This window comes from Caloenas nicobarica, chromosome 13 (assembly GCF_036013445.1).
Source record: "Caloenas nicobarica isolate bCalNic1 chromosome 13, bCalNic1.hap1, whole genome shotgun sequence".
Taxonomy (NCBI): Eukaryota; Metazoa; Chordata; class Aves; order Columbiformes; family Columbidae; genus Caloenas; species Caloenas nicobarica.
In genome coordinates this window covers 20,588,828-20,867,149 of record NC_088257.1, presented here as the reverse complement: position 1 = coordinate 20,867,149, position 278,322 = coordinate 20,588,828, and positions in this window count along the sequence as shown.

Below are 278,322 nucleotides of genomic sequence, written 5' to 3'. Positions count from 1 at the left end.
AGGGCTTGCAGTGCTTTGGAACACCCACTGGTGTCCTACACAGGGACAGCAAGGATTCTTGCCCACAAGGTCTATCAGCTCAGAGGCACTTGGGCACTCTGGCAAGTCCGCCAGATAGCTCCAGCTCAAGGGAGGATAGGGCTTGGGCAGCTCCTGGGAAGCATGAGCAGCCTGTGGGACAAGGAGCCAGGTCTGGCTCACATGCTCAGGGAACAGCCCATGGCCAGCACTGGGCTCAGCAAGGAACTTTTTCCCCCGCGGCACATTGGCACTGGTCCCCGGCGGTTTTTTGCCTTCCTCTGCAGTTCTCAGCACCGCCCCTTGCCACCATTTCTTTGGGCCATTTGGCCTGGGAGCCGGCTGCTCATGCTCCACCATGCTGGCAGCCGCAGCTGCCACTTCTCAGCTCTCCCTGCAGCTAACACAAGCGCCTGGCAGGGACCAGAGCGCTTCTCATGCATCCCTGCCCAAGAAGCACAGCAGCCAAACAAGTTGTGCAAGGCAAAAAGTCTGCTCGTCATCGCTACATGTCACGCTTTGGAAGAGATGCCACGGTACCACTCACCTCTTCTTCCTCTTCTTCCTCTTCTTCTTCTTCTTCTTCTTCTTCTTCTTCCTGTTCTTCCTCCTCTTTTGTGCATGGTCAGTCCCACAACTCCTTGTCAAGGTTCTCCCCCTGCAGGAACCGCGGACAGCTTGGCCTCTATTCCTGCTGCTGCTCTCTGCAGCTCTGGGACTTGCCTTTGCCAGCCTGCAAGGGATCTTTTCTCAGGCTAAACTGAAGAATGCCTCAGCCTACTCCTGGCTACACTTGGGCTTGAGCTAATGCTTGTGAGCCTGGCTTCTGAAACAGAGTCACAAAGGGAAAAAAAATGATACGAAGAAACATAACATGAATTAACATAAAATCAAGAAAACTAATAAATTAACAACAAAATAAAATCAAATTAATTGTGTTATGTGTCCTTGAAAATGATTTTGGAACTGAAACCCCTCTGTCCTTTCAGGCAAACAGTCTCTTAGATATTGGACTGGCGGACAGGAGAGAAGAGAAGAGGGGAGGAGAGAAGAGGAGAGGAGAGGAGAGGAGAGGAGAGGAGAGGAGAGGAGAGGAGAGCAGTTCTGCTCTGTCAGGCCTGCAGTTCTGCGTGACAAGCCCTGAGCGAGCCCTGAGGCCTCCATACATGATACTACAGGCAGTATTGCTACTGGAAGGAAGGCTGCACTGGCAACAAATCCACACTGTCTTTTTGCAAAAAAGGGACTCTATGAGGTTGCTTACTCCCCTATTTTGTAGGTACAGGGACTGATTTGGAGGCAGCACCCCAAAGGCTTCCTCCAAAGGGCTGCACATATGCGGCTGTGTCAGCCCCATGTCACAATGCCAGCACCCGGCAACGCAGTGGTCACGAGGCCCCATGCAGGATCCAGAGGAGCAGCCTCCCGTGTCCACTGCCAGAGCTGGCCCGGGGGCAGCCCCAGCACATCTGACAGGAAGCACTTGAGGAGCTGCTGGAATCACAGGCCAGGGGCTGAGGGAAGAAAACCTTGCATGAGGCTGCTGGAGGTTCTCCGCTGCAAGACAATCTGCTGGCAGGGCCACCTTCCAAGCTCGGCTCATGGATGCAAATCCTTTTCAACTGGATAGCAGTGGCAAGACCAAGGCAATTCCTTCTTGAGGAGCACTGCACAGCTCAACATCCTCATCTCCTACACAGCAACGCTCAGGAGCCGTAAGAGATAGGATGTCGAAGGCTTGCAAGGGCTTGCAAGGGTTTGCAGTGCTTTGGAACACCCACTGGTGTCCTACACAGGGACAGCAAGGATTCTTGCCCACAAGGTCTATCAGCTCAGAGGCACTTGGGCACTCTGGCAAGTCCGCGACATAGCTCCAGCTCAAGGGAGCATAGGGCTTGGGCAGCTCCTGGCAAGCATAAGCAGCCTGTGGGACAAGGAGCCAGGTCTGGCTCACATGCTCAGGGAACAGCCCATGGCCAGCACTGGGCTCAGCAAGGAACTTTTTCCCCCAGGGCACAGTGGCACTGGTCCCCGGCGGTTTTTTGCCTTCCTCTGCAGTTCTCAGCACCGCCCCTTGCCACCATTTCTTTGGGCCATTTGGCCTGGGAGCTGGCTGCTCGTGCTCCACCATGCTGGCAGCCGCAGCTGCCACTTCTCAGCTCTCCCTGCAGGTAACACAAGCACCTGGCAGGGACCAGAGCGCTTCTCATGCATCCCTGGCCACGAAGCACAGCAGCCAAACAAGTTGTGGAAGGCAAAACGTCTGCTCGTCATCGCTGCATGTCACGCTTTGGAAGAGATGCCACGGTACCACTCACCTCTTCTTCCTCTTCTTCCTCTTCTTCCTCTTCTTCTTCTTCTTCTTCTTCTTCTTCCTCCTGTTCTTCCTCCTCTTTTGTGCATGGTCAGTCCCACAACTCCTTGTCAAGGTTCTCCCTCTGCAGGAAGCGCGGACAGCTTGGCCTCTATTCCTGCTGCTGCTCTCTGCAGCTCTGGGACTTGCCTTTGCCAGCCTGGAAGGGATCTTTTCTCAGGCTAAACTGAAGAATGCCTCAGCCTACTCCTGGCTACACTTGGGCTTGAGCTAATGCTTGTGAGCCTGGCTTCTGAAACAGAGTCACAAAGGGAAAAAAAATGACACGAAGAAACATCACATGAATTAACATAAAATCAAGAAAATTAATAAATTAACAACAAAATCAAATACAATTCATTGTGTTATGTGTCCTTGAAATTGATTTTGGAACTGAAACCCCTCTGTCCTTTCAGGCAAACAGTCTCTTAGATATTGGACAGGCGGAGAGGAGAGAAGGGGAGAGGAGATGAGAGGAGAGGAGAGGAGAGGAGAGGAGAGCAGTTCTGCTCTGTCAGGCCTGCAGTTCTGCGTGACAAGCCCTGAGCGAGCCCTGAGGCCTCCATACATGATACTACAGGCAGTATTGCTACTGGAAGGAAGGCTGCACTGGCAACAAATCCACACTGTCTTTTTGCAAAAAAGGGACTCTATTAGGTTGCTTACTCCCCTATTTTGTAGCTACAGGGACTGATTTGGAGCCAGCACCCCAAAGGCTTCCTCCAAAGGGCTGCACATATGCGGCTGTGTCACCCCCATGTCACAATGCCAGCACCCGGCAACGCAGTGGTCACGAGGCCCCATGCAGGATCCAGAGGAGCAGCCTCCCGTGTCCACTGCCAGAGCTGGCCCGGGGGCAGCCCCAGCACATCTGACAGGAAGCACTTGAGGAGCTGCTGGAATCACAGGCCAGGGGCTGAGGGAAGAAAACCTTGCATGAGGCTGCTGGAGGTTCTCCGCTGCAAGACAATCTGCTGGCAGGGCCACCTTCCAAGCTCGGCTCATGGATGCAAATCCTTTTCAACTGGATAGCAGTGGCAAGACCAAGGCAATTCCTTCTTGAGGAGCACTGCAGAGCTCACCATCCTCATCTCCTACACAGCAACGCTCAGGAGCCGTAAGAGATAGGATGTCGAGGGCTTGCAAGGGCTTGCAAGGGCTTGCAGTGCTTTGGAACACCCACTGGTGTCCTACACAGGGACAGCAAGGATTCTTGCCCACAAGGTCTATCAGCTCAGAGGCACTTGGGCACTCTGGCAAGTCCGCCAGATAGCTCCAGCTCAAGGGAGGATAGGGCTTGGGCAGCTCCTGGGAAGCATGAGCAGCCTGTGGGACAAGGAGCCAGGTCTGGCTCACATGCTCAGGGAACAGCCCATGGCCAGCACTGGGCTCAGCAAGGAACTTTTTCCCCCGCGGCACATTGGCACTGGTCCCCGGCGGTTTTTTGCCTTCCTCTGCAGTTCTCAGCACCGCCCCTTGCCACCATTTCTTTGGGCCATTTGGCCTGGGAGTGGGCTGCTCATGCTCCACCATGCTGGCAGCCGCAGCTGCCACTTCTCAGCTCTCCCTGCAGGTAACACAAGCGCCTGGCAGGGACCAGAGCGCTTCTCATGCATCCCTGCCCAAGAAGCACAGCATCCAAACAAGTTGTGCAAGGCAAAAAGTCTGCTCGTCATCGCTACATGTCACGCTTTGGAAGAGATGCCACGGTACCACTCACCTCTTCTTCCTCTTCTTCCTCTTCTTCTTCTTCTTCTTCTTCTTCTTCTTCCTGTTCTTCCTCCTCTTTTGTGCATGGTCAGTCCCACAACTCCTTGTCAAGGTTCTCCCCCTGCAGGAACCGCGGACAGCTTGGCCTCTATTCCTGCTGCTGCTCTCTGCAGCTCTGGGACTTGCCTTTGCCAGCCTGCAAGGGATCTTTTCTCAGGCTAAACTGAAGAATGCCTCAGCCTACTCCTGGCTACACTTGGGCTTGAGCTAATGCTTGTGAGCCTGGCTTCTGAAACAGAGTCACAAAGGGAAAAAAAATGATACGAAGAAACATCACATGAATTAACATAAAATCAACAAAACTAATAAATTAACAACAAAATAAAATCAAATTAATTGTGTTATGTGTCCTTGAAAATGATTTTGGAACTGAAACCCCTCTGTCCTTTCAGGCAAACAGTCTCTTAGATATTGGACTGGCGGACAGGAGAGAAGAGAAGAGGGGAGGAGAGAAGAGGAGAGGAGAGGAGAGGAGAGGAGAGGAGAGGAGAGGAGAGGAGAGGAGAGGAGAGGAGAGGAGAGCAGTTCTGCTCTGTCAGGCCTGCAGTTCTGCGTGACAAGCCCTGAGCGAGCCCTGAGGCCTCCATACATGATACTACAGGCAGTATTGCTACTGGAAGGAAGGCTGCACTGGCAACAAATCCACACTGTCTTTTTGCAAAAAAGGGACTCTATTAGGTTGCTTACTCCCCTATTTTGTAGGTACAGGGACTGATTTGGAGGCAGCACCCCAAAGGCTTCCTCCAAAGGGCTGCACATATGCGGCTGTGTCAGCCCCATGTCACAATGCCAGCACCCGGCAACGCAGTGGTCACGAGGCCCCATGCAGGATCCAGAGGAGCAGCCTCCCGTGTCCACTGCCAGAGCTGGCCCGGGGGCAGCCCCAGCACATCTGACAGGAAGCACTTGAGGAGCTGCTGGAATCACAGGCCAGGGGCTGAGGGAAGAAAACCTTGCATGAGGCTGCTGGAGGTTCTCCGCTGCAAGACAATCTGCTGGCAGGGCCACCTTCCAAGCTCGGCTCATGGATGCAAATCCTTTTCAACTGGATAGCAGTGGCAAGACCAAGGCAATTCCTTCTTGAGGAGCACTGCACAGCTCAACATCCTCATCTCCTACACAGCAACGCTCAGGAGCCGTAATAGATAGGATGTCGAAGGCTTGCAAGGGCTTGCAAGGGTTTGCAGTGCTTTGGAACACCCACTGGTGTCCTACACAGGGACAGCAAGGATTCTTGCCCACAAGGTCTATCAGCTCAGAGGCACTTGGGCACTCTGGCAAGTCCGCGACATAGCTCCAGCTCAAGGGAGCATAGGGCTTGGGCAGCTCCTGGCAAGCATAAGCAGCCTGTGGGACAAGGAGCCAGGTCTGGCTCACATGCTCAGGGAACAGCCCATGGCCAGCACTGGGCTCAGCAAGGAACTTTTTCCCCCAGGGCACAGTGGCACTGGTCCCCGGCGGTTTTTTGCCTTCCTCTGCAGTTCTCAGCACCGCCCCTTGCCACCATTTCTTTGGGCCATTTGGCCTGGGAGCTGGCTGCTCGTGCTCCACCATGCTGGCAGCCGCAGCTGCCACTTCTCAGCTCTCCCTGCAGGTAACACAAGCACCTGGCAGGGACCAGAGCGCTTCTCATGCATCCCTGGCCACGAAGCACAGCAGCCAAACAAGTTGTGGAAGGCAAAACGTCTGCTCGTCATCGCTGCATGTCACGCTTTGGAAGAGATGCCACGGTACCACTCACCTCTTCTTCCTCTTCTTCCTCTTCTTCCTCTTCTTCTTCTTCTTCTTCTTCTTCTTCTTCTTCCTCCTGTTCTTCCTCCTCTTTTGTGCATGGTCAGTCCCACAACTCCTTGTCAAGGTTCTCCCTCTGCAGGAAGCGCGGACAGCTTGGCCTCTATTCCTGCTGCTGCTCTCTGCAGCTCTGGGACTTGCCTTTGCCAGCCTGCAAGGGATCTTTTCTCAGGCTAAACTGAAGAATGCCTCAGCCTACTCCTGGCTACACTTGGGCTTGAGCTAATGCTTGTGAGCCTGGGTTCTGAAACAGAGTCACAAAGGGAAAAAAAATGACACGAAGAAACATCACATGAATTAACATAAAATCAAGAAAACTAATAAATTAACAACAAAATAAAATCAAATTAATTGTGTTATGTGTCCTTGAAAATGATTTTGGAAGTGAAACCCCTCTGTCCTTTCAGGCAAACAGTCTCTTAGATATTGGACTGGCGGACAGGAGAGAAGAGAAGAGGAGAGGAGAGGAGAGGAGAGGAGAGGAGAGCAGTTCTGCTCTGTCAGGCCTGCAGTTCTGCGTGACAAGCCCTGAGCGAGCCCTGAGGCCTCCATACATGATACTACAGGCAGTATTGCTACTGGAAGGAAGGCTGCACTGGCAACAAATCCACACTGTCTTTTTGCAAAAAAGGGACTCTATTAGGTTGCTTACTCCCCTATTTTGTAGCTACAGGGTCTGATTTGGAGCCAGCACCCCAAAGGCTTCCTCCAAAGGGCTGCACATATGCGGCTGTGTCAGCCCCATGTCACAATGCCAGCACCCGGCAACGCAGTGGTCACGAGGCCCCACGCAGGATCCAGAGGAGCAGCCTCCCGTGTCCACTGCCAGAGCTGTCCCGGGGGCAGCCCCAGCACATCTGACAGGAAGCACTTAAGGAGCTGCTGGAATCACAGGCCAGGGGCTGAGGGAAGAAAACCTTGCATGAGGCTGCTGGAGGTTCTCCGCTGCAAGACAAGCTGCTGGCAGGGCCACCTTCCAAGCTCGGCTCATGGATGCAAATCCTTTTCAACTGGATAGCAGTGGCAAGACCAAGGCAATTCCTTCTTGAGGAGCACTGCACAGCTCACCATCCTCATCTCCTACAGAGCAACGCTCAGGAGCCCTAAGAGATAGGATGTCAAGGGCTTGCAAGGGCTTGCAAGGGCTTGCAGTGCTTTGGAACACCCACTGGTGTCCTACACAGGGACAGCAAGGATTCTTGCCCACAAGGTCCATCAGCTCAGAGGCAGTTGGGCACTCTGGCAAGTCCGCCAGATAGCTCCAGCTCAAGGGAGGATAGGGCTTGGGCAGCTCCTGGGAAGCATGAGCAGCCTGTGGGACAAGGAGCCAGGTCTGGCTCACATGCTCAGGGAACAGCCCATGGCCAGCACTGGGCTCAGCAAGGAACTTTTTCCCCCGGGGCACATTGGCACTGGTCCCCGGCGGTTTTTTGCCTTCCTCTGCAGTTCTCAGCACCGCCCCTTGCCACCATTTCTTTGGGCCATTTGGCCTGGGAGCCGGCTGCTCATGCTCCACCATGCTGGCAGCCGCAGCTGCCACTTCTCAGCTCTCCCTGCAGCTAACACAAGCGCCTGGCAGGGACCAGAGCGCTTCTCATGCATCCCTGCCCAAGAAGCACAGCAGCCAAACAAGTTGTGCAAGGCAAAAAGTCTGCTCGTCATCGCTACATGTCACGCTTTGGAAGAGATGCCACGGTACCAGTCACCTCTTCTTCCTCTTCTTCCTCTTCTTCTTCTTCTTCTTCTTCTTCTTCTTCCTGTTCTTCCTCCTCTTTTGTGCATGGTCAGTCCCACAACTCCTTGTCAAGGTTCTCCCCCTGCAGGAACCGCGGACAGCTTGGCCTCTATTCCTGCTGCTGCTCTCTGCAGCTCTGGGACTTGCCTTTGCCAGCCTGCAAGGGATCTTTTCTCAGGCTAAACTGAAGAATGCCTCAGCCTACTCCTGGCTACACTTGGGCTTGAGCTAATGCTTGTGAGCCTGGCTTCTGAAACAGAGTCACAAAGGGAAAAAGAATGATACGAAGAAACATCACATGAATTAACATAAAATCAAGAAAACTAATAAATTAACAACAAAATAAAATCAAATTAATTGTGTTATGTGTCCTTGAAAATGATTTTGGAACTGAAACCCCTCTGTCCTTTCAGGCAAACAGTCTCTTAGATATTGGACTGGCGGATAGGAGAGAAGAGAAGAGGGGAGGAGAGAAGAGGAGAGGAGAGGAGAGGAGAGGAGAGGAGAGGAGAGGAGAGGAGAGGAGAGGAGAGAAGAGGAGAGGAGAGGAGAGGAGAGGAGAGGAGAGCAGTTCTGCTCTGTCAGGCCTGCAGTTCTGCCTTACAAGCCCTGAGCGAGCCCTGAGTCCTCCATACATGATACTACAGGCAGTATTGCTACTGGAAGGAAGGCTGCACTGGCAACAAATCCACACTGTCTTTTTGCAAAAAAGGGACTCTATTAGGTTGCTTACTCCCCTATTTTGTAGGTACAGGGACTGATTTGGAGGCAGCACCCCAAAGGCTTCCTCCAAAGGGCTGCACATATGCGGCTGTGTCAGCCCCATGTCACAATGCCAGCACCCGGCAACGCAGTGGTCACGAGGCCCCACGCAGGATCCAGAGGAGCAGCCTCCCGTGTCCACTGCCAGAGCTGGCCCGGGGGCAGCCCCAGCACATCTGACAGGAAGCACTTGAGGAGCTGCTGGAATCACAGGCCAGGGGCTGAGGGAAGAAAACCTTGCATGAGGCTGCTGGAGGTTCTCCGCTGCAAGACAAGCTGCTGGCAGGGCCACCTTCCAAGCTCGGCTCATGGATGCAAATCCTTTTCAACTGGATAGCAGTGGCAAGACCAAGGCAATTCCTTCTTGAGGAGCACTGCAGAGCTCACCATCCTCATCTCCTACAGAGCAACGCTCAGGAGCCGTAAGAGATAGGATGTCAAGGGCTTGCAAGGGCTTGCAAGGGCTTGCAGTGCTTTGGAACACCCACTGGTGTCCTACACAGGGACAGCAAGGATTCTTGCCCACAAGGTCTAGCAGCTCAGAGGCACTTGGGCACTCTGGCAAGTCCGCGACATAGCTCCAGCTCAAGGGAGGATAGGGCTTGGGCAGCTCCTGGGAAGCATGAGCAGCCTGTGGGACAAGGAGCCAGGTCTGGCTCACATGCTCAGGGAACAGCCCATGGCCAGCACTGGGCTCAGCAAGGAACTTTTTCCCCCAGGGCACATTGGCACTGGTCCCCGGCGGTTTTTTGCCTTCCTCTGCAGCTCTCAGCACCGCCCCTTGCCACCATTTCTTTGGGCCATTTGGCCTGGGAGCCGGCTGCTCATGCTCCACCATGCTGGCAGCCGCAGCTGCCACTTCTCAGCTCTCCCTGCAGCTAACACAAGCGCCTGGCAGGGACCAGAGCGCTTCTCATGCATCCCTGCCCAAGAAGCACAGCAGCCAAACAAGTTGTGCAAGGCAAAAAGTCTGCTCGTCATCGCTACATGTCACGCTCTGGAAGAGATTCCACGGTACCACTCACCTCTTCTTCCTCTTCTTCCTCTTCTTCTTCTTCTTCTTCTTCTTCTTCTTCCTGTTCTTCCTCCTCTTTTGTGCATGGTCCGTCCCACAACTCCTTGTCAAGGTTCTCCCTCTGCAGGAACCGCGGACAGCTTGGCCTCTATTCCTGCTGCTGCTCTCTGCAGCTCTGGGACTTGCCTTTGCCAGCCTGCAAGGGATCTTTTCTCAGGCTAAACTGAAGAATGCCTCAGCCTACTCCTGGCTACACTTGGGCTTGAGCTAATGCTTGTGAGCCTGGGTTCTGAAACAGAGTCACAAAGGGAAAAAAAATGACACGAAGAAACATCACATGAATTAACATAAAATCAAGAAAACTAATAAATTAACAACAAAATAAAATCAAATTAATTGTGTTATGTGTCCTTGAAAATGATTTTGGAAGTGAAACCCCTCTGTCCTTTCAGGCAAACAGTCTCTTAGATATTGGACTGGCGGACAGGAGAGAAGAGAAGAGGAGAGGAGAGGAGAGGAGAGGAGAGGAGAGCAGTTCTGCTCTGTCAGGCCTGCAGTTCTGCGTGACAAGCCCTGAGCGAGCCCTGAGGCCTCCATACATGATACTACAGGCAGTATTGCTACTGGAAGGAAGGCTGCACTGGCAACAAATCCACACTGTCTTTTTGCAAAAAAGGGACTCTATTAGGTTGCTTACTCCCCTATTTTGTAGCTACAGGGTCTGATTTGGAGCCAGCACCCCAAAGGCTTCCTCCAAAGGGCTGCACATATGCGGCTGTGTCAGCCCCATGTCACAATGCCAGCACCCGGCAACGCAGTGGTCACGAGGCCCCACGCAGGATCCAGAGGAGCAGCCTCCCGTGTCCACTGCCAGAGCTGGCCCGGGGGCAGCCCCAGCACATCTGACAGGAAGCACTTGAGGAGCTGCTGGAATCACAGGCCAGGGGCTGAGGGAAGAAAACCTTGCATGAGGCTGCTGGAGGTTCTCCGCTGCAAGACAAGCTGCTGGCAGGGCCACCTTCCAAGCTCGGCTCATGGATGCAAATCCTTTTCAACTGGATAGCAGTGGCAAGACCAAGGCAATTCCTTCTTGAGGAGCACTGCACAGCTCACCATCCTCATCTCCTACAGAGCAACGCTCAGGAGCCCTAAGAGATAGGATGTCAAGGGCTTGCAAGGGCTTGCAAGGGCTTGCAGTGCTTTGGAACACCCACTGGTGTCCTACACAGGGACAGCAAGGATTCTTGCCCACAAGGTCCATCAGCTCAGAGGCAGTTGGGCACTCTGGCAAGTCCGCCAGATAGCTCCAGCTCAAGGGAGGATAGGGCTTGGGCAGCTCCTGGGAAGCATGAGCAGCCTGTGGGACAAGGAGCCAGGTCTGGCTCACATGCTCAGGGAACAGCCCATGGCCAGCACTGGGCTCAGCAAGGAACTTTTTCCCCCGCGGCACATTGGCACTGGTCCCCGGCGGTTTTTTGCCTTCCTCTGCAGTTCTCAGCACCGCCCCTTGCCACCATTTCTTTGGGCCATTTGGCCTGGGAGCCAGCTGCTCATGCTCCACCATGCTGGCAGCCGCAGCTGCCACTTCTCAGCTCTCCCTGCAGGTAACACAAGCGCCTGGCAGGGACCAGAGCGCTTCTCATGCATCCCTGCCCAAGAAGCACAGCAGCCAAACAAGTTGTGCAAGGCAAAAAGTCTGCTCGTCATCGCTACATGTCACGCTTTGGAAGAGATGCCACGGTACCACTCACCTCTTCTTCCTCTTCTTCCTCTTCTTCTTCTTCTTCTTCTTCTTCTTCTTCCTGTTCTTCCTCCTCTTTTGTGCATGGTCAGTCCCACAACTCCTTGTCAAGGTTCTCCCCCTGCAGGAACCGCGGACAGCTTGGCCTCTATTCCTGCTGCTGCTCTCTGCAGCTCTGGGACTTGCCTTTGCCAGCCTGCAAGGGATCTTTTCTCAGGCTAAACTGAAGAATGCCTCAGCCTACTCCTGGCTACACTTGGGCTTGAGCTAATGCTTGTGAGCCTGGCTTCTGAAACAGAGTCACAAAGGGAAAAAAAATGATACGAAGAAACATCACATGAATTAACATAAAATCAAGAAAACTAATAAATTAACAACAAAATAAAATCAAATTAATTGTGTTATGTGTCCTTGAAAATGATTTTGGAACTGAAACCCCTCTGTCCTTTCAGGCAAACAGTCTCTTAGATATTGGACTGGCGGACAGGAGAGAAGAGAAGAGGGGAGGAGAGAAGAGGAGAGGAGAGGAGAGGAGAGGAGAGGAGAGGAGAGGAGAGGAGAGGAGAGGAGAGGAGAGGAGAGGAGAGCAGTTCTGCTCTGTCAGGCCTGCAGTTCTGCGTGACAAGCCCTGAGCGAGCCCTGAGGCCTCCATACATGATACTACAGGCAGTATTGCTACCGGAAGGAAGGCTGCACTGGCAACAAATCCACACTGTCTTTTTGCAAAAAAGGGACTCTATTAGGTTGCTTACTCCCCTATTTTGTAGGTACAGGGACTGATTTGGAGGCAGCACCCCAAAGGCTTCCTCCAAAGGGCTGCACATATGCGGCTGTGTCAGCCCCATGTCACAATGCCAGCACCCGGCAACGCAGTGGTCACGAGGCCCCATGCAGGATCCAGAGGAGCAGCCTCCCGTGTCCACTGCCAGAGCTGGCCCGGGGGCAGCCCCAGCACATCTGACAGGAAGCACTTGAGGAGCTGCTGGAATCACAGGCCAGGGGCTGAGGGAAGAAAACCTTGCATGAGGCTGCTGGAGGTTCTCCGCTGCAAGACAATGTGCTGGCAGGGCCACCTTCCAAGCTCGGCTCATGGATGCAAATCCTTTTCAACTGGATAGCAGTGGCAAGACCAAGGCAATTCCTTCTTGAGGAGCACTGCACAGCTCAACATCCTCATCTCCTACACAGCAACGCTCAGGAGCCGTAAGAGATAGGATGTCGAAGGCTTGCAAGGGCTTGCAAGGGTTTGCAGTGCTTTGGAACACCCACTGGTGTCCTACACAGGGACAGCAAGGATTCTTGCCCACAAGGTCTATCAGCTCAGAGGCACTTGGGCACTCTGGCAAGTCCGCGACATAGCTCCAGCTCAAGGGAGCATAGGGCTTGGGCAGCTCCTGGCAAGCATAAGCAGCCTGTGGGACAAGGAGCCAGGTCTGGCTCACATGCTCAGGGAACAGCCCATGGCCAGCACTGGGCTCAGCAAGGAACTTTTTCCCCCAGGGCACAGTGGCACTGGTCCCCGGCGGTTTTTTGCCTTCCTCTGCAGTTCTCAGCACCGCCCCTTGCCACCATTTCTTTGGGCCATTTGGCCTGGGAGCTGGCTGCTCGTGCTCCACCATGCTGGCAGCCGCAGCTGCCACTTCTCAGCTCTCCCTGCAGGTAACACAAGCACCTGGCAGGGACCAGAGCGCTTCTCATGCATCCCTGGCCACGAAGCACAGCAGCCAAACAAGTTGTGGAAGGCAAAACGTCTGCTCGTCATCGCTGCATGTCACGCTTTGGAAGAGATGCCACGGTACCACTCACCTCTTCTTCCTCTTCTTCCTCTTCTTCCTCTTCTTCTTCTTCTTCTTCTTCTTCTTCCTCCTGTTCTTCCTCCTCTTTTGTGCATGGTCAGTCCCACAACTCCTTGTCAAGGTTCTCCCTCTGCAGGAAGCGCGGACAGCTTGGCCTCTATTCCTGCTGCTGCTCTCTGCAGCTCTGGGACTTGCCTTTGCCAGCCTGCAAGGGATCTTTTCTCAGGCTAAACTGAAGAATGCCTCAGCCTACTCCTGGCTACACTTGGGCTTGAGCTAATGCTTGTGAGCCTGGGTTCTGAAACAGAGTCACAAAGGGAAAAAAAATGACACGAAGAAACATCACATGAATTAACATAAAATCAAGAAAACTAATAAATTAACAACAAAATAAAATCAAATTAATTGTGTTATGTGTCCTTGAAAATGATTTTGGAAGTGAAACCCCTCTGTCCTTTCAGGCAAACAGTCTCTTAGATATTGGACTGGCGGACAGGAGAGAAGAGAAGAGGAGAGGAGAGGAGAGGAGAGGAGAGGAGAGCAGTTCTGCTCTGTCAGGCCTGCAGTTCTGCGTGACAAGCCCTGAGCGAGCCCTGAGGCCTCCATACATGATACTACAGGCAGTATTGCTACTGGAAGGAAGGCTGCACTGGCAACAAATCCACACTGTCTTTTTGCAAAAAAGGGACTCTATTAGGTTGCTTACTCCCCTATTTTGTAGCTACAGGGTCTGATTTGGAGCCAGCACCCCAAAGGCTTCCTCCAAAGGGCTGCACATATGCGGCTGTGTCAGCCCCATGTCACAATGCCAGCACCCGGCAACGCAGTGGTCACGAGGCCCCACGCAGGATCCAGAGGAGCAGCCTCCCGTGTCCACTGCCAGAGCTGGCCCGGGGGCAGCCCCAGCACATCTGACAGGAAGCACTTGAGGAGCTGCTGGAATCACAGGCCAGGGGCTGAGGGAAGAAAACCTTGCATGAGGCTGCTGGAGGTTCTCCGCTGCAAGACAAGCTGCTGGCAGGGCCACCTTCCAAGCTCGGCTCATGGATGCAAATCCTTTTCAACTGGATAGCAGTGGCAAGACCAAGGCAATTCCTTCTTGAGGAGCACTGCACAGCTCACCATCCTCATCTCCTACACAGCAACGCTCAGGAGCCGTAAGAGATAGGATGTCAAGGGCTTGCAAGGGCTTGCAAGGGCTTGCAGTGCTTTGGAACACCCACTGGTGTCCTACACAGGGACAGCAAGGATTCTTGCCCACAAGGTCCATCAGCTCAGAGGCAGTTGGGCACTCTGGCAAGTCCGCCAGATAGCTCCAGCTCAAGGGAGGATAGGGCTTGGGCAGCTCCTGGGAAGCATGAGCAGCCTGTGGGACAAGGAGCCAGGTCTGGCTCACATGCTCAGGGAACAGCCCATGGCCAGCACTGGGCTCAGCAAGGAACTTTTTCCCCCGCGGCACATTGGCACTGGTCCCCGGCGGTTTTTTGCCTTCCTCTGCAGTTCTCAGCACCGCCCCTTGCCACCATTTCTTTGGGCCATTTGGCCTGGGAGCCGGCTGCTCATGCTCCACCATGCTGGCAGCCGCAGCTGCCACTTCTCAGCTCTCCCTGCAGCTAACACAAGCGCCTGGCAGGGACCAGAGCGCTTCTCATGCATCCCTGCCCAAGAAGCACAGCAGCCAAACAAGTTGTGCAAGGCAAAAAGTCTGCTCGTCATCGCTACATGTCACGCTTTGGAAGAGATGCCACGGTACCACTCACCTCTTCTTCCTCTTCTTCCTCTTCTTCTTCTTCTTCTTCTTCTTCTTCTTCCTGTTCTTCCTCCTCTTTTGTGCATGGTCAGTCCCACAACTCCTTGTCAAGGTTCTCCCCCTGCAGGAACCGCGGACAGCTTGGCCTCTATTCCTGCTGCTGCTCTCTGCAGCTCTGGGACTTGCCTTTGCCAGCCTGCAAGGGATCTTTTCTCAGGCTAAACTGAAGAATGCCTCAGCCTACTCCTGGCTACACTTGGGCTTGAGCTAATGCTTGTGAGCATGGCTTCTGAAACAGAGTCACAAAGGGAAAAAAAATGATACGAAGAAACATCACATGAATTAACATAAAATCAAGAAAACTAATAAATTAACAACAAAATAAAATCAAATTAATTGTGTTATGTGTCCTTGAAAATGATTTTGGAACTGAAACCCCTCTGTCCTTTCAGGCAAACAGTCTCTTAGATATTGGACTGGCGGACAGGAGAGAAGAGAAGAGGGGAGGAGAGAAGAGGAGAGGAGAGGAGAGGAGAGGAGAGGAGAGGAGAGGAGAGGAGAGGAGAGGAGAGGAGAGCAGTTCTGCTCTGTCAGGCCTGCAGTTCTGCCTGACAAGCCCTGAGCGAGCCCTGAGGCCTCCATACATGATACTACAGTCAGTATTGCTACTGGAAGGAAGGCTGCACTGGCAACAAATCCACACTGTCTTTTTGCAAAAAAGGGACTCTATTAGGTTGCTTACTCCCCTATTTTGTAGCTACAGGGTCTGATTTGGAGCCAGCACCCCAAAGGCTTCCTCCAAAGGGCTGCACATATGCGGCTGTGTCAGCCCCATGTCACAATGCCAGCACCCGGCAGCGCAGTGGTCACCAGGCCCCACGCAGGATCCAGAGGAGCAGCCTCCCGTGTCCACTGCCAGAGCTGGCCCGGGGGCAGCCCCAGCACATCTGACAGGAAGCACTTGAGGAGCTGCTGGAATCACAGGCCAGGGGCTGAGGGAAGAAAACCTTGCATGAGGCTGCTGGAGGTTCTCCGCTGCAAGACAAGCTGCTGGCAGGGCCACCTTCCAAGCTCGGCTCATGGATGCAAATCCTTTTCAACTGGATAGCAGTGGCAAGACCAAGGCAATTCCTTCTTGAGGAGCACTGCACAGCTCACCATCCTCATCTCCTACAGAGCAACGCTCAGGAGCCCTAAGAGATAGGATGTCAAGGGCTTGCAAGGGCTTGCAAGGGCTTGCAGTGCTTTGGAACACCCACTGGTGTCCTACACAGGGACAGCAAGGATTCTTGCCCACAAGGTCCATCAGCTCAGAGGCAGTTGGGCACTCTGGCAAGTCCGCCAGATAGCTCCAGCTCAAGGGAGGATAGGGCTTGGGCAGCTCCTGGGAAGCATGAGCAGCCTGTGGGACAAGGAGCCAGGTCTGGCTCACATACTCAGGGAACAGCCCATGGCCAGCACTGGGCTCAGCAAGGAACTTTTTCCCCCGCGGCACATTGGCACTGGTCCCCGGCGGTTTTTTGCCTTCCTCTGCAGTTCTCAGCACCGCCCCTTGCCACCATTTCTTTGGGCCATTTGGCCTGGGAGCCGGCTGCTCATGCTCCACCATGCTGGCAGCCGCAGCTGCCACTTCTCAGCTCTCCCTGCAGCTAACACAAGCGCCTGGCAGGGACCAGAGCGCTTCTCATGCATCCCTGCCCAAGAAGCACAGCAGCCAAACAAGTTGTGCAAGGCAAAAAGTCTGCTCGTCATCGCTACATGTCACGCTTTGGAAGAGATGCCACGGTACCACTCACCTCTTCTTCCTCTTCTTCCTCTTCTTCTTCTTCTTCTTCTTCTTCTTCTTCCTGTTCTTCCTCCTCTTTTGTGCATGGTCAGTCCCACAACTCCTTGTCAAGGTTCTCCCCCTGCAGGAACCGCGGACAGCTTGGCCTCTATTCCTGCTGCTGCTCTCTGCAGCTCTGGGACTTGCCTTTGCCAGCCTGCAAGGGATCTTTTCTCAGGCTAAACTGAAGAATGCCTCAGCCTACTCCTGGCTACACTTGGGCTTGAGCTAATGCTTGTGAGCCTGGCTTCTGAAACAGAGTCACAAAGGGAAAAAAAATGATACGAAGAAACATAACATGAATTAACATAAAATCAAGAAAACTAATAAATTAACAACAAAATAAAATCAAATTAATTGTGTTATGTGTCCTTGAAAATGATTTTGGAACTGAAACCCCTCTGTCCTTTCAGGCAAACAGTCTCTTAGATATTGGACTGGCGGACAGGAGAGAAGAGAAGAGGGGAGGAGAGAAGAGGAGAGGAGAGGAGAGGAGAGGAGAGGAGAGGAGAGGAGAGGAGAGGAGAGGAGAGGAGAGGAGAGGAGAGGAGAGCAGTTCTGCTCTGTCAGGCCTGCAGTTCTGCCTGACAAGCCCTGAGCGAGCCCTGAGGCCTCCATACATGATACTACAGGCAGTATTGCTACTGGAAGGAAGGCTGCACTGGCAACAAATCCACACTGTCTTTTTGCAAAAAAGGGACTCTATTAGGTTGCTTACTCCCCTATTTTGTAGGTACAGGGACTGATTTGGAGCCAGCACCCCAAAGGCTTCCTCCAAAGGGCTGCACATATGCGGCTGTGTCAGCCCCATGTCACAATGCCAGCACCCGGCAACGCAGTGGTCACCAGGCCCCACGCAGGATCCAGAGGAGCAGCCTCCCGTGTCCACTGCCAGAGCTGGCCCGGGGGCAGCCCCAGCACATCTGACAGGAAGCACTTGAGGAGATGCTGGAATCACAGGCCAGGGGCTGAGGGAAGAAAACCTTGCATGAGGCTGCTGGAGATTCTCCGCTGCAAGACAAGCTGCTGGCAGGGCCACCTTCCAAGCTCGGCTCATGGATGCAAATCCTTTTCAACTGGATAGCAGTGGCAAGACCAAGGCAATTCCTTCTTGAGGAGCACTGCACAGCTCACCATCCTCATCTCCCACAGAGCAACGCTCAGGAGCCGTAAGAGATAGGATGTCGAGGGCTTGCAAGGGCTTGCAGTGCTTTGGAACACCCACTGGTGTCCTACACAGGGACAGCAAGGATTCTTGCCCACAAGGTCCATCAGCTCAGAGGCACTTGGGCACTCTGGCAAGTCCGCGACATAGCTCCAGCTCAAGGGAGGATAGGGCTTGGGCAGCTCCTGGGAAGCATGAGCAGCCTGTGGGACAAGGAGCCAGGTCTGGCTCACATGCTCAGGGAACAGCCCATGGCCAGCACTGGGCTCAGCAAGGAACTTTTTCCCCCGCGGCACATTGGCACTGGTCCCCGGCAGTTTTTTGCCTTCCTCTGCAGTTCTCAGCACCGCCCCTTGCCACCATTTCTTTGGGCCATTTGGCCTGGGAGCCGGCTGCTCATGCTCCACCATGCTGGCAGCCGCAGCTGCCACTTCTCAGCTCTCCCTGCAGCTAACACAAGCGCCTGGCAGGGACCAGAGCGCTTCTCATGCATCCCTGCCCAAGAAGCACAGCAGCCAAACAAGTTGTGCAAGGCAAAAAGTCTGCTCGTCATCGCTACATGTCACGCTTTGGAAGAGATGCCACGGTACCACTCACCTCTTCTTCCTCTTCTTCCTCTTCTTCTTCTTCTTCTTCTTCTTCTTCCTCCTCTTTTGTGCATGGTCAGTCCCACAACTCCTTGTCAAGGTTCTCCCTCTGCAGGAACCGCGCACAGCTTGGCCTCTATTCCTGCTGCTGCTCTCTGCAGCTCTGGGACTTGCATTTGCCAGCCTGCAAGGGATCTTTTCTCAGGCTAAACTGAAGAATGCCTCAGCCTACTCCTGGCTACACTTGGGCTTGAGCTAATGCTTGTGAGCCTGCTCCTCTGGATCCTGCGTGGGGTCTCGTGACCACTGCGTTGCCGGGTGCTGGCATTGTGACATGGGGCTGACACAGACTCATATGTGCAGCCCTTTGGAGGAAGCCTTTGGGGTGCTGGCTCCAAATCAGTCCCTGTAGCTACAAAATAGGGGAGTAAGCAACCTCATAGAGTCCCTTTTTTGCAAAAAGACAGTGTGGATTTGTTGCCAGTGCAGCCTTACTTCCAGTAGCAATACTGCCTGTAGAATAATGTATGGTGGCCTCAGGGCCCGCTCAGGGCTTGTCACACAGAACTGCAGGCGTGACAGAGCAGAACTGCTCTCCTCTCCTCTCCTCTCCTCTCCTCTCCTCTCCTCTCCTCTCCTCTCCTCTCCTCTCCTCTCCTCTCCTCTCCTCTCCTCTCCTCTTCTCTCCTGTCCGCCTGTCCAATATCTAAGAGACTGTTTGCCTGAAAGGACAGAGGGGTTTCAGTTCCAAAATCAATGTCAAGGACACATAACACAATGAATTTTATTTTATTTTGTTGTTAATTTATTAGTTTTCTTGATTTTATGTTAATTCATGTTATGTTTCTTCGTATCATTTTTTTTCCCGTTGTGACTCTGTTTCAGAAGCCAGGCTCACAAGCATTAGCTCAAGCCCAAGTGTAGCCAGGAGTAGGCTGAGGCATTCTTCACTTTAGCCTGAGAAAAGATCCCTTGCAGGCTGGCAAAGGCAAGTCCCAGAGCTGCAGAGAGCAGCAGCAGGAATAGAGGCCAAGCTGTCCGCGGTTCCTGCAGAGGGAGAACCTTGACAAGGACTTGTGGGACTGACCATGCACAAAAGAGGGGGATGAAGAAGAAGAAGAAGAAGAAGAAGAAGAAGAAGAGGAAGAAGAGGAAGAAGAGGTGAGTGGTACCGTGGCATCTCTTCCAAAGTGTGACATGTAGTGATGATGAGCAGACTTTTTGCCTTTCACAACTTGTTTGGCTGCTGTGCTTCTTGGGCAGGGATGCATGAGAAGCGCTCTGGTCCCTGCCAGGCACTTGTGTTAGCTGCAGGGAGAGCTGAGAAGTGGCAGCTGCGGCTGCCAGCATGGTGGAGCATGAGCAGCCGGCTCCCAGGCCAAATGGCCCAAAGAAATGGTGGCAAGGGGCGGTGCTGAGAACTGCAGAGGAAGGCAAAAAACCGCCGGGGACCAGTGGCAATGTGCCCCGGGGGAAAAAGTTCCTTGCTGAGCCCAGTGCTGGCCATGGGCTGTTCCCTGAGCATGTGAGCCAGACCTGGCTCCTTGTCCCACAGGCTGCTCATGCTTCTCAGGAGCTGCCCAAGCCCTATCCTCCCTTGAGCTGGAGCTATCTGGCGGACTTGCCAGAGTGCCCAAGTGCCTCTGAGCTGATGGACCTTGTGGGCAAGAATCCTTGCTGTCCCTGTGTAGGACACCAGTGGGTGTTCCAAAGCACTGCAAGCCCTTGCAAGCCCTTGCAAGCCCTCGACATCCTATCTCTTACGGCTCCTGGGCGTTGCTGTGTAGGAGATGAGGATGGTGAGCTGTGCAGTGCTCCTCAAGAAGGAATTGCCTTGGTCTTGCCACTGCTATCCAGTTGAAAAGGATTTGCATCCATGAGCCGAGCTTGGAAGGTGGCCCTGCCAGCAGCTTGTCTTGCAGCGGAGAACCTCCAGCAGCCTCATGCAAGGTTTTCTTCCCTCAGCCCCTGGCCTGTGATTCCAGCAGCTCCTCAAGTGCTTCCTGTCAGATGTGCTGGGGCTGCCCCCGGGACAGCTCTGGCAGTGGACACGGGAGGCTGCTCCTCTGGATCCTGCGTGGGGCCTCGTGACCACTGCGTTGCCGGGTGCTGGCATTGTGACATGGGGCTGACACAGCCGCATATGTGCAGCCCTTTGGAGGAAGCCTTTGGGGTGCTGGCTCCAAATCGGTCCCTGTACCTACAAAATAGGGGAGTAAGCAACCTAATAGAGTCCCTTTTTTGCAAAAAGACAGTGTGGATTTGTTGCCAGTGCAGCCTTCCTTCCAGTAGCAATACTGCCTGTAGTATCATGTATGGAGGCCTCAGGGCTCGCTCAGGGCTTGTCACGCAGAACTGCAGGCCTGACAGAGCAGAACTGCTCTCCTCTCCTCTCCTCTCCTCTCCTCTCCTCTCCTCTCGTCTTGTCTCCTGTCCGCCAGTCCAAGATCTAAGAGACTGTTTGCCTGAAAGGACAGAGGGGTTTCAGTTCCAAAATCAATGTCAAGGACACATAACACAGTGAATTTTATTTTATTTTGTTGTTAATTTATTAATTTTCTTGATTTTATGTTAATTCATGTCATTTTTTTTCCCTTTGTGACTCTGTTTCAGAACCCAGGCTCACAAGCATTAGCTCAAGCCCAAGTGTAGCCAGGAGTAGGCTGAGGCATTCTTCAGTTTAGCCTGAGAAAAGTTCCCTTGCAGGCTGGCAAAGGCAAGTCCCAGAGCTGCAGAGAGCAGCAGCAGGAATAGAGGCCAAGCTGTCCGCGGTTCCTGCAGAGGGAGAACCTTGACAAGGAGTTGTGGGACTCACAATGCACAAAAGAGGAGGAAGAAGAAGAAGAAGAAGAAGAAGAGGAAGAAGAGGAAGAAGAGGTGAGTGGTACCGTGGCATCTCTTCCAAAGCGTGACATGTAGCGATGACGAGCAGACTTTTTGCCTTCCACAACTTGTTTGGCTGCTGTGCTTCTTGGGCAGGGATGCATGAGAAGCGCTCTGGTCCCTGCCAGGCGCTTGTGTTAGCTGCAGGGAGAGCTGAGAAGTGGCAGCTGCGGCTGCCAGCATGGTGGAGCATGAGCAGCCGGCTCCCAGGCCAAATGGCCCAAAGAAATGGTGGCAAGGGGCGGTGCTGAGAACTGCAGAGGAAGGCAAAAAACCGCCAGGGACCAGTGCCAATGTGCCCCGGGGGAAAACGTTCCTTGCTGAGCCCAGTGCTGGCCATGGGCTGTTCCCTGAGCATGTGAGCCAGACCTGGCTCCTTGTCCCACAGGCTGCTCATGCTTCCAAGGAGCTGCCCAAGCCCTATCCTCCCTTGAGTTGGAGCTATCTGGCGGACTTGCCAGAGTGCCCAAGTGCCTCTGAGCTGATAGACCTTGTGGGCAAGAATCCTTGCTGTCCCTGTGTAGGACACCAGTGGGTGTTCCAAAGCACTGCAAGCCCTTGCAAGCCCTCGACATCCTATCTCTTACGGCTCCTGAGCGTTGCTGTGTAGGAGATGAGGATGGTGAGCTGTGCAGTGCTCCTCAAGAAGGAATTGCCTTGGTCTTGCCACTGCTATCCAGTTGAAAAGGATTTGCATCCATGAGCCGAGCTTGGAAGGTGGCCCTGCCAGCAGCTTGTCTTGCAGCGGAGAACCTCCAGCAGCCTCATGCAAGGTTTTCTTCCCTCAGCCCCTGGCCTGTGATTCCAGCAGCTCCTCAAGTGCTTCCTGTCAGATGTGCTGGGGCTGCCCCCGGGCCAGCTCTGGCAGTGGACACGGGAGGCTGCTCCTCTGGATCCTGCGTGGGGCCTCGTGACCACTGCGTTGCCGGGTGCTGGCATTGTGACATGGGGGTGACACAGCCGCATATGTGCAGCCCTTTGGAGGAAGCCTTTGGGGTGCTGGCTCCAAATCGGTCCCTGTAGCTACAAAATAGGGGAGTAAGCAACCTCATAGAGTCCCTTTTTTGCAAAAAGACAGTGTGGATTTGTTGCCAGTGCAGCCTTCCTTCCAGTAGCAATACTGCCTGTAGTATCATGTATGGAGGCCTCAGGGCTCGCTCAGGGCTTGTCACGCAGAACTGCAGGCCTGACAGAGCAGAACTGCTCTCCTCTCCTCTCCTCTCCTCTCCTCTCCTCTCCTCTCCTCTCCTCTCCTCTCCTCTCCTCTCCTCTCCTCTCCTCTCCTCTCCTCTCCTCTCCTGTGCGCCAGTCCAATATCTAAGAGACTGTTTGCCTGAAAGGACAGAGGGTTTTCAGTTCCAAAATCAATGTCAAGGACACATAACACAATGAATTTTATTTTATTTTGTTGTTAATTTAGTAATTTTCTTGATTTTATGTTAATTCATGTGATGTTTCTTCGTGTCATTTTTTTTCCCTTTGTGACTCTGTTTCAGAACCCAGGCTCACAAGCATTAGCTCAAGCCCAAGTGTAGCCAGGAGTAGACTGAGGCATTCTTCAGTTTAGCCTGAGAAAAGATCCCTTGCAGGCTGGCAAAGCCAAGTCCCAGAGCTGCAGAGAGCAGCAGCAGGAATAGAGGCCAAGCTGTCCGCAGTTCCTGCAGAGGGAGAACCTTGACAAGGAGTTGTGGGACTGACCATGCACAAAAGAGGAGGAAGAAGAAGAAGAAGAAGAAGAAGAGGAAGAAGAGGAAGAAGAGGTGAGTGGTACCGTGGCATCTCTTCCAAAGCGTGACATGTAGCGATGACGAGCAGACTTTTTGCCTTCCACAACTTGTTTGGCTTCTGTGCTTCTTGGGCAGGGATGCATGAGAAGCGCTCTGGTCCCTGCCAGGCGCTTGTGTTAGCTGCAGGGAGAGCTGAGAAGTGGCAGCTGCGGCTGCCAGCATGGTGGAGCATGAGCAGCCGGCTCCCAGGCCAAATGGCCCAAAGAAATGGTGGCAAGGGGCGGTGCTGAGAACTGCAGAGTAAGGCAAAAATCCGCCGGGGACCAGTGCCAATGTGCCCCGGGGGAAAAAGTTCCTTGCAGAGCCCAGTGCTGGCCATGGGCTGTTCCCTGAGCATGTGAGCCAGACCTGGCTCCTTGTCCCACAGGCTGCTCATGCTTCCCAGGAGCTGCCCAAGCCCTATCCTCCCTTGAGCTGGAGCTATCTGGCGGACTTGCCAGAGTGCCCAAGTGCCTCTGAGCTGATAGACCTTGTGGGCAAGAATCCTTGCTGTCCCTGTGTAGGACACCAGTGGGTGTTCCAAAGCACTGCAAGCCCTTGCAAGCCCTTGCAAGCCCTCGACATCCTATCTCTTACGGCTCCTGAGCGTTGCTCTGTAGGAGATGAGGATGGTGAGCTGTGCAGTGCTCCTCAAGAAGGAATTGCCTTGGTCTTGCCACTGCTATCCAGTTGAAAAGGATTTGCATCCATGAGCCGAGCTTGGAAGGTGGCCCTGCCAGCAGATTGTCTTGCAGCGGAGAACCTCCAGCAGCCTCATGCAAGGTTTTCTTCCCTCAGCCCCTGGCCTGTGATTCCAGCAGCTCCTCAAGTGCTTCCTGTCAGATGTGCTGGGGCTGCCCCCGGGCCAGCTCTGGCAGTGGACACGGGAGGCTGCTCCTCTGGATCCTGCGTGGGGCCTCGTGCCCACTGCGTTGCCGGGTGCTGGCATTGTGACATGGGGGTGACACAGCCGCATATGTGCAGCCCTTTGGAGGAAGCCTTTGGGGTGCTGGCTCCAAATCAGTCCCTGTAGCTACAAAATAGGGGAGTAAGCAACCTAATAGAGTCCCTTTTTTGCAAAAAGACAGTGTGGATTTGTTGGCAGTGCAGCCTTACTTCCAGTAGCAATACTGCCTGTAGTATCATGTATGGAGGCCTCAGGGCTCGCTCAGGGCTTGTAACGCAGAACTGCAGGCCTGACAGAGCAGAACTGCTCTCCTCTCCTCTCCTCTCCTCTCCCCTCCTCTCCTCTCCTCTCCTCTCCTCTCCTCTCCTCTCCTCTCCTCTCGTCTTGTCTCCTGTCCGCCAGTCCAATATCTAAGAGACTGTTTGCCTGAAAGGACAGAGGGGTTTCAGTTCCAAAATCATTTTCAAGGACACATAACACAATGAATTTTATTTTATTTTGTTGTTAATTTATTAGTTTTCTTGATTTTATGTTAATTCATGTTATGTTTCTTCGTGTCATTTTTTTTCCCTTTGTGACTCTGTTTCAGAACCCAGGCTCACAAGCATTAGCTCAAGCCCAAGTGTAGCCAGGAGTAGACTGAGGCATTCTTCAGTTTAGCCTGAGAAAAGATCCCTTGCAGGCTGGCAAAGGCAAGTCCCAGAGCTGCAGAGAGCAGCAGCAGGAATAGAGGCCAAGCTGTCCGTGGTTCCTGCAGAGGGATAACCTTGACAAGGAGTTGTGGGACTGACCATGCACAAAAGAGGAGGAAGAACAGGAAGAAGAAGAAGAAGAAGAAGAAGAAGAAGAGGAAGAAGAGGAAGAAGAGGTGAGTGGTACCGTGGCATCTCTTCCAAAGCGTGACATGTAGCGATGACGAGCAGACTTTTTGCCTTCCACAACTTGTTTGGATGCTGTGCTTCTTGGCCAGGGATGCATGAGAAGCGCTCTGGTCCCTGCCAGGCGCTTGTGTTAGCTGCAGGGAGAGCTGAGAAGTGGCAGCTGCGGCTGCCAGCATGGTGGAGCATGAGCAGCCGGCTCCCAGGCCAAATGGCCCAAAGAAATGGTGGCAAGGGGCGGTGCTGAGAACTGCAGAGGAAGGCAAAAAACCGCCGGGGACCAGTGCCAATGTGCCCCGGGGGAAAAAGTTCCTTGCTGAGCCCAGTGCTGGCCATGGGCTGTTCCCTGAGCATGTGAGCCAGACCTGGCTCCTTGTCCCACAGGCTGCTCATGCTTCCCAGGAGCTGCCCAAGCCCTATCCTCCCTTGAGCTGGAGCTATCTGGCGGACTTGCCAGAGTGCCCAACTGCCTCTGAGCTGATAGACCTTGTGGGCAAGAATCCTTGCTGTCCCTGTGTAGGACACCAGTGGGTGTTCCAAAGCACTGCAAGCCCTTGCAAGCCCTTGCAAGCCCTCGACATCCTATCTCTTACGGCTCCTGAGCGTTGCTCTGTAGGAGATGAGGATGGTGAGCTGTGCAGTGCTCCTCAAGAAGGAATTGCCTTGGTCTTGCCACTGCTATCCAGTTGAAAAGGATTTGCATCCATGAGCCGAGCTTGGAAGGTGGCCCTGCCAGCAGATTGTCTTGCAGCGGAGAACCTCCAGCAGCCTCATGCAAGGTTTTCTTCCCTCAGCCCCTGGCCTGTGATTCCAGCAGCTCCTCAAGTGCTTCCTGTCAGATGTGCTGGGGCTGCCCCCGGGCCAGCTCTGGCAGTGGACACGGGAGGCTGCTCCTCTGGATCCTGCGTGGGGCCTGGTGACCACTGCGTTGCCGGGTGCTGGCATTGTGACATGGGGGTGACACAGCCGCATATGTGCAGCCCTTTGGAGGAAGCCTTTGGGGTGCTGGCTCCAAATCGGTCCCTGTAGCTACAAAATAGGGGAGTAAGCAACCTCATAGAGTCCCTTTTTTGCAAAAAGACAGTGTGGATTTGTTGCCAGTGCAGCCTTCCTTCCAGTAGCAATACTGCCTGTAGTATCATGTATGGAGGCCTCAGGGCTCGCTCAGGGCTTGTCACGCAGAACTGCAGGCCTGACAGAGCAGAACTGCTCTCCTCTCCTCTCCTCTCCTCTTCTCTCCTGTCCGCCAGTCCAATATCTAAGAGACTGTTTGCCTGAAAGGACAGAGGGGTTTCAGTTCCAAAATCAATTTCAAGGACACATAACACAATGAATTTTATTTTATTTTGTTGTTAATTTAGTAATTTTCTTGATTTTATGTTAATTCATGTGATGATTCTTCGTGTCATTTTTTTTCCCTTTGTGACTCTGTTTCAGAACCCAGGCTCACAAGCATTAGCTCAAGCCCAAGTGTAACCAGGAGTAGGCTGAGGCATTCTTCAGTTTAGCCTGAGAAAAGATCCCTTGCAGGCTGGCAAAGGCAAGTCCCAGAGCTGCAGAGAGCAGCAGCAGGAATAGAGGCCAAGCTGTCCGCGGTTCCTGCAGAGGGAGAACCTTGACAAGGAGTTGTGGGACTGACCATGCACAAAAGAGGAGGAAGAAGAAGAAGAAGAAGAAGAAGAGGAAGAAGAGGAAGAAGAGGTGAGTGGTACCGTGGCATCTCTTCCAAAGCGTGACATGTAGCGATGACGAGCAGACTTTTTGCCTTCCACAACTTGTTTGGCTGCTGTGCTTCTTGGGCAGGGATGCATGAGAAGCGCTCTGGTCCCTGCCAGGCGCTTGTGTTACCTGCAGGGAGAGCTGAGAAGTGGCAGCTGCGGCTGCCAGCATGGTGGAGCATGAGCAGCCGGCTCCCAGGCGAAATGGCCCGAAGAATTGGTGGCAAGGGGCCGTGCTGAGAACTGCAGAGGAAGGCAAAAAACCACCGGGGACCAGTGCCAATGTGCCCCGGGGAAAAAGTTCCTTGCTGAGCCCAGTGCTGGCCATGGGCTGTTCCCTGAGCATGTGAGCCAGACCTGGCTCCTTGTCCCACAGGCTGCTCATGCTTCCCAGGAGCTGCCCAAGCCCTATCCTCCCTTGAGCTGGAGCTATCTGGCGGACTTGCCAGAGTGCCCAACTGCCTCTGAGCAGATAGACCTTGTGGGCAAGAATCCTTGTTGTCCCTGTGTAGGACACCAGTGGGTGTTCCAAAGCACTGCAAGACTTTGCAAGCCCTTGCAAGCCCTCGCAAGCCCTTGCAAGCCCTCGACATCCTATCTCTTACGGCTCCTGAGCATTGCTCTGTAGGAGATGAGGATGGTGAGCTCTGCAGTGCTCCTCAAGAAGGAATTGCCTTGGTCTTGCCACTGCTATCCAGTTGAAAAGGATTTGCATCCATGAGCCGAGCTTGGAAGGTGGCCCTGCCAGCAGCTTGTCTTGCAGCGGAGAACCTCCAGCAGCCTCATGCAAGGTTTTCTTCCCTCAGCCCCTGGCCTCTGATTCCAGCAGCTCCTCAAGTGCTTCCTGTCAGATGTGCTGGGGCTGCCCCCGGGCCAGCTCTGGCAGTGGACACGGGAGGCTGCTCGTCTGCATCCTGTGTGGGGCCTGGTGACCACTGCGTTGCCGGGTGCTGGCATTGTGACATGGGGCTGACACAGCCGCATATGTGCAGCCCTTTGGAGGAAGCCTTTGGGGTGCTGGCTCCAAATCAGTCCCTGTAGCTACAAAATAGGGGAGTAAGCAACCTAATAGAGTCCCTTTTTTGCAAAAAGACAGTGTGGATTTGTTGCCAGTGCAGCCTTCCTTCCAGTAGCAATACTGCCTGTAGTATCATGTATGGAGGCCTCAGGGCTCGCTCAGGGCTTGTCACGCAGAACTGCAGGCCTGACAGAGCAGAACTGCTCTCCTCTCCTCTCCTCTCCTCTCCTCTCCTCTCCTCTCCTCTCCTCTTCTCTCCTGTCCGCCAGTCCAATATCTAAGAGACTGTTTGCCTGAAAGGACAGAGGGGTTTCAGTTCCAAAATCAATGTCAAGGACACAGAACACAATGAATTTTATTTTATTTTGTTGTTAATTTATTAATTTTCTTGATTTTATGTTAATTCATGTGATGTTTCTTCGTGTCATTATTTTTCCCTTTGTGACTCTGTTTCAGAACCCAGGCTCACAAGCATTAGCTCAAGCCCAAGTGTTGCCAGGAGTAGGCTGAGGCATTCTTCAGTTTAGCCTGAGAAAAGATCCCTTGCAGGCTGGCAAAGGCAAGTCCCAGAGCTGCAGAGAGCAGCAGCAGGAATAGAGGCCAAGCTGTCCGCGGTTCCTGCAGAGGGAGAACCTTGACAAGGAGTTGTGGGACTGACCATGCACAAAAGAGGAGGAAGAAGAAGAAGAAGAAGAAGAAGAAGAAGAAGAGGAAGAGGAAGAAGAGGAAGAAGAGGTGAGTGGTACCGTGGCATCTCTTCCAAAGTGTGACATGTAGCGATGACGAGCAGACTTTTTGCCTTCCACAACTTGTTTGGCTGCTGTGCTTCTTGGGCAGGGATGCATGAGAAGCGCTCTGGTCCCTGCCAGGCGCTTGTGTTAGCTGCAGGGAGAGCTGAGAAGTGGCAGCTGCGGCTGCCAGCATGGTGGAGCATGAGCAGCCGGCTCCCAGGCCAAATGGCCCAAAGAAATGGTGGCAAGGGGCGGTGCTGAGAGCTGCAGAGGAAGGCAAAAAACCGCCGGGGACCAGTGCCAATGTGCCCCGGGGGAAAAAGTTCCTTGCTGAGCCCAGTGCTGGCCATGGGCTGTTCCCTGAGCATGTGAGCCAGACCTGGCTCCTTGTCCCACAGGCTGCTCATGCTTCCCAGGAGCTGCCCAAGCCCTATCCTCCCTTGAGCTGGAGCTATCTGGCGGACTTGCCAGAGTGCCCAAGTGCCTCTGAGCTGATAGACCTTGTGGGCAAGAATCCTTGCTGTCCCTGTGTAGGACACCAGTGGGTGTTCCAAAGCACTGCAAGCCTTTGCAAGCCCTTGCAAGCCCTCGCAAGCCCTTGCAAGCCCTCAACATCCTATTTCTTACAGCTCCTGAGCGTTGCTCTGTAGGAGATGAGGATGGTGAGCTCTGCAGTGCTCCTCAAGAAGGAATTGCCTTGGTCTTGCCACTGCTATCCAGTTGAAAAGGATTTGCATCCATGAGCCGAGCTTGGAAGGTGGCCCTGCCAGCACATTGTCTTGCAGCGGAGAACCTCCAGCAGCCTCATGCAAGGTTTTCTTCCCTCAGCCCCTGGCCTGTGATTCCAGCAGCTCCTCAAGTGCTTCCTGTCAGATGTGCTGGGGCTGCCCCCGGGCCAGCTCTGGCAGTGGACACGGGAGGCTGCTCCTCTGGATCCTGCGTTGGGCCTCGTGACCACTGCGTTGCCGGGTGCTGGTATTGTGACATGGGGGTGACACAGCCGCATATGTGCAGCCCTTTGGAGGAAGCCTTTGGGGTGCTGCCTCCAAATCAGTCCCTGTACCTACAAAATAGGGGAGTAAGCAACCTAATAGAGTCCCTTTTTTGCAAAAAGACAGTGTGGATTTGTTGCCAGTGCAGCCTTCCTTCCAGTAGCAATACTGCCTGTAGTATCATGTATGGAGGCCTCAGGGCTCGCTCAGGGCTTGTCACGCAGAACTGCAGGCCTGACAGAGCAGAACTGCTCTCCTCTCCTCTCCTCTCCTCTCCTCTCCTCTCCTCTCCTCTCCTCTCCTCTCCTCTCCTCTCCTCTCCTCTCCTCTCCTCTCCTCTCTTCTCTCCTGCCGCCAGTCCAATATCTAAGAGACTGTTTGCCTGAAAGGACAGAGGGGTTTCAGTTCCAAAATAATTTTCAAGGACACATAACACAATGAACTTTATTTTATTTTGTTGTTAATTTATTAATTTTCTTGATTTTATGTTAATTCATGTTATGTTTCTTCGTATCATTTTTTTTCCCTTTTTGACTCTGTTTCAGAACCCAGGCTCACAAGCATTAGCTCAAGCCCAAGTGTAGCCAGGAGTAGGCTGAGGCATTCTTCAGTTTAGCCTGAGAAAAGATCCCTTGCAGGCTGGCAAAGGCAAGTCCCAGAGCTGCAGAGAGCAGCAGCAGGAATAGAGGCCAAGCTGTCCGCGGTTCCTGCAGAGGGAGAACCTTGACAAGGAGTTGTGGGACTGACCATGCACAAAAGAGGAGGATGAAGAAGAAGAAGAAGAAGAAGAAGAAGAAGAGGAAGAGGAAGAAGAGGAAGAAGAGGTGAGTGGTACCGTGGCATCTCTTCCAAAGTGTGACATGTAGCGATGACGAGCAGACTTTTTGCCTTGCACAACTTGTTTGGCTGCTGTGCTTCTTGGGCAGGGATGCATGAGAAGCGCTCTGGTCCCTGCCAGGCGCTTGTGTTACCTGCAGGGAGAGCTGAGAAGTGGCAGCTGCGGCTGCCAGCATGGTGGAGCATGAGCAGCCGGCTCCCAGGCCAAATGGCCCAAAGAAATGGTGGCAAGGGGCGGTGCTGAGAACTGCAGAGGAAGGCAAAAAACCGCCGGGGACCAGTGCCAATGTGCCCCGGGGGAAAAAGTTCCTTGCTGAGCCCAGTGCTGGCCATGGGCTGTTCCCTGAGCATGTGAGCCAGACCTGGCTCCTTGTCCCACAGGCTGCTCATGCTTCCCAGGAGCTGCCCAAGCCCTATCCTCCCTTGAGCTGGAGCTATGTTGCGGACTTGCCAGAGTGCCCAGCTGCCTCTGAGCAGATAGACCTTGTGGGCAAGAATCCTTGTTGTCCCTGTGTAGGACACCAGTGAGTGTTCCAAAGCACTGCAAGCCCTTGCAAGCCCTTGCAAGCCCTCGACATCCTATCTCTTACGGCTCCTGAGCGTTGCTCTGTAGGAGATGAGGATGGTGAGCTGTGCAGTGCTCCTCAAGAAGGAATTGCCTTGGTCTTGCCACTGCTATCCAGTTGAAAAGGATTTGCATCCATGAGCCGAGCTTGGAAGGTGGCCCTGCCAGCAGCTTGTCTTGCAGCGGAGAACCTCCAGCAGCCTCATGCAAGGTTTTCTTCCCTCAGCCCCTGGCCTGTGATTCCAGCAGCTCCTCAAGTGCTTCCTGTCAGATGTGCTGGGGCTGCCCCCGGGCCAGCTCTGGCAGTGGACACGGGAGGCTGCTCCTCTGGATCCTGCGTGGGGCCTCGTGACCACTGCGTTGCCGGGTGCTGGTATTGTGACATGGGGGTGACACAGCCGCATATGTGCAGCCCTTTGGAGGAAGCCTTTGGGGTGCTGGCTCCAAATCAGTCCCTGTAGCTACAAAATAGGGGAGTAAGCAACCTCATAGAGTCCCTTTTTTGCAAAAAGACAGTGTGGATTTGTTGCCAGTGCAGCCTTACTTCCAGTAGCAATACTGCCTGTAGTATCATGTATGGAGGCCTCAGGGCTCGCTCAGGGCTTGTCACGCAGAACTGCAGGCCTGACAGAGCAGAACTGCTCTCCTCTCCTCTCCTCTCCTCTCCTCTCCTCTCCTCTTCTCTCCTGTCCGCCAGTCCAATATCTAAGAGACTGTTTGCCTGAAAGGACAGAGGGGTTTCAGTTCCAAAATCAATGTCAAGGACACATAACACAATGAATTTTATTTTATTTTGTTGTTAATTTATTAATTTTCTTGATTTTATGTTAATTCATGTGATGTTTCTTCGTGTCATTTTTTTTCCCTTTGTGACTCTGTTTCAGAACCCAGGCTCACAAGCATTAGCTCAAGCCCAAGTGTAGCCAGGAGTAGGCTGAGGCATTCTTCAGTTTAGCCTGAGAAAAGATCCCTTGCAGGCTGGCAAAGGCAAGTCCCAGAGCTGCAGAGAGCAGCAGCAGGAATAGAGGCCAAGCTGTCCGCGGTTCCTGCAGAGGGAGAACCTTGACAAGGACTTGTGGGACTCACCATGCACAAAAGAGGAGGAAGAAGAAGAAGAAGAAGAGGAAGAAGAAGAAGAAGAAGAAGAGGAAGAAGAGGAAGAAGAGGTAAGTGGTACCATGGCATCTCTTCCAAAGCGTGACATGTAGCGATGGCGAGCAGACTTTTTGCCTTCCACAACTTGTTTGGCTGCTGTGCTTCTTGGGCAGGGATGCATGAGAAGCGCTCTGGTCCCTGCCAGGTGCTTGTGTTACCTGCAGGGAGAGCTGAGAAGTGGCAGCTGCGGCTGCCAGCATGGTGGAGCATGAGCAGCCGGCTCCCAGGCCAAATGGCCCAAAGAAATGGTGGCAAGGGGCGGTGCTGAGAACTGCAGAGGAAGGCAAAAAACCGCCGGGGACCAGTGCCAATGTGCCCCGGGGGAAAAAGTTCCTTGCTGAGCCCAGTGCTGGCCATGGGCTGTTCCCTGAGCATGTGAGCCAGACCTGGCTCCTTGTCCCACAGGCTGCTCATGCTTCCCAGGAGCTGCCCAAGCCCTATCCTCCCTTGAGCTGGAGCTATCTGGCAGACTTGCCAGAGTGCCCAACTGCCTCTGAGCTGATAGACCTTGTGGGCAAGAATCCTTGCTGTCCCTGTGTAGGACACCAGTGGGTGTTCCAAAGCACTGCAAGCCTTTGCAAGCCCTTGCAAGCCCTCGCAAGCCCTTGCAAGCCCTCGACATTCTATCTCTTACAGCTCCTGAGCGTTGCTCTGTAGGAGATGAGGATGGTGAGCTCTGCAGTGCTCCTCAAGAAGGAATTGCCTTGGTCTTGCCACTGCTATCCAGTTGAAAAGGATTTGCATCCATGAGCCGAGCTTGGAAGGTGGCCCTGCCAGCAGATTGTCTTGCAGCGGAGAACCTCCAGCAGCCTCATGCAAGGTTTTCTTCCCTCAGCCCCTGGCCTGTGATTCCAGCAGCTCCTCAAGTGCTTCCTGTCAGATGTGCTGGGGCTGCCCCCGGGCCAGCTCTGGCAGTGGACACGGGAGGCTGCTCGTCTGGATCCTGCGTGGGGCCTGGTGACCACTGCGTTGCCGGGTGCTGGCATTGTGACATGGGGCTGACACAGCCGCATATGTGCAGCCCTTTGGAGGAAGCCTTTGGGGTGCTGGCTCCAAATCAGTCCCTGTAGCTACAAAATAGGGGAGTAAGCAACCTCATAGAGTCCCTTTTTTGCAAAAAGACAGTGTGGATTTGTTGCCAGTGCAGCCTTACTTCCAGTAGCAATACTGCCTGTAGTATCATGTATGGAGGCCTCAGGGCTCGCTCAGGGCTTGTCACGCAGAACTGCAGGCCTGACAGAGCAGAACTGCTCTCCTCTCCTCTCCTCTCCTCTCCTCTCCTCTCCTGTGCGCCAGTCCAATATCTAAGAGACTGTTTGCCTGAAAGGACAGAGGGGTTTCAGTTCCAAAATCAATTTCAAGGACACATAACACAATGAATTTTATTTTATTTTGTTGTTAATTTAGTAATTTTCTTGATTTTATGTTAATTCATGTGATGTTTCTTCGTGTCATTTTTTTCCCTTTGTGACTCTGTTTCAGAACCCAGGCTCACAAGCATTAGCTCAAGCCCAAGTGTAGCCAGGAGTAGGCTGAGGCATTCTTCAGTTTAGCCTGAGAAAAGATCCCTTGCAGGCTGGCAAAGGCAAGTCCCAGAGCTGCAGAGAGCAGCAGCAGGAATAGAGGCCAAGCTGTCCGCGGTTCCTGCAGAGGGAGAACCTTGACAAGGAGTTGTGGGACTGACCATGCACAAAAGAGGAGGAAGAAGAAGAAGAAGAAGAAGAAGAGGAAGAAGAGGAAGAAGAGGTGAGTGGTACCGTGGCATCTCTTCCAAAGCGTGACATGTAGCGATGACGAGCAGACTTTTTGCCTTCCACAACTTGTTTGGCTGCTGTGCTTCTTGGGCAGGGATGCATGAGAAGCGCTCTGGTCCCTGCCAGGTGCTTGTGTAAGCTGCATGGAGAGCTGAGAAGTGGCAGCTGCGGCTGCCAGCATGGTGGAGCATGAGCAGCCGGCTCCCAGGCCAAATGGCCCAAAGAAATGGTGGCAAGGGGCGGTGCTGAGAACTGCAGAGGAAGGCAAAAATACGCCGGGGACCAGTGCCAATGTGCCCCGGGGGAAAAAGTTCCTTGCTGAGCCCAGTGCTGGCCATGGGCTGTTCCCTGAGCATGTGAGCCAGACCTGGCTCCTTGTCCCACAGGCTGCTCATGCTTCCCAGGAGCTGCCCAAGCCCTATCCTCCCTTGAGCTGGAGCTATCTGGCGGACTTGCCAGAGTGCCCAACTGCCTCTGAGCTGATAGACCTTGTGGGCAAGAATCCTTGCTGTCCCTGTGTAGGACACCAGTGGGTGTTCCAAAGCACTGCAAGCCCTTGCAAGCCCTTGCAAGCCCTCGACATCCTATCTCTTACGGCTCCTGAGCGTTGCTGTGTAGGAGATGAGGATGGTGAGCTGTGCAGTGCTCCTCAAGAAGGAATTGCCTTGGTCTTGCCACTGCTATCCAGTTGAAAAGGATTTGCATCCATGAGCCGAGCTTGGAAGGTGGCCCTGCCAGCAGATTGTCTTGCAGCGGAGAACCTCCAGCAGCCTCATGCAAGGTTTTCTTCCCTCAGCCCCTGGCCTGTGATTCCAGCAGCTCCTCAAGTGCTTCCTGTCAGATGTGCTGGGGCTGCCCCTGGGACAGCTCTGGCAGTGGACACGGGAGGCTGCTCGTCTGGATCCTGCGTGGGGCCTGGTGACCACTGCGTTGCCGGGTGCTGGCATTGTGACATGGGGGTGACACAGCCGCATATGTGCAGCCCTTTGGAGGAAGCCTTTGGGGTGCTGGCTCCAAATCAGTCCCTGTAGCTACAAAATAGGGGAGTAAGCAACCTCATAGAGTCCCTTTTTTGCAAAAAGACAGTGTGGATTTGTTGCCAGTGCAGCCTTACTTCCAGTAGCAATACTGCCTGTAGTATCATGTATGGAGGCCTCAGGGCTCGCTCAGGGCTTGTCACGCAGAACTGCAGGCCTGACAGAGCAGAACTGCTCTCCTCTCCTCTCCTCTCCTCTCCTCTCCTCTCCTGTGCGCCAGTCCAATATCTAAGAGACTGTTTGCCTGAAAGGACAGAGGGGTTTCAGTTCCAAAATCAATTTCAAGGACACATAACACAATGAATTTTATTTTATTTTGTTGTTAATTTAGTAATTTTCTTGATTTTATGTTAATTCATGTGATGTTTCTTCGTGTCATTTTTTTCCCTTTGTGACTCTGTTTCAGAACCCAGGCTCACAAGCATTAGCTCAAGCCCAAGTGTAGCCAGGAGTAGGCTGAGGCATTGTTCAGTTTAGCAGGAGAAAAGATCCCTTGCAGGCTGGCAAAGGCAAGTCCCAGAGCTGCAGAGAGCAGCAGCAGGAATAGAGGCCAAGCTGTCCGCGGTTCCTGCAGAGGGAGAACCTTGACAAGGACTTGTGGGACTGACCATGCACAAAAGAGGAGGAAGAAGAAGAAGAAGAAGAAGAAGAAGAAGAGGAAGAAGAGGAAGAAGAGGTGAGTGGTACCGTGGCATCTCTTCCAAAGCGTGACATGTAGCGATGACGAGCAGACTTTTTGCCTTCCACAACTTGTTTGGCTGCTGTGCTTCTTGGGCAGGGATGCATGAGAAGCGCTCTGGTCCCTGCCAGGTGCTTGTGTTACCTGCAGGGAGAGCTGAGAAGTGGCAGATGCGGCTGCCAGCATGGTGGAGCATGAGCAGCCGGCTCCCAGGCCAAATGGCCCAAAGAAATGGTGGCAAGGGGCGGTGCTGAGAACTGCAGAGGAAGGCTAAAATCCGCCGGGGACCAGTGCCAATGTGCCCCGGGGGAAAAAGTTCCTTGCTGAGCCCAGTGCTGGCCATGGGCTGTTCCCTGAGCATGTGAGCCAGACCTGGCTCCTTGTCCCACAGGCTGCTCATGCTTCCCAGGAGCTGCCCAAGCCCTATCCTCCCTTGAGCTGGAGCTATCTGGCGGACTTGCCAGAGTGCCCAAGTGCCTCTGAGCTGATAGACCTTGTGGGCAAGAATCCTTGCTGTCCCTGTGTAGGACACCAGTGGGTGTTCCAAAGCACTGCAAGCCCTTGCAAGCCCTTGCAAGCCCTCGACATCCTATCTCTTACGGCTCCTGAGCGTTGCTGTGTAGGAGATGAGGATGGTGAGCTGTGCAGTGCTCCTCAAGAAGGAATTGCCTTGGTCTTGCCACTGCTATCCAGTTGAAAAGGATTTGCATCCATGAGCCGAGCTTGGAAGGTGGCCCTGCCAGCAGATTGTCTTGCAGCGGAGAACCTCCAGCAGCCTCATGCAAGGTTTTCTTCCCTCAGCCCCTGGCCTGTGATTCCAGCAGCTCCTCAAGTGCTTCCTGTCAGATGTGCTGGGGCTGCCCCCGGGCCAGCTCTGGCAGTGGACACGGGAGGCTGCTCCTCTGGATCCTGCGTGGGGCCTGGTGACCACTGCGTTGCCGGGTGCTGGCATCGTGACATGGGGCTGACACAGCCGCATATGTGCAGCCCTTTGGAGGAAGCCTTTGGGGTGTTGGCTCCAAATCAGTCCCTGTAGCTACAAAATAGGGGAGTAAGCAACCTCATAGAGTCCCTTTTTTGCAAAAAGACAGTGTGGATTTGTTGCCAGTGCAGCCTTACTTCCAGTAGCAATACTGCCTGTAGTATCATGTATGGAGGCCTCAGGGCTCGCTCAGGGCTTGTCACGCAGAACTGCAGGCCTGACAGAGCAGAACTGCTCTCCTCTCCTCTCCTCTCCTCTCCTCTCCTCTCCTCTCCTCTCCTCTCCTCTCCTCTCCTCTCCTCTCCTCTCCTCTCCTCTTCTCTCCTGTCCGCCAGTCCAATATCTAAGAGACTGTTTGCCTGAAAGGACAGAGGGGTTTCAGTTCCAAAACCAATTTCAAGGACACATAACACAATGAATTTTATTTTATTTTGTTGTTAATTTATTAATTTTCTTGATTTTATGTTAATTCATGTGATGTTTCTTCGTGTCATTTTTTTTCCCTTTGTGACTCTGTTTCAGAACCCAGGCTCACAAGCATTAGCTCAAGCCCAAGTGTAGCCAGGAGTAGGCTGAGGCATTCTTCAGTTTAGCAGGAGAAAAGATCCCTTGCAGGCTGGCAAAGGCAAGTCCCAGAGCTGCAGAGAGCAGCAGCAGGAATAGAGGCCAAGCTGTCCGCGGTTCCTGCAGAGGGAGAACCTTGACAAGGACTTGTGGGACTGACCATGCACAAAAGAGGAGGAAGAAGAAGAAGAAGAAGAAGAAGAAGAGGAAGAAGAGGAAGAAGAGGTGAGTGGTACCGTGGCATCTCTTCCAAAGCGTGACATGTAGCGATGACGAGCAGACTTCTTGCCTTCCACAACTTGTTTGGCTGCTGTGCTTCTTGGGCAGGGATGCATGAGAAGCGCTCTGGTCCCTGCCAGGCGCTTGTGTTACCTGCAGGGAGAGCTGAGAAGTGGCAGCTGCGGCTGCCAGCATGGTGGAGCATGAGCAGCCGGCTCCCAGGCCAAATGGCCCAAAGAAATGGTGGCAAGGGGCGGTGCTGAGAACTGCAGAGGAAGGCAAAAAACCGCCGGGGACCAGTGCCAATGTGCCCCGGGGGAAAAAGTTCCTTGCTGAGCCCAGTGCTGGCCATGGGCTGTTCCCTGAGCATGTGAGCCAGACCTGGCTCCTTGTCCCACAGGCTGCTCATGCTTCCCAGGAGCTGCCCAAGCCCTATCCTCCCTTGAGCTGGAGCTATCTGGTGGACTTGCCAGAGTGCCCAAGTGCCTCTGAGCTGATAGACCTTGTGGGCAAGAATCCTTGCTGTCCCTGTGTAGGACACCAGTGGGTGTTCCAAAGCACTGCAAGCCCTTGCAAGCCCTTGCAAGCCCTCGACATCCTATCTCTTACAGCTCCTGAGCGTTGCTCTGTAGGAGATGAGGATGGTGAGCTGTGCAGTGCTCCTCAAGAAGGAATTGCCTTGGTCTTGCCACTGCTATCCAGTTGAAAAGGATTTGCATCCATGAGCCGAGCTTGGAAGGTGGCCCTGCCAGCAGATTGTCTTGCAGCGGAGAACCTCCAGCAGCCTCATGCAAGGTTTTCTTCCCTCAGCCCCTGGCCTGTGATTCCAGCAGCTCCTCAAGTGCTTCCTGTCAGATGTGCTGGGGCTGCCCCCAGGACAGCTCTGGCAGTGGACACGGGAGGCTGCTCCTCTGGATCCTGCGTGGGGCCTGGTGACCACTGCGTTGCCGGGTGCTGGCATTGTGACATGGGGGTGACACAGCCGCATATGTGCAGCCCTTTGGAGGAAGCCTTTGGGGTGCTGGCTCCAAATCAGTCCCTGTAGCTACAAAATAGGGGAGTAAGCAACCTCATAGAGTCCCTTTTTTGCAAAAAGACAGTGTGGATTTGTTGCCAGTGCAGCCTTACTTCCAGTAGCAATACTGCCTGTAGTATCATGTATGGAGGCCTCAGGGCTCGCTCAGGGCTTGTCACGCAGAACTGCAGGCCTGACAGAGCAGAACTGCTCTCCTCTCCTCTCCTCTCCTCTCCTCTCCTCTCCTCTCCTCTCCTCTCCTCTCCTCTCCTCTCCTCTCCTCTCCTCTTCTCTCCTGTCCGCCAGTCCAATATCTAAGAGACTGTTTGCCTGAAAGGACAGAGGGGTTTCAGTTCCAAAACCAATTTCAAGGACACATAACACAATGAATTTTATTTTATTTTGTTGTTAATTTATTAATTTTCTTGATTTTATGTTAATTCATGTGATGTTTCTTCGTGTCATTTTTTTTCCCTTTGTGACTCTGTTTCAGAACCCAGGCTCACAAGCATTAGCTCAAGCCCAAGTGTAGCCAGGAGTAGGCTGAGGCATTGTTCAGTTTAGCCTGAGAAAAGATCCCTTGCAGGCTGGCAAAGGCAAGTCCCAGAGCTGCAGAGAGCAGCAGCAGGAATAGAGGCCAAGCTGTCCGCGGTTCCTGCAGAGGGAGAACCTTGACAAGGAGTTGTGGGACTGACCATGCACAAAAGAGGAAGAAGAAGAAGAAGAAGAAGAAGAAGAGGAAGAAGAGGAAGAAGAGGAAGAAGAGGTGAGTGGTACCGCGGCATCTCTTCCAAAGCGTGACATGTAGCGATGACGAGCAGACTTTTTGCCTTCCACAACTTGTTTGGCTGCTGTGCTTCGTGGCCAGGGATGCATGAGAAGCGCTCTGGTCCCTGCCAGGCGCTTGTGTTAGCTGCAGGGAGAGCTGAGAAGTGGCAGCTGCGGCTGCCAGCATGGTGGAGCATGAGCAGCCGGCTCCCAGGCCAAATGGCCCAAAGAAATGGTGGCAAGGGGCGGTGCTGAGAACTGCAGAGGAAGGCAAAAAACCGCCGGGGACCAGTGCCAATGTGCCCCGGGGGAAAAAGTTCCTTGCTGAGCCCAGTGTTGGCCATGGGCTGTTCCCTGAGCATGTGAGCCAGACCTGGCTCCTTGTCCCACAGGCTGCTCATGCTTCCCAGGAGCTGCCCAAGCCCTATCCTCCCTTGAGCTGGAGCTATCTGGCGGACTTGCCAGAGTGCCCAAGTGCCTCTGAGCTGATAGACCTTGTGGGCAAGAATCCTTGCTGTCCCTGTGTAGGACACCAGTGGGTGTTCCAAAGCACTGCAAGCCCTTGCAAGCCCTTGCAAGCCCTCGACATCCTATCTCTTACGGCTCCTGAGCGTTGCTGTGTAGGAGATGAGGATGGTGAGCTGTGCAGTGCTCCTCAAGAAGGAATTGCCTTGGTCTTGCCACTGCTATCCAGTTGAAAAGGATTTGCATCCATGAGCCGAGCTTGGAAGGTGGCCCTGCCAGCAGATTGTCTTGCAGCGGAGAACCTCCAGCAGCCTCATGCAAGGTTTTCTTCCCTCAGCCCCTGGCCTGTGATTCCAGCAGCTCCTCAAGTGCTTCCTGTCAGATGTGCTGGGGCTGCCCCCGGGCCAGCTCTGGCAGTGGACACGGGAGGCTGCTCCTCTGGATCCTGCGTGGGGCCTCGTGCCCACTGCGTTGCCGGGTGCTGGCATCGTGACATGGGGGTGACACAGCCGCATATGTGCAGCCCTTTGGAGGAAGCCTTTGGGGTGTTGGCTCCAAATCAGTCCCTGTAGCTACAAAATAGGGGAGTAAGCAACCTCATAGAGTCCCTTTTTTGCAAAAAGACAGTGTGGATTTGTTGCCAGTGCAGCCTTACTTCCAGTAGCAATACTGCCTGTAGTATCATGTATGGAGGCCTCAGGGCTCGCTCAGGGCTTGTCACGCAGAACTGCAGGCCTGACAGAGCAGAACTGCTCTCCTCTCCTCTCCTCTCCTCTCCTCTCCTCTCCTCTCCTCTCCTCTTCTCTCTTGTCCGCCAGTCCAATATCTAAGAGACTGTTTGCCTGAAAGGACAGAGGGGTTTCAGTTCCAAAATCAATGTCAAGGACACAGAACACAATGAATTTTATTTTATTTTGTTGTTAATTTATTAATTTTCTTGATTTTATGTTAATTCATGTGATGTTTCTTCGTGTCATTTTTTTTCCCTTTGTGACTCTGTTTCAGAACCCAGGCTCACAAGCATTAGCTCAAGCCCAAGTGTAGCCAGGAGTAGGCTGAGGCATTGTTCAGTTTAGCAGGAGAAAAGATCCCTTGCAGGCTGGCAAAGGCAAGTCCCAGAGCTGCAGAGAGCAGCAGCAGGAACAGAGGCCAAGCTGTCCGCGGTTCCTGCAGAGGGAGAACCTTGACAAGGAGTTGTGGGACTGACCATGCACAAAAGAGGAGGAAGAAGAAGAAGAAGAAGAAGAAGAGGAAGAAGAGGAAGAAGAGGTGAGTGGTACCGTGGCATCTCTTCCAAAGCGTGACATGTAGCGATGACGAGCAGACTTTTTGCCTTCCACAACTTGTTTGGCTGCTGTGCTTCTTGGGCAGGGATGCATGAGAAGCGCTCTGGTCCCTGCCAGGCGCTTGTGTTAGCTGCAGGGAGAGCTGAGAAGTGGCAGCTGCGGCTGCCAGCATGGTGGAGCATGAGCAGCCGGCTCCCAGGCCAAATGGCCCAAAGAAATGGTGGCAAGGGGCGGTGCTGAGAACTGCAGAGGAAGGCAAAAAACCGCCGGGGACCAGTGCCAATGTGCCCCGGGGGAAAAAGTTCCTTGCTGAGCCCAGTGCTGGCCATGGGCTGTTCCCTGAGCATGTGAGCCAGACCTGGCTCCTTGTCCCACAGGCTGCTCATGATTCCCAGGAGCTGCCCAAGCCCTATCCTCCCTTGAGCTGGAGCTATCTGGCGGACTTGCCAGAGTGCCCAACTGCCTCTGAGCAGATAGACCTTGTGGGCAAGAATCCTTGCTGTCCCTGTGTAGGACACCAGTGGGTGTTCCAAAGCACTGCAAGCCCTTGCAAGCCCTTGCAAGCCCTCGACATCCTATCTCTTACGGCTCCTGAGCGTTGCTGTGTAGGAGATGAGGATGGTGAGCTGTGCAGTGCTCCTCAAGAAGGAATTGCCTTGGTCTTGCCACTGCTATCCAGTTGAAAAGGATTTGCATCCATGAGCCGAGCTTGGAAGGTGGCCCTGCCAGCAGATTGTCTTGCAGCGGAGAACCTCCAGCAGCCTCATGCAAGGTTTTCTTCCCTCAGCCCCTGGCCTGTGATTCCAGCAGCTCCTCAAGTGCTTCCTGTCAGATGTGCTGGGGCTGCCCCCGGGCCAGCTCTGGCAGTGGACACGGGAGGCTGCTCCTCTGGATCCTGCGTGGGGCCTGGTGACCACTGCGTTGCCGGGTGCTGGCATCGTGACATGGGGGTGACACAGCCGCATATGTGCAGCCCTTTGGAGGAAGCCTTTGGGGTGTTGGCTCCAAATCAGTCCCTGTAGCTACAAAATAGGGGAGTAAGCAACCTAATAGAGTCCCTTTTTTGCAAAAAGACAGTGTGGATTTGTTGGCAGTGCAGCCTTACTTCCAGTAGCAATACTGCCTGTAGTATCATGTATGGAGGCCTCAGGGCTCGCTCAGGGCTTGTCACGCAGAACTGCAGGCCTGACAGAGCAGAACTGCTCTCCTCTCCTCTCCTCTCCTCTCCTCTCCTCTCCTCTCCTCTTCTCTCCTGTCCGCCAGTCCAATATCTAAGAGACTGTTTGCCTGAAAGGACAGAGGGGTTTCAGTTCCAAAATCAATGTCAAGGACACAGAACACAATGAATTTTATTTTATTTTGTTGTTAATTTATTAATTTTCTTGATTTTATGTTAATTCATGTGATGTTTCTTCGTGTCATTTTTTTTCCCTTTGTGACTCTGTTTCAGAACCCAGGCTCACAAGCATTAGCTCAAGCCCAAGTGTAGCCAGGAGTAGGCTGAGGCATTGTTCAGTTTAGCAGGAGAAAAGATCCCTTGCAGGCTGGCAAAGGCAAGTCCCAGAGCTGCAGAGAGCAGCAGCAGGAACAGAGGCCAAGCTGTCCGCGGTTCCTGCAGAGGGAGAACCTTGACAAGGAGTTGTGGGACTGACCATGCACAAAAGAGGAGGAAGAAGAAGAAGAAGAAGAAGAAGAGGAAGAAGAGGAAGAAGAGGTGAGTGGTACCGTGGCATCTCTTCCAAAGCGTGACATGTAGCGATGACGAGCAGACTTCTTGCCTTCCACAACTTGTTTGGCTGCTGTGCTTCTTGGGCAGGGATGCATGAGAAGCGCTCTGGTCCCTGCCAGGCGCTTGTGTTAGCTGCAGGGAGAGCTGAGAAGTGGCAGCTGCGGCTGCCAGCATGGTGGAGCATGAGCAGCCGGCTCCCAGGCCAAATGGCCCAAAGAAATGGTGGCAAGGGGCGGTGCTGAGAACTGCAGAGGAAGGCAAAAAACCGCCGGGGACCAGTGCCAATGTGCCCCGGGGGAAAAAGTTCCTTGCTGAGCCCAGTGCTGGCCATGGGCTGTTCCCTGAGCATGTGAGCCAGACCTGGCTCCTTGTCCCACAGGCTGCTCATGCTTGCCAGGAGCTGCCCAAGCCCTATCCTCCCTTGAGCTGGAGCTATCTGGCGGACTTGCCAGAGTGCCCAACTGCCTCTGAGCAGATAGACCTTGTGGGCAAGAATCCTTGCTGTCCCTGTGTAGGACACCAGTGGGTGTTCCAAAGCACTGCAAGCCTTTGCAAGCCCTTGCAAGCCCTCGCAAGCCTTTGCAAGCCCTCGACATCCTATCTCTTACGGCTCCTGAGCGTTGCTCTGTAGGAGATGAGGATGGTGAGCTCTGCAGTGCTCCTCAAGAAGGAATTGCCTTGGTCTTGCCATTGCTATCCAGTTGAAAAGGATTTGCATCCATGAGCCGAGCTTGGAAGGTGGCCCTGCCAGCACATTGTCCTGCAGCGGAGAACCTCCAGCAGCCTCATGCAAGGTTTTCTTCCCTCAGCCCCTGGCCTGTGATTCCAGCAGCTCCTCAAGTGCTTCCTGTCAGATGTGCTGGGGCTGCCCCCGGGCCAGCTCTGGCAGTGGACACGGGAGGCTGCTCCTCTGGATCCTGCGTGGGGCCTCGTGACCACTGCGTTGCCGGGTGCTGGCATTGTGACATGGGGGTGACACAGCCGCATATGTGCAGCCCTTTGGAGGAAGCCTTTGGGGTGCTGGCTCCAAATCAGTCCCTGTAGCTACAAAATAGGGGAGTAAGCAGCCTAATAGAGTCCCTTTTTTGCAAAAAGACAGTGTGGATTTATTGCCAGTGCAGCCTTCCTTCCAGTAGCAATACTGCCTGTAGTATCATGTATGGAGGCCTCAGGGCTCGCTCAGGGCTTGTCACGCAGAACTGCAGGCCTGACAGAGCAGAACTGCTCTCCTCTCCTCTCCTCTCCTCTCCTCTTCTCTCCTGTCCGCCAGTCCAATATCTAAGAGACTGTTTGCCTGAAAGGACAGAGGGGTTTCAGTTCCAAAATCAATGTCAAGGACACATAACACAATGAATTTTATTTCATTTTGTTGTTAATTTAGTAATTTTCTTGATTTTATGCTAATTCATGTGATGTTTCTTCGTGTCATTTTTTTTCCCTTTGTGACTCTGTTTCAGAACCCAGGCTCACAAGCATTAGCTCAAGCCCAAGTGTAGCCAGGAGTAGGCTGAGGCATTCTTCAGTTTAGCAGGAGAAAAGATCCCTTGCAGGCTGGCAAAGGCAAGTCCCAGAGCTGCAGAGAGCAGCAGCAGGAGTAGAGGCCAAGCTGTCCGCGGTTCCTGCAGAGGGAGAACCTTGACAAGGACTTGTGGGACTGACCATGCACAAAAGAGGAGGAAGAAGAAGAAGAAGAAGAAGAAGAAGAAGAAGAAGAGGAAGAAGAGGAAGAAGAGGTGAGTGGTACCGTGGCATCTCTTCCAAAGCGTGACATGTAGCGATGACGAGCAGACTTTTTGCCTTCCACAACTTGTTTGGCTGCTGTGCTTCTTGGGCAGGGATGCATGAGAAGCGCTCTGGTCCCTGCCAGGCGCTTGTGTTACCTGCAGGGAGAGCTGAGAAGTGGCAGCTGCGGCTGCCAGCATGGTGGAGCATGAGCAGCCGGCTCCCAGGCCAAATGGCCCAAAGAAATGGTGGCAAGGGGCGGTGCTGAGAACTGCAGAGGAAGGCAAAAAACCGCCGGGGACCAGTGCCAATGTGCCCCGGGGAAAAAGTTCCTTGCTGAGCCCAGTGCTGGCCATGGGCTGTTCCCTGAGCATGTGAGCCAGACCTGGCTCCTTGTCCCACAGGCTGCTCATGCTTCCCAGGAGCTGCCCAAGCCCTATCCTCCCTTGAGCTGAAGCTATCTGGCGGACTTGCCAGAGTGCCCAACTGCCTCTGAGCTGATAGACCTTGTGGGCAAGAATCCTTGCTGTCCCTGTGTAGGACACCAGTGGGTGTTCCAAAGCACTGCAAGCCTTTGCAAGCCCTTGCAAGCCCTCACAAGCCTTTGCAAGCCCTCGACATCCTATCTCTTACGGCTCCTGAGCGTTGCTCTGTAGGAGATGAGGATGGTGAGCTCTGCAGTGCTCCTCAAGAAGGAATTGCCTTGGTCTTGCCACTGCTATCCAGTTGAAAAGGATTTGCATCCATGAGCCGAGCTTGGAAGGTGGCCCTGCCAGCACATTGTCCTGCAGCGGAAAACCTCCAGCAGCCTCATGCAAGGTTTTCTTCCCTCAGCCCCTGGCCTGTGATTCCAGCAGCTCCTCAAGTGCTTCCTGTCAGATGTGCTGGGGCTGCCCCCGGGCCAGCTCTGGCAGTGGACACGGGAGGCTGCTCCTCTGGATCCTGCGTGGGGCCTCGTGCCCACTGCGTTGCCGGGTGCTGGCATTGTGACATGGGGGTGACACAGCCGCATATGTGCAGCCCTTTGGAGGAAGCCTTTGGGGTGCTGGCTCCAAATCAGTCCCTGTAGCTACAAAATAGGGGAGTAAGCAACCTAATAGAGTCCCTTTTTTGCAAAAAGACGGTGTGGATTTGTTGCCAGTGCAGCCTTCCTTCCAGTAGCAATACTGCCTGTAGTATGATGTATGGAGGCCTCAGGGCTGGCTCAGGGCTTGTCACGCAGAACTGCAGGCCTGACAGAGCAGAACTGCTCTCCTCTCCTCTCCTCTCCTCTCCTCTCCTCTCCTCTTCTCTCCTGTCCGCCAGTCCAATATCTAAGAGACTGTTTGCCTGAAAGGACAGAGGGGTTTCAGTTCCAAAATCAATTTCAAGGACACATAACACAATGGATTTTATTTTATTTTGTTGTTAATTTAGTAATTTTCTTGATTTTATGTTAATTCATGTTATGTTTCTTCGTGTCATTTTTTTTCCCTTTGTGACTCTGTTTCAGAACCCAGGCTCACAAGCATTAGCTCAAGCCCAAGTGTAGCCAGGAGTAGGCTGAGGCATTCTTCAGTTTAGCAGGAGAAAAGATCCCTTGCAGGCTGGCAAAGGCAAGTCCCAGAGCTGCAGAGAGCAGCAGCAGGAATAGAGGCCAAGCTGTCCGCGGTTCCTGCAGAGGGAGAACCTTGACAAGGAGTTGTGGGACTGACCATGCACAAAAGAGGGGGACGAAGAAGAAGAAGAAGAAGAAGAAGAAGAAGAAGAAGAGGAAGAAGAGGAAGAAGAGGTGAGTGGTACCGTGGCATCTCTTCCAAAGTGTGACATGTAGTGATGATGAGCAGACTTTTTGCCTTTCACAACTTGTTTGGCTGCTGTGCTTCTTGGGCAGGGATGCATGAGAAGCGCTCTGGTCCCTGCCAGGCGCTTGTGTTAGCTGCAGGGAGAGCTGAGAAGTGGCAGCTGCGGCTGCCAGCATGGTGGAGCATGAGCAGCCGGCTCCCAGGCCAAATGGCCCAAAGAAATGGTGGCAAGGGGCGGTGCTGAGAAGTGCAGAGGAAGGCAAAAAACCGCCGGGGACCAGTGCCAATGTGCCCCGGGGGAAAAAGTTCCTTGCTGAGCCCAGTGCTGGCCATGGGCTGTTCCCTGAGCATGTGAGCCAGACCTGGCTCCTTGTCCCACAGGCTGCTCATGCTTCTCAGGAGCTGCCCAAGCCCTATCCTCCCTTGAGCTGGAGCTATCTGGCGGACTTGCCAGAGTGCCCAACTGCCTCTGAGCTGATAGACCTTGTGGGCAAGAATCCTTGCTGTCCCTGTGTAGGACACCAGTGGGTGTTCCAAAGCACTGCAAGCCCTTGCAAGCCCTTGCAAGCCCTCGACATCCTATCTCTTACGGCTCCTGAGCGTTGCTGTGTAGGAGATGAGGATGGTGAGCTGTGCAGTGCTCCTCAAGAAGGAATTGCCTTGGTCTTGCCACTGCTATTCTGTTGAAAAGGATTTGCATCCATGAGCCGAGCTTGGAAGGTGGCCCTGCCAGCAGCTTGTCTTGCAGCGGAGAACCTCCAGCAGCCTCATGCAAGGTTTTCTTCCCTCAGCCCCTGGCCTGTGATTCCAGCAGCTCCTCAAGTGCTTCCTGTCAGATGTGCTGGGGCTGCCCCCGGGCCAGCTCTGGCAGTGGACACGGGAGGCTGCTCCTCTGGATCCTGCGTGGGGCCTGGTGACCACTGCGTTGCCGGGTGCTGGCATCGTGACATGGGGGTGACACAGCCGCATATGTGCAGCCCTTTGGAGGAAGCCTTTGGGGTGCTGGCTCCAAATCAGTCCCTGTAGCTACAAAATAGGGGAGTAAGCAACCTAATAGAGTCCCTTTTTTGCAAAAAGACAGTGTGGATTTGTTGCCAGTGCAGCCTTACTTCCAGTAGCAATACTGCCTGTAGTATGATGTATGGAGGCCTCAGGGCTCGCTCAGGGCTTGTCACGCAGAACTGCAGGCCTGACAGAGCAGAACTGCTCTCCTCTCCTCTCCTCTCCTCTCCTCTCCTCTCCTCTCCTCTCCTCTCCTCTCCTCTTCTCTCCTGTCCGCCAGTCCAATATCTAAGAGACTGTTTGCCTGAAAGGACAGAGGGGTTTCAGTTCCAAAATCAATGTCAAGGACACATAACACAATTAATTTTATTTTATTTTGTTGTTAATTTATTAATTTTCTTGATTTTATGTTAATTCATGTGATGTTTCTTCGTGTCATTTTTTTTCCCTTTGTGACTCTGTTTCAGAACCCAGGCTCACAAGCATTAACTCAAGCCCAAGTGTAGCCAGGAGTAGGCTGAGGCATTCTTCAGTTTAGCCTGAGAAAAGATCCCTTGCAGGCTGGCAAAGGCAAGTCCCAGAGCTGCAGAGAGCAGCAGCAGGAATAGAGGCCAAGCTGTCCGCGGTTCCTGCAGAGGGAGAACCTTGACAAGGAGTTGTGGGACTGACCATGCACAAAAGAGGAGGAAGAAGAAGAAGAAGAAGAAGAAGAAGAAGAAGAAGAAGAAGAGGAAGAAGAGGAAGAAGAGGTGAGTGGTACCGTGGCATCTCTTCCAAAGTGTGACATGTAGCGATGACGAGCAGACTTTTTGCCTTCCACAACTTGTTTGGCTGCTGTGCTTCTTGGGCAGGGATGCATGAGAAGCGCTCTGGTCCCTGCCAGGCGCTTGTGTTAGCTGCAGGGAGAGCTGAGAAGTGGCAGCTGCGGCTGCCAGCATGGTGGAGCATGAGCAGCCGGCTCCCAGGCCAAATGGCCCAAAGAAATGGTGGCAAGGGGCGGTGCTGAGAACTGCAGAGGAAGGCAAAAAACCACCGGGGACCAGTGCCAATGTGCCCCGGGGGAAAAAGTTCCTTGCTGAGCCCAGTGCTGGCCATGGGCTGTTCCCTGAGCATGTGAGCCAGACCTGGCTCCTTGTCCCACAGGCTGCTCTAACTTCCCAGGAGCTACCCAAGCCCTATCCTCCCTTGAGCTGGAGCTATCTGGCAGACTTGCCAGAGTGCCCAAGTGCCTCTGAGCTGATAGACCTTGTGGGCAAGAATCCTTGCTGTCCCTGTGTAGGACACCAGTGGGTGTTCCAAAGCACTGCAAGCCCTTGCAAGCCCTTGCAAGCCCTCGACATCCTATCTCTTACGGCTCCTGAGCGTTGCTGTGTAGGAGATGAGGATGGTGAGCTGTGCAGTGCTCCTCAAGAAGGAATTGCCTTGGTCTTGCCACTGCTATTCAGTTGAAAAGGATTTGCATCCATGAGCCGAGCTTGGAAGGTGGCCCTGCCAGCAGCTTGTCTTGCAGCGGAGAACCTCCAGCAGCCTCATGCAAGGTTTTCTTCCCTCAGACCCTGGCCTGTGATTCCAGCAGCTCCTCAAGTGCTTCCTGTCAGATGTGCTGGGGCTGCCCCCGGGCCAGCTCTGGCAGTGGACACGGGAGGCTGCTCGTCTGGATCCTGTGTGGGGCCTGGTGACCACTGCGTTGCCGGGTGCTGGCATTGTGACATGGGGGTGACACAGCCGCATATGTGCAGCCCTTTGGAGGAAGCCTTTGGGGTGCTGGCTCCAAATCAGTCCCTGTAGCTACAAAATAGGGGAGTAAGCAACCTCATAGAGTCCCTTTTTTGCAAAAAGACAGTGTGGATTTGTTGGCAGTGCAGCCTTACTTCCAGTAGCAATACTGCCTGTAGTATCATGTATGGAGGCCTCAGGGCTCGCTCAGGGCTTGTCACGCAGAACTGCAGGCCTGACAGAGCAGAACTGCTCTCCTCTCCTCTCCTCTCCTCTCCTCTCCTCTCCTCTCCTCTCCTCTCCTCTCCTCTCCTCTTCTCTCCTGTCCGCCAGTCCAATATCTAAGAGACTGTTTGCCTGAAAGGACAGAGGGGTTTCAGTTCCAAAATCAATGTCAAGGACACATAACACAATTAATTTTATTTTATTTTGTTGTTAATTTATTGATTTTCTTGATTTTATGTTAATTCATGTGATGTTTCTTCGTGTCATTTTTTTTCCCTTTGTGACTCTGTTTCAGAACCCAGGCTCACAAGCATTAGCTCAAGCCCAAGTGTAGCCAGGAGTAGGCTGAGGCATTCTTCAGTTTAGCCTGAGAAAAGATCCCTTGCAGGCTGGCAAAGGCAAGTCCCAGAGCTGCAGAGAGCAGCAGCAGGAATAGAGGCCAAGCTGTCCGCGGTTCCTGCAGAGGGAGAACCTTGACAAGGAGTTGTGGGACTGACCATGCACAAAAGAGGAGGAAGAAGAAGAAGAAGAAGAAGAAGAGGAAGAAGAGGAAGAAGAGGTGAGTGGTACCGTGGCATCTCTTCCAAAGCGTGACATGTAGCGATGACGAGCAGACTTCTTGCCTTCCACAACTTGTTTGGCTGCTGTGCTTCTTGGGCAGGGATGCATGAGAAGCGCTCTGGTCCCTGCCAGGCGCTTGTGTTACCTGCAGGGAGAGCTGAGAAGTGGCAGCTGCGGCTGCCAGCATGGTGGAGCATGAGCAGCCGGCTCCCAGGCCAAATGGCCCAAAGAAATGGTGGCAAGGGGCGGTGCTGAGAAGTGCAGAGGAAGGCAAAAAACCGCCGGGGACCAGTGCCAATGTGCCCCGGGGGAAAAAGTTCCTTGCTGAGCCCAGTGCTGGCCATGGGCTGTTCCCTGAGCATGTGAGCCAGACCTGGCTCCTTGTCCCACAGGCTGCTCATGCTTCCCAGGAGCTGCCCAAGCCCTATCCTCCCTTGAGCTGGAGCTATCTGGCGGACTTGCCAGAGTGCCCAACTGCCTCTGAGCAGATAGACCTTGTGGGCAAGAATCCTTGCTGTCCCTGTGTAGGACACCAGTGGGTGTTCCAAAGCACTGCAAGCCTTTGCAAGCCCTTGCAAGCACTCGCAAGCCTTTGCAAGCCCTCGACATCCTATCTCTTACGGCTCCTGAGCGTTGCTCTGTAGGAGATGAGGATGGTGAGCTGTGCAGTGCTCCTCAAGAAGGAATTGCCTTGGTCTTGCCACTGCTATCCAGTTGAAAAGGATTTGCATCCATGAGCCGAGCTTGGAAGGTGGCCCTGCCAGCACATTGTCCTGCAGCGGAGAACCTCCAGCAGCCTCATGCAAGGTTTTCTTCCCTCAGCCCCTGGCCTGTGATTCCAGCAGCTCCTCAAGTGCTTCCTGTCAGATGTGCTGGGGCTGCCCCCGGGCCAGCTCTGGCAGTGGACACGGGAGGCTGCTCCTCTGGATCCTGCGTGGGGCCTGGTGACCACTGCGTTGCCGGGTGCTGGCATCGTGACATGGGGGTGACACAGCCGCATATGTGCAGCCCTTTGGAGGAAGCCTTTGGGGTGTTGGCTCCAAATCAGTCCCTGTAGCTACAAAATAGGGGAGTAAGCAACCTCATAGAGTCCCTTTTTTGCAAAAAGACAGTGTGGATTTGTTGCCAGTGCAGCCTTACTTCCAGTAGCAATACTGCCTGTAGTATCATGTATGGAGGCCTCAGGGCTCGCTCAGGGCTTGTCACGCAGAACTGCAGGCCTGACAGAGCAGAACTGCTCTCCTCTCCTCTCCTCTCCTCTCCTCTCCTCTCCTCTCCTCTCCTCTCCTCTCCTCTCCTCTCCTCTCCTCTCCTCTCTTCTCTCTTGTCCGCCAGTCCAATATCTAAGAGACTGTTTGCCTGAAAGGACAGAGGGGTTTCAGTTCCAAAATCAATGTCAAGGACACAGAACACAATGAATTTTATTTTATTTTGTTGTTAATTTATTAATTTTCTTGATTTTATGTTAATTCATGTGATGTTTCTTCGTGTCATTTTTTTTCCCTTTGTGACTCTGTTTCAGAACCCAGGCTCACAAGCATTAGCTCAAGCCCAAGTGTAGCCAGGAGTAGGCTGAGGCATTGTTCAGTTTAGCAGGAGAAAAGATCCCTTGCAGGCTGGCAAAGGCAAGTCCCAGAGCTGCAGAGAGCAGCAGCAGGAACAGAGGCCAAGCTGTCCGCGGTTCCTGCAGAGGGAGAACCTTGACAAGGAGTTATGGGACTGACCATGCACAAAAGAGGAGGAAGAAGAAGAAGAAGAAGAAGAAGAGGAAGAAGAGGAAGAAGAGGTGAGTGGTACCGTGGCATCTCTTCCAAAGCGTGACATGTAGCGATGACGAGCAGACTTCTTGCCTTCCACAACTTGTTTGGCTGCTGTGCTTCTTGGGCAGGGATGCATGAGAAGCGCTCTGGTCCCTGCCAGGCGCTTGTGTTAGCTGCAGGGAGAGCTGAGAAGTGGCAGCTGCGGCTGCCAGCATGGTGGAGCATGAGCAGCCGGCTCCCAGGCCAAATGGCCCAAAGAAATGGTGGCAAGGGGCGGTGCTGAGAACTGCAGAGGAAGGCAAAAAACCGCCGGGGACCAGTGCCAATGTGCCCCGGGGGAAAAAGTTCCTTGCTGAGCCCAGTGCTGGCCATGGGCTGTTCCCTGAGCATGTGAGCCAGACCTGGCTCCTTGTCCCACAGGCTGCTCATGCTTGCCAGGAGCTGCCCAAGCCCTATCCTCCCTTGAGCTGGAGCTATCTGGCGGACTTGCCAGAGTGCCCAACTGCCTCTGAGCAGATAGACCTTGTGGGCAAGAATCCTTGCTGTCCCTGTGTAGGACACCAGTGGGTGTTCCAAAGCACTGCAAGCCTTTGCAAGCCCTTGCAAGCCCTCGCAAGCCTTTGCAAGCCCTCGACATCCTATCTCTTACGGCTCCTGAGCGTTGCTCTGTAGGAGATGAGGATGGTGAGCTCTGCAGTGCTCCTCAAGAAGGAATTGCCTTGGTCTTGCCATTGCTATCCAGTTGAAAAGGATTTGCATCCATGAGCCGAGCTTGGAAGGTGGCCCTGCCAGCACATTGTCCTGCAGCGGAGAACCTCCAGCAGCCTCATGCAAGGTTTTCTTCCCTCAGCCCCTGGCCTGTGATTCCAGCAGCTCCTCAAGTGCTTCCTGTCAGATGTGCTGGGGCTGCCCCCGGGCCAGCTCTGGCAGTGGACACGTGAGGCTGCTCCTCTGGATCCTGCGTGGGGCCTCGTGACCACTGCGTTGCCGGGTGCTGGCATTGTGACATGGGGGTGACACAGCCGCATATGTGCAGCCCTTTGGAGGAAGCCTTTGGGGTGCTGGCTCCAAATCAGTCCCTGTAGCTACAAAATAGGGGAGTAAGCAGCCTAATAGAGTCCCTTTTTTGCAAAAAGACAGTGTGGATTTATTGCCAGTGCAGCCTTCCTTCCAGTAGCAATACTGCCTGTAGTATCATGTATGGAGGCCTCAGGGCTCGCTCAGGGCTTGTCACGCAGAACTGCAGGCCTGACAGAGCAGAACTGCTCTCCTCTCCTCTCCTCTCCTCTCCTCTTCTCTCCTGTCCGCCAGTCCAATATCTAAGAGACTGTTTGCCTGAAAGGACAGAGGGGTTTCAGTTCCAAAATCAATGTCAAGGACACATAACACAATGAATTTTATTTCATTTTGTTGTTAATTTAGTAATTTTCTTGATTTTATGTTAATTCATGTGATGTTTCTTCGTGTCATTTTTTTTCCCTTTGTGACTCTGTTTCAGAACCCAGGCTCACAAGCATTAGCTCAAGCCCAAGTGTAGCCAGGAGTAGGCTGAGGCATTCTTCAGTTTAGCCTGAGAAAAGATCCCTTGCAGGCTGGCAAAGGCAAGTCCCAGAGCTGCAGAGAGCAGCAGCAGGAATAGAGGCCAAGCTGTCCGCGGTTCCTGCAGAGGGAGAACCTTGACAAGGAGTTGTGGGACTGACCATGCACAAAAGAGGGGGACGAAGAAGAAGAAGAAGAAGAAGAAGAAGAAGAAGAAGAGGAAGAAGAGGAAGAAGAGGTGAGTGGTACCGTGGCATCTCTTCCAAAGTGTGACATGTAGTGATGAGGAGCAGACTTTTTGCCTTTCACAACTTGTTTGGCTGCTGTGCTTCTTGGGCAGGGATGCATGAGAAGCGCTCTGGTCCCTGCCAGGCGCTTGTGTTACCTGCAGGGAGAGCTGAGAAGTGGCAGCTGCGGCTGCCAGCATGGTGGAGCATGAGCAGCTGGCTCCCAGGCCAAATGGCCCAAAGAAATGGTGGCAAGGGGCGGTGCTGAGAACTGCAGAGGAAGGCAAAAAACCGCCGGGGACCAGTGCCAATGTGCCCCGGGGGAAAAAGTTCCTTGCTGAGCCCAGTGCTGGCCATGGGCTGTTCCCTGAGCATGTGAGCCAGACCTGGCTCCTTGTCCCACAGGCTGCTCATGCTTCTCAGGAGCTACCCAAGCCCTATCCTCCCTTGAGCTGGAGCTATCTGGCGGACTTGCCAGAGTGCCCAACTGCCTCTGAGCTGATAGACCTTGTGGGCAAGAATCCTTGCTGTCCCTGTGTAGGACACCAGTGGGTGTTCCAAAGCACTGCAAGCCCTTGCAAGCCCTTGCAAGCCCTCGACATCCTATCTCTTACGGCTCCTGAGCGTTGCTCTGTAGGAGATGAGGATGGTGAGCTGTGCAGTGCTCCTCAAGAAGGAATTGCCTTGGTCTTGCCACTGCTATTCTGTTGAAAAGGATTTGCATCCATGAGCCGAGCTTGGAAGGTGGCCCTGCCAGCACATTGTCCTGCAGCGGAGAACCTCCAGCAGCCTCATGCAAGGTTTTCTTCCCTCAGCCCCTGGCCTGTGATTCCAGCAGCTCCTCAAGTGCTTCCTGTCAGATGTGCTGGGGCTGCCCCCGGGCCAGCTCTGGCAGTGGACACGGGAGGCTGCTCCTCTGGATCCTGCGTGGGGCCTCGTGACCACTGCGTTGCCGGGTGCTGGCATTGTGACATGGGGGTGACACAGCCGCATATGTGCAGCCCTTTGGAGGAAGCCTTTGGGGTGCTGGCTCCAAATCAGTCCCTGTAGCTACAAAATAGGGGAGTAAGCAACCTCATAGAGTCCCTTTTTTGCAAAAAGACAGTATGGATTTGTTGCCAGTGCAGCCTTCCTTCCAGTAGCAATACTGCCTGTAGTATCATGTATGGAGGCCTCAGGGCTCGCTCAGGGCTTGTCACGCAGAACTGCAGGCCTGACAGAGCAGAACTGCTCTCCTCTCCTCTCCTCTCCTCTCCTCTCCTCTCCTCTCCTCTTCTCTCCTGTCCGCCAGTCCAATATCTAAGAGACTGTTTGCCTGAAAGGACAGAGGGGTTTCAGTTCCAAAATCAATGTCAAGGACACATAACACAATTAATTTTATTTTATTTTGTTGTTAATTTATTGATTTTCTTGATTTTATGTTAATTCATGTGATGTTTCTTCGTGTCATTTTTTTTCCCTTTGTGACTCTGTTTCAGAACCCAGGCTCACAAGCATTAGCTCAAGCCCAAGTGTAGCCAGGAGTAGGCTGAGGCATTCTTCAGTTTAGCCTGAGAAAAGATCCCTTGCAGGCTGGCAAAGGCAAGTCCCAGAGCTGCAGAGAGCAGCAGCAGGAGTAGAGGCCAAGCTGTCCGCGGTTCCTGCAGAGGGAGAACCTTGACAAGGACTTGTGGGACTGACCATGCACAAAAGAGGAGGAAGAAGAAGAAGAAGAAGAAGAAGAGGAAGAAGAGGAAGAAGAGGTGAGTGGTACCGTGGCATCTCTTCCAAAGCGTGACATGTAGCGATGACGAGCAGACTTTTTGCCTTCCACAACTTGTTTGGCTGCTGTGCTTCTTGGGCAGGGATGCATGAGAAGCGCTCTGGTCCCTGCCAGGCGCTTGTGTTAGCTGCAGGGAGAGCTGAGAAGTGGCAGCTGCGGCTGCCAGCATGGTGGAGCATGAGCAGCCGGCTCCCAGGCCAAATGGCCCAAAGAAATGGTGGCAAGGGGCGGTGCTGAGAACTGCAGAGGAAGGCAAAAAACCACCGGGGACCAGTGCCAATGTGCCCCGGGGGAAAAAGTTCCTTGCTGAGCCCAGTGCTGGCCATGGGCTGTTCCCTGAGCATGTGAGCCAGACCTGGCTCCTTGTCCCACAGGCTGCTCATGCTTCCCAGGAGCTGCCCAAGCCCTATCCTCCCTTGAGCTGGAGCTATCTGGCGGACTTGCCAGAGTGCCCAACTGCCTCTGAGCAGATAGACCTTGTGGGCAAGAATCCTTGCTGTCCCTGTGTAGGACACCAGTGGGTGTTCCAAAGCACTGCAAGCCTTTGCAAGCCCTTGCAAGCCCTCGCAAGCCTTTGCAAGCCCTCGACATCCTATCTCTTACGGCTCCTGAGCGTTGCTCTGTAGGAGATGAGGATGGTGAGCTGTGCAGTGCTCCTCAAGAAGGAATTGCCTTGGTCTTGCCACTGCTATCCAGTTGAAAAGGATTTGCATCCATGAGCCGAGCTTGGAAGGTGGCCCTGCCAGCACATTGTCCTGCAGCGGAGAACCTCCAGCAGCCTCATGCAAGGTTTTCTTCCCTCAGCCCCTGGCCTGTGATTCCAGCAGCTCCTCAAGTGCTTCCTGTCAGATGTGCTGGGGCTGCCCCCGGGCCAGCTCTGGCAGTGGACACGGGAGGCTGCTCCTCTGGATCCTGCGTGGGGCCTGGTGACCACTGCGTTGCCGGGTGCTGGCATTGTGACATGGGGGTGACACAGCCGCATATGTGCAGCCCTTTGGAGGAAGCCTTTGGGGTGCTGGCTCCAAATCAGTCCCTGTAGCTACAAAATAGGGGAGTAAGCAACCTAATAGAGTCCCTTTTTTGCAAAAAGACAGTGTGGATTTATTGCCAGTGCAGCCTTCCTTCCAGTAGCAATACTGCCTGTAGTATCATGTATGGAGGCCTCAGGGCTCGCTCAGGGCTTGTCACGCAGAACTGCAGGCCTGACAGAGCAGAACTGCTCTCCTCTCCTCTCCTCTCCTCTCCTCTTCTCTCCTGTCCGCCAGTCCAATATCTAAGAGACTGTTTGCCTGAAAGGACAGAGGGGTTTCAGTTCCAAAATCAATGTCAAGGACACATAACACAATGAATTTTATTTCATTTTGTTGTTAATTTAGTAATTTTCTTGATTTTATGTTAATTCATGTGATGTTTCTTCGTGTCATTTTTTTTCCCTTTGTGACTCTGTTTCAGAACCCAGGCTCACAAGCATTAGCTCAAGCCCAAGTGTAGCCAGGAGTAGGCTGAGGCATTCTTCAGTTTAGCAGGAGAAAAGATCCCTTGCAGGCTGGCAAAGGCAAGTCCCAGAGCTGCAGAGAGCAGCAGCAGGAGTAGAGGCCAAGCTGTCCGCGGTTCCTGCAGAGGGAGAACCTTGACAAGGAGTTGTGGGACTGACCATGCACAAAAGAGGAGGAAGAAGAAGAAGAAGAAGAAGAAGAAGAAGAAGAGGAAGAGGAAGAAGAGGAAGAAGAGGTGAGTGGTACCGTGGCATCTCTTCCAAAGCGTGACATGTAGCGATGATGAGCAGACTTTTTGCCTTCCACAACTTGTTTGGCTGCTGTGCTTCTTGGGCAGGGATGCATGAGAAGCGCTCTGGTCCCTGCCAGGCGCTTGTGTTAGCTGCAGGGAGAGCTGAGAAGTGGCAGCTGCGGCTGCTAGCATGGTGGAGCATGAGCAGCCGGCTCCCAGGCCAAATGGCCCAAAGAAATGGTGGCAAGGGGCGGTGCTGAGAACTGCAGAGGAAGGCAAAAAACCACCGGGGACCAGTGCCAATGTGCCCCGGGGAAAAAGTTCCTTGCTGAGCCCAGTGCTGGCCATGGGCTGTTCCCTGAGCATGTGAGCCAGACCTGGCTCCTTGTCCCACAGGCTGCTCATGGTTCCCAGGAGCTGCCCATGGTTCCCAGGAGCTGCCCAAGCCCTATCCTCCCTTGAGCTGAAGCTATCTGGCGGACTTGCCAGAGTGCCCAACTGCCTCTGAGCTGATAGACCTTGTGGGCAAGAATCCTTGCTGTCCCTGTGTAGGACACCAGTGGGTGTTCCAAAGCACTGCAAGCCTTTGCAAGCCCTTGCAAGCCCTCACAAGCCTTTGCAAGCCCTCGACATCCTATCTCTTACGGCTCCTGAGCGTTGCTCTGTAGGAGATGAGGATGGTGAGCTCTGCAGTGCTCCTCAAGAAGGAATTGCCTTGGTCTTGCCACTGCTATCCAGTTGAAAAGGATTTGCATCCATGAGCCGAGCTTGGAAGGTGGCCCTGCCAGCAGCTTGTCTTGCAGCGGAAAACCTCCAGCAGCCTCATGCAAGGTTTTTTTCCCTCAGCCCCTGGCCTGTGATTCCAGCAGCTCCTCAAGTGCTTCCTGTCAGATGTGCTGGGGCTGCCCCCGGGCCAGCTCTGGCAGTGGACACGGGAGGCTGCTCCTCTGGATCCTGCGTGGGGCCTCGTGCCCACTGCGTTGCCGGGTGCTGGCATTGTGACATGGGGCTGACACAGCCGCATATGTGCAGCCCTTTGGAGGAAGCCTTTGGGGTGCTGGCTCCAAATCAGTCCCTGTAGCTACAAAATAGGGGAGTAAGCAACCTAATAGAGTCCCTTTTTTGCAAAAAGACAGTGTGGATTTGTTGCCAGTGCAGCCTTCCTTCCAGTAGCAATACTGCCTGTAGTATCATGTATGGAGGCCTCAGGGCTCGCTCAGGGCTTGTCACGCAGAACTGCAGGCCTGACAGAGCAGAACTGCTCTCCTCTCCTCTCCTCTCCTCTCCTCTCCTCTCCTCTCCTCTCCTCTCCTCTTCTCTCCTGTCCGCCAGTCCAATATCTAAGAGACTGTTTGCCTGAAAGGACAGAGGGGTTTCAGTTCCAAAATCAATTTCAAGGACACATAACACAATGGATTTTATTTTATTTTGTTGTTAATTTAGTAATTTTCTTGATTTTATGTTAATTCATGTGATGTTTCTTCGTGTCATTTTTTTTCCCTTTGTGACTCTGTTTCAGAACCCAGGCTCACAAGCATTAGCTCAAGCCCAAGTGTAGCCAGGAGTAGGCTGAGGCATTGTTCAGTTTAGCAGGAGAAAAGATCCCTTGCAGGCTGGCAAAGGCAAGTCCCAGAGCTGCAGAGAGCAGCAGCAGGAATAGAGGCCAAGCTGTCCGCGGTTCCTGCAGAGGGAGAACCTTGACAAGGACTTGTGGGACTGACCATGCACAAAAGAGGGGGATGAAGAAGAAGAAGAAGAAGAAGAAGAAGAAGAAGAGGAAGAAGAGGAAGAAGAGGTGAGTGGTACCGTGGCATCTCTTCCAAAGTGTGACATGTAGTGATGATGAGCAGACTTTTTGCCTTTCACAACTTGTTTGGCTGCTGTGCTTCTTGGGCAGGGATGCATGAGAAGCGCTCTGGTCCCTGCCAGGCACTTGTGTTAGCTGCAGGGAGAGCTGAGAAGTGGCAGCTGCGGCTGCCAGCATGGTGGAGCATGAGCAGCCGGCTCCCAGGCCAAATGGCCCAAAGAAATGGTGGCAAGGGGCGGTGCTGAGAACTGCAGAGGAAGGCAAAAAACCGCCGGGGACCAGTGCCAATGTGCCCCGGGGGAAAAAGTTCCTTGCTGAGCCCAGTGCTGGCCATGGGCTGTTCCCTGAGCATGTGAGCCAGACCTGGCTCCTTGTCCCACAGGCTGCTCATGCTTCTCAGGAGCTGCCCAAGCCCTATCCTCCCTTGAGCTGGAGCTATCTGGCGGACTTGCCAGAGTGCCCAACTGCCTCTGAGCTGATAGACCTTGTGGGCAAGAATCCTTGCTGTCCCTGTGTAGGACACCAGTGGGTGTTCCAAAGCACTGCAAGCCCTTGCAAGCCCTTGCAAGCCCTCGACATCCTATCTCTTACGGCTCCTGAGCGTTGCTCTGTAGGAGATGAGGATGGTGAGCTGTGCAGTGCTCCTCAAGAAGGAATTGCCTTGGTCTTGCCACTGCTATTCTGTTGAAAAGGATTTGCATCCATGAGCCGAGCTTGGAAGGTGGCCCTGCCAGCAGCTTGTCTTGCAGCAGAGAACCTCCAGCAGCCTCATGCAAGGTTTTCTTCCCTCAGCCCCTGGCCTGTGATTCCAGCAGCTCCTCAAGTGCTTCCTGTCAGATGTGCTGGGGCTGCCCCCGGGCCAGCTCTGGCAGTGGACACGGGAGGCTGCTCCTCTGGATCCTGCGTGGGGCCTGGTGACCACTGCGTTGCCGGGTGCTGGCATCGTGACATGGGGGTGACACAGCCGCATATGTGCAGCCCTTTGGAGGAAGCCTTTGGGGTGCTGGCTCCAAATCAGTCCCTGTAGCTACAAAATAGGGGAGTAAGCAACCTAATAGAGTCCCTTTTTTGCAAAAAGACAGTGTGGATTTGTTGCCAGTGCAGCCTTACTTCCAGTAGCAATACTGCCTGTAGTATGATGTATGGAGGCCTCAGGGCTCGCTCAGGGCTTGTCACGCAGAACTGCAGGCCTGACAGAGCAGAACTGCTCTCCTCTCCTCTCCTCTCCTCTCCTCTCCTCTCCTCTCCTCTTCTCTCCTGTCCGCCAGTCCAATATCTAAGAGACTGTTTGCCTGAAAGGACAGAGGGGTTTCAGTTCCAAAATCAATTTCAAGGACACATAACACAATTAATTTTATTTTATTTTGTTGTTAATTTAGTAATTTTCTTGATTTTATGTTAATTCATGTGATGTTTCTTCGTGTCATTTTTTTTCCCTTTGTGACTCTGTTTCAGAAGCCAGGCTCACAAGCATTAGCTCAAGCCCAAGTGTAGCCAGGAGTAGGCTGAGGCATTGTTCAGTTTAGCAGGAGAAAAGATCCCTTGCAGGCTGGCAAAGGCAAGTCCCAGAGCTGCAGAGAGCAGCAGCAGGAGTAGAGGCCAAGCTGTCCGCGGTTCCTGCAGAGGGAGAACCTTGACAAGGACTTGTGGGACTGACCATGCACAAAAGAGGGGGATGAAGAAGAAGAAGAAGAAGAAGAAGAAGAAGAAGAGGAAGAAGAGGAAGAAGAGGTGAGTGGTACCGTGGCATCTCTTCCAAAGTGTGACATGTAGTGATGATGAGCAGACTTTTTGCCTTTCACAACTTGTTTGGCTGCTGTGCTTCTTGGGCAGGGATGCATGAGAAGCGCTCTGGTCCCTGCCAGGCACTTGTGTTAGCTGCAGGGAGAGCTGAGAAGTGGCAGCTGCGGCTGCCAGCATGGTGGAGCATGAGCAGCCGGCTCCCAGGCCAAATGGCCCAAAGAAATGGTGGCAAGGGGCGGTGCTGAGAACTGCAGAGGAAGGCAAAAAACCGCCGGGGACCAGTGCCAATGTGCCCCGGGGGAAAAAGTTCCTTGCTGAGCCCAGTGCTGGCCATGGGCTGTTCCCTGAGCATGTGAGCCAGACCTGGCTCCTTGTCCCACAGGCTGCTCATGCTTCTCAGGAGCTGCCCAAGCCCTATCCTCCCTTGAGCTGGAGCTATCTGGCGGACTTGCCAGAGTGCCCAACTGCCTCTGAGCTGATAGACCTTGTGGGCAAGAATCCTTGCTGTCCCTGTGTAGGACACCAGTGGGTGTTCCAAAGCACTGCAAGCCCTTGCAAGCCCTTGCAAGCCCTCGACATCCTATCTCTTACGGCTCCTGAGCGTTGCTGTGTAGGAGATGAGGATGGTGAGCTGTGCAGTGCTCCTCAAGAAGGAATTGCCTTGGTCTTGCCACTGCTATTCTGTTGAAAAGGATTTGCATCCATGAGCCGAGCTTGGAAGGTGGCCCTGCCAGCAGCTTGTCTTGCAGCGGAGAACCTCCAGCAGCCTCATGCAAGGTTTTCTTCCCTCAGCCCCTGGCCTGTGATTCCAGCAGCTCCTCAAGTGCTTCCTGTCAGATGTGCTGGGGCTGCCCCCGGGCCAGCTCTGGCAGTGGACACGGGAGGCTGCTCCTCTGGATCCTGCGTGGGGCCTGGTGACCACTGCGTTGCCGGGTGCTGGCATCGTGACATGGGGGTGACACAGCCGCATATGTGCAGCCCTTTGGAGGAAGCCTTTGGGGTGCTGGCTCCAAATCAGTCCCTGTAGCTACAAAATAGGGGAGTAAGCAACCTAATAGAGTCCCTTTTTTGCAAAAAGACAGTGTGGATTTGTTGCCAGTGCAGCCTTACTTCCAGTAGCAATACTGCCTGTAGTATGATGTATGGAGGCCTCAGGGCTCGCTCAGGGCTTGTCACGCAGAACAGCAGGCCTGACAGAGCAGAACTGCTCTCCTCTCCTCTCCTCTCCTCTCCTCTCCTCTCCTCTCCTCTTCTCTCCTGTCCGCCAGTCCAATATCTAAGAGACTGTTTGCCTGAAAGGACAGAGGGGTTTCAGTTCCAAAATCAATGTCAAGGACACATAACACAATTAATTTTATTTTATTTTGTTGTTAATTTATTAATTTTCTTGATTTTATGTTAATTCATGTGATGTTTCTTCGTGTCATTTTTTTTCCCTTTGTGACTCTGTTTCAGAACCCAGGCTCACAAGCATTAGCTCAAGCCCAAGTGTAGCCAGGAGTAGGCTGAGGCATTCTTCAGTTTAGCCTGAGAAAAGATCCCTTGCAGGCTGGCAAAGGCAAGTCCCAGAGCTGCAGAGAGCAGCAGCAGGAGTAGAGGCCAAGCTGTCCGCGGTTCCTGCAGAGGGAGAACCTTGACAAGGAGTTGTGGGACTGACCATGCACAAAAGAGGAGGAAGAAGAAGAAGAAGAAGAAGAAGAAGAAGAAGAAGAAGAAGAGGAAGAAGAGGAAGAAGAGGTGAGTGGTACCGTGGCATCTCTTCCAAAGCGTGACATGTAGCGATGACGAGCAGACTTTTTGCCTTCCACAACTTGTTTGGCTGCTGTGCTTCTTGGGCAGGGATGCATGAGAAGCGCTCTGGTCCCTGCCAGGTGCTTGTGTTACCTGCAGGGAGAGCTGAGAAGTGGCAGCTGCGGCTGCCAGCATGGTGGAGCATGAGCAGCCGGCTCCCAGGCCAAATGGCCCAAAGAAATGGTGGCAAGGGGCGGTGCTGAGAACTGCAGAGGAAGGCAAAAAACCGCCGGGGACCAGTGCCAATGTGCCCCGGGGGAAAAAGTTCCTTGCTGAGCCCAGTGCTGGCCATGGGCTGTTCCCTGAGCATGTGAGCCAGACCTGGCTCCTTGTCCCACAGGCTGCTCATGCTTCTCAGGAGCTGCCCAAGCCCTATCCTCCCTTGAGCTGGAGCTATCTGGCGGACTTGCCAGAGTGCCCAACTGCCTCTGAGCTGATAGACCTTGTGGGCAAGAATCCTTGCTGTCCCTGTGTAGGACACCAGTGGGTGTTCCAAAGCACTGCAAGCCCTTGCAAGCCCTTGCAAGCCCTCGACATCCTATCTCTTACGGCTCCTGAGCGTTGCTCTGTAGGAGATGAGGATGGTGAGCTGTGCAGTGCTCCTCAAGAAGGAATTGCCTTGGTCTTGCCACTGCTATTCTGTTGAAAAGGATTTGCATCCATGAGCCGAGCTTGGAAGGTGGCCCTGCCAGCAGCTTGTCTTGCAGCGGAGAACCTCCAGCAGCCTCATGCAAGGTTTTCTTCCCTCAGCCCCTGGCCTGTGATTCCAGCAGCTCCTCAAGTGCTTCCTGTCAGATGTGCTGGGTCTGCCCCCGGGCCAGCTCTGGCAGTGGACACGGGAGGCTGCTCCTCTGGATCCTGCGTGGGGCCTGGTGACCACTGCGTTGCCGGGTGCTGGCATCGTGACATGGGGGTGACACAGCCGCATATGTGCAGCCCTTTGGAGGAAGCCTTTGGGGTGCTGGCTCCAAATCAGTCCCTGTAGCTACAAAATAGGGGAGTAAGCAACCTAATAGAGTCCCTTTTTTGCAAAAAGACAGTGTGGATTTGTTGCCAGTGCAGCCTTCCTTCCAGTAGCAATACTGCCTGTAGTATCATGTATGGAGGCCTCAGGGCTCGCTCAGGGCTTGTCACGCAGAACTGCAGGCCTGACAGAGCAGAACTGCTCTCCTCTCCTCTCCTCTCCTCTCCTCTTCTCTCCTGTCCGCCAGTCCAATATCTAAGAGACTGTTTGCCTGAAAGGACAGAGGGGTTTCAGTTCCAAAATCAATGTCAAGGACACATAACACAATGAATTTTATTTTATTTTGTTGTTAATTTATTAATTTTCTTGATTTTATGTTAATTCATGTGATGTTTCTTCGTGTCATTTTTTTTCCCTTTGTGACTCTGTTTCAGAACCCAGGCTCACAAGCATTAGCTCAAGCCCAAGTGTAGCCAGGAGTAGGCTGAGGCATTCTTCAGTTTAGCCTGAGAAAAGATCCCTTGCAGGCTGGCAAAGGCAAGTCCCAGAGCTGCAGAGAGCAGCAGCAGGAGTAGAGGCCAAGCTGTCCGCGGTTCCTGCAGAGGGAGAACCTTGACAAGGAGTTGTGGGACTGACCATGCACAAAAGAGGAGGAAGAAGAAGAAGAAGAAGAAGAAGAAGAAGAAGAAGAAGAAGAAGAGGAAGAAGAGGAAGAAGAAGTGAGTGGTACCGTGGCATCTCTTCCAAAGCGTGACATGTAGCGATGACGAGCAGACTTTTTGCCTTCCACAACTTGTTTGGCTGCTGTGCTTCTTGGGCAGGGATGCATGAGAAGCGCTCTGGTCCCTGCCAGGTGCTTGTGTTACCTGCAGGGAGAGCTGAGAAGTGGCAGCTGCGGCTGCCAGCATGGTGGAGCATGAGCAGCCGGCTCCCAGGCCAAATGGCCCAAAGAAATGGTGGCAAGGGGCGGTGCTGAGAACTGCAGAGGAAGGCAAAAAACCGCCGGGGACCAGTGCCAATGTGCCCCGGGGGAAAAAGTTCCTTGCTGAGCCCAGTGCTGGCCATGGGCTGTTCCCTGAGCATGTGAGCCAGACCTGGCTCCTTGTCCCACAGGCTGCTCATGCTTCTCAGGAGCTGCCCAAGCCCTATCCTCCCTTGAGCTGGAGCTATCTGGCGGACTTGCCAGAGTGCCCAACTGCCTCTGAGCTGATAGACCTTGTGGGCAAGAATCCTTGCTGTCCCTGTGTAGGACACCAGTGGGTGTTCCAAAGCACTGCAAGCCCTTGCAAGCCCTTGCAAGCCCTCGACATCCTATCTCTTACGGCTCCTGAGCGTTGCTCTGTAGGAGATGAGGATGGTGAGCTGTGCAGTGCTCCTCAAGAAGGAATTGCCTTGGTCTTGCCACTGCTATTCTGTTGAAAAGGATTTGCATCCATGAGCCGAGCTTGGAAGGTGGCCCTGCCAGCAGCTTGTCTTGCAGCGGAGAACCTCCAGCAGCCTCATGCAAGGTTTTCTTCCCTCAGCCCCTGGCCTGTGATTCCAGCAGCTCCTCAAGTGCTTCCTGTCAGATGTGCTGGGGCTGCCCCCGGGCCAGCTCTGGCAGTGGACACGGGAGGCTGCTCCTCTGGATCCTGTGTGGGGCCTGGTGACCACTGCGTTGCCGGGTGCTGGCATTGTGACATGGGGGTGACACAGCCGCATATGTGCAGCCCTTTGGAGGAAGCCTTTGGGGTGCTGGCTCCAAATCAGTCCCTGTAGCTACAAAATAGGGGAGTAAGCAACCTCATAGAGTCCCTTTTTTGCAAAAAGACAGTGTGGATTTGTTGCCAGTGCAGCCTTACTTCCAGTAGCAATACTGCCTGTAGTATCATGTATGGAGGCCTCAGGGCTCGCTCAGGGCTTGTCACGCAGAACTGCAGGCCTGACAGAGCAGAACTGCTCTCCTCTCCTCTCCTCTCCTCTCCTCTCCTCTCCTCTCATCTCCTGTGCGCCAGTCCAAGGTCTAAGAGACTGTTTGCCTGAAAGGACAGAGGGGTTTCAGTTCCAAAATCAATGTCAAGGACACATAACACAATTAATTTTATTTTATTTTGTTGTTAATTTATTAATTTTCTTGATTTTATGTTAATTCATGTGATGTTTCTTCGTGTCATTTTTTTTCCCTTTGTGACTCTGTTTCAGAACCCAGGCTCACAAGCATTAGCTCAAGCCCAAGTGTAGCCAGGAGTAGGCTGAGGCATTCTTCAGTTTAGCCTGAGAAAAGATCCCTTGCAGGCTGGCCAAGGCAAGTCCCAGAGCTGCAGAGAGCAGCAGCAGGAATAGAGGCCAAGCTGTCCGCGGTTCCTGCAGAGGGAGAACCTTGACAAGGACTTGTGGGACTGACCATGCACAAAAGAGGGGGATGAAGAAGAAGAAGAAGAAGAAGAAGAGGAAGAAGAGGAAGAAGAGGTGAGTGGTACCGTGGCATCTCTTCCAAAGCGTGACATGTAGCGATGACGAGCAGACTTTTTGCCTTCCACAACTTGTTTGGCTGCTGTGCTTCTTGGGCAGGGATGCATGAGAAGCGCTCTGGTCCCTGCCAGGCGCTTGTGTTAGCTGCAGGGAGAGCTGAGAAGTGGCAGCTGCGGCTGCCAGCATGGTGGAGCATGAGCAGCCGGATCCCAGGCCAAATGGCCCAAAGAAATGGTGGCAAGGGGCGGTGCTGAGAAGTGCAGAGGAAGGCAAAAAACCGCCGGGGACCAGTGCCAATGTGCCCCGGGGGAAAAAGTTCCTTGCTGAGCCCAGTGCTGGCCATGGGCTGTTCCCTGAGCATGTGAGCCAGACCTGGCTCCTTGTCCCACAGGCTGCTCATGCTTCCCAGGAGCTGTCCAAGCCCTATCCTCCCTTGAGCTGGAGCTATCTGGCGGACTTGCCAGAGTGCCCAACTGCCTCTGAGCTGATAGACCTTGTGGGCAAGAATCCTTGCTGTCCCTGTGTAGGACACCAGTGGGTGTTCCAAAGCACTGCAAGCCCTTGCAAGCCCTTGCAAGCCCTCGACATCCTATCTCTTACGGCTCCTGAGCGTTGCTCTGTAGGAGATGAGGATGGTGAGCTGTGCAGTGCTCCTCAAGAAGGAATTGCCTTGGTCTTGCCACTGCTATCCAGTTGAAAAGGATTTGCATCCATGAGCCGAGCTTGGAAGGTGGCCCTGCCAGCAGATTGTCTTGCAGCGGAGAACCTCCAGCAGCCTCATGCAAGGTTTTCTTCCCTCAGCCCCTGGCCTGTGATTCCAGCAGCTCCTCAAGTGCTTCCTGTCAGATGTGCTGGGGCTGCCCCCGGGCCAGCTCTGGCAGTGGACACGGGAGGCTGCTCCTCTGGATCCTGCGTGGGGCCTGGTGACCACTGCGTTGCCGGGTGCTGGCATTGTGACATGGGGGTGACACAGCCGCATATGTGCAGCCCTTTGGAGGAAGCCTTTGGGGTGCTGGCTCCAAATCAGTCCCTGTAGCTACAAAATAGGGGAGTAAGCAACCTCATAGAGTCCCTTTTTTGCAAAAAGACAGTGTGGATTTGTTGCCAGTGCAGCCTTCCTTCCAGTAGCAATACTGCCTGTAGTATCATGTATGGAGGCCTCAGGGCTCGCTCAGGGCTTGTCACGCAGAACTGCAGGCCTGACAGAGCAGAACTGCTCTCCTCTCCTCTCCTCTCCTCTCCTCTCCTCTCCTCTCCTCTCCTCTCCTCTCCTCTCCTCTCCTCTCCTCTCCTCTCCTCTCCTCTCCTCTCCTCTCCTCTTCTCTCCTGTCCGTCAGTCCAATATCTAAGAGACTGTTTGCCTGAAAGGACAGAGGGGTTTCAGTTCCAAAACCAATTTCAAGGACACATAACACAATGAATTTTATTTTATTTTGTTGTTAATTTATTAATTTTCTTGATTTTATGTTAATTCATGTGATGTTTCTTCGTGTCATTTTTTTTCCCTTTGTGACTCTGTTTCAGAACCCAGGCTCACAAGCATTAGCTCAAGCCCAAGTGTAGCCAGGAGTAGGCTGAGGCATTCTTCAGTTTAGCCTGAGAAAAGATCCCTTGCAGGCTGGCAAAGGCAAGTCCCAGAGCTGCAGAGAGCAGCAGCAGGAATAGAGGCCAAGCTGTCCGCGGTTCCTGCAGAGGGAGAACCTTGACAAGGAGTTGTGGGACTGACCATGCACAAAAGAGGAGGATGAAGAAGAAGAAGAAGAAGAAGAAGAAGAAGAGGAAGAGGAAGAAGAGGAAGAAGAGGTGAGTGGTACCGTGGCATCTCTTCCAAAGTGTGACATGTAGCGATGAGGAGCAGACTTTTTGCCTTCCACAACTTGTTTGGCTGCTGTGCTTCTTGGGCAGGGATGCATGAGAAGCGCTCTGGTCCCTGCCAGGCGCTTGTGTTAGCTGCAGGGAGAGCTGAGAAGTGGCAGCTGCGGCTGCCAGCATGGTGGAGCATGAGCAGCCGGCTCCCAGGCCAAATGGCCCAAAGAAATGGTGGCAAGGGGCGGTGCTGAGAACTGCAGAGGAAGGCAAAAAACCGCCGGGGACCAGTGCCAATGTGCCCTGGGGGAAAAAGTTCCTTGCTGAGCCCAGTGCTGGCCATGGGCTGTTCCCTGAGCATGTGAGCCAGACCTGGCTCCTTGTCCCACAGGCTGCTCATGCTTCCCAGGAGCTGCCCAAGCCCTATCCTCCCTTGAGCGGGAGCTATCTGGCGGACTTGCCAGAGTGCCCAACTGCCTCTGAGCTGATAGACCTTGTGGGCAAGAATCCTTGCTGTCCCTGTGTAGGACACCAGTGGGTGTTCCAAAGCACTGCAAGCCCTTGCAAGCCCTTGCAAGCCCTCGACATCCTATCTCTTACGGCTCCTGAGCGTTGCTGTGTAGGAGATGAGGATGGTGAGCTGTGCAGTGCTCCTCAAGAAGGAATTGCCTTGGTCTTGCCACTGCTATCCAGTTGAAAAGGATTTGCATCCATGAGCCGAGCTTGGAAGGTGGCCCTGCCAGCAGATTGTCTTGCAGCGGAGAACCTCCAGCAGCCTCATGCAAGGTTTTCTTCCCTCAGCCCCTGGCCTGTGATTCCAGCAGCTCCTCAAGTGCTTCCTGTCAGATGTGCTGGGGCTGCCCCCGGGCCAGCTCTGGCAGTGGACACGGGAGGCTGCTCCTCTGGATCCTGCGTGGGGCCTGGTGACCACTGCGTTGCCGGGTGCTGGCATCGTGACATGGGGGTGACACAGCCGCATATGTGCAGCCCTTTGGAGGAAGCCTTTGGGGTGCTGGCTCCAAATCAGTCCCTGTAGCTACAAAATAGGGGAGTAAGCAACCTCATAGAGTCCCTTTTTTGCAAAAAGACAGTGTGGATTTGTTGCCAGTGCAGCCTTACTTCCAGTAGCAATACTGCCTGTAGTATCATGTATGGAGGCCTCAGGGCTCGCTCAGGGCTTGTCACGCAGAACTGCAGGCCTGACAGAGCAGAACTGCTCTCCTCTCCTCTCCTCTCCTCTCCTCTCCTCTCCTCTCCTCTCCTCTTCTCTCCTGTCCGCCAGTCCAATATCTAAGAGACTGTTTGCCTGAAAGGACAGAGGGGTTTCAGTTCCAAAATCAATGTCAAGGACACAGAACACAATGAATTTTATTTTATTTTGTTGTTAATTTATTAATTTTCTTGATTTTATGTTAATTCATGTGATGTTTCTTCGTGTCATTTTTTTTCCCTTTGTGACTCTGTTTCAGAACCCAGGCTCACAAGCATTAGCTCAAGCCCAAGTGTAGCCAGGAGTAGGCTGAGGCATTCTTCAGTTTAGCAGGAGAAAAGATCCCTTGCAGGCTGGCAAAGGCAAGTCCCAGAGCTGCAGAGAGCAGCAGCAGGAATAGAGGCCAAGCTGTCCGCGGTTCCTGCAGAGGGAGAACCTTGACAAGGAGTTGTGGGACTGACCATGCACAAAAGAGGAGGAAGGAGAAGAAGAAGAAGAAGAAGAGGAAGAAGAGGAAGAAGAGGTGAGTGGTACCGTGGCATCTCTTCCAAAGCGTGACATGTAGCGATGATGAGCAGACTTTTTGCCTTCCACAACTTGTTTGGCTGCTGTGCTTCTTGGGCAGGGATGCATGAGAAGCGCTCTGGTCCCTGCCAGGCGCTTGTGATAGCTGCAGGGAGAGCTGAGAAGTGGCAGCTGCGGCTGCCAGCATGGTGGAGCATGAGCAGCCGGCTCCCAGGCCAAATGGCCCAAAGAAATGGTGGCAAGGGGCGGTGCTGAGAACTGCAGAGGAAGGCAAAAAACCGCCGGGGACCAGTGCCAATGTGCCCCGGGGGAAAAAGTTCCTTGCTGAGCCCAGTGCTGGCCATGGGCTGTTCCCTGAGCATGTGAGCCAGACCTGGCTCCTTGTCCCACAGGCTGCTCATGCTTCCCAGGAGCTGCCCAAGCCCTATCCTCCCTTGAGCTGGAGCTATCTGGCGGACTTGCCAGAGTGCCCAACTGCCTCTGAGCTGATAGACCTTGTGGGCAAGAATCCTTGCTGTCCCTGTGTAGGACACCAGTGGGTGTTCCAAAGCACTGCAAGCCTTTGCAAGCCCTTGCAAGCCCTCGCAAGCCTTTGCAAGCCCTCGACATCGTATCTCTTACGGCTCCTGAGCGTTGCTCTGTAGGAGATGAGGATGGTGAGCTGTGCAGTGCTCCTCAAGAAGGAATTGCCTTGGTCTTGCCATTGCTATCCAGTTGAAAAGGATTTGCATCCATGAGCCGAGCTTGGAAGGTGGCCCTGCCAGCACATTGTCCTGCAGCGGAGAACCTCCAGCAGCCTCATGCAAGGTTTTCTTCCCTCAGCCCCTGGCCTGTGATTCCAGCAGCTCCTCAAGTGCTTCCTGTCAGATGTGCTGGGGCTGCCCCCGGGCCAGCTCTGGCAGTGGACACGGGAGGCTGCTCCTCTGGATCCTGCGTGGGGCCTGGTGACCACTGCGTTGCCGGGTGCTGGCATTGTGACATGGGGGTGACACAGCCGCATATGTGCAGCCCTTTGGAGGAAGCCTTTGGGGTGCTGGCTCCAAATTAGTCCCTGTAGCTACAAAATAGGGGAGTAAGCAACCTAATAGAGTCCCTTTTTTGCAAAAAGACAGTGTGGATTTGTTGCCAGTGCAGCCTTACTTCCAGTAGCAATACTGCCTGTAGTATCATGTATGGAGGCCTCAGGGCTCGCTCAGGGCTTGTCACGCAGAACTGCAGGCCTGACAGAGCAGAACTGCTCTCCTCTCCTCTCCTCTCCTCTCCTCTCCTCTCCTCTCCTCTCCTCTCCTCTCCTCTCCTCTCCTCTCCTCTTCTCTCCTGTCCGCCAGTCAAATATCTAAGAGACTGTTTGCCTGAAAGGACAGAGGGGTTTCAGTTCCAAAATCAATTTCAAGGACACATAACACAATGGATTTTATTTTATTTTGTTGTTAATTTAGTAATTTTCTTGATTTTATGTTAATTCATGTTATGTTTCTTCGTGTCATTTTTTTTCCCTTTGTGACTCTGTTTCAGAACCCAGGCTCACAAGCATTAGCTCAAGCCCAAGTGTAGCCAGGAGTAGGCTGAGGCATTCTTCAGTTTAGCAGGAGAAAAGATCCCTTGCAGGCTGGCAAAGGCAAGTCCCAGAGCTGCAGAGAGCAGCAGCAGGAATAGAGGCCAAGCTGTCCGCGGTTCCTGCAGAGGGAGAACCTTGACAAGGACTTGTGGGACTGACCATGCACAAAAGAGGAGGAAGAAGAAGAAGAAGAAGAAGAAGAAGAAGAAGAAGAAGTAGAGGAAGAAGAGGAAGAAGAGGTGAGTGGTACCGTGGCATCTCTTCCAAAGTGTGACATGTAGTGATGATGAGCAGACTTTTTGCCTTTCACAACTTGTTTGGCTGCTGTGCTTCTTGGGCAGGGATGCATGAGAAGCGCTCTGGTCCCTGCCAGGCGCTTGTGTTAGCTGCAGGGAGAGCTGAGAAGTGGCAGCTGCGGCTGCCAGCATGGTGGAGCATGAGCAGCCGGCTCCCAGGCCAAATGGCCCAAAGAAATGGTGGCAAGGGGCGGTGCTGAGAACTGCAGAGGAAGGCAAAAAACCGCCGGGGACCAGTGCCAATGTGCCCCGGGGGAAAAAGTTCCTTGCTGAGCCCAGTGCTGGCCATGGGCTGTTCCCTGAGCATGTGAGCCAGACCTGGCTCCTTGTCCCACAGGCTGCTCATGCTTCTCAGGAGCTGCCCAAGCCCTATCCTCCCTTGAGCTGGAGCTATCTGGCAGACTTGCCAGAGTGCCCAACTGCCTCTGAGCTGATAGACCTTGTGGGCAAGAATCCTTGCTGTCCCTGTGTAGGACACCAGTGGGTGTTCCAAAGCACTGCAAGCCCTTGCAAGCCCTTGCAAGCCCTCGACATCCTATCTCTTACGGCTCCTGAGCATTGCTGTGTAGGAGATGAGGATGGTGAGCTGTGCAGTGCTCCTCAAGAAGGAATTGCCTTGGTCTTGCCACTGCTATCCGGTTGAAAAGGATTTGCATCCATGAGCCGAGCTTGGAAGGTGGCCCTGCCAGCAGATTGTCTTGCAGCGGAGAACCTCCAGCAGCCTCATGCAAGGTTTTCTTCCCTCAGCCCCTGGCCTGTGATTCCAGCAGCTCCTCAAGTGCTTCCTGTCAGATGTGCTGGGGCTGCCCCCGGGCCAGCTCTGGCAGTGGACACGGGAGGCTGCTCCTCTGGATCCTACGTGGGGCCTGGTGACCACTGCGTTGCCGGGTGCTGGCATCGTGACATGGGGGTGACACAGCCGCATATGTGCAGCCCTTTGGAGGAAGCCTTTGGGGTGCTGGCTCAAAATCAGTCCCTGTAGCTACAAAATAGGGGAGTAAGCAACCTAATAGAGTCCCTTTTTTGCAAAAAGACAGTATGGATTTGTTGCCAGTGCAGTCTTACTTCCAGTAGCAATACTGCCTGTAGTATGATGTATGGAGGCCTCAGGGCTCGCTCAGGGCTTGTCACGCAGAACTGCAGGCCTGACAGAGCAGAACTGCTCTCCTCTCCTCTCCTCTCCTCTCCTCTCCTCTCCTCTCCTCTCCTCTCCTCTCCTCTTCTCTCCTGTCCGCCAGTCCAATATCTAAGAGACTGTTTGCCTGAAAGAACAGAGGGGTTTCAGTTCCAAAATCAATGTCAAGGACACAGAACACAATGAATTTTATTTTATTTTGTTGTTAATTTATTAATTTTCTTGATTTTATGTTAATTCATGTGATGTTTCTTCGTGTCATTTTTTTTCCCTTTGTGACTCTGTTTCAGAACCCAGGCTCACAAGCATTAGCTCAAGCCCAAGTGTAGCCAGGAGTAGGCTGAGGCATTCTTCAGTTTAGCCTGAGAAAAGATCCCTTGCAGGCTGGCAAAGGCAAGTCCCAGAGCTGCAGAGAGCAGCAGCAGGAATAGAGGCCAAGCTGTCCGCGGTTCCTGCAGAGGGAGAACCTTGACAAGGAGTTGTGGGACTGACCATGCACAAAAGAGGAGGAAGAAGAAGAAGAAGAAGAAGAAGAAGAAGAAGAAGAAGAAGAAGAAGAGGAAGAAAAGGAAGAAGAGGTGAGTGGTACCGTGGCATCTCTTCCAAAGTGTGACATGTAGCGATGACGAGCAGACTTTTTGCCTTCCACAACTTGTTTGGCTGCTGTGCTTCTTGGGCAGGGATGCATGAGAAGCGCTCTGGTCCCTGCCAGGCGCTTGTGTTAGCTGCAGGGAGAGCTGAGAAGTGGCAGCTGCGGCTGCCAGCATGGTGGAGCATGAGCAGCCGGCTCCCAGGCCAAATGGCCCAAAGAAATGGTGGCAAGGGGCGGTGCTGAGAACTGCAGAGGAAGGCAAAAAACCACCGGGGACCAGTGCCAATGTGCCGCGGGGGAAAAAGTTCCTTGCTGAGCCCAGTGCTGGCCATGGGCTGTTCCCTGAGCATGTGAGCCAGACCTGGCTCCTTGTCCCACAGGCTGCTCATGCTTCCCAGGAGCTGCCCAAGCCCTATCCTCCCTTGAGCTGGAGCTATCTGGCAGACTTGCCAGAGTGCCCAACTGCCTCTGAGCTGATAGACCTTGTGGGCAAGAATCCTTGCTGTCCCTGTGTAGGACACCAGTGGGTGTTCCAAAGCACTGCAAGCCCTTGCAAGCCCTTGCAAGCCCTCGACATCCTATCTCTTACGGCTCCTGAGCGTTGCTCTGTAGGAGATGAGGATGGTGAGCTGTGCAGTGCTCCTCAAGAAGGAATTGCCTTGGTCTTGCCACTGCTATTCAGTTGAAAAGGATTTGCATCCATGAGCCGAGCTTGGAAGGTGGCCCTGCCAGCAGATTGTCTTGCAGCGGAGAACCTCCAGCAGCCTCATGCAAGGTTTTCTTCCCTCAGACCCTGGCCTGTGATTCCAGCAGCTCCTCAAGTGCTTCCTGTCAGATGTGCTGGGGCTGCCCCCGGGCCAGCTCTGGCAGTGGACACGGGAGGCTGCTCGTCTGGATCCTGTGTGGGGCCTGGTGACCACTGCGTTGCCGGGTGCTGGCATTGTGACATGAGGGTGACACAGCCGCATATGTGCAGCCCTTTGGAGGAAGCCTTTGGGGTGCTGGCTCCAAATCAGTCCCTGTAGCTACAAAATAGGGGAGTAAGCAACCTCATAGAGTCCCTTTTTTGCAAAAAGACAGTGTGGATTTGTTGCCAGTGCAGCCTTCCTTCCAGTAGCAATACTGCCTGTAGTATCATGTATGGAGGCCTCAGGGCTCGCTCAGGGCTTGTCACGCAGAACTGCAGGCCTGACAGAGCAGAACTGCTCTCCTCTCCTCTCCTCTCCTCTCCTCTCCTCTCCTCTTCTCTCCTGTCCGCCAGTCCAATATCTAAGAGACTGTTTGCCTGAAAGGACAGAGGGGTTTCAGTTCCAAAATCAATTTCAAGGACACATAACACAATGAATTTTATTTTATTTTCTTGTTAATTTATTAATTTTCTTGATTTTATGTTAATTCATGTGATGTTTCTTCGTGGCATTTTTTTTCCCTTTGTGACTCTGTTTCAGAACCCAGGCTCACAAGCATTAGCTCAAGCCCAAGTGTAGCCAGGAGTAGGCTGAGGCATTCTTCAGTTTAGCAGGAGAAAAGATCCCTTGCAGGCTGGCAAAGGCAAGTCCCAGAGCTGCAGAGAGCAGCAGCAGGAATAGAGGCCAAGCTGTCCGCGGTTCCTGCAGAGGGAGAACCTTGACAAGGAGTTGTGGGACTGACCATGCACAAAAGAGGAGGAAGGAGAAGAAGAAGAAGAAGAAGAGGAAGAAGAGGAAGAAGAGGTGAGTGGTACCGTGGCATCTCTTCCAAAGCGTGACATGTAGCGATGATGAGCAGACTTTTTGCCTTCCACAACTTGTTTGGCTGCTGTGCTTCTTGGGCAGGGATGCATGAGAAGCGCTCTGGTCCCTGCCAGGCGCTTGTGATAGCTGCAGGGAGAGCTGAGAAGTGGCAGCTGCGGCTGCCAGCATGGTGGAGCATGAGCAGCCGGCTCCCAGGCCAAATGGCCCAAAGAAATGGTGGCAAGGGGCGGTGCTGAGAACTGCAGAGGAAGGCAAAAAACCGCCGGGGACCAGTGCCAATGTGCCCCGGGGGAAAAAGTTCCTTGCTGAGCCCAGTGCTGGCCATGGGCTGTTCCCTGAGCATGTGAGCCAGACCTGGCTCCTTGTCCCACAGGCTGCTCATGCTTCCCAGGAGCTGCCCAAGCCCTATCCTCCCTTGAGCTGGAGCTATCTGGCGGACTTGCCAGAGTGCCCAACTGCCTCTGAGCTGATAGACCTTGTGGGCAAGAATCCTTGCTGTCCCTGTGTAGGACACCAGTGGGTGTTCCAAAGCACTGCAAGCCTTTGCAAGCCCTTGCAAGCCCTCGCAAGCCTTTGCAAGCCCTCGACATCGTATCTCTTACGGCTCCTGAGCGTTGCTCTGTAGGAGATGAGGATGGTGAGCTGTGCAGTGCTCCTCAAGAAGGAATTGCCTTGGTCTTGCCATTGCTATCCAGTTGAAAAGGATTTGCATCCATGAGCCGAGCTTGGAAGGTGGCCCTGCCAGCACATTGTCCTGCAGCGGAGAACCTCCAGCAGCCTCATGCAAGGTTTTCTTCCCTCAGCCCCTGGCCTGTGATTCCAGCAGCTCCTCAAGTGCTTCCTGTCAGATGTGCTGGGGCTGCCCCCGGGCCAGCTCTGGCAGTGGACACGGGAGGCTGCTCCTCTGGATCCTGCGTGAGGCCTGGTGACCACTGCGTTGCCGGGTGCTGGCATTGTGACATGGGGGTGACACAGCCGCATATGTGCAGCCCTTTGGAGGAAGCCTTTGGGGTGCTGGCTCCAAATTAGTCCCTGTAGCTACAAAATAGGGGAGTAAGCAACCTAATAGAGTCCCTTTTTTGCAAAAAGACAGTGTGGATTTGTTGCCAGTGCAGCCTTACTTCCAGTAGCAATACTGCCTGTAGTATCATGTATGGAGGCCTCAGGGCTCGCTCAGGGCTTGTCACGCAGAACTGCAGGCCTGACAGAGCAGAACTGCTCTCCTCTCCTCTCCTCTCCTCTCCTCTCCTCTCCTCTCCTCTCCTCTCCTCTCCTCTCCTCTCCTCTTCTCTCCTGTCCGCCAGTCAAATATCTAAGAGACTGTTTGCCTGAAAGGACAGAGGGGTTTCAGTTCCAAAATCAATTTCAAGGACACATAACACAATGGATTTTATTTTATTTTGTTGTTAATTTAGTAATTTTCTTGATTTTATGTTAATTCATGTTATGTTTCTTCGTGTCATTTTTTTTCCCTTTGTGACTCTGTTTCAGAACCCAGGCTCACAAGCATTAGCTCAAGCCCAAGTGTAGCCAGGAGTAGGCTGAGGCATTCTTCAGTTTAGCAGGAGAAAAGATCCCTTGCAGGCTGGCAAAGGCAAGTCCCAGAGCTGCAGAGAGCAGCAGCAGGAATAGAGGCCAAGCTGTCCGCGGTTCCTGCAGAGGGAGAACCTTGACAAGGACTTGTGGGACTGACCATGCACAAAAGAGGAGGAAGAAGAAGAAGAAGAAGAAGAAGAAGAAGAAGTAGAGGAAGAAGAGGAAGAAGAGGTGAGTGGTACCGTGGCATCTCTTCCAAAGTGTGACATGTAGTGATGATGAGCAGACTTTTTGCCTTTCACAACTTGTTTGGCTGCTGTGCTTCTTGGGCAGGGATGCATGAGAAGCGCTCTGGTCCCTGCCAGGCGCTTGTGTTAGCTGCAGGGAGAGCTGAGAAGTGGCAGCTGCGGCTGCCAGCATGGTGGAGCATGAGCAGCCGGCTCCCAGGCCAAATGGCCCAAAGAAATGGTGGCAAGGGGCGGTGCTGAGAACTGCAGAGGAAGGCAAAAAACCGCCGGGGACCAGTGCCAATGTGCCCCGGGGGAAAAAGTTCCTTGCTGAGCCCAGTGCTGGCCATGGGCTGTTCCCTGAGCATGTGAGCCAGACCTGGCTCCTTGTCCCACAGGCTGCTCATGCTTCTCAGGAGCTGCCCAAGCCCTATCCTCCCTTGAGCTGGAGCTATCTGGCAGACTTGCCAGAGTGCCCAACTGCCTCTGAGCTGATAGACCTTGTGGGCAAGAATCCTTGCTGTCCCTGTGTAGGACACCAGTGGGTGTTCCAAAGCACTGCAAGCCCTTGCAAGCCCTTGCAAGCCCTCGACATCCTATCTCTTACGGCTCCTGAGCATTGCTGTGTAGGAGATGAGGATGGTGAGCTGTGCAGTGCTCCTCAAGAAGGAATTGCCTTGGTCTTGCCACTGCTATCCGGTTGAAAAGGATTTGCATCCATGAGCCGAGCTTGGAAGGTGGCCCTGCCAGCAGATTGTCTTGCAGCGGAGAACCTCCAGCAGCCTCATGCAAGGTTTTCTTCCCTCAGCCCCTGGCCTGTGATTCCAGCAGCTCCTCAAGTGCTTCCTGTCAGATGTGCTGGGGCTGCCCCCGGGCCAGCTCTGGCAGTGGACACGGGAGGCTGCTCCTCTGGATCCTACGTGGGGCCTGGTGACCACTGCGTTGCCGGGTGCTGGCATCGTGACATGGGGGTGACACAGCCGCATATGTGCAGCCCTTTGGAGGAAGCCTTTGGGGTGCTGGCTCAAAATCAGTCCCTGTAGCTACAAAATAGGGGAGTAAGCAACCTAATAGAGTCCCTTTTTTGCAAAAAGACAGTATGGATTTGTTGCCAGTGCAGTCTTACTTCCAGTAGCAATACTGCCTGTAGTATGATGTATGGAGGCCTCAGGGCTCGCTCAGGGCTTGTCACGCAGAACTGCAGGCCTGACAGAGCAGAACTGCTCTCCTCTCCTCTCCTCTCCTCTCCTCTCCTCTCCTCTCCTCTCCTCTCCTCTCCTCTTCTCTCCTGTCCGCCAGTCCAATATCTAAGAGACTGTTTGCCTGAAAGAACAGAGGGGTTTCAGTTCCAAAATCAATGTCAAGGACACAGAACACAATGAATTTTATTTTATTTTGTTGTTAATTTATTAATTTTCTTGATTTTATGTTAATTCATGTGATGTTTCTTCGTGTCATTTTTTTTCCCTTTGTGACTCTGTTTCAGAACCCAGGCTCACAAGCATTAGCTCAAGCCCAAGTGTAGCCAGGAGTAGGCTGAGGCATTCTTCAGTTTAGCCTGAGAAAAGATCCCTTGCAGGCTGGCAAAGGCAAGTCCCAGAGCTGCAGAGAGCAGCAGCAGGAATAGAGGCCAAGCTGTCCGCGGTTCCTGCAGAGGGAGAACCTTGACAAGGAGTTGTGGGACTGACCATGCACAAAAGAGGAGGAAGAAGAAGAAGAAGAAGAAGAAGAAGAAGAAGAAGAAGAAGAAGAAGAGGAAGAAAAGGAAGAAGAGGTGAGTGGTACCGTGGCATCTCTTCCAAAGTGTGACATGTAGCGATGACGAGCAGACTTTTTGCCTTCCACAACTTGTTTGGCTGCTGTGCTTCTTGGGCAGGGATGCATGAGAAGCGCTCTGGTCCCTGCCAGGCGCTTGTGTTAGCTGCAGGGAGAGCTGAGAAGTGGCAGCTGCGGCTGCCAGCATGGTGGAGCATGAGCAGCCGGCTCCCAGGCCAAATGGCCCAAAGAAATGGTGGCAAGGGGCGGTGCTGAGAACTGCAGAGGAAGGCAAAAAACCACCGGGGACCAGTGCCAATGTGCCGCGGGGGAAAAAGTTCCTTGCTGAGCCCAGTGCTGGCCATGGGCTGTTCCCTGAGCATGTGAGCCAGACCTGGCTCCTTGTCCCACAGGCTGCTCATGCTTCCCAGGAGCTGCCCAAGCCCTATCCTCCCTTGAGCTGGAGCTATCTGGCAGACTTGCCAGAGTGCCCAACTGCCTCTGAGCTGATAGACCTTGTGGGCAAGAATCCTTGCTGTCCCTGTGTAGGACACCAGTGGGTGTTCCAAAGCACTGCAAGCCCTTGCAAGCCCTTGCAAGCCCTCGACATCCTATCTCTTACGGCTCCTGAGCGTTGCTCTGTAGGAGATGAGGATGGTGAGCTGTGCAGTGCTCCTCAAGAAGGAATTGCCTTGGTCTTGCCACTGCTATTCAGTTGAAAAGGATTTGCATCCATGAGCCGAGCTTGGAAGGTGGCCCTGCCAGCAGATTGTCTTGCAGCGGAGAACCTCCAGCAGCCTCATGCAAGGTTTTCTTCCCTCAGACCCTGGCCTGTGATTCCAGCAGCTCCTCAAGTGCTTCCTGTCAGATGTGCTGGGGCTGCCCCCGGGCCAGCTCTGGCAGTGGACACGGGAGGCTGCTCGTCTGGATCCTGTGTGGGGCCTGGTGACCACTGCGTTGCCGGGTGCTGGCATTGTGACATGAGGGTGACACAGCCGCATATGTGCAGCCCTTTGGAGGAAGCCTTTGGGGTGCTGGCTCCAAATCAGTCCCTGTAGCTACAAAATAGGGGAGTAAGCAACCTCATAGAGTCCCTTTTTTGCAAAAAGACAGTGTGGATTTGTTGCCAGTGCAGCCTTCCTTCCAGTAGCAATACTGCCTGTAGTATCATGTATGGAGGCCTCAGGGCTCGCTCAGGGCTTGTCACGCAGAACTGCAGGCCTGACAGAGCAGAACTGCTCTCCTCTCCTCTCCTCTCCTCTCCTCTCCTCTCCTCTCCTCTTCTCTCCTGTCCGCCAGTCCAATATCTAAGAGACTGTTTGCCTGAAAGGACAGAGGGGTTTCAGTTCCAAAATCAATTTCAAGGACACATAACACAATGAATTTTATTTTATTTTCTTGTTAATTTATTAATTTTCTTGATTTTATGTTAATTCATGTGATGTTTCTTCGTGGCATTTTTTTTCCCTTTGTGACTCTGTTTCAGAACCCAGGCTCACAAGCATTAGCTCAAGCCCAAGTGTAGCCAGGAGTAGACTGAGGCATTCTTCAGTTTAGCCTGAGAAAAGATCCCTTGCAGGCTGGCAAAGGCAAGTCCCAGAGCTGCAGAGAGCAGCAGCAGGAGTAGAGGCCAAGCTGTCCGCGGTTCCTGCAGAGGGAGAACCTTGACAAGGAGTTGTGGGACTGACCATGCACAAAAGAGGAGGAAGAAGAAGAAGAAGAAGAAGAAGAAGAAGAAGAAGAGGAAGAAGAGGAAGAAGAGGTGAGTGGTACCGTGGCATCTCTTCCAAAGCGTGACATGTAGCGATGATGAGCAGACTTTTTGCCTTCCACAACTTGTTTGGCTGCTGTGCTTCTTGGGCAGGGATGCATGAGAAGCGCTCTGGTCCCTGCCAGGCGCTTGTGTTAGCTGCAGAGAGAGCTGAGAAGTGGCAGCTGCGGCTGCCAGCATGGTGGAGCATGAGCAGCCGGCTCCCAGGCCAAATGGCCCAAAGAAATGGTGGCAAGGGGCGGTGCTGAGAACTGCAGAGGAAGGCAAAAAACCGCCGGGGACCAGTGCCAATGTGCCCCGGGGGAAGAAGTTCCTTGCTGAGCCCAGTGCTGGCCATGGGCTGTTCCCTGAGCATGTGAGCCAGACCTGGCTCCTTGTCCCACAGGCTGCTCATGCTTCTCAGGAGCTGCCCAAGCCCTATCCTCCCTTGAGCTGGAGCTATCTGGCGGACTTGCCAGAGTGCCCAACTGCCTCTGAGCAGATAGACCTTGTGGGCAAGAATCCTTGCTGTCCCTGTGTGGGACACCAGTGGGTGTTCCAAAGCACTGCAAGCCCTTGCAAGCCCTTGCAAGCCCTCGACATCCTATCTCTTACGGCTCCTGAGCGTTGCTCTGTAGGAGATGAGGATGGTGAGCTGTGCAGTGCTCCTCAAGAAGGAATTGCCTTGGTCTTGCCACTGCTATTCAGTTGAAAAGGATTTGCATCCATGAGCCGAGCTTGGAAGGTGGCCCTGCCAGCAGCTTGTCTTGCAGCGGAGAACCTCCAGCAGCCTCATGCAAGGTTTTCTTCCCTCAGACCCTGGCCTGTGATTCCAGCAGCTCCTCAAGTGCTTCCTGTCAGATGTGCTGGGGCTGCCCCCGGGCTAGCTCTGGCAGTGGACACGGGAGGCTGCTCGTCTGGATCCTGTGTGGGGCCTCGTGACCACTGCATTGCCGGGTGCTGGCATTGTGACATGGGGGTGACACAGCCGCATATGTGCAGCCCTTTGGAGGAAGCCTTTGGGGTGCTGGCTCCAAATCAGTCCCTGTAGCTACAAAATAGGGGAGTAAGCAACCTCATAGAGTCCCTTTTTTGCAAAAAGACAGTGTGGATTTGTTGCCAGTGCAGCCTTACTTCCAGTAGCAATACTGCCTGTAGTATCATGTATGGAGGCCTCAGGGCTCGCTCAGGGCTTGTCACGCAGAACTGCAGGCCTGACAGAGCAGAACTGCTCTCCTCTCCTCTCCTCTCCTCTCCTCTCCTCTCCTCTCCTCTCCTCTCCTCTCCTCTCCTCTCCTCTCCTCTCCTCTCCTCTCATCTCCTGTGCGCCAGTCCAAGGTCTAAGAGACTGTTTGCCTGAAAGGACAGAGGGGTTTCAGTTCCAAAATCAATGTCAAGGACACATAACACAATGAATTTTATTTTATTTTGTTGTTAATTTATTAATTTTCTTGATTTTATGTTAATTCATGTGATGTTTCTTCGTGGCATTTTTTTTCCCTTTGTGACTCTGTTTCAGAACCCAGGCTCACAAGCATTAGCTCAAGCCCAAGTGTAGCCAGGAGTAGACTGAGGCATTCTTCAGTTTAGCCTGAGAAAAGATCCCTTGCAGGCTGGCAAAGGCAAGTCCCAGAGCTGCAGAGAGCAGCAGCAGGAGTAGAGGCCAAGCTGTCCGCGGTTCCTGCAGAGGGAGAACCTTGACAAGGAGTTGTGGGACTGACCATGCACAAAAGAGGAGGAAGAAGAAGAAGAAGAAGAAGAAGAAGAAGAAGAAGAGGAAGAAGAGGAAGAAGAGGTGAGTGGTACCGTGGCATCTCTTCCAAAGCGTGACATGTAGCGATGATGAGCAGACTTTTTGCCTTCCACAACTTGTTTGGCTGCTGTGCTTCTTGGGCAGGGATGCATGAGAAGCGCTCTGGTCCCTGCCAGGCGCTTGTGTTATCTGCAGAGAGAGCTGAGAAGTGGCAGCTGCGGCTGCCAGCATGGTGGAGCATGAGCAGCCGGCTCCCAGGCCAAATGGCCCAAAGAAATGGTGGCAAGGGGCGGTGCTGAGAACTGCAGAGGAAGGCAAAAAACCGCCGGGGACCAGTGCCAATGTGCCCCGGGGGAAGAAGTTCCTTGCTGAGCCCAGTGCTGGCCATGGGCTGTTCCCTGAGCATGTGAGCCAGACCTGGCTCCTTGTCCCACAGGCTGCTCATGCTTCTCAGGAGCTGCCCAAGCCCTATCCTCCCTTGAGCTGGAGCTATCTGGCGGACTTGCCAGAGTGCCCAACTGCCTCTGAGCAGATAGACCTTGTGGGCAAGAATCCTTGCTGTCCCTGTGTGGGACACCAGTGGGTGTTCCAAAGCACTGCAAGCCCTTGCAAGCCCTTGCAAGCCCTCGACATCCTATCTCTTACGGCTCCTGAGCATTGCTGTGTAGGAGATGAGGATGGTGAGCTGTGCAGTGCTCCTCAAGAAGGAATTGCCTTGGTCTTGCCACTGCTATTCAGTTGAAAAGGATTTGCATCCATGAGCCGAGCTTGGAAGGTGGCCCTGCCAGCAGCTTGTCTTGCAGCGGAGAACCTCCAGCAGCCTCATGCAAGGTTTTCTTCCCTCAGACCCTGGCCTGTGATTCCAGCAGCTCCTCAAGTGCTTCCTGTCAGATGTGCTGGGGCTGCCCCCGGGCTAGCTCTGGCAGTGGACACGGGAGGCTGCTCGTCTGGATCCTGTGTGGGGCCTCGTGACCACTGCATTGCCGGGTGCTGGCATTGTGACATGGGGGTGACACAGCCGCATATGTGCAGCCCTTTGGAGGAAGCCTTTGGGGTGCTGGCTCCAAATCAGTCCCTGTAGCTACAAAATAGGGGAGTAAGCAACCTCATAGAGTCCCTTTTTTGCAAAAAGACAGTGTGGATTTGTTGCCAGTGCAGCCTTACTTCCAGTAGCAATACTGCCTGTAGTATCATGTATGGAGGCCTCAGGGCTCGCTCAGGGCTTGTCACGCAGAACTGCAGGCCTGACAGAGCAGAACTGCTCTCCTCTCCTCTCCTCTCCTCTCCTCTCCTCTCCTCTCCTCTCCTCTCCTCTCCTCTCCTCTCCTCTCCTCTCCTCTCCTCTCCTCTCCTCTCATCTCCTGTGCGCCAGTCCAAGGTCTAAGAGACTGTTTGCCTGAAAGGACAGAGGGGTTTCAGTTCCAAAATCAATGTCAAGGACACATAACACAATGAATTTTATTTTATTTTGTTGTTAATTTATTAATTTTCTTGATTTTATGTTAATTCATGTGATGTTTCTTCGTGTCATTTTTTTTCCCTTTGTGACTCTGTTTCAGAACCCAGGCTCACAAGCATTAGCTCAAGCCCAAGTGTAGCCAGGAGTAGGCTGAGGCATTCTTCAGTTTAGCCTGAGAAAAGATCCCTTGAAGGCTGGCCAAGGCAAGTCCCAGAGCTGCAGAGAGCAGCAGCAGGAATAGAGGCCAAGCTGTCCGCGGTTCTTGCAGAGGGAGAACCTTGACAAGGACTTGTGGGACTGACCATGCACAAAAGAGGGGGATGAAGAAGAAGAAGAAGAAGAGGAAGAAGAGGAAGAAGAGGTGAGTGGTACCGTGGCATCTCTTCCAAAGCGTGACATGTAGCGATGACGAGCAGACTTTTTGCCTTCCACAACTTGTTTGGCTGCTGTGCTTCTTGGGCAGGGATGCATGAGAAGCGCTCTGGTCCCTGCCAGGCGCTTGTGTTAGCTGCAGGAAGAGCTGAGAAGTGGCAGCTGCGGCTGCCAGCATGGTGGAGCATGAGCAGCCGGCTCCCAGGCCAAATGGCCCAAAGAAATGGTGGCAAGGGGCGGTGCTGAGAACTGCAGAGGAAGGCAAAAAACCGCCGGGGACCAGTGCCAATGTGCCCCGGGGGAAGAAGTTCCTTGCTGAGCCCAGTGCTGGCCATGGGCTGTTCCCTGAGCATGTGAGCCAGACCTGGCTCCTTGTCCCACAGGCTGCTCATGCTTCTCAGGAGCTGCCCAAGCCCTATCCTCCCTTGAGCTGGAGCTATCTGGCGGACTTGCCATAGTGCCCAACTGCCTCTGAGCTGATAGACCTTGTGGGCAAGAATCCTTGCTGTCCCTGTGTGGGACACCAGTGGGTGTTCCAAAGCACTGCAAGCCCTTGCAAGCCCTTGCAAGCCCTCGACATCCTATCTCTTACGGCTCCTGAGCGTTGCTGTGTAGGAGATGAGGATGGTGAGCTGTGCAGTGCTCCTCAAGAAGGAATTGCCTTGGTCTTGCCACTGCTATTCAGTTGAAAAGGATTTGCATCCATGAGCCGAGCTTGGAAGGTGGCCCTGCCAGCAGATTGTCTTGCTGCGGAGAACCTCCAGCAGCCTCATGCAAGGTTTTCTTCCCTCAGCCCCTGGCCTGTGATTCCAGCAGCTCCTCAAGTGCTTCCTGTCAGATGTGCTGGGGCTGCCCCCGGGCCAGCTCTGGCAGTGGACACGGGAGGCTGCTCGTCTGGATCCTGTGTGGGGCCTCGTGACCACTGCGTTGCCGGGTGCTGGCATTGTGACATGGGGGTGACACAGCCGCATATGTGCAGCCCTTTGGAGGAAGCCTTTGGGGTGCTGGCTCCAAATCAGTCCCTGTAGCTACAAAATAGGGGAGTAAGCAACCTCATAGAGTCCCTTTTTTGCAAAAAGACAGTGTGGATTTGTTGCCAGTGCAGCCTTACTTCCAGTAGCAATACTGCCTGTAGTATCATGTATGGAGGCCTCAGGGCTCGCTCAGGGCTTGTCACGCAGAACTGCAGGCCTGACAGAGCAGAACTGCTCTCCTCTCCTCTCCTCTCCTCTCCTCTCCTCTCCTCTCCTCTCCTCTCCTCTCATCTCCTGTGCGCCAGTCCAAGGTCTAAGAGACTGTTTGCCTGAAAGGACAGAGGGGTTTCAGTTCTAAAATCAATGTCAAGGACACATAACACAATTAATTTTACTTTATTTTGTTGTTAATTTATTAATTTTCTTGATTTTATGTTAATTCATGTGATGTTTCTTCGTGTCATTTTTTTTCCCTTTGTGACTCTGTTTCAGAACCCAGGCTCACAAGCATTAGCTCAAGCCCAAGTGTAGCCAGGAGTAGGCTGAGGCATTCTTCAGTTTAGCCTGAGAAAAGATCCCTTGCAGGCTGGCAAAGGCAAGTCCCAGAGCTGCAGAGAGCAGCAGCAGGAATAGAGGCCAAGCTGTCCGCGGTTCCTGCAGAGGGAGAACCTTGACAAGGACTTGTGGGACTGACCATGCACAAAAGAGGGGGATGAAGAAGAAGAAGAAGAAGAAGAAGAGGAAGAAGAGGAAGAAGAGGTGAGTGGTACCGTGGCATCTCTTCCAAAGCGTTACATGTAGCGATGACGAGCAGACTTTTTGCCTTCCACAACTTGTTTGGCTGCTGTGCTTCTTGGGCAGGGATGCATGAGAAGCGCTCTGGTCCCTGCCAGGCGCTTGTGTTAGCTGCAGGGAGAGCTGAGAAGTGGCAGCTGCGGCTGCCAGCATGGTGGAGCATGAGCAGCCGGCTCCCAGGCCAAATGGCCCAAAGAAATGGTGGTAAGGGGCGGTGCTGAGAACTGCAGAGGAAGGCAAAAAACCGCCGGGGACCAGTGCCAATGTGCCGCGGGGGAAAAAGTTCCTTGCTGAGCCCAGTGCTGGCCATGGGCTGTTCCCTGAGCATGTGAGCCAGACCTGGCTCCTTGTCCCACAGGCTGCTCATGCTTCCCAGGAGCTGTCCAAGCCCTATCCTCCCTTGAGCTGGAGCTATCTGGCGGACTTGCCAGAGTGCCCAAGTGCCTCTGAGCTGATAGACCTTGTGGGCAAGTATCCTTGCTGTCCCTGTGTAGGACACCAGTGGGTGTTCCAAAGCACTGCAAGCCCTTGCAAGCCCTTGCAAGCCCTCGACATCCTATCTCTTACGGCTCCTGAGCGTTGCTGTGTAGGAGATGAGGATGGTGAGCTGTGCAGTGCTCCTCAAGAAGGAATTGCCTTGGTCTTGCCACTGCTATCCAGTTGAAAAGGATTTGCATCCATGAGCCGAGCTTGGAAGGTGGCCCTGCCAGCAGATTGTCTTGCAGCGGAGAACCTCCAGCAGCCTCATGCAAGGTTTTCTTCCCTCAGCCCCTGGCCTGTGATTCCAGCAGCTCCTCAAGTGCTTCCTGTCAGATGTGCTGGGGCTGCCCCCGGGCCAGCTCTGGCAGTGGACACGGGAGGCTGCTCCTCTGGATCCTGCGTGGGGCCTGGTGACCACTGCGTTGCCGGGTGCTGGCATTGTGACATGGGGGTGACACAGCCGCATATGTGCAGCCCTTTGGAGGAAGCCTTTGGGGTGCTGGCTCCAAATCAGTCCCTGTAGCTACAAAATAGGGGAGTAAGCAACCTCATAGAGTCCCTTTTTTGCAAAAAGACAGTGTGGATTTGTTGCCAGTGCAGCCTTCCTTCCAGTAGCAATACTGCCTGTAGTATCATGTATGGAGGCCTCAGGGCTCGCTCAGGGCTTGTCACGCAGAACTGCAGGCCTGACAGAGCAGAACTGCTCTCCTCTCCTCTCCTCTCCTCTCCTCTCCTCTCCTCTCCTCTCCTCTCCTCTCCTCTCCTCTCCTCTCCTCTCCTCTCCTCTCCTCTTCTCTCCTGTCCGTCAGTCCAATATCTAAGAGACTGTTTGCCTGAAAGGACAGAGGGGTTTCAGTTCCAAAATCAATGTCAAGGACACATAACACAATGAATTTTATTTTATTTTGTTGTTAATTTATTAATTTTCTTGATTTTATGTTAATTCATGTGATGTTTCTTCGTGTCATTTTTTTTCCCTTTGTGACTCTGTTTCAGAACCCAGGCTCACAAGCATTAGCTCAAGCCCAAGTGTAGCCAGGAGTAGGCTGAGGCATTCTTCAGTTTAGCCTGAGAAAAGATCCCTTGCAGGCTGGCAAAGGCAAGTCCCAGAGCTGCAGAGAGCAGCAGCAGGAATAGAGGCCAAGCTGTCCGCGGTTCCTGCAGAGGGAGAACCTTGACAAGGAGTTGTGGGACTGACCATGCACAAAAGAGGAGGATGAAGAAGAAGAAGAAGAAGAAGAAGAAGAAGAAGAGGAAGAGGAAGAAGAGGAAGAAGAGGTGAGTGGTACCGTGGCATCTCTTCCAAAGTGTGACATGTAGCGATGAGGAGCAGACTTTTTGCCTTCCACAACTTGTTTGGCTGCTGTGCTTCTTGGGCAGGGATGCATGAGAAGCGCTCTGGTCCCTGCCAGGCGCTTGTGTTAGCTGCAGGGAGAGCTGAGAAGTGGCAGCTGCGGCTGCCAGCATGGTGGAGCATGAGCAGCCGGCTCCCAGGCCAAATGGCCCAAAGAAATGGTGGCAAGGGGCGGTGCTGAGAACTGCAGAGGAAGGCAAAAAACCGCCGGGGACCAGTGCCAATGTGCCCTGGGGGAAAAAGTTCCTTGCTGAGCCCAGTGCTGGCCATGGGCTGTTCCCTGAGCATGTGAGCCAGACCTGGCTCCTTGTCCCACAGGCTGCTCATGCTTCCCAGGAGCTGCCCAAGCCCTATCCTCCCTTGAGCGGGAGCTATCTGGCGGACTTGCCAGAGTGCCCAACTGCCTCTGAGCTGATAGACCTTGTGGGCAAGAATCCTTGCTGTCCCTGTGTAGGACACCAGTGGGTGTTCCAAAGCACTGCAAGCCCTTGCAAGCCCTTGCAAGCCCTCGACATCCTATCTCTTACGGCTCCTGAGCGTTGCTGTGTAGGAGATGAGGATGTTGAGCTGTGCAGTGCTCCTCAAGAAGGAATTGCCTTGGTCTTGCCACTGCTATCCAGTTGAAAAGGATTTGCATCCATGAGCCGAGCTTGGAAGGTGGCCCTGCCAGCAGATTGTCTTGCAGCGGAGAACCTCCAGCAGCCTCATGCAAGGTTTTCTTCCCTCAGCCCCTGGCCTGTGATTCCAGCAGCTCCTCAAGTGCTTCCTGTCAGATGTGCTGGGGCTGCCCCCGGGCCAGCTCTGGCAGTGGACACGGGAGGCTGCTCCTCTGGATCCTGCGTGGGGCCTGGTGACCACTGCGTTGCCGGGTGCTGGCATCGTGACATGGGGGTGACACAGCCGCATATGTGCAGCCCTTTGGAGGAAGCCTTTGGGGTGCTGGCTCCAAATCAGTCCCTGTAGCTACAAAATAGGGGAGTAAGCAACCTCATAGAGTCCCTTTTTTGCAAAAAGACAGTGTGGATTTGTTGCCAGTGCAGCCTTACTTCCAGTAGCAATACTGCCTGTAGTATCATGTATGGAGGCCTCAGGGCTCGCTCAGGGCTTGTCACGCAGAACTGCAGGCCTGACAGAGCAGAACTGCTCTCCTCTCCTCTCCTCTCCTCTCCTCTCCTCTCCTCTTCTCTCCTGTCCGCCAGTCCAATATCTAAGAGACTGTTTGCCTGAAAGGACAGAGGGGTTTCAGTTCCAAAATCAATGTCAAGGACACAGAACACAATGAATTTTATTTTATTTTGTTGTTAATTTATTAATTTTCTTGATTTTATGTTAATTCATGTGATGTTTCTTCGTGTCATTTTTTTTCCCTTTGTGACTCTGTTTCAGAACCCAGGCTCACAAGCATTAGCTCAAGCCCAAGTGTAGCCAGGAGTAGGCTGAGGCATTCTTCAGTTTAGCAGGAGAAAAGATCCCTTGCAGGCTGGCAAAGGCAAGTCCCAGAGCTGCAGAGAGCAGCAGCAGGAATAGAGGCCAAGCTGTCCGCGGTTCCTGCAGAGGGAGAACCTTGACAAGGAGTTGTGGGACTGACCATGCACAAAAGAGGAGGAAGGAGAAGAAGAAGAAGAAGAAGAGGAAGAAGAGGAAGAAGAGGTGAGTGGTACCGTGGCATCTCTTCCAAAGCGTGACATGTAGCGATGATGAGCAGACTTTTTGCCTTCCACAACTTGTTTGGCTGCTGTGCTTCTTGGGCAGGGATGCATGAGAAGCGCTCTGGTCCCTGCCAGGCGCTTGTGATAGCTGCAGGGAGAGCTGAGAAGTGGCAGCTGCGGCTGCCAGCATGGTGGAGCATGAGCAGCCGGCTCCCAGGCCAAATGGCCCAAAGAAATGGTGGCAAGGGGCGGTGCTGAGAACTGCAGAGGAAGGCAAAAAACCGCCGGGGACCAGTGCCAATGTGCCCCGGGGGAAAAAGTTCCTTGCTGAGCCCAGTGCTGGCCATGGGCTGTTCCCTGAGCATGTGAGCCAGACCTGGCTCCTTGTCCCACAGGCTGCTCATGCTTCCCAGGAGCTGCCCAAGCCCTATCCTCCCTTGAGCTGGAGCTATCTGGCGGACTTGCCAGAGTGCCCAACTGCCTCTGAGCTGATAGACCTTGTGGGCAAGAATCCTTGCTGTCCCTGTGTAGGACACCAGTGGGTGTTCCAAAGCACTGCAAGCCTTTGCAAGCCCTTGCAAGCCCTCGCAAGCCTTTGCAAGCCCTCGACATCGTATCTCTTACGGCTCCTGAGCGTTGCTCTGTAGGAGATGAGGATGGTGAGCTGTGCAGTGCTCCTCAAGAAGGAATTGCCTTGGTCTTGCCATTGCTATCCAGTTGAAAAGGATTTGCATCCATGAGCCGAGCTTGGAAGGTGGCCCTGCCAGCACATTGTCCTGCAGCGGAGAACCTCCAGCAGCCTCATGCAAGGTTTTCTTCCCTCAGCCCCTGGCCTGTGATTCCAGCAGCTCCTCAAGTGCTTCCTGTCAGATGTGCTGGGGCTGCCCCCGGGCCAGCTCTGGCAGTGGACACGGGAGGCTGCTCCTCTGGATCCTGCGTGAGGCCTGGTGACCACTGCGTTGCCGGGTGCTGGCATTGTGACATGGGGGTGACACAGCCGCATATGTGCAGCCCTTTGGAGGAAGCCTTTGGGGTGCTGGCTCCAAATTAGTCCCTGTAGCTACAAAATAGGGGAGTAAGCAACCTAATAGAGTCCCTTTTTTGCAAAAAGACAGTGTGGATTTGTTGCCAGTGCAGCCTTACTTCCAGTAGCAATACTGCCTGTAGTATCATGTATGGAGGCCTCAGGGCTCGCTCAGGGCTTGTCACGCAGAACTGCAGGCCTGACAGAGCAGAACTGCTCTCCTCTCCTCTCCTCTCCTCTCCTCTCCTCTCCTCTCCTCTCCTCTCCTCTCCTCTCCTCTCCTCTCCTCTCCTCTTCTCTCCTGTCCGCCAGTCAAATATCTAAGAGACTGTTTGCCTGAAAGGACAGAGGGGTTTCAGTTCCAAAATCAATGTCAAGGACACATAACACAATGGATTTTATTTTATTTTGTTGTTAATTTAGTAATTTTCTTGATTTTATGTTAATTCATGTTATGTTTCTTCGTGTCATTTTTTTTCCCTTTGTGACTCTGTTTCAGAACCCAGGCTCACAAGCATTAGCTCAAGCCCAAGTGTAGCCAGGAGTAGGCTGAGGCATTCTTCAGTTTAGCAGGAGAAAAGATCCCTTGCAGGCTGGCAAAGGCAAGTCCCAGAGCTGCAGAGAGCAGCAGCAGGAATAGAGGCCAAGCTGTCCGCGGTTCCTGCAGAGGGAGAACCTTGACAAGGACTTGTGGGACTGACCATGCACAAAAGAGGAGGAAGAAGAAGAAGAAGAAGAAGAAGAAGAAGAAGTAGAGGAAGAAGAGGAAGAAGAGGTGAGTGGTACCGTGGCATCTCTTCCAAAGTGTGACATGTAGTGATGATGAGCAGACTTTTTGCCTTTCACAACTTGTTTGGCTGCTGTGCTTCTTGGGCAGGGATGCATGAGAAGCGCTCTGGTCCCTGCCAGGCGCTTGTGTTAGCTGCAGGGAGAGCTGAGAAGTGGCAGCTGCGGCTGCCAGCATGGTGGAGCATGAGCAGCCGGCTCCCAGGCCAAATGGCCCAAAGAAATGGTGGCAAGGGGCGGTGCTGAGAACTGCAGAGGAAGGCAAAAAACCGCCGGGGACCAGTGCCAATGTGCCCCGGGGGAAAAAGTTCCTTGCTGAGCCCAGTGCTGGCCATGGGCTGTTCCCTGAGCATGTGAGCCAGACCTGGCTCCTTGTCCCACAGGCTGCTCATGCTTCTCAGGAGCTGCCCAAGCCCTATCCTCCCTTGAGCTGGAGCTATCTGGCAGACTTGCCAGAGTGCCCAACTGCCTCTGAGCTGATAGACCTTGTGGGCAAGAATCCTTGCTGTCCCTGTGTAGGACACCAGTGGGTGTTCCAAAGCACTGCAAGCCCTTGCAAGCCCTTGCAAGCCCTCGACATCCTATCTCTTACGGCTCCTGTGCATTGCTGTGTAGGAGATGAGGATGGTGAGCTGTGCAGTGCTCCTCAAGAAGGAATTGCCTTGGTCTTGCCACTGCTATCCGGTTGAAAAGGATTTGCATCCATGAGCCGAGCTTGGAAGGTGGCCCTGCCAGCAGATTGTCTTGCAGCGGAGAACCTCCAGCAGCCTCATGCAAGGTTTTCTTCCCTCAGCCCCTGGCCTGTGATTCCAGCAGCTCCTCAAGTGCTTCCTGTCAGATGTGCTGGGGCTGCCCCCGGGCCAGCTCTGGCAGTGGACACGGGAGGCTGCTCCTCTGGATCCTACGTGGGGCCTGGTGACCACTGCGTTGCCGGGTGCTGGCATCGTGACATGGGGGTGACACAGCCGCATATGTGCAGCCCTTTGGAGGAAGCCTTTGGGGTGCTGGCTCAAAATCAGTCCCTGTAGCTACAAAATAGGGGAGTAAGCAACCTCATAGAGTCCCTTTTTTGCAAAAAGACAGTGTGGATTTGTTGCCAGTGCAGTCTTACTTCCAGTAGCAATACTGCCTGTAGTATGATGTATGGAGGCCTCAGGGCTCGCTCAGGGCTTGTCACGCAGAACTGCAGGCCTGACAGAGCAGAACTGCTCTCCTCTCCTCTCCTCTCCTCTCCTCTCCTCTCCTCTCCTCTCCTCTCCTCTCCTCTTCTCTCCTGTCCGCCAGTCCAATATCTAAGAGACTGTTTGCCTGAAAGAACAGAGGGGTTTCAGTTCCAAAATCAATGTCAAGGACACAGAACACAATGAATTTTATTTTATTTTGTTGTTAATTTATTAATTTTCTTGATTTTATGTTAATTCATGTGATGTTTCTTCGTGTCATTTTTTTTCCCTTTGTGACTCTGTTTCAGAACCCAGGCTCACAAGCATTAGCTCAAGCCCAAGTGTAGCCAGGAGTAGGCTGAGGCATTCTTCAGTTTAGCCTGAGAAAAGATCCCTTGCAGGCTGGCAAAGGCAAGTCCCAGAGCTGCAGAGAGCAGCAGCAGGAATAGAGGACAAGCTGTCCGCGGTTCCTGCAGAGGGAGAACCTTGACAAGGAGTTGTGGGACTGACCATGCACAAAAGAGGAGGAAGAAGAAGAAGAAGAAGAAGAAGAAGAAGAAGAAGAAGAAGAAGAAGAGGAAGAAAAGGAAGAAGAGGTGAGTGGTACCGTGGCATCTCTTCCAAAGTGTGACATGTAGCGATGACGAGCAGACTTTTTGCCTTCCACAACTTGTTTGGCTGCTGTGCTTCTTGGGCAGGGATGCATGAGAAGCGCTCTGGTCCCTGCCAGGCGCTTGTGTTAGCTGCAGGGAGAGCTGAGAAGTGGCAGCTGCGGCTGCCAGCATGGTGGAGCATGAGCAGCCGGCTCCCAGGCCAAATGGCCCAAAGAAATGGTGGCAAGGGGCGGTGCTGAGAACTGCAGAGGAAGGCAAAAAACCACCGGGGACCAGTGCCAATGTGCCGCGGGGGAAAAAGTTCCTTGCTGAGCCCAGTGCTGGCCATGGGCTGTTCCCTGAGCATGTGAGCCAGACCTGGCTCCTTGTCCCACAGGCTGCTCATGCTTCCCAGGAGCTGCCCAAGCCCTATCCTCCCTTGAGCTGGAGCTATCTGGCAGACTTGCCAGAGTGCCCAACTGCCTCTGAGCTGATAGACCTTGTGGGCAAGAATCCTTGCTGTCCCTGTGTAGGACACCAGTGGGTGTTCCAAAGCACTGCAAGCCCTTGCAAGCCCTTGCAAGCCCTCGACATCCTATCTCTTACGGCTCCTGAGCGTTGCTCTGTAGGAGATGAGGATGGTGAGCTGTGCAGTGCTCCTCAAGAAGGAATTGCCTTGGTCTTGCCACTGCTATTCAGTTGAAAAGGATTTGCATCCATGAGCCGAGCTTGGAAGGTGGCCCTGCCAGCAGATTGTCTTGCAGCGGAGAACCTCCAGCAGCCTCATGCAAGGTTTTCTTCCCTCAGACCCTGGCCTGTGATTCCAGCAGCTCCTCAAGTGCTTCCTGTCAGATGTGCTGGGGCTGCCCCCGGGCCAGCTCTGGCAGTGGACACGGGAGGCTGCTCGTCTGGATCCTGTGTGGGGCCTGGTGACCACTGCGTTGCCGGGTGCTGGCATTGTGACATGAGGGTGACACAGCCGCATATGTGCAGCCCTTTGGAGGAAGCCTTTGGGGTGCTGGCTCCAAATCAGTCCCTGTAGCTACAAAATAGGGGAGTAAGCAACCTCATAGAGTCCCTTTTTTGCAAAAAGACAGTGTGGATTTGTTGCCAGTGCAGCCTTCCTTCCAGTAGCAATACTGCCTGTAGTATCATGTATGGAGGCCTCAGGGCTCGCTCAGGGCTTGTCACGCAGAACTGCAGGCCTGACAGAGCAGAACTGCTCTCCTCTCCTCTCCTCTCCTCTCCTCTCCTCTCCTCTCCTCTCCTCTTCTCTCCTGTCCGCCAGTCCAATATCTAAGAGACTGTTTGCCTGAAAGGACAGAGGGGTTTCAGTTCCAAAATCAATTTCAAGGACACATAACACAATGAATTTTATTTTATTTTCTTGTTAATTTATTAATTTTCTTGATTTTATGTTAATTCATGTGATGTTTCTTCGTGGCATTTTTTTTCCCTTTGTGACTCTGTTTCAGAACCCAGGCTCACAAGCATTAGCTCAAGCCCAAGTGTAGCCAGGAGTAGGCTGAGGCATTCTTCAGTTTAGCAGGAGAAAAGATCCCTTGCAGGCTGGCAAAGGCAAGTCCCAGAGCTGCAGAGAGCAGCAGCAGGAGTAGAGGCCAAGCTGTCCGCGGTTCCTGCAGAGGGAGAACCTTGACAAGGAGTTGTGGGACTGACCATGCACAAAAGAGGAGGAAGAAGAAGAAGAAGAAGAAGAAGAAGAAGAAGAAGAGGAAGAAGAGGAAGAAGAGGTGAGTGGTACCGTGGCATCTCTTCCAAAGCGTGACATGTAGCGATGATGAGCAGACTTTTTGCCTTCCACAACTTGTTTGGCTGCTGTGCTTCTTGGGCAGGGATGCATGAGAAGCGCTCTGGTCCCTGCCAGGCGCTTGTGTTAGCTGCAGAGAGAGCTGAGAAGTGGCAGCTGCGGCTGCCAGCATGGTGGAGCATGAGCAGCCGGCTCCCAGGCCAAATGGCCCAAAGAAATGGTGGCAAGGGGCGGTGCTGAGAACTGCAGAGGAAGGCAAAAAACCGCCGGGGACCAGTGCCAATGTGCCCCGGGGGAAGAAGTTCCTTGCTGAGCCCAGTGCTGGCCATGGGCTGTTCCCTGAGCATGTGAGCCAGACCTGGCTCCTTGTCCCACAGGCTGCTCATGCTTCTCAGGAGCTGCCCAAGCCCTATCCTCCCTTGAGCTGGAGCTATCTGGCGGACTTGCCAGAGTGCCCAACTGCCTCTGAGCAGATAGACCTTGTGGGCAAGAATCCTTGCTGTCCCTGTGTGGGACACCAGTGGGTGTTCCAAAGCACTGCAAGCCCTTGCAAGCCCTTGCAAGCCCTCGACATCCTATCTCTTACGGCTCCTGAGCGTTGCTGTGTAGGAGATGAGGATGGTGAGCTGTGCAGTGCTCCTCAAGAAGGAATTGCCTTGGTCTTGCCACTGCTATTCAGTTGAAAAGGATTTGCATCCATGAGCCGAGCTTGGAAGGTGGCCCTGCCAGCAGCTTGTCTTGCAGCGGAGAACCTCCAGCAGCCTCATGCAAGGTTTTCTTCCCTCAGACCCTGGCCTGTGATTCCAGCAGCTCCTCAAGTGCTTCCTGTCAGATGTGCTGGGGCTGCCCCCGGGCTAGCTCTGGCAGTGGACACGGGAGGCTGCTCGTCTGGATCCTGTGTGGGGCCTCGTGACCACTGCATTGCCGGGTGCTGGCATTGTGACATGGGGGTGACACAGCCGCATATGTGCAGCCCTTTGGAGGAAGCCTTTGGGGTGCTGGCTCCAAATCAGTCCCTGTAGCTACAAAATAGGGGAGTAAGCAACCTCATAGAGTCCCTTTTTTGCAAAAAGACAGTGTGGATTTGTTGCCAGTGCAGCCTTACTTCCAGTAGCAATACTGCCTGTAGTATCATGTATGGAGGCCTCAGGGCTCGCTCAGGGCTTGTCACGCAGAACTGCAGGCCTGACAGAGCAGAACTGCTCTCCTCTCCTCTCCTCTCCTCTCCTCTCCTCTCCTCTCCTCTCCTCTCCTCTCCTCTCCTCTCCTCTCCTCTCCTCTCCTCTCATCTCCTGTGCGCCAGTCCAAGGTCTAAGAGACTGTTTGCCTGAAAGGACAGAGGGGTTTCAGTTCCAAAATCAATGTCAAGGACACATAACACAATGAATTTTATTTTATTTTGTTGTTAATTTATTAATTTTCTTGATTTTATGTTAATTCATGTGATGTTTCTTCGTGTCATTTTTTTTCCCTTTGTGACTCTGTTTCAGAACCCAGGCTCACAAGCATTAGCTCAAGCCCAAGTGTAGCCAGGAGTAGGCTGAGGCATTCTTCAGTTTAGCCTGAGAAAAGATCCCTTGAAGGCTGGCCAAGGCAAGTCCCAGAGCTGCAGAGAGCAGCAGCAGGAATAGAGGCCAAGCTGTCCGCGGTTCTTGCAGAGGGAGAACCTTGACAAGGACTTGTGGGACTGACCATGCACAAAAGAGGGGGATGAAGAAGAAGAAGAAGAAGAAGAAGAGGAAGAAGAGGAAGAAGAGGTGAGTGGTACCGTGGCATCTCTTCCAAAGCGTGACATGTAGCGATGACGAGCAGACTTTTTGCCTTCCACAACTTGTTTGGCTGCTGTGCTTCTTGGGCAGGGATGCATGAGAAGCGCTCTGGTCCCTGCCAGGCGCTTGTGTTAGCTGCAGGAAGAGCTGAGAAGTGGCAGCTGCGGCTGCCAGCATGGTGGAGCATGAGCAGCCGGCTCCCAGGCCAAATGGCCCAAAGAAATGGTGGCAAGGGGCGGTGCTGAGAACTGCAGAGGAAGGCAAAAAACCGCCGGGGACCAGTGCCAATGTGCCCCGGGGGAAGAAGTTCCTTGCTGAGCCCAGTGCTGGCCATGGGCTGTTCCCTGAGCATGTGAGCCAGACCTGGCTCCTTGTCCCACAGGCTGCTCATGCTTCTCAGGAGCTGCCCAAGCCCTATCCTCCCTTGAGCTGGAGCTATCTGGCGGACTTGCCATAGTGCCCAACTGCCTCTGAGCTGATAGACCTTGTGGGCAAGAATCCTTGCTGTCCCTGTGTGGGACACCAGTGGGTGTTCCAAAGCACTGCAAGCCCTTGCAAGCCCTTGCAAGCCCTCGACATCCTATCTCTTACGGCTCCTGAGCGTTGCTGTGTAGGAGATGAGGATGGTGAGCTGTGCAGTGCTCCTCAAGAAGGAATTGCCTTGGTCTTGCCACTGCTATTCAGTTGAAAAGGATTTGCATCCATGAGCCGAGCTTGGAAGGTGGCCCTGCCAGCAGATTGTCTTGCTGCGGAGAACCTCCAGCAGCCTCATGCAAGGTTTTCTTCCCTCAGCCCCTGGCCTGTGATTCCAGCAGCTCCTCAAGTGCTTCCTGTCAGATGTGCTGGGGCTGCCCCCGGGCCAGCTCTGGCAGTGGACACGGGAGGCTGCTCGTCTGGATCCTGTGTGGGGCCTCGTGACCACTGCGTTGCCGGGTGCTGGCATTGTGACATGGGGGTGACACAGCCGCATATGTGCAGCCCTTTGGAGGAAGCCTTTGGGGTGCTGGCTCCAAATCAGTCCCTGTAGCTACAAAATAGGGGAGTAAGCAACCTCATAGAGTCCCTTTTTTGCAAAAAGACAGTGTGGATTTGTTGCCAGTGCAGCCTTACTTCCAGTAGCAATACTGCCTGTAGTATCATGTATGGAGGCCTCAGGGCTCGCTCAGGGCTTGTCACGCAGAACTGCAGGCCTGACAGAGCAGAACTGCTCTCCTCTCCTCTCCTCTCCTCTCCTCTCCTCTCCTCTCCTCTCCTCTCCTCTCCTCTCATCTCCTGTGCGCCAGTCCAAGGTCTAAGAGACTGTTTGCCTGAAAGGACAGAGGGGTTTCAGTTCTAAAATCAATGTCAAGGACACATAACACAATTAATTTTACTTTATTTTGTTGTTAATTTATTAATTTTCTTGATTTTATGTTAATTCATGTGATGTTTCTTCGTGTCATTTTTTTTCCCTTTGTGACTCTGTTTCAGAACCCAGGCTCACAAGCATTAGCTCAAGCCCAAGTGTAGCCAGGAGTAGGCTGAGGCATTCTTCAGTTTAGCCTGAGAAAAGATCCCTTGCAGGCTGGCAAAGGCAAGTCCCAGAGCTGCAGAGAGCAGCAGCAGGAATAGAGGCCAAGCTGTCCGCGGTTCCTGCAGAGGGAGAACCTTGACAAGGACTTGTGGGACTGACCATGCACAAAAGAGGGGGATGAAGAAGAAGAAGAAGAAGAAGAAGAGGAAGAAGAGGAAGAAGAGGTGAGTGGTACCGTGGCATCTCTTCCAAAGCGTTACATGTAGCGATGACGAGCAGACTTTTTGCCTTCCACAACTTGTTTGGCTGCTGTGCTTCTTGGGCAGGGATGCATGAGAAGCGCTCTGGTCCCTGCCAGGCGCTTGTGTTAGCTGCAGGGAGAGCTGAGAAGTGGCAGCTGCGGCTGCCAGCATGGTGGAGCATGAGCAGCCGGCTCCCAGGCCAAATGGCCCAAAGAAATGGTGGTAAGGGGCGGTGCTGAGAACTGCAGAGGAAGGCAAAAAACCGCCGGGGACCAGTGCCAATGTGCCGCGGGGGAAAAAGTTCCTTGCTGAGCCCAGTGCTGGCCATGGGCTGTTCCCTGAGCATGTGAGCCAGACCTGGCTCCTTGTCCCACAGGCTGCTCATGCTTCCCAGGAGCTGTCCAAGCCCTATCCTCCCTTGAGCTGGAGCTATCTGGCGGACTTGCCAGAGTGCCCAAGTGCCTCTGAGCTGATAGACCTTGTGGGCAAGTATCCTTGCTGTCCCTGTGTAGGACACCAGTGGGTGTTCCAAAGCACTGCAAGCCCTTGCAAGCCCTTGCAAGCCCTCGACATCCTATCTCTTACGGCTCCTGAGCGTTGCTGTGTAGGAGATGAGGATGGTGAGCTGTGCAGTGCTCCTCAAGAAGGAATTGCCTTGGTCTTGCCACTGCTATCCAGTTGAAAAGGATTTGCATCCATGAGCCGAGCTTGGAAGGTGGCCCTGCCAGCAGATTGTCTTGCAGCGGAGAACCTCCAGCAGCCTCATGCAAGGTTTTCTTCCCTCAGCCCCTGGCCTGTGATTCCAGCAGCTCCTCAAGTGCTTCCTGTCAGATGTGCTGGGGCTGCCCCCGGGCCAGCTCTGGCAGTGGACACGGGAGGCTGCTCCTCTGGATCCTGCGTGGGGCCTGGTGACCACTGCGTTGCCGGGTGCTGGCATTGTGACATGGGGCTGACACAGCCGCATATGTGCAGCCCTTTGGAGGAAGCCTTTGGGGTGCTGGCTCCAAATCAGTCCCTGTAGCTACAAAATAGGGGAGTAAGCAACCTCATAGAGTCCCTTTTTTGCAAAAAGACAGTGTGGATTTGTTGCCAGTGCAGCCTTACTTCCAGTAGCAATACTGCCTGTAGTATCATGTATGGAGGCCTCAGGGCTCGCTCAGGGCTTGTCACGCAGAACTGCAGGCCTGACAGAGCAGAACTGCTCTCCTCTCCTCTCCTCTCCTCTCCTCTCCTCTCCTCTCCTCTCCTCTCCTCTCCTCTCATCTCCTGTGCGCCAGTCCAAGGTCTAAGAGACTGTTTGCCTGAAAGGACAGAGGGGTTTCAGTTCTAAAATCAATGTCAAGGACACATAACACAATTAATTTTATTTTATTTTGTTGTTAATTTATTAATTTTCTTGATTTTATGTTAATTCATGTGATGTTTCTTCGTGTCATTTTTTTTCCCTTTGTGACTCTGTTTCAGAACCCAGGCTCACAAGCATTAGCTCAAGCCCAAGTGTAGCCAGGAGTAGGCTGAGGCATTCTTCAGTTTAGCCTGAGAAAAGATCCCTTGCAGGCTGGCAAAGGCAAGTCCCAGAGCTGCGGAGAGCAGCAGCAGGAATAGAGGCCAAGCTGTCCGCAGTTCCTGCAGAGGGAGAACCTTGACAAGGACTTGTGGGACTGACCATGCACAAAAGAGGGGGATGAAGAAGAAGAAGAAGAAGAAGAAGAGGAAGAAGAGGAAGAAGAGGTGAGTGGTACCGTGGCATCTCTTCCAAAGCGTTACATGTAGCGATGACGAGCAGACTTTTTGCCTTCCACAACTTGTTTGGCTGCTGTGCTTCTTGGGCAGGGATGCATGAGAAGCGCTCTGGTCCCTGCCAGGCGCTTGTGTTAGCTGCAGGGAGAGCTGAGAAGTGGCAGCTGCGGCTGCCAGCATGGTGGAGCATGAGCAGCCGGCTCCCAGGCCAAATGGCCCAAAGAAATGGTGGTAAGGGGCGGTGCTGAGAACTGCAGAGGAAGGCAAAAAACCGCCGGGGACCAGTGCCAATGTGCCCCGGGGGAAAAAGTTCCTTGCTGAGCCCAGTGCTAGCCATGGGCTGTTCCCTGAGCATGTGAGCCAGACCTGGCTCCTTGTCCCACAGGCTGCTCATGCTTCCCAGGAGCTGTCCAAGCCCTATCCTCCCTTGAGCTGGAGCTATCTGGCGGACTTGCCAGAGTGCCCAAGTGCCTCTGAGCTGATAGACCTTGTGGGCAAGAATCCTTGCTGTCCCTGTGTAGGACACCAGTGGGTGTTCCAAAGCACTGCAAGCCCTTGCAAGCCCTTGCAAGCCCTCGACATCCTATCTCTTACGGCTCCTGAGCGTTGCTGTGTAGGAGATGAGGATGGTGAGCTGTGCAGTGCTCCTCAAGAAGGAATTGCCTTGGTCTTGCCACTGCTATCCAGTTGAAAAGGATTTGCATCCATGAGCCGAGCTTGGAAGGTGGCCCTGCCAGCAGATTGTCTTGCAGCGGAGAACCTCCAGCAGCCTCATGCAAGGTTTTCTTCCCTCAGCCCCTGGCCTGTGATTCCAGCAGCTCCTCAAGTGCTTCCTGTCAGATGTGCTGGGGCTGCCCCCGGGCCAGCTCTGGCAGTGGACACGGGAGGCTGCTCGTCTGGATCCTGCGTGGGGCCTCGTGACCACTGCGTTGCCGGGTGCTGGCATTGTGACATGGGGCTGACACAGCCGCATATGTGCAGCCCTTTGGAGGAAGCCTTTGGGGTGCTGGCTCCAAATCATTCCCTGTACCTACAAAATAGGGGAGTAAGCAACCTCATAGAGTCCCTTTTTTGCAAAAAGACAGTGTGGATTTGTTGCCAGTGCAGCCTTCCTTCCAGTAGCAATACTGCCTGTAGTATCATGTATGGAGGCCTCAGGGCTCGCTCAGGGCTTGTCACGCAGAACTGCAGGCCTGACAGAGCAGAACTGCTCTCCTCTCCTCTCCTCTCCTCTCCTCTCCTCTCCTCTCCTCTTCTCTCCTGTCCGCCAGTCCAATATCTAAGAGACTGTTTGCCTGAAAGGACAGAGGGGTTTCAGTTCCAAAATCAATGTCAAGGACACATAACACAATGAATTTTATTTTATTTTCTTGTTAATTTATTAATTTTCTTGATTTTATGTTAATTCATGTGATGTTTCTTCGTGGCATTTTTTTTCCCTTTGTGACTCTGTTTCAGAACCCAGGCTCACAAGCATTAGCTCAAGCCCAAGTGTAGCCAGGAGTAGGCTGAGGCATTCTTCAGTTTAGCCTGAGAAAAGATCCCTTGCAGGCTGGCAAAGGCAAGTCCCAGAGCTGCAGAGAGCAGCAGCAGGAATAGAGGCCAAGCTGTCCGCGGTTCCTGCAGAGGGAGAATCTTGACAAGGAGTTGTGGGACTGACCATGCACAAAAGAGGAGGAAGAAGAAGAAGAAGAAGAAGAAGAGGAAGAAGAAGAAGAAGAAGAAGAAGAAGAAGAGGAAGAAGAGGAAGAAGAGGTGAGTGGTACCGTGGCATCTCTTCCAAAGCGTGACATGTAGCGATGACGAGCAGACTTTTTGCCTTCCACAACTTGTTTGGCTGCTGTGCTTCTTGGGCAGGGATGCATGAGAAGCGCTCTGGTCCCTGCCAGGCGCTTGTGTTAGCTGCAGGGAGAGCTGAGAAGTGGCAGCTGCGGCTGCCAGCATGGTGGAGCATGAGCAGCCGGCTCCCAGGCCAAATGGCCCGAAGAAATGGTGGCAAGGGGCGGTGCTGAGAACTGCAGAGGAAGGCAAAAAACCGCCGGGGACCAGTGCCAATGTGCCCCGGGGGAAAAAGTTCCTTGCTGAGCCCAGTGCTAGCCATGGGCTGTTCCCTGAGCATGTGAGCCAGACCTGGCTCCTTGTCCCACAGGCTGCTCATGCTTCCCAGGAGCTGCCCAAGCCCTATCCTCCCTTGAGCTGGAGCTATCTGGCAGACTTGCCAGAGTGCCCAAGTGCCTCTGAGCTGATAGACCTTGTGGGCAAGAATCCTTGCTGTCCCTGTGTAGGACACCAGTGGGTGTTCCAAAGCACTGCAAGCCTTTGCAAGCCCTTGCAAGCCCTCGCAAGCCCTTGCAAGCCCTCGACATCCTATCTCTTACGGCTCCTGAGCGTTGCTATGTGGGAGATGAGGATGGTGAGCTGTGCAGTGCTCCTCAAGAAGGAGTTGCCTTGGTCTTGCCACTGCTATCCAGTTGAAAAGGATTTGCATCCATGAGCCGAGCTTGGAAGGTGGCCCTGCCAGCAGATTGTCTTGCAGCGGAGAACCTCCAGCAGCCTCATGCAAGGTTTTCTTCCCTCAGCCCCTGGCCTGTGATTCCAGCAGCTCCTCAAGTGCTTCCTGTCAGATGTGCTGGGGCTGCCCCCGGGCCAGCTCTGGCAGTGGACACGGGAGGCTGCTCGTCTGGATCCTGTGTGGGGCCTGGTGACCACTGCGTTGCCGGGTGCTGGCATTGTGACATGGGGGTGACACAGCCGCATATGTGCAGCCCTTTGGAGGAAGCCTTTGGGGTGTTGGCTCCAAATCAGTCCCTGTACCTACAAAATAGGGGAGTAAGCAACCTCATAGAGTCCCTTTTTTGCAAAAAGACAGTGTGGATTTGTTGCCAGTGCAGCCTTCCTCCCAGTAGCAATACTGCCTGTAGTATCATGTATGGAGGCCTCAGGGCTCGCTCAGGGCTTGTCACGCAGAACTGCAGGCCTGACAGAGCAGAACTGCTCTCCTCTCCTCTCCTCTCCTCTCCTCTCCTCTCCTCTCCTCTCCTCTCCTCTCCTCTCCTCTTCTCTCCTGTCCGCCAGTCCAATATCTAAGAGACTGTTTGCCTGAAAGGACAGAGGGGTTTCAGTTCCAAAATCAATGTCAAGGACACAGAACACAATGAATTTTATTTTATTTTGTTGTTAATTTATTAATTTTCTTGATTTTATGTTAATTCATGTTATGTTGTTTCATGTCATTTTTTTTCCCTTTGTGACTCTGTTTCAGAACCCAGGCTCACAAGCATTAGCTCAAGCCCAAGTGTAGCCAGGAGTAGGCTGAGGCATTCTTCAGTTTAGCAGGAGAAAAGATCCCTTGCAGGCTGGCAAAGGCAAGTCCCAGAGCTGCAGAGAGCAGCAGCAGGAATAGAGGCCAAGCTGTCCGCGGTTCCTGCAGAGGGAGAACCTTGACAAGGACTTGTGGGACTGACCATGCACAAAAGAGGAGGATGAAGAAGAAGAAGAAGAAGAAGAAGAAGAAGAGGAAGAGGAAGAAGAGGAAGAAGAGGTGAGTGGTACCGTGGCATCTCTTCCAAAGCGTGACATGTAGCGATGACGAGCAGACTTTTTGCCTTCCACAACTTGTTTGGCTGCTGTGCTTCTTGGGCAGGGATGCATGAGAAGCGCTCTGGTCCCTGCCAGGCGCTTGTGTTAGCTGCAGGGAGAGCTGAGAAGTGGCAGCTGAGGCTGCCAGCATGGTGGAGCATGAGCAGCCGGCTCCCAGGCCAAATGGCCCAAAGAAATGGTGGCAAGGGGCGGTGCTGAGAACTGCAGAGGAAGGCAAAAAACCGCTGGGGACCAGTGCCAATGTGCCCTGGGGGAAAGAGTTCCTTGCTGAGCCCAGTGCTGGCCATGGGCTGTTCCCTGAGCATGTGAGCCAGACCTGGCTCCTTGTCCCACAGGCTGCTCATGCTTCCCAGGAGCTGCCCAAGCCCTATCCTCCCTTGAGCTGGAGCTATGTCGCGGACTTGCCAGAGTGCCCAGCTGCCTCTGAGCAGATAGACCTTGTGGGCAAGAATCCTTGTTGTCCCTGTGTAGGACACCAGTGGGTGTTCCAAAGCACTGCAAGCCCTTGCAAGCCCTTGCAAGCCCTCGACATCCTATCTCTTACGGCTCCTGAGCGTTGCTGTGTAGGAGATGAGGATGGTGAGCTGTGCAGTGCTCCTCAAGAAGGAATTGCCTTGGTCCTGCCACTGCTATCCAGTTGAAAAGGATTTGCATCCATGAGCCGAGCTTGGAAGGTGGCCCTGCCAGCAGATTGTCTTGCAGCGGAGAACCTCCAGCAGCCTCATGCAAGGTTTTCTTCCCTCAGCCCCTGGCCTGTGATTCCAGCAGCTCCTCAAGTGCTTCCTGTCAGATGTGCTGGGGCTGCCCCCGGGCCAGCTCTGGCAGTGGACACGGCAGGCTGCTCCTCTGGATCCTGTGTGGGGCCTCGTGACCACTGCGTTGCCGGGTGCTGGCATTGTGACATGGGGGTGACACAGCCGCATATGTGCAGCCCTTTGGAGGAAGCCTTTGGGGTGCTGGCTCCAAATCAGTCCCTGTAGCTACAAAATAGGGGAGTAAGCAACCTCATAGAGTCCCTTTTTTGCAAAAAGACAGTGTGGATTTGTTGCCAGTGCAGCCTTACTTCCAGTAGCAATACTGCCTGTAGTCTCATGTATGGAGGCCTCAGGGCTCGCTCAGGGCTTGTCACGCAGAACTGCAGGCCTGACAGAGCAGAACTGCTCTCCTGTCCTCTCCTCTCCTCTCCTCTCCTCTCCTCTTCTCTCCTGTCCGCCAGTCCAATATCTAAGAGACTGTTTGCCTGAAAGGACAGAGGGGTTTCAGTTCCAAAATCAATGTCAAGGACACATAACACAATGAATTTTATTTTATTTTGTTGTTAATTTATTAATTTTCTTGATTTTATGTTAATTCATGTGATGTTTCTTCGTGTCATTTTTTTTCCCTTTGTGACTCTGTTTCAGAACCCAGGCTCACAAGCATTAGCTCAAGCCCAAGTGTAGCCAGGAGTAGGCTGAGGCATTCTTCAGTTTAGCAGGAGAAAAGATCCCTTGCAGGCTGGCCAAGGCAAGTCCCAGAGCTGCAGAGAGCAGCAGCAGGAATAGAGGCCAAGCTGTCCGCGGTTCCTGCAGAGGGAGAACCTTGACAAGGACTTGTGGGACTGACCATGCACAAAAGAGGAGGATGAAGAAGAAGAAGAAGAAGAAGAAGAAGAAGAGGAAGAAGAGGAAGAAGAGGTGAGTGGTACCGTGGCATCTCTTCCAAAGCGTTACATGTAGCGATGACGAGCAGACTTTTTGCCTTCCACAACTTGTTTGGCTGCTGTGCTTCTTGGGCAGGGATGCATGAGAAGCGCTCTGGTCCCTGCCAGGCGCTTGTGTTAGCTGCAGGGAGAGCTGAGAAGTGGCAGCTGCGGCTGCCAGCATGGTGGAGCATGAGCAGCCGGCTCCCAGGCCAAATGGCCCAAAGAAATGGTGGCAAGGGGCGGTGCTGAGAACTGCAGAGGAAGGCAAAAAACCGCCGGGGACCAGTGCCAATGTGCCCCGGGGGAAAAAGTTCCTTGCTGAGCCCAGTGCTGGCCATGGGCTGTTCCCTGAGCATGTGAGCCAGACCTGGCTCCTTGTCCCACAGGTTGCTCATGCTTCTCAGGAGCTGCCCAAGCCCTATCCTCCCTTGAGCTGGAGCTATCTGGCGGACTTGCCAGAGTGCCCAAGTGCCTCTGAGCTGATAGACCTTGTGGGCAAGAATCCTTGCTGTCCCTGTGTAGGACACCAGTGGGTGTTCCAAAGCACTGCAAGCCCTTGCAAGCCCTTGCAAGCCCTCGACATCCTATCTCTTACGGCTCCTGAGCGTTGCTGTGTAGGAGATGAGGATGGTGAGCTGTGCAGTGCTCCTCAAGAAGGAATTGCCTTGGTCTTGCCACTGCTATCCAGTTGAAAAGGATTTGCATCCATGAGCCGAGCTTGGAAGGTGGCCCTGCCAGCAGCTTGTCTTGCAGCGGAGAACCTCCAGCAGCCTCATGCAAGGTTTTCTTCCCTCAGACCCTGGCCTGTGATTCCAGCAGCTCCTCAAGTGCTTCCTGTCAGATGTGCTGGGGCTGCCCCCGGGCCAGCTCTGGCAGTGGACACGGGAGACTGCTCGTCTGGATCCTGCGTGGGGCCTCGTGACCACTGCGTTGCCAGGTGCTGGCATTGTGACATGGGGGTGACACAGCCGCATATGTGCAGCCCTTTGGAGAAAGCCTTTGGGGTGCTGGCTCCAAATCAGTCCCTGTAGCTACAAAATAGGGGAGTAAGCAACCTAATAGAGTCCCTTTTTTGCAAAAAGACAGTGTGGATTTGTTGCCAGTGCAGCCTTACTTCCAGTAGCAATACTGCCTGTAGTATCATGTATGGAGGCCTCAGGGCTCGCTCAGGGCTTGTCACGCAGAACAGCAGGCCTGACAGAGCAGAACTGCTCTCCTCTCCTCTCCTCTCCTCTTCTCTCCTCTCCTCTCCTCTCCTGTTCTCTCCTCTCCTCTCCTCTCCTCTCCTCTCCTCTCCTCTCCTCTCCTCTCCTCTCCTCTCCTCTCCTCTTCTCTCCTGTCCGCCAGTCCAATATCTAAGAGACTGTTTGCCTGAAAGGACAGAGGGGTTTCAGTTCCAAAATCAATGTCAAGGACACATAGCACAATTAATTTTATTTTATTTTGTTGTTAATTTATTAATTTTCTCGATTTTATGTTAATTCATGTGATGTTTCTTCGTGTCATTTTTTTTCCCTTTGTGACTCTGTTTCAGAACCCAGGCTCACAAGCATTAGCTCAAGCCCAAGTGTAGCCAGGAGTAGGCTGAGGCATTCTTCAGTTTAGCCTGAGAAAAGATCCCTTGCAGGCTGGCAAAGGCAAGTCCCAGAGCTGCAGAGAGCAGCAGCAGGAATAGAGGCCAAGCTGTCCGCGGTTCCTGCAGAGGGAGAAACTTGACAAGGACTTGTGGGACTGACCATGCACAAAAGAGGAGGATGAAGAAGAAGAAGAAGAAGAAGAAGAAGAAGAAGAAGAGGAAGAAGAGGAAGAAGAGGTGAGTGGTACTGTGGCATCTCTTCCAAAGCGTGACATGTAGCGATGACGAACAGACTTTTTGCCTTCCACAACTTGTTTGGCTGCTGTGCTTCTTGGGCAGGGATGCATGAGAAGCGCTCTGGTCCCTGCCAGGCGCTTGTGTTACCTGCAGGAAGAGCTGAGAAGTGGCAGCTGCGGCTGCCAGCATGGTGGAGCATGAGCAGCCGGCTCCCAGGCCAAATGGCCCAAAGAAATGGTGGCAAGGGGCCGTGCTGAGAAGTGCAGAGGAAGGCAAAAAACCGCCGGGGACCAGTGCCAATGTGCCCTGGGGGAAAAAGTTCCTTGCTGAGCCCAGTGCTGGCCATGGGCTGTTCCCTGAGCATGTGAGCCAGACCTGGCTCCTTGTCCCACAGGCTGCTCATGCTTCCCAGGAGCTGCCCAAGCCCTATCCTCCCTTGAGCTGGAGCTATGTCGCGGACTTGCCAGAGTGCCCAGCTGCCTCTGAGCAGATAGACCTTGTGGGCAAGAATCCTTGCTGTCCCTGTGTAGGACACCAGTGGGTGTTCCAAAGCACTGCAAGCCCTTGCAAGCCCTTGCAAGCCCTCGACATCCTATCTCTTACGGCTCCTGAGCGTTGCTCTGTAGGAGATGAGGATGGTGAGCTCTGCAGTGCTCCTCAAGAAGGAATTGCCTTGGTCTTGCCACTGCTATCCAGTTGAAAAGGATTTGCATCCATGAGCCGAGCTTGGAAGGTGGCCCTGCCAGCAGATTGTCTTGCAGCGGAGAACCTCCAGCAGCCTCATGCAAGGTTTTCTTCCCTCAGCCCCTGGCCTGTGATTCCAGCAGCTCCTCAAGTGCTTCCTGTCAGATGTGCTGGGGCTGCCCCCGGGCCAGCTCTGGCAGTGGACACGGGAGGCTGCTCGTCTGGATCCTGTGTGGAGCCTGGTGACCACTGCGTTGCCGGGTGCTGGCATTGTGACATGGGGCTGACACAGCCGCATATGTGCAGCCCTTTGGAGGAAGCCTTTGGGGTGCTGGCTCCAAATCAGTCCCTGTACCTACAAAATAGGGGAGTAAGCAACCTCATAGAGTCCCTTTTTTGCAAAAAGACAGTGTGGATTTGTTGCCAGTGCAGCCTTCCTCCCAGTAGCAATACTGCCTGTAGTATCATGTATGGAGGCCTCAGGGCTCGCTCAGGGCTTGTCACGCAGAACTGCAGGCCTGACAGAGCAGAACTGCTCTCCTCTCCTCTCCTCTCCTCTCCTCTCCTCTCCTCTCCTCTCCTCTCCTCTCCTCTTCTCTCCTGTCCGCCAGTCCAATATCTAAGAGACTGTTTGCCTGAAAGGACAGAGGGGTTTCAGTTCCAAAATCAATGTCAAGGACACAGAACACAATGAATTTTATTTTATTTTGTTGTTAATTTATTAATTTTCTTGATTTTATGTTAATTCATGTTATGTTGTTTCATGTCATTTTTTTTCCCTTTGTGACTCTGTTTCAGAACCCAGGCTCACAAGCATTAGCTCAAGCCCAAGTGTAGCCAGGAGTAGGCTGAGGCATTCTTCAGTTTAGCAGGAGAAAAGATCCCTTGCAGGCTGGCAAAGGCAAGTCCCAGAGCTGCAGAGAGCAGCAGCAGGAATAGAGGCCAAGCTGTCCGCGGTTCCTGCAGAGGGAGAACCTTGACAAGGACTTGTGGGACTGACCATGCACAAAAGAGGAGGATGAAGAAGAAGAAGAAGAAGAAGAAGAAGAAGAGGAAGAGGAAGAAGAGGAAGAAGAGGTGAGTGGTACCGTGGCATCTCTTCCAAAGCGTGACATGTAGCGATGACGAGCAGACTTTTTGCCTTCCACAACTTGTTTGGCTGCTGTGCTTCTTGGGCAGGGATGCATGAGAAGCGCTCTGGTCCCTGCCAGGCGCTTGTGTTAGCTGCAGGGAGAGCTGAGAAGTGGCAGCTGAGGCTGCCAGCATGGTGGAGCATGAGCAGCCGGCTCCCAGGCCAAATGGCCCAAAGAAATGGTGGCAAGGGGCGGTGCTGAGAACTGCAGAGGAAGGCAAAAAACCGCTGGGGACCAGTGCCAATGTGCCCTGGGGGAAAGAGTTCCTTGCTGAGCCCAGTGCTGGCCATGGGCTGTTCCCTGAGCATGTGAGCCAGACCTGGCTCCTTGTCCCACAGGCTGCTCATGCTTCCCAGGAGCTGCCCAAGCCCTATCCTCCCTTGAGCTGGAGCTATGTCGCGGACTTGCCAGAGTGCCCAGCTGCCTCTGAGCAGATAGACCTTGTGGGCAAGAATCCTTGTTGTCCCTGTGTAGGACACCAGTGGGTGTTCCAAAGCACTGCAAGCCCTTGCAAGCCCTTGCAAGCCCTCGACATCCTATCTCTTACGGCTCCTGAGCGTTGCTGTGTAGGAGATGAGGATGGTGAGCTGTGCAGTGCTCCTCAAGAAGGAATTGCCTTGGTCCTGCCACTGCTATCCAGTTGAAAAGGATTTGCATCCATGAGCCGAGCTTGGAAGGTGGCCCTGCCAGCAGATTGTCTTGCAGCGGAGAACCTCCAGCAGCCTCATGCAAGGTTTTCTTCCCTCAGCCCCTGGCCTGTGATTCCAGCAGCTCCTCAAGTGCTTCCTGTCAGATGTGCTGGGGCTGCCCCCGGGCCAGCTCTGGCAGTGGACACGGCAGGCTGCTCCTCTGGATCCTGTGTGGGGCCTCGTGACCACTGCGTTGCCGGGTGCTGGCATTGTGACATGGGGGTGACACAGCCGCATATGTGCAGCCCTTTGGAGGAAGCCTTTGGGGTGCTGGCTCCAAATCAGTCCCTGTAGCTACAAAATAGGGGAGTAAGCAACCTCATAGAGTCCCTTTTTTGCAAAAAGACAGTGTGGATTTGTTGCCAGTGCAGCCTTACTTCCAGTAGCAATACTGCCTGTAGTCTCATGTATGGAGGCCTCAGGGCTCGCTCAGGGCTTGTCACGCAGAACTGCAGGCCTGACAGAGCAGAACTGCTCTCCTGTCCTCTCCTCTCCTCTCCTCTCCTCTCCTCTTCTCTCCTGTCCGCCAGTCCAATATCTAAGAGACTGTTTGCCTGAAAGGACAGAGGGGTTTCAGTTCCAAAATCAATGTCAAGGACACATAACACAATGAATTTTATTTTATTTTGTTGTTAATTTATTAATTTTCTTGATTTTATGTTAATTCATGTGATGTTTCTTCGTGTCATTTTTTTTCCCTTTGTGACTCTGTTTCAGAACCCAGGCTCACAAGCATTAGCTCAAGCCCAAGTGTAGCCAGGAGTAGGCTGAGGCATTCTTCAGTTTAGCAGGAGAAAAGATCCCTTGCAGGCTGGCCAAGGCAAGTCCCAGAGCTGCAGAGAGCAGCAGCAGGAATAGAGGCCAAGCTGTCCGCGGTTCCTGCAGAGGGAGAACCTTGACAAGGACTTGTGGGACTGACCATGCACAAAAGAGGAGGATGAAGAAGAAGAAGAAGAAGAAGAAGAAGAAGAGGAAGAAGAGGAAGAAGAGGTGAGTGGTACCGTGGCATCTCTTCCAAAGCGTTACATGTAGCGATGACGAGCAGACTTTTTGCCTTCCACAACTTGTTTGGCTGCTGTGCTTCTTGGGCAGGGATGCATGAGAAGCGCTCTGGTCCCTGCCAGGCGCTTGTGTTAGCTGCAGGGAGAGCTGAGAAGTGGCAGCTGCGGCTGCCAGCATGGTGGAGCATGAGCAGCCGGCTCCCAGGCCAAATGGCCCAAAGAAATGGTGGCAAGGGGCGGTGCTGAGAACTGCAGAGGAAGGCAAAAAACCGCCGGGGACCAGTGCCAATGTGCCCCGGGGGAAAAAGTTCCTTGCTGAGCCCAGTGCTGGCCATGGGCTGTTCCCTGAGCATGTGAGCCAGACCTGGCTCCTTGTCCCACAGGTTGCTCATGCTTCTCAGGAGCTGCCCAAGCCCTATCCTCCCTTGAGCTGGAGCTATCTGGCGGACTTGCCAGAGTGCCCAAGTGCCTCTGAGCTGATAGACCTTGTGGGCAAGAATCCTTGCTGTCCCTGTGTAGGACACCAGTGGGTGTTCCAAAGCACTGCAAGCCCTTGCAAGCCCTTGCAAGCCCTCGACATCCTATCTCTTACGGCTCCTGAGCGTTGCTGTGTAGGAGATGAGGATGGTGAGCTGTGCAGTGCTCCTCAAGAAGGAATTGCCTTGGTCTTGCCACTGCTATCCAGTTGAAAAGGATTTGCATCCATGAGCCGAGCTTGGAAGGTGGCCCTGCCAGCAGCTTGTCTTGCAGCGGAGAACCTCCAGCAGCCTCATGCAAGGTTTTCTTCCCTCAGACCCTGGCCTGTGATTCCAGCAGCTCCTCAAGTGCTTCCTGTCAGATGTGCTGGGGCTGCCCCCGGGCCAGCTCTGGCAGTGGACACGGGAGACTGCTCGTCTGGATCCTGCGTGGGGCCTCGTGACCACTGCGTTGCCAGGTGCTGGCATTGTGACATGGGGGTGACACAGCCGCATATGTGCAGCCCTTTGGAGAAAGCCTTTGGGGTGCTGGCTCCAAATCAGTCCCTGTAGCTACAAAATAGGGGAGTAAGCAACCTAATAGAGTCCCTTTTTTGCAAAAAGACAGTGTGGATTTGTTGCCAGTGCAGCCTTACTTCCAGTAGCAATACTGCCTGTAGTATCATGTATGGAGGCCTCAGGGCTCGCTCAGGGCTTGTCACGCAGAACAGCAGGCCTGACAGAGCAGAACTGCTCTCCTCTCCTCTCCTCTCCTCTTCTCTCCTCTCCTCTCCTCTCCTGTTCTCTCCTCTCCTCTCCTCTCCTCTCCTCTCCTCTCCTCTCCTCTCCTCTCCTCTCCTCTCCTCTCCTCTTCTCTCCTGTCCGCCAGTCCAATATCTAAGAGACTGTTTGCCTGAAAGGACAGAGGGGTTTCAGTTCCAAAATCAATGTCAAGGACACATAGCACAATTAATTTTATTTTATTTTGTTGTTAATTTATTAATTTTCTCGATTTTATGTTAATTCATGTGATGTTTCTTCGTGTCATTTTTTTTCCCTTTGTGACTCTGTTTCAGAACCCAGGCTCACAAGCATTAGCTCAAGCCCAAGTGTAGCCAGGAGTAGGCTGAGGCATTCTTCAGTTTAGCCTGAGAAAAGATCCCTTGCAGGCTGGCAAAGGCAAGTCCCAGAGCTGCAGAGAGCAGCAGCAGGAATAGAGGCCAAGCTGTCCGCGGTTCCTGCAGAGGGAGAAACTTGACAAGGACTTGTGGGACTGACCATGCACAAAAGAGGAGGATGAAGAAGAAGAAGAAGAAGAAGAAGAAGAAGAAGAAGAGGAAGAAGAGGAAGAAGAGGTGAGTGGTACTGTGGCATCTCTTCCAAAGCGTGACATGTAGCGATGACGAACAGACTTTTTGCCTTCCACAACTTGTTTGGCTGCTGTGCTTCTTGGGCAGGGATGCATGAGAAGCGCTCTGGTCCCTGCCAGGCGCTTGTGTTACCTGCAGGAAGAGCTGAGAAGTGGCAGCTGCGGCTGCCAGCATGGTGGAGCATGAGCAGCCGGCTCCCAGGCCAAATGGCCCAAAGAAATGGTGGCAAGGGGCCGTGCTGAGAAGTGCAGAGGAAGGCAAAAAACCGCCGGGGACCAGTGCCAATGTGCCCTGGGGGAAAAAGTTCCTTGCTGAGCCCAGTGCTGGCCATGGGCTGTTCCCTGAGCATGTGAGCCAGACCTGGCTCCTTGTCCCACAGGCTGCTCATGCTTCCCAGGAGCTGCCCAAGCCCTATCCTCCCTTGAGCTGGAGCTATGTCGCGGACTTGCCAGAGTGCCCAGCTGCCTCTGAGCAGATAGACCTTGTGGGCAAGAATCCTTGCTGTCCCTGTGTAGGACACCAGTGGGTGTTCCAAAGCACTGCAAGCCCTTGCAAGCCCTTGCAAGCCCTCGACATCCTATCTCTTACGGCTCCTGAGCGTTGCTCTGTAGGAGATGAGGATGGTGAGCTCTGCAGTGCTCCTCAAGAAGGAATTGCCTTGGTCTTGCCACTGCTATCCAGTTGAAAAGGATTTGCATCCATGAGCCGAGCTTGGAAGGTGGCCCTGCCAGCAGATTGTCTTGCAGCGGAGAACCTCCAGCAGCCTCATGCAAGGTTTTCTTCCCTCAGCCCCTGGCCTGTGATTCCAGCAGCTCCTCAAGTGCTTCCTGTCAGATGTGCTGGGGCTGCCCCCGGGCCAGCTCTGGCAGTGGACACGGGAGGCTGCTCGTCTGGATCCTGTGTGGAGCCTGGTGACCACTGCGTTGCCGGGTGCTGGCATTGTGACATGGGGCTGACACAGCCGCATATGTGCAGCCCTTTGGAGGAAGCCTTTGGGGTGCTGGCTCCAAATCAGTCCCTGTACCTACAAAATAGGGGAGTAAGCAACCTCATAGAGTCCCTTTTTTGCAAAAAGACAGTGTGGATTTGTTGCCAGTGCAGCCTTACTTCCAGTAGCAATACTGCCTGTAGTATCATGTATGGAGGCCTCAGGGCTCGCTCAGGGCTTGTCACGCAGAACTGCAGGCCTGACAGAGCAGAACTGCTCTCCTCTCCTCTCCTCTCCTCTCCTCTCCTCTCCTCTTCTCTCCTGTCCGCCAGTCCAATATCTAAGAGACTGTTTGCCTGAAAGGACAGAGGGGTTTCAGTTCCAAAATCAATGTCAAGGACACATAACACAATGAATTTTATTTTATTTTGTTGTTAATTTATTAATTTTCTTGATTTTATGTTAATTCATGTGATGTTTCTTCGTGTCATTTTTTTTCCCTTTGTGACTCTGTTTCAGAACCCAGGCTCACAAGCATTAGCTCAAGCCCAAGTGTAGCCAGGAGTAGGCTGAGGCATTCTTCAGTTTAGCCTGGGAAAAGATCCCTTCCAGGCTGGCCAAGGCAAGTCCCAGAGCTGCAGAGAGCAGCAGCAGGAATAGAGGCCAAGCTGTCCGCGGTTCCTGCAGAGGGAGAACCTTGACAAGGAGTTGTGGGACTGACCATGCACAAAAGAGGAGGAAGAAGAAGAAGAAGAAGAAGAAGAAGAGGAAGAAGAGGAAGAAGAGGTGAGTGGTACCGTGGCATCTCTTCCAAAGCGTGACATGTAGCGATGACGAGCAGACTTTTTGCCTTCCACAACTTGTTTGGCTGCTGTGCTTCTTGGGCAGGGATGCATGAGAAGCGCTCTGGTCCCTGCCAGGCGCTTGTGTTAGCTGCAGGGAGAGCTGAGAAGTGGCAGCTGCGGCTGCCAGCATGGTGGAGCATGAGCAGCCGGCTCCCAGGCCAAATGGCCCAAAGAAATGGTGGCAAGGGGCGGTGCTGAGAACTGCAGAGGAAGGCAAAAAACCGCTGGGGACCAGTGCCAATGTGCCCCGGGGGAAAGAGTTCCTTGCTGAGCCCAGTGCTGGCCATGGGCTGTTCCCTGAGCATGTGAGCCAGACCTGGCTCCTTGTCCCACAGGCTGCTCATGCTTCCCAGGAGCTGCCCAAGCCCTATCCTCCCTTGAGCTGGAGCTATGTCGCGGACTTGCCAGAGTGCCCAGCTGCCTCTGAGCAGATAGACCTTGTGGGCAAGAATACTTGTTGTCCCTGTGTAGGACACCAGTGGGTGTTCCAAAGCACTGCAAGCCCTTGCAAGCCCTTGCAAGCCCTCGACATCCTATCTCTTACGGCTCCTGAGCGTTGCTGTGTAGGAGATGAGGATGGTGAGCTGTGCAGTGCTCCTCAAGAAGGAATTGCCTTGGTCCTGCCACTGCTATCCAGTTGAAAAGGATTTGCATCCATGAGCCGAGCTTGGAAGGTGGCCCTGCCAGCAGATTGTCTTGCAGCGGAGAACCTCCAGCAGCCTCATGCAAGGTTTTCTTCCCTCAGCCCCTGGCCTGTGATTCCAGCAGCTCCTCAAGTGCTTCCTGTCAGATGTGCTGGGGCTGCCCCCGGGCCAGCTCTGGCAGTGGACACGGGAGGCTGCTCGTCTGGATCCTGTGTGGGGCCTCGTGACCACTGCGTTGCCGGGTGCTGGCATTGTGACATGGGGGTGACACAGCCGCATATGTGCAGCCCTTTGGAGGAAGCCTTTGGGGTGCTGGCTCCAAATCAGTCCCTGTAGCTACAAAATAGGGGAGTAAGCAACCTCATAGAGTCCCTTTTTTGCAAAAAGACAGTGTGGATTTGTTGCCAGTGCAGCCTTCCTTCCAGTAGCAATACTGCCTGTAGTATCATGTATGGAGGCCTCAGGGCTCGCTCAGGGCTTGTCACGCAGAACTGCAGGCCTGACAGAGCAGAACTGCTCTCCTGTCCTCTCCTCTCCTCTCCTCTCCTCTCCTCTTCTCTCCTGTCCGCCAGTCCAATATCTAAGAGACTGTTTGCCTGAAAGGACAGAGGGGTTTCAGTTCCAAAATCAATGTCAAGGACACATAACACAAGGAATTTTATTTTATTTTGTTGTTAATTTATTAATTTTCTTGATTTTATGTTAATTCATGTGATGTTTCTTCGTGTCATTTTTTTTCCCTTTGTGACTCTGTTTCAGAACCCAGGCTCACAAGCATTAGCTCAAGCCCAAGTGTAGCCAGGAGTAGGCTGAGGCATTCTTCAGTTTAGCAGGAGAAAAGATCCCTTGCAGGCTGGCCAAGGCAAGTCCCAGAGCTGCAGAGAGCAGCAGCAGGAATAGAGGCCAAGCTGTCCGCGGTTCCTGCAGAGGGAGAACCTTGACAAGGACTTGTGGGACTGACCATGCACAAAAGAGGAGGATGAAGAAGAAGAAGAAGAAGAAGAAGAAGAAGAGGAAGAAGAGGAAGAAGAGGTGAGTGGTACCGTGGCATCTCTTCCAAAGCGTTACATGTAGCGATGACGAGCAGACTTTTTGCCTTCCACAACTTGTTTGGCTGCTGTGCTTCTTGGGCAGGGATGCATGAGAAGCGCTCTGGTCCCTGCCAGGCGCTTGTGTTAGCTGCAGGGAGAGCTGAGAAGTGGCAGCTGCGGCTGCCAGCATGGTGGAGCATGAGCAGCCGGCTCCCAGGCCAAATGGCCCAAAGAAATGGTGGCAAGGGGCGGTGCTGAGAACTGCAGAGGAAGGCAAAAAACCGCCGGGGACCAGTGCCAATGTGCCCCGGGGGAAAAAGTTCCTTGCTGAGCCCAGTGCTGGCCATGGGCTGTTCCCTGAGCATGTGAGCCAGACCTGGCTCCTTGTCCCACAGGCTGCTCATGCTTCTCAGGAGCTGCCCAAGCCCTATCCTCCCTTGAGCTGGAGCTATCTGGCGGACTTGCCAGAGTGCCCAAGTGCCTCTGAGCTGATAGACCTTGTGGGCAAGAATCCTTGCTGTCCCTGTGTAGGACACCAGTGGGTGTTCCAAAGCACTGCAAGCCCTTGCAAGCCCTTGCAAGCCCTCGACATCCTATCTCTTACGGCTCCTGAGCGTTGCTGTGTAGGAGATGAGGATGGTGAGCTGTGCAGTGCTCCTCAAGAAGGAATTGCCTTGGTCTTGCCACTGCTATCCAGTTGAAAAGGATTTGCATCCATGAGCCGAGCTTGGAAGGTGGCCCTGCCAGCAGCTTGTCTTGCAGCGGAGAACCTCCAGCAGCCTCATGCAAGGTTTTCTTCCCTCAGACCCTGGCCTGTGATTCCAGCAGCTCCTCAAGTGCTTCCTGTCAGATGTGCTGGGGCTGCCCCCGGGCCAGCTCTGGCAGTGGACACGGGAGACTGCTCGTCTGGATCCTGCGTGGGGCCTCGTGACCACTGCGTTGCCAGGTGCTGGCATTGTGACATGGGGGTGACACAGCCGCATATGTGCAGCCCTTTGGAGGAAGCCTTTGGGGTGCTGGCTCCAAATCAGTCCCTGTAGCTACAAAATAGGGGAGTAAGCAACCTAATAGAGTCCCTTTTTTGCAAAAAGACAGTGTGGATTTGTTGCCAGTGCAGCCTTACTTCCAGTAGCAATACTGCCTGTAGTATCATGTATGGAGGCCTCAGGGCTCGCTCAGGGCTTGTCACGCAGAACAGCAGGCCTGACAGAGCAGAACTGCTCTCCTCTCCTCTCCTCTCCTCTTCTCTCCTTTCCTCTCCTCTCCTCTCCTCTCCTCTCCTCTCCTCTCCTCTCCTCTCCTCTTCTCTCCTGTCCGCCAGTCCAATATCTAAGAGACTGTTTGCCTGAAAGGACAGAGGGGTTTCAGTTCCAAAATCAATGTCAAGGACACATAGCACAATTAATTTTATTTTATTTTGTTGTTAATTTATTAATTTTCTCGATTTTATGTTAATTCATGTGATGTTTCTTCGTGGCATTTTTTTTCCCTTTGTGACTCTGTTTCAGAACCCAGGCTCACAAGCATTAGCTCAAGCCCAAGTGTAGCCAGGAGTAGGCTGAGGCATTCTTCAGTTTAGCCTGAGAAAAGATCCCTTGCAGGCTGGCAAAGGCAAGTCCCAGAGCTGCAGAGAGCAGCAGCAGGAATAGAGGCCAAGCTGTCCGCGGTTCCTGCAGAGGGAGAAACTTGACAAGGACTTGTGGGACTGACCATGCACAAAAGAGGAGGATGAAGAAGAAGAAGAAGAAGAAGAAGAAGAAGAAGAAGAGGAAGAAGAGGAAGAAGAGGTGAGTGGTACCGTGGCATCTCTTCCAAAGCGTGACATGTAGCGATGACGAACAGACTTTTTGCCTTCCACAACTTGTTTGGCTGCTGTGCTTCTTGGGCAGGGATGCATGAGAAGCGCTCTGGTCCCTGCCAGGCGCTTGTGTTACCTGCAGGAAGAGCTGAGAAGTGGCAGCTGCGGCTGCCAGCATGGTGGAGCATGAGCAGCCGGATCCCAGGCCAAATGGCCCAAAGAAATGGTGGCAAGGGGCCGTGCTGAGAAGTGCAGAGGAAGGCAAAAAACCGCCGGGGACCAGTGCCAATGTGCCCTGGGGGAAAAAGTTCCTTGCTGAGCCCAGTGCTGGCCATGGGCTGTTCCCTGAGCATGTGAGCCAGACCTGGCTCCTTGTCCCACAGGCTGCTCATGCTTCCCAGGAGCTGCCCAAGCCCTATCCTCCCTTGAGCTGGAGCTATCTGGCGGACTTGCCAGAGTGCCCAGCTGCCTCTGAGCAGATAGACCTTGTGGGCAAGAATCCTTGCTGTCCCTGTGTAGGACACCAGTGGGTGTTCCAAAGCACTGCAAGCCCTTGCAAGCCCTTGCAAGCCCTCGACATCCTATCTCTTACGGCTCCTGAGCGTTGCTCTGTAGGAGATGAGGATGGTGAGCTCTGCAGTGCTCCTCAAGAAGGAATTGCCTTGGTCTTGCCACTGCTATCCAGTTGAAAAGGATTTGCATCCATGAGCCGAGCTTGGAAGGTGGCCCTGCCAGCAGATTGTCTTGCAGCGGAGAACCTCCAGCAGCCTCATGCAAGGTTTTCTTCCCTCAGCCCCTGGCCTGTGATCCAGCAGCTCCTCAAGTGCTTCCTGTCAGATGTGCTGGGGCTGCCCCCGGGCCAGCTCTGGCAGTGGACACGGGAGGCTGCTCGTCTGGATCCTGTGTGGGGCCTGGTGACCACTGCGTTGCCGGGTGCTGGCATTGTGACATGGGGCTGACACAGCCGCATATGTGCAGCCCTTTGGAGGAAGCCTTTGGGGTGCTGGCTCCAAATCAGTCCCTGTACCTACAAAATAGGGGAGTAAGCAACCTCATAGAGTCCCTTTTTTGCAAAAAGACAGTGTGGATTTGTTGCCAGTGCAGCCTTACTTCCAGTAGCAATACTGCCTGTAGTATCATGTATGGAGGCCTCAGGGCTCGCTCAGGGCTTGTCACGCAGAACTGCAGGCCTGACAGAGCAGAACTGCTCTCCTCTCCTCTCCTCTCCTCTCCTCTCCTCTTCTCTCCTGTCCGCCAGTCCAATATCTAAGAGACTGTTTGCCTGAAAGGACAGAGGGGTTTCAGTTCCAAAATCAATGTCAAGGACACATAACACAATGAATTTTATTTTATTTTGTTGTTAATTTATTAATTTTCTTGATTTTATGTTAATTCATGTGATGTTTCTTCGTGTCATTTTTTTTCCCTTTGTGACTCTGTTTCAGAACCCAGGCTCACAAGCATTAGCTCAAGCCCAAGTGTAGCCAGGAGTAGGCTGAGGCATTCTTCAGTTTAGCCTGGGAAAAGATCCCTTCCAGGCTGGCCAAGGCAAGTCCCAGAGCTGCAGAGAGCAGCAGCAGGAATAGAGGCCAAGCTGTCCGCGGTTCCTGCAGAGGGAGAACCTTGACAAGGAGTTGTGGGACTGACCATGCACAAAAGAGGAGGAAGAAGAAGAAGAAGAAGAAGAAGAAGAGGAAGAAGAGGAAGAAGAGGTGAGTGGTACCGTGGCATCTCTTCCAAAGCGTGACATGTAGCGATGACGAGCAGACTTTTTGCCTTCCACAACTTGTTTGGCTGCTGTGCTTCTTGGGCAGGGATGCATGAGAAGCGCTCTGGTCCCTGCCAGGTGCTTGTGTTACCTGCAGGGAGAGCTGAGAAGTGGCAGCTGCGGCTGCCAGCATGGTGGAGCATGAGCAGCCGGCTCCCAGGCCAAATGGCCCAAAGAAATGGTGGCAAGGGGCGGTGCTGAGAACTGCAGAGGAAGGCAAAAAACGGCCGGGGACCAGTGCCAATGTGCCCCGGGGGAAAAAGTTCCTTGCTGAGCCCAGTGCTGGCCATGGGCTGTTCCCTGAGCATGTGAGCCAGACCTGGCTCCTTGTCCCACAGGCTGCTCATGCTTCTCAGGAGCTGCCCAAGCCCTATCCTCCCTTGAGCTGGAGCTATCTGGCGGACTTGCCAGAGTGCCCAAGTGCCTCTGAGCTGATAGACCTTGTGGGCAAGAATCCTTGCTGTCCCTGTGTAGGACACCAGTGGGTGTTCCAAAGCACTGCAAGCCTTTGCAAGTCCTTGCAAGCCCTCGCAAGCCCTTGCAAGCCCTCGACATCCTATCTCTTACGGCTCCTGAGCGTTGCTGTGTAGGAGATGAGGATGGTGAGCTGTGCAGTGCTCCTCAAGAAGGAATTGCCTTGGTCTTGCCACTGCTATCCAGTTGAAAAGGATTTGCATCCATGAGCCGAGCTTGGAAGGTGGCCCTGCCAGCAGCTTGTCTTGCAGCGGAGAACCTCCAGCAGCCTCATGCAAGGTTTTCTTCCCTCAGACCCTGGCCTGTGATTCCAGCAGCTCCTCAAGTGCTTCCTGTCAGATGTGCTGGGGCTGCCCCCGGGCCAGCTCTGGCAGTGGACACGGGAGGCTGCTCCTCTGGATCCTGCGTGGGGCCTGGTGACCACTGCGTTGCCGGGTGCTGGTATTGTGACATGGGGGTGACACAGCCGCATATGTGCAGCCCTTTGGAGGAAGCCTTTGGGGTGCTGGCTCCAAATCAGTCCCTGTAGCTACAAAATAGGGGAGTAAGCAACCTAATAGAGTCCCTTTTTTGCAAAAAGACAGTGTGGATTTGTTGCCAGTGCAGCCTTCCTTCCAGTAGCAATACTGCCTGTAGTATCATGTATGGAGGCCTCAGGGCTCGCTCAGGGCTTGTCACGCAGAACTGCAGGCCTGACAGAGCAGAACTGCTCTCCTCTCCTCTCCTCTCCTCTCCTCTCCTCTCCTCTCCTCTCCTCTTCTCTCCTGTCCGCCAGTCCAATATCTAAGAGACTGTTTGCCTGAAAGGACAGAGGGGTTTCAGTTCCAAAATCAATGTCAAGGACACATAACACAATTAATTTTATTTTATTTTGTTGTTAATTTAGTAATTTTCTTGATTTTATGTTAATTCATGTGATGTTTCTTCGTGTCATTTTTTTTCCCTTTGTGACTCTGTTTCAGAACCCAGGCTCACAAGCATTAGCTCAAGCCCAAGTGTAGCCAGGAGTAGGCTGAGGCATTGTTCAGTTTAGCAGGAGAAAAGATCCCTTGCAGGCTGGCAAAGGCAAGTCCCAGAGCTGCAGAGAGCTGCAGCAGGAATAGAGGCCAAGCTGTCCGCGGTTCCTGCAGAGGGAGAACCTTGACAAGGAGTTGTGGGACTGACCATGCACAAAAGAGGAGGAAGAAGAAGAAGAAGGAGAAGAAGAGGAAGAAGAGGAAGAAGAGGTGAGTGGTACCGTGGCATCTCTTCCAAAGCGTGACATGTAGCGATGACGAGCAGACTTTTTGCCTTCCACAACTTGTTTGGCTGCTGTGCTTCTTGGGCAGGGATGCATGAGAAGCGCTCTGGTCCCTGCCAGGCGCTTGTGTTAGCTGCAGGGAGAGCTCAGAAGTGGCAGCTGCGGCTGCCAGCATGGTGGAGCATGAGCAGCCGGCTCCCAGGCCAAATGGCCCAAAGAAATGGTGGCAAGGGGCGGTGCTGAGAACTGCAGAGGAAGGCAAAAAACCGCCGGGGACCAGTGCCAATGTGCCCCGGGGGAAAAAGTTCCTTGCTGAGCCCAGTGCTGGCCATGGGCTGTTCCCTGAGCATGTGAGCCAGACCTGGCTCCTTGTCCCACAGGCTGCTCATGCTTCCCAGGAGCTGCCCAAGCCCTATCCTCCCTTGAGCTGGAGCTATGTCGCGGACTTGCCAGAGTGCCCAACTGCCTCTGAGCTGATAGACCTTGTGGGCAAGAATCCTTGCTGTCTCTGTGTAGGACACCAGTGGGTGTTCCAAAGCACTGCAAGCCCTTGCAAGCCCTTGCAAGCCCTCGACATCCTATCTCTTACGGCTCCTGAGCGTTGCTCTGTAGGAGATGAGGATGGTGAGCTCTGCAGTGCTCCTCAAGAAGGAATTGCCTTGGTCTTGTCACTGCTATGCAGTTGAAAAGGATTTGCATCCATGAGCCGAGCTTGGAAGGTGGCCCTGCCAGCAGATTGTCTTGCAGCGGAGAACCTCCAGCAGCCTCATGCAAGGTTTTCTTCCCTCAGCCTCTGGCCTGTGATTCCAGCAGCTCCTCAAGTGCTTCCTGTCAGATGTGCTGGGGCTGCCCCCGGGCCAGCTCTGGCAGTGGACACGGGAGGCTGCTCCTCTGGATCCTGCGTGGGGCCTCGTGACCACTGCGTTGCCGGGTGCTGGCATCGTGACATGAGGGTGACACAGCCGCATATGTGCAGCCCTTTGGAGGAAGCCTTTGGGGTGTTGGCTCCAAATCAGTCCCTGTAGCTACAAAATAGGGGAGTAAGCAACCTCATAGAGTCCCTTTTTTGCAAAAAGACAGTGTGGATTTGTTGCCAGTGCAGCCTTCCTTCCAGTAGCAATACTGCCTGTAGTATCATGTATGGAGGCCTCAGGGCTCGCTCAGGGCTTGTCACGCAGAACTGCAGGCCTGACAGAGCAGAACTGCTCTCCTCTCCTCTCCTCTCCTCTCCTCTCCTCTCCTCTCCTCTCCTCTCCTCTCCTCTCCTCTCCTCTCTTCTCCTCTCCTCTCCTCTCCTCTCCTCTCCTCTCCTCTTCTCTCCTGTCCGCCAGTCCAATATCTAAGAGACTGTTTGCCTGAAAGGACAGAGGGTTTTCAGTTCCAAAATCAATGTCAAGGACACATAACACAATTAATTTTATTTTATTTTGTTGTTAATTTATTAATTTTCTTGATTTTATGTTAATTCATGTGATGTTTTTTCGTGTCATTTTTTTTCCCTTTGTGACTCTGTTTCAGAACCCAGGCTCACAAGCATTAGCTCAAGCCCAAGTGTAGCCAGGAGTAGGCTGAGGCATTCTTCAGTTTAGCCTGAGAAAAGATCCCTTGCAGGCTGGCAAAGGCAAGTCCCAGAGCTGCAGAGAGCAGCTGCAGGAATAGAGGCCAAGCTGTCCACGGTTCCTGCAGAGGGAGAACCTTGACAAGGACTTGTGGGACTGACCATGCACAAAAGAGGAGGAAGAAGAAGAAGAAGAAGAAGAAGAGGAAGAAGAGGAAGAAGAGGAAGAAGAGGTGAGTGGTACCGTGGCATCTCTTCCAAAGCGTGACATGTAGCGATGACGAGCAGACATTTTGCCTTCCACAACTTGTTTGGCTGCTGTGCTTCTTGGGCAGGGATGCATGAGAAGCGCTCTGGTCCCTGCCAGGTGCTTGTGTTACCTGCAAGGAGAGCTGAGAAGTGGCAGCTGCAGCTGCCAGCATGGTGGAGCATGAGCAGCCGGCTCCCAGGCCAAATGGCCCAAAGAAATGGTGGCAAGGGGCGGTGCTGAGAACTGCAGAGGAAGGCAAAAAACCGCCGGGGACCAGTGCCAATGTGCCCCAGGGGAAAAAGTTCCTTGCTGAGCCCAGTGCTGGCCATGGGCTGTTCCCTGAGCATGTGAGCCAGACCTGGCTCCTTGTCCCACAGGCTGCTCATGCTTCCCAGGAGCTGCCCAAGCCCTATCCTCCCTTGAGCTGGAGCTATGTCGCGGACTTGCCAGAGTGCCCAAGTGCCTCTGAGCTGATAGACCTTGTGGGCAAGAATCCTTGCTGTCCCTGTGTAGGACACCAGTGGGTGTTCCAAAGCACTGCAAGCCCTTGCAAGCCCTTGCAAGCCCTCGACATCCTATCTCTTACGGCTCCTGAGCGTTGCTGTGTAGGAGATGAGGATGGTGAGCTGTGCAGTGCTCCTCAAGAAGGAATTGCCTTGGTCTTGCCACTGCTATCCAGTTGAAAAGGATTTGCATCCATGAGCCGAGCTTGGAAGGTGGCCCTGCCAGCAGATTGTCTTGCAGCGGAGAACCTCCAGCAGCCTCATGCAAGGTTTTCTTCCCTCAGCCCCTGGCCTGTGATTCCAGCAGCTCCTCAAGTGCTTCCTGTCAGATGTGCTGGGGCTGCCCCCGGGCCAGCTCTGGCAGTGGACACGGGAGGCTGCTCGTCTGCATCCTGCGTGGGGCCTGGTGACCACTGCGTTGCCGGGTGCTGGCATTGTGACATGGGGCTGACACAGCCGCATATGTGCAGCCCTTTGGAGGAAGCCTTTGGGGTGCTGGCTCCAAATCAGTCCCTGTAGCTACAAAATAGGGGAGTAAGCAACCTCATAGAGTCCCTTTTTTGCAAAAAGACAGTGTGGATTTGTTGCCAGTGCAGCCTTACTTCCAGTAGCAATACTGCCTGTAGTATCATGTATGGAGGCCTCAGGGCTCGCTCAGGGCTTGTCACACAAAACTGCAGGCCTGACAGAGCAGAACTGCTCTCCTCTCCTCTCCTCTCCTCTCCTCTCCTCTCCTGTCCGCCAGTCCAATATTTAAGAGACTGTTTGCCTGAAAGGACAGAGGGGTTTCAGTTCCAAAATCAATGTCAAGGACACAGAACACAATGAATTTTACTTTATTTTGTTGTTAATTTATAAATTTTCTTGATTTTATGTTAATTCATGTGATGTTTCTTCGTGTCATTTTTTTCCCTTTGTGACTCTGTTTCAGAACCCAGGCTCACAAGCATTAGCTCAAGCCCAAGTGTAGCCAGGAGTAGGCTGAGGCTTTGTTCAGTTTAGCAGGAGAAAAGATCCCTTGCAGGCTGGCAAAGGCAAGTCCCAGAGCTGCAGAGAGCAGCAGCAGGAATAGAGGCCAAGCTGTCCGCGGTTCCTGCAGAGGGAGAACCTTGACAAGGAGTTGTGGGACTGACCATGCACAAAAGAGGAGGAAGAAGAAGAAGAAGAAGAAGAAGAGGAAGAAGAGGAAGAAGAGTTGAGTGGTACCGTGGCATCTCTTCCAAAGCGTGACATGTAGCGATGACGAGCAGACTTTTTGCCTTCCACAACTTGTTTGGCTGCTGTGCTTCTTGGGCAGGGATGCATGAGAAGCGCTCTGGTCCCTGCCAGGCGCTTGTGTTAGCTGCAGGGAGAGCTGAGAAGTGGCAGCTGCGGCTGCCAGCATGGTGGAGCATGAGCAGCCGGCTCCCAGGCCAAATGGCCCGAAGAATTGCTGGCAAGGGGCGGTGCTGAGAACTGCAGAGGAAGGCAAAAAACCGCCGGGGACCAGTGCCAATGTGCCCCGGGGGAAAAAGTTCCTTGCTGAGCCCAGTGCTGGCCATGGGCTGTTCCTTGAGCATGTGAGCCAGACCTGGCTCCTTGTCCCACAGGCTGCTCATGCTTCCCAGGAGCTGCCCAAGCCCTATCCTCCCTTGAGCTGGAGCTATCTGGCGGACTTGCCAGAGTGCCCAACTGCCTCTGAGCTGATTCACCTTGTGGGCAAGAATCCTTGTTGTCCCTGTGTAGGACACCAGTGGGTGTTCCAAAGCACTGCAAGCCCTTGCAAGCCCTTGCAAGCCCTCGACATCCTATCTCTTACGGTTCCTGAGCATTGCTGTGTAGGAGATGAGGATGGTGAGCTGTGCAGTGCTCCTCAAGAAGGAATTGCCTTGGTCTTGCCACTGCTATTCAGTTGAAAAGGATTTGCATCCATGAGCCGAGCTTGGAAGGTGGCCCTGCCAGCAGATTGTCTTGCAGCGGAGAACCTCCAGCAGCCTCATGCAAGGTTTTCTTCCCTCAGCCCCTGGCCTGTGATTCCAGCAGCTCCTCAAGTGCTTCCTGTCAGATGTGCTGGGGCTGCCCCCGGGCCAGCTCTGGCAGTGGACACGGGAGGCTGCTCCTCTGGATCCTGCGTGGGGCCTGGTGACCACTGCGTTGCCGGGTGCTGGCATTGTGACATGGGGGTGACACAGCCGCATATGTGCAGCCCTTTGGAGGAAGCATTTGGGGTGTTGGCTCCAAATCAGTCCCTGTAGCTACAAAATAGGGGAGTAAGCAACCTAACAGAGTCCCTTTTTTGCAAAAAGACAGTGTGGATTTGTTGCCAATGCAGCCTTCCTCCCAGTAGCAATACTGCCTGTAGTATCATGTATGGAGGCCTCAGGGCTCGCTCAGGGCTTGTCACGCAGAACTGCAGGCCTGACAGAGCAGAACTGCTCTCCTCTCCTCTCCTCTCCTCTCCTCTCCTCTCCTTTCCTCTTCTCTCCTGTCCGCCAGTCCAATATCTAAGAGACTGTTTGCCTGAAAGGACAGAGGGGTTTCAGTTCCAAAATCAATGTCAAGGACACATAACACAATTAATTTGATTTTATTTTGTTGTTAATTTATTAATTTTCTTGATTTTATGTTAATTCATGTGATGTTTCTTCGTGTCATTTTTTTTCCCTTTGTGACTCTGTTTCAGAACCCAGGCTCACAAGCATTAGCTCAAGCCCAAGTGTAGCCAGGAGTAGGCTGAGGCATTCTTCAGTTTAGCCTGAGAAAAGATCCCTTGCAGGCTGGCAAAGGCAAGTCCCAGAGCTGCAGAGAGCAGCAGTAGGAATAGAGGCCAAGCTGTCCGCGGTTCCTGCAGAGGGAGAACCTTGACAAGGAGTTGTGGGACTGACCATGCACAAAAGAGGAGGAAGAAGAAGAAGAAGGAGAAGAAGAGGAAGAAGAGGAAGAAGAGGTGAGTGGTACCGTGGCATCTCTTCCAAAGCGTGACATGTAGCGATGACGAGCAGACTTTTTGCCTTCCACAACTTGTTTGGCTGCTGTGCTTCTTGGGCAGGGATGCATGAGAAGCGCTCTGGTCCCTGCCAGGCGCTTGTGTTAGCTGCAGGGAGAGCTCAGAAGTGGCAGCTGCGGCTGCCAGCATGGTGGAGCATGAGCAGCCGGCTCCCAGGCCAAATGGCCCAAAGAAATGGTGGCAAGGGACGGTGCTGAGAACTGCAGAGGAAGGCAAAAAACCGCCGGGGACCAGTGCCAATGTGCCCCGGGGGAAAAAGTTCCTTGCTGAGTCCAGTGCTGGCCATGGGCTGTTCCTTGAGCATGTGAGCCAGACCTGGCTCCTTGTCCCACAGGCTGCTCATGCTTCCCAGGAGCTGCCCAAGCCCTATCCTCCCTTGAGCTGGAGCTATCTGGCAGACTTGCCAGAGTGCCCAACTGCCTCTGAGCTGATAGACCTTGTGGGCAAGAATCCTTGCTGTCCCTGTGTAGGACACCAGTGGGTGTTCCAAAGCACTGCAAGCCCTTGCAAGCCCTTGCAAGCCCTCGACATCCTATCTCTTACGGCTCCTGAGCGTTGCTGTGTAGGAGATGAGGATGGTGAGCTGTGCAGTGCTCCTCAAGAAGGAATTGCCTTGGTCTTGCCACTGCTATCCAGTTGAAAAGGATTTGCATCCATGAGCCGAGCTTGGAAGGTGGCCCTGCCAGCAGCTTGTCTTGCAGCGGAGAACCTCCAGCAGCCTCATGCAAGGTTTTCTTCCCTCAGCCCCTGGCCTGTGATTCCAGCAGCTCCTCAAGTGCTTCCTGTCAGATGTGCTGGGGCTGCCCCCGGGCCAGCTCTGGCAGTGGACACGGGAGGCTGCTCCTCTGGATCCTGCGTGGGGCCTCGTCACCACTGCGTTGCCGGGTGCTGGCATTGTGACATGGGGGTGACACAGCCGCATATGTGCAGCCCTTTGGAGGAAGCCTTTGGGGTGCTGGCTCCAAATCAGTCCCTGTAGCTACAAAATAGGGGAGTAAGCAACCTCATAGAGTCCCTTTTTTGCAAAAAGACAGTGTGGATTTGTTGCCAGTGCAGCCTTACTTCCAGTAGCAATACTGCCTGTAGTATCATGTATGGAGGCCTCAGGGCTCGCTCAGGGCTTGTCACGCAGAACAGCAGGCCTGACAGAGCAGAACTGCTCTCCTCTCCTCTCCTCTCCTCTTCTCTCCTTTCCTCTCCTCTCCTCTCCTCTCCTCTCCTCTCCTCTCCTCTCCTCTCCTCTCCTCTCCTCTCCTCTCCTCTCCTCTTCTCTCCTGTCCGCCAGTCCAATATCTAAGAGACTGTTTGCCTGAAAGGACAGAGGGGTTTCAGTTCCAAAATCAATGTCAAGGACACATAGCACAATTAATTTTATTTTATTTTGTTGTTAATTTATTAATTTTCTCGATTTTATGTTAATTCATGTGATGTTTCTTCGTGTCATTTTTTTTCCCTTTGTGACTCTGTTTCAGAACCCAGGCTCACAAGCATTAGCTCAAGCCCAAGTGTAGCCAGGAGTAGGCTGAGGCATTCTTCAGTTTAGCCTGAGAAAAGATCCCTTGCAGGCTGGCAAAGGCAAGTCCCAGAGCTGCAGAGAGCAGCAGCAGGAATAGAGGCCAAGCTGTCCGCGGTTCCTGCAGAGGGAGAAACTTGACAAGGACTTGTGGGACTGACCATGCACAAAAGAGGAGGATGAAGAAGAAGAAGAAGAAGAAGAAGAAGAAGAAGAAGAGGAAGAAGAGGAAGAAGAGGTGAGTGGTACCGTGGCATCTCTTCCAAAGCGTGACATGTAGCGATGACGAACAGACTTTTTGCCTTCCACAACTTGTTTGGCTGCTGTGCTTCTTGGGCAGGGATGCATGAGAAGCGCTCTGGTCCCTGCCAGGCGCTTGTGTTAGCTGCAGGGAGAGCTGAGAAGTGGCAGCTGCGGCTGCCAGCATGGTGGAGCATGAGCAGCCGGATCCCAGGCCAAATGGCCCAAAGAAATGGTGGCAAGGGGCGGTGCTGAGAAGTGCAGAGGAAGGCAAAAAACCGCCGGGGACCAGTGCCAATGTGCCCTGGGGGAAAAAGTTCCTTGCTGAGCCCAGTGCTGGCCATGGGCTGTTCCCTGAGCATGTGAGCCAGACCTGGCTCCTTGTCCCACAGGCTGCTCATGCTTCTCAGGAGCTGCCCAAGCCCTATCCTCCCTTGAGCTGGAGCTATGTCGCGGACTTGCCAGAGTGCCCAGCTGCCTCTGAGCAGATAGACCTTGTGGGCAAGAATCCTTGCTGTCCCTGTGTAGGACACCAGTGGGTGTTCCAAAGCACTGCAAGCCCTTGCAAGCCCTTGCAAGCCCTCGACATCCTATCTCTTACGGCTCCTGAGCGTTGCTGTGTAGGAGATGAGGATGGTGAGCTCTGCAGTGCTCCTCAAGAAGGAATTGCCTTGGTCTTGCCACTGCTATCCAGTTGAAAAGGATTTGCATCCATGAGCCGAGCTTGGAAGGTGGCCCTGCCAGCAGATTGTCTTGCAGCGGAGAACCTCCAGCAGCCTCATGCAAGGTTTTCTTCCCTCAGCCCCTGGCCTGTGATTCCAGCAGCTCCTCAAGTGCTTCCTGTCAGATGTGCTGGGGCTGCCCCCGGGCCAGCTCTGGCAGTGGACACGGGAGGCTGCTCCTCTGGATCCTGTGTGGGGCCTGGTGACCACTGCGTTGCCGGGTGCTGGCATTGTGACATGGGGCTGACACAGCCGCATATGTGCAGCCCTTTGGAGGAAGCCTTTGGGGTGCTGGCTCCAAATCAGTCCCTGTACCTACAAAATAGGGGAGTAAGCAACCTCATAGAGTCCCTTTTTTGCAAAAAGACAGTGTGGATTTGTTGCCAGTGCAGCCTTCCTTCCAGTAGCAATACTGCCTGTAGTATCATGTATGGAGGCCTCAGGGCTCGCTCAGGGCTTGTCACACAGAACTGCAGGCCTGACAGAGCAGAACTGCTCTCCTCTCCTCTCCTCTCCTCTCCTCTCCTCTCCTCTCCTCTCCTCTTCTCTCCTGTCCGCCAGTCCAATATCTAAGAGACTGTTTGCCTGAAAGGACAGAGGGGTTTCAGTTCCAAAATCAATGTCAAGGACACATAACACAATGAATTTTATTTTATTTTGTTGTTAATTTATTAATTTTCTTGATTTTATGTTAATTCATGTGATGTATCTTCGTGTCATTTTTTTTCCCTTTGTGACTCTGTTTCAGAACCCAGGCTCACAAGCATTAGCTCAAGCCCAAGTGTAGCCAGGAGTAGGCTGAGGCATTCTTCAGATTAGCCTGAGAAAAGATCCCTTCCAGGCTGGCCAAGGCAAGTCCCAGAGCTGCAGAGAGCAGCAGCAGAAATAGAGGCCAAGCTGTCCGCGGTTCCTGCAGAGGGAGAACCTTGACAAGGAGTTGTGGGACTGACCATGCACAAAAGAGGAGGAAGAAGAAGAAGAAGAAGAAGAAGAAGAAGAAGAGGAAGAAGAGGAAGAAGAGGTGAGTGGTACCGTGGCATCTCTTCCAAAGCGTGACATGTAGCGATGACGAGCAGACTTTTTGCCTTCCACAACTTGTTTGGCTGCTGTGCTTCTTGGGCAGGGATGCATGAGAAGCGCTCTGGTCCCTGCCAGGTGCTTGTGTTACCTGCAGGGAGAGTTGAAAAGTGGCAGCTGCGGCTGCCAGCATGGTGGAGCATGAGCAGCCGGCTCCCAGGCCAAATGGCCCAAAGAAATGGTGGCAAGGGGCGGTGCTGAGAACTGCAGAGGAAGGCAAAAAACCGCCGGGGACCAGTGCCAATGTGCCCCGGGGGAAAAAGTTCCTTGCTGAGCCCAGTGCTGGCCATGGGCTGTTCCCTGAGCATGTGAGCCAGACCTGGCTCCTTGTCCCACAGGCTGCTCATGCTTCTCAGGAGCTGCCCAAGCCCTATCCTCCCTTGAGCTCGAGCTATCTGGCGGACTTGCCAGAGTGCCCAAGTGCCTCTGAGCTGATAGACCTTGTGGGCTAGAATCCTTGCTGTCCCTGTGTAGGACACCAGTGGGTGTTCCAAAGCACTGCAAGCCTTTGCAAGTCCTTGCAAGCCCTCGCAAGCCCTTGCAAGCCCTCGACATCCTATCTCTTACGGCTCCTGAGCATTGCTCTGTAGGAGATGAGGATGGTGAGCTGTGCAGTGCTCCTCAAGAAGGAATTGCCTTGGTCTTGCCACTGCTATCCAGTTGAAAAGGATTTGCATCCATGAGCCGAGCTTGGAAGGTGGCCCTGCCAGCAGCTTGTCTTGCAGCGGAGAACCTCCAGCAGCCTCATGCAAGGTTTTCTTCCCTCAGACCCTGGCCTGTGATTCCAGCAGCTCCTCAAGTGCTTCCTGTCAGATGTGCTGGGGCTGCCCCCGGGCCAGCTCTGGCAGTGGACACGGGAGACTGCTCGTCTGGATCCTGTGTGGGGCCTCGTGACCACTGCGTTGCCAGGTGCTGGCATTGTGACATGGGGGTGACACAGCCGCATATGTGCAGCCCTTTGGAGGAAGCCTTTGGGGTGCTGGCTCCAAATCAGTCCCTGTAGCTACAAAATAGGGGAGTAAGCAACCTCATAGAGTCCCTTTTTTGCAAAAAGACAGTGTGGATTTGTTGCCAGTGCAGCCTTCCTTCCAGTAGCAATACTGCCTGTAGTATCATGTATGGAGGCCTCAGGGCTCGCTCAGGGATTGTCACGCAGAACAGCAGGCCTGACAGAGCAGAACTGCTCTCCTCTCCTCTCCTCTCCTCTCCTCTCCTCTCCTCTCCTCTCCTCTCCTCTCCTCTTCTCTCCTGTCCGCCAGTCCAATATCTAAGAGACTGTTTGCCTGAAAGGACAGAGGGGTTTCAGTTCCAAAATCAATGTCAAGGACACATAGCACAATTAATTTTATTTTATTTTGTTGTTAATTTATTAATTTTCTCGATTTTATGTTAATTCATGTGATGTTTCTTCGTGTCTTTTTTTTTCCCTTTGTGACTCTGTTTCAGAACCCAGGCTCACAAGCATTAGCTCAAGCCCAAGTGTAGCCAGGAGTAGGCTGAGGCATTCTTCAGTTTAGCCTGAGAAAAGATCCCTTGCAGGCTGGCAAAGGCAAGTCCCAGAGCTGCAGAGAGCAGCAGCAGGAATAGAGGCCAAGCTGTCCGCGGTTCCTGCAGAGGGAGAAACTTGACAAGGACTTGTGGGACTGACCATGCACAAAAGAGGAGGATGAAGAAGAAGAAGAAGAAGAAGAAGAAGAAGAAGAAGAAGAAGAGGAAGAAGAGGAAGAAGAGGTGAGTGGTACCGTGGCATCTCTTCCAAAGCGTGACATGTAGCGATGACGAACAGACTTTTTGCCTTCCACAACTTGTTTGGCTGCTGTGCTTCTTGGGCAGGGATGCATGAGAAGCGCTCTGGTCCCTGCCAGGCGCTTGTGTTAGCTGCAGGGAGAGCTGAGAAGTGGCAGCTGCGGCTGCCAGCATGGTGGAGCATGAGCAGCCGGATCCCAGGCCAAATGGCCCAAAGAAATGGTGGCAAGGGGCGGTGCTGAGAACTGCAGAGGAAGGCAAAAAACCGCCGGGGACCAGTGCCAATGTGCCCTGGGGGAAAAAGTTCCTTGCTGAGCCTAGTGCTGGCCATGGGCTGTTCCCTGAGCATGTGAGCCAGACCTGGCTCCTTGTCCCACAGGCTGCTCATGCTTCCCAGGAGCTGCCCAAGCCCTATCCTCCCTTGAGCTGGAGCTATGTCGCGGACTTGCCAGAGTGCCCAAGTGCCTCTGAGCAGATAGACCTTGTGGGCAAGAATCCTTGCTGTCCCTGTGTAGGACACCAGTGGGTGTTCCAAAGCACTGCAAGCCCTTGCAAGCCCTTGCAAGCCCTCGACATCCTATCTCTTACGGCTCCTGAGCGTTGCTCTGTAGGAGATGAGGATGGTGAGCTCTGCAGTGCTCCTCAAGAAGGAATTGCCTTGGTCTTGCCACTGCTATCCAGTTGAAAAGGATTTGCATCCATGAGCCGAGCTTGGAAGGTGGCCCTGCCAGCACATTGTCCTGCAGCGGAGAACCTCCAGCAGCCTCATGCAAGGTTTTCTTCCCTCAGCCCCTGGCCTGTGATCCAGCAGCTCCTCAAGTGCTTCCTGTCAGATGTGCTGGGGCTGCCCCCGGGCCAGCTCTGGCAGTGGACACGGGAGGCTGCTCGTCTGGATCCTGTGTGGGGCCTGGTGACCACTGCGTTGCCGGGTGCTGGCATTGTGACATGGGGCTGACACAGCCGCATATGTGCAGCCCTTTGGAGGAAGCCTTTGGGGTGCTGGCTCCAAATCAGTCCCTGTACCTACAAAATAGGGGAGTAAGCAACCTCATAGAGTCCCTTTTTTGCAAAAAGACAGTGTGGATTTGTTGCCAGTGCAGCCTTCCTTCCAGTAGCAATACTGCCTGTAGTATCATGTATGGAGGCCTCAGGGCTCGCTCAGGGCTTGTCACACAGAACTGCAGGCCTGACAGAGCAGAACTGCTCTCCTCTCCTCTCCTCTCCTCTCCTCTCCTCTCCTCTTCTCTCCTGTCCGCCAGTCCAATATCTAAGAGACTGTTTGCCTGAAAGGACAGAGGGGTTTCAGTTCCAAAATCAATGTCAAGGACACATAACACAATGAATTTTATTTTATTTTGTTGTTAATTTATTAATTTTCTTGATTTTATGTTAATTCATGTGATGTTTCTTCGTGTCATTTTTTTTCCCTTTGTGACTCTGTTTCAGAACCCAGGCTCACAAGCATTAGCTCAAGCCCAAGTGTAGCCAGGAGTAGGCTGAGGCATTCTTCAGTTTAGCCTGAGAAAAGATCCCTTGCAGGCTGGCAAAGGCAAGTCCCAGAGCTGCAGAGAGCAGCAGCAGGAATAGAGGCCAAGCTGTCCGCGGTTCCTGCAGAGGGAGAAACTTGACAAGGACTTGTGGGACTGACCATGCACAAAAGAGGAGGATGAAGAAGAAGAAGAAGAAGAAGAAGAAGAAGAGGAAGAAGAGGAAGAAGAGGTGAGTGGTACCGTGGCATCTCTTCCAAAGTGTGACATGTAGCGATGACGAACAGACTTTTTGCCTTCCACAACTTGTTTGGCTGCTGTGCTTCTTGGGCAGGGATGCATGAGAAGCGCTCTGGTCCCTGCCAGGCGCTTGTGTTAGCTGCAGGGAGAGCTGAGAAGTGGCAGCTGCGGCTGCCAGCATGGTGGAGCATGAGCAGCCGGCTCCCAGGCTAAATGGCCCAAAGAAATGGTGGCAAGGGGCGGTGCTGAGAACTGCAGAGGAAGGCAAAAAACCGCCGGGGACCAGTGCCAATGTGCCCCGGGGGAAAAAGTTCCTTGCTGAGCCCAGTGCTGGCCATGGGCTGTTCCCTGAGCATGTGAGCCAGACCTGGCTCCTTGTCCCACAGGCTGCTCATGCTTCCCAGGAGCTGCCCAAGCCCTATCCTCCCTTGAGCTGGAGCTATGTCGCGGACTTGCCAGAGTGCCCAGCTGCCTCTGAGCAGATAGACCTTGTGGGCAAGAATCCTTGCTGTCTCTGTGTAGGACACCAGTGGGTGTTCCAAAGCACTGCAAGCCCTTGCAAGCCCTTGCAAGCCCTCGACATCCTATCTCTTACGGCTCCTGAGCGTTGCTGTGTAGGAGATGAGGATGGTGAGCTGTGCAGTGCTCCTCAAGAAGGAATTGCCTTGGTCTTGCCACTGCTATCCAGTTGAAAAGGATTTGCATCCATGAGCCGAGCTTGGAAGGTGGCCCTGCCAGCACATTGTCTTGCAGCGGAGAACCTCCAGCAGCCTCATGCAAGGTTTTCTTCCCTCAGCCCCTGGCCTGTGATTCCAGCAGCTCCTCAAGTGCTTCCTGTCAGATGTGCTGGGGCTGCCCCCGGGCCAGCTCTGGCAGTGGACACGGGAGGCTGCTCCTCTGGATCCTGTGTGGGGCCTGGTGACCACTGCGTTGCCGGGTGCTGGCATTGTGACATGGAGCTGACACAGCCGCATATGTGCAGCCCTTTGGAGGAAGCCTTTGGGGTGCTGGCTCCAAATCAGTCCCTGTAGCTACAAAATAGGGGAGTAAGCAACCTAATAGAGTCCCTTTTTTGCAAAAAGACAGTGTGGATTTGTTGCCAGTGCAGCCTTACTTCCAGTAGCAATACTGCCTGTAGTATCATGTATGGAGGCCTCAGGGCTCGCTCAGGGCTTGTCACGCAGAACTGCAGGCCTGACAGAGCAGAACTGCTCTCCTCTCCTCTCCTCTCCTCTCCTCTGCTCTCCTCTTCTCTCCTGTCCACCAGTCCAATATCTAAGAGACTGTTTGCCTGAAAGGACAGAGGGGTTTCAGTTCCAAAATCAATGTCAAGGACACATAACACAATGAATTTTATTTTATTTTGTTGTTAATTTATTAATTTTCTTGATTTTATGTTAATTCATGTGATGTTTCTTCGTGTCATTTTTTTTCCCTTTGTGACTCTGTTTCAGAACCCAGGCTCACAAGCATTAGCTCAAGCCCAAGTGTAGCCAGGAGTAGGCTGAGGCATTGTTCAGTTTAGCAGGAGAAAAGATCCCTTGCAGGCTGGCAAAGGCAAGTCCCAGAGCTGCAGAGAGCTGCAGCAGGAATAGAGGCCAAGCTGTCCGCGGTTCCTGCAGAGGGAGAACCTTGACAAGGACTTGTGGGACTGACCATGCACAAAAGAGGAGGAAGAACAAGAAGAAGAAGAAGAAGAAGAGGAAGAAGAGGAAGAAGAGGTGAGTGGTACCGTGGCATCTCTTCCAAAGCGTGACATGTAGCGATGACGAGCAGACTTTTTGCCTTCCACAACTTGTTTGGCTGCTGTGCTTCTTGGGCAGGGATGCATGAGAAGTGCTCTGGTCCCTGCCAGGCGCTTGTGTTAGCTGCAGGGAGAGCTGAGAAGTGGCAGCTGCGGCTGCCAGCATGGTGGAGCATGAGCAGCCGGCTCCCAGGCCAAATGGCCCAAAGAAATGGTGGCAAGGGGCGGTGCTGAGAACTGCAGAGGAAGGCAAAAAACCGCCGGGGACCAGTGCCAATGTGCCCCGGGGGAAAAAGTTCCTTGCTGAGCCCAGTGCTGGCCATGGGCTGTTCCCTGAGCATGTGAGCCAGACCTGGCTCCTTGTCCCACAGGCTGCTCATGCTTCCCAGGAGCTGCCCAAGCCCTATCCTCCCTTGAGCTGGAGCTATGTCGCGGACTTGCCAGAGTGCCCAGCTGCCTCTGAGCAGATAGACCTTGTGGGCAAGAATCCTTGCTGTCCCTGTGTAGGACACCAGTGGGTGTTCCAAAGCACTGCAAGCCCTTGCAAGCCCTTGCAAGCCCTCGACATCCTATCTCTTACGGCTCCTGAGCGTTGCTCTGTAGGAGATGAGGATGGTGAGCTCTGCAGTGCTCCTCAAGAAGGAATTGCCTTGGTCTTGCCACTGCTATCCAGTTGAAAAGGATTTGCATCCATGAGCCGAGCTTGGAAGGTGGCCCTGCCAGCAGATTGTCTTGCAGCGGAGAACCTCCAGCAGCCTCATGCAAGGTTTTCTTCCCTCAGCCCCTGGCCTGTGATCCAGCAGCTCCTCAAGTGCTTCCTGTCAGATGTGCTGGGGCTGCCCCCGGGCCAGCTCTGGCAGTGGACACGGGAGGCTGCTCGTCTGGATCCTGTGTGGGGCCTGGTGACCACTGCGTTGCCGGGTGCTGGCATTGTGACATGGGGCTGACACAGCCGCATATGTGCAGCCCTTTGGAGGAAGCCTTTGGGGTGCTGGCTCCAAATCAGTCCCTGTACCTACAAAATAGGGGAGTAAGCAACCTCATAGAGTCCCTTTTTTGCAAAAAGACAGTGTGGATTTGTTGCCAGTGCAGCCTTACTTCCAGTAGCAATACTGCCTGTAGTATCATGTATGGAGGCCTCAGGGCTCGCTCAGGGCTTGTCACACAGAACTGCAGGCCTGACAGAGCAGAACTGCTCTCCTCTCCTCTCCTCTCCTCTCCTCTCCTCTCCTCTTCTCTCCTGTCCGCCAGTCCAATATCTAAGAGACTGTTTGCCTGAAAGGACAGAGGGGTTTCAGTTCCAAAATCAATGTCAAGGACACATAACACAATGAATTTTATTTTATTTTGTTGTTAATTTATTAATTTTCTTGATTTTATGTTAATTCATGTGATGTTTCTTCGTGTCATTTTTTTTCCCTTTGTGACTCTGTTTCAGAACCCAGGCTCACAAGCATTAGCTCAAGCCCAAGTGTAGCCAGGAGTAGGCTGAGGCATTCTTCAGTTTAGCAGGAGAAAAGATCCCTTGCAGGCTGGCAAAGGCAAGTCCCAGAGCTGCAGAGAGCAGCAGCAGGAATAGAGGCCAAGCTGTCCGCGGTTCCTGCAGAGGGAGAAACTTGACAAGGACTTGTGGGACTGACCATGCACAAAAGAGGAGGAAGAAGAAGAAGAAGAAGAAGAAGAAGAAGAAGAGGAAGAAGAGGAAGAAGAGGTGAGTGGTACCGTGGCATCTCTTCCAAAGCGTGACATGTAGCGATGACGAACAGACTTTTTGCCTTCCACAACTTGTTTGGCTGCTGTGCTTCTTGGGCAGGGATGCATGAGAAGCGCTCTGGTCCCTGACAGGCGCTTGTGTTAGCTGCAGGGAGAGCTGAGAAGTGGCAGCTGCGGCTGCCAGCATGGTGGAGCATGAGCAGCCGGCTCCCAGGCTAAATGGCCCAAAGAAATGGTGGCAAGGGACGGTGCTGAGAACTGCAGAGGAAGGCAAAAAACGGCCGGGGACCAGTGCCAATATGCCCTGGGGGAAAAAGTTCCTTGCTGAGCCCAGTGCTGGCCATGGGCTGTTCCCTGAGCATGTGAGCCAGACCTGGCTCCTTGTCCCACAGGCTGCTCATGCTTCCCAGGAGCTGCCCAAGCCCTATCCTCCCTTGAGCTGGAGCTATGTCGCGGACTTGCCAGAGTGCCCAGCTGCCTCTGAGCAGATAGACCTTGTGGGCAAGAATCCTTGTTGTCCCTGTGTAGGACACCAGTGGGTGTTCCAAAGCACTGCAAGCCCTTGCAAGCCCTTGCAAGCCCTCGACATCCTATCTCTTACGGCTCCTGAGCGTTGCTGTGTAGGAGATGAGGATGGTGAGCTGTGCAGTGCTCCTCAAGAAGGAATTGCCTTGGTCTTGCCACTGCTATCCAGTTGAAAAGGATTTGCATCCATGAGCCGAGCTTGGAAGGTGGCCCTGCCAGCAGATTGTCTTGCAGCGGAGAACCTCCAGCAGCCTCATGCAAGGTTTTCTTCCCTCAGCCCCTGGCCTGTGATTCCAGCAGCTCCTCAAGTGCTTCCTGTCAGATGTGCTGGGGCTGCCCCCGGGCCAGCTCTGGCAGTGGACACGGGAGGCTGCTCCTCTGGATCCTGTGTGGGGCCTGGTGACCACTGCGTTGCCGGGTGCTGGCATTGTGACATGGGGCTGACACAGCCGCATATGTGCAGCCCTTTGGAGGAAGCCTTTGGGGTGCTGGCTCCAAATCAGTCCCTGTAGCTACAAAATAGGGGAGTAAGCAACCTCATAGAGTCCCTTTTTTGCAAAAAGACAGTGTGGATTTGTTGCCAGTGCAGCCTTACTTCCAGTAGCAATACTGCCTGTAGTATCATGTATGGAGGCCTCAGGGCTCGCTCAGGGCTTGTCACGCAGAACTGCAGGCCTGACAGAGCAGAACTGCTCTCCTCTCCTCTCCTCTCCTCTCCTCTGCTCTCCTCTTCTCTCCTGTCCACCAGTCCAATATCTAAGAGACTGTTTGCCTGAAAGGACAGAGGGGTTTCAGTTCCAAAATCAATGTCAAGGACACATAACACAATGAATTTTATTTTATTTTGTTGTTAATTTATTAATTTTCTTGATTTTATGTTAATTCATGTGATGTTTCTTCATGTCATTTTTTTTCCCTTTGTGACTCTGTTTCAGAACCCAGGCTCACAAGCATTAGCTCAAGCCCAAGTGTAGCCAGGAGTAGGCTGAGGCATTGTTCAGTTTAGCAGGAGAAAAGATCCCTTGCAGGCTGGCAAAGGCAAGTCCCAGAGCTGCAGAGAGCAGCAGCAGGAATAGAGGCCAAGCTGTGCGCGGTTCCTGCAGAGGGAGAACCTTGACAAGGAGTTGTGGGACTGACCATGCACAAAAGAGGAGGAAGAAGAAGAAGAAGAAGAAGAAGAGGAAGAAGAAGAAGAGGAAGAAGAGGAAGAAGAGGTGAGTGGTACCGTGGCATCTCTTCCAAAGTGTGACATGTAGCGATGACGAGCAGACTTTTTGCCTTCCACAACTTGTTTGGCTGCTGTGCTTCTTGGGCAGGGATGCATGAGAAGCGCTCTGGTCCCTGCCAGGCGCTTGTGTTAGCTGCAGGGAGAGCTGAGAAGTGGCAGCTGCAGCTGCCAGCATGGTGGAGCATGAGCAGCCGGATCCCAGGCCAAATGGCCCAAAGAAATGGTGGCAAGGGGCGGTGCTGAGAACTGCAGAGGAAGGCAAAAAACCGCCGGGGACCAGTGCCAGTGTGCCCCGGGGGAAAAAGTTCCTTGCTGAGCCCAGTGCTGGCCATGGGCTGTTCCCTGAGCATGTGAGCCAGACCTGGCTCCTTGTCCCACAGGCTGCTCATGCTTCCCAGGAGCTGCCCAAGCCCTATCCTCCCTTGAGCTGGAGCTATGTCACGGACTTGCCAGAGTGCCCAAGTGCCTCTGAGCTGATAGACCTTGTGGGCAAGAATCCTTGCTGTCCCTGTGTAGGACACCAGTGGGTGTTCCAAAGCACTGCAAGCCTTTGCAAGTCCTTGCAAGCCCTCGCAAGCCCTTGCAAGCCCTCGACATCCTATCTCTTACGGCTCCTGAGCGTTGCTGTGTAGGAGATGAGGATGGTGAGCTCTGCAGTGCTCCTCAAGAAGGAATTGCCTTGGTCTTGCCACTGCTATCCAGTTGAAAAGGATTTGCATCCATGAGCCGAGCTTGGAAGGTGGCCCTGCCAGCACATTGTCCTGCAGCGGAGAACCTCCAGCAGCCTCATGCAAGGTTTTCTTCCCTCAGCCCCTGGCCTGTGATTCCAGCAGCTCCTCAAGTGCTTCCTGTCAGATGTGCTGGGGCTGCCCCCGGGCCAGCTCTGGCAGTGGACACGGGAGGCTGCTCCTCTGGATCCTGCGTGGGGCCTGGTGACCACTGCGTTGCCGGGTGCTGGTATTGTGACATGGGGGTGACACAGCCGCATATGTGCAGCCCTTTGGAGGAAGCCTTTGGGGTGCTGGCTCCAAATCAGTCCCTGTAGCTACAAACTAGGGGAGTAAGCAACCTCATAGAGTCCCTTTTTTGCAAAAAGACAGTGTGGATTTGTTGCCAGTGCAGCCTTCCTTCCAGTAGCAATACTGCCTGTAGTATCATCATGTATGGAGGCCTCAGGGCTCGCTCAGGGCTTGTCACGCAGAACTGCAGGCCTGACAGAGCAGAACTGCTCTCCTCTCCTCTCCTCTCCTCTCCTCTCCACTCCTCTCCTGTGCGCCAGTCCAATATCTAAGAGACTGTTTGCCTGAAAGGACAGAGGGGTTTCAGTTCCAAAATCAATTTCAAGGACACAGAACACAATGAATTTTATTTTATTTTGTTGTTAATTTATTAATTTTCTTGATTTTATGTTAATTCATGTGATGTTTCTTCGTGTCATTTTTTTTCCCTTTGTGACTCTGTTTCAGAACCCAGGCTCACAAGCATTAGCTCAAGCCCAAGTGTAGCCAGGAGTAGGCTGAGGCATTCTTCAGTTTAGCCTGAGAAAAGATCCCTTGCAGGCTGGCAAAGGCAAGTCCCAGAGCTGCAGAGAGCAGCAGCAGGAATAGAGGCCAAGCTGTCCGCGGTTCCTGCAGAGGGAGAACCTTGACAAGGACTTGTGGGACTGACCATGCACAAAAGAGGAGGATGAAGAAGAAGAAGAAGAAGAAGAAGAGGAAGAAGAGGAAGAAGAGGTGAGTGGTACCGTGGCATCTCTTCCAAAGCGTGACATGTAGCGATGATGAGCAGACTTTTTGCCTTCCACAACTTGTTTGGCTGCTGTGCTTCTTGGGCAGGGATGCATGAGAAGCGCTCTGGTCCCTGCCAGGTGCTTGTGTTACCTGCAGGGAGAGCTGAGAAGTGGCAGCTGCGGCTGCCAGCATGGTGGAGCATGAGCAGCCGGCTCCCAGGCCAAATGGCCCAAAGAAATGCTGGCAAGGGGCGGTGCTGAGAAGTGCAGAGGAAGGCAAAAAACCGCCGGGGACCAGTGCCAATGTGCCCCGGGGGAAAAAGTTCCTTGCTGAGCCCAGTGCTGGCCATGGGCTGTTCCCTGAGCATGTGAGCCAGACCTGGCTCCTTGTCCCACAGGCTGCTCATGCTTCCCAGGAGCTGCCCAAGCCCTATCCTCCCTTGAGCTGGAGCTATGTCGCGGACTTGCCAGAGTGCCCAACTGCCTCTGAGCTGATAGACCTTGTGGGCAAGAATCCTTGCTGTCCCTGTGTAGGACACCAGTGGGTGTTCCAAAGCACTGCAAGCCCTTGCAAGCCCTTGCAAGCCCTCGACATCCTATCTCTTACGGTTCCTGAGCATTGCTGTGTAGGAGATGAGGATGGTGAGCTGTGCAGTGCTCCTCAAGAAGGAATTGCCTTGGTCTTGCCACTGCTATCCAGTTGAAAAGGATTTGCATCCATGAGCCGAGCTTGGAAGGTGGCCCTGCCAGCAGCTTGTCTTGCAGCAGAGAACCTCCAGCAGCCTCATGCAAGGTTTTCTTCCCTCAGCCCCTGGCCTGTGATTCCAGCAGCTCCTCAAGTGCTTCCTGTCAGATGTGCTGGGGCTGCCCCCGGGCCAGCTCTGGCAGTGGACACGGGAGGCTGCTCCTCTGGATCCTGCGTGGGGCCTCGTGACCACTGCGTTGCCGGGTGCTGGCATTGTGACATGGGGCTGACACAGCCGCATATGTGCAGCCCTTTGGAGGAAGCCTTTGGGGTGCTGGCTCCAAATCAGTCCCTGTACCTACAACATAGGGGAGTAAGCAACCTAATAGAGTCCCTTTTTTGCAAAAAGACAGTGTGGATTTGTTGCCAGTGCAGCCTTCCTTCCAGTAGCAATACTGCCTGTAGTATCATGTATGGAGGCCTCAGGGCTCGCTCAGGGCTTGTCACGCAGAACTGCAGGCCTGACAGAGCAGAACTGCTCTCCTCTCCTCTCCTCTCCTCTCCTCTCCACTCCTCTCCTGTGCGCCAGTCCAATATCTAAGAGACTGTTTGCCTGAAAGGACAGAGGGGTTTCAGTTCCAAAATCAATTTCAAGGACACAGAACACAATGAATTTTATTTTATTTTGTTGTTAATTTATTAATTTTCTTGATTTTATGTTAATTCATGTGATGTTTCTTCGTGTCATTTTTTTTCCCTTTGTGACTCTGTTTCAGAACCCAGGCTCACAAGCATTAGCTCAAGCCCAAGTGTAGCCAGGAGTAGGCTGAGGCATTCTTCAGTTTAGCCTGAGAAAAGATCCCTTGCAGGCTGGCAAAGGCAAGTCCCGGAGCTGCAGAGAGCTGCAGCAGGAATAGAGGCCAAGCTGTCCGCGGTTCCTGCAGAGGGAGAACCTTGACAAGGACTTGTGGGACTGACCATGCACAAAAGAGGAGGAAGAACAAGAAGAAGAAGAAGAAGAAGAGGAAGAAGAGGAAGAAGAGGTGAGTGGTACCGTGGCATCTCTTCCAAAGCGTGACATGTAGCGATGACGAGCAGACTTTTTGCCTTCCACAACTTGTTTGGCTGCTGTGCTTCTTGGGCAGGGATGCATGAGAAGCGCTCTGGTCCCTGCCAGGCGCTTGTGTTAGCTGCAGGGAGAGCTGAGAAGTGGCAGCTGCGGCTGCCAGCATGGTGGAGCATGAGCAGCCGGATCCCAGGCCAAATGGCCCAAAGAAATGGTGGCAAGGGGCGGTGCTGAGAACTGCAGAGGAAGGCAAAAAACCGCCGGGGACCAGTGCCAATGTGCCCCGGGGGAAAAAGTTCCTTGCTGAGCCCAGTGCTGGCCATGGGCTGTTCCCTGAGCATGTGAGCCAGACCTGGCTCCTTGTCCCACAGGCTGCTCATGCTTCCCAGGAGCTGCCCAAGCCCTATCCTCCCTTGAGCTGGAGCTATGTCGCGGACTTGCCAGAGTGCCCAGCTGCCTCTGAGCAGATAGACCTTGTGGGCAAGAATCCTTGCTGTCCCTGTGTAGGACACCAGTGGGTGTTCCAAAGCACTGCAAGCCCTTGCAAGCCCTTGCAAGCCCTCGACATCCTATCTCTTACGGCTCCTGAGCGTTGCTCTGTAGGAGATGAGGATGGTGAGCTCTGCAGTGCTCCTCAAGAAGGAATTGCCTTGGTCTTGCCACTGCTATCCAGTTGAAAAGGATTTGCATCCATGAGCCGAGCTTGGAAGGTGGCCCTGCCAGCAGATTGTCTTGCAGCGGAGAACCTCCAGCAGCCTCATGCAAGGTTTTCTTCCCTCAGCCCCTGGCCTGTGATCCAGCAGCTCCTCAAGTGCTTCCTGTCAGATGTGCTGGGGCTGCCCCCGGGCCAGCTCTGGCAGTGGACACGGGAGGCTGCTCGTCTGGATCCTGCGTGGGGCCTGGTGACCACTGCGTTGCCGGGTGCTGGCATTGTGACATGGGGCTGACACAGCCGCATATGTGCAGCCCTTTGGAGGAAGCCTTTGGGGTGCTGGCTCCAAATCAGTCCCTGTACCTACAAAATAGGGGAGTAAGCAACCTCATAGAGTCCCTTTTTTGCAAAAAGACAGTGTGGATTTGTTGCCAGTGCAGCCTTACTTCCAGTAGCAATACTGCCTGTAGTATCATGTATGGAGGCCTCAGGGCTCGCTCAGGGCTTGTCACACAGAACTGCAGGCCTGACAGAGCAGAACTGCTCTCCTCTCCTCTCCTCTCCTCTCCTCTCCTCTCCTCTTCTCTCCTGTCCGCCAGTCCAATATCTAAGAGACTGTTTGCCTGAAAGGACAGAGGGGTTTCAGTTCCAAAATCAATGTCAAGGACACATAACACAATGAATTTTATTTTATTTTGTTGTTAATTTATTAATTTTCTTGATTTTATGTTAATTCATGTGATGTTTCTTCGTGTCATTTTTTTTCCCTTTGTGACTCTGTTTCAGAACCCAGGCTCACAAGCATTAGCTCAAGCCCAAGTGTAGCCAGGAGTAGGCTGAGGCATTCTTCAGTTTAGCAGGAGAAAAGATCCCTTGCAGGCTGGCAAAGGCAAGTCCCAGAGCTGCAGAGAGCAGCAGCAGGAATAGAGGCCAAGCTGTCCGCGGTTCCTGCAGAGGGAGAAACTTGACAAGGACTTGTGGGACTGACCATGCACAAAAGAGGAGGAAGAAGAAGAAGAAGAAGAAGAAGAAGAAGAAGAGGAAGAAGAGGAAGAAGAGGTGAGTGGTACCGTGGCATCTCTTCCAAAGCGTGACATGTAGCGATGACGAACAGACTTTTTGCCTTCCACAACTTGTTTGGCTGCTGTGCTTCTTGGGCAGGGATGCATGAGAAGCGCTCTGGTCCCTGACAGGCGCTTGTGTTAGCTGCAGGGAGAGCTGAGAAGTGGCAGCTGCGGCTGCCAGCATGGTGGAGCATGAGCAGCCGGCTCCCAGGCTAAATGGCCCAAAGAAATGGTGGCAAGGGACGGTGCTGAGAACTGCAGAGGAAGGCAAAAAACGGCCGGGGACCAGTGCCAATATGCCCTGGGGGAAAAAGTTCCTTGCTGAGCCCAGTGCTGGCCATGGGCTGTTCCCTGAGCATGTGAGCCAGACCTGGCTCCTTGTCCCACAGGCTGCTCATGCTTCCCAGGAGCTGCCCAAGCCCTATCCTCCCTTGAGCTGGAGCTATGTCGCGGACTTGCCAGAGTGCCCAGCTGCCTCTGAGCAGATAGACCTTGTGGGCAAGAATCCTTGTTGTCCCTGTGTAGGACACCAGTGGGTGTTCCAAAGCACTGCAAGCCCTTGCAAGCCCTTGCAAGCCCTCGACATCCTATCTCTTACGGCTCCTGAGCGTTGCTGTGTAGGAGATGAGGATGGTGAGCTGTGCAGTGCTCCTCAAGAAGGAATTGCCTTGGTCTTGCCACTGCTATCCAGTTGAAAAGGATTTGCATCCATGAGCCGAGCTTGGAAGGTGGCCCTGCCAGCAGATTGTCTTGCAGCGGAGAACCTCCAGCAGCCTCATGCAAGGTTTTCTTCCCTCAGCCCCTGGCCTGTGATTCCAGCAGCTCCTCAAGTGCTTCCTGTCAGATGTGCTGGGGCTGCCCCCGGGCCAGCTCTGGCAGTGGACACGGGAGGCTGCTCCTCTGGATCCTGTGTGGGGCCTGGTGACCACTGCGTTGCCGGGTGCTGGCATTGTGACATGGGGCTGACACAGCCGCATATGTGCAGCCCTTTGGAGGAAGCCTTTGGGGTGCTGGCTCCAAATCAGTCCCTGTAGCTACAAAATAGGGGAGTAAGCAACCTCATAGAGTCCCTTTTTTGCAAAAAGACAGTGTGGATTTGTTGCCAGTGCAGCCTTACTTCCAGTAGCAATACTGCCTGTAGTATCATGTATGGAGGCCTCAGGGCTCGCTCAGGGCTTGTCACGCAGAACTGCAGGCCTGACAGAGCAGAACTGCTCTCCTCTCCTCTCCTCTCCTCTCCTCTGCTCTCCTCTTCTCTCCTGTCCACCAGTCCAATATCTAAGAGACTGTTTGCCTGAAAGGACAGAGGGGTTTCAGTTCCAAAATCAATGTCAAGGACACATAACACAATGAATTTTATTTTATTTTGTTGTTAATTTATTAATTTTCTTGATTTTATGTTAATTCATGTGATGTTTCTTCATGTCATTTTTTTTCCCTTTGTGACTCTGTTTCAGAACCCAGGCTCACAAGCATTAGCTCAAGCCCAAGTGTAGCCAGGAGTAGGCTGAGGCATTGTTCAGTTTAGCAGGAGAAAAGATCCCTTGCAGGCTGGCAAAGGCAAGTCCCAGAGCTGCAGAGAGCAGCAGCAGGAATAGAGGCCAAGCTGTGCGCGGTTCCTGCAGAGGGAGAACCTTGACAAGGAGTTGTGGGACTGACCATGCACAAAAGAGGAGGAAGAAGAAGAAGAAGAAGAAGAAGAGGAAGAAGAAGAAGAGGAAGAAGAGGAAGAAGAGGTGAGTGGTACCGTGGCATCTCTTCCAAAGTGTGACATGTAGCGATGACGAGCAGACTTTTTGCCTTCCACAACTTGTTTGGCTGCTGTGCTTCTTGGGCAGGGATGCATGAGAAGCGCTCTGGTCCCTGCCAGGCGCTTGTGTTAGCTGCAGGGAGAGCTGAGAAGTGGCAGCTGCAGCTGCCAGCATGGTGGAGCATGAGCAGCCGGATCCCAGGCCAAATGGCCCAAAGAAATGGTGGCAAGGGGCGGTGCTGAGAACTGCAGAGGAAGGCAAAAAACCGCCGGGGACCAGTGCCAATGTGCCCCGGGGGAAAAAGTTCCTTGCTGAGCCCAGTGCTGGCCATGGGCTGTTCCCTGAGCATGTGAGCCAGACCTGGCTCCTTGTCCCACAGGCTGCTCATGCTTCCCAGGAGCTGCCCAAGCCCTATCCTCCCTTGAGCTGGAGCTATGTCACGGACTTGCCAGAGTGCCCAAGTGCCTCTGAGCTGATAGACCTTGTGGGCAAGAATCCTTGCTGTCCCTGTGTAGGACACCAGTGGGTGTTCCAAAGCACTGCAAGCCTTTGCAAGTCCTTGCAAGCCCTCGCAAGCCCTTGCAAGCCCTCGACATCCTATCTCTTACGGCTCCTGAGCGTTGCTGTGTAGGAGATGAGGATGGTGAGCTCTGCAGTGCTCCTCAAGAAGGAATTGCCTTGGTCTTGCCACTGCTATCCAGTTGAAAAGGATTTGCATCCATGAGCCGAGCTTGGAAGGTGGCCCTGCCAGCACATTGTCCTGCAGCGGAGAACCTCCAGCAGCCTCATGCAAGGTTTTCTTCCCTCAGCCCCTGGCCTGTGATTCCAGCAGCTCCTCAAGTGCTTCCTGTCAGATGTGCTGGGGCTGCCCCCGGGCCAGCTCTGGCAGTGGACACGGGAGGCTGCTCCTCTGGATCCTGCGTGGGGCCTGGTGACCACTGCGTTGCCGGGTGCTGGTATTGTGACATGGGGGTGACACAGCCGCATATGTGCAGCCCTTTGGAGGAAGCCTTTGGGGTGCTGGCTCCAAATCAGTCCCTGTAGCTACAAACTAGGGGAGTAAGCAACCTCATAGAGTCCCTTTTTTGCAAAAAGACAGTGTGGATTTGTTGCCAGTGCAGCCTTCCTTCCAGTAGCAATACTGCCTGTAGTATCATCATGTATGGAGGCCTCAGGGCTCGCTCAGGGCTTGTCACGCAGAACTGCAGGCCTGACAGAGCAGAACTGCTCTCCTCTCCTCTCCTCTCCTCTCCTCTCCACTCCTCTCCTGTGCGCCAGTCCAATATCTAAGAGACTGTTTGCCTGAAAGGACAGAGGGGTTTCAGTTCCAAAATCAATTTCAAGGACACAGAACACAATGAATTTTATTTTATTTTGTTGTTAATTTATTAATTTTCTTGATTTTATGTTAATTCATGTGATGTTTCTTCGTGTCATTTTTTTTCCCTTTGTGACTCTGTTTCAGAACCCAGGCTCACAAGCATTAGCTCAAGCCCAAGTGTAGCCAGGAGTAGGCTGAGGCATTCTTCAGTTTAGCCTGAGAAAAGATCCCTTGCAGGCTGGCAAAGGCAAGTCCCAGAGCTGCAGAGAGCAGCAGCAGGAATAGAGGCCAAGCTGTCCGCGGTTCCTGCAGAGGGAGAACCTTGACAAGGACTTGTGGGACTGACCATGCACAAAAGAGGAGGATGAAGAAGAAGAAGAAGAAGAAGAAGAGGAAGAAGAGGAAGAAGAGGTGAGTGGTACCGTGGCATCTCTTCCAAAGCGTGACATGTAGCGATGACGAACAGACTTTTTGCCTTCCACAACTTGTTTGGCTGCTGTGCTTCTTGGGCAGGGATGCATGAGAAGCGCTCTGGTCCCTGACAGGCGCTTGTGTTAGCTGCAGGGAGAGCTGAGAAGTGGCAGCTGCGGCTGCCAGCATGGTGGAGCATGAGCAGCCGGCTCCCAGGCTAAATGGCCCAAAGAAATGGTGGCAAGGGACGGTGCTGAGAACTGCAGAGGAAGGCAAAAAACCGCCGGGGACCAGTGCCAATATGCCCTGGGGGAAAAAGTTCCTTGCTGAGCCCAGTGCTGGCCATGGGCTGTTCCCTGAGCATGTGAGCCAGACCTGGCTCCTTGTCCCACAGGCTGCTCATGCTTCCCAGGAGCTGCCCAAGCCCTATCCTCCCTTGAGCTGGAGCTATGTCGCGGACTTGCCAGAGTGCCCAGCTGCCTCTGAGCAGATAGACCTTGTGGGCAAGAATCCTTGTTGTCCCTGTGTAGGACACCAGTGGGTGTTCCAAAGCACTGCAAGCCCTTGCAAGCCCTTGCAAGCCCTCGACATCCTATCTCTTACGGCTCCTGAGCGTTGCTGTGTAGGAGATGAGGATGGTGAGCTGTGCAGTGCTCCTCAAGAAGGAATTGCCTTGGTCTTGCCACTGCTATCCAGTTGAAAAGGATTTGCATCCATGAGCCGAGCTTGGAAGGTGGCCCTGCCAGCAGATTGTCTTGCAGCGGAGAACCTCCAGCAGCCTCATGCAAGGTTTTCTTCCCTCAGCCCCTGGCCTGTGATTCCAGCAGCTCCTCAAGTGCTTCCTGTCAGATGTGCTGGGGCTGCCCCCGGGCCAGCTCTGGCAGTGGACACGGGAGGCTGCTCCTCTGGATCCTGTGTGGGGCCTGGTGACCACTGCGTTGCCGGGTGCTGGCATTGTGACATGGGGCTGACACAGCCGCATATGTGCAGCCCTTTGGAGGAAGCCTTTGGGGTGCTGGCTCCAAATCAGTCCCTGTAGCTACAAAATAGGGGAGTAAGCAACCTCATAGAGTCCCTTTTTTGCAAAAAGACAGTGTGGATTTGTTGCCAGTGCAGCCTTACTTCCAGTAGCAATACTGCCTGTAGTATCATGTATGGAGGCCTCAGGGCTCGCTCAGGGCTTGTCACGCAGAACTGCAGGCCTGACAGAGCAGAACTGCTCTCCTCTCCTCTCCTCTCCTCTCCTCTGCTCTCCTCTTCTCTCCTGTCCACCAGTCCAATATCTAAGAGACTGTTTGCCTGAAAGGACAGAGGGGTTTCAGTTCCAAAATCAATGTCAAGGACACATAACACAATGAATTTTATTTTATTTTGTTGTTAATTTATTAATTTTCTTGATTTTATGTTAATTCATGTGATGTTTCTTCATGTCATTTTTTTTCCCTTTGTGACTCTGTTTCAGAACCCAGGCTCACAAGCATTAGCTCAAGCCCAAGTGTAGCCAGGAGTAGGCTGAGGCATTGTTCAGTTTAGCAGGAGAAAAGATCCCTTGCAGGCTGGCAAAGGCAAGTCCCAGAGCTGCAGAGAGCAGCAGCAGGAATAGAGGCCAAGCTGTGCGCGGTTCCTGCAGAGGGAGAACCTTGACAAGGAGTTGTGGGACTGACCATGCACAAAAGAGGAGGAAGAAGAAGAAGAAGAAGAAGAAGAGGAAGAAGAAGAAGAGGAAGAAGAGGAAGAAGAGGTGAGTGGTACCGTGGCATCTCTTCCAAAGTGTGACATGTAGCGATGACGAGCAGACTTTTTGCCTTCCACAACTTGTTTGGCTGCTGTGCTTCTTGGGCAGGGATGCATGAGAAGCGCTCTGGTCCCTGCCAGGCGCTTGTGTTAGCTGCAGGGAGAGCTGAGAAGTGGCAGCTGCAGCTGCCAGCATGGTGGAGCATGAGCAGCCGGATCCCAGGCCAAATGGCCCAAAGAAATGGTGGCAAGGGGCGGTGCTGAGAACTGCAGAGGAAGGCAAAAAACCGCCGGGGACCAGTGCCAATGTGCCCCGGGGGAAAAAGTTCCTTGCTGAGCCCAGTGCTGGCCATGGGCTGTTCCCTGAGCATGTGAGCCAGACCTGGCTCCTTGTCCCACAGGCTGCTCATGCTTCCCAGGAGCTGCCCAAGCCCTATCCTCCCTTGAGCTGGAGCTATGTCACGGACTTGCCAGAGTGCCCAAGTGCCTCTGAGCTGATAGACCTTGTGGGCAAGAATCCTTGCTGTCCCTGTGTAGGACACCAGTGGGTGTTCCAAAGCACTGCAAGCCTTTGCAAGTCCTTGCAAGCCCTCGCAAGCCCTTGCAAGCCCTCGACATCCTATCTCTTACGGCTCCTGAGCGTTGCTGTGTAGGAGATGAGGATGGTGAGCTCTGCAGTGCTCCTCAAGAAGGAATTGCCTTGGTCTTGCCACTGCTATCCAGTTGAAAAGGATTTGCATCCATGAGCCGAGCTTGGAAGGTGGCCCTGCCAGCACATTGTCCTGCAGCGGAGAACCTCCAGCAGCCTCATGCAAGGTTTTCTTCCCTCAGCCCCTGGCCTGTGATTCCAGCAGCTCCTCAAGTGCTTCCTGTCAGATGTGCTGGGGCTGCCCCCGGGCCAGCTCTGGCAGTGGACACGGGAGGCTGCTCCTCTGGATCCTGCGTGGGGCCTGGTGACCACTGCGTTGCCGGGTGCTGGTATTGTGACATGGGGGTGACACAGCCGCATATGTGCAGCCCTTTGGAGGAAGCCTTTGGGGTGCTGGCTCCAAATCAGTCCCTGTAGCTACAAACTAGGGGAGTAAGCAACCTCATAGAGTCCCTTTTTTGCAAAAAGACAGTGTGGATTTGTTGCCAGTGCAGCCTTCCTTCCAGTAGCAATACTGCCTGTAGTATCATCATGTATGGAGGCCTCAGGGCTCGCTCAGGGCTTGTCACGCAGAACTGCAGGCCTGACAGAGCAGAACTGCTCTCCTCTCCTCTCCTCTCCTCTCCTCTCCACTCCTCTCCTGTGCGCCAGTCCAATATCTAAGAGACTGTTTGCCTGAAAGGACAGAGGGGTTTCAGTTCCAAAATCAATTTCAAGGACACAGAACACAATGAATTTTATTTTATTTTGTTGTTAATTTATTAATTTTCTTGATTTTATGTTAATTCATGTGATGTTTCTTCGTGTCATTTTTTTTCCCTTTGTGACTCTGTTTCAGAACCCAGGCTCACAAGCATTAGCTCAAGCCCAAGTGTAGCCAGGAGTAGGCTGAGGCATTCTTCAGTTTAGCCTGAGAAAAGATCCCTTGCAGGCTGGCAAAGGCAAGTCCCAGAGCTGCAGAGAGCAGCAGCAGGAATAGAGGCCAAGCTGTCCGCGGTTCCTGCAGAGGGAGAACCTTGACAAGGACTTGTGGGACTGACCATGCACAAAAGAGGAGGATGAAGAAGAAGAAGAAGAAGAAGAAGAGGAAGAAGAGGAAGAAGAGGTGAGTGGTACCGTGGCATCTCTTCCAAAGCGTGACATGTAGCGATGATGAGCAGACTTTTTGCCTTCCACAACTTGTTTGGCTGCTGTGCTTCTTGGGCAGGGATGCATGAGAAGCGCTCTGGTCCCTGCCAGGTGCTTGTGTTACCTGCAGGGAGAGCTGAGAAGTGGCAGCTGCGGCTGCCAGCATGGTGGAGCATGAGCAGCCGGCTCCCAGGCCAAATGGCCCAAAGAAATGCTGGCAAGGGGCGGTGCTGAGAAGTGCAGAGGAAGGCAAAAAACCGCCGGGGACCAGTGCCAATGTGCCCCGGGGGAAAAAGTTCCTTGCTGAGCCCAGTGCTGGCCATGGGCTGTTCCCTGAGCATGTGAGCCAGACCTGGCTCCTTGTCCCACAGGCTGCTCATGCTTCCCAGGAGCTGCCCAAGCCCTATCCTCCCTTGAGCTGGAGCTATCTGGCGGACTTGCCAGAGTGCCCAACTGCCTCTGAGCTGATAGACCTTGTGGGCAAGAATCCTTGCTGTCCCTGTGTAGGACACCAGTGGGTGTTCCAAAGCACTGCAAGCCCTTGCAAGCCCTTGCAAGCCCTCGACATCCTATCTCTTACGGTTCCTGAGCATTGCTGTGTAGGAGATGAGGATGGTGAGCTGTGCAGTGCTCCTCAAGAAGGAATTGCCTTGGTCTTGCCACTGCTATCCAGTTGAAAAGGATTTGCATCCATGAGCCGAGCTTGGAAGGTGGCCCTGCCAGCAGCTTGTCTTGCAGCAGAGAACCTCCAGCAGCCTCATGCAAGGTTTTCTTCCCTCAGCCCCTGGCCTGTGATTCCAGCAGCTCCTCAAGTGCTTCCTGTCAGATGTGCTGGGGCTGCCCCCGGGCCAGCTCTGGCAGTGGACACGGGAGGCTGCTCCTCTGGATCCTGCGTGGGGCCTGGTGACCACTGCGTTGCCGGGTGCTGGCATTGTGACATGGGGCTGACACAGCCGCATATGTGCAGCCCTTTGGAGGAAGCCTTTGGGGTGCTGGCTCCAAATCAGTCCCTGTACCTACAACATAGGGGAGTAAGCAACCTAATAGAGTCCCTTTTTTGCAAAAAGACAGTGTGGATTTGTTGCCAGTGCAGCCTTCCTTCCAGTAGCAATACTGCCTGTAGTATCATGTATGGAGGCCTCAGGGCTCGCTCAGGGCTTGTCACGCAGAACTGCAGGCCTGACAGAGCAGAACTGCTCTCCTCTCCTCTCCTCTCCTCTCCTCTCCACTCCTCTCCTGTGCGCCAGTCCAATATCTAAGAGACTGTTTGCCTGAAAGGACAGAGGGGTTTCAGTTCCAAAATCAATTTCAAGGACACAGAACACAATGAATTTTATTTTATTTTGTTGTTAATTTATTAATTTTCTTGATTTTATGTTAATTCATGTGATGTTTCTTCGTGTCATTTTTTTTCCCTTTGTGACTCTGTTTCAGAACCCAGGCTCACAAGCATTAGCTCAAGCCCAAGTGTAGCCAGGAGTAGGCTGAGGCATTCTTCAGTTTAGCCTGAGAAAAGATCCCTTGCAGGCTGGCAAAGGCAAGTCCCAGAGCTGCAGAGAGCAGCTGCAGGAATAGAGGCCAAGCTGTCCGCGGTTCCTGCAGAGGGAGAACCTTGACAAGGAGTTGTGGGACTGACCATGCACAAAAGAGGAGGAAGAACAAGAAGAAGAAGAAGAAGAAGAGGAAGAAGAGGAAGAAGAGGAAGAAGAGGTGAGTGGTACCGTGGCATCTCTTCCAAAGCGTGACTTGTAGCGATGACGAGCAGACTTTTTGCCTTCCACAACTTGTTTGGCTGCTGTGCTTCTTGGGCAGGGATGCATGAGAAGCGCTCTGGTCCCTGCCAGGCGCTTGTGTTACCTGCAGGGAGAGCTGAGAAGTGGCAGCTGCGGCTGCCAGCATGGTGGAGCATGAGCAGCCGGCTCCCAGGCCAAATGGCCCAAAGAAATGGTGGCAAGGGGCGGTGCTGAGAACTGCAGAGGAAGGCAAAAAACCGCCGGGGACCAGTGCCAATGTGCCCCGGGGGAAAAAGTTCCTTGCTGAGCCCAGTGCTGGCCATGGGCTGTTCCCTGAGCATGTGAGCCAGACCTGGCTCCTTGTCCCACAGGCTGCTCATGCTTGCCAGGAGCTGCCCAAGCCCTATCCTCCCTTGAGCTGGAGCTATCTGGCGGACTTGCCAGAGTGCCCAAGTGCCTCTGAGTTGATAGACCTTGTGGGCAAGAATCCTTGCTGTCCCTGTGTAGGACACCAGTGGGTGTTCCAAAGCACTGCAAGCCCTTGCAAGCCCTTGCAAGCCCTCGACATCCTATCTCTTACGGCTCCTGAGCGTTGCTCTGTAGGAGATGAGGATGGTGAGCTGTGCAGTGCTCCTCAAGAAGGAGTTGCCTTGGTCTTGCCACTGCTATCCAGTTGAAAAGGATTTGCATCCATGAGCCGAGCTTGGAAGGTGGCCCTGCCAGCAGATTGTCTTGCAGCGGAGAACCTCCAGCAGCCTCATGCAAGGTTTTCTTCCCTCAGCCCCTGGCCTGTGATTCCAGCAGCTCCTCAAGTGCTTCCTGTCAGATGTGCTGGGGCTGCCCCCGGGCCAGCTCTGGCAGTGGACACGGGAGGCTGCTCCTCTGGATCCTGCGTGGGGCCTGGTGACCACTGCGTTGCCGGGTGCTGGCATTGTGACATGGGGCTGACACAGTCGCATATGTGCAGCCCTTTGGAGGAAGCCTTTGGGGTGCTGGCTCCAAATCAGTCCCTGTAGCTACAAAATAGGGGAGTAAGCAACCTCATAGAGTCCCTTTTTTGCAAAAAGACAGTGTGGATTTGTTGCCAGTGCAGCCTTACTTCCAGTAGCAATACTGCCTGTAGTATCATGTATGGAGGCCTCAGGGCTCGCTCAGGGCTTGTCACGCAGAACTGCAGGCCTGACAGAGCAGAACTGCTCTCCTCTCCTCTCCTCTCCACTCCTCTCCTGTGCGCCAGTCCAATATCTAAGAGACTGTTTGCCTGAAAGGACAGAGGGGTTTCAGTTCCAAAATCAATGTCAAGGACACAGAACACAATGAATTTTATTTTATTTTGTTGTTAATTTATTGATTTTCTTGATTTTATGTTAATTCATGTGATGTTTCTTCGTGTCATTTTTTTTCCCTTTGTGACTCTGTTTCAGAAGCCAGGCTCACAAGCATTAGCTCAAGCCCAAGTGTAGCCAGGAGTAGGCTGAGGCATTCTTCAGTTTAGCCTGAGAAAAGATCCCTTGCAGGCTGGCAAAGGCAAGTCCCAGAGCTGCAGAGAGCAGCAGCAGGAATAGAGGCCAAGCTGTCCGCGGTTCCTGCAGAGGGAGAACCTTGACAAGGACTTGTGGGACTGACCATGCACAAAAGAGGAGGAAGAAGAAGAAGAAGAAGAAGAAGAAGAGGAAGAAGAGGAAGAAGAGGTGAGTGGTACCGTGGCATCTCTTCCAAAGCGTGACATGTAGCGATGATGAGCAGACTTTTTGCCTTCCACAACTTGTTTGGCTGCTGTGCTTCTTGGGCAGGGATGCATGAGAAGCGCTCTGGTCCCTGCCAGGCGCTTGTGTTACCTGCAGGGAGAGCTGAGAAGTGGCAGCTGCGGCTGCCAGCATGGTGGAGCATGAGCAGCCGGCTCCCAGGCCAAATGGCCCAAAGAAATGGTGGCAAGGGGCGGTGCTGAGAACTGCAGAAAAGGCAAAAAACGGCCGGGGACCAGTGCCAATGTGCCCCGGGGGAAAAAGTTCCTTGCTGAGCCCAGTGCTGGCCATGGGCTGTTCCCTGAGCATGTGAGCCAGACCTGGCTCCTTGTCCCACAGGCTGCTCATGCTTCCCAGGAGCTGCCCAAGCCCTATCCTCCCTTGAGCTGGAGCTATCTGGTGGACTTGCCAGAGTGCCCAACTGCCTCTGAGCTGATAGACCTTGTGGGCAAGAATCCTTGCTGTCCCTGTGTAGGACACCAGTGGGTGTTCCAAAGCACTGCAAGCCCTTGCAAGCCCTTGCAAGCCCTCGACATCCTATCTCTTACGGCTCCTGAGCTTTGCTGTGTAGGAGATGAGGATGGTGAGCTGTGCAGTGCTCCTCAAGAAGGAGTTGCCTTGGTCTTGCCACTGCTATCCAGTTGAAAAGGATTTGCATCCATGAGCCGAGCTTGGAAGGTGGCCCTGCCAGCAGATTGTCTTGCAGCGGAGAACCTCCAGCAGCCTCATGCAAGGTTTTCTTCCCTCAGCCCCTGGCCTGTGATTCCAGCAGCTCCTCAAGTGCTTCCTGTCAGATGTGCTGGGGCTGCCCCCGGGCCAGCTCTGGCAGTGGACACGGGAGGCTGCTCGTCTGGATCCTGTGTGGGGCCTCGTGACCACTGCGTTGCCGGGTGCTGGCATTGTGACATGGGGGTGACACAGCCGCATATGTGCAGCCCTTTGGAGGAAGCCTTTGGGGTGCTGGCTCTAAATCAGTCCCTGTAGCTACAAAATAGGGGAGTAAGCAACCTAATAGAGTCCCTTTTTTGCAAAAAGACAGTGTGGATTTGTTGCCAGTGCAGCCTTCCTTCCAGTAGCAATACTGCCTGTAGTATCATGTATGGAGGCCTCAGGGCTCGCTCAGGGCTTGTCACGCAGAACTGCAGGCCTGACAGAGCAGAACTGCTCTCCTCTCCTCTCCTCTCCTCTCCTCTCCACTCCTCTCCTGTGCGCCAGTCCAATATCTAAGAGACTGTTTGCCTGAAAGGACAGAGGGGTTTCAGTTCCAAAATCAATGTCAAGGACACATAACACAATGAATTTTATTTTATTTTGTTGTTAATTTATTAATTTTCTTGATTTTATGTTAATTCATGTGATGTTTCTTCGTGTCATTTTTTTTCCCTTTGTGACTCTGTTTCAGAACCCAGGCTCACAAGCATTAGCTCAAGCCCAAGTGTAGCCAGGAGTAGGCTGAGGCATTCTTCAGTTTAGCCTGAGAAAAGATCCCTTGCAGGCTGGCAAAGGCAAGTCCCGGAGCTGCAGAGAGCAGCAGCAGGAATAGAGGCCAAGCTGTCCGCGGTTCCTGCAGAGGGAGAACCTTGACAAGGACTTGTGGGACTGACCATGCACAAAAGAGGAGGAAGAAGAAGAAGAAGAAGAAGAAGAAGAGGAAGAAGAGGAAGAAGAGGTGAGTGGTACCATGGCATCTCTTCCAAAGCGTGACATGTAGCGATGATGAGCAGACTTTTTGCCTTCCACAACTTGTTTGGCTGCTGTGCTTCTTGGGCAGGGATGCATGAGAAGCGCTCTGGTCCCTGCCAGGCGCTTGTGTTACCTGCAGGGAGAGCTGAGAAGTGGCAGCTGCGGCTGCTAGCATGGTGGAGCATGAGCAGCCGGCTCCCAGGCCAAATGGCCCAAAGAAATGGTGGCAAGGGGCGGTGCTGAGAACTGCAGAGGAAGGCAAAAAACCGCCGGGGACCAGTGCCAATGTGCCCCGGGGGAAAAAGTTCCTTGCTGAGCCCAGTGCTGGCCATGGGCTGTTCCCTGAGCATGTGAGCCAGACCTGGCTCCTTGTCCCACAGGCTGCTCATGCTTGCCAGGAGCTGCCCAAGCCCTATCCTCCCTTGAGCTGGAGCTATCTGGCGGACTTGCCAGAGTGCCCAAGTGCCTCTGAGCTGATAGACCTTGTGGGCAAGAATCCTTGCTGTCCCTGTGTAGGACACCAGTGGGTGTTCCAAAGCACTGCAAGCCCTTGCAAGCCCTTGCAAGCCCTCGACATCCTATCTCTTAGGGCTCCTGAGCGTTGCTCTGTAGGAGATGAGGATGGTGAGCTGTGCAGTGCTCCTCAAGAAGGAATTGCCTTGGTCTTGCCACTGCTATCCAGTTGAAAAGGATTTGCATCCATGAGCCGAGCTTGGAAGGTGGCCCTGCCAGCAGATTGTCTTGCAGCGGAGAACCTCCAGCAGCCTCATGCAAGGTTTTCGTCCCTCAGCCCCTGGCCTGTGATTCCAGCAGCTCCTCAAGTGCTTCCTGTCAGATGTGCTGGGGCTGCCCCCAGGCCAGCTCTGGCAGTGGACACGGGAGGCTGCTCCTCTGGATCCTGCGTGGGGCCTCGTGACCACTGCGTTGCCGGGTGCTGGCATTGTGACATGGGGCTGACACAGCCGCATATGTGCAGCCCTTTGGAGGAAGTCTTTGGGGTGTTGGCTCCAAATCAGTCCCTATACCTACAAAATAGGGGAGTAAGCAACCTAATAGAGTCCCTTTTTCGCAAAAAGACAGTGTGGATTTGTTGCCAGTGCAGCCTTACTTCCAGTAGCAATACTGCCTGTAGTATCATGTATGGAGGCCTCAGGGCTCGCTCAGGGCTTGTCACGCAGAACTGCAGGCCTGACAGAGCAGAACTGCTCTCCTCTCCTCTCCTCTCCTCTCCTCTCCTCTCCTGTGCGCCAGTCCAATATCTAAGAGACTGTTTGCCTGAAAGGACAGAGGGGTTTCAGTTCCAAAATCAATGTCAAGGACACAGAACACAATGAATTTTATTTTATTTTGTTGTTAATTTATTAATTTTCTTGATTTTATGTTAATTCATGTGATGTTTCTTCGTGTCATTTTTTTTCCCTTTGTGACTCTGTTTCAGAAGCCAGGCTCACAAGCATTAGCTCAAGCCCAAGTGTAGCCAGGAGTAGGCTGAGGCATTCTTCAGTTTAGCCTGAGAAAAGATCCCTTGCAGGCTGGCAAAGGCAAGTCCCAGAGCTGCAGAGAGCAGCAGCAGGAATAGAGGCCAAGCTGTGCGCGGTTCCTGCAGAGGGAGAACCTTGACAAGGAGTTGTGGGACTGACCATGCACAAAAGAGGAGGAAGAACAAGAAGAAGAAGAAGAAGAAGAGGAAGAAGAGGAAGAAGAGGAAGAAGAGGTGAGTGGTACCGTGGCATCTCTTCCAAAGCGTGACATGTAGCGATGACGAGCAGACTTTTTGCCTTCCACAACTTGTTTGGCTGCTGTGCTTCTTGGGCAGGGATGCATGAGAAGTGCTCTGGTCCCTGCCAGGCGCTTGTGTTAGCTGCAGGGAGAGCTGAGAAGTGGCAGCTGCGGCTGGCAGCATGGTGGAGCATGAGCAGCCGGCTCCCAGGCCAAATGGCCCAAAGAAATGGTGGCAAGGGGTGGTGCTGAGAAGTGCAGAGGAAGGCAAAAAACCGCCGGGGACCAGTGCCAATGTGCCCCGGGGGAAAAAGTTCCTTGCTGAGCCCAGTGCTGGCCATGGGCTGTTCCCTGAGCATGTGAGCCAGACCTGGCTCCTTGTCCCACAGGCTGCTCATGCTTGCCAGGAGCTGCCCAAGCCCTATCCTCCCTTGAGCTGGAGCTATGTCGCGGACTTGCCAGAGTGCCCAAGTGCCTCTGAGCTGATAGACCTTGTGGGCAAGAATCCTTGCTGTCCCTGTGTAGGACACCAGTGGGTGTTCCAAAGCACTGCAAGCCCTTGCAAGCCCTTGCAAGCCCTCGACATCCTATCTCTTACGGCTCCTGAGCGTTGCTGTGTAGGAGATGAGGATGGTGAGCTGTGCAGTGCTCCTCAAGAAGGAATTGCCTTGGTCTTGCCACTGCTATCCAGTTGAAAAGGATTTGCATCCATGAGCCGAGCTTGGAAGGTGGCCCTGCCAGCAGCTTGTCTTGCAGCGGAGAACCTCCAGCAGCCTCATGCAAGGTTTTCTTCCCTCAGCCCCTGGCCTGTGATTCCAGCAGCTCCTCAAGTGCTTCCTGTCAGATGTGCTGGGGCTGCCCCCGGGCCAGCTCTGGCAGTGGACACGGGAGGCTGCTCCTCTGGATCCTGCGTGGGGCCTGGTGACCACTGCGTTGCCGGGTGCTGGCATTGTGACATGGGGCTGACACAGCCGCATATGTGCAGCCCTTTGGAGGAAGCCTTTGGGGTGCTGGCTCCAAATCAGTCCCTGTAGCTACAACATAGGCGAGTAAACAACCTAATAGAGTCCCTTTTTTGCAAAAAGACAGTGTGGATTTGTTGCCAGTGCAGCCTTCCTTCCAGTAGCAATACTGCCTGTAGTATCATGTATGGAGGCCTCAGGGCTCGCTCAGGGCTTGTCACGCAGAACTGCAGGCCTGACAGAGCAGAACTGCTCTCCTCTCCTGTCCTCTCCTCTCCTCTCCTCTCCTGTGCGCCAGTCCAATATCTAAGAGACTGTTTGCCTGAAAGGACAGAGGGGTTTCAGTTCCAAAATCAATTTCAAGGACACATAACACAATGAATTTTACTTTATTTTGTTGTTAATTTATTAATTTTCTTGATTTTATGTTAATTCATGTGATGTTTCTTCGTGTCATTTTTTTTCCCTTTGTGACTCTGTTTCAGAACCCAGGCTCACAAGCATTAGCTCAAGCCCAAGTGTAGCCAGGAGTAGGCTGAGGCATTCTTCAGTTTAGCCTGAGAAAAGATCCCTTGCAGGCTGGCAAAGGCAAGTCCCAGAGCTGCAGAGAGCAGCAGCAGGAATAGAGGCCAAGCTGTCCGCGGTTCCTGCAGAGGGAGAACCTTGACAAGGACTTGTGGGACTGACCATGCACAAAAGAGGAGGAAGAAGAAGAAGAAGAAGAAGAAGAAGAGGAAGAAGAGGAAGAAGAGGTGAGTGGTACCGTGGCATCTCTTCCAAAGCGTGACATGTAGCGATGATGAGCAGACTTTTTGCCTTCCACAACTTGTTTGGCTGCTGTGCTTCTTGGGCAGGGATGCATGAGAAGCGCTCTGGTCCCTGCCAGGCGCTTGTGTTACCTGCAGGGAGAGCTGAGAAGTGGCAGCTGCGGCTGCCAGCATGGTGGAGCATGAGCAGCCGGCTCCCAGGCCAAATGGCCCAAAGAAATGGTGGCAAGGGGCGGTGCTGAGAACTGCAGAGGAAGGCAAAAAACGGCCGGGGACCAGTGCCAATGTGCCCCGGGGGAAAAAGTTCCTTGCTGAGCCCAGTGCTGGCCATGGGCTGTTCCCTGAGCATGTGAGCCAGACCTGGCTCCTTGTCCCACAGGCTGCTCATGCTTCCCAGGAGCTGCCCAAGCCCTATCCTCCCTTGAGCTGGAGCTATCTGGTGGACTTGCCAGAGTGCCCAACTGCCTCTGAGCTGATAGACCTTGTGGGCAAGAATCCTTGCTGTCCCTGTGTAGGACACCAGTGGGTGTTCCAAAGCACTGCAAGCCCTTGCAAGCCCTTGCAAGCCCTCGACATCCTATCTCTTACGGCTCCTGAGCTTTGCTGTGTAGGAGATGAGGATGGTGAGCTGTGCAGTGCTCCTCAAGAAGGAGTTGCCTTGGTCTTGCCACTGCTATCCAGTTGAAAAGGATTTGCATCCATGAGCCGAGCTTGGAAGGTGGCCCTGCCAGCAGATTGTCTTGCAGCGGAGAACCTCCAGCAGCCTCATGCAAGGTTTTCTTCCCTCAGCCCCTGGCCTGTGATTCCAGCAGCTCCTCAAGTGCTTCCTGTCAGATGTGCTGGGGCTGCCCCCGGGCCAGCTCTGGCAGTGGACACGGGAGGCTGCTCCTCTGGATCCTGCGTGGGGCCTGGTGACCACTGCGTTGCCGGGTGCTGGCATTGTGACATGGGGGTGACACAGCCGCATATGTGCAGCCCTTTGGAGGAAGCCTTTGGGGTGTTGGCTCCAAATCAGTCCCTATACCTACAAAATAGGGGAGTAAGCAACCTCATAGAGTCCCTCTTTCGCAAAAAGACAGTGTGGATTTGTTGCCAGTGCAGCCTTCCTTGCAGTAGCAATACTGCCTGTAGTATCATGTATGGAGGCCTCAGGGCTCGCTCAGGGCTTGTCACGCAGAACTGCAGGCCTGACAGAGCAGAACTGCTCTCCTCTCCTCTCCTCTCCTCTCCACTCCTCTCCTGTGCGCCAGTCCAATATCTAAGAGACTGTTTGCCTGAAAGGACAGAGGGGTTTCAGTTCCAAAATCAATGTCAAGGACACAGAACACAATGAATTTTATTTTATTTTGTTGTTAATTTATTAATTTTCTTGATTTTATGTTAATTCATGTGATGTTTCTTCGTGTCATTTTTTTTCCCTTTGTGACTCTGTTTCAGAAGCCAGGCTCACAAGCATTAGCTCAAGCCCAAGTGTAGCCAGGAGTAGGCTGAGGCATTCTTCAGTTTAGCCTGAGAAAAGATCCCTTGCAGGCTGGCAAAGGCAAGTCCCAGAGCTGCAGAGAGCAGCAGCAGGAATAGAGGCCAAGCTGTGCGCGGTTCCTGCAGAGGGAGAACCTTGACAAGGACTTGTGGGACTGACCATGCACAAAAGAGGAGGAAGAAGAAGAAGAAGAAGAAGAAGAAGAGGAAGAAGAGGAAGAAGAGGAAGAAGAGGTGAGTGGTACCGTGGCATCTCTTCCAAAGCGTGACATGTAGCGATGACGAGCAGACTTTTTGCCTTCCACAACTTGTTTGGCTGCTGTGCTTCTTGGGCAGGGATGCATGAGAAGTGCTCTGGTCCCTGCCAGGCGCTTGTGTTACCTGCAGGGAGAGCTGAGAAGTGGCAGCTGCGGCTGCCAGCATGGTGGAGCATGAGCAGCCGGCTCCCAGGCCAAATGGCCCAAAGAAATGGTGGCAAGGGGCGGTGCTGAGAACTGCAGAGGAAGGCAAAACACCGCCGGGGACCAGTGCCAATGTGCCCCGGGGGAAAAAGTTCCTTGCTGAGCCCAGTGCTGGCCATGGGCTGTTCCCTGAGCATGTGAGCCAGACCTGGCTCCTTGTCCCACAGGCTGCTCATGCTTCCCAGGAGCTGCCCAAGCCCTATCCTCCCTTGAGCTGGAGCTATCTGGCGGACTTGCCAGAGTGCCCAACTGCCTCTGAGCTGATAGACCTTGTGGGCAAGAATCCTTGCTGTCCCTGTGTAGGACACCAGTGGGTGTTCCAAAGCACTGCAAGCCCTTGCAAGCCCTTGCAAGCCCTTGACATCCTATCTCTTACGGCTCCTGAGCGTTGCTGTGTAGGAGATGAGGATGGTGAGCTGTGCAGTGCTCCTCAAGAAGGAGTTGCCTTGGTCTTGCCACTGCTATCCAGTTGAAAAGGATTTGCATCCATGAGCCGAGCTTGGAAGGTGGCCCTGCCAGCAGATTGTCTTGCAGCGGAGAACCTCCAGCAGCCTCATGCAAGGTTTTCTTCCCTCAGCCCCTGGCCTGTGATTCCAGCAGCTCCTCAAGTGCTTCCTGTCAGATGTGCTGGGGCTGCCCCCGGGCCAGCTCTGGCAGTGGACACGGGAGGCTGCTCCTCTGGATCCTGCGTGGGGCCTGGTGACCACTGCGTTGCCGGGTGCTGGCATTGTGACATGGGGCTGACACAGCCGCATATGTGCAGCCCTTTGGAGGAAGCCTTTGGGGTGCTGGCTCCAAATCAGTCCCTGTAGCTACAAAATAGGGGAGTAAGCAACCTAAAAGAGTCCCTTTTTCGCAAAAAGACAGTGTGGATTTGTTGCCAGTGCAGCCTTCCTTCCAGTAGTAAACAGCCTGTAGTATCATGTATGGAGGCCTCAGGGCTCGCTCAGGGCTTGTCACGCAGAACTGCAGGCCTGACAGAGCAGAACTGCTCTCCTCTCCTCTCCTCTCCTCTCCACTCCTCTCCTGTGCGCCAGTCCAATATCTAAGAGACTGTTTGCCTGAAAGGACAGAGGGGTTTCAGTTCCAAAATCAATGTCAAGGACACAGAACACAATGAATTTTATTTTATTTTGTTGTTAATTTATTAATTTTCTTGATTTTATGTTAATTCATGTGATGTTTCTTCGTGTCATTTTTTTTCCCTTTGTGACTCAGTTTCAGAAGCCAGGCTCACAAGCATTAGCTCAAGCCCAAGTGTAGCCAGGAGTAGGCTGAGGCATTCTTCAGTTTAGCCTGAGAAAAGATCCCTTGCAGGCTGGCAAAGGCAAGTCCCGGAGCTGCAGAGAGCAGCAGCAGGAATAGAGGCCAAGCTGTCTGCGGTTCCTGCAGAGGGAGAACCTTGACAAGGAGTTGTGGGACTGACCATGCACAAAAGAGGAGGAAGAAGAAGAAGAAGAAGAAGAAGAAGAGGAAGAAGAGGAAGAAGAGGTGAGTGGTACCGTGGCATCTCTTCCAAAGCGTGACATGTAGCGATGACGAGCAGACTTTTTGCCTTCCACAACTTGTTTGGCTGCTGTGCTTCTTGGGCAGGGATGCATGAGAAGCGCTCTGGTCCCTGCCAGGCGCTTGTGTTAGCTGCAGGGAGAGCTGGGAAGTGGCAGCTGCGGCTGCTAGCATGGTGGAGCATGAGCAGCCGGCTCCCAGGCCAAATGGCCCAAAGAAATGGTGGCAAGGGGCGGTGCTGAGAACTGCAGAGGAAGGCAAAACACCGCCGGGGACCAGTGCCAATGTGCCCCGGGGGAAAAAGTTCCTTGCTGAGCCCAGTGCTGGCCATGGGCTGTTCCCTGAGCATGTGAGCCAGACCTGGCTCCTTGTCCCACAGGCTGCTCATGCTTCCCAGGAGCTGCCCAAGCCCTATCCTCCCTTGAGCTGGAGCTATCTGGCGGACTTGCCAGAGTGCCCAACTGCCTCTGAGCTGATAGACCTTGTGGGCAAGAATCCTTGCTGTCCCTGTGTAGGACACCAGTGGGTGTTCCAAAGCACTGCAAGCCCTTGCAAGCCCTTGCAAGCCCTCGACATCCTATCTCTTACGGCTCCTGAGCGTTGCTGTGTAGGAGATGAGGATGGTGAGCTGTGCAGTGCTCCTCAAGAAGGAGTTGCCTTGGTCTTGCCACTGCTATCCAGTTGAAAAGGATTTGCATCCATGAGCCGAGCTTGGAAGGTGGCCCTGCCAGCAGATTGTCTTGCAGCGGAGAACCTCCAGCAGCCTCATGCAAGGTTTTCTTCCCTCAGCCCCTGGCCTGTGATTCCAGCAGCTCCTCAAGTGCTTCCTGTCAGATGTGCTGGGGCTGCCCCCGGGCCAGCTCTGGCAGTGGACACGGGAGGCTGCTCCTCTGGATCCTGCGTGGGGCCTGGTGACCACTGCGCTGCCGGGTGCTGGCATTGTGACATGGGGCTGACACAGCCGCATATGTGCAGCCCTTTGGAGGAAGCCTTTGGGGTGCTGGCTCCAAATCAGTCCCTGTAGCTACAAAATAGGGGAGTAAGCAACCTCATAGAGTCCCTTTTTTGCAAAAAGACAGTGTGGATTTGTTGCCAGTGCAGCCTTCCTTCCAGTAGCAATACTGCCTGTAGTATCATGTATGGAGGCCTCAGGGCTCGCTCAGGGCTTGTCACGCAGAACTGCAGGCCTGACAGAGCAGAACTGCTCTCCTCTCCTCTCCTCTCCTCTCCACTCCTCTCCTGTGCGCCAGTCCAATATCTAAGAGACTGTTTGCCTGAAAGGACAGAGGGGTTTCAGTTCCAAAATCAATGTCAAGGACACAGAACACAATGAATTGTATTTTATTTTGTTGTTAATTTATTAATTTTCTTGATTTTATGTTAATTCATGTGATGTTTCTTCGTGTCATTTTTTTTCCCTTTGTGACTCTGTTTCAGAAGCCAGGCTCACAAGCATTAGCTCAAGCCCAAGTGTAGCCAGGAGTAGGCTGAGGCATTCTTCAGTTTAGCCTGAGAAAAGATCCCTTGCAGGCTGGCAAAGGCAAGTCCCGGAGCTGCAGAGAGCAGCAGCAGGAATAGAGGCCAAGCTGTCCGCGGTTCCTGCAGAGGGAGAACCTTGACAAGGAGTTGTGGGACTGACCATGCACAAAAGAGGAGGAAGAAGAAGAAGAAGAAGAAGAAGAAGAGGAAGAAGAGGAAGAAGAGGAAGAAGAGGTGAGTGGTACCGTGGCATCTCTTCCAAAGCGTGACATGTAGCGATGACGAGCAGACTTTTTGCCTTCCACAACTTGTTTGGCTGCTGTGCTTCTTGGGCAGGGATGCATGAGAAGTGCTCTGGTCCCTGCCAGGCGCTTGTGTTAGCTGCAGGGAGAGCTGAGAAGTGGCAGCTGCGGCTGCCAGCATGGTGGAGCATGAGCAGCCGGCTCCCAGGCCAAATGGCCCAAAGAAATGGTGGCAAGGGGCGGTGCTGAGAAATGCAGAGGAAGGCAAAAAACCGCCGGGGACCAGTGCCAATGTGCCGCGGGGGAAAAAGTTCCTTGCTGAGCCCAGTGCTGGCCATGGGCTGTTCCCTGAGCATGTGAGCCAGACCTGGCTCCTTGTCCCACAGGCTGCTCATGCTTCCCAGGAGCTGCCCAAGCCCTATCCTCCCTTGAGCTGGAGCTATCTGGCGGACTTGCCAGAGTGCCCAACTGCCTCTGAGCTGATAGACCTTGTGGGCAAGAATCCTTGCTGTCCCTGTGTAGGACACCAGTGGGTGTTCCAAAGCACTGCAAGCCCTTGCAAGCCCTTGCAAGCCCTCGACATCCTATCTCTTACGGCTCCTGAGCGTTGCTCTGTAGGAGATGAGGATGGTGAGCTGTGCAGTGCTCCTCAAGAAGGAGTTGCCTTGGTCTTGCCACTGCTATCCAGTTGAAAAGGATTTGCATCCATGAGCCGAGCTTGGAAGGTGGCCCTGCCAGCACATTGTCTTGCAGCGGAGAACCTCCAGCAGCCTCATGCAAGGTTTTCTTCCCTCAGCCCCTGGCCTGTGATTCCAGCAGCTCCTCAAGTGCTTCCTGTCAGATGTGCTGGGGCTGCCCCCGGGCCAGCTCTGGCAGTGGACACGGGAGGCTGCTCCTCTGGATCCTGCGTGGGGCCTGGTGACCACTGCGCTGCCGGGTGCTGGCATTGTGACATGGGGCTGACACAGCCGCATATGTGCAGCCCTTTGGAGGAAGCCTTTGGGGTGCTGGCTCCAAATCAGTCCCTGTAGCTACAACATAGGGGAGTAAACAACCTAATAGAGTCCCTTTTTTGCAAAAAGACAGTGTGGATTTGTTGCCAGTGCAGCCTTACTTCCAGTAGCAATACTGCCTGTAGTATCATGTATGGAGGCCTCAGGGCTCGCTCAGGGCTTGTCACGCAGAACTGCAGGCCTGACAGAGCAGAACTGCTCTCCTCTCCTGTCCTCTCCTCTCCTCTCCTCTCCTGTGCGCCAGTCCAATATCTAAGAGACTGTTTGCCTGAAAGGACAGAGGGGTTTCAGTTCCAAAATCAATTTCAAGGACACAGAACACAATGAATTTTACTTTATTTTGTTGTTAATTTATTAATTTTCTTGATTTTATGTTAATTCATGTGATGTTTCTTCGTGTCATTTTTTTTCCCTTTGTGACTCTGTTTCAGAAGCCAGGCTCACAAGCATTAGCTCAAGCCCAAGTGTAGCCAGGAGTAGGCTGAGGCATTCTTCAGTTTAGCCTGAGAAAAGATCCCTTGCAGGCTGGCAAAGGCAAGTCCCAGAGCTGCAGAGAGCAGCAGCAGGAATAGAGGCCAAGCTGTCCGCGGTTCCTGCAGAGGGAGAACCTTGACAAGGACTTGTGGGACTGACCATGCACAAAAGAGGAGGAAGAAGAAGAAGAAGAAGAAGAAGAAGAGGAAGAAGAGGAAGAAGAGGAAGAAGAGGTGAGTGGTACCGTGGCATCTCTTCCAAAGCGTGACATGTAGCGATGACGAGCAGACTTTTTGCCTTCCACAACTTGTTTGGCTGCTGTGCTTCTTGGGCAGGGATGCATGAGAAGTGCTCTGGTCCCTGCCAGGCGCTTGTGTTAGCTGCAGGGAGAGCTGAGAAGTGGCAGCTGCGGCTGCCAGCATGGTGGAGCATGAGCAGCCGGCTCCCAGGCCAAATGGCCCAAAGAAATGTTGGCAAGGGGCGGTGCTGAGAACTGCAGAGGAAGGCAAAACACCGCCGGGGACCAGTGCCAATGTGCCCCGGGGGAAAAAGTTCCTTGCTGAGCCCAGTGCTGGCCATGGGCTGTTCCCTGAGCATGTGAGCCAGACCTGGCTCCTTGTCCCACAGGCTGCTCATGCTTCCCAGGAGCTGCCCAAGCCCTATCCTCCCTTGAGCTGGAGCTATCTGGCGGACTTGCCAGAGTGCCCAAGTGCCTCTGAGCTGATAGACCTTGTGGGCAAGAATCCTTGCTGTCCCTGTGTAGGACACCAGTGGGTGTTCCAAAGCACTGCAAGCCCTTGCAAGCCCTTGCAAGCCCTCGACATCCTATCTCTTACGGCTCCTGAGCGTTGCTCTGTAGGAGATGAGGATGGTGAGCTGTGCAGTGCTCCTCAAGAAGGAGTTGCCTTGGTCTTGCCACTGCTATCCAGTTGAAAAGGATTTGCATCCATGAGCCGAGCTTGGAAGGTGGCCCTGCCAGCAGATTGTCTTGCAGCGGAGAACCTCCAGCAGCCTCATGCAAGGTTTTCTTCCCTCAGCCCCTGGCCTGTGATTCCAGCAGCTCCTCAAGTGCTTCCTGTCAGATGTGCTGGGGCTGCCCCCGGGCCAGCTCTGGCAGTGGACACGGGAGGCTGCTCCTCTGGATCCTGCGTGGGGCCTGGTGACCACTGCGTTGCCGGGTGCTGGCATTGTGACATGGGGCTGACACAGCCGCATATGTGCAGCCCTTTGGAGGAAGCCTTTGGGGTGCTGGCTCCAAATCAGTCCCTGTAGCTACAACATAGGGGAGTAAACAACCTAATAGAGTCCCTTTTTTGCAAAAAGACAGTGTGGATTTGTTGCCAGTGCAGCCTTACTTCCAGTAGCAATACTGCCTGTAGTATCATGTATGGAGGCCTCAGGGCTCGCTCAGGGCTTGTCACGCAGAACTGCAGGCCTGACAGAGCAGAACTGCTCTCCTCTCCTGTCCTCTCCTCTCCTCTCCTCTCCTGTGCGCCAGTCCAATATCTAAGAGACTGTTTGCCTGAAAGGACAGAGGGGTTTCAGTTCCAAAATCAATTTCAAGGACACAGAACACAATGAATTTTACTTTATTTTGTTGTTAATTTATTAATTTTCTTGATTTTATGTTAATTCATGTGATGTTTCTTCGTGTCATTTTTTTTCCCTTTGTGACTCTGTTTCAGAAGCCAGGCTCACAAGCATTAGCTCAAGCCCAAGTGTAGCCAGGAGTAGGCTGAGGCATTCTTCAGTTTAGCCTGAGAAAAGATCCCTTGCAGGCTGGCAAAGGCAAGTCCCAGAGCTGCAGAGAGCAGCAGCAGGAATAGAGGCCAAGCTGTCCGCGGTTCCTGCAGAGGGAGAACCTTGACAAGGAGTTGTGGGACTGACCATGCACAAAAGAGGAGGAAGAACAAGAAGAAGAAGAAGAAGAAGAGGAAGAAGAGGAAGAAGAGGTGAGTGGTACCGTGGCATCTCTTCCAAAGCGTGACATGTAGCGATGACGAGCAGACTTTTTGCCTTCCACAACTTGTTTGGCTGCTGTGCTTCTTGGGCAGGGATGCATGAGAAGTGCTCTGGTCCCTGCCAGGTGCTTGTGTTAGCTGCAGGGAGAGCTGAGAAGTGGCAGCTGCGGCTGCCAGCATGGTGGAGCATGAGCAGCCGGCTCCCAGGCCAAATGGCCCAAAGAAATGGTGGCAAGGGGCGGTGCTGAGAACTGCAGAGGAAGGCAAAACACCGCCGGGGACCAGTGCCAATGTGCCCCGGGGGAAAAAGTTCCTTGCTGAGCCCAGTGCTGGCCATGGGCTGTTCCCTGAGCATGTGAGCCAGACCTGGCTCCTTGTCCCACAGGCTGCTCATGCTTCCCAGGAGCTGCCCAAGCCCTATCCTCCCTTGAGCTGGAGCTATGTCGCGGACTTGCCAGAGTGCCCAAGTGCCTCTGAGCTGATAGACCTTGTGGGCAAGAATCCTTGCTGTCCCTGTGTAGGACACCAGTGGGTGTTCCAAAGCACTGCAAGCCCTTGCAAGCCCTTGCAAGCCCTCGACATCCTATCTCTTACGGCTCCTGAGCGTTGCTGTGTAGGAGATGAGGATGGTGAGCTGTGCAGTGCTCCTCAAGAAGGAATTGCCTTGGTCTTGCCACTGCTATCCAGTTGAAAAGGATTTGCATCCATGAGCCGAGCTTGGAAGGTGGCCCTGCCAGCAGCTTGTCTTGCAGCGGAGAACCTCCAGCAGCCTCATGCAAGGTTTTCTTCCCTCAGCCCCTGGCCTGTGATTCCAGCAGCTCCTCAAGTGCTTCCTGTCAGATGTGCTGGGGCTGCCCCCGGGCCAGCTCTGGCAGTGGACACGGGAGGCTGCTCCTCTGGATCCTGCGTGGGGCCTGGTGACCACTGCGTTGCCGGGTGCTGGCATTGTGACATGGGGGTGACACAGCCGCATATGTGCAGCCCTTTGGAGGAAGCCTTTGGGGTGCTGGCTCCAAATCAGTCCCTGTAGCTACAACATAGGGGAGTAAACAACCTAATAGAGTCCCTTTTTTGCAAAAAGACAGTGTGGATTTGTTGCCAGTGCAGCCTTCCTTCCAGTAGCAATACTGCCTGTAGTATCATGTATGGAGGCCTCAGGGCTCGCTCAGGGCTTGTCACGCAGAACTGCAGGCCTGACAGAGCAGAACTGCTCTCCTCTCCTGTCCTCTCCTCTCCTCTCCTCTCCTGTCCGCCAGTCCAATATCTAAGAGACTGTTTGCCTGAAAGGACAGAGGGGTTTCAGTTCCAAAATCAATTTCAAGGACACAGAACACAATGAATTTTACTTTATTTTGTTGTTAATTTATTAATTTTCTTGATTTTATGTTAATTCATGTGATGTTTCTTCGTGTCATTTTTTTTCCCTTTGTGACTCTGTTTCAGAACCCAGGCTCACAAGCATTAGCTCAAGCCCAAGTGTAGCCAGGAGTAGGCTGAGGCATTCTTCAGTTTAGCCTGAGAAAAGATCCCTTGCAGGCTGGCAAAGGCAAGTCCCAGAGCTGCAGAGAGCAGCAGCAGGAATAGAGGCCAAGCTGTCCGCGGTTCCTGCAGAGGGAGAACCTTGACAAGGAGTTGTGGGACTGACCATGCACAAAAGAGGAGGAAGAACAAGAAGAAGAAGAAGAAGAAGAGGAAGAAGAGGAAGAAGAGGAAGAAGAGGTGAGTGGTACCGTGGCATCTCTTCCAAAGCGTGACATGTAGCGATGACGAGCAGACTTTTTGCCTTCCACAACTTGTTTGGCTGCTGTGCTTCTTGGGCAGGGATGCATGAGAAGTGCTCTGGTCCCTGCCAGGCGCTTGTGTTAGCTGCAGGGAGAGCTGAGAAGTGGCAGCTGCGGCTGCCAGCATGGTGGAGCATGAGCAGCCGGCTCCCAGGCCAAATGGCCCAAAGAAATGGTGGCAAGGGGCGGTGCTGAGAAGTGCAGAGGAAGGCAAAAAACCGCCGGGGACCAGTGCCAATGTGCCCCGGGGGAAAAAGTTCCTTGCTGAGCCCAGTGCTGGCCATGGGCTGTTCCCTGAGCATGTGAGCCAGACCTGGCTCCTTGTCCCACAGGCTGCTCATGCTTCCCAGGAGCTGCCCAAGCCCTATCCTCCCTTGAGCTGGAGCTATCTGGCGGACTTGCCAGAGTGCCCAACTGCCTCTGAGCTGATAGACCTTGTGGGCAAGAATCCTTGCTGTCCCTGTGTAGGACACCAGTGGGTGTTCCAAAGCACTGCAAGCCCTTGCAAGCCCTTGCAAGCCCTTGACATCCTATCTCTTACGGCTCCTGAGCGTTGCTGTGTAGGAGATGAGGATGGTGAGCTGTGCAGTGCTCCTCAAGAAGGAGTTGCCTTGGTCTTGCCACTGCTATCCAGTTGAAAAGGATTTGCATCCATGAGCCGAGCTTGGAAGGTGGCCCTGCCAGCAGATTGTCTTGCAGCGGAGAACCTCCAGCAGCCTCATGCAAGGTTTTCTTCCCTCAGCCCCTGGCCTGTGATTCCAGCAGCTCCTCAAGTGCTTCCTGTCAGATGTGCTGGGGCTACCCCCGGGCCAGCTCTGGCAGTGGACACGGGAGGCTGCTCCTCTGGATCCTGCGTGGGGCCTGGTGACCACTGCGCTGCCGGGTGCTGGCATTGTGACATGGGGGTGACACAGCCGCATATGTGCAGCCCTTTGGAGGAAGCCTTTGGGGTGCTGGCTCCAAATCAGTCCCTGTACCTACAAAATAGGGGAGTAAGCAACCTAAAAGAGTCCCTTTTTCGCAAAAAGACAGTGTGGATTTGTTGCCAGTGCAGCCTTCCTTCCAGTAGTAAACAGCCTGTAGTATCATGTATGGAGGCCTCAGGGCTGGCTCAGGGCTTGTCACGCAGAACTGCAGGCCTGACAGAGCAGAACTGCTCTCCTCTCCTCTCCTCTCCTCTCCACTCCTCTCCTGTGCGCCAGTCCAATATCTAAGAGACTGTTTGCCTGAAAGGACAGAGGGGTTTCAGTTCCAAAATCAATGTCAAGGACACATAACACAATGAATTTTATTTTATTTTGTTGTTAATTTATTAATTTTCTTGATTTTATGTTAATTCATGTGATGTTTCTTCGTGTCATTTTTTTTCCCTTTGTGACTCTGTTTCAGAAGCCAGGCTCACAAGCATTAGCTCAAGCCCAAGTGTAGCCAGGAGTAGGCTGAGGCATTCTTCAGTTTAGCCTGAGAAAAGATCCCTTGCAGGCTGGCAAAGGCAAGTCCCGGAGCTGCAGAGAGCAGCAGCAGGAATAGAGGCCAAGCTGTCCGCGGTTCCTGCAGAGGGAGAACCTTGACAAGGAGTTGTGGGACTGACCATGCACAAAAGAGGAGGAAGAAGAAGAAGAAGAAGAAGAAGAAGAGGAAGAAGAGGAAGAAGAGGTGAGTGGTACCGTGGCATCTCTTCCAAAGCGTGACATGTAGCGATGACGAGCAGACTTTTTGCCTTCCACAACTTGTTTGGCTGCTGTGCTTCTTGGGCAGGGATGCATGAGAAGTGCTCTGGTCCCTGCCAGGCGCTTGTGTTAGCTGCAGGGAGAGCTGAGAAGTGGCAGCTGCGGCTGCCAGCATGGTGGAGCATGAGCAGCCGGCTCCCAGGCCAAATGGCCCAAAGAAATGGTGGCAAGGGGCAGTGCTGAGAACTGCAGAGGAAGGCAAAACACCGCCGGGGACCAGTGCCAATGTGCCCCGGGGGAAAAAGTTCCTTGCTGAGCCCAGTGCTGGCCATGGGCTGTTCCCTGAGCATGTGAGCCAGACCTGGCTCCTTGTCCCACAGGCTGCTCATGCTTCCCAGGAGCTGCCCAAGCCCTATCCTCCCTTGAGCTGGAGCTATCTGGCGGACTTGCCAGAGTGCCCAACTGCCTCTGAGCTGATAGACCTTGTGGGCAAGAATCCTTGCTGTCCCTGTGTAGGACACCAGTGGGTGTTCCAAAGCACTGCAAGCCCTTGCAAGCCCTTGCAAGCCCTCGACATCCTATCTCTTACGGCTCCTGAGCGTTGCTCTGTAGGAGATGAGGATGGTGAGCTGTGCAGTGCTCCTCAAGAAGGAGTTGCCTTGGTCTTGCCACTGCTATGCAGTTGAAAAGGATTTGCATCCATGAGCCGAGCTTGGAAGGTGGCCCTGCCAGCAGATTGTCTTGCAGCGGAGAACCTCCAGCAGCCTCATGCAAGGTTTTCTTCCCTCAGCCCCTGGCCTGTGATTCCAGCAGCTCCTCAAGTGCTTCCTGTCAGATGTGCTGGGGCTGCCCCCGGGCCAGCTCTGGCAGTGGACACGGGAGGCTGCTCCTCTGGATCCTGCGTGGGGCCTGGTGACCACTGCGTTGCCGGGTGCTGGCATTGTGACATGGGGCTGACACAGCCGCATATGTGCAGCCCTTTGGAGGAAGCCTTTGGGGTGCTGGCTCCAAATCAGTCCCTGTAGCTACAACATAGGGGAGTAAACAACCTAATAGAGTCCCTTTTTTGCAAAAAGACAGTGTGGATTTGTTGCCAGTGCAGCCTTACTTCCAGTAGCAATACTGCCTGTAGTATCATGTATGGAGGCCTCAGGGCTCGCTCAGGGCTTGTCACGCAGAACTGCAGGCCTGACAGAGCAGAACTGCTCTCCTCTCCTCTCCTCTCCTCTCCTCTCCTCTCCTGTGCGCCAGTCCAATATCTAAGAGACTGTTTGCCTGAAAGGACAGAGGGGTTTCAGTTCCAAAATCAATTTCAAGGACACAGAACACAATGAATTTTACTTTATTTTGTTGTTAATTTATTAATTTTCTTGATTTTATGTTAATTCATGTGATGTTTCTTCGTGTCATTTTTTTTCCCTTTGTGACTCTGTTTCAGAAGCCAGGCTCACAAGCATTAGCTCAAGCCCAAGTGTAGCCAGGAGTAGGCTAAGGCATTCTTCAGTTTAGCCTGAGAAAAGATCCCTTGCAGGCTGGCAAAGGCAAGTCCCAGAGCTGCAGAGAGCAGCAGCAGGAATAGAGGCCAAGCTGTCCGCGGTTCCTGCAGAGGGAGAACCTTGACAAGGAGTTGTGGGACTGACCATGCACAAAAGAGGAGGAAGAACAAGAAGAAGAAGAAGAAGAAGAGGAAGAAGAGGAAGAAGAGGTGAGTGGTACCGTGGCATCTCTTCCAAAGCGTGACATGTAGCGATGACGAGCAGACTTTTTGCCTTCCACAACTTGTTTGGCTGCTGTGCTTCTTGGGCAGGGATGCATGAGAAGTGCTCTGGTCCCTGCCAGGCGCTTGTGTTAGCTGCAGGGAGAGCTGAGAAGTGGCAGCTGCGGCTGCCAGCATGGTGGAGCATGAGCAGCCGGCTCCCAGGCCAAATGGCCCAAAGAAATGGTGGCAAGGGGCGGTGCTGAGAAGTGCAGAGGAAGGCAAAACACCGCCGGGGACCAGTGCCAATGTGCCCCGGGGGAAAAAGTTCCTTGCTGAGCCCAGTGCTGGCCATGGGCTGTTCCCTGAGCATGTGAGCCAGACCTGGCTCCTTGTCCCACAGGCTGCTCATGCTTGCCAGGAGCTGCCCAAGCCCTATCCTCCCTTGAGCTGGAGCTATCTGGCGGACTTGCCAGAGTGCCCAAGTGCCTCTGAGCTGATAGACCTTGTGGGCAAGAATCCTTGCTGTCCCTGTGTAGGACACCAGTGGGTGTTCCAAAGCACTGCAAGCCCTTGCAAGCCCTTGCAAGCCCTCGACATCCTATCTCTTACGGCTCCTGAGCGTTGCTCTGTAGGAGATGAGGATGGTGAGCTGTGCAGTGCTCCTCAAGAAGGAGTTGCCTTGGTCTTGCCACTGCTATCCAGTTGAAAAGGATTTGCATCCATGAGCCGAGCTTGGAAGGTGGCCCTGCCAGCAGATTGTCTTGCAGCGGAGAACCTCCAGCAGCCTCATGCAAGGTTTTCTTCCCTCAGCCCCTGGCCTGTGATTCCAGCAGCTCCTCAAGTGCTTCCTGTCAGATGTGCTGGGGCTGCCCCCGGGCCAGCTCTGGCAGTGGACACGGGAGGCTGCTCCTCTGGATCCTGCGTGGGGCCTGGTGACCACTGCGTTGCCGGGTGCTGGCATTGTGACATGGGGCTGACACAGCCGCATATGTGCAGCCCTTTGGAGGAAGCCTTTGGGGTGCTGGCTCCAAATCAGTCCCTGTAGCTACAAAATAGGGGAGTAAGCAACCTCATAGAGTCCCTTTTTTGCAAAAAGACAGTGTGGATTTGTTGCCAGTGCAGCCTTCCTTCCAGTAGCAATACTGCCTGTAGTATCATGTATGGAGGCCTCAGGGCTCGCTCAGGGCTTGTCACGCAGAACTGCAGGCCTGACAGAGCAGAACTGCTCTCCTCTCCTCTCCTCTCCTCTCCACTCCTCTCCTGTGCGCCAGTCCAATATCTAAGAGACTGTTTGCCTGAAAGGACAGAGGGGTTTCAGTTCCAAAATCAATGTCAAGGACACAGAACACAATGAATTTTATTTTATTTTGTTGTTAATTTATTAATTTTCTTGATTTTATGTTAATTCATGTGATGTTTCTTCGTGTCATTTTTTTTCCCTTTGTGACTCTGTTTCAGAACCCAGGCTCACAAGCATTAGCTCAAGCCCAAGTGTAGCCAGGAGTAGGCTGAGGCATTCTTCAGTTTAGCCTGAGAAAAGATCCCTTGCAGGCTGGCAAAGGCAAGTCCCGGAGCTGCAGAGAGCAGCAGCAGGAATAGAGGCCAAGCTGTCCGCGGTTCCTGCAGAGGGAGAACCTTGACAAGGAGTTGTGGGACTGACCATGCACAAAAGAGGAGGAAGAAGAAGAAGAAGAAGAAGAAGAAGAGGAAGAAGAGGAAGAAGAGGTGAGTGGTACCGTGGCATCTCTTCCAAAGCGTGACATGTAGCGATGATGAGCAGACTTTTTGCCTTCCACATCTTGTTTGGCTGCTGTGCTTCTTGGGCAGGGATGCATGAGAAGCGCTCTGGTCCCTGCCAGGCGCTTGTGTTAGCTGCAGGGAGAGCTGAGAAGTGGCAGCTGCGGCTGCTAGCATGGTGGAGCATGAGCAGCCGGCTCCCAGGCCAAATGGCCCAAAGAAATGGTGGCAAGGGGCGGTGCTGAGAACTGCAGAGGAAGGCAAAACACCGCCGGGGACCAGTGCCAATGTGCCCCGGGGGAAAAAGTTCCTTGCTGAGCCCAGTGCTGGCCATGGGCTGTTCCCTGAGCATGTGAGCCAGACCTGGCTCCTTGTCCCACAGGCTGGTCATGCTTGCCAGGAGCTGCCCAAGCCCTATCCTCCCTTGAGCTGGAGCTATCTGGCGGACTTGCCAGAGTGCCCAAGTGCCTCTGAGCTGATAGACCTTGTGGGCAAGAATCCTTGCTGTCCCTGTGTAGGACACCAGTGGGTGTTCCAAAGCACTGCAAGCCCTTGCAAGCCCTTGCAAGCCCTCGACATCCTATCTCTTACGGCTCCTGAGCGTTGCTCTGTAGGAGATGAGGATGGTGAGCTGTGCAGTGCTCCTCAAGAAGGAGTTGCCTTGGTCTTGCCACTGCTATCCAGTTGAAAAGGATTTGCATCCATGAGCCGAGCTTGGAAGGTGGCCCTGCCAGCAGATTGTCTTGCAGCGGAGAACCTCCAGCAGCCTCATGCAAGGTTTTCTTCCCTCAGCCCCTGGCCTGTGATTCCAGCAGCTCCTCAAGTGCTTCCTGTCAGATGTGCTGGGGCTGCCCCCGGGCCAGCTCTGGCAGTGGACACGGGAGGCTGCTCCTCTGGATCCTGCGTGGGGCCTGGTGACCACTGCGCTGCCGGGTGCTGGCATTGTGACATGGGGCTGACACAGCCGCATATGTGCAGCCCTTTGGAGGAAGCCTTTGGGGTGCTGGCTCCAAATCAGTCCCTGTAGCTACAAAATAGGGGAGTAAGCAACCTCATAGAGTCCCTTTTTTGCAAAAAGACAGTGTGGATTTGTTGCCAGTGCAGCCTTCCTTCCAGTAGCAATACTGCCTGTAGTCTCATGTATGGAGGCCTCAGGGCTCGCTCAGGGCTTGTCACGCAGAACTGCAGGCCTGACAGAGCAGAACTGCTCTCCTCTCCTCTCCTCTCCTCTCCACTCCTCTCCTGTGCGCCAGTCCAATATCTAAGAGACTGTTTGCCTGAAAGGACAGAGGGGTTTCAGTTCCAAAATCAATGTCAAGGACACAGAACACAATGAATTGTATTTTATTTTGTTGTTAATTTATTAATTTTCTTGATTTTATGTTAATTCATGTGATGTTTCTTCGTGTCATTTTTTTTCCCTTTGTGACTCTGTTTCAGAACCCAGGCTCACAAGCATTAGCTCAAGCCCAAGTGTAGCCAGGAGTAGGCTGAGGCATTCTTCAGTTTAGCCTGAGAAAAGATCCCTTGCAGGCTGGCAAAGGCAAGTCCCGGAGCTGCAGAGAGCAGCAGCAGGAATAGAGGCCAAGCTGTGCGCGGTTCCTGCAGAGGGAGAACCTTGACAAGGAGTTGTGGGACTGACCATGCACAAAAGAGGAGGAAGAAGAAGAAGAAGAAGAAGAAGAAGAGGAAGAAGAGGAAGAAGAGGTGAGTGGTACCGTGGCATCTCTTCCAAAGCGTGACATGTAGCGATGATGAGCAGACTTTTTGCGTTCCACAACTTGTTTGGCTGCTGTGCTTCTTGGGCAGGGATGCATGAGAAGCGCTCTGGTCCCTGCCAGGCGCTTGTGTTAGCTGCAGGGAGAGCTGAGAAGTGGCAGCTGCGGCTGCTAGCATGGTGGAGCTTGAGCAGCCGGCTCCCAGGCCAAATGGCCCAAAGAAATGGTGGCAAGGGGCGGTGCTGAGAACTGCAGAGGAAGGCAAAACACCGCCGGGGACCAGTGCCAATGTGCCCCGGGGGAAAAAGTTCCTTGCTGAGCCCAGTGCTGGCCATGGGCTGTTCCCTGAGCATGTGAGCCAGACCTGGCTCCTTGTCCCACAGGCTGCTCATGCTTCCCAGGAGCTGCCCAAGCCCTATCCTCCCTTGAGCTGGAGCTATCTGGCGGACTTGCCAGAGTGCCCAACTGCCTCTGAGCTGATAGACCTTGTGGGCAAGAATCCTTGCTGTCCCTGTGTAGGACACCAGTGGGTGTTCCAAAGCACTGCAAGCCCTTGCAAGCCCTTGCAAGCCCTCGACATCCTATCTCTTACGGCTCCTGAGCGTTGCTGTGTAGGAGATGAGGATGGTGAGCTGTGCAGTGCTCCTCAAGAAGGAGTTGCCTTGGTCTTGCCACTGCTATCCAGTTGAAAAGGATTTGCATCCATGAGCCGAGCTTGGAAGGTGGCCCTGCCAGCAGATTGTCTTGCAGCGGAGAACCTCCAGCAGCCTCACGCAAGGTTTTCTTCCCTCAGCCCCTGGCCTGTGATTCCAGCAGCTCCTCAAGTGCTTCCTGTCAGATGTGCTGGGGCTGCCCCCGGGCCAGCTCTGGCAGTGGACACGGGAGGCTGCTCCTCTGGATCCTGCGTGGGGCCTGGTGACCACTGCGCTGCCGGGTGCTGGCATTGTGACATGGGGCTGACACAGCCGCATATGTGCAGCCCTTTGGAGGAAGCCTTTGGGGTGCTGGCTCCAAATCAGTCCCTGTAGCTACAAAATAGGGGAGTAAGCAACCTCATAGAGTCCCTTTTTTGCAAAAAGACAGTGTGGATTTGTTGCCAGTGCAGCCTTACTTCCAGTAGCAATACTGCCTGTAGTCTCATGTATGGAGGCCTCAGGGCTCGCTCAGGGCTTGTCACGCAGAACTGCAGGCCTGACAGAGCAGAACTGCTCTCCTCTCCTCTCCTCTCCTCTCCACTCCTCTCCTGTGCGCCAGTCCAATATCTAAGAGACTGTTTGCCTGAAAGGACAGAGGGGTTTCAGTTCCAAAATTAATTTCAAGGACACAGAACACAATGAATTGTATTTTATTTTGTTGTTAATTTATTAATTTTCTTGATTTTATGTTAATTCATGTGATGTTTCTTCGTGTCATTTTTTTTCCCTTTGTGACTCTGTTTCAGAAGCCAGGCTCACAAGCATTAGCTCAAGCCCAAGTGTAGCCAGGAGTAGGCTGAGGCATTCTTCAGTTTAGCCTGAGAAAAGATCCCTTGCAGGCTGGCAAAGGCAAGTCCCGGAGCTGCAGAGAGCAGCAGCAGAAATAGAGGCCAAGCTGTCCGCGGTTCCTGCAGAGGGAGAACCTTGACAAGGAGTTGTGGGACTGACCATGCACAAAAGAGGAGGAAGAAGAAGAAGAAGAAGAAGAGGAAGAAGAGGAAGAAGAGGAAGAAGAGGTGAGTGGTACCGTGGCATCTCTTCCAAAGCGTGACATGTAGCGATGATGAGCAGACTTTTTGCCTTCCACAACTTGTTTGGCTGCTGTGCTTCTTGGGCAGGGATGCATGAGAAGCGCTCTGGTCCCTGCCAGGCGCTTGTGTTAGCTGCAGGGAGAGCTGAGAAGTGACAGCTGCGGCTGCTAGCATGGTGGAGCCTGAGCAGCCGGCTCCCAGGCCAAATGGCCCAAAGAAATGGTGGCAAGGGGCGGTGCTGAGAAGTGCAGAGGAAGGCAAAACACCGCCGGGGACCAGTGCCAATGTGCCCCGGGGGAAAAAGTTCCTTGCTGAGCCCAGTGCTGGCCATGGGCTGTTCCCTGAGCATGTGAGCCAGACCTGGCTCCTTGTCCCACAGGCTGCTCATGCTTCCCAGGAGCTGCCCAAGCCCTATCCTCCCTTGAGCTGGAGCTATCTGGCGGACTTGCCAGAGTGCCCAACTGCCTCTGAGCTGATAGACCTTGTGGGCAAGAATCCTTGCTGTCCCTGTGTAGGACACCAGTGGGTGTTCCAAAGCACTGCAAGCCCTTGCAAGCCCTTGCAAGCCCTCGACATCCTATCTCTTACGGCTCCTGAGCGTTGCTCTGTAGGAGATGAGGATGGTGAGCTGTGCAGTGCTCCTCAAGAAGGAGTTGCCTTGGTCTTGCCACTGCTATTCAGTTGAAAAGGATTTGCATCCATGAGCCGAGCTTGGAAGGTGGCCCTGCCAGCAGATTGTCTTGCAGCGGAGAACCTCCAGCAGCCTCATGCAAGGTTTTCTTCCCTCAGCCCCTGGCCTGTGATTCCAGCAGCTCCTCAAGTGCTTCCTGTCAGATGTGCTGGGGCTGCCCCCGGGCCAGCTCTGGCAGTGGACACGGGAGGCTGCTCCTCTGGATCCTGCGTGGGGCCTGGTGACCACTGCGTTGCCGGGTGCTGGCATTGTGCCATGGGGGTGACACAGCCGCATATGTGCAGCCCTTTGGAGGAAGCCTTTGGGGTGCTGGCTCCAAATCAGTCCCTGTACCTACAAAATAGGGGAGTAAGCAACCTCATAGAGTCCCTTTTTTGCAAAAAGACAGTGTGGATTTGTTGCCAGTGCAGCCTTCCTTCCAGTAGCAATACTGCCTGTAGTATCATGTATGGAGGCCTCAGGGCTCGCTCAGGGCTTGTCACGCAGAACTGCAGGCCTGACAGAGCAGAACTGCTCTCCTCTCCTCTCCTCTCCTCTCCTCTCCTGTGCGCCAGTCCAATATCTAAGAGACTGTTTGCCTGAAAGGACAGAGGGGTTTCAGTTCCAAAATCAATGTCAAGGACACAGAACACAATGAATTGTATTTTATTTTGTTGTTAATTTATTAATTTTCTTGATTTTATGTTAATTCATGTGATGTTTCTTCGTGTCATTTTTTTTCCCTTTGTGACTCTGTTTCAGAAGCCAGGCTCACAAGCATTAGCTCAAGCCCAAGTGTAGCCAGGAGTAGGCTGAGGCATTCTTCAGTTTAGCCTGAGAAAAGATCCCTTGCAGGCTGGCAAAGGCAAGTCCCGGAGCTGCAGAGAGCAGCAGCAGGAATAGAGGCCAAGCTGTCCGCGGTTCCTGCAGAGGGAGAACCTTGACAAGGAGTTGTGGGACTGACCATGCACAAAAGAGGAGGAAGAAGAAGAAGAAGAAGAAGAAGAAGAGGAAGAAGAGGAAGAAGAGGTGAGTGGTACCGTGGCATCTCTTCCAAAGTGTGACATGTAGCGATGATGAGCAGACTTTTTGCGTTCCACAACTTGTTTGGCTGCTGTGCTTCTTGGGCAGGGATGCATGAGAAGCGCTCTGGTCCCTGCCAGGCGCTTGTGTTACCTGCAGGGAGAGCTGAGAAGTGGCAGCTGCGGCTGCTAGCATGGTGGAGCATGAGCAGCCGGCTCCCAGGCCAAATGGCCCAAAGAAATGTTGGCAAGGGGCGGTGCTGAGAAGTGCAGAGGAAGGCAAAACACCGCCGGGGACCAGTGCCAATGTGCCCCGGGGGAAAAAGTTCCTTGCTGAGCCCAGTGCTGGCCATGGGCTGTTCCCTGAGCATGTGAGCCAGACCTGGCTCCTTGTCCCACAGGCTGCTCATGCTTGCCAGGAGCTGCCCAAGCCCTATCCTCCCTTGAGCTGGAGCTATCTGGCGGACTTGCCAGAGTGCCCAAGTGCCTCTGAGCTGATAGACCTTGTGGGCAAGAATCCTTGCTGTCCCTGTGTAGGACACCAGTGGGTGTTCCAAAGCACTGCAAGCCCTTGCAAGCCCTTGCAAGCCCTCGACATCCTATCTCTTACGGCTCCTGAGCGTTGCTCTGTAGGAGATGAGGATGGTGAGCTGTGCAGTGCTCCTCAAGAAGGAGTTGCCTTGGTCTTGCCACTGCTATCCAGTTGAAAAGGATTTGCATCCATGAGCCGAGCTTGGAAGGTGGCCCTGCCAGCACATTGTCTTGCAGCGGAGAACCTCCAGCAGCCTCATGCAAGGTTTTCTTCCCTCAGCCCCTGGCCTGTGATTCCAGCAGCTCCTCAAGTGCTTCCTGTCAGATGTGCTGGGGCTGCCCCCGGGCCAGCTCTGGCAGTGGACACGGGAGGCTGCTCCTCTGGATCCTGCGTGGGGCCTCGTGACCACTGCATTGCCGGGTGCTGGCATTGTGACATGGGGCTGACACAGCCGCATATGTGCAGCCCTTTGGAGGAAGCCTTTGGGGTGCTGGCTCCAAATCAGTCCCTGTAGCTACAAAATAGGGGAGTAAGCAACCTCATAGAGTCCCTTTTTTGCAAAAAGACAGTGTGGATTTGTTGCCAGTGCAGCCTTACTTCCAGTAGCAATACTGCCTGTAGTATCATGTATGGAGGCCTCAGGGCTCGCTCAGGGCTTGTCACGCAGAACTGCAGGCCTGACAGAGCAGAACTGCTCTCCTCTCCTCTCCTCTCCTCTCCACTCTTCTCCTGTGCGCCAGTCCAATATCTAAGAGACTGTTTGCCTGAAAGGACAGAGGGGTTTCAGTTCCAAAATTAATTTCAAGGACACAGAACACAATGAATTGCATTTTATTTTGTTGTTAATTTATTAATTTTCTTGATTTTATGTTAATTCATGTGATGTTTCTTCGTGTCATTTTTTTTCCCTTTGTGACTCTGTTTCAGAAGCCAGGCTCACAAGCACTAGCTCAAGCCCAAGTGTAGCCAGGAGTAGGCTGAGGCATTCTTCAGTTTAGCCTGAGAAAAGATCCCTTGCAGGCTGGCAAAGGCAAGTCCCGGAGCTGCAGAGAGCTGCAGCAGAAATAGAGGCCAAGCTGTCCGCGGTTCCTGCAGAGGGAGAACCTTGACAAGGAGTTGTGGGACTGACCATGCACAAAAGAGGAGGAAGAAGAAGAAGAAGAAGAAGAGGAAGAAGAGGAAGAAGAGGAAGAAGAGGTGAGTGGTACCGTGGCATCTCTTCCAAAGCGTGACATGTAGCGATGATGAGCAGACTTTTTGCCTTCCACAACTTGTTTGGCTGCTGTGCTTCTTGGGCAGGGATGCATGAGAAGCGCTCTGGTCCCTGCCAGGCGCTTGTGTTAGCTGCAGGGAGAGCTGAGAAGTGGCAGCTGCGGCTGCCAGCATGGTGGAGCATGAGCAGCCGGCTCCCAGGCCAAATGGCCCAAAGAAATGGTGGCAAGGGGCGGTGCTGAGAACTGCAGAGGAAGGCAAAACACCGCCGGGGACCAGTGCCAATGTGCCCCGGGGGAAAAAGTTCCTTGCTGAGCCCAGTGCTGGCCATGGGCTGTTCCCTGAGCATGTGAGCCAGACCTGGCTCCTTGTCCCACAGGCTGCTCATGCTTCCCAGGAGCTGCCCAAGCCCTATCCTCCCTTGAGCTGGAGCTATCTGGCGGACTTGCCAGAGTGCCCAAGTGCCTCTGAGCTGATAGACCTTGTGGGCAAGAATCCTTGCTGTCCCTGTGTAGGACACCAGTGGGTGTTCCAAAGCACTGCAAGCCCTTGCAAGCCCTTGCAAGCCCTCGACATCCTATCTCTTACGGCTCCTGAGCGTTGCTGTGTAGGAGATGAGGATGGTGAGCTGTGCAGTGCTCCTCAAGAAGGAGTTGCCTTGGTCTTGCCACTGCTATCCAGTTGAAAAGGATTTGCATCCATGAGCCGAGCTTGGAAGGTGGCCCTGCCAGCAGATTGTCTTGCAGCGGAGAACCTCCAGCAGCCTCATGCAAGGTTTTCTTCCCTCAGCCCCTGGCCTGTGATTCCAGCAGCTCCTCAAGTGCTTCCTGTCAGATGTGCTGGGGCTGCCCCCGGGCCAGCTCTGGCAGTGGACACGGGAGGCTGCTCCTCTGGATCCTGCGTGGGGCCTGGTGACCACTGCGCTGCCGGGTGCTGGCATTGTGACATGGGGCTGACACAGCCGCATATGTGCAGCCCTTTGGAGGAAGCCTTTGGGGTGCTGGCTCCAAATCAGTCCCTGTAGCTACAAAATAGGGGAGTAAGCAACCTAATAGAGTCCCTTTTTTGCAAAAAGACAGTGTGGATTTGTTGCCAGTGCAGCCTTCCTTCCAGTAGCAATACTGCCTGTAGTCTCATGTATGGAGGCCTCAGGGCTCGCTCAGGGCTTGTCACGCAGAACTGCAGGCCTGACAGAGCAGAACTGCTCTCCTCTCCTCTCCTCTCCTCTCCTCTCCTGTGCGCCAGTCCAATATCTAAGAGACTGTTTGCCTGAAAGGACAGAGGGGTTTCAGTTCCAAAATCAATGTCAAGGACACAGAACACAATGAATTGTATTTTATTTTGTTGTTAATTTATTAATTTTCTTGATTTTATGTTAATTCATGTGATGTTTCTTCGTGTCATTTTTTTTCCCTTTGTGACTCTGTTTCAGAAGCCAGGCTCACAAGCATTAGCTCAAGCCCAAGTGTAGCCAGCAGTAGGCTGAGGCATTCTTCAGTTTAGCCTGAGAAAAGATCCCTTGCAGGCTGGCAAAGGCAAGTCCCGGAGCTGCAGAGAGCAGCAGCAGGAATAGAGGCCAAGCTGTCCACGGTTCCTGCAGAGGGAGAACCTTGACAAGGAGTTGTGGGACTGACCATGCACAAAAGAGGAGGAAGAAGAAGAAGAAGAAGAGGAAGAAGAGGAAGAAGAGGAAGAAGAGGTGAGTGGTACCGTGGCATCTCTTCCAAAGCGTGACATGTAGCGATGATGAGCAGACTTTTTGCCTTCCACAACTTGTTTGGCTGCTGTGCTTCTTGGGCAGGGATGCATGAGAAGTGCTCTGGTCCCTGCCAGGCGCTTGTGTTAGCTGCAGGGAGAGCTGAGAAGTGGCAGCTGCGGCTGCTAGCATGGTGGAGCATGAGCAGCCGGCTCCCAGGCCAAATGGCCCAAAGAAATGTTGGCAAGGGGCGGTGCTGAGAAGTGCAGAGGAAGGCAAAACACCGCCGGGGACCAGTGCCAATGTGCCCCGGGGGAAAAAGTTCCTTGCTGAGCCCAGTGCTGGCCATGGGCTGTTCCCTGAGCATGTGAGCCAGACCTGGCTCCTTGTCCCACAGGCTGCTCATGCTTGCCAGGAGCTGCCCAAGCCCTAACCTCCCTTGAGCTGGAGCTATCTGGCGGACTTGCCAGAGTGCCCAACTGCCTCTGAGCTGATAGACCTTGTGGGCAAGAATCCTTGCTGTCCCTGTGTAGGACACCAGTGGGTGTTCCAAAGCACTGCAAGCCCTTGCAAGCCCTTGCAAGCCCTCGACATCCTATCTCTTACGGCTCCTGAGCGTTGCTCTGTAGGAGATGAGGATGGTGAGTTGTGCAGTGCTCCTCAAGAAGGAGTTGCCTTGGTCTTGCCACTGCTATCCAGTTGAAAAGGATTTGCATCCATGAGCCGAGCTTGGAAGGTGGCCCTGCCAGCAGATTGTCTTGCAGCGGAGAACCTCCAGCAGCCTCATGCAAGGTTTTCTTCCCTCAGCCCCTGGCCTGTGATTCCAGCAGCTCCTCAAGTGCTTCCTGTCAGATGTGCTGGGGCTGCCCCCGGGCCAGCTCTGGCAGTGGACACGGGAGGCTGCTCCTCTGGATCCTGCGTGGGGCCTGGTGACCACTGCGCTGCCGGGTGCTGGCATTGTGACATGGGGCTGACACAGCCGCATATGTGCAGCCCTTTGGAGGAAGCCTTTGGGGTGCTGGCTCCAAATCAGTCCCTGTAGCTACAAAATAGGGGAGTAAGCAACCTAATAGAGTCCCTTTTTTGCAAAAAGACAGTGTGGATTTGTTGCCAGTGCAGCCTTCCTTCCAGTAGCAATACTGCCTGTAGTATCATGTATGGAGGCCTCAGGGCTCGCTCAGGGCTTGTCACGCAGAACTGCAGGCCTGACAGAGCAGAACTGCTGTCCTCTCCTCTCCTCTCCACTCCTCTCCTGTGCGCCAGTCCAATATCTAAGAGACTGTTTGCCTGAAAGGACAGAGGGGTTTCAGTTCCAAAATCAATGTCAAGGACACAGAACACAATGAATTTTATTTTATTTTGTTGTTAATTTATTAATTTTCTTGATTTTATGTTAATTCATGTGATGTTTCTTCGTGTCATTTTTTTTCCCTTTGTGACTCTGTTTCAGAAGCCAGGCTCACAAGCATTAGCTCAAGCCCAAGTGTAGCCAGGAGTAGGCTGAGGCATTCTTCAGTTTAGCCTGAGAAAAGATCCCTTGCAGGCTGGCAAAGGCAAGTCCCAGAGCTGCAGAGAGCAGCAGCAGGAATAGAGGCCAAGCTGTCTGCGGTTCCTGCAGAGGGAGAACCTTGACAAGGACTTGTGGGACTGACCATGCACAAAAGAGGAGGAAGAACAAGAAGAAGAAGAGGAAGAAGAGGAAGAAGAGGAAGAAGAGGTGAGTGGTACCGTGGCATCTCTTCCAAAGCGTGACATGTAGCGATGATGAGCAGACTTTTTGCCTTCCACAACTTGTTTGGCTGCTGTGCTTCTTGGGCAGGGATGCATGAGAAGCGCTCTGGTCCCTGCCAGGCGCTTGTGTTACCTGCAGGGAGAGCTGAGAAGTGGCAGCTGCGGCTGCTAGCATGGTGGAGCATGAGCAGCCGGCTCCCAGGCCAAATGGCCCAAAGAAATGGTGGCAAGGGGCGGTGCTGAGAACTGCAGAGGAAGGCAAAACACCGCCGGGGACCAGTGCCAATGTGCCCCGGGGGAAAAAGTTCCTTGCTGAGCCCAGTGCTGGCCATGGGCTGTTCCCTGAGCATGTGAGCCAGACCTGGCTCCTTGTCCCACAGGCTGCTCATGCTTCCCAGGAGCTGCCCAAGCCCTATCCTCCCTTGAGCTGGAGCTATCTGGCGGACTTGCCAGAGTGCCCAAGTGCCTCTGAGCTGATAGACCTTGTGGGCAAGAATCCTTGCTGTCCCTGTGTAGGACACCAGTGGGTGTTCCAAAGCACTGCAAGCCCTTGCAAGCCCTTGCAAGCCCTCGACATCCTATCTCTTACGGCTCCTGAGCGTTGCTGTGTAGGAGATGAGGATGGTGAGCTGTGCAGTGCTCCTCAAGAAGGAGTTGCCTTGGTCTTGCCACTGCTATCCAGTTGAAAAGGATTTGCATCCATGAGCCGAGCTTGGAAGGTGGCCCTGCCAGCAGATTGTCTTGCAGCGGAGAACCTCCAGCAGCCTCACGCAAGGTTTTCTTCCCTCAGCCCCTGGCCTGTGATTCCAGCAGCTCCTCAAGTGCTTCCTGTCAGATGTGCTGGGGCTGCCCCCGGGCCAGCTCTGGCAGTGGACACGGGAGGCTGCTCCTCTGGATCCTGCGTGGGGCCTGGTGACCACTGCGCTGCCGGGTGCTGGCATTGTGACATGGGGCTGACACAGCCGCATATGTGCAGCCCTTTGGAGGAAGCCTTTGGGGTGCTGGCTCCAAATCAGTCCCTGTAGCTACAAAATAGGGGAGTAAGCAACCTAATAGAGTCCCTTTTTTGCAAAAAGACAGTGTGGATTTGTTGCCAGTGCAGCCTTACTTCCAGTAGCAATACTGCCTGTAGTCTCATGTATGGAGGCCTCAGGGCTCGCTCAGGGCTTGTCACGCAGAACTGCAGGCCTGACAGAGCAGAACTGCTCTCCTCTCCTCTCCTCTCCTCTCCACTCCTCTCCTGTGCGCCAGTCCAATATCTAAGAGACTGTTTGCCTGAAAGGACAGAGGGGTTTCAGTTCCAAAATTAATTTCAAGGACACAGAACACAATGAATTGTATTTTATTTTGTTGTTAATTTATTAATTTTCTTGATTTTATGTTAATTCATGTGATGTTTCTTCGTGTCATTTTTTTTCCCTTTGTGACTCTGTTTCAGAACCCAGGCTCACAAGCATTAGCTCAAGCCCAAGTGTAGCCAGGAGTAGGCTGAGGCATTCTTCAGTTTAGCCTGAGAAAAGATCCCTTGCAGGCTGGCAAAGGCAAGTCCCGGAGCTGCAGAGAGCAGCAGCAGGAGTAGAGGCCAAGCTGTCCGCGGTTCCTGCAGAGGGAGAACCTTGACAAGGAGTTGTGGGACTGACCATGCACAAAAGAGGAGGAAGAAGAAGAAGAAGAAGAAGAGGAAGAAGAGGAAGAAGAGGAAGAAGAGGTGAGTGGTACCGTGGCATCTCTTCCAAAGCGTGACATGTAGCGATGATGAGCAGACTTTTTGCCTTCCACAACTTGTTTGGCTGCTGTGCTTCTTGGGCAGGGATGCATGAGAAGCGCTCTGGTCCCTGCCAGGCGCTTGTGTTAGCTGCAGGGAGAGCTGAGAAGTGACAGCTGCGGCTGCTAGCATGGTGGAGCCTGAGCAGCCGGCTCCCAGGCCAAATGGCCCAAAGAAATGGTGGCAAGGGGCGGTGCTGAGAACTGCAGAGGAAGGCAAAACACCGCCGGGGACCAGTGCCAATGTGCCCCGGGGGAAAAAGTTCCTTGCTGAGCCCAGTGCTGGCCATGGGCTGTTCCCTGAGCATGTGAGCCAGACCTGGCTCCTTGTCCCACAGGCTGCTCATGCTTCCCAGGAGCTGCCCAAGCCCTATCCTCCCTTGAGCTGGAGCTATCTGGCGGACTTGCCAGAGTGCCCAACTGCCTCTGAGCTGATAGACCTTGTGGGCAAGAATCCTTGCTGTCCCTGTGTAGGACACCAGTGGGTGTTCCAAAGCACTGCAAGCCCTTGCAAGCCCTTGCAAGCCCTCGACATCCTATCTCTTACGGCTCCTGAGCGTTGCTCTGTAGGAGATGAGGATGGTGAGCTGTGCAGTGCTCCTCAAGAAGGAGTTGCCTTGGTCTTGCCACTGCTATTCAGTTGAAAAGGATTTGCATCCATGAGCCGAGCTTGGAAGGTGGCCCTGCCAGCAGATTGTCTTGCAGCGGAGAACCTCCAGCAGCCTCATGCAAGGTTTTCTTCCCTCAGCCCCTGGCCTGTGATTCCAGCAGCTCCTCAAGTGCTTCCTGTCAGATGTGCTGGGGCTGCCCCCGGGCCAGCTCTGGCAGTGGACACGGGAGGCTGCTCCTCTGGATCCTGCGTGGGGCCTGGTGACCACTGCGTTGCCGGGTGCTGGCATTGTGCCATGGGGGTGACACAGCCGCATATGTGCAGCCCTTTGGAGGAAGCCTTTGGGGTGCTGGCTCCAAATCAGTCCCTGTACCTACAAAATAGGGGAGTAAGCAACCTCATAGAGTCCCTTTTTTGCAAAAAGACAGTGTGGATTTGTTGCCAGTGCAGCCTTCCTTCCAGTAGCAATACTGCCTGTAGTATCACGTATGGAGGCCTCAGGGCTCGCTCAGGGCTTGTCACGCAGAACTGCAGGCCTGACAGAGCAGAACTGCTCTCCTCTCCTCTCCTCTCCTCTCCTCTCCTGTGCGCCAGTCCAATATCTAAGAGACTGTTTGCCTGAAAGGACAGAGGGGTTTCAGTTCCAAAATCAATGTCAAGGACACAGAACACAATGAATTGTATTTTATTTTGTTGTTAATTTATTAATTTTCTTGATTTTATGTTAATTCATGTGATGTTTCTTCGTGTCATTTTTTTTCCCTTTGTGACTCTGTTTCAGAAGCCAGGCTCACAAGCATTAGCTCAAGCCCAAGTGTAGCCAGCAGTAGGCTGAGGCATTGTTCAGTTTAGCCTGAGAAAAGATCCCTTGCAGGCTGGCAAAGGCAAGTCCCGGAGCTGCAGAGAGCAGCAGCAGGAATAGAGGCCAAGCTGTCCGCGGTTCCTGCAGAGGGAGAACCTTGACAAGGAGTTGTGGGACTGACCATGCACAAAAGAGGAGGAAGAAGAAGAAGAAGAAGAAGAAGAAGAGGAAGAAGAGGAAGAAGAGGTGAGTGGTACCGTGGCATCTCTTCCAAAGCGTGACATGTAGCGATGATGAGCAGACTTTTTGCCTTCCACAACTTGTTTGGCTGCTGTGCTTCTTGGGCAGGGATGCATGAGAAGCGCTCTGGTCCCTGCCAGGCGCTTGTGTTACCTGCAGGGAGAGCTGAGAAGTGGCAGCTGCGGCTGCTAGCATGGTGGAGCATGAGCAGCCGGCTCCCAGGCGAAATGGCCCAAAGAAATGGTGGCAAGGGGCGGTGCTGAGAAGTGCAGAGGAAGGCAAAACACCGCCGGGGACCAGTGCCAATGTGCCCCGGGGGAAAAAGTTCCTTGCTGAGCCCAGTGCTGGCCATGGGCTGTTCCCTGAGCATGTGAGCCAGACCTGGCTCCTTGTCCCACAGGCTGCTCATGCTTCCCAGGAGCTGCCCAAGCCCTATCCTCCCTTGAGCTGGAGCTATCTGGCGGACTTGCCAGAGTGCCCAAGTGCCTCTGAGCTGATAGACCTTGTGGGCAAGAATCCTTGCTGTCCCTGTGTAGGACACCAGTGGGTGTTCCAAAGCACTGCAAGCCCTTGCAAGCCCTTGCAAGCCCTCGACATCCTATCTCTTACGGCTCCTGAGCGTTGCTGTGTAGGAGATGAGGATGGTGAGCTGTGCAGTGCTCCTCAAGAAGGAGTTGCCTTGGTCTTGCCACTGCTATCCAGTTGAAAAGGATTTGCATCCATGAGCCGAGCTTGGAAGGTGGCCCTGCCAGCAGATTGTCTTGCAGCGGAGAACCTCCAGCAGCCTCACGCAAGGTTTTCTTCCCTCAGCCCCTGGCCTGTGATTCCAGCAGCTCCTCAAGTGCTTCCTGTCAGATGTGCTGGGGCTGCCCCCGGGCCAGCTCTGGCAGTGGACACGGGAGGCTGCTCCTCTGGATCCTGCGTGGGGCCTGGTGACCACTGCGCTGCCGGGTGCTGGCATTGTGACATGGGGCTGACACAGCCGCATATGTGCAGCCCTTTGGAGGAAGCCTTTGGGGTGCTGGCTCCAAATCAGTCCCTGTAGCTACAAAATAGGGGAGTAAGCAACCTAATAGAGTCCCTTTTTTGCAAAAAGACAGTGTGGATTTGTTGCCAGTGCAGCCTTACTTCCAGTAGCAATACTGCCTGTAGTCTCATGTATGGAGGCCTCAGGGCTCGCTCAGGGCTTGTCACGCAGAACTGCAGGCCTGACAGAGCAGAACTGCTCTCCTCTCCTCTCCTCTCCTCTCCACTCCTCTCCTGTGCGCCAGTCCAATATCTAAGAGACTGTTTGCCTGAAAGGACAGAGGGGTTTCAGTTCCAAAATTAATTTCAAGGACACAGAACACAATGAATTGTATTTTATTTTGTTGTTAATTTATTAATTTTCTTGATTTTATGTTAATTCATGTGATGTTTCTTCGTGTCATTTTTTTTCCCTTTGTGACTCTGTTTCAGAACCCAGGCTCACAAGCATTAGCTCAAGCCCAAGTGTAGCCAGGAGTAGGCTGAGGCATTCTTCAGTTTAGCCTGAGAAAAGATCCCTTGCAGGCTGGCAAAGGCAAGTCCCGGAGCTGCAGAGAGCAGCAGCAGGAGTAGAGGCCAAGCTGTCCGCGGTTCCTGCAGAGGGAGAACCTTGACAAGGAGTTGTGGGACTGACCATGCACAAAAGAGGAGGAAGAAGAAGAAGAAGAAGAAGAGGAAGAAGAGGAAGAAGAGGAAGAAGAGGTGAGTGGTACCGTGGCATCTCTTCCAAAGCGTGACATGTAGCGATGATGAGCAGACTTTTTGCCTTCCACAACTTGTTTGGCTGCTGTGCTTCTTGGGCAGGGATGCATGAGAAGCGCTCTGGTCCCTGCCAGGCGCTTGTGTTAGCTGCAGGGAGAGCTGAGAAGTGACAGCTGCGGCTGCTAGCATGGTGGAGCCTGAGCAGCCGGCTCCCAGGCCAAATGGCCCAAAGAAATGGTGGCAAGGGGCGGTGCTGAGAACTGCAGAGGAAGGCAAAACACCGCCGGGGACCAGTGCCAATGTGCCCCGGGGGAAAAAGTTCCTTGCTGAGCCCAGTGCTGGCCATGGGCTGTTCCCTGAGCATGTGAGCCAGACCTGGCTCCTTGTCCCACAGGCTGCTCATGCTTCCCAGGAGCTGCCCAAGCCCTATCCTCCCTTGAGCTGGAGCTATCTGGCGGACTTGCCAGAGTGCCCAACTGCCTCTGAGCTGATAGACCTTGTGGGCAAGAATCCTTGCTGTCCCTGTGTAGGACACCAGTGGGTGTTCCAAAGCACTGCAAGCCCTTGCAAGCCCTTGCAAGCCCTCGACATCCTATCTCTTACGGCTCCTGAGCGTTGCTCTGTAGGAGATGAGGATGGTGAGCTGTGCAGTGCTCCTCAAGAAGGAGTTGCCTTGGTCTTGCCACTGCTATTCAGTTGAAAAGGATTTGCATCCATGAGCCGAGCTTGGAAGGTGGCCCTGCCAGCAGATTGTCTTGCAGCGGAGAACCTCCAGCAGCCTCATGCAAGGTTTTCTTCCCTCAGCCCCTGGCCTGTGATTCCAGCAGCTCCTCAAGTGCTTCCTGTCAGATGTGCTGGGGCTGCCCCCGGGCCAGCTCTGGCAGTGGACACGGGAGGCTGCTCCTCTGGATCCTGCGTGGGGCCTGGTGACCACTGCGTTGCCGGGTGCTGGCATTGTGCCATGGGGGTGACACAGCCGCATATGTGCAGCCCTTTGGAGGAAGCCTTTGGGGTGCTGGCTCCAAATCAGTCCCTGTACCTACAAAATAGGGGAGTAAGCAACCTCATAGAGTCCCTTTTTTGCAAAAAGACAGTGTGGATTTGTTGCCAGTGCAGCCTTCCTTCCAGTAGCAATACTGCCTGTAGTATCACGTATGGAGGCCTCAGGGCTCGCTCAGGGCTTGTCACGCAGAACTGCAGGCCTGACAGAGCAGAACTGCTCTCCTCTCCTCTCCTCTCCTCTCCTCTCCTGTGCGCCAGTCCAATATCTAAGAGACTGTTTGCCTGAAAGGACAGAGGGGTTTCAGTTCCAAAATCAATGTCAAGGACACAGAACACAATGAATTGTATTTTATTTTGTTGTTAATTTATTAATTTTCTTGATTTTATGTTAATTCATGTGATGTTTCTTCGTGTCATTTTTTTTCCCTTTGTGACTCTGTTTCAGAAGCCAGGCTCACAAGCATTAGCTCAAGCCCAAGTGTAGCCAGCAGTAGGCTGAGGCATTGTTCAGTTTAGCCTGAGAAAAGATCCCTTGCAGGCTGGCAAAGGCAAGTCCCAGAGCTGCAGAGAGCAGCAGCAGGAATAGAGGCCAAGCTGTCCGCGGTTCCTGCAGAGGGAGAACCTTGACAAGGAGTTGTGGGACTGACCATGCACAAAAGAGGAGGAAGAAGAAGAAGAAGAAGAAGAAGAAGAGGAAGAAGAGGAAGAAGAGGTGAGTGGTACCGTGGCATCTCTTCCAAAGCGTGACATGTAGCGATGATGAGCAGACTTTTTGCCTTCCACAACTTGTTTGGCTGCTGTGCTTCTTGGGCAGGGATGCATGAGAAGCGCTCTGGTCCCTGCCAGGCGCTTGTGTTACCTGCAGGGAGAGCTGAGAAGTGGCAGCTGCGGCTGCTAGCATGGTGGAGCATGAGCAGCCGGCTCCCAGGCGAAATGGCCCAAAGAAATGGTGGCAAGGGGCGGTGCTGAGAAGTGCAGAGGAAGGCAAAACACCGCCGGGGACCAGTGCCAATGTGCCCCGGGGGAAAAAGTTCCTTGCTGAGCCCAGTGCTGGCCATGGGCTGTTCCCTGAGCATGTGAGCCAGACCTGGCTCCTTGTCCCACAGGCTGCTCATGCTTCCCAGGAGCTGCCCAAGCCCTATCCTCCCTTGAGCTGGAGCTATCTGGCGGACTTGCCAGAGTGCCCAACTGCCTCTGAGCTGATAGACCTTGTGGGCAAGAATCCTTGCTGTCCCTGTGTAGGACACCAGTGGGTGTTCCAAAGCACTGCAAGCCCTTGCAAGCCCTTGCAAGCCCTCGACATCCTATCTCTTACGGCTCCTGAGCGTTGCTCTGTAGGAGATGAGGATGGTGAGCTGTGCAGTGCTCCTCAAGAAGGAGTTGCCTTGGTCTTGCCACTGCTATTCAGTTGAAAAGGATTTGCATCCATGAGCCGAGCTTGGAAGGTGGCCCTGCCAGCAGATTGTCTTGCAGCGGAGAACCTCCAGCAGCCTCATGCAAGGTTTTCTTCCCTCAGCCCCTGGCCTGTGATTCCAGCAGCTCCTCAAGTGCTTCCTGTCAGATGTGCTGGGGCTGCCCCCGGGCCAGCTCTGGCAGTGGACACGGGAGGCTGCTCCTCTGGATCCTGCGTGGGGCCTGGTGACCACTGCGTTGCCGGGTGCTGGCATTGTGCCATGGGGGTGACACAGCCGCATATGTGCAGCCCTTTGGAGGAAGCCTTTGGGGTGCTGGCTCCAAATCAGTCCCTGTACCTACAAAATAGGGGAGTAAGCAACCTCATAGAGTCCCTTTTTTGCAAAAAGACAGTGTGGATTTGTTGCCAGTGCAGCCTTCCTTCCAGTAGCAATACTGCCTGTAGTATCACGTATGGAGGCCTCAGGGCTCGCTCAGGGCTTGTCACGCAGAACTGCAGGCCTGACAGAGCAGAACTGCTCTCCTCTCCTCTCCTCTCCTCTCCTCTCCTGTGCGCCAGTCCAATATCTAAGAGACTGTTTGCCTGAAAGGACAGAGGGGTTTCAGTTCCAAAATCAATGTCAAGGACACAGAACACAATGAATTGTATTTTATTTTGTTGTTAATTTATTAATTTTCTTGATTTTATGTTAATTCATGTGATGTTTCTTCGTGTCATTTTTTTTCCCTTTGTGACTCTGTTTCAGAAGCCAGGCTCACAAGCATTAGCTCAAGCCCAAGTGTAGCCAGCAGTAGGCTGAGGCATTGTTCAGTTTAGCCTGAGAAAAGATCCCTTGCAGGCTGGCAAAGGCAAGTCCCAGAGCTGCAGAGAGCAGCAGCAGGAATAGAGGCCAAGCTGTCTGCGGTTCCTGCAGAGGGAGAACCTTGACAAGGAGTTGTGGGACTGACCATGCACAAAAGAGGAGGAAGAAGAAGAAGAAGAAGAAGAAGAAGAGGAAGAAGAGGAAGAAGAGGTGAGTGGTACCGTGGCATCTCTTCCAAAGCGTGACATGTAGCGATGATGAGCAGACTTTTTGCCTTCCACAACTTGTTTGGCTGCTGTGCTTCTTGGGCAGGGATGCATGAGAAGCGCTCTGGTCCCTGCCAGGCGCTTGTGTTACCTGCAGGGAGAGCTGAGAAGTGGCAGCTGCGGCTGCTAGCATGGTGGAGCATGAGCAGCCGGCTCCCAGGCGAAATGGCCCAAAGAAATGGTGGCAAGGGGCGGTGCTGAGAAGTGCAGAGGAAGGCAAAACACCGCCGGGGACCAGTGCCAATGTGCCCCGGGGGAAAAAGTTCCTTGCTGAGCCCAGTGCTGGCCATGGGCTGTTCCCTGAGCATGTGAGCCAGACCTGGCTCCTTGTCCCACAGGCTGCTCATGCTTCCCAGGAGCTGCCCAAGCCCTATCCTCCCTTGAGCTGGAGCTATCTGGCGGACTTGCCAGAGTGCCCAAGTGCCTCTGAGCTGATAGACCTTGTGGGCAAGAATCCTTGCTGTCCCTGTGTAGGACACCAGTGGGTGTTCCAAAGCACTGCAAGCCCTTGCAAGCCCTTGCAAGCCCTCGACATCCTATCTCTTACGGCTCCTGAGCGTTGCTCTGTAGGAGATGAGGATGGTGAGCTGTGCAGTGCTCCTCAAGAAGGAGTTGCCTTGGTCTTGCCACTGCTATCCAGTTGAAAAGGATTTGCATCCATGAGCCGAGCTTGGAAGGTGGCCCTGCCAGCACATTGTCTTGCAGCGGAGAACCTCCAGCAGCCTCATGCAAGGTTTTCTTCCCTCAGCCCCTGGCCTGTGATTCCAGCAGCTCCTCAAGTGCTTCCTGTCAGATGTGCTGGGGCTGCCCCCGGGCCAGCTCTGGCAGTGGACACGGGAGGCTGCTCCTCTGGATCCTGCGTGGGGCCTCGTGACCACTGCATTGCCGGGTGCTGGCATTGTGACATGGGGCTGACACAGCCGCATATGTGCAGCCCTTTGGAGGAAGCCTTTGGGGTGCTGGCTCCAAATCAGTCCCTGTACCTACAAAATAGGGGAGTAAGCAACCTAATAGAGTCCCTTTTTTGCAAAAAGACAGTGTGGATTTGTTGCCAGTGCAGCCTTACTTCCAGTAGCAATACTGCCTGTAGTATCATGTATGGAGGCCTCAGGGCTCGCTCAGGGCTTGTCACGCAGAACTGCAGGCCTGACAGAGCAGAACTGCTCTCCTCTCCTCTCCTCTCCTCTCCTCTCCACTCCTCTCCTGTGCGCCAGTCCAATATCTAAGAGACTGTTTGCCTGAAAGGACAGAGGGGTTTCAGTTCCAAAATCAATGTCAAGGACACAGAACACAATGAATTTTATTTTATTTTGTTGTTAATTTATTAATTTTCTTGATTTTATGTTAATTCATGTGATGTTTCTTCGTGTCATTTTTTTTCCCTTTGTGACTCTGTTTCAGAAGCCAGGCTCACAAGCATTAGCTCAAGCCCAAGTGTAGCCAGGAGTAGGCTGAGGCATTCTTCAGTTTAGCCTGAGAAAAGATCCCTTGCAGGCTGGCAAAGGCAAGTCCCGGAGCTGCAGAGAGCAGCAGCAGGAATAGAGGCCAAGCTGTCCGCGGTTCCTGCAGAGGGAGAACCTTGACAAGGACTTGTGGGACTGACCATGCACAAAAGAGGAGGAAGAAGAAGAAGAAGAAGAAGAAGAAGAGGAAGAAGAGGAAGAAGAGGTGAGTGGTACCGTGGCATCTCTTCCAAAGCGTGACATGTAGCGATGATGAGCAGACTTTTTGCCTTCCACAACTTGTTTGGCTGCTGTGCTTCTTGGGCAGGGATGCATGAGAAGCGCTCTGGTCCCTGCCAGGCGCTTGTGTTACCTGCAGGGAGAGCTGAGAAGTGGCAGCTGCGGCTGCTAGCATGGTGGAGCATGAGCAGCCGGCTCCCAGGCGAAATGGCCCAAAGAAATGGTGGCAAGGGGCGGTGCTGAGAAGTGCAGAGGAAGGCAAAACACCGCCGGGGACCAGTGCCAATGTGCCCCGGGGGAAAAAGTTCCTTGCTGAGCCCAGTGCTGGCCATGGGCTGTTCCCTGAGCATGTGAGCCAGACCTGGCTCCTTGTCCCACAGGCTGCTCATGCTTCCCAGGAGCTGCCCAAGCCCTATCCTCCCTTGAGCTGGAGCTATCTGGCAGACTTGCCAGAGTGCCCAACTGCCTCTGAGCTGATAGACCTTGTGGGCAAGAATCCTTGCTGTCCCTGTGTAGGACACCAGTGGGTGTTCCAAAGCACTGCAAGCCCTTGCAAGCCCTTGCAAGCCCTCGACATCCTATCTCTTACGGCTCCTGAGCGTTGCTCTGTAGGAGATGAGGATGGTGAGCTGTGCAGTGCTCCTCAAGAAGGAGTTGCCTTGGTCTTGCCACTGCTATCCAGTTGAAAAGGATTTGCATCCATGAGCCGAGCTTGGAAGGTGGCCCTGCCAGCACATTGTCTTGCAGCGGAGAACCTCCAGCAGCCTCATGCAAGGTTTTCTTCCCTCAGCCCCTGGCCTGTGATTCCAGCAGCTCCTCAAGTGCTTCCTGTCAGATGTGCTGGGGCTGCCCCCGGGCCAGCTCTGGCAGTGGACACGGGAGGCTGCTCCTCTGGATCCTGCGTGGGGCCTCGTGACCACTGCATTGCCGGGTGCTGGCATTGTGACATGGGGCTGACACAGCCGCATATGTGCAGCCCTTTGGAGGAAGCCTTTGGGGTGCTGGCTCCAAATCAGTCCCTGTACCTACAAAATAGGGGAGTAAGCAACCTAATAGAGTCCCTTTTTTGCAAAAAGACAGTGTGGATTTGTTGCCAGTGCAGCCTTACTTCCAGTAGCAATACTGCCTGTAGTATCATGTATGGAGGCCTCAGGGCTCGCTCAGGGCTTGTCACGCAGAACTGCAGGCCTGACAGAGCAGAACTGCTCTCCTCTCCTCTCCTCTCCTCTCCTCTCCTCTCCACTCCTCTCCTGTGCGCCAGTCCAATATCTAAGAGACTGTTTGCCTGAAAGGACAGAGGGGTTTCAGTTCCAAAATCAATGTCAAGGACACAGAACACAATGAATTTTATTTTATTTTGTTGTTAATTTATTAATTTTCTTGATTTTATGTTAATTCATGTGATGTTTCTTCGTGTCATTTTTTTTCCCTTTGTGACTCTGTTTCAGAAGCCAGGCTCACAAGCATTAGCTCAAGCCCAAGTGTAGGCAGGAGTAGGCTGAGGCATTCTTCAGTTTAGCCTGAGAAAAGATCCCTTGCAGGCTGGCAAAGGCAAGTCCCAGAGCTGCAGAGAGCAGCAGCAGGAATAGAGGCCAAGCTGTCTGCGGTTCCTGCAGAGGGAGAACCTTGACAAGGACTTGTGGGACTGACCATGCACAAAAGAGGAGGAAGAAGAAGAAGAAGAAGAGGAAGAAGAGGAAGAAGAGGAAGAAGAGGAAGAAGAGGTGAGTGGTACCGTGGCATCTCTTCCAAAGCGTGACATGTAGCGATGATGAGCAGACTTTTTGCCTTCCACAACTTGTTTGGCTGCTGTGCTTCTTGGGCAGGGATGCATGAGAAGCGCTCTGGTCCCTGCCAGGCGCTTGTGTTAGCTGCAGGGAGAGCTGAGAAGTGGCAGCTGCGGCTGCTAGCATGGTGGAGCATGAGCAGCCGGCTCCCAGGCCAAATGGCCCAAAGAAATGGTGGCAAGGGGCGGTGCTGAGAACTGCAGAGGAAGGCAAAACACCGCCGGGGACCAGTGCCAATGTGCCCCGGGGGAAAAAGTTCCTTGCTGAGCCCAGTGCTGGCCATGGGCTGTTCCCTGAGCATGTGAGCCAGACCTGGCTCCTTGTCCCACAGGCTGCTCATGCTTCCCAGGAGCTGCCCAAGCCCTATCCTCCCTTGAGCTGGAGCTATCTGGCGGACTTGCCAGAGTGCCCAAGTGCCTCTGAGCTGATAGACCTTGTGGGCAAGAATCCTTGCTGTCCCTGTGTAGGACACCAGTGGGTGTTCCAAAGCACTGCAAGCCCTTGCAAGCCCTTGCAAGCCCTCGACATCCTATCTCTTACGGCTCCTGAGCGTTGCTGTGTAGGAGATGAGGATGGTGAGCTGTGCAGTGCTCCTCAAGAAGGAGTTGCCTTGGTCTTGCCACTGCTATCCAGTTGAAAAGGATTTGCATCCATGAGCCGAGCTTGGAAGGTGGCCCTGCCAGCAGATTGTCTTGCAGCGGAGAACCTCCAGCAGCCTCATGCAAGGTTTTCTTCCCTCAGCCCCTGGCCTGTGATTCCAGCAGCTCCTCAAGTGCTTCCTGTCAGATGTGCTGGGGCTGCCCCCGGGCCAGCTCTGGCAGTGGACACGGGAGGCTGCTCCTCTGGATCCTGCGTGGGGCCTGGTGACCACTGCGTTGCCGGGTGCTGGCATTGTGACATGGGGGTGACACAGCCGCATATGTGCAGCCCTTTGGAGGAAGCCTTTGGGGTGCTGGCTCCAAATCAGTCCCTGTACCTACAAAATAGGGGAGTAAGCAACCTAATAGAGTCCCTTTTTTGCAAAAAGACAGTGTGGATTTGTTGCCAGTGCAGCCTTACTTCCAGTAGCAATACTGCCTGTAGTATCATGTATGGAGGCCTCAGGGCTCGCTCAGGGCTTGTCACGCAGAACTGCAGGCCTGACAGAGCAGAACTGCTCTCCTCTCCTCTCCTCTCCTCTCCACTCCTCTTCTGTGCGCCAGTCCAATATCTAAGAGACTGTTTGCCTGAAAGGACAGAGGGGTTTCAGTTCCAAAATCAATGTCAAGGACACATAACACAATGAATTTTATTTTATTTTGTTGTTAATTTATTAATTTTCTTGATTTTATGTTAATTCATGTGATGTTTCTTCGTGTCATTTTTTTTCCCTTTGTGACTCTGTTTCAGAACCCAGGCTCACAAGCATTAGCTCAAGCCCAAGTGTAGCCAGGAGTAGGCTGAGGCATTCTTCAGTTTAGCCTGAGAAAAGATCCCTTGCAGGCTGGCAAAGGCAAGTCCCGGAGCTGCAGAGAGCAGCAGCAGGAGTAGAGGCCAAGCTGTCCGCGGTTCCTGCAGAGGGAGAACCTTGACAAGGACTTGTGGGACTGACCATGCACAAAAGAGGAGGAAGAAGAAGAAGAAGAAGAAGAAGAAGAGGAAGAAGAGGAAGAAGAGGTGAGTGGTACCGTGGCATCTCTTCCAAAGCGTGACATGTAGCGATGATGAGCAGACTTTTTGCCTTCCACAACTTGTTTGGCTGCTGTGCTTCTTGGGCAGGGATGCATGAGAAGCGCTCTGGTCCCTGCCAGGCGCTTGTGTTAGCTGCAGGGAGAGCTGAGAAGTGGCAGCTGCGGCTGCCAGCATGGTGGAGCATGAGCAGCCGGCTCCCAGGCCAAATGGCCCAAAGAAATGGTGGCAAGGGGCGGTGCTGAGAACTGCAGAGGAAGGCAAAACACCGCCGGGGACCAGTGCCAATGTGCCGCGGGGGAAAAAGTTCCTTGCTGAGCCCAGTGCTGGCCATGGGCTGTTCCCTGAGCATGTGAGCCAGACCTGGCTCCTTGTCCCACAGGATGCTCATGCTTCCCAGGAGCTGCCCAAGCCCTATCCTCCCTTGAGCTGGAGCTATCTGGCGGACTTGCCAGAGTGCCCAACTGCCTCTGAGCTGATAGACCTTGTGGGCAAGAATCCTTGCTGTCCCTGTGTAGGACACCAGTGGGTGTTCCAAAGCACTGCAAGCCCTTGCAAGCCCTTGCAAGCCCTCGACATCCTATCTCTTACGGCTCCTGAGCGTTGCTCTGTAGGAGATGAGGATGGTGAGCTCTGCAGTGCTCCTCAAGAAGGAGTTGCCTTGGTCTTGCCACTGCTATCCAGTTGAAAAGGATTTGCATCCATGAGCCGAGCTTGGAAGGTGGCCCTGCCAGCACATTGTCTTGCAGCGGAGAACCTCCAGCAGCCTCATGCAAGGTTTTCTTCCCTCAGCCCCTGGCCTGTGATTCCAGCAGCTCCTCAAGTGCTTCCTGTCAGATGTGCTGGGGCTGCCCCCGGGCCAGCTCTGGCAGTGGACACGGGAGGCTGCTCCTCTGGATCCTGCGTGGGGCCTCGTGACCACTGCATTGCCGGGTGCTGGCATTGTGACATGGGGCTGACACAGCCGCATATGTGCAGCCCTTTGGAGGAAGCCTTTGGGGTGCTGGCTCCAAATCAGTCCCTGTAGCTACAAAATAGGGGAGTAAGCAACCTAATAGAGTCCCTTTTTTGCAAAAAGACAGTGTGGATTTGTTGCCAGTGCAGCCTTCCTTCCAGTAGCAATACTGCCTGTAGTATCATGTATGGAGGCCTCAGGGCTCACTCAGGGCTTGTCACGCAGAACTGCAGGCCTGACAGAGCAGAACTGCTCTCCTCTCCTCTCCTCTCCTCTCCTCTCCTGTCCGCCAGTCCAATAACTAAGAGACTGTTTGCCTGAAAGGACAGAGGGGTTTCAGTTCCAAAATCAATTTCAAGGACACAGAACACAATGAATTTTATTTTATTTTGTTGTTAATTTATTAATTTTCTTGATTTTATGTTAATTCATGTGATGTTTCTTCGTGTCATTTTTTTTCCCTTTGTGACTCTGTTTCAGAACCCAGGCTCACAAGCATTAGCTCAAGCCCAAGTGTAGCCAGGAGTAGGCTGAGGCATTCTTCAGTTTAGCCTGAGAAAAGATCCCTTGAAGGCTGGCAAAGGCAAGTCCCAGAGCTGCAGAGAGCTGCAGCAGGAATAGAGGCCAAGCTGTCCGCGGTTCCTGCAGAGGGAGAACCTTGACAAGGAGTTGTGGGACTGACCATGCACAAAAGAGGAGGAAGAAGAAGAAGAAGAAGAAGAAGAGGAAGAAGAGGAAGAAGAGGTGAGTGGTACCGTGGCATCTCTTCCAAAGCGTGACATGTAGCGATGACGAGCAGACTTTTTGCCTTCCACAACTTGTTTGGCTGCTGTGCTTCTTGGGCAGGGATGCATGAGAAGCGCTCTGGTCCCTGCCAGGCGCTTGTGTTAGCTGCAGGGAGAGCTGAGAAGTGGCAGCTGCGGCTGCCAGCATGGTGGAGCATGAGCAGCCGGCTCCCAGGCCAAATGGCCCAAAGAAATGGTGGCAATGGGCGGTGCTGAGAACTGCAGAGGAAGGCAAAAAACCGCCGGGGACCAGTGCCAATGTGCCCCGGGGGAAAAAGTTCCTTGCTGAGCCCAGTGCTGGCCATGGGCTGTTCCCTGAGCATGTGAGCCAGACCTGGCTCCTTGTCCCACAGGCTGCTCATGCTTCCCAGGAGCTGCCCAAGCCCTATCCTCCCTTGAGCTGGAGCTATGTCGCGGACTTGCCAGAGTGCCCAAGTGCCTCTGAGCTGATAGACCTTGTGGGCAAGAATCCTTGCTGTCCCTGTGTAGGACACCAGTGGGTGTTCCAAAGCACTGCAAGCCCTTGCAAGCCCTTGCAAGCCCTCGACATCCTATCTCTTACGGCTCCTGAGCGTTGCTCTGTAGGAGATGAGGATGGTGAGCTGTGCAGTGCTCCTCAAGAAGGAATTGCCTTGGTCTTGCCACTGCTATCCAGTTGAAAAGGATTTGCATCCATGAGCCGAGCTTGGAAGGTGACCCTGCCAGCACATTGTCTTGCAGCGGAGAACCTCCAGCAGCCTCATGCAAGGTTTTCTTCCCTCAGCCCCTGGCCTGTGATTCCAGCAGCTCCTCAAGTGCTTCCTGTCAGATGTGCTGGGGCTGCCCCCGGGCCAGCTCTGGCAGTGGACACGGGAGGCTGCTCCTCTGGATCCTGCGTGGGGCCTCGTGCCCACTGCGTTGCCGGGTGCTGGCATTGTGACATGGGGGTGACACAGCCGCATATGTGCAGCCCTTTGGAGGAAGCCTTTGGGGTGCTGGCTCCAAATCAGTCCCTGTAGCTACAAAATAGGGGAGTAAGCAACCTAATAGAGTCCCTTTTTTGCAAAAAGACAGTGTGGATTTGTTGCCAGTGCAGCCTTATTTCCAGTAGCAATACTGCCTGTAGTATCATGTATGGAGGCCTCAGGGCTCGCTCAGGGCTTGTCACGCAGAACTGCAGGCCTGACAGAGCAGAACTGCTCTCCTCTCCTCTCCTCTCCTCTCCTCTCCTCTCCTCTCCTCGCCTCTCCTGTTCTCTCCTGTCCGCCAGTCCAATATCTAAGAGACTGTTTGTCTGAAAGGACAGAGGGGTTTCAGTTCCAAAATCAATTTCAAGGACACAGAACACAATGAATTTTATTTTATTTTGTGTTGTTAATTTATTAATGTTCTTGATTTGATGTTAATTCATGTGATGTTTCTTCGTGTCATTTTTTTTCCCTTTGTGACTCTGTTTCAGAACCCAGGCTCACAAGCATTAGCTCAAGCCCAAGTGTAGCCAGCAGTAGGCTGAGGCATTGTTCAGTTTAGCCTGAGAAAAGATCCCTTGCAGGCTGGCAAAGGCAAGTCCCAGAGCTGCAGAGAGCAGCAGCAGGAATAGAGGCCAAGCTGTCCGCGGTTCCTGCAGAGGGAGAACCTTGACAAGGACTTGTGGGACTGACCATGCACAAAAGAGGAGGAAGAAGAAGAAGAAGAAGAAGAAGAGGAAGAAGAGGAAGAAGAGGAAGAAGAGGTGAGTGGTACCGTGGCATCTCTTCCAAAGCGTGACGTGTAGCGATGACGAGCAGACTTTTTGCCTTCCACAACTTGTTTGGCTGCTGTGCTTCTTGGGCAGGGATGCATGAGAAGCGCTCTGGTCCCTGCCAGGCGCTTGTGTTACCTGCAGGGAGAGCTGAGAAGTGGCAGCTGCGGCTGCCAGCATGGTGGAGCATGAGCAGCCGGCTCCCAGGCCAAATGGCCCAAAGAAATGGTGGCAAGGGGCGGTGCTGAGAACTGCAGAGGAAGGCAAAAAACCGCCGGGGACCAGTGCCAATGTGCCCCGGGGGAAAAAGTTCCTTGCTGAGCCCAGTGCTGGCCATGGGCTGTTCCCTGAGCATGTGAGCCAGACCTGGCTCCTTGTCCCACAGGCTGCTCATGCTTCCCAGGAGCTGCCCAAGCCCTATCCTCCCTTGAGCTGGAGCTATCTGGCGGATTTGCCAGAGTGCCCATCTGCCTTTGAGCTGATAGACCTTGTGGACAAGAATCCTCGTTGTCCCTGTGTAGGACACCAGTGGGTGTTCCAAAGCACTGCAAGCCCTTGCAAGCCCTTGCAAGCCCTCGACATCCTATCTCTTACGGCTCCTGAGCGTTGCTGTGTAGGAGATGAGGATGGTGAGCTGTGCAGTGCTCCTCAAGAAGGAATTGCCTTTGTCTTGCCACTGCTATGCAGTTGAAAAGGATTTGCATCCATGAGCCGAGCTTGGAAGGTGGCCCTGCCAGCACATTATCTTGCAGCGGAGAACCTCCAGCAGCCTCATGCAAGGTTTTCTTCCCTCAGCCCCTGGCCTGTGATTCCAGCAGTTCCTCAAGTGCTTCCTGTCAGATGTGCTGGGGCTGCCCCCGGGCCAGCTCTGGCAGTGGACACGGGAGGCTGCTCCTCTGGATCCTGCGTGGGGCCTGGTGAACACTGCGTTGCCGGGTGCTGGCATTGTGACATGGGGCTGACACAGCCGCATATGTGCAGCCCTTTGGAGGAAGCCTTTGGGGTGCTGGCTCCAAATCAGTCCCTGTAGCTACAAAAGAGGGGAGTAAGCAACCTCATAGAGTCCCTTTTTTGCAAAAAGACAGTGTGGATTTGTTGCCAGTGCAGCCTTCCTTCCAGTAGCAATACTGCCTGTAGTATCATGTATGGAGGCCTCAGGGCTCGCTCAGGGCTTGTCACGCAGAACTGCAGGCCTGACAGAGCAGAACTGCTCTCCTCTCCTCTCCTCTCCTCTCCTCTCCTGTCCCCCAGTCCAATATCTAAGAGACTGTTTGCCTGAAAGGACAGAGGGGTTTCAGTTCCAAAATCAATTTCAAGGACACAGAACACAATGAATTTTATTTTATTTTGTTGTTAATTTATTAATGTTCTTGATTTGATGTTAATTCATGTGATGTTTCTTCGTGTCATTTTTTTTCCCTTTGTGACTCTGTTTCAGAACCCAGGCTCACAAGCATTAGCTCAAGCCCAAGTGTAGCCAGGAGTAGGCTGAGGCATTGTTCAGTTTAGCCTGAGAAAAGATCCCTTGCAGGCTGGCAAAGGCAAGTCCCAGAGCTGCAGAGAGCAGCAGCAGGAATAGAGGCCAAGCTGTCCGCGGTTCCTGCAGAGGGAGAACCTTGACAAGGACTTGTGGGACTGACCATGCACAAAAGAGGAGGAAGAAGAAGAAGAAGAAGAAGAAGAGGAAGAAGAGGAAGAAGAGGGGAGTGGTACCGTGGCATCTCTTCCAAAGCGTGACATGTAGCGATGACGAGCAGACTTTTTGCCTTCCACAACTTGTTTGGCTGCTGTGCTTCTTGGGCAGGGATGCATGAGAAGCGCTCTGGTCCCTGCCAGGCGCTTGTGTTAGCTGCAGGGAGAGCTGAGAAGTGGCAGCTGCGGCTGCCAGCATGGTGGAGCATGAGCAGCCGGCTCCCAGGCCAAATGGCCCAAAGAAATGGTGGCAAGGGGCGGTGCTGAGAACTGCAGAGGAAGGCAAAAAACCGCCGGGGACCAGTGCCAATGTGCCCCGGGGGAAAAAGTTCCTTGCTGAGCCCAGTGCTGGCCATGGGCTGTTCCCTGAGCATGTGAGCCAGACCTGGCTCCTTGTCCCACAGGCTGCTCATGCTTCCCAGGAGCTGCCCAAGCCCTATCCTCCCTTGAGCTGGAGCTATGTCGCGGACTTGCCAGAGTGCCCAAGTGCCTCTGAGCTGATAGACCTTGTGGGCAAGAATCCTTGCTGTCCCTGTGTAGGACACCAGTGGGTGTTCCAAAGCACTGCAAGCCCTTGCAAGCCCTTGCAAGCCCTCGACATCCTATCTCTTACGGCTCCTGAGCGTTGCTCTGTAGGAGATGAGGATGGTGAGCTGTGCAGTGCTCCTCAAGAAGGAATTGCCTTGGTCTTGCCACTGCTATCCAGTTGAAAAGGATTTGCATCCATGAGCCGAGCTTGGAAGGTGACCCTGCCAGCACATTGTCTTGCAGCGGAGAACCTCCAGCAGCCTCATGCAAGGTTTTCTTCCCTCAGCCCCTGGCCTGTGATTCCAGCAGCTCCTCAAGTGCTTCCTGTCAGATGTGCTGGGGCTGCCCCCGGGCCAGCTCTGGCAGTGGACACGGGAGGCTGCTCCTCTGGATCCTGCGTGGGGCCTCGTGCCCACTGCGTTGCCGGGTGCTGGCATTGTGACATGGGGGTGACACAGCCGCATATGTGCAGCCCTTTGGAGGAAGCCTTTGGGGTGCTGGCTCCAAATCAGTCCCTGTAGCTACAAAATAGGGGAGTAAGCAACCTAATAGAGTCCCTTTTTTGCAAAAAGACAGTGTGGATTTGTTGCCAGTGCAGCCTTATTTCCAGTAGCAATACTGCCTGTAGTATCATGTATGGAGGCCTCAGGGCTCGCTCAGGGCTTGTCACGCAGAACTGCAGGCCTGACAGAGCAGAACTGCTCTCCTCTCCTCTCCTCTCCTCTCCTCTCCTCTCCTCTCCTCGCCTCTCCTGTTCTCTCCTGTCCGCCAGTCCAATATCTAAGAGACTGTTTGTCTGAAAGGACAGAGGGGTTTCAGTTCCAAAATCAATTTCAAGGACACAGAACACAATGAATTTTATTTTATTTTGTGTTGTTAATTTATTAATGTTCTTGATTTGATGTTAATTCATGTGATGTTTCTTCGTGTCATTTTTTTTCCCTTTGTGACTCTGTTTCAGAACCCAGGCTCACAAGCATTAGCTCAAGCCCAAGTGTAGCCAGGAGTAGGCTGAGGCATTGTTCAGTTTAGCCTGAGAAAAGATCCCTTGCAGGCTGGCAAAGGCAAGTCCCAGAGCTGCAGAGAGCAGCAGCAGGAATAGAGGCCAAGCTGTCCGCGGTTCCTGCAGAGGGAGAACCTTGACAAGGACTTGTGGGACTGACCATGCACAAAAGAGGAGGAAGAAGAAGAAGAAGAAGAAGAAGAGGAAGAAGAGGAAGAAGAGGGGAGTGGTACCGTGGCATCTCTTCCAAAGCGTGACATGTAGCGATGACGAGCAGACTTTTTGCCTTCCACAACTTGTTTGGCTGCTGTGCTTCTTGGGCAGGGATGCATGAGAAGCGCTCTGGTCCCTGCCAGGCGCTTGTGTTAGCTGCAGGGAGAGCTGAGAAGTGGCAGCTGCGGCTGCCAGCATGGTGGAGCATGAGCAGCCGGCTCCCAGGCCAAATGGCCCAAAGAAATGGTGGCAAGGGGCGGTGCTGAGAACTGCAGAGGAAGGCAAAAAACCGCCGGGGACCAGTGCCAATGTGCCCCGGGGGAAAAAGTTCCTTGCTGAGCCCAGTGCTGGCCATGGGCTGTTCCCTGAGCATGTGAGCCAGACCTGGCTCCTTGTCCCACAGGCTGCTCATGCTTCCCAGGAGCTGCCCAAGCCCTATCCTCCCTTGAGCTGGAGCTATGTCGCGGACTTGCCAGAGTGCCCAAGTGCCTCTGAGCTGATAGACCTTGTGGGCAAGAATCCTTGCTGTCCCTGTGTAGGACACCAGTGGGTGTTCCAAAGCACTGCAAGCCCTTGCAAGCCCTTGCAAGCCCTCGACATCCTATCTCTTACGGCTCCTGAGCGTTGCTCTGTAGGAGATGAGGATGGTGAGCTGTGCAGTGCTCCTCAAGAAGGAATTGCCTTGGTCTTGCCACTGCTATTCAGTTGAAAAGGATTTGCATCCATGAGCCGAGCTTGGAAGGTGACCCTGCCAGCACATTGTCTTGCAGCGGAGAACCTCCAGCAGCCTCATGCAAGGTTTTCTTCCCTCAGCCCCTGGCCTGTGATTCCAGCAGCTCCTCAAGTGCTTCCTGTCAGATGTGCTGGGGCTGCCCCCGGGCCAGCTCTGGCAGTGGACACGGGAGGCTGCTCCTCTGGATCCTGCGTGGGGCCTCGTGCCCACTGCGTTGCCGGGTGCTGGCATTGTGACATGGGGCTGACACAGCCGCATATGTGCAGCCCTTTGGAGGAAGCCTTTGGGGTGCTGGCTCCAAATCAGTCCCTGTAGCTACAAAATAGGGGAGTAAGCAACCTAATAGAGCCCCTTTTTTGCAAAAAGACAGTGTGGATTTGTTGCCAGTGCAGCCTTATTTCCAGTAGCAATACTGCCTGTAGTATCATGTATGGAGGCCTCAGGGCTCGCTCAGGGCTTGTCACGCAGAACTGCAGGCCTGACAGAGCAGAACTGCTCTCCTCTCCTCTCCTCTCCTCTCCTCTCCTCTCCTCTCCTCTCCTCTCCTCTCCTCTCCTCTCCTCTTCTCTCCTGTCCGCCAGTCCAATATCTAAGAGACTGTTTGTCTGAAAGGACAGAGGGGTTTCAGTTCCAAAATCAATTTCAAGGACACAGAACACAATGAATTTTATTTTATTTTGTGTTGTTAATTTATTAATTTTCTTGATTTTATGTTAATTCATGTGATGTTTCTTCGTGTCATTTTTTTTCCCTTTGTGACTCTGTTTCAGAACCCAGGCTCACAAGCATTAGCTCAAGCCCAAGTGTAGCCAGGAGTAGGCTGAGGCATTGTTCAGTTTAGCCTGAGAAAAGATCCCTTGCAGGCTGGCAAAGGCAAGTCCCAGAGCTGCAGAAAGCAGCAGCAGGAATAGAGGCCAAGCTGTCCGCGGTTCCTGCAGAGGGAGAACCTTGACAAGGACTTGTGGGACTGACCATGCACAAAAGAGGAGGAAGAAGAAGAAGAAGAAGAAGAAGAGGAAGAAGAGGAAGAAGAGGAAGAAGAGGTGAGTGGTACCGTGGCATCTCTTCCAAAGCGTGACGTGTAGCGATGACGAGCAGACTTTTTGCCTTCCACAACTTGTTTGGCTGCTGTGCTTCTTGGGCAGGGATGCATGAGAAGCGCTCTGGTCCCTGCCAGGCGCTTGTGTTACCTGCAGGGAGAGCTGAGAAGTGGCAGCTGCGGCTGCCAGCATGGTGGAGCATGAGCAGCCGGCTCCCAGGCCAAATGGCCCAAAGAAATGGTGGCAAGGGGCGGTGCTGAGAACTGCAGAGGAAGGCAAAAAACCGCCGGGGACCAGTGCCAATGTGCCCCGGGGGAAAAAGTTCCTTGCTGAGCCCAGTGCTGGCCATGGGCTGTTCCCTGAGCATGTGAGCCAGACCTGGCTCCTTGTCCCACAGGCTGCTCATGCTTCCCAGGAGCTGCCCAAGCCCTATCCTCCCTTGAGCTGGAGCTATCTGGCGGATTTGCCAGAGTGCCCAACTGCCTTTGAGCTGATAGACCTTGTGGACAAGAATCCTCGTTGTCCCTGTGTAGGACACCAGTGGGTGTTCCAAAGCACTGCAAGCCCTTGCAAGCCCTTGCAAGCCCTCGACATCCTATCTCTTACGGCTCCTGAGCGTTGCTGTGTAGGAGATGAGGATGGTGAGCTGTGCAGTGCTCCTCAAGAAGGAATTGCCTTTGTCTTGCCACTGCTATGCAGTTGAAAAGGATTTGCATCCATGAGCCGAGCTTGGAAGGTGGCCCTGCCAGCACATTATCTTGCAGCGGAGAACCTCCAGCAGCCTCATGCAAGGTTTTCTTCCCTCAGCCCCTGGCCTGTGATTCCAGCAGTTCCTCAAGTGCTTCCTGTCAGATGTGCTGGGGCTGCCCCCGGGCCAGCTCTGGCAGTGGACACGGGAGGCTGCTCCTCTGGATCCTGCGTGGGGCCTGGTGACCACTGCGTTGCCGGGTGCTGGCATTGTGACATGGGGCTGACACAGCCGCATATGTGCAGCCCTTTGGAGGAAGCCTTTGGGGTGCTGGCTCCAAATCAGTCCCTGTAGCTACAAAAGAGGGGAGTAAGCAACCTAATAGAGTCCCTTTTTTGCAAAAAGACAGTGTGGATTTGTTGCCAGTGCAGCCTTCCTTCCAGTAGCAATACTGCCTGTAGTATCATGTATGGAGGCCTCAGGGCTCGCTCAGGGCTTGTCACGCAGAACTGCAGGCCTGACAGAGCAGAACTGCTCTCCTCTCCTCTCCTCTCCTCTCCTGTCCCCCAGTCCAATATCTAAGAGACTGTTTGCCTGAAAGGACAGAGGGGTTTCAGTTCCAAAATCAATTTCAAGGACACAGAACACAATGAATTTTATTTTATTTTGTTGTTAATTTATTAATGTTCTTGATTTGATGTTAATTCATGTGATGTTTCTTCGTGTCATTTTTTTTCCCTTTGTGACTCTGTTTCAGAACCCAGGCTCACAAGCATTAGCTCAAGCCCAAGTGTAGCCAGGAGTAGGCTGAGGCATTGTTCAGTTTAGCCTGAGAAAAGATCCCTTGCAGGCTGGCAAAGGCAAGTCCCAGAGCTGCAGAGAGCAGCAGCAGGAATAGAGGCCAAGCTGTCCGCGGTTCCTGCAGAGGGAGAACCTTGACAAGGACTTGTGGGACTGACCATGCACAAAAGAGGAGGAAGAAGAAGAAGAAGAAGAAGAAGAGGAAGAAGAGGAAGAAGAGGGGAGTGGTACCGTGGCATCTCTTCCAAAGCGTGACATGTAGCGATGACGAGCAGACTTTTTGCCTTCCACAACTTGTTTGGCTGCTGTGCTTCTTGGGCAGGGATGCATGAGAAGCGCTCTGGTCCCTGCCAGGCGCTTGTGTTAGCTGCAGGGAGAGCTGAGAAGTGGCAGCTGCGGCTGCCAGCATGGTGGAGCATGAGCAGCCGGCTCCCAGGCCAAATGGCCCAAAGAAATGGTGGCAAGGGGCGGTGCTGAGAACTGCAGAGGAAGGCAAAAAACCGCCGGGGACCAGTGCCAATGTGCCCCGGGGGAAAAAGTTCCTTGCTGAGCCCAGTGCTGGCCATGGGCTGTTCCCTGAGCATGTGAGCCAGACCTGGCTCCTTGTCCCACAGGCTGCTCATGCTTCCCAGGAGCTGCCCAAGCCCTATCCTCCCTTGAGCTGGAGCTATGTCGCGGACTTGCCAGAGTGCCCAAGTGCCTCTGAGCTGATAGACCTTGTGGGCAAGAATCCTTGCTGTCCCTGTGTAGGACACCAGTGGGTGTTCCAAAGCACTGCAAGCCCTTGCAAGCCCTTGCAAGCCCTCGACATCCTATCTCTTACGGCTCCTGAGCGTTGCTCTGTAGGAGATGAGGATGGTGAGCTGTGCAGTGCTCCTCAAGAAGGAATTGCCTTGGTCTTGCCACTGCTATTCAGTTGAAAAGGATTTGCATCCATGAGCCGAGCTTGGAAGGTGACCCTGCCAGCACATTGTCTTGCAGCGGAGAACCTCCAGCAGCCTCATGCAAGGTTTTCTTCCCTCAGCCCCTGGCCTGTGATTCCAGCAGCTCCTCAAGTGCTTCCTGTCAGATGTGCTGGGGCTGCCCCCGGGCCAGCTCTGGCAGTGGACACGGGAGGCTGCTCCTCTGGATCCTGCGTGGGGCCTCGTGCCCACTGCGTTGCCGGGTGCTGGCATTGTGACATGGGGCTGACACAGCCGCATATGTGCAGCCCTTTGGAGGAAGCCTTTGGGGTGCTGGCTCCAAATCAGTCCCTGTAGCTACAAAATAGGGGAGTAAGCAACCTAATAGAGTCCCTTTTTTGCAAAAAGACAGTGTGGATTTGTTGCCAGTGCAGCCTTATTTCCAGTAGCAATACTGCCTGTAGTATCATGTATGGAGGCCTCAGGGCTCGCTCAGGGCTTGTCACGCAGAACTGCAGGCCTGACAGAGCAGAACTGCTCTCCTCTCCTCTCCTCTCCTCTCCTCTCCTCTCCTCTCCTCTCCTCGCCTCTCCTCTTCTCTCCTGTCCGCCAGTCCAATATCTAAGAGACTGTTTGTCTGAAAGGACAGAGGGGTTTCAGTTCCAAAATCAATTTCAAGGACACAGAACACAATGAATTTTATTTTATTTTGTGTTGTTAATTTATTAATTTTCTTGATTTTATGTTAATTCATGTGATGTTTCTTCGTGTCATTTTTTTTCCCTTTGTGACTCTGTTTCAGAACCCAGGCTCACAAGCATTAGCTCAAGCCCAAGTGTAGCCAGGAGTAGGCTGAGGCATTGTTCAGTTTAGCCTGAGAAAAGATCCCTTGCAGGCTGGCAAAGGCAAGTCCCAGAGCTGCAGAAAGCAGCAGCAGGAATAGAGGCCAAGCTGTCCGCGGTTCCTGCAGAGGGAGAACCTTGACAAGGACTTGTGGGACTGACCATGCACAAAAGAGGAGGAAGAAGAAGAAGAAGAAGAAGAAGAGGAAGAAGAGGAAGAAGAGGAAGAAGAGGTGAGTGGTACCGTGGCATCTCTTCCAAAGCGTGACGTGTAGCGATGACGAGCAGACTTTTTGCCTTCCACAACTTGTTTGGCTGCTGTGCTTCTTGGGCAGGGATGCATGAGAAGCGCTCTGGTCCCTGCCAGGCGCTTGTGTTACCTGCAGGGAGAGCTGAGAAGTGGCAGCTGCGGCTGCCAGCATGGTGGAGCATGAGCAGCCGGCTCCCAGGCCAAATGGCCCAAAGAAATGGTGGCAAGGGGCGGTGCTGAGAACTGCAGAGGAAGGCAAAAAACCGCCGGGGACCAGTGCCAATGTGCCCCGGGGGAAAAAGTTCCTTGCTGAGCCCAGTGCTGGCCATGGGCTGTTCCCTGAGCATGTGAGCCAGACCTGGCTCCTTGTCCCACAGGCTGCTCATGCTTCCCAGGAGCTGCCCAAGCCCTATCCTCCCTTGAGCTGGAGCTATCTGGCGGATTTGCCAGAGTGCCCAACTGCCTTTGAGCTGATAGACCTTGTGGACAAGAATCCTCGTTGTCCCTGTGTAGGACACCAGTGGGTGTTCCAAAGCACTGCAAGCCCTTGCAAGCCCTTGCAAGCCCTCGACATCCTATCTCTTACGGCTCCTGAGCGTTGCTGTGTAGGAGATGAGGATGGTGAGCTGTGCAGTGCTCCTCAAGAAGGAATTGCCTTTGTCTTGCCACTGCTATGCAGTTGAAAAGGATTTGCATCCATGAGCCGAGCTTGGAAGGTGGCCCTGCCAGCACATTATCTTGCAGCGGAGAACCTCCAGCAGCCTCATGCAAGGTTTTCTTCCCTCAGCCCCTGGCCTGTGATTCCAGCAGCTCCTCAAGTGCTTCCTGTCAGATGTGCTGGGGCTGCCCCCGGGCCAGCTCTGGCAGTGGACACGGGAGGCTGCTCCTCTGGATCCTGCGTGGGGCCTGGTGAACACTGCGTTGCCGGGTGCTGGCATTGTGACATGGGGCTGACACAGCCGCATATGTGCAGCCCTTTGGAGGAAGCCTTTGGGGTGCTGGCTCCAAATCAGTCCCTGTAGCTACAAAAGAGGGGAGTAAGCAACCTAATAGAGTCCCTTTTTTGCAAAAAGACAGTGTGGATTTGTTGCCAGTGCAGCCTTCCTTCCAGTAGCAATACTGCCTGTAGTATCATGTATGGAGGCCTCAGGGCTCGCTCAGGGCTTGTCACGCAGAACTGCAGGCCTGACAGAGCAGAACTGCTCTCCTCTCCTCTCCTCTCCTCTCCTGTCTCCCAGTCCAATATCTAAGAGACTGTTTGCCTGAAAGGACAGAGGGGTTTCAGTTCCAAAATCAATTTCAAGGACACATAACACAATGAATTGTATTTTATTTTGTTGTTAATTTATTAATGTTCTTGATTTGATGTTAATTCATGTGATGTTTCTTCGTGTCATTTTTTTTCCCTTTGTGACTCTGTTTCAGAAGCCAGGCTCACAAGCATTAGCTCAAGCCCAAGTGTAGCCAGGAGTAGGCTGAGGCATTGTTCAGTTTAGCCTGAGAAAAGATCCCTTGCAGGCTGGCAAAGGCAAGTCCCAGAGCTGCAGAGAGCAGCAGCAGGAATAGAGGCCAAGCTGTCCGCGGTTCCTGCAGAGGGAGAACCTTGACAAGGACTTGTGGGACTGACCATGCACAAAAGAGGAGGAAGAAGAAGAAGAAGAAGAAGAAGAGGAAGAAGAGGAAGAAGAGGGGAGTGGTACCGTGGCATCTCTTCCAAAGCGTGACATGTAGCGATGACGAGCAGACTTTTTGCCTTCCACAACTTGTTTGGCTGCTGTGCTTCTTGGGCAGGGATGCATGAGAAGCGCTCTGGTCCCTGCCAGGCGCTTGTGTTACCTGCAGGGAGAGCTGAGAAGTGGCAGCTGCGGCTGCCAGCATGGTGGAGCATGAGCAGCCGGCTCCCAGGCCAAATGGCCCGAAGAAATGGTGGCAAGGGGCCGTGCTGAGAACTGCAGAGGAAGGCAAAAAACCGCCGGGGACCAGTGCCAATGTGCCCCGGGGGAAAAAGTTCCTTGCTGAGCCCAGTGCTGGCCATGGGCTGTTCCCTGAGCATGTGAGCCAGACCTGGCTCCTTGTCCCACAGGCTGCTCATGCTTCCCAGGAGCTGCCCAAGCCCTATCCTCCCTTGAGCTGGAGCTATCTGGCGGACTTGCCAGAGTGCCCAAGTGCCTCTGAGCTGATAGACCTTGTGGGCAAGAATCCTTGCTGTCCCTGTGTAGGACACCAGTGGGTGTTCCAAAGCACTGCAAGCCCTTGCAAGCCCTTGCAAGCCCTCGACATCCTATCTCTTACGGCTCCTGAGCGTTGCTGTGTAGGAGATGAGGATGGTGAGCTGTGCAGTGCTCCTCAAGAAGGAATTGCCTTGGTCTTGCCACTGCTATCCAGTTGAAAAGGATTTGCATCCATGAGCCGAGCTTGGAAGGTGGCCCTGCCAGCAGATTGTCTTGCAGCGGAGAACCTCCAGCAGCCTCATGCAAGGTTTTCTTCCCTCAGCCCCTGGCCTGTGATTCCAGCAGCTCCTCAAGTGCTTCCTGTCAGATGTGCTGGGGCTGCCCCCGGGCCAGCTCTGGCAGTGGACACGGGAGGCTGCTCCTCTGGATCCTGCGTGGGGCCTGGTGACCACTGCGTTGCCGGGTGCTGGCATTGTGACATGGGGCTGACACAGCCGCATATGTGCAGCCCTTTGGAGGAAGCCTTTGGGGTGCTGGCTCCAAATCAGTCCCTGTAGCTACAAAATAGGGGAGTAAGCAACCTAATAGAGTCCCTTTTTTGCAAAAAGACAGTGTGGATTTGTTGCCAGTGCAGCCTTACTTCCAGTAGCAATACTGCCTGTAGTATCATGTATGGAGGCCTCAGGGCTCGCTCAGGGCTTGTCACGCAGAACTGCAGGCCTGACAGAGCAGAACTGCTCTCCTCTCCTCTCCTCTCCTCTCCTCTCCTCTTCTCTCCTGTCCGCCAGTCCAATATCTAAGAGACTGTTTGCCTGAAAGGACAGAGGGGTTTCAGTTCCAAAATCAATTTCAAGGACACAGAACACAATGAATTTTATTTTATTTTGTTGTTAATTTATTAATTTTCTTGATTTTATGTTAATTCATGTGATGTTTCTTCGTGTCATTTTTTTTCCCTTTGTGCCTCTGTTTCAGAACCCAGGCTCACAAGCATTAGCTCAAGCCCAAGTGTAGCCAGGAGTAGGCTGAGGCATTCTTCAGTTTAGCCTGAGAAAAGATCCCTTGCAGGCTGGCAAAGGCAAGTCCCAGAGCTGCAGAGAGCAGCAGCAGGAATAGAGGCCAAGCTGTCCGCGGTTCCTGCAGAGGGAGAACCTTGAAAAGGACTTGTGGGACTGACCATGCACAAAAGAGGAGGAAGAAGAAGAAGAAGAAGAAGAAGAAGAAGAAGAACAAGAGGAAGAAGAGGAAGAAGAGGTGAGTGGTACCGTGGCATCTCTTCCAAAGCGTGACATGTAGCGATGACGAGCAGACTTTTTGCCTTCCACATCTTGTTTGGCTGCTGTGCTTCTTGGGCAGGGATGCATGAGAAGCGCTCTGGTCCCTGCCAGGCGCTTGTGTTAGCTGCAGGGAGAGCTGAGAAGTGGCAGCTGCGGCTGCCAGCATGGTGGAGCATAAGCAGCCGGCTCCCAGGCCAAATGGCCCAAAGAAATGGTGGCAAGGGGCGGTGCTGAGAAGTGCAGAGGAAGGCAAAAAACCGCCGGGGACCAGTGCCAATGTGCCCCGGGGGAAAAAGTTCCTTGCTGAGCCCAGTGCTGGCCATGGGCTGTTCCCTGAGCATGTGAGCCAGACCTGGCTCCTTGTCCCACAGGCTGCTCATGCTTCCCAGGAGCTGCCCAAGCCCTATCCTCCCTTGAGCTGGAGCTATCTGGCGGACTTGCCAGAGTGCCCAACTGCCTCTGAGCTGATAGACCTTGTGGGCAAGAATCCTTGCTGTCCCTGTGTAGGACACCAGTGGGTGTTCCAAAGCACTGCAAGCCCTTGCAAGCCCTTGCAAGCCCTCGACATCCTATCTCTTACGGCTCCTGAGCGTTGCTCTGTAGGAGATGAGGATGGTGAGCTCTGCAGTGCTCCTCAAGAAGGAATTGCCTTGGTCTTGCCACTGCTATCCAGTTGAAAAGGATTTGCATCCATGAGCCGAGCTTGGAAGGTGGCCCTGCCAGCAGATTGTCTTGCAGCGGAGAACCTCCAGCAGCCTCATGCAAGGTTTTCTTCCCTCAGCCCCTGGCCTGTGATTCCAGCAGCTCCTCAAGTGCTTCCTGTCAGATGTGCTGGGGCTGCCCCCGGGCCAGCTCTGGCAGTGGACACGGGAGGCTGCTCGTCTGGATCCTGCGTGGGGCCTGGTGACCACTGCGTTGTCGGGTGCTGGCATTGTGACATGGGGGTGACACAGCCGCATATGTGCAGCCCTCTGGAGGAAGCCTTTGGGGTGCTGGCTCCAAATCAGTCCCTGTAGCTACAAAATAGGGGAGTAAGCAACCTAATAGAGTCCCTTTTTTGCAAAAAGACAGTGTGGATTTGTTGCCAGTGCAGCCTTCCTTCCAGTAGCAATACTGCCTGTAGTATCACGTATGGAGGCCTCAGGGCTCGCTCAGGGCTTGTCACGCAGAACTGCAGGCCTGACAGAGCAGAACTGCTCTCCTCTCCTCTCCTCTCCTCTCCTCTCCTCTCCTCTTCTCTCCTGTCCGCCAGTCCAATATCTAAGAGACTGTTTGCCTGAAAGGACAGAGGGGTTTCAGTTCCAAAATCAATGTCAAGGACACAGAACACAATGAATTTTATTTTATTTTGTTGTTAATTTATTAATTTTCTTGATTTTATGTTAATTCATGTGATGTTTCTTCGTGTCATTCTTTTTCCCTTTGTGACTCTGTTTCAGAACCCAGGCTCACAAGCATTAGGTCAAGCCCAAGTGTAGCCAGGAATAGGCTGAGGCATTCTTCAGTTTAGCCTGAGAAAAGATCCCTTGCAGGCTGGCAAAGGCAAGTCCCAGAGCTGCAGAGAGCAGCAGCAGGAATAGAGGCCAAGCTGTCCGCGGTTCCTGCAGAGGGAGAACCTTGACAAGGAGTTGTGGGACTGACCATGCACAAAAGAGGAGGAAGAAGAACAAGAAGAAGAAGAAGAAGAAGAAGAAGAACAAGAGGAAGAAGAGGAAGAAGAGGTGAGTGGTACCGTGGCATCTCTTCCAAAGCGTGACATGTAGCGATGACGAGCAGACTTTTTGCCTTCCACATCTTGTTTGGCTGCTGTGCTTCTTGGGCAGGGATGCATGAGAAGCACTCTGGTCCCTGCCAGGCGCTTGTGTTACCTGCAGGGAGAGCTGAGAAGTGGCAGCTGCGGCTGCCAGCATGGTGGAGCATGAGCAGCCGGCTCCCAGGCCAAATGGCCCAAAGAAATGGTGGCAAGGGGCGGTGCTGAGAACTGCAGAGGAAGGCAAAAAACCGCCGGGGACCAGTGCCAATGTGCCCCGGGGGAAAAAGTTCCTTGCTGAGCCCAGTGCTGGCCATGGGCTGTTCCCTGAGCATGTGAGCCAGACCTGGCTCCTTGTCCCACAGGCTGCTCATGCTTCCCAGGAGCTGCCCAAGCCCTATCCTCCCTTGAGCTGGAGCTATCTGGCAGACTTGCCAGAGTGCCCAACTGCCTTTGAGCTGATAGACCTTGTGGGCAAGAATCCTTGCTGTCCCTGTGTAGGACACCAGTGGGTGTTCCAAAGCACTGCAAGCCCTTGCAAGCCCTTGCAAGCCCTCGACATCCTATCTCTTACGGCTCCTGAGCGTTGCTCTGTAGGAGATGAGGATGGTGAGCTCTGCAGTGCTCCTCAAGAAGGAATTGCCTTGGTCTTGCCACTGCTATCCAGTTGAAAAGGATTTGCATCCATGAGCCGAGCTTGGAAGGTGGCCCTGCCAGCAGATTGTCCTGCAGCGGAGAACCTCCAGCAGCCTCATGCAAGGTTTTCTTCCCTCAGCCCCTGGCCTGTGATTCCAGCAGCTCCTCAAGTGCTTCCTGTCAGATGTGCTGGGGCTGCCCCCGGGCCAGCTCTGGCAGTGGACACGGGAGGCTGCTCCTCTGGATCCTGCGTGGGGCCTGGTGACCACTGCGTTGCCGGGTGCTGGCATTGTGACATGGGGCTGACACAGCCGCATATGTGCAGCCCTCTGGAGGAAGCCTTTGGGGTGCTGGCTCCAAATCAGTCCCTGTAGCTACAAAATAGGGGAGTAAGCAACCTAATAGAGTCCCTTTTTTGCAAAAAGGCAGTGTGGATTTGTTGCCAGTGCAGCCTTCCTTCCAGTAGCAATACTGCCTGTAGTATCATGTATGGAGGCCTCAGGGCTCGCTCAGGGCTTGTCACGCAGAACTGCAGGCCTGACAGAGCAGAACTGCTCTCCTCTCCTCTCCTCTCCTCTCCTCTCCTCTTCTCTCCTGTCCGCCAGTCCAATATCTAAGAGACTGTTTGCCTGAAAGGACAGAGGGGTTTCAGTTCCAAAATCAATTTCAAGGACACAGAACACAATGAATTTTATTTTATTTTGTTGTTAATTTATTAATTTGCTTGATTTTATGTTAATTCATGTGATGTTTCTTCGTGTCATTTTTTTTCCCTTTGTGACTCTGTTTCAGAAGCCAGGCTCACAAGCATTAGCTCAAGCCCAAGTGTAGGCAGGAGTAGGCTGAGGCATTCTTCAGTTTAGCCTGAGAAAAGATCCCTTGCAGGCTGGCAAAGGCAAGTCCCAGAGCTGCAGAGAGCAGCAGCAGGAATAGAGGCCAAGCTGTCCGCGGTTCCTGCAGAGGGAGAACCTTGACAAGGAGTTGTGGGACTGACCATGCACAAAAGAGGAGGAAGAAGAAGAAGAAGAAGAAGAAGAGGAAGAAGAGGAAGAAGAGGGGAGTGGTACCGTGGCATCTCTTCCAAAGCGTGACATGTAGCGATGATGAGCAGACTTTTTGCCTTCCACAACTTGTTTGGCTGCTGTGCTTCTTGGGCAGGGATGCATGAGAAGCGCTCTGGTCCCTGCCAGGCACTTGTGTTACCTGCAGGGAGAGCTGAGAAGTGGCAGCTGCGGCTGCCAGCATGGTGGAGCATGAGCAGCTGGCTCCCAGGCCAAATGGCCCAAAGAAATGGTGGCAAGGGGCGGTGCTGAGAAGTGCAGAGGAAGGCAAAAAACCGCCGGGGACCAGTGCCAATGTGCCCCGGGGGAAAAAGTTCCTTGCTGAGCCCAGTGCTGGCCATGGGCTGTTCCCTGAGCATGTGAGCCAGACCTGGCTCCTTGTCCCACAGGCTGCTCATGCTTCCCAGGAGCTGCCCAAGCCCTATCCTCCCTTGAGCTGGAGCTATCTGGCGGACTTGCCAGAGTGCCCAACTGCCTCTGAGCTGATAGACCTTGTGGGCAAGAATCCTTGTTGTCCCTGTGTAGGACACCAGTGGGTGTTCCAAAGCACTGCAAGCCCTTGCAAGCCCTTGCAAGCCCTCGACATCCTATCTCTTACGGCTCCTGAGCGTTGCTGTGTAGGAGATGAGGATGGTGAGCTGTGCAGTGCTCCTCAAGAAGGAATTGCCTTGGTCTTGCCACTGCTATCCAGTTGAAAAGGATTTGCATCCATGAGCCGAGCTTGGAAGGTGGCCCTGCCAGCAGATTGTCTTGCAGCGGAGAACCTCCAGCAGCCTCATGCAAGGTTTTCTTCCCTCAGCCCCTGGCCTGTGATTCCAGCAGCTCCTCAAGTGCTTCCTGTCAGATGTGCTGGGGCTGCCCCCGGGCCAGCTCTGGCAGTGGACACGGGAGGCTGCTCCTCTGGATCCTGCGTGGGGCCTGGTGACCACTGCGTTGCCGGGTGCTGGCATTGTGACATGGGGCTGACACAGCCGCATATGTGCAGCCCTTTGGAGGAAGCCTTTGGGGTGCTGGCTCCAAATCAGTCCCTGTACCTACAAAATAGGGGAGTAAGCAACCTAATAGAGTCCCTTTTTTGCAAAAAGACAGTGTGGATTTGTTGCCAGTGCAGCCTTACTTCCAGTAGCAATACTGCCTGTAGTATCATGTATGGAGGCCTCAGGGCTCGCTCAGGGCTTGTCACGCAGAACTGCAGGCCTGACAGAGCAGAACTGCTCTCCTCTCCTCTCCTCTCCTCTCCTCTCCTCTCCTCTCCTCTCCTCTCCTCTTCTCTCCTGTCCACCAGTCCAATATCTAAGAGACTGTTTGCCTGAAAGGACAGAGGGGTTTCAGTTCCAAAATCAATTTCAAGGACACATAACACAATGAATTTTATTTTATTTTATTGTTAATTTATTAATTTTCTTGATTTTATGTTAATTCATGTTATGTTTCTTCGTGTCATTTTTTTTCCCTTTGTGACTCTGTTTCAGAACCCAGGCTCACAAGCATTAGCTCAAGCCCAAGTGTAGCCAGGAGTAGGCTGAGGCATTCTTCAGTTTAGCCTGAGAAAAGATCCCTTGCAGGCTGGCAAAGGCAAGTCCCAGAGCTGCAGAGAGCTGCAGCAGGAATAGAGGCCAAGCTGTCCGCGGTTCCTGCAGAGGGAGAACCTTGACAAGGAGTTGTGGGACTGACCATGCACAAAAGAGGAGGAAGAAGAAGAAGAAGAAGAAGAAGAGGAAGAAGAGGAAGAAGAGGTGAGTGGTACCGTGGCATCTCTTCCAAAGCGTGACATGTAGCGATGACGAGCAGACTTTTTGCCTTCCACAACTTGTTTGGCTGCTGTGCTTCTTGGGCAGGGATGCATGAGAAGCGCTCTGGTCCCTGCCAGGCGCTTGTGTTAGCTGCAGGGAGAGCTGAGAAGTGGCAGCTGCGGCTGCCAGCATGGTGGAGCATGAGCAGCTGGCTCCCAGGCCAAATGGCCCAAAGAAATGGTGGCAAGGGGCGGTGCTGAGAAGTGCAGAGGAAGGCAAAAAACTGCCGGGGACCAGTGCCAATGTGCCCCGGGGGAAAAAGTTCCTTGCTGAGCCCAGTGCTGGCCATGGGCTGTTCCCTGAGCATGTGAGCCAGACCTGGCTCCTTGTCCCACAGGCTGCTCATGCTTCCCAGGAGCTGCCCAAGCCCTATCCTCCCTTGAGCTGGAGCTATCTGGCGGACTTGCCAGAGTGCCCAAGTGCCTCTGAGCTGATAGACCTTGTGGGCAAGAATCCTTGCTGTCCCTGTGTAGGACACCAGTGGGTGTTCCAAAGCACTGCAAGCCCTTGCAAGCCCTTGCAAGCCCTCGACATCCTATCTCTTACGGCTCCTGAGCGTTGCTGTGTAGGAGATGAGGATGGTGAGCTCTGCAGTGCTCCTCAAGAAGGAATTGCCTTGGTCTTGCCACTGCTATCCAGTTGAAAAGGATTTGCATCCATGAGCCGAGCTTGGAAGGTGGCCCTGCCAGCAGATTGTCTTGCAGCGGAGAACCTCCAGCAGCCTCATGCAAGGTTTTCTTCCCTCAGCCCCTGGCCTGTGATTCCAGCAGCTCCTCAAGTGCTTCCTGTCAGATGTGCTGGGGCTGCCCCCGGGCCAGCTCTGGCAGTGGACACGGGAGGCTGCTCCTCTGGATCCTGCGTGGGGCCTGGTGACCACTGCGTTGCCGGGTGCTGGCATTGTGACATGGGGCTGACACAGCCGCATATGTGCAGCCCTTTGGAGGAAGCCTTTGGGGTGCTGGCTCCAAATCAGTCCCTGTAGCTACAAAATAGGGGAGTAAGCAACCTAATAGAGTCCCTTTTTTGCAAAAAGGCAGTGTGGATTTGTTGCCAGTGCAGCCTTACTTCCAGTAGCAATACTGCCTGTAGTATCATGTATGGAGGCCTCAGGGCTCGCTCAGGGCTTGTCACGCAGAACTGCAGGCCTGACAGAGCAGAACTGCTCTCCTCTCCTCTCCTCTCCTCTCCTCTCCTCTCCTCTCCTCTCCTCTCCTCTCCTCTCCTCTTCTCTCCTGTCCGCCAGTCCAATATCTAAGAGACTGTTTGCCTGAAAGGACAGAGGGGTTTCAGTTCCAAAATCAATTTCAAGGACACAGAACACAATGAATTTTATTTTATTTTGTTGTTAATTTATTAATTTTCTTGATTTTATGTTAATTCATGTGATGTTTCTTCGTGTCATTTTTTTTCCCTTTGTGACTCTGTTTCAGAACCCAGGCTCACAAGCATTAGCTCAAGCCCAAGTGTAGCCAGGAGTAGGCTGAGGCATTCTTCAGTTTAGCCTGAGAAAAGATCCCTTGCAGGCTGGCAAAGGCAAGTCCCAGAGCTGCAGAGAGCAGCAGCAGGAATAGAGGCCAAGCTGTCCGCGGTTCCTGCAGAGGGAGAACCTTGACAAGGAGTTGTGGGACTGACCATGCACAAAAGAGGAGGAAGAACAAGAAGAAGAAGAAGAAGAAGAGGAAGAAGAGGAAGAAGAGGTGAGTGGTACCGTGGCATCTCTTCCAAAGCGTGACATGTAGCGATGACGAGCAGACTTTTTGCCTTCCACAACTTGTTTGGCTGCTGTGCTACTTGGGCAGGGATGCATGAGAAGCGCTCTGGTCCCTGCCAGGCGCTTGTGTTAGCTGCAGGGAGAGCTGAGAAGTGGCAGCTGCGGCTGCCAGCATGGTGGAGCATGAGCAGCTGGCTCCCAGGCCAAATGGCCCAAAGAAATGGTGCAAGGGGCGGTGCTGAGAAGTGCAGAGGAAGGCAAAAAACCGCCGGGGACCAGTGCCAATGTGCCCCGGGGGAAAAAGTTCCTTGCTGAGCCCAGTGCTGGCCATGGGCTGTTCCCTGAGCATGTGAGCCAGACCTGGCTCCTTGTCCCACAGGCTGCTCATGCTTCCCAGGAGCTGCCCAAGCCCTATCCTCCCTTGAGCTGGAGCTATCTGGCGGACTTGCCAGAGTGCCCAAGTGCCTCTGAGCTGATAGACCTTGTGGGCAAGAATCCTTGCTGTCCCTGTGTAGGACACCAGTGGGTGTTCCAAAGCACTGCAAGCCCTTGCAAGCCCTTGCAAGCCCTCGACATCCTATCTCTTACGGCTCCTGAGCGTTGCTCTGTAGGAGATGAGGATGGTGAGCTGTGCAGTGCTCCTCAAGAAGGAGTTGCCTTGGTCTTGCCACTGCTATCCAGTTGAAAAGGATTTGCATCCATGAGCCGAGCTTGGAAGGTGGCCCTGCCAGCAGATTGTCTTGCAGCGGAGAACCTCCAGCAGCCTCATGCAAGGTTTTCTTCCCTCAGCCCCTGGCCTGTGATTCCAGCAGCTCCTCAAGTGCTTCCTGTGAGATGTGCTGGGGCTGCCCCCGGGCCAGCTCTGGCAGTGGACACGGGAGGCTGCTCCTCTGGATCCTGCGTGGGGCCTGGTGACCACTGCGTTGCCGGGTGCTGGCATTGTGACATGGGGCTGACACAGCCGCATATGTGCAGCCCTTTGGAGGAAGCCTTTGGGGTGCTGGCTCCAAATCAGTCCCTGTACCTACAAAATAGGGGAGTAAGCAACCTAATAGAGTCCCTTTTTTGCAAAAAGACAGTGTGGATTTGTTGCCAGTGCAGCCTTACTTCCAGTAGCAATACTGCCTGTAGTATCATGTATGGAGGCCTCAGGGCTCGCTCAGGGCTTGTCACGCAGAACTGCAGGCCTGACAGAGCAGAACTGCTCTCCTCTCCTCTCCTCTCCTCTCCTCTCCTCTCCTCTCCTCTCCTCTTCTCTCCTGTCCGCCAGTCCAATATCTAAGAGACTGTTTGCCTGAAAGGACAGAGGGGTTTCAGTTCCAAAATCAATTTCAAGGACACAGAACACAATGAATTTTATTTTATTTTGTTGTTAATTTATTAATTTTCTTGATTTTATGTTAATTCATGTGATGTTTCTTCGTGTCATTTTTTTTCCCTTTGTGACTCTGTTTCAGAACCCAGGCTCACAAGCATTAGCTCAAGCCCAAGTGTAGCCAGGAGTAGGCTGAGGCATTCTTCAGTTTAGCCTGAGAAAAGATCCCTTGCAGGCTGGCAAAGGCAAGTCCCAGAGCTGCAGAGAGCTGCAGCAGGAATAGAGGCCAAGCTGTCCGCGGTTCCTGCAGAGGGAGAACCTTGACAAGGAGTTGTGGGACTGACCATGCACAAAAGAGGAGGAAGAAGAAGAAGAAGAAGAAGAAGAAGAAGAAGAGGAAGAAGAGGAAGAAGAGGTGAGTGGTACCGTGGCATCTCTTCCAAAGCGTGACATGTAGCGATGACGAGCAGACTTTTTGCCTTCCACAACTTGTTTGGCTGCTGTGCTTCTTGGGCAGGGATGCATGAGAAGCGCTCTGGTCCCTGCCAGGCGCTTATGTTACCTGCAGGGAGAGCTGAGAAGTGGCAGCTGCGGCTGCCAGCATGGTGGAGCATGAGCAGCTGGCTCCCAGGCCAAATGGCCCAAAGAAAGGGTGGCAAGGGGCCGTGCTGAGAAGTGCAGAGGAAGGCAAAAAACCGCCGGGGACCAGTGCCAATGTGCCCCGGGGGAAAAAGTTCCTTGCTGAGCCCAGTGCTGGCCATGGGCTGTTCCCTGAGCATGTGAGCCAGACCTGGCTCCTTGTCCCACAGGCTGCTCATGCTTCCCAGGAGCTGCCCAAGCCCTATCCTCCCTTGAGCTGGAGCTATCTGGCGGACTTGCCAGAGTGCCCAAGTGCCTCTGAGCTGATAGACCTTGTGGGCAAGAATCCTTGCTGTCCCTGTGTAGGACACCAGTGGGTGTTCCAAAGCACTGCAAGCCCTTGCAAGCCCTTGCAAGCCCTCGACATCCTATCTCTTACGGCTCCTGAGCGTTGCTCTGTAGGAGATGAGGATGGTGAGCTGTGCAGTGCTCCTCAAGAAGGAATTGCCTTGGTCTTGCCACTGCTATCCAGTTGAAAAGGATTTGCATCCATGAGCCGAGCTTGCAAGGTGGCCCTGCCAGCAGATTGTCTTGCAGCGGAGAACCTCCAGCAGCCTCATGCAAGGTTTTCTTCCCTCAGCCCCTGGCCTGTGATTCCAGCAGCTCCTCAAGTGCTTCCTGTCAGATGTGCTGGGGCTGCCCCCGGGCCAGCTCTGGCAGTGGACACGGGAGGCTGCTCCTCTGGATCCTGCGTGGGGCCTGGTGACCACTGCGTTGCCGGGTGCTGGCATTGTGACATGGGGCTGACACAGCCGCATATGTGCAGCCCTTTGGAGGAAGCCTTTGGGGTGCTGGCTCCAAATCAGTCCCTGTAGCTACAAAATAGGGGAGTAAGCAACCTAATAGAGTCCCTTTTTTGCAAAAAGACAGTGTGGATTTGTTGCCAGTGCAGCCTTACTTCCAGTAGCAATACTGCCTGTAGTATCATGTATGGAGGCCTCAGGGCTCGCTCAGGGCTTGTCACGCAGAACTGCAGGCCTGACAGAGCAGAACTGCTCTCCTCTCCTCTCCTCTCCTCTTCTCTCCTGTCCGCCAGTCCAATATCTAAGAGACTGTTTGCCTGAAAGGACAGAGGGGTTTCAGTTCCAAAATCAATTTCAAGGACACATAACACAATGAATTTTATTTTATTTTGTTGTTAATTTATTAATTTTCTTGATTTTATGTTAATTCATGTTATGTTTCTTCATGTCATTTTTTTTCCCTTTGTGACTCTGTTTCAGAACCCAGGCTCACAAGCATTAGCTCAAGCCCAAGTGTAGCCAGGAGTAGGCTGAGGCATTCTTCAGTTTAGCCTGAGAAAAGATCCCTTCCAGGCTGGCAAAGGCAAGTCCCAGAGCTGCAGAGAGCAGCAGCAGGAATAGAGGCCAAGCTGTCCGCGGTTCCTGCAGAGGGAGAACCTTGACAAGGAGTTGTGGGACTGACCATGCACAAAAGAGGAGGAAGAAGAAGAAGAAGAAGAAGAAGAGGAAGAAGTGGAAGAAGAGGTGAGTGGTACCGTGGCATCTCTTCCGAAGCGTGACATGTAGCGATGACGAGCAGACTTTTTGCCTTCCACAACTTGTTTGGCTGCTGTGCTTCTTGGGCAGGGATGCATGAGAAGCGCTCTGGTCCCTGCCAGGTGCTTGTGTTAGCTGCAGGGAGAGCTGAGAAGTGGCAGCTGCGGCTGCCAGCATGGTGGAGCATGAGCAGCTGGCTCCCAGGCCAAATGGCCCAAAGAAATGGTGGCAAGGGGCGGTGCTGAGAAGTGCAGAGGAAGGCAAAAAACCGCCGGGGACCAGTGCCAATGTGCCCCGGGGGAAAAAGTTCCTTGCTGAGCCCAGTGCTGGCCATGGGCTGTTCCCTGAGCATGTGAGCCAGACCTGGCTCCTTGTCCCACAGGCTGCTCATGCTTCCCAGGAGCTGCCCAAGCCCTATCCTCCCTTGAGCTGGAGCTATCTGGCGGACTTGCCAGAGTGCCCAAGTGCCTCTGAGCTGATAGACCTTGTGGGCAAGAATCCTTGCTGTCCCTGTGTAGGACACCAGTGGGTGTTCCAAAGCACTGCAAGCCCTTGCAAGCCCTTGCAAGCCCTCGACATCCTATCTCTTACGGCTCCTGAGCGTTGCTCTGTAGGAGATGAGGATGGTGAGCTGTGCAGTGCTCCTCAAGAAGGAATTGCCTTGGTCTTGCCACTGCTATCCAGTTGAAAAGGATTTGCATCCATGAGCCGAGCTTGGAAGGTGGCCCTGCCAGCAGATTGTCTTGCAGCGGAGAACCTCCAGCAGCCTCATGCAAGGTTTTCTTCCCTCAGCCCCTGGCCTGTGATTCCAGCAGCTCCTCAAGTGCTTCCTGTCAGATGTGCTGGGGCTGCCCCCGGGCCAGCTCTGGCAGTGGACACGGGAGGCTGCTCCTCTGGATCCTGCGTGGGGCCTGGTGACCACTGCGTTGCCGGGTGCTGGCATTGTGACATGGGGCTGACACAGCCGCATATGTGCAGCCCTTTGGAGGAAGCCTTTGGGGTGCTGGCTCCAAATCAGTCCCTGTAGCTACAAAATAGGGGAGTAAGCAACCTAATAGAGTCCCTTTTTTGCAAAAAGACAGTGTGGATTTGTTGCCAGTGCAGCCTTCCTTCCAGTAGCAATACTGCCTGTAGTATCATGTATGGAGGCCTCAGGGCTCGCTCAGGGCTTGTCACGCAGAACTGCAGGCCTGACAGAGCAGAACTGCTCTCCTCTCCTCTCCTCTCCTCTTCTCTCCTGTCCGCCAGTCCAATATCTAAGAGACTGTTTGCCTGAAAGGACAGAGGGGTTTCAGTTCCAAAATCAATTTCAAGGACACATAACACAATGAATTTTATTTTATTTTGTTGTTAATTTATTAATTTTCTTGATTTTATGTTAATTCATGTGATGTTTCTTCGTGTCATTTTTTTTCCCTTTGTGACTCTGTTTCAGAACCCAGGCTCACAAGCATTAGCTCAAGCCCAAGTGTAGCCAGGAGTAGGCTGAGGCATTCTTCAGTTTAGCAGGAGAAAAGATCCCTTGCAGGCTGGCAAAGGCAAGTCCCAGAGCTGCAGAGAGCAGCAGCAGGAATAGAGGCCAAGCTGTCCGCGGTTCCTGCAGAGGGAGAACCTTGACAAGGAGTTGTGGGACTGACCATGCACAAAAGAGGAGGAAGAACAAGAAGAAGAAGAAGAAGAAGAGGAAGAAGAGGAAGAAGAGGTGAGTGGTACCATGGCATCTCTTCCAAAGCGTGACATGTAGCGATGACGAGCAGACTTTTTGCCTTCCACAACTTGTTTGGCTGCTGTGCTTCTTGGGCAGGGATGCATGAGAAGCGCTCTGGTCCCTGCCAGGCGCTTGTGTTAGCTGCAGGGAGAGCTGAGAAGTGGCAGCTGCGGCTGCCAGCATGGTGGAGCATGAGCAGCCGGCTCCCAGGCCAAATGGCCCAAAGAAATGGTGGCAAGGGGCGGTGCTGAGAAGTGCAGAGGAAGGCAAAAAACCGCCGGGGACCAGTGCCAATGTGCCGCGGGGGAAAAAGTTCCTTGCTGAGCCCAGTGCTGGCCATGGGCTGTTCCCTGAGCATGTGAGCCAGACCTGGCTCCTTGTCCCACAGGCTGCTCATGCTTCCCAGGAGCTGCCCAAGCCCTATCCTCCCTGGAGCTGGAGCTATCTGGCGGACTTGCCAGAGTGCCCAAGTGCCTCTGAGCTGATAGACCTTGTGGGCAAGAATCCTTGCTGTCCCTGTGTAGGACACCAGTGGGTGTTCCAAAGCACTGCAAGCCCTTGCAAGCCCTTGCAAGCCCTCGACATCCTATCTCTTACGGCTCCTGAGCGTTGCTGTGTAGGAGATGAGGATGGTGAGCTGTGCAGTGCTCCTCAAGAAGGAATTGCCTTGGTCTTGCCACTGCTATCCAGTTGAAAAGGATTTGCATCCATGAGCCGAGCTTGCAAGGTGGCCCTGCCAGCAGATTGTCTTGCAGCGGAGAACCTCCAGCAGCCTCATGCAAGGTTTTCTTCCCTCAGCCCCTGGCCTGTGATTCCAGCAGCTCCTCAAGTGCTTCCTGTGAGATGTGCTGGGGCTGCCCCCGGGCCAGCTCTGGCAGTAGACACGGGAGGCTGCTCCTCTGGATCCTGCGTGGGGCCTGGTGACCACTGCGTTGCCGGGTGCTGGCATTGTGACATGGGGCTGACACAGCCGCATATGTGCAGCCCTTTGGAGGAAGCCTTTGGGGTGCTGGCTCCAAATCAGTCCCTGTAGCTACAAAATAGGGGAGTAAGCAACCTAATAGAGTCCCTTTTTTGCAAAAAGACAGTGTGGATTTGTTGCCAGTGCAGCCTTCCTTCCAGTAGCAATACTGCCTGTAGTATCATGTATGGAGGCCTCAGGGCTCGCTCAGGGCTTGTCACGCAGAACTGCAGGCCTGACAGAGCAGAACTGCTCTCCTCTCCTCTCCTCTCCTCTCCTCTCCTCTCCTCTTCTCTCCTGTCCGCCAGTCCAATATCTAAGAGACTGTTTGCCTGAAAGGACAGAGGGGTTTCAGTTCCAAAATCAATTTCAAGGACACAGAACACAATGAATTTTATTTTATTTTGTTGTTAATTTATTAATTTTCTTGATTTTATGTTAATTCATGTGATGTTTCTTCGTGTCATTTTTTTTCCCTTTGTGACTCTGTTTCAGAACCCAGGCTCACAAGCATTAGCTCAAGCCCAAGTGTAGCCAGGAGTAGGCTGAGGCATTGTTCAGTTTAGCCTGAGAAAAGATCCCTTGCAGGCTGGCAAAGGCAAGTCCCAGAGCTGCAGAGAGCAGCAGCAGGAATAGAGGCCAAGCTGTCCGCGGTTCCTGCAGAGGGAGAACCTTGACAAGGAGTTGTGGGACTGACCATGCACAAAAGAGGAGGAAGAAGAAGAAGAAGAAGAAGAAGAAGAAGAGGAAGAAGAGGTGAGTGGTACCGTGGCATCTCTTCCAAAGCGTGACATGTAGCGATGACGAGCAGACTTTTTGCCTTCCACAACTTGTTTGGCTGCTGTGCTTCTTGGGCAGGGATGCATGAGAAGCGCTCTGGTCCCTGCCAGGCGCTTGTGTTAGCTGCAGGGAGAGCTGAGAAGTGGCAGCTGCGGCTGCCAGCATGGTGGAGCATGAGCAGCCGGCTCCCAGGCCAAATGGCCCAAAGAAATGGTGGCAAGGGGCGGTGCTGAGAAGTGCAGAGGAAGGCAAAAAACTGCCGGGGACCAGTGCCAATGTGCCCCGGGGGAAAAAGTTCCTTGCTGAGCCCAGTGCTGGCCATGGGCTGTTCCCTGAGCATGTGAGCCAGACCTGGCTCCTTGTCCCACAGGCTGCTCATGCTTCCCAGGAGCTGCCCAAGCCCTATCCTCCCTTGAGCTGGAGCTATGTCGCGGACTTGCCAGAGTGCCCAACTGCCTCTGAGCTGATAGACCTTGTGGGCAAGAATCCTTGCTGTCCCTGTGTAGGACACCAGTGGGTGTTCCAAAGCACTGCAAGCCCTTGCAAGCCCTTGCAAGCCCTCGACATCCTATCTCTTATGGCTCCTGAGCGTTGCTCTGTAGGAGATGAGGATGGTGAGCTGTGCAGTGCTCCTCAAGAAGGAATTGCCTTGGTCTTGCCACTGCTATCCAGTTGAAAAGGATTTGCATCCATGAGCCGAGCTTGGAAGGTGGCCCTGCCAGCACATTGTCTTGCAGCGGAGAACCTCCAGCAGCCTCATGCAAGGTTTTCTTCCCTCAGCCCCTGGCCTGTGATTCCAGCAGCTCCTCAAGTGCTTCCTGTCAGATGTGCTGGGGCTGCCCCCGGGCCAGCTCTGGCAGTGGACACGGGAGGCTGCTCCTCTGGATCCTGTGTGGGGCCTCGTGACCACTGCGTTGCCGGGTGCTGGCATTGTGACATGGGGCTGACACAGCCGCATATGTGCAGCCCTTTGGAGGAAGCCTTTGGGGTGCTGGCTCCAAATCAGTCCCTGTAGCTACAAAATAGGGGAGTAAGCAACCTAATAGAGTCCCTTTTTTGCAAAAAGACAGTGTGGATTTGTTGCCAGTGCAGCCTTCCTTCCAGTAGCAATACTGCCTGTAGTATCATGTATGGAGGCCTCAGGGCTCGCTCAGGGCTTGTCACGCAGAACTGCAGGCCTGACAGAGCAGAACTGCTCTCCTCTCCTCTCCTCTCCTCTCCTCTCCTCTCCTCTTCTCTCCTGTCCGCCAGTCCAATATCTAAGAGACTGTTTGCCTGAAAGGACAGAGGGGTTTCAGTTCCAAAATCAATTTCAAGGACACATAACACAATGAATTTTATTTTATTTTGTTGTTAATTTATTAATTTTCTTGATTTTATGTTAATTCATGTGATGTTTCTTCGTGTCATTTTTTTTCCCTTTGTGACTCTGTTTCAGAACCCAGGCTCACAAGCATTAGCTCAAGCCCAAGTGTAGCCAGGAGTAGGCTGAGGCATTCTTCAGTTTAGCAGGAGAAAAGATCACTTGCAGGCTGGCAAAGGCAAGTCCCAGAGCTGCAGAGAGCAGCAGCAGGAATAGAGGCCAAGCTGTCCGCGGTTCCTGCAGAGGGAGAACCTTGACAAGGAGTTGTGGGACTGACCATGCACAAAAGAGGAGGAAGAAGAAGAAGAAGAAGAAGAAGAAGAAGAAGAAGAAGAAGAAGAAGAAGAGGAAGAAGAGGAAGAAGAGGAAGAAGAGGTGAGTGGTACCGTGGCATCTCTTCCAAAGCGTGACATGTAGCAATGACGAGCAGACTTTTTGCCTTCCACAACTTGTTTGGCTGCTGTGCTTCTTGGGCAGGGATGCATGAGAAGCGCTCTGGTCCCTGCCAGGCGCTTGTGTTACCTGCAGGGAGAGCTGAGAAGTGGCAGCTGCGGCTGGCAGCATGGTGGAGCATGAGCAGCCGGCTCCCAGGCCAAATGGCCCAAAGAAATGGTGGCAAGGGGCGGTGCTGAGAACTGCAGAGGAAGGCAAAAAACCGCCGGGGACCAGTGCCAATGTGCCCCGGGGGAAAAAGTTCCTTGCTGAGCCCAGTGCTGGCCATGGGCTGTTCCCTGAGCATGTGAGCCAGACCTGGCTCCTTGTCCCACAAGCTGCTCATGCTTCCCAGGAGCTGCCCAAGCCCTATCCTCCCTTGAGCTGGAGCTATCTGGCGGACTTGCCAGAGTGCCCAAGTGCCTCTGAGCTGATAGACCTTGTGGGCAAGAATCCTTGCTGTCCCTGTGTAGGACACCAGTGGGTGTTCCAAAGCACTGCAAGCCCTTGCAAGCCCTTGCAAGCCCTCGACATCCTATCTCTTACGGCTCCTGAGCGTTGCTCTGTAGGAGATGAGGATGGTGAGCTGTGCAGTGCTCCTCAAGAAGGAATTGCCTTGGTCTTGCCACTGCTATCCAGTTGAAAAGGATTTGCATCCATGAGCCGAGCTTGGAAGGTGACCCTGCCAGCACATTGTCTTGCAGCGGAGAACCTCCAGCAGCCTCATGCAAGGTTTTCTTCCCTCAGCCCCTGGCCTGTGGTTCCAGCAGCTCCTCAAGTGCTTCCTGTGAGATGTGCTGGGGCTGCCCCCGGGCCAGCTCTGGCAGTGGACACGGGAGGCTGCTCCTCTGGATCCTGCGTGGGGCCTGGTGACCACTGCGTTGCCGGGTGCTGGCATTGTGACATGGGGCTGACACAGCCGCATATGTGCAGCCCTTTGGAGGAAGCCTTTGGGGTGCTGGCTCCAAATCAGTCCCTGTAGCTACAAAATAGGGGAGTAAGCAACCTAATAGAGTCCCTTTTTTGCAAAAAGGCAGTGTGGATTTGTTGCCAGTGCAGCCTTACTTCCAGTAGCAATACTGCCTGTAGTATCATGTATGGAGGCCTCAGGGCTCGCTCAGGGCTTGTCACGCAGAACTGCAGGCCTGACAGAGCAGAACTGCTCTCCTCTCCTCTCCTCTCCTCTCCTCTTCTCTCCTGTCCACCAGTCCAATATCTAAGAGACTGTTTGCCTGAAAGGACAGAGGGGTTTCAGTTCCAAAATCAATTTCAAGGACACATAACACAATGAAATTTATTTTATTTTGTTGTTAATTTATTAATTTTCTTGATTTTATGTTAATTCATGTGATGTTTCTTCGTGTCATTTTTTTTCCCTTTGTGACTCTGTTTCAGAACCCAGGCTCACAAGCATTAGCTCAAGCCCAAGTGCAGCCAGGAGTAGGCTGAGGCATTCTTCAGTTTAGCCTGAGAAAAGATCCCTTGCAGGCTGGCAAAGGCAAGTCCCAGAGCTGCAGAGAGCAGCAGCAGGAATAGAGGCCAAGCTGTCCGCGATTCCTGCAGAGGGAGAACCTTGACAAGGAGTTGTGGGACTGACCATGCACAAAAGAGGAGGAAGAAGAAGAAGAAGAAGAAGAAGAAGAAGAAGAAGAGGAAGAAGAGGAAGAAGAGGTGAGTGGTACCGTGGCATCTCTTCCAAAGCGTGACATGTAGCGATGACGAGCAGACTTTTTGCCTTCCACAACTTGTTTGGCTGCTGTGCTTCTTGGGCAGGGATGCATGAGAAGCGCTCTGGGCCCTGCCAGGCGCTTGTGTTACCTGCAGGGAGAGCTGAGAAGTGGCAGCTGCGGCTGCCAGCATGGTGGAGCATGAGCAGCCGGCTCCCAGGCCAAATGGCCCAAAGAAATGGTGGCAAGGGGCGGTGCTGAGAACTGCAGAGGAAGGCAAAAAACCGCCGGGGACCAGTGCCAATGTGCCGCGGGGGAAAAAGTTCCTTGCTGAGCCCAGTGCTGGCCATGGGCTGTTCCCTGAGCATGTGAGCCAGACCTGGCTCCATGTCCCACAGGCTGCTCATGCTTCCCAGGAGCTGCCCAAGCCCTATCCTCCCTTGAGCTGGAGCTATGTCGCGGACTTGCCAGAGTGCCCAACTGCCTCTGAGCTGATAGACCTTGTGGGCAAGAATCCTTGTTGTCCCTGTGTAGGACACCAGTGGGTGTTCCAAAGCACTGCAAGCCCTTGCAAGCCCTTGCAAGCCCTCGACATCCTATCTCTTACGGCTCCTGAGCGTTGCTCTGTAGGAGATGAGGATGGTGAGCTGTGCAGTGCTCCTCAAGAAGGAATTGCCTTGGTCTTGCCACTGCTATCCAGTTGAAAAGGATTTGCATCCATGAGCCGAGCTTGGGAAGTGGCCCTGCCAGCACATTGTCTTGCAGCGGAGAACCTCCAGCAGCCTCATGCAAGGTTTTCTTCCCTCAGCCCCTGGCCTGTGATTCCAGCAGCTCCTCAAGTGCTTCCTGTCAGATGTGCTGGGGCTGCCCCCGGGCCAGCTCTGGCAGTGGACACGGGAGGCTGCTCCTCTGGATCCTGCGTGGGGCCTGGTGACCACTGCGTTGCCGGGTGCTGGCATTGTGACATGGGGCTGACACAGCCGCATATGTGCAGCCCTTTGGAGGAAGCCTTTGGGGTGCTGGCTCCAAATCAGTCCCTGTACCTACAAAATAGGGGAGTAAGCAACCTAATAGAGTCCCTTTTTTGCAAAAAGACAGTGTGGATTTGTTGCCAGTGCAGCCTTCCTTCCAGTAGCAATACTGCCTGTAGTATCATGTATGGAGGCCTCAGGGCTCGCTCAGGGCTTGTCACGCAGAACTGCAGGCCTGACAGAGCAGAACTGCTCTCCTCTCCTCTCCTCTCCTCTCCTCTCCTCTCCTCTCCTCTCCTCTCCTCTCCTCTCCTCTCCTCTCCTCTCCTCTCCTCTCCTGTCCGCCAGTCCAATATCTAAGAGACTGTTTGCCTGAAAGGACAGAGGGGTTTCAGTTCCAAAATCAATTTCAAGGACACATAACACAATGAATTTTATTTTATTTTGTTGTTAATTTATTAATTTTCTTGATTTTATGTTAATTCATGTTATGTTTCTTCGTGTCATTTTTTTTCCCTTTGTGACTCTGTTTCAGAACCCAGGCTCACAAGCATTAGCTCAAGCCCAAGTGTAGCCAAGAGTAGGCTGAGGCATTCTTCAGTTTAGCCTGAGAAAAGATCCCTTGCAGGCTGGCAAAGGCAAGTCCCAGAGCTGCAGAGAGCAGCAGCAGGAATAGAGGCCAAGCTGTCCACGGTTCCTGCAGAGGGAGAACCTTGACAAGGAGTTGTGGGACTGACCATGCACAAAAGAGGAGGAAGAAGAAGAAGAAGAAGAAGAAGAAGAAGAGGAAGAAGAGGAAGAAGAGGTGAGTGGTACCGTGGCATCTCTTCCAAAGCGTGACATGTAGCGATGACAAGCAGACTTTTTGCCTTCCACAACTTGTTTGGCTGCTGTGCTTCTTGGGCAGGGATGCATGAGAAGCGCTCTGGTCCCTGCCAGGCGCTTGTGTTACCTGCAGGGAGAGCTGAGAAGTGGCAGCTGCGGCTGCTAGCATGGTGGAGCATGAGCAGCCGGCTCCCAGGCAAAATGGCCCAAAGAAATGGTGGCAAGGGGCGGTGCTGAGAACTGCAGAGGAAGGCAAAAACCCGCCGGGGACCAGTGCCAATGTGCCCCGGGGGAAAAAGTTCCTTGCTGAGCCCAGTGCTGGCCATGGGCTGTTCCCTGAGCATGTGAGCCAGACCTGGCTCCTTGTCCCACAGGCTGCTCATGCTTCCCAGGAGCTGCCCAAGCCCTATCCTCCCTTGAGCTGGAGCTATGTCGCGGACTTGCCAGAGTGCCCAACTGCCTCTGAGCTGATAGACCTTGTGGGCAAGAATCCTTGTTGTCCCTGTGTAGTACACCAGTGGGTGTTCCAAAGCACTGCAAGCCCTTGCAAGCCCTTGCAAGCCCTCGACATCCTATCTCTTAGGGCTCCTGAGTGTTGCTCTGTAGGAGATGAGGATGGTGAGCTGTGCAGTGCTCCTCAAGAAGGAATTGCCTTGGTCTTGCCACTGCTATCCAGTTGAAAAGGATTTGCATCCATGAGCCGAGCTTGGAAGGTGGCCCTGCCAGCACATTGTCTTGCAGCGGAGAACCTCCAGCAGCCTCATGCAAGGTTTTCTTCCCTCAGCCCCTGGCCTGTGATTCCAGCAGCTCCTCAAGTGCTTCCTGTCAGATGTGCTGGGGCTGCCCCCGGGCCAGCTCTGGCAGTGGACACGGGAGGCTGCTCCTCTGGATCCTGCGTGGGGCCTGGTGACCACTGCGTTGCCGGGTGCTGGCATTGTGACATGGGGCTGACACAGCCGCATACGGTCAGCCCTTTGGAGGAAGCCTTTGGGGTGCTGGCTCCAAATCAGTCCCTGTACCTACAAAATAGGGGAGTAAGCAACCTAATAGAGTCCCTTTTTTGCAAAAAGACAGTGTGGATTTGTTGGCAGTGCAGCCTTCCTTCCAGTAGCAATACTGCCTGTAGTATCATGTATGGAGGCCTCAGGGCTCGCTCAGGGCTTGTCACGCAGAACTGCAGGCCTGACAGAGCAGAACTGCTCTTCTCTCCTCTCCTCTCCTCTCCTCTCCTCTCCTCTCCTCTCCTCTCCTTTCCTCTTCTCTCCTGTCCGCCAGTCCAATATCTAAGAGACTGTTTGCCTGAAAGGACAGAGGGGTTTCAGTTCCAAAATCAATTTCAAGGACACATAACACAATGAATTTTATTTTATTTTGTTGTTAATTTATTAATTTTCTTGATTTTATGTTAGTTCATGTTATGTTTCTTCGTGTCATTTTTTTTCCCTTTGTGACTCAGTTTCAGAAGCCAGGCTCACAAGCATTAGCTCAAGCCCAAGTGTAGCCAGGAGTAGGCTGAGGCATTCTTCAGTTTAGCAGGAGAAAAGATCCCTTCCAGGCTGGCAAAGGCAAGTCCCAGAGCTGCAGAGAGCTGCAGCAGGAATAGAGGCCAAGCTGTCCACGGTTCCTGCAGAGGGAGAACCTTGACAAGGAGTTGTGGGACTGACCATGCACAAAAGAGGAGGAAGAAGAAGAAGAAGAAGAAGAAGAAGAGGAAGAAGAGGAAGAAGAGGTGAGTGGTACCGTGGCATCTCTTCCAAAGCGTGACATGTAGCGATGACGAGCAGACTTTTTGCCTTCCACAACTTGTTTGGCTGCTGTGCTACTTGGCCAGGGATGCATGAGAAGCGCTCTGGTCCCTGCCAGGCGCTTGTGTTACCTGCAGGGAGAGCTGAGAAGTGGCAGCTGCGGCTGCTAGCATGGTGGAGCATGAGCAGCCGGCTCCCAGGCCAAATGGCCCAAAGAAATGGTGGCAAGGGGCGGTGCTGAGAACTGCAGAGGAAGGCAAAAAACCGCCGGGGACCAGTGCCAATGTGCCCCGGGGGAAAAAGTTCCTTGCTGAGCCCAGTGCTGGCCATGGGCTGTTCCCTGAGCATGTGAGCCAGACCTGGCTCCTTGTCCCACAGGCTGCTCATGCTTCCCAGGAGCTGCCCAAGCCCTATCCTCCCTTGAGCTGGAGCTATCTGGCGGACTTGCCAGAGTGCCCAAGTGCCTCTGAGCTGATAGACCTTGTGGGCAAGAATCCTTGCTGTCCCTGTGTAGGACACCAGTGGGTGTTCCAAAGCACTGCAAGCCCTTGCAAGCCCTTGCAAGCCCTCGACATCCTATCTCTTACGGCTCCTGAGCGTTGCTCTGTAGGAGATGAGGATGGTGAGCTGTGCAGTGCTCCTCAAGAAGGAATTGCCTTGGTCTTGCCACTGCTATCCAGTTGAAAAGGATTTGCATCCATGAGCCGAGCTTGGAAGGTGGCCCTGCCAGCACATTGTCTTGCAGCGGAGAACCTCCAGCAGCCTCATGCAAGGTGTTCTTCCCTCAGCCCCTGGCCTGTGATTCCAGCAGCTCCTCAAGTGCTTCCTGTCAGATGTGCTGGGGCTGCCCCCGGGCCAGCTCTGGCAGTGGACACGGGAGGCTGCTCCTCTGGATCCTGCCTGGGGCCTCGTGACCACTGCGTTGCCGGGTGCTGGCATTGTGACATGGGGGTGACACAGCTGCATATGTGCAGCCCTTTGGAGGAAGCCTTTGGGGTGCTGGCTCCAAATCAGTCCCTGTAGCTACAAAATAGGGGAGTAAGCAACCTAATAGAGTCCCTTTTTTGCAAAAAGACAGTGTGCATTTGTTGCCAGTGCAGCCTTCCTTCCAGTAGCAATACTGCCTGTAGTATCATGTATGGAGGCCTCAGGGCTCGCTCAGGGCTTGTCACGCAGAACTGCAGGCCTGACAGAGCAGAACTGCTCTCCTCTCCTCTCCTCTCCTCTCCTCTCCTCTCCTCTTCTCTCTTGTCCGCCAGTCCAATATCTAAGAGACTGTTTGCCTGAAAGGACAGAGGGGTTTCAGTTCCAAAATCAATTTCAAGGACACAGAACACAATGAATTTTATTTTATTTTGTTGTTAATTTATTAATTTTCTTGATTTTATGTTAATTCATGTGATGTTTCTTCGTGTCATTTTTTTTCCCTTTGTGACTCTGTTTCAGAACCCAGGCTCACAAGCATTAGCTCAAGCCCAAGTGTAGCCAGGAGTAGGCTGAGGCATTCTTCAGTTTAGCCTGAGAAAAGATCCCTTGCAGGCTGGCAAAGGCAAGTCCCAGAGCTGCAGAGAGCAGCAGCAGGAATAGAGGCCAAGCTGTCCGCGGTTCCTGCAGAGGGAGAACCTTGACAAGGACTTGTGGGACTGACCATGCACAAAAGAGGAGGAAGAAGAAGAAGAAGAAGAAGAAGAAGAGGAAGAAGAGGAAGAAGAGGTGAGTGGTACCGTGGCATCTCTTCCAAAGCGTGACATGTAGCGATGACGAGCAGACTTTTTGCCTTCCACAACTTGTTTGGCTGCTGTGCTTCTTGGCCAGGGATGCATGAGAAGCGCTCTGGGCCCTGCCAGGCGCTTGTGTTAGCTGCAGGGAGTGCTGAGAAGTGGCAGCTGCAGCTGCCAGCATGGTGGAGCATGAGCAGCCGGCTCCCAGGCCAAATGGCCCAAAGAAATGGTGGCAAGGGGCGGTGCTGAGAAGTGCAGAGGAAGGCAAAAAACCGCCGGGGACCAGTGCCAATGTGCCCCGGGGGAAAAAGTTCCTTGCTGAGCCCAGTGCTGGCCATGGGCTGTTCCCTGAGCATGTGAGCCAGACCTGGCTCCTTGTCCCACAGGCTGCTCATGCTTCCCAGGAGCTGCCCAAGCCCTATCCTCCCCTGAGCTGGAGCTATCTGGCGGACTTGCCAGAGTGCCCAACTGCCTCTGAGCTGATAGACCTTGTGGGCAAGAATCCTTGCTGTCCCTGTGTAGGACACCAGTGGGTGTTCCAAAGCACTGCAAGCCCTTGCAAGCCCTTGCAAGCCCTCGACATCCTATCTCTTACGGCTCCTGAGCGTTGCTCTGTAGGAGATGAGGATGGTGAGCTGTGCAGTGCTCCTCAAGAAGGAGTTGCCTTGCTCTTGCCACTGCTATCCAGTTGAAAAGGATTTGCATCCATGAGCCGAGCTTGGAAGGTGGCCCTGCCAGCACATTGTCTTGCAGCGGAGAACCTCCAGCAGCCTCATGCAAGGTTTTCTTCCCTCAGCCCCTGGCCTGTGATTCCAGCAGCTCCTCAAGTGCTTCCTGTCAGATGTGCTGGGGCTGCCCCCGGGCCAGCTCTGGCAGTGGACACGGGAGGCTGCTCCTCTGGATCCTGCGTGGGGCCTGGTGACCACTGCGTTGCCGGGTGCTGGCATTGTGACATGGGGCTGACACAGCCGCATATGTGCAGCCCTTTGGAGGAAGCCTTTGGGGTGCTGGCTCCAAATCAGTCCCTGTAGCTACAAAATAGGGGAGTAAGCAACCTAATAGAGTCCCTTTTTTGCAAAAAGACAGTGTGCATTTGTTGCCAGTGCAGCCTTCCTTCCAGTAGCAATACTGCCTGTAGTATCATGTATGGAGGCCTCAGGGCTCGCTCAGGGCTTGTCACGCAGAACTGCAGGCCTGACAGAGCAGAACTGCTCTCCTCTCCTCTCCTCTCCTCTCCTCTCCTCTCCTCTCCTCTCCTCTCCTCTCCTCTCCTCTCCTCTTCTCTCCTGTCCGCCAGTCCAATATCTAAGAGACTGTTTGCCTGAAAGGACAGAGGGGTTTCAGTTCCAAAATCAATTTCAAGGACACATAACACAATGAATTTTATTTTATTTTGTTGTTAATTTATTAATTTTCTTGATTTTATGTTAGTTCATGTTATGTTTCTTCGTGTCATTTTTTTTCCCTTTGTGACTCTGTTTCAGAACCCAGGCTCACAAGCATTAGGTCAAGCCCAAGTGTAGCCAGGAGTAGGCTGAGGCATTCTTCAGTTTAGCCTGAGAAAAGATCCCTTCCAGGCTGGCAAAGGCAAGTCCCAGAGCTGCAGAGAGCAGCAGCAGGAATAGAGGCCAAGCTGTCCGCGGTTCCTGCAGAGGGAGAACCTTGACAAGGAGTTGTGGGACTGACCATGCACAAAAGAGGAGGAAGAAGAAGAAGAAGAAGAAGAAGAAGAAGAAGAAGGGGAAGAAGAGGAAGAAGAGGTGAGTGGTACCGTGGCATCTCTTCCAAAGCGTGACATGTAGCGATGACGAGCAGACTTTTTGCCTTCCACAACTTGTTTGGCTGCTGTGCTTCTTGGGCAGGGATGCATGAGAAGCGCTCTGGTCCCTGCCAGGCGCTTGTGTTAGCTGCAGGGAGAGCTGAGAAGTGGCAGCTGCGGCTGCCAGCATGGTGGAGCATGAGCAGCCGGCTCCCAGGCCAAATGGCCCAAAGAAATGGTGGCAAGGGGCCGTGCTGAGAAGTGCAGAGGAAGGCAAAAAACCGCCGGGGACCAGTGCCAATGTGCCCCGGGGGAAAAAGTTCCTTGCTGAGCCCAGTGCTGGCCATGGGCTGTTCCCTGAGCATGTGAGCCAGACCTGGCTCCTTGTCCCACAGGCTACTCATGCTTCCCAGGAGCTGCCCAAGCCCTATCCTCCCTTGAGCTGGAGCTATCTGGTGGACTTGCCAGAGTGCCCAAGTGCCTCTGAGCTGATAGACCTTGTGGGCAAGAATCCTTGCTGTCCCTGTGTAGGACACCAGTGGGTGTTCCAAAGCACTGCAAGCCCTTGCAAGCCCTTGCAAGCCCTCGACATCCTATCTCTTACGGCTCCTGAGCGTTGCTCTGTAGGAGATGAGGATGGTGAGCTGTGCAGTGCTCCTCAAGAAGGAATTGCCTTGGTCTTGCCACTGCTATCCAGTTGAAAAGGATTTGCATCCATGAGCCGAGCTTGGAAGGTGGCCCTGCCAGCACATTGTCTTGCAGCGGAGAACCTCCAGCAGCCTCATGCAAGGTTTTCTTCCCTCAGCCCCTGGCCTGTGATTCCAGCAGCTCCTCAAGTGCTTCCTGTCAGATGTGCTGGGGCTGCCCCCGGGCCAGCTCTGGCAGTGGACACAGGAGGCTGCTCCTCTGGATCCTGCGTGGGGCCTGGTGACCACTGCGTTGCCGGGTGCTGGCATTGTGACATGGGGGTGACACAGCCGCATATGTGCAGCCCTTTGGAGGAAGCCTTTGGGGTGCTGGCTCCAAATCAGTCCCTGTAGCTACAAAATAGGGGAGTAAGCAACCTAATAGAGTCCCTTTTTTGCAAAAAGACAGTGTGGATTTGTTGCCAGTGCAGCCTTACTTCCAGTAGCAATACTGCCTGTAGTATCATGTATGGAGGCCTCAGGGCTCGCTCAGGGCTTGTCACGCAGAACTGCAGGCCTGACAGGGCAGAACTGCTGTCCTCTCCTCTCCTCTCTTCTCCTCTCCTCTTCTCTCCTGTCCGCCAGTCCAATATCTAAGAGACTGTTTGCCTGAAAGGACAGAGGGGTTTCAGTTCCAAAATCAATTGCAAGGACACATAACACAATGAATTTTATATTATTTTGTTGTTAATTTATTAATTTTCTTGATTTGATGTTAATTCATGTGATGTTTCTTCGTGTCATTTTTTTTCCCTTTGTGACTCTGTTTCAGAACCCAGGCTCACAAGCATTAGCTCAAGCCCAAGTGTAGCCAGGAGTAGGCTGAGGCATTCTTCAGTTTAGCCTGAGAAAAGATCCCTTGCAGGCTGGCAAAGGCAAGTCCCAGAGCTGCAGAGAGCAGCAGCAGGAATAGAGGCCAAGCTGTCCGCGGTTCCTGCAGAGGGAGAACCTTGACAAGGAGTTGTGGGACTGACCATGCACAAAAGAGGAGGAAGAAGAAGAAGAGGAAGAAGAAGAAGAGGAAGAAGAGGAAGAAGAGGGGAGTGGTACCGTGGCATCTCTTCCAAAGCGTGACATGTAGCGATGACGAGCAGACTTTTTGCCTTCCACAACTTGTTTGGCTGCTGTGCTTCTTGGGCAGGGATGCATGAGAAGCGCTCTGGTCCCTGCCAGGCGCTTGTGTTAGCTGCAGGGAGAGCTGAGAAGTGGCAGCTGCGGCTGCCAGCATGGTGGAGCATGAGCAGCCGGCTCCCAGGCCAAATGGCCCAAAGAAATGGTGGCAAGGGGCGGTGCTGAGAAGTGCAGAGGAAGGCAAAAAACCGCCGGGGACCAGTGCCAATGTGCCGCGGGGGAAAAAGTTCCTTGCTGAGCCCAGTGCTGGCCATGGGCTGTTCCCTGAGCATGTGAGCCAGACCTGGCTCCTTGTCCCACAGGCTGCTCATGCTTCCCAGGAGCTGCCCAAGCCCTATCCTCCCCTGAGCTGGAGCTATCTGGCGGACTTGCCAGAGTGCCCAACTGCCTCTGAGCTGATAGACCTTGTGGGCAAGAATCCTTGCTGTCCCTGTGTAGGACACCAGTGGGTGTTCCAAAGCACTGCAAGCCCTTGCAAGCCCTTGCAAGCCCTCGACATCCTATCTCTTACGGCTCCTGAGCGTTGCTCTGTAGGAGATGAGGATGGTGAGCTGTGCAGTGCTCCTCAAGAAGGAATTGCCTTGGTCTTGCCACTGCTATCCAGTTGAAAAGGATTTGCATCCATGAGCCGAGCTTGGAAGGTGGCCCTGCCAGCACATTGTCTTGCAGCGGAGAACCTCCAGCAGCCTCATGCAAGGTTTTCTTCCCTCAGCCCCTGGCCTGTGATTCCAGCAGCTCCTCAAGTGCTTCCTGTCAGATGTGCTGGGGCTGCCCCCGGGCCAGCTCTGGCAGTGGACACGGGAGGCTGCTCCTCTGGATCCTGCGTGGGGCCTGGTGACCACTGCGTTGCCGGGTGCTGGCATTGTGACATGGGGCTGACACAGCCGCATATGTGCAGCCCTTTGGAGGAAGCCTTTGGGGTGCTGGCTCCAAATCAGTCCCTGTACCTACAAAATAGGGGAGTAAGCAACCTAATAGAGTCCCTTTTTTGCAAAAAGACAGTGTGGATTTGTTGCCAGTGCAGCCTTACTTCCAGTAGCAATACTGCCTGTAGTATCATGTATGGAGGCCTCAGGGCTCGCTCAGGGCTTGTCACGCAGAACTGCAGGCCTGACAGAGCAGAACTGCTCTCCTCTCCTCTCCTCTCCTCTCCTCTCCTCTCCTCTTCTCTCCTGTCCCCCAGTCCAATATCTAAGAGACTGTTTGCCTGAAAGGACAGAGGGGTTTCAGTTCCAAAATCAATTTCAAGGACACATAACACAATGAATTTTATTTTATTTTGTTGTTAATTTATTAATTTTCTTGATTTTATGTTAGTTCATGTGATGTTTCTTCGTGTCATTTTTTTTCCCTTTGTGACTCTGTTTCAGAACCCAGGCTCACAAGCATTAGCTCAAGCCCAAGTGTAGCCAGGAGTAGGCTGAGTCATTCTTCAGTTTAGCCTGAGAAAAGATCCCTTGCAGGCTGGCAAAGGCAAGTCCCAGAGCTGCAGAGAGCAGCAGCAGGAATAGAGGCCAAGCTGTCCGCGGTTCCTGCAGAGGGAGAACCTTGACAAGGAGTTGTGGGACTGACCATGCACAAAAGAGGAGGAAGAAGAAGAAGAAGAAGAAGAAGAAGAAGAAGAAGGGGAAGAAGAGGAAGAAGAGGTGAGTGGTACCGTGGCATCTCTTCCAAAGCGTGACATGTAGCGATGACGAGCAGACTTTTTGCCTTCCACAACTTGTTTGGCTGCTGTGCTTCTTGGGCAGGGATGCATGAGAAGCGCTCTGGTCCCTGCCAGGCGCTTATGTTACCTGCAGGGAGAGCTGAGAAGTGGCAGCTGCGGCTGCCAGCATGGTGGAGCATGAGCAGCCGGCTCCCAGGCCAAATGGCCCAAAGAAATGGTGGCAAGGGGCGGTGCTGAGAAGTGCAGAGGAAGGCAAAAAACCGCCGGGGACCAGTGCCAATGTGCCCCGGGGGAAAAAGTTCCTTGCTGAGCCCAGTGCTGGCCATGGGCTGTTCCCTGAGCATGTGAGCCAGACCTGGCTCCTTGTCCCACAGGCTGCTCATGCTTCCCAGGAGCTGCCCAAGCCCTATCCTCCCTTGAGCTGGAGCTATGTCGCGGACTTGCCAGAGTGCCCAAGTGCCTCTGAGCTGATAGACCTTGTGGGCAAGAATCCTTGCTGTCCCTGTGTAGGACACCAGTGGGTGTTCCAAAGCACTGCAAGCCCTTGCAAGCCCTTGCAAGCCCTCGACATCCTATCTCTTACGGCTCCTGAGCGTTGCTCTGTAGGAGATGAGGATGGTGAGCTGTGCAGTGCTCCTCAAGAAGGAATTGCCTTGGTCTTGCCACTGCTATCCAGTTGAAAAGGATTTGCATCCATGAGCCGAGCTTGGAAGGTGGCCCTGCCAGCAGATTGTCTTGCAGCGGAGAACCTCCAGCAGCCTCATGCAAGGTTTTCTTCCCTCAGCCCCTGGCCTGTGATTCCAGCAGCTCCTCAAGTGCTTCCTGTCAGATGTGCTGGGGCTGCCCCCGGGCCAGCTCTGGCAGTGGACACGGGAGGCTGCTCCTCTGGATCCTGCGTGGGGCCTGGTGACCACTGCGTTGCCGGGTGCTGGCATTGTGACATGGGGGTGACACAGCCGCATATGTGCAGCCCTTTGGAGGAAGCCTTTGGGGTGCTGGCTCCAAATCAGTCCCTGTAGCAACAAAATACGGGAGTAAGCAACCTAATAGAGTCCCTTTTTTGCAAAAAGACAGTGTGGATTTGTTGCCAGTGCAGCCTTACTTCCAGTAGCAATACTGCCTGTAGTATCATGTATGGAGGCCTCAGGGCTCGCTCAGGGCTTGTCACGCAGAACTGCAGGCCTGACAGAGCAGAACTGCTCTCCTCTCCTCTCCTCTCCTCTCCTCTCCTCTCCTCTCCTCTCCTCTCCTCTCCTCTCCTCTCCTCTCCTCTCCTCTCCTCTCCTCTTCTCTCCTGTCGGCCAGTCCAATATCTAAGAGACTGTTTGCCTGAAAGGACAGAGGGGTTTCAGTTCCAAAATCAATTTCAAGGATACATAACACAATGAATTTTATTTTATTTTGTTGTTAATTTATTAATTTTCTTGATTTGTTGTTAATTCATGTGATGTTTCTTCGTGTCATTTTTTTTCCCTTTGTGGCTCTGTTTCAGAACCCAGGCTCACAAGCATTAGCTCTAAGCCCAAGTGTAGCCAGGAGTAGGCTGAGGCATTCTTCAGTTTAGCCTGAGAAAAGATCCCTTGCAGGCTGGCAAAGGCAAGTCCCAGAGCTGCAGAGAGCAGCAGCAGGAATAGAGGCCAAGCTGTCCGCGGTTCCTGCAGAGGGAGAACCTTGACAAGGACTTGTGGGACTGACCATGCACAAAAGAGGAGGAAGAAGAAGAAGAAGAAGAAGAAGAAGAAGAAGAAGGGGAAGAAGAGGAAGAAGAGGGGAGTGGTACCGTGGCATCTCTTCCAAAGCGTGACATGTAGCGATGACGAGCAGACTTTTTGCCTTCCACAACTTGTTTGGCTGCTGTGCTTCTTGGGCAGGGATGCATGAGAAGCGCTCTGGTCCCTGCCAGGCGCTTGTGTTAGCTGCAGGGAGAGCTGAGAAGTGGCAGCTGCGGCTGCCAGCATGGTGGAGCATGAGCAGCTGGCTCCCAGGCCAAATGGCCCAAAGAAATGGTGGCAAGGGGCGGTGCTGAGAAGTGCAGAGGAAGGCAAAAAACTGCCGGGGACCAGTGCCAATGTGCCCCGGGGGAAAAAGTTCCTTGCTGAGCCCAGTGCTGGCCATGGGCTGTTCCCTGAGCATGTGAGCCAGACCTGGCTCCTTGTCCCACAGGCTGCTCATGCTTCCCAGGAGCTGCCCAAGCCCTATCCTCCCTTGAGCTGGAGCTATCTGGCGGACTTGCCAGAGTGCCCAAGTGCCTCTGAGCTGATAGACCTTGTGGGCAAGAATCCTTGCTGTCCCTGTGTAGGACACCAGTGGGTGTTCCAAAGCACTGCAAGCCCTTGCAAGCCCTTGCAAGCCCTCGACATCCTATCTCTTACGGCTCCTGAGCGTTGCTCTGTAGGAGATGAGGATGGTGAGCTCTGCAGTGCTCCTCAAGAAGGAATTGCCTTGGTCTTGCCACTGCTATCCAGTTGAAAAGGATTTGCATCCATGAGCCGAGCTTGGAAGGTGGCCCTGCCAGCAGATTGCCTTGCAGCGGAGAACCTCCAGCAGCCTCATGCAAGGTTTTCTTCCCTCAGCCCCTGTCCTGTGATTCCAGCAGCTCCTCAAGTGCTTCCTGTCAGATGTGCTGAGGCTGCCCCCGGGCCAGCTCTGGCAGTGGACACGGGAGGCTGCTCCTCTGGATCCTGCGTGGGGCCTGGTGACCACTGCGTTGCCGGGTGCTGGCATTCTGACATGGGGCTGACACAGCCGCATATGTGCAGCCCTTTGGAGGAAGCCTTTGGGGTGCTGGCTCCAAATCAGTCCCTGTAGCTACAAAATAGGGGAGTAAGCAACCTCATAGAGTCCCTTTTTTGCAAAAAGACAGTGTGGATTTGTTGCCAGTGCAGCCTTACTTCCAGTAGCAATACTGCCTGTAGTATCATGTATGGAGGCCTCAGGGCTCGCTCAGGGCTTGTCACGCAGAACTGCAGGCCTGACAGAGCAGAACTGCTCTCCTCTCCTCTCCTCTCCTCTCCTCTCTTCTCCTCTCCTCTTCTCTCCTGTCCGCCAGTCCAATATCTAAGAGACTGTTTGCCTGAAAGGACAGAGGGGTTTCAGTTCCAAAATCAATTGCAAGGACACAAAACACAATGAATTTTATTTTATTTTGTTGTTAATTTATTAATTTTCTTGATTTGATGTTAATTCATGTGATGTTTCTTCGTGTCATTTTTTTTCCCTTTGTGACTCTGTTTCAGAACCCAGGCTCACAAGCATTAGGTCAAGCCCAAGTGTAGCCAGGAGTAGGCTGAGGCATTCTTCAGTTTAGCCTGAGAAAAGATCCCTTGCAGGCTGGCAAAGGCAAGTCCCAGAGCTGCAGAGAGCAGCAGCAGGAATAGAGGCCAAGCTGTCCGCGGTTCCTGCAGAGGGAGAACCTTGACAAGGACTTGTGGGACTGACCATGCACAAAAGAGGAGGAAGAAGAAGAAGAAGAAGAAGAAGAAGAAGGGGAAGAAGAGGAAGAAGAGGTGAGTGGTACCGTGGCATCTCTTCCAAAGTGTGACATGTAGCGATGACGAGCAGACTTTTTGCCTTCCACAACTTGTTTGGCTGCTCTGCTTCTTGGGCAGGGATGCATGAGAAGCGCTCTGGTCCCTGCCAGGCGCTTGTGTTACCTGCAGGGAGAGCTGAGAAGTGGCAGCTGCGGCTGCCAACATGGTGGAGCATGAGCAGCTGGCTCCCAGGCCAAATGGCCCAAAGAAATGGTGGCAAGGGGCGGTGCTGAGAAGTGCAGAGGAAGGCAAAAAACCGCCGGGGACAAGTGCCAATGTGCCGCGGGGGAAAAAGTTCCTTGCTGAGCCCAGTGCTGGCCATGGGCTGTTCCCTGAGCATGTGAGCCAGACCTGGCTCCTTGTCCCACAAGCTGCTCATGCTTCCCAGGAGCTGCCCAAGCCCTATCCTCCCTTGAGCTGGAGCTATCTGGCAGACTTGCCAGAGTGCCCAAGTGCCTCTGAGCTTGTAGACCTTGTGGGCAAGAATCCTTGCTGTCCCTGTGTAGGACACCAGTGGGTGTTCCAAAGCACTGCAAGCCCTTGCAAGCCCTTGCAAGCCCTCAACATCCTATCTCTTACGGCTCCTGAGCGTTGCTGTGTAGGAGATGAGGCTGGTGAGCTGTGCAGTGCTCCTCAAGAAGGAATTGCCTTGGTCTTGCCACTGCTATCCAGTTGAAAAGGATTTGCATCCATGAGCCGAGCTTGGAAGGTGGCCCTGCCAGCAGATTGTCTTGCAGCGGAGAACCTCCAGCAGCCTCATGCAAGGTTTTCTTCCCTCAGCCCCTGGCCTGTGATTCCAGCAGCTCCTCAAGTGCTTCCTGTCAGATGTGCTGGGGCTGCCCCCGGGCCAGCTCTGGCAGTGGACACGGGAGGCTGCTCCTCTGGATCCTGCGTGGGGCCTGGTGACCACTGCGTTGCCAGGTGCTGGCATTGTGACATGGGGCTGACACAGCCGCATATGTGCAGCCCTTTGGAGGAAGCCTTTGGGGTGCTGGCTCCAAATCAGTCCCTGTAGCTACAAAATAGGGGAGTAAGCAACCTAATAGAGTCCCTTTTTTGCAAAAAGACAGTGTGGATTTGTTGCCAGTGCAGCCTTACTTCCAGTAGCAATACTGCCTGTAGTATCATGTATGGAGGCCTCAGGGCTCGCTCAGGGCTTGTCACGCAGAACTGCAGGCCTGACAGAGCAGAACTGCTCTCCTCTCCTCTCCTCTCCTCTCTTCTCCTCTCCTCTCCTCTCCTCTCCTCTCCTCTCCTCTCCTCTCCTCTCCTCTCCTCTCCTCTCCTCTTCTCTCCTGTCGGCCAGTCCAATATCTAAGAGACTGTTTGCCTGAAAGGACAGAGGGGTTTCAGTTCCAAAATCAATTTCAAGGATACATAACAAAATGAATTTTATTTTATTTTGTTGTTAATTTATTAATTTTCTTGATTTTATGTTAATTCATGTGATGTTTCTTCGTGTCATTTTTTTTCCCTTTGTGACTCTGTTTCAGAACCCAGGCTCACAAGCATTAGCTCAAGCCCAAGTGTAGCCAGGAGTAGGCTGAGGCATTCTTCAGTTTAGCCTGAGAAAAGATCCCTTGCAGGCTGGCAAAGGCAAGTCCCAGAGCTGCAGAGAGCAGCAGCAGGAATAGAGGCCAAGCTGTCCGCGGTTCCTGCAGAGGGAGAACCTTGACAAGGACTTGTGGGACTGACCATGCACAAAAGAGGAGGAAGAAGAAGAAGAAGAAGAAGAAGAAGAAGAAGAAGGGGAAGAAGAGGAAGAAGAGGTGAGTGGTACCGTGGCATCTCTTCCAAAGCGTGACATGTAGCGATGACGAGCAGACTTTTTGCCTTCCACAACTTGTTTGGCTGCTGTGCTTCTTGGGCAGGGATGCATGAGAAGCGCTATGGTCCCTGCCAGGCGCTTGTGTTAGCTGCAGGGAGAGCTGAGAAGTGGCAGCTGCGGCTGCCAACATGGTAGAGCATGAACAGCTGGCTCCCAGGCCAAATGGCCCAAAGAAATGGTGGCAAGGGGCGGTGCTGAGAAGTGCAGAGGAAGGCAAAAAACCGCCGGGGACCAGTGCCAATGTGCCCCGGGGGAAAAAGTTCCTTGCTGAGCCCAGTGCTGGCCATGGGCTGTTCCCTGAGCATGTGAGCCAGACCTGGCTCCTTGTCCCACAGGCTGCTCATGCTTCTCAGGAGCTGCCCAAGCCCTATCCTCCCTTGAGCTGGAGCTATCTGGTGGACTTGCCAGAGTGCCCAACTGCCTCGGAGCTGATAGACCTTGTGGGCAAGAATCCTTGCTGTCCCTGTGTAGGACACCAGTGGGTGTTCCAAAGCACTGCAAGCCCTTGCAAGCCCTTGCAAGCCCTCGACATCCTATCTCTTACGGCTCCTGAGCGTTGCTGTGTAGGAGATGAGGCTGGTGAGCTGTGCAGTGCTCCTCAAGAAGGAATTGCCTTGGTTTTGCCACTGCTATCCAGTTGAAAAGGATTTGCATCCATGAGCCGAGCTTGGAAGGTGGCCCTGCCAGCACATTGTCTTGCAGCGGAGAACCTCCAGCAGCCTCATGCAAGGTTTTCTTCCCTCAGCCCCTGGCCTGTGATTCCAGCAGCTCCTCAAGTGCTTCCTGTCAGATGTGCTGGGGCTGCCCCCGGGCCAGCTCTGGCAGTGGACACGGGAGGCTGCTCCTCTGGATCCTGCGTGGGGCCTGGTGACCACTGCGTTGCCGGGTGCTGGCATTGTGACATGGGGCTGACACAGCCGCATATGTGCAGCCCTTTGGAGGAAGCCTTTGGGGTGCTGGCTCCAAATCAGTCCCTGTAGCTACAAAATAGGGGAGTAAGCAACCTAATAGAGTCCCTTTTTTTGCAAAAAGACAGTGTGGATTTGTTGCCAGTGCAGCCTTCCTTCCAGTAGCAATACTGCCTGTAGTATCATGTATGGAGGCCTCAGGGCTCGCTCAGGGCTTGTCACGCAGAACTGCAGGCCTGACAGAGCAGAACTGCTCTCCTCTCCTCTCCTCTCCTCTCCTCTCCTCTTCTCTCCTGTCCGCCAGTCCAATATCTAAGAGACTGTTTGCCTGAAAGGACAGAGGGGTTTCAGTTCCAAAATCAATTTCAAGGACACATAACACAATGAATTTTATTTTATTTTGTTGTTAATTTATTAATTTTCTTGATTTGATGTTAATTCATGTGATGTTTCTTCGTGTCATTTTTTTTCCCTTTGTGCCTCTGTTTCAGAACCCAGGCTCACAAGCATTAGCTCAAGCCCAAGTGTAGCCAGGAGTAGGCTGAGGCATTCTTCAGTTTAGCCTGAGAAAAGATCCCTTGCAGGCTGGCAAAGGCAAGTCCCAGAGCTGCAGAGAGCAGCAGCAGGAATAGAGGCCAAGCTGTCCGCGGTTCCTGCAGAGGGAGAACCTTGACAAGGACTTGTGGGACTGACCATGCACAAAAGAGGAGGAAGAAGAAGAAGAAGAAGAAGAAGAAGAAGGGGAAGAAGAGGAAGAAGAGGGGAGTGGTACCATGGCATCTCTTCCAAAGCGTGACAAGTAGCGATGACGAGCAGACTTTTTGCCTTCCACAACTTGTTTGGCTGCTGTGCTTCTTGGACAGGGATGCATGAGAAGCGCTCTGGTCCCTGCCAGGCGGTTGTGTTAGCTGCAGGGAGAGCTGAGAAGTGGCAGCTGCGGCTGCCAGCATGGTGGAGCATGAGCAGCCGGCTCCCAGGCCAAATGGCCCAAAGAAATGGTGGCAAGGGGCGGTGCTGAGAAGTGCAGAGGAAGGCAAAAAACCGCCGGGGACCAGTGCCAATGTGCCCCGGGGGAAAAAGTTCCTTGCTGAGCCCAGTGCTGGCCATGGGCTGTTCCCTGAGCATGTGAGCCAGACCTGGCTCCTTGTCCCACAGGCTGCTCATGCTTCCCAGGAGCTGCCCAAGCCCTATCCTCCCTTGAGCTGGAGCTATCTGGCGGACTTGCCAGAGTGCCCAAGTGCCTCTGAGCTGATAGACCTTGTGGGCAAGAATCCTTGCTGTCCCTGTGTAGGACACCAGTGGGTGTTCCAAAGCACTGCAAGCCCTTGCAAGCCCTTGACATCCTATCTCTTACGGCTCCTGAGCGTTGCTCTGTAGGAGATGAGGATGGTGAGCTCTGCAGTGCTCCTCAAGAAGGAATTGCCTTGGTCTTGCCACTGCTATCCAGTTGAAAAGGATTTGCATCCATGAGCCGAGCTTGGAAGGTGGCCCTGCCAGCAGATTGTCTTGCAGCGGAGAACCTCCAGCAGCCTCATGCAAGGTTTTCTTCCCTCAGCCCCTGGCCTGTGATTCCAGCAGCTCCTCAAGTGCTTCCTGTCAGATGTGCTGGGGCTGCCCCCGGGCCAGCTCTGGCAGTGGACACAGGACGCTGCTCGTCTGGATCCTGCGTGGGGCCTGGTGACCACTGCATTGCCGGGTGCTGGCATTGTGACATGGGGCTGACACAGCCGCATATGTGCAGCCCTTTGGAGGAAGCCTTTGGGGTGCTAGCTCCAAATCAGTCCCTGTAGCTACAAAATAGGGGAGTAAGCAACCTAATAGAGTCCCTTTTTTGCAAAAAGACAGTGTGGATTTGTTGCCAGTGCAGCCTTACTTCCAGTAGCAATACTGCCTGTAGTATCATGTATGGAGGCCTCAGGGCTCGCTCAGGGCTTGTCACGCAGAACTGCAGGCCTGACAGAGCAGAACTGCTCTCCTCTCCTCTCCTCTCCTCTCCTCTGCTCTCCTCTCCTCTCCTCTCCTCTTCTCTCCTGTCCGCCAGTCCAATATCTACGAGACTGTTTGCCTGAAAGGACAGAGGGGTTTCAGTTCCAAAATCAATGTCAAGGACACATAACGCAATGAATTGTTTTTATTTTGTTGTTAATTTAGTAATTTTCTTGATTTTATGTTAATTCATGTTATGTTTCTTCGTGTCATTTTTTTTCCCTTTGTGACTCTGTTTCAGAACCCAGGCTCACAAGCATTAGCTCAAGCCCAAGTGTAGCCAGGAGTAGGCTGAGTCATTCTTCAGTTTAGCCTGAGAAAAGATCCCTTGCAGGCTGGCAAAGGCAAGTCGCAGAGCTGCAGAGAGCAGCAGCAGGAATAGAGGCCAAGCTGTCCGCGGTTCCTGCAGAGGGAGAACCTTGACAAGGACTTGTGGGACTGACCATGCACAATATAGGAGGAAGAAGAAGAAGAAGAAGAAGAAGAAGAAGGGGAAGAAGAGGAAGAAGAGGTGAGTGGTACCGTGGCATCTCTTCCAAAGCGTGACATGTAGCGATGACGAGCAGACTTTTTGCCTTCCACAACTTGTTTGGCTGCTGTGCTTCTTGGGCAGGGATGCATGAGAAGCGCTCTGGTCCCTGCCAGGCGCTTGTGTTACCTGCAGGGAGAGCTGAGAAGTGGCAGCTGCGGATGCCAGCATGGTGGAGCATGAGCAGCCGGCTCCCAGGCCAAATGGCTCAAAGAAATGGTGGCAAGGGGCGGTGCTGAGAACTGCAGAGGAAGGCAAAAAACCGCCGCGGACCAGTGCCAATGTGCCCCGGGGGAAAAAGTTCCTTGCTGAGCCCAGTGCTGGCCATGGGCTGTTCCCTGAGCATGTGAGCCAGACCTGGCTCCTTGTCCCACAGGCTGCTCATGCTTCCCAGGAGCTGCCCAAGCCCTATCCTCCCTTGAGCTGGAGCTATGTCGCGGACTTGCCAGAGTGCCCAACTGCCTCTGAGCTGATAGACCTTGTGGGCAAGAATCCTTGCTGTCCCTGTGTAGGACACCAGTGGGTGTTCCAAAGCACTGCAAGCCCTTGCAAGCCCTTGCAAGCCCTCGACATCCTATCTCTTACGGCTCCTGAGCGTTGCTCTGTAGGAGATGAAGATGGTGAGCTGTGCAGTGCTCCTCAAGAAGGAATTGCCTTGGTCTTGCCACTGCTATCCAGTTGAAAAGGATTTGCATCCATGAGCCGAGCTTGGAAGGTGGCCCTGCCAGCAGATTGTCTTGCAGCGGAGAACCTCCAGCAGCCTCATGCAAGGTTTTCTTCCCTCAGCCCCTGGCCTGTGATTCCAGCAGCTCCTCAAGTGCTTCCTGTCAGATGTGCTGGGGCTGCCCCCGGGCCAGCTCTGGCAGTGGACACGGGAGGCTGCTCCTCTGGATCCTGCGTGGGGCCTGGTGACCACCGCGTTGCCGGGTGCTGGCATCGTGACATGGGGCTGACACAGCCGCATATGTGCAGCCCTTTGGAGGAAGCCTTTGGGGTGCTGGCTCCAAATCAGTCCCTGTAGCTACAAAATAGGGGAGTAAGCAACCTAATAGAGTCCCTTTTTTGCAAAAAGACAGTGTGGATTTGTTGCCAGTGCAGCCTTACTTCCAGTAGCAATACTGCCTGTAGTATCATGTATGGAGGCCTCAGGGCTCGCTCAGGGCTTGTCACGCAGAACTGCAGGCCTGACAGAGCAGAACTGCTCTCCTCTCCTCTCCTCTCCTCTCCTCTCCACTCCTCTCCTGTGCGCCAGTCCAATATCTAAGAGACTGTTTGCCTGAAAGGACAGAGGGGTTTCAGTTCCAAAATCAATGTCAAGGACACATAACACTATGAATTTTATTTTATTTTGTTGTTAATTTATTAATTTTCTTGTTTTTATGGTAGTTCATGTGATGTTTCTTCGTGTCATTTTTTTTCCCTTTGTGACTCTGTTTCAGAACCCAGGCTCACAAGCATTAGCTCAAGCCCAAGTGTAGCCAGGAGTAGGCTGAGGCATTCTTCAGTTTAGCCTGAGAAAAGATCCCTTGCAGGCTGGCAAAGGCAAGTCCCAGAGCTGCAGAGAGCAGCAGCAGGAATAGAGGCCAAGTTGTCCGCGGTTCCTGCAGAGGGAGAACCTTGACAAGGAGTTGTGGGACTGACCATGCACAAAAGAGGAGGAAGAAGAAGAAGAGGAAGAAGAAGAAGAGGAAGAAGAGGAAGAAGAGGAAGAAGAGGTGAGTGGTACCGTGGCATCTCTTCCAAAGCGTGACATGTAGCGATGACGAGCAGACTTTTTGCCTTCCACAACTTGTTTGGCTGCTGTGCTTCTTGGGCAGGGATGCATGAGAAGCGCTCTGGTCCCTGCCAGGCGCTTGTGTTAGCTGCAGGGAGAGCTGAGAAGTGGCAGCTGCGGCTGCCAGCATGGTGGAGCATGAGCAGCCGGCTCCCAGGCCAAATGGCCCAAAGAAATGGTGGCAAGGGGCAGTGCTGAGAACTGCAGAGGAAGGCAAAAAACTGCCGGGGACCAGTGCCAATGTGACCCGGGAGAAAAGGTTCCTTGCTGAGCCCAGTGCTGGCCATGGGCTGTTCCCTGAGCATGTGAGCCAGACCTGGCTCCTTGTCCCACAGGCTGCTCATGCTTCCCAGGAGCTGCCCAAGCCCTATCCTCCCTTGAGCTGGAGCTATGTCGTGGACTTGCCAGAGTGCCCAAGTGCCTCGGAGCTGATAGACCTTGTGGGCAAGAATCCTTGCTGTCCCTGTGTAGGACACCAGTGGGTGTTCCAAAGCACTGCAAGCCCTTGCAAGCCCTTGCAAGCCCTCGACATCCTATCTCTTACGGCTCCTGAGTGTTGCTCTGTAGGAGATGAGGATGGTGAGCTGTGCAGTGCTCCTCAAGAAGGAATTGCCTTGGTCTTGCCACTGCTATCCAGTTGAAAAGGATTTGCATCCATGAGCCGAGCTTGGAAGGTGGCCCTGCCAGCATATTCTCTTGCAGCGGAGAACCTCCAGCAGCCTCATGCAAGGTTTTCTTTCCTCAGCCCCTGGCCTGTGATTCCAGCAGCTCCTCAAGTGCTTCCTGTCAGATGTGCTGGGGCTGCCCCCGGGCCAGCTCTGGCAGTGGACACGGGAGGCAGCCTGTGGGACAAGAAGCCAGGTCTGGCTCACATGCTCAGGGAACAGCCCATGGCCAGCACTGGGCTCAGCAAGGAACTTTTTCCCCCGGGGCACATTGACACTGGTCCCCGGCGGTTTTTTGCCTTCCTCTGCAGTTCTCAGCACCGCCCCTTGCCACCATTTCTTTGGGCCATTTGGCCTGGGAGCCGGCTGCTCATGCTCCACCATGCTGGCAGCCGCAGCTGCCACTTCTCAGCTCTCCCTGCAGGTAACACAAGTGCCTGGCAGGGACCAGAGCGCTTCTCATGCATCCCTGCCCAAGAAGCACAGCAGCCAAACAAGTTGTGGAAGGCAAAAAGTCTGCTCGTCATCGCTACCTGTCATGCTTTGGAAGAGATGCCACGGTACCACTCACCTCTTCTTCCTCTTCTTCCTCTTCTTCTTCTTCTTCTTCTTCTTCCTCCTCTTTTGTGCATGGTCAGTCCCACAACTCCTTGTCAAGGTTCTCCCTCTGCAGGAACCGTGGACAGCTTGGCCTCTATTCCTGCTGCTGCTCTCTGCAGCTCTGGGACTTGCCTTTGCCAGCCTGCAAGGGATCTTTTCTCAGGCTAAACTGAAGAATGCCTCAGCCTACTTCCTGGCTACACTTGGGCTTGAGCTAATGCTTGTGAGCCTGGGTTCTGAAACAGAGTCACAAAGGGAAAAAAAAATGACACGAAGAAACATCACATGAATTAACATAAAATCAAGAAAATTAATAAATTAACAACAAAATAAAATAAAATTCATTGTGTTATGTGTCCTTGACATGATTTTGGAACTGAAAACCCTCTGTCCTTTCAGGCAAACAGTCTCTTAGATCTTGGACTGGCACACAGGACAGGAGAGGAGAGGAGAGGAGAGGAGAGCAGTTCTGCTCTGTCAGGCCTGCAGTTCTGCGTGACAAGCCCTGAGCGAGCCCTGAGGCCTCCATACATGATACTACAGGCAGTATTGCTACTGGAAGTAAGGCTGCACTGGCAACCAAATCCACACTGTTTTTTTGCAAAAAAGGGACTCTATTAGGTTGCTTACTCCCCTATTTTGTAGCTACAGGGACTGATTTGGAGCCAGCACCCCAAAGGCTTCCTCCAAAGGGCTGCACATATGCGGCTGTGTCACCCCATGTCACAATGCCAGCACCTGGCGACGCAGTGGTCACGAGACCCCACGCAGGGTCCAGAGGAGCAGCCTCCCGTGTCCACTGCCAGAGCTGGCCCGGGGGCAGCCCCAGCACATCTGACAGGAAGCACTTGAGGAGCTGCTGGAATCACAGGCCAGGGGCTGAGGGAAGAAAACCTTGCATGAGGTTGCTGGAGGTTCTCCGCTGCAAGACAATGTGCTGGCAGGGCCACCTTCCAAGCTCGGCTCATGGATGCAAATCCTTTTCAACTGGATAGCAGTGGCAAGACCAAGGCAATTCCTTCTTGAGGAGCACTGCAGAGCTCACCATCCTCATCTCCTACAGAGCAACGCTCAGGAGCCGTAAGAGATAGGATGTCAAGGGCTTGCAAGGGCTTGCAAGGGCTTGCAAGGGCTTGCAAGGGCTTGCAGTGCTTTGGAACACCCACTGGTGTCCTACACAGGGACAGCAAGGATTCTTGCCCACAAGGTCTATCAGCTTCAGAGGCAGCTGGGCACTCTGGCAAGTCCGCGACATAGCTCCAGCTCAAGGGAGGATAGGGCTTGAGCAGCTCCTGGGAAGCATGAGCAGCCTGTGGGACAAGGAGCCAGGTCTGGCTCATATGCTCAGGGAACAGCCCATGGCCAGCACTGGGCTCAGCAAGGAACTTTTTCCCCCGGGGCACATTGGCACTGGTCCCCGGCGGTTTTTTGCCTTCCTCTGCAGTTCTCAGCACCGCCCCTTGCCACCATTTCTTTGGGCCATTTGGCCTGGGAGCCGGCTGCTCATGCTCCACCATGCTGGCAGCCGCAGCTGCCACTTCTCAGCTCTCCCTGCAGCTAACACAAGCGCCTGGCAGGGACCAGAGCGCTTCTCATGCATCCCTGCCCAAGAAGCACAGCAGCCAAACAAGTTGTGGAAGGCAAAAAGTCTGCTCGTCATCGCTACATGTCACGCTTTGGAAGAGATGCCACGGTACCACTCACCTCTTCTTCCTCTTCTTCCTCTTCTTCTTCTTCTTCTTCTTCTTCCTCCTCTTTTGTGCATGGTCAGTCCCACAACTCCTTGTCAAGGTTCTCCCTCTGCAGGAACCGCGGACAGCTTGGCCTCTATTCCTGCTGCTGCTCTCTGCAGCTCTGGGACTTGCCTTTGCCAGCCTGCAAGGGATCTTTTCTCAGGCTAAACTGAAGAATGCCTCAGCCTACTCCTGGCTACACTTGGGCTTGAGCTAATGCTTGTGAGCCTGGGTTCTGAAACAGAGTCACAAAGGGAAAAAAAATGACACGAAGAAACATCACATGAATTAACATAAAATCAAGAAAATTAATAAATTAACAACAAAATAAAATAAAATTCATTGTGTTCTGTGTCCTTGAAATTGATTTTGGAACTGAAACCCCTCTGTCCTTTCAGGCAAACAGTCTCTTAGATATTGGACTGGCGGACAGGAGAGAAGACAAGAGGAGAGGAGAGGAGAGGAGAGGAGAGGAGAGGAGAGGAGAGGAGAGGAGAGGAGAGGAGAGGAGAGGAGACGAGAGGAGAGGAGAGCAGTTCTGCTCTGTCAGGCCTGCAGTTCTGCGTGACAAGCCCTGAGCGAGCCCTGAGGCCTCCATACATGATACTACAGGCAGTATTGCTACTGGAAGTAAGGCTGCACTGGCAACAAATCCACACTGTCTTTTTGCAAAAAAGGGACTCTATTAGGTTGCTTACTCCCCTATTTTGTAGCTACAGGGACTGATTTGGAGCCAGCACCCCAAAGGCTTCCTCCAAAGGGCTGCACATATGCGGCTGTGTCACCCCCATGTCACAATGCCAGCACCCGGCAACGCAGTGGTCACCAGGCCCCACGCAGGATCCAGAGGAGCAGCCTCCCGTGTCCACTGCCAGAGCTGGCCCGGGGGCAGCCCCAGCACATCTGACAGGAAGCACTTGAGGAGCTGCTGGAATCACAGGCCAGGGGCTGAGGAAAGAAAACCTTGCATGAGGCTGCTGGAGGTTCTCCGCTGCAAGACAATGTGCTGGCAGGGCCACCTTCCAAGCTCGGCTCATGGATGCAAATCCTTTTCAACTGCATAGCAGTGGCAAGACCAAGACAATTCCTTCTTGAGGAGCACTGCAGAGCTCACCATCCTCATCTCCTACAGAGCAACGCTCAGGAGCCGTAAGAGATAGGATGTCGAGGGCTTGCAAGGGCTTGCAGTGCTTTGGAACACCCACTGGTGTCCTACACAGGGACAGCAAGGATTCTTGCCCACAAGGTCTATCAGCTCAGAGGCAGCTGGGCACTCTGGCAAGTCCACCAGATAGCTCCAGCTCAAGGGAGGATAGGGCTTGGGCAGCTCCTGGGAAGCATGAGCAGCCTGTGGGACAAGGAGCCAGGTCTGGCTCACATGCTCAGGGAACAGCCCATGGCCAGCACTGGGCTCAGCAAGGAACTTTTTCCCCCGGGGCACATTGGCACTGGTCCCCGGCGGTTTTTTGCCTTCCTCTGCAGTTCTCAGCACCGCCCCTTGCCACCATTTCTTTGGGCCATTTGGCCTGGGAGCCGGCTGCTCATGCTCCACCATGCTGGCAGCCGCAGCTGCCACTTCTCAGCTCTCCCTGCAGGTAACACAAGCGCCTGGCAGGGACCAGAGCGCTTCTCATGCATCCCTGCCCAAGAAGCACAGCAGCCAAACAAGTTGTGGAAGGCAAAAAGTCTGCTCGTCATCGCTACATGTCACGCTTTGGAAGAGATGCCACGGTACCACTCACCTCTTCTTCCTCTTCTTCCTCTTCTTCTTCTTCTTCTTTCTCCTCCTCTTTTGTGCATGGTCAGTCCCACAACTCCTTGTCAAGGTTCTCCCTCTGCAGGAACCGCGGACAGCTTGGCCTCTATTCCTGCTGCTGCTCTCTGCAGCTCTGGGACTTGCCTTTGCCAGCCTGCAAGGGATCTTTTCTCAGGCTAAACTGAAGAATGCCTCAGCCTACTCCTGGCTACACTTGGGCTTGAGCTAATGCTTGTGAGCCTGGGTTCTGAAACAGAGTCACAAAGGGAAAAAAAATGACACGAAGAAACATCACATGAATTAACATAAAATCAAGAAAATTAATAAATTAACAACAAAATAAAATAAAATTCATTGTGTTATGTGTCCTTGAAATTGATTTTGGAACTGAAACCCCTCTGTCATTTCAGGCAAACAGTCTCTTAGATATTGGACTGGCGGACAGGAGAGAAGAAGAGAGGAGAGGAGAGGAGAGGAGAGGAGAGGAGAGGAGAGGAGAGGAGAGGAGAGGAGAGGAGAGGAGAGCAGTTCTGCTCTTTCAGGCCTGCAGTTCTGCGTGACAAGCCCTGAGCGAGCCCTGAGGCCTCCATACATGATACTACAGGCAGTATTGCTACTGGAAGTAAGGCTGCACTGGCAACAAATCCACACTGTCTTTTTGCAAAAAAGGGACTCTATTAGGTTGCTTACTCCCCTATTTTGTAGCTACAGGGACTGATTTGGAGCCAGCACCCCAAAGGCTTCCTCCAAAGGGCTGCACATATGCGGCTGTGTCAGCCCCATGTCACAATGCCAGCACCCGGCAACGCAGTGGTCACGAGGCCCCACGCAGGATCCAGAGGAGCAGCCTCCCGTGTCCACTGCCAGAGCTGGCCCGGGGGCAGCCCCAGCACATCTGACAGGAAGCACTTGAGGAGCTGCTGGAATCACAGGCCAGGGGCTGAGGGAAGAAAACCTTGCAGGAGGCTGCTGGAGGTTCTCTGCTGCAAGACAATCTGCTGGCAGGGCCACCTTCCAAGCTCGGCTCATGGATGCAAATCCTTTTCAACTGGATAGCAGTGGCAAGACCAAGGCAATTCCTTCTTGAGGAGCACTGCACAGCTCACCATCCTCATCTCCCACAGAGCAACGCTCAGGAGCCGTAAGAGATAGGATGTCGAGGGCTTGCAAGGGCTTGCAGTGCTTTGGAACACCCACTGGTGTCCTACACAGGGACAGCAAGGATTCTTGCCCACAAGCTCCATCAGCTCAGAGGCAGTTGGGCACTCTGGCAAGTCCGCGACATAGCTCCAGCTCAAGGGAGGATAGGGCTTGGGCAGCTCCTGGGAAGCATGAGCAGCCTGTGGGACAAGGAGCCAGGTCTGGCTCACATGCTCAGGGAACAGCCCATGGCCAGCACTGGGCTCAGCAAGGAACTTTTTCCCCCGGGGCACATTGGCACTGGTCCCCGGCGGTTTTTTGCCTTCCTCTGCAGTTCTCAGCACCGCCCCTTGCCACCATTTCTTTGGGCCATTTGGCCTGGGAGCCGGCTGCTCATGCTCCACCATGCTGGCAGCCGCAGCTGCCACTTCTCAGCTCTCCCTGCAGGTAACACAAGCGCCTGGCAGGGACCAGAGCACTTCTCATGTATCCCTGCCCAAGAAGCACAGCAGCCAAACAAGTTGTGCAAGGCAAAAAGTCTGCTCGTCATCGCTACATGTCACGCTTTGGAAGAGATGCCACGGTACCACTCACCTCTTCTTCCTCTTCTTCCTCTTCTTCCTCTTCTTCTTCTTCTTCTTCTTCTTCTTCTTCTTCCTCCTCCTCTTTTGTGCATGGTCAGTCCCACAACTCCTTGTCAAGGTTCTCCCTCTGCAGGAACCGCGCACAGCTTGGCCTCTATTCCTGCTGCTGCTCTCTGCAGCTCTGGGACTTGCCTTTGCCAGCCTGCAAGGGATCTTTTCTCAGGCTAAACTGAAGAATGCCTCAGCCTACTCCTGGCTACACTTGGGCTTGAGCTAATGCTTGTGAGCCTGGCTTCTGAAACAGAGTCACAAAGGGAAAAAAAATGACACGAAGAAACATCACATGAATTAACATCAAATCAAGAAAATTAATAAATTAACAACAAAATAAAATAAAATTCATTGTGTTATGTGTCCTTGAAATTGATTTTGGAACTGAAACCCCTCTGTCCTTTCAGGCAAACAGTCTCTTAGATATTGGACTGGCGCACAGGAGAGAAGACAAGAGGAGAGGAGAGGAGAGGAGAGGAGAACAGTTCTGCTCTGTCAGGCCTGCAGTTCTGCGTGACAAGCCCTGAGCGAGCCCTGAGGCCTCCATCCATGATACCGCAGGCAGTATTGCTACTGGAAGTAAGGCTGCACTGGCAACAAATCCACAGTGTCTTTTTGCAAAAAAGGGACTCTATGAGGTTGCTTACTCCCGTATTTTGCAGCTACAGGGACTGATTTGGAGCCAGCACCCCAAAGGCTTCCTCCAAAGGGCTGCACATATGCGGCTGTGTCACCCCCATGTCACAATGCCAGCACCCGGCAACGCAGTGGTCACCAGGCCCCACGCAGGATCCAGACGAGCAGCCTCCCGTGTCCACTGCCAGAGCTGGCCCGGGGGCAGCCCCAGCACATCTGACAGGAAGCACTTGAGGAGCTGCTGGAATCACAGGCCAGGGGCTGAGGGAAGAAAACCTTGCATGAGGCTGCTGGAGGTTCTCCGCTGCAAGACAATCTGCTGGCAGGGCCACCTTCCAAGCTCGGCTCATGGATGCAAATCCTTTTCAACTGGATAGCAGTGGCAAGACCAAGGCAATTCCTTCTTGAGGAGCACTGCACAGCTCACCATCCTCATCTCCTACAGTGCAACGCTCAGGAGCCGTAAGCGATAGGATGTCGAGGGCTTGCAAAGTCTTGCAAGGGCTTGCAGTGCTTTGGAACACCCACTGGTGTCCTACACAGGGACAGCAAGGATTCTTGCCCACAAGCTCCATCAGCTCAGAGGCAGTTGGGCACTCTGGCAAGTCCGCCAGATAGCTCCAGCTCAAGGGAGGATAGGGCTTGGGCAGCTCCTGGGAAGCATGAGCAGCCTGTGGGACAAGGAGCCAGGTCTGGCTTACATGCTCAGGGAACAGCCCATGGCCAGCACTGGGCTCAGCAAGGAACTTTTTCCCCCGGGGCACATTGGCACTGGTCCCCGGCGGTTTTTTGCCTTCCTCTGCAGTTCTCAGCACCGCCCCTTGCCACCATTTCTTTGGGCCATTTGGCCTGGGAGCCAGCTGCTCATGCTCCACCATGCTGCCAGCCGCAGCTGCCACTTCTCAGCTCTCCCTGCAGGTAACACAAGCGCCTGGCAGGGACCAGAGCGCTTCTCATGCATCCCTGCCCAAGAAGCACAGCAGCCAAACAAGTTGTGCAAGGCAAAAAGTCTGCTCGTCATCGCTACATGTCACGCTTAGGAAGACATGCCACGGTACCACTCACCTCTTCTTCCTCTTCTTCCTCTTCTTCTTCTTCTTCTTCTTCTTCTTCTTCTTCTTCTTCTTCCTCCTTTTTTGTGCATGGTCAGTCCCACAACACCTTGTCAAGGTTCTCCCTCTGCAGGAACCGCGGACAGCTTGGCCTCTATTCCTGCTGCTGCTCTCTGCAGCTCTGGGACTTGCCTTTGCCAGCCTGCAAGGGATCTTTTCTCAGGCTAAACTGAAGAATGCCTCAGCCTACTCCTGGCTACACTTGGGCTTGAGCTAATGCTTGTGAGCCTGGGTTCTGAAACAGAGTCACAAAGGGAAAAAAAATGACACGAAGAAACATCACATGAATTAACATCAAATCAAGAAAATTACTAAATTAACAACAAAATAAAATAAAATTCATTGTGTTCTGTGTCCTTGAAATTGATTTTGGAACTGAAAACCCTCTGTCCTTTCAGGCAAACAGTCTCTCAGATATTGGACTGGCGGTCAGGAGAGGAGAGAAGAGGAGAGGAGAGGAGAGGAGAGGAGAGGAGAGGAGAGGAGAGGAGAGGAGAGCAGTTCTGCTCTGTCAGGCCTGCAGTTCTGCGTGACAAGCCCTGAGCGAGCCCTGAGGCCTCCATACATGATACTACAGGCAGTATTGCTACTGGAAGTAAGGCTGCACTGGCAACAAATCCACACTGTCTTTTTGCAAAAAAGGGACTCTATTAGGTTGCTTACTCCCCTATTTTGTAGGTACAGGGACTGATTTGGAGCCAGCACCCCAAAGGCTTCCTCCAAAGGGCTGCACATATGCGGCTGTGTCACCCCAATGTCACAATGCCAGCACCCGGCAACGCAGTGGGCACCAGGCCCCACGCAGGATCCAGAGGAGCAGCCTCCCGTGTCCACTGCCAGAGCTGGCCCGGGGGCAGCCCCAGCACATCTGACAGGAAGCACTTGAGGAGCTGCTGGAATCACAGGCCAGGGGCTGAGGGAAGAAAACCTTGCAGGAGGCTGCTGGAGGTTCTCCGCTGCAAGACAATGTGCTGGCAGGGCCACCTTCCAAGCTCGGCTCATGGATGCAAATCCTTTTCAACTGGATAGCAGTGGCAAGACCAAGGCAATTCCTTCTTGAGGAGCACTGCACAGCTCACCATCCTCATCTCCTACACAGCAACGCTCAGGAGCCGTAAGAGATAGGATGTCGAGGGCTTGCAAGGGCTTGCGAGGGCTTGCAGTGCTTTGGAACACCCACTGGTGTCCTACACAGGGACAGCAAGGATTCTTGCCCACAAGCTCCATCAGCTCAGAGGCACTTGGGCACGCTGTCAAGTCCGCGACATAGCTCCAGCTCAAGGGAGGATAGGGCTTGGGCAGCTCCTGGGAAGCATGAGCAGCCTGTGGGACAAGGAGCCAGGTCTGGCTCACATGCTCAGGGAACAGCCCATGGCCAGCACTGGGCTCAGCAAGGAACTTTTTCCCCCGGGGCACATTGGCACTGGTCCCCGGCGGTTTTTTGCCTTCCTCTGCAGTTCTCAGCACCGCCCCTTGCCACCATTTCTTTGGGCCATTTGGCCTGGGAGCCGGCTGCTCATGCTCCACCATGCTGGCAGCCGCAGCTGCCACTTCTCAGCTCTCCCTGCAGCTAACACAAGCGCCTGGCAGGGACCAGAGCGCTTCTCATGCATCCCTGCCCAAGAAGCACAGCAGCCAAACAAGTTGTGCAAGGCAAAAAGTCTGCTCGTCATCGCTACATGTCACGCTTTGGAAGAGATGCCACGGTACCACTCACCTCTTCTTCCTCTTCTTCCTCTTCTTCTTCTTCTTCTTCTTCCTCCTCTTTTGTGCATGGTCAGTCCCACAACTCCTTGTCAAGGTTCTCCCTCTGCAGGAACCGCGGACAGCTTGGCCTCTATTCCTGCTGCTGCTCTCTGCAGCTCTGGGACATGCCTTTGACAGCCTGCAAGGGATCTTTTCTCAGGCTAAACTGAAGAATGCCTCAGCCTACTCCTGGCTACACTTGGGCTTGAGCTAATGCTTGTGAGCCTGGGTTCTGAAACAGAGTCACAAAGGGAAAAAAAATGACACGAAGAAACATCACATGAATTAACATAAAATCAAGAAAGTTAATGAATTAACGATAAAATAAAATAAAATTAATTGTGTTCTGTGTCCTTGAAATTGATTTTGGAACTGAAAACCCTCTGTCCTTTCAGGCAAACAGTCTCTCAGATATTGGACTGGCGGTCAGGAGAGGAGAGAAGAGGAGAGGAGAGGAGAGGAGAGGAGAGGAGAGCAGTTCTGCTCTGTCAGGCCTGCAGTTCTGCGTGACAAGCCCTGAGCGATCCCTGAGGCCTCCAGACATGATACTACAGGCAGTATTGCTACTGGAAGGAAGGCTGCACTGGCAACAAATCCACACTGTCTTTTTGCAAAAAAGGGACTCTATTAGGTTGCTTACTCCCCTATTTTGTAGCTACAGGGACTGATTTGGAGCCAGCACCCCAAAGGCTTCCTCCAAAGGGCTGCACATATGTGGCTGTGTCACCCCCATGTCACAATGCCAGCACCCGGCAACGCAGTGGTCACCAGGCCCCACGCAGGATCCAGAGGAGCAGCCTCCCATGTCCACTGCCAGAGCTGGCCCAGGGGCAGCCCCAGCACATCTGACAGGAAGCACTTGAGGAGCTGCTGGAATCACAGGCCAGGGGCTGAGGGAAGAAAACCTTGCATGAGGCTGCTGGAGGTTCTCCGCTGCAAGACAATGTGCTGGCAGGGCCACCTTCCAAGCTCGGCTCATGGATGCAAATCCTTTTCAACTGGATAGCAGTGGCAAGACCAAGGCAATTCCTTCTTGAGGAGCACTGCAGAGCTCACCATCCTCATCTCCTACACAGCAACGCTCAGGAGCCGTAAGAGATAGGATGTCGAGGGCTTGCAAGGGCTTGCAAGGGCTTGCAGTGCTTTGGAACACCCACTGGTGTCCTACACAGGGACAGCAAGGATTCTTGCCCACAAGCTCCATCAGCTCAGAGGCAGTTGGGCACTCTGGCAATTCCGCGACATAGCTCCAGCTCAAGGGAGGATAGGGCTTGGGCAGCTCCTGGGAAGCATGAGCAGCCTGTGGGACAAGGAGCCAGGTCTGGCTCACATGCTCAGGGAACAGCCCATGGCCAGCACTGGGCTCAGCAAGGAACTTTTTCCCCCGGGGCACATTGGCACTGGTCCCCGGCGGTTTTTTGCCTTCCTCTGCAGTTCTCAGCACCGCCCCTTGCCACCATTTCTTTGGGCCATTTGGCCTGGGAGCCGGCTGCTCATGCTCCACCATGCTGGCAGCCGCAGCTGCCACTTCTCAGCTCTCCCTGCAGGTAACACAAGCGCCTGGCAGGGACCAGAGCGCTTCTCATGCATCCCTGCCCAAGAAGCACAGCAGCCAAACAAGTTGTGGAAGGCAAAAAGTCTGCTCGTCATCGCTACATGTCACGCTTTGGAAGAGATGCCACGGTACCACTCACCTCTTCTTCCTCTTCTTCCTCTTCTTCCTCTTCTTCTTCTTCTTCTTCTTCTACCTCCTCTTTTGTGCATGGTCAGTCCCACAACTCCTTGCCAAGGTTCTCCCTCTGCAGGAACCGTGGACAGCTTGGCCTCTGTTCCTGCTGCTGCTCTCTGCAGCTCTGGGACTTGCCTTTGCCAGCCTGCAAGGGATCTTTTCTCAGGCTAAACAGAAGAATGCCTCAGCCTACTCCTGGCTACACTTGGGCTTGAGCTAATGCTTGTGAGCCTGGGTTCTGAAACAGAGTCACAAAGGGAAAAAAAATGACACGAAGAAACATCACATGAATTAACATAATAATTGAGAAAATTAATAAATTAACAACAAAATAAAATAAAATTCATTGTGTTCTGTGTCCTTGAAATTGATTTTGGAACTGAAAACCCTCTGTCCTTTCAGGCAAACTGTCTCTTAGATATTGGACTGGCGGACAGGAGAGAAGAGAAGAGGAGAGGAGAGGAGAGGAGAGGACAGGAGAGGAGAGGAGAGGAGAGGAGAGCAGTTCTGCTCTTTCAGGCCTGCAGTTCTGCGTGACAAGCCCTGAGCGAGCCCTGAGGCCTCCATACATGATACTACAGGCAGTATTGCTACTGGAAGGAAGGCTGCACTGGCAACAAATCCACACTGTCTTTTTGCAAAAAAGGGACTCTATTAGGTTGCTTACTCCCCTATTTTGTAGCTACAGGGACTGATTTGGAGCCAGCACCCCAAAGGCTTCCTCCAAAGGGCTGCACATGTGCGGCTGTGTCACCCCCATGTCACAATGCCAGCACCCGGCAACGCAGTGGTCACCAGGCCCCACGCAGGATCCAAAGGAGCAGCCTCCCGTGTCCACTGCCAGAGCTGGCCCGGGGGCAGCCCCAGCACATCTGACAGGAAGCACTTGAGGAGCTGCTGGAATCACAGGCCAGGGGCTGAGGGAAGAAAACCTTGCATGAGGCTGCTGGAGGTTCTCCGCTGCAAGACAATCTGCTGGCAGGGCCACCTTCCAAGCTCGGCTCATGGATGCAAATCCTTTTCAACTGGATAGCAGTGGCAAGACCAAGGCAATTCCTTCTTGAGGAGCACTGCACAGCTCACCATCCTCATCTCCTACACAGCAACGCTCAGGAGCCGTAAGAGATAGGATGTCGAGGGCTTGCAAGGGCTTGCAAGGGCTTGCAGTGCTTTGGAACACCCACTGGTGTCCTACACAGGGACAGCAAGGATTCTTGCCCACAAGCTCCATCAGCTCAGAGGCACTTGGGCACGCTGTCAAGTCCGCGACATAGCTCCAGCTCAAGGGAGGATAGGGCTTGGGCAGCTCCTGGGAAGCATGAGCAGCCTGTGGGACAAGGAGCCAGGTCTGGCTCACATGCTCAGGGAACAGCCCATGGCCAGCACTGGGCTCAGCAAGGAACTTTTTCCCCCGTGGCACATTGGCACTGGTCCCCGGCGGTTTTTTGCCTTCCTCTGCAGTTCTCAGCACCGCCCCTTGCCACCATTTCTTTGGGCCATTTGGCCTGGGAGCCGGCTGCTCATGCTCCACCATGCTGGCAGCCGCAGCTGCCACTTCTCAGCTCTCCCTGCAGGTAACACAAGCGCCTGGCAGGGACCAGAGCGCTTCTCATGCATCCCTGCCCAAGAAGCACAGCAGCCAAACAAGTTGTGGAAGGCAAAAAGTCTGCTCGTCATCGCTACATGTCACGCTTTGGAAGAGATGCCACGGTACCACTCACCTCTTCTTCCTCTTCTTCCTCTTCTTCCTCTTCTTCCTCTTCTTCTTCTTCTTCTTCTTCCTCCTCTTTTGTGCATGGTCAGTCCCACAACTCCTTGTCAAGGTTCTCCCTCTGCAGGAACCGCGGACAGCTTGGCCTCTATTCCTGCTGCTGCTCTCTGCAGCTCTGGGACTTGCCTTTGCCAGCCTGCAAGGGATCTTTTCTCAGGCTAAACTGAAGAATGCCTCAGCCTACTCCTGGCTACACTTGGGCTTGAGCTAATGCTTGTGAGCCTGGGTTCTGAAACAGAGTCACAAAGGGAAAAAAATGACACGAAGAAACATCACATGAATTAACATAAAATCAAGAAAATTAATAAATTAACAACAAAATAAAATAAAATTCATTGTGTTATGTGTCCTTGAAATTGATTTTGGAACTGAAAACCCTCTGTCCTCTCAGGCAAACATTCTCTTAGATATTGGACTGGCGGACAGGAGAGAAGAGAAGAGGAGAGGAGAGGAGAGGAGAGGAGAGAGAGGAGAGGAGAGGAGAGGAGAGGAGAGGAGAGGAGAGGAGAGCACTTCTGCTCTGTCAGGCCTGCAGTTCTGCGTGACAAGCCCTGAGCGAGCCCTGAGGCCTCCATACATGATACTACAGGCAGTATTGCTACTGGAAGGAAGGCTGCACTGGCAACAAATCCACACTGTCTTTTTGCAAAAAAGGGACTCTATTAGGTTGCTTACTCCCCTATTTTGTAGCTACAGGGACTGATTTGGAGCCAGCACCCCAAAGGCTTCCTCCAAAGGGCTGCACGTGTGCGGCTGTGTCACCCCCATGTCACAATGCCAGCACCCGGCAACGCAGTGGTCACCAGGCCCCACGCAGGATCCAAAGGAGCAGCCTCCCGTGTCCACTGCCAGAGCTGGCCCGGGGGCAGCCCCAGCACATCTGACAGGAAGCACTTGAGGAGCTGCTGGAATCACAGGCCAGGGGCTGAGGGAAGAAAACCTTGCATGAGGCTGCTGGAGGTTCTCCGCTGCAAGACAATCTGCTGGCAGGGCCACCTTCCAAGCTCGGCTCATGGATGCAAATCCTTTTCAACTGGATAGCAGTGGCAAGACCAAGGCAATTCCTTCTTGAGGAGCACTGCACAGCTCACCATCCTCATCTCCTACACAGCAACGCTCAGGAGCCGTAAGAGATAGGATGTCGAGGGCTTGCAAGGGCTTGCAAGGGCTTGCAGTGCTTTGGAACACCCACTGGTGTCCTACACAGGGACAGCAAGGATTCTTGCCCACAAGCTCCATCAGCTCAGAGGCACTTGGGCACGCTGTCAAGTCCGCGACATAGCTCCAGCTCAAGGGAGGATAGGGCTTGGGCAGCTCCTGGGAAGCACGAGCAGCCTGTGGGACAAGGAGCCAGGTCTGGCTCACATGCTCAGGGAACAGCCCATGGCCAGCACTGGGCTCAGCAAGAAACTTTTTCCCCCGGGGCACATTGGCACTGGTCCCCGGCGGATTTTTGCCTTCCTCTGCAGTTCTCAGCACCGCCCCTTGCCACCATTTCTTTGGGCCATTTGGCCTGGGAGCCGGCTGCTCATGCTCCACCATGCTGGCAGCCGCAGCTGCCACTTCTCAGCTCTCCCTGCAGGTAACACAAGCGCCTGGCAGGGACCAGAGCGCTTCTCATGCATCCCTGCCCAAGAAGCACAGCAGCCAAACAAGTTGTGGAAGGCAAAAAGTCTGCTCGTCATCGCTACATGTCACGCTTTGGAAGAGATGCCACGGTACCACTCACCTCTTCTTCCTCTTCTTCCTCTTCTTCCTCTTCTTCCTCTTCTTCTTCTTCTTCTTCTTCCTCCTCTTTTGTGCATGGTCAGTCCCACAACTCCTTGTCAAGGTTCTCCCTCTGCAGGAACCGCGGACAGCTTGGCCTCTATTCCTGCTGCTGCTCTCTGCAGCTCTGGGACTTGCCTTTGCCAGCCTGCAAGGGATCTTTTCTCAGGCTAAACTGAAGAATGCCTCAGCCTACTCCTGGCTACACTTGGGCTTGAGCTAATGCTTGTGAGCCTGGGTTCTGAAACAGAGTCACAAAGGGAAAAAAATGACACGAAGAAACATCACATGAATTAACATAAAATCAAGAAAATTAATAAATTAACAACAAAATAAAATAAAATTCATTGTGTTATGTGTCCTTGAAATTGATTTTGGAACTGAAAACCCTCTGTCCTCTCAGGCAAACATTCTCTTAGATATTGGACTGGCGGAGAGGAGAGGAGAGGAGAGGACAGGAGAGGAGAGGAGAGGAGAGGAGAGCAGTTCTGCTCTTTCAGGCCTGCAGTTCTGCGTGACAAGCCCTGAGCGAGCCCTGAGGCCTCCATACATGATACTACAGGCAGTATTGCTACTGGAAGGAAGGCTGCACTGGCAACAAATCCACACTGTCTTTTTGCAAAAAAGGGACTCTATGAGGTTGCTTACTCCCCTATTTTGTAGCTACAGGGACTGATTTGGAGCCAGCACCCCAAAAGCTTCCTCCAAAGGGCTGCACATGTGCGGCTGTGTCACCCCCATGTCACAATGCCAGCACCCGGCAACGCAGTGGTCACCAGGCCCCACGCAGGATCCAGACGAGCAGCCTCCCGTGTCCACTGCCAGAGCTGGCCCGGGGGCAGCCCCAGCACATCTGACAGGAAGCACTTGAGGAGCTGCTGGAATCACAGGCCAGGGGCTGAGGGAAGAAAACCTTGCATGAGGCTGCTGGAGGTTCTCCGCTGCAAGACAATCTGCTGGCAGGGCCACCTTCCAAGCTCGGCTCATGGATGCAAATCCTTTTCAACTGCATAGCAGTGGCAAGACCAAGGCAATTCCTTCTTGAGGAGCACTGCACAGCTCACCATCCTCATCTCCTACACAGCAACACTCAGGAGCCGTAAGAGATAGGATGTCGAGGGCTTGCAAGGGCTTGCAGTGCTTTGGAACACCCACTGGTGTCCTACACAGGGACAGCAAGGATTCTTGCCCACAAGCTCCATTAGCTCAGAGGCACTTGGGCACTCTGGCAAGTCCGCGACATAGCTCCAGCTCAAGGGAGGATAGGGCTTGGGCAGCTCCTGGGAAGCATGAGCAGCCTGTGGGACAAGGAGCCAGGTCTGGCTCACATGCTCAGGGAACAGCCCATGGCCAGCACTGGGCTCAGCAAGGAACTTTTTCCCCCGGGGCACATTGGCACTGGTCCCCGGCGGTTTTTTGCCTTCCTCTGCAGTTCTCAGCACTGCCCCTTGCCACCATTTCTTTGGGCCATTTGGCCTGGGAGCCGGCTGCTCATGCTCCACCATGCTGCCAGCCGCAGCTGCCACTTCTCAGCTCTCCCTGCAGGTAACACAAGCGCCTGGCAGGGACCAGAGCGCTTCTCATGCATCCCTGCCCAAGAAGCACAGCAGCCAAACAAGTTGTGGAAGGCAAAAAGTCTGCTCGTCATCGCTACATGTCACGCTTTGGAAGAGATGCCACGGTACCACTCACCTCTTCTTCCTCTTCTTCCTCTTCTTCTTCTTCTTCTTCTTCTTCTTCTTCTTCTTCTTCCTCCTCTTTTGTGCATGGTCAGTCCCACAACTCCTTGTCAAGGTTCTCCCTCTGCAGGAACCGCGGACAGCTTGGCCTCTATTCCTGCTGCTGCTCTCTGCAGCTCTGGGACTTGCCTTTGCCAGCCTGCAAGGGATCTTTTCTCAGGCTAAACTGAAGAATGCCTCAGCCTACTCCTGGCTACACTTGGGCTTGAGCTAATGCTTGTGAGCCTGGGTTCTGAAACAGAGTCACAAAGGGAAAAAAAATGACACGAAGAAACATCACATGAATTAACATAAAATCAAGAAAATTACTAAATTAACAACAAAATAAAATAAAATTCATTGTGTTATGTGTCCTTGAAATTGATTTTGGAACTGAAAACCCTCTGTCCTTTCAGGCAAACAGTCTCTCAGATATTGGACTGGCGGTCAGGAGAGGAGAGAAGAGGAGAGGAGAGGAGAGGAGAGGAGAGGAGAGCAGTTCTGCTCTGTCAGGCCTGCAGTTCTGCGTGACAAGCCCTGAGCGATCCCTGAGGCCTCCAGACATGATACTACAGGCAGTATTGCTACTGGAAGGAAGGCTGCACTGGCAACAAATCCACACTGTCTTTTTGCAAAAAAGGGACTCTATTAGGTTGCTTACTCCCCTATTTTGTAGCTACAGGGACTGATTTGGAGCCAGCACCCCAAAGGCTTCCTCCAAAGGGCTGCACATATGTGGCTGTGTCACCCCCATGTCACAATGCCAGCACCCGGCAACGCAGTGGTCACCAGGCCCCACGCAGGATCCAGAGGAGCAGCCTCCCATGTCCACTGCCAGAGCTGGCCCAGGGGCAGCCCCAGCACATCTGACAGGAAGCACTTGAGGAGCTGCTGGAATCACAGGCCAGGGGCTGAGGGAAGAAAACCTTGCATGAGGCTGCTGGAGGTTCTCCGCTGCAAGACAATGTGCTGGCAGGGCCACCTTCCAAGCTCGGCTCATGGATGCAAATCCTTTTCAACTGGATAGCAGTGGCAAGACCAAGGCAATTCCTTCTTGAGGAGCACTGCAGAGCTCACCATCCTCATCTCCTACACAGCAACGCTCAGGAGCCGTAAGAGATAGGATGTCGAGGGCTTGCAAGGGCTTGCAAGGGCTTGCAGTGCTTTGGAACACCCACTGGTGTCCTACACAGGGACAGCAAGGATTCTTGCCCACAAGCTCCATCAGCTCAGAGGCAGTTGGGCACTCTGGCAATTCCGCGACATAGCTCCAGCTCAAGGGAGGATAGGGCTTGGGCAGCTCCTGGGAAGCATGAGCAGCCTGTGGGACAAGGAGCCAGGTCTGGCTCACATGCTCAGGGAACAGCCCATGGCCAGCACTGGGCTCAGCAAGGAACTTTTTCCCCCGGGGCACATTGGCACTGGTCCCCGGCGGTTTTTTGCCTTCCTCTGCAGTTCTCAGCACCGCCCCTTGCCACCATTTCTTTGGGCCATTTGGCCTGGGAGCCGGCTGCTCATGCTCCACCATGCTGGCAGCCGCAGCTGCCACTTCTCAGCTCTCCCTGCAGGTAACACAAGCGCCTGGCAGGGACCAGAGCGCTTCTCATGCATCCCTGCCCAAGAAGCACAGCAGCCAAACAAGTTGTGGAAGGCAAAAAGTCTGCTCGTCATCGCTACATGTCACGCTTTGGAAGAGATGCCACGGTACCACTCACCTCTTCTTCCTCTTCTTCCTCTTCTTCCTCTTCTTCTTCTTCTTCTTCTTCTACCTCCTCTTTTGTGCATGGTCAGTCCCACAACTCCTTGCCAAGGTTCTCCCTCTGCAGGAACCGTGGACAGCTTGGCCTCTGTTCCTGCTGCTGCTCTCTGCAGCTCTGGGACTTGCCTTTGCCAGCCTGCAAGGGATCTTTTCTCAGGCTAAACAGAAGAATGCCTCAGCCTACTCCTGGCTACACTTGGGCTTGAGCTAATGCTTGTGAGCCTGGGTTCTGAAACAGAGTCACAAAGGGAAAAAAAATGACACGAAGAAACATCACATGAATTAACATAATAATTGAGAAAATTAATAAATTAACAACAAAATAAAATAAAATTCATTGTGTTCTGTGTCCTTGAAATTGATTTTGGAACTGAAAACCCTCTGTCCTTTCAGGCAAACTGTCTCTTAGATATTGGACTGGCGGACAGGAGAGAAGAGAAGAGGAGAGGAGAGGAGAGGAGAGGACAGGAGAGGAGAGGAGAGGAGAGGAGAGCAGTTCTGCTCTTTCAGGCCTGCAGTTCTGCGTGACAAGCCCTGAGCGAGCCCTGAGGCCTCCATACATGATACTACAGGCAGTATTGCTACTGGAAGGAAGGCTGCACTGGCAACAAATCCACACTGTCTTTTTGCAAAAAAGGGACTCTATTAGGTTGCTTACTCCCCTATTTTGTAGCTACAGGGACTGATTTGGAGCCAGCACCCCAAAGGCTTCCTCCAAAGGGCTGCACATGTGCGGCTGTGTCACCCCCATGTCACAATGCCAGCACCCGGCAACGCAGTGGTCACCAGGCCCCACGCAGGATCCAAAGGAGCAGCCTCCCGTGTCCACTGCCAGAGCTGGCCCGGGGGCAGCCCCAGCACATCTGACAGGAAGCACTTGAGGAGCTGCTGGAATCACAGGCCAGGGGCTGAGGGAAGAAAACCTTGCATGAGGCTGCTGGAGGTTCTCCGCTGCAAGACAATCTGCTGGCAGGGCCACCTTCCAAGCTCGGCTCATGGATGCAAATCCTTTTCAACTGGATAGCAGTGGCAAGACCAAGGCAATTCCTTCTTGAGGAGCACTGCACAGCTCACCATCCTCATCTCCTACACAGCAACGCTCAGGAGCCGTAAGAGATAGGATGTCGAGGGCTTGCAAGGGCTTGCAAGGGCTTGCAGTGCTTTGGAACACCCACTGGTGTCCTACACAGGGACAGCAAGGATTCTTGCCCACAAGCTCCATCAGCTCAGAGGCACTTGGGCACGCTGTCAAGTCCGCGACATAGCTCCAGCTCAAGGGAGGATAGGGCTTGGGCAGCTCCTGGGAAGCATGAGCAGCCTGTGGGACAAGGAGCCAGGTCTGGCTCACATGCTCAGGGAACAGCCCATGGCCAGCACTGGGCTCAGCAAGGAACTTTTTCCCCCGTGGCACATTGGCACTGGTCCCCGGCGGTTTTTTGCCTTCCTCTGCAGTTCTCAGCACCGCCCCTTGCCACCATTTCTTTGGGCCATTTGGCCTGGGAGCCGGCTGCTCATGCTCCACCATGCTGGCAGCCGCAGCTGCCACTTCTCAGCTCTCCCTGCAGGTAACACAAGCGCCTGGCAGGGACCAGAGCGCTTCTCATGCATCCCTGCCCAAGAAGCACAGCAGCCAAACAAGTTGTGGAAGGCAAAAAGTCTGCTCGTCATCGCTACATGTCACGCTTTGGAAGAGATGCCACGGTACCACTCACCTCTTCTTCCTCTTCTTCCTCTTCTTCCTCTTCTTCCTCTTCTTCTTCTTCTTCTTCTTCCTCCTCTTTTGTGCATGGTCAGTCCCACAACTCCTTGTCAAGGTTCTCCCTCTGCAGGAACCGCGGACAGCTTGGCCTCTATTCCTGCTGCTGCTCTCTGCAGCTCTGGGACTTGCCTTTGCCAGCCTGCAAGGGATCTTTTCTCAGGCTAAACTGAAGAATGCCTCAGCCTACTCCTGGCTACACTTGGGCTTGAGCTAATGCTTGTGAGCCTGGGTTCTGAAACAGAGTCACAAAGGGAAAAAAATGACACGAAGAAACATCACATGAATTAACATAAAATCAAGAAAATTAATAAATTAACAACAAAATAAAATAAAATTCATTGTGTTATGTGTCCTTGAAATTGATTTTGGAACTGAAAACCCTCTGTCCTCTCAGGCAAACATTCTCTTAGATATTGGACTGGCGGACAGGAGAGAAGAGAAGAGGAGAGGAGAGGAGAGGAGAGGAGAGAGAGGAGAGGAGAGGAGAGGAGAGGAGAGGAGAGGAGAGGAGAGCACTTCTGCTCTGTCAGGCCTGCAGTTCTGCGTGACAAGCCCTGAGCGAGCCCTGAGGCCTCCATACATGATACTACAGGCAGTATTGCTACTGGAAGGAAGGCTGCACTGGCAACAAATCCACACTGTCTTTTTGCAAAAAAGGGACTCTATTAGGTTGCTTACTCCCCTATTTTGTAGCTACAGGGACTGATTTGGAGCCAGCACCCCAAAGGCTTCCTCCAAAGGGCTGCACATGTGCGGCTGTGTCACCCCCATGTCACAATGCCAGCACCCGGCAACGCAGTGGTCACCAGGCCCCACGCAGGATCCAAAGGAGCAGCCTCCCGTGTCCACTGCCAGAGCTGGCCCGGGGGCAGCCCCAGCACATCTGACAGGAAGCACTTGAGGAGCTGCTGGAATCACAGGCCAGGGGCTGAGGGAAGAAAACCTTGCATGAGGCTGCTGGAGGTTCTCCGCTGCAAGACAATCTGCTGGCAGGGCCACCTTCCAAGCTCGGCTCATGGATGCAAATCCTTTTCAACTGGATAGCAGTGGCAAGACCAAGGCAATTCCTTCTTGAGGAGCACTGCACAGCTCACCATCCTCATCTCCTACACAGCAACGCTCAGGAGCCGTAAGAGATAGGATGTCGAGGGCTTGCAAGGGCTTGCAAGGGCTTGCAGTGCTTTGGAACACCCACTGGTGTCCTACACAGGGACAGCAAGGATTCTTGCCCACAAGCTCCATCAGCTCAGAGGCACTTGGGCACGCTGTCAAGTCCGCGACATAGCTCCAGCTCAAGGGAGGATAGGGCTTGGGCAGCTCCTGGGAAGCACGAGCAGCCTGTGGGACAAGGAGCCAGGTCTGGCTCACATGCTCAGGGAACAGCCCATGGCCAGCACTGGGCTCAGCAAGAAACTTTTTCCCCCGGGGCACATTGGCACTGGTCCCCGGCGGATTTTTGCCTTCCTCTGCAGTTCTCAGCACCGCCCCTTGCCACCATTTCTTTGGGCCATTTGGCCTGGGAGCCGGCTGCTCATGCTCCACCATGCTGGCAGCCGCAGCTGCCACTTCTCAGCTCTCCCTGCAGGTAACACAAGCGCCTGGCAGGGACCAGAGCGCTTCTCATGCATCCCTGCCCAAGAAGCACAGCAGCCAAACAAGTTGTGGAAGGCAAAAAGTCTGCTCGTCATCGCTACATGTCACGCTTTGGAAGAGATGCCACGGTACCACTCACCTCTTCTTCCTCTTCTTCCTCTTCTTCCTCTTCTTCCTCTTCTTCTTCTTCTTCTTCTTCCTCCTCTTTTGTGCATGGTCAGTCCCACAACTCCTTGTCAAGGTTCTCCCTCTGCAGGAACCGCGGACAGCTTGGCCTCTATTCCTGCTGCTGCTCTCTGCAGCTCTGGGACTTGCCTTTGCCAGCCTGCAAGGGATCTTTTCTCAGGCTAAACTGAAGAATGCCTCAGCCTACTCCTGGCTACACTTGGGCTTGAGCTAATGCTTGTGAGCCTGGGTTCTGAAACAGAGTCACAAAGGGAAAAAAATGACACGAAGAAACATCACATGAATTAACATAAAATCAAGAAAATTAATAAATTAACAACAAAATAAAATAAAATTCATTGTGTTATGTGTCCTTGAAATTGATTTTGGAACTGAAAACCCTCTGTCCTCTCAGGCAAACATTCTCTTAGATATTGGACTGGCGGACAGGAGAGAAGAGAAGAGGAGAGGAGAGGAGAGGAGAGGACAGGAGAGGAGAGGAGAGGAGAGGAGAGCAGTTCTGCTCTTTCAGGCCTGCAGTTCTGCGTGACAAGCCCTGAGCGAGCCCTGAGGCCTCCATACATGATACTACAGGCAGTATTGCTACTGGAAGGAAGGCTGCACTGGCAACAAATCCACACTGTCTTTTTGCAAAAAAGGGACTCTATGAGGTTGCTTACTCCCCTATTTTGTAGCTACAGGGACTGATTTGGAGCCAGCACCCCAAAAGCTTCCTCCAAAGGGCTGCACATGTGCGGCTGTGTCACCCCCATGTCACAATGCCAGCACCCGGCAACGCAGTGGTCACCAGGCCCCACGCAGGATCCAGACGAGCAGCCTCCCGTGTCCACTGCCAGAGCTGGCCCGGGGGCAGCCCCAGCACATCTGACAGGAAGCACTTGAGGAGCTGCTGGAATCACAGGCCAGGGGCTGAGGGAAGAAAACCTTGCATGAGGCTGCTGGAGGTTCTCCGCTGCAAGACAATCTGCTGGCAGGGCCACCTTCCAAGCTCGGCTCATGGATGCAAATCCTTTTCAACTGCATAGCAGTGGCAAGACCAAGGCAATTCCTTCTTGAGGAGCACTGCACAGCTCACCATCCTCATCTCCTACACAGCAACACTCAGGAGCCGTAAGAGATAGGATGTCGAGGGCTTGCAAGGGCTTGCAGTGCTTTGGAACACCCACTGGTGTCCTACACAGGGACAGCAAGGATTCTTGCCCACAAGCTCCATTAGCTCAGAGGCACTTGGGCACTCTGGCAAGTCCGCGACATAGCTCCAGCTCAAGGGAGGATAGGGCTTGGGCAGCTCCTGGGAAGCATGAGCAGCCTGTGGGACAAGGAGCCAGGTCTGGCTCACATGCTCAGGGAACAGCCCATGGCCAGCACTGGGCTCAGCAAGGAACTTTTTCCCCCGGGGCACATTGGCACTGGTCCCCGGCGGTTTTTTGCCTTCCTCTGCAGTTCTCAGCACCGCCCCTTGCCACCATTTCTTTGGGCCATTTGGCCTGGGAGCCGGCTGCTCATGCTCCACCATGCTGCCAGCCGCAGCTGCCACTTCTCAGCTCTCCCTGCAGGTAACACAAGCGCCTGGCAGGGACCAGAGCGCTTCTCATGCATCCCTGCCCAAGAAGCACAGCAGCCAAACAAGTTGTGGAAGGCAAAAAGTCTGCTCGTCATCGCTACATGTCACGCTTTGGAAGAGATGCCACGGTACCACTCACCTCTTCTTCCTCTTCTTCCTCTTCTTCTTCTTCTTCTTCTTCTTCTTCTTCTTCTTCTTCCTCCTCTTTTGTGCATGGTCAGTCCCACAACTCCTTGTCAAGGTTCTCCCTCTGCAGGAACCGCGGACAGCTTGGCCTCTATTCCTGCTGCTGCTCTCTGCAGCTCTGGGACTTGCCTTTGCCAGCCTGCAAGGGATCTTTTCTCAGGCTAAACTGAAGAATGCCTCAGCCTACTCCTGGCTACACTTGGGCTTGAGCTAATGCTTGTGAGCCTGGGTTCTGAAACAGAGTCACAAAGGGAAAAAAAATGACACGAAGAAACATCACATGAATTAACATAAAATCAAGAAAATTACTAAATTAACAACAAAATAAAATAAAATTCATTGTGTTATGTGTCCTTGAAATTGATTTTGGAACTGAAAACCCTCTGTCCTCTCAGGCAAACATTCTCTTAGATATTGGACTGGCGGACAGGAGAGAAGAGAAGAGGAGAGGAGAGGAGAGGAGAGGACAGGAGAGGAGAGGAGAGGAGAGGAGAGCAGTTCTGCTCTGTCAGGCCTGCAGTTCTGCGTGACAAGCCCTGAGCGAGCCCTGAGGCCTCCATACATGATACTACAGGCAGTATTGCTACTGGAAGGAAGGCTGCACTGGCAACAAATCCACACTGTCTTTTTGCAAAAAAGGGACTCTATGAGGTTGCTTACTCCCCTATTTTGTAGCTACAGGGACTGATTTGGAGCCAGCACCCCAAAGGCTTCCTCCAAAGGGCTGCACATGTGCGGCTGTGTCACCCCCATGTCACAATGCCAGCACCCGGCAACGCAGTGGTCACCAGGCCCCACGCAGGATCCAGAGGAGCAGCCTCCCGTGTCCACTGCCAGAGCTGGCCCGGGGGCAGCCCCAGCACATCTGACAGGAAGCACTTGAGGAGCTGCTGGAATCACAGGCCAGGGGCTGAGGGAAGAAAACCTTGCATGAGGCTGCTGGAGGTTCTCCGCTGCAAGACAATCTGCTGGCAGGGCCACCTTCCAAGCTCGGCTCATGGATGCAAATCCTTTTCAACTGGATAGCAGTGGCAAGACCAAGGCAATTCCTTCTTGAGGAGCACTGCACAGCTCACCATCCTCATCTCCTACAGAGCAACGCTCAGGAGCCGTAAGAGATAGGATGTCGAGGGCTTGCAAGGGCTTGCAAGGGCTTGCAGTGCTTTGGAACACCCACTGGTGTCCTACACAGGGACAGCAAGGATTCTTGCCCACAAGCTCCATCAGCTCAGAGGCACTTGGGCACGCTGTCAAGTCCGCGACATAGCTCCAGCTCAAGGGAGGATAGGGCTTGGGCAGCTCCTGGGAAGCATGAGCAGCCTGTGGGACAAGGAGCCAGGTCTGGCTCACATGCTCAGGGAACAGCCCATGGCCAGCACTGGGCTCAGCAAGGAACTTTTTCCCCCGGGGCACATTGGCACTGGTCCCCGGCGGTTTTTTGCCTTCCTCTGCACTTCTCAGCACCGCCCCTTGCCACCATTTCTTTGGGCCATTTGGCCTGGGAGCCGGCTGCTCATGCTCCACCATGCTGCCAGCCGCAGCTGCCACTTCTCAGCTCTCCCTGCAGGTAACACAAGCGCCTGGCAGGGACCAGAGCGCTTCTCATGCATCCCTGCCCAAGAAGCACAGCAGCCAAACAAGTTGTGGAAGGCAAAAAGTCTGCTCGTCATCGCTACATGTCACGCTTTGGAAGAGATGCCACGGTACCACTCACCTCTTCTTCCTCTTCTTCCTCTTCTTCCTCTTCTTCCTCTTCTTCTTCTTCTTCTTCTTCCTCCTCTTTTGTGCATGGTCAGTCCCACAACTCCTTGTCAAGGTTCTCCCTCTGCAGGAAGCGCGGACAGCTTGGCCTCTATTCCTGCTGCTGCTCTCTGCAGCTCTGGGACTTGCCTTTGCCAGCCTGCAAGGGATCTTTTCTCAGGCTAAACTGAAGAATGCCTCAGCCTACTCCTGGCTACACTTGGGCTTGAGCTAATGCTTGTGAGCCTGGGTTCTGAAACAGAGTCACAAAGGGAAAAAAAATGACACAAAGAAACATAACATGAATTAACATAAAATCAAGAAAATTACTCAATTAACAACAAAATAAAATAAAATTCATTGTGTTATGTGTCCTTGACATTGATTTTGAAACTGAAAACCCTCTGTCCTTTCAGGCAAACAGTCTCTTAGATATTGGACTGACGGACAGGAGAGAAGAGAAGAGGAGAGGAGAGGAAAGGAGAGGAGAGGAGAGGAGAGGAGAGGAGAGGAGAGGAGAGGAGAGGAGAGGAGAGGAGAGGAGAGCAGTTCTGCTCTGTCAGGCCTGCAGTTCTGTGTGACAAGCCCTGAGCGTGCTGTGAGGCCTCCATACATGATACTACAGGCAGTATTGCTACTGGAAGTAAGGCTGCACTGGCAACAAATCCACACTGTCTTTTTGCAAAAAAGGGACTCTATTAGGTTGCTTACTCCCCTATTTTGTAGCTACAGGGACTGATTTGGAGCCAGCACCCCAAAGGCTTCCTCCAAAGGGCTGCACATATGCGGCTGTGTCACCCCCATGTCACAATGCCAGCACCCGGCAACTCAGTGGTTACCAGGCCCCACGCAGGATCCAGAGGAGCAGCATCACGTGTCCACTGCCAGAGCTGGCC